The sequence below is a fragment of the Sarcophilus harrisii genome, chromosome 3, assembly GCF_902635505.1.
Source record: "Sarcophilus harrisii chromosome 3, mSarHar1.11, whole genome shotgun sequence".
NCBI lineage: Eukaryota > Metazoa > Chordata > Mammalia > Dasyuromorphia > Dasyuridae > Sarcophilus > Sarcophilus harrisii.
In genome coordinates this window covers 43,460,913-43,670,924 of record NC_045428.1, presented here as the reverse complement: position 1 = coordinate 43,670,924, position 210,012 = coordinate 43,460,913, and the positions used below count along the sequence as shown (strand labels likewise).

Sequence of the window (210,012 nt, the reverse complement as noted above, 5' to 3'; positions counted from 1 at the left end):
TCATGTCTGCTGCTCTACCCCCTCCCCCAAGCATCACCTTGTACCTAGGAAAATAGGGTTTTTGGATGTAAGTGTAAAACTTTTACATTTTGATTATCTTGCAAAAGATTATGATAGACTCCTCATTTTATACTTTAAGACATTACATGGGATGTTTGTTTCAGAACTTTGTAACACACTTCCAGAATATCCTTTTCCTCCCATTTTTCATGTTGCCATTATTTTTCTTTTTATTGTTTGTGTTGCTATTATTTCTTGCCTCCACCATCTAAAATAAATGTGGGCTGAAACACATAGAGACACAAATACTGCATTTCAATATCATTATGCAACAAATCAGTTTTATTATTTTGAGAATGTGCCAGGAGTTAGTTCCCAAACTTGTCCTTATCTTGCATTTTGAAATCACTCTTGTTTCTATTCACATAAAGACTTACCACAAATTAGTGGAGTTCTGTCAGTGAATACATTAATCAAAAACATTTAGTAAACATAAGTGTTTACTGTGTACCAGAAACTTCACTAGTCCTTGAGGAGATATATATATATATATATATCTCCCAAGGACTAGTGAAGTTTCTGGTACACAGTAAACACTTATGTTTACTAAATGTTTTTGATTAATGTATTCACTGACAGAACTCCACTAATTTGTGGTAAGTCTTTATGTGAATAGTTAATATGTAATCACAGTCTTGATAAATATGTTAAGGTATACATTTTTCCAATTAAAAGATGAATTGTGACGTGGTCAGTTCCAGGTTCAGGAGGAACTGGTTTCAAGTGTTACTTCTAATAGAGTAGCTATGTGACCAAGAGCACTGGACTTGAAATCAGGAAGATTCATCTTCAAGAGTTCAAATCTAACCTCAAACACTTACTATCTGTGGGACCCTGGACAAGTCATTTAACCCTGTTTGCTTTAGTTTAGTCATCTGTCAATTGAGCTGGAGAAGGAAATGGAGGACCATCCAGTATCCTTGCCAAGAAGACCCCAAATGGGGTCACAAAGACTTGGACACAACTGAACAGTAACAACATGAATAACACAGCAAAGTCCTTGGTCTATCAGAAAAAGATCTAGTTGTATCAATGACAGTGACATTATTATCTGCTTTGTACCCTAAGAATCCTAGGGTTTTCTCACCTGACTTGCTATTATGTTATATTATTATGACATAACTTTATTACTATAATTATTACCATCTTACATTATAAATTATAATTATATTATATGTATTATAACATGTAATATTATTATATATTATATTATTATAACATAAGTTCCATTAGGGCCAGGACACCCTTTTTTTCCTACTTATATTTTCAAGGCTTCCACTTATTCAGTCTTTAAAACGGTGGATAAAAAGAGATAGCTGGTTCGCACTGGTGAAGGGAGGTTGGGAGGTTCAACACATATAGAGAAGATTCTTTACATTGATGACAGGACTGAACTAGTTCCCACTAATTTATTTTTAAATGAACGTGAAAAGATTTCTTCCATAGCCTCAATTTTGCCTCATCCTCACAAAGAATAGCTAAGAAAAAACTATAAATACAGTGAAGAAGAAAATTGACTCACGAATAGAGTTGGAGGTATATTTTGCAATACTGGCACCCAACTGACTTCAAACAGGGCTAACATCAATCTTAAGGGGAAACAGGAACACTTAACGATTACTAGCTTTGTGACCTGGTCAAGTTACTTAACCCCAAATGTCTCCAAAAAAAAAAAAAAAAAAAAAAAAAAGAAATTAAAAAAAAGATAATGAAGACTATTTGATAACTAGCTACATTATCCTATTGAAAGGTTCCAAAAGTTAGGGTATTCCATGAAAAATTTGAAAATTTATGTATTGGAGAGAAGATAATCTTGGTGGGATAGATGGTGAAAGGAAAGAGTTTGATAATATATATGAAAACATTTGAAAGGAACAACTAAAGAAAATATTCCTATCTGCCAAAACAGAATAAACGAGGGTTTGAGACATAATACTTTACATACTGTGCTAGAATAATTAGCTCAAAGATCTAATGAGAAATAAGTGAACTCTTCGATAATCAGAATCTCTGAATTTATTTCCACTCAGTGAAGTGACCTAGATCAGGGCCAAAATTAGAGAACTTAGAGAACCATATCTTATTCTTAGTGGACATGGCTTTCATTTCATTCATAAGAATTATCCTTGATTCAGGGTTCTTAGTCCTGATCTCATTCAGAATCAAAGCAACAACAAACTAGAGGGTGAACATGATATACAAGTATTGCTGCCATAGATCTTTGCTATGTCCGGCTTGCAGAGAGCTTTAGTATATATTATGAGAGGACAGGACAAAGAAAAAAATTATATTTTTTATGTGCTTAGATAAGCTTAAGTTCCTGTTGCACTGAATTGGACCTATAAAAAAGGTTAAGTTAAGCCAGGGGCAGAAAAAGTTTGGGAGCCTCTGAAATATGAGTGAGGTGTCTTTGTATTTCCTGATTTTGTGGGTATTTTATTCTCCAGGAAGAGGAAAAACTGTTCTATAAGCTCATTATACCACCAGGTGTCTCCAAACACTAACATTATCAAGTTAGCAAATTCGAGATGGGGAGAAGTCTGGAGAAAAATAATGCTCCATGCTTGGAAAAAGAGGGAGATACAGAATCACAGATTTGAGTGTTGTGAGGGTCCTGGCTGGCCATACCTAAAAGGAATCCCTACCCTAAACTCCTGGCAAATGGTCTTTCAGCCTTTGCTTAAAGGACTTCCAAGGAAGGAGAGCCATCCATCTCCCTTAAAACATCATTTCCCTTTGGGCTGATTCTAATTGGAAGCAACATATTCCTGATACCAAATGTAAATTTTCTCTTTGTGATTTTTTTTGTTCTGAGTTCCCCCCTTTCCATTTCCCTCTCAGATCCAGACATGGTGTTAACTTGTGGTTTATTTTGGTGAAAAAATGATTAATACATAAGCCATATATAAGGCATTTAAGAAAAAGAAAAGCAAAAGCCTTAAGAGCATTCATTCCTGGCTAAATATTTGGAATTGGAGTCCAATTGACATGACAAGCTATTGTCCCTCTCAACATGTGCCAACAATAATTAATAATAATAATACTAACTTGCATATATACAGTGCTTTGCAATGTGCTTTACACATGTCATTTCACTTGAGGTTCATCTGAGGTTATTATCTTGAACTGAGTCAAGTAACAATGTGGGGATCATGAAAAATTTGGCAACAGTAAAAGTTTTCTGAATGCTCCATGACCTGCAGAATCAAATATTCTGCCAATATTTAATTCTTTATGTAAAAACAAACAAGCACATCCATCTCATTAGTATGCAATTTTTGAGATCTATGGGCATCTGCAGCTGGAGCTGGGAGATGGATGCGGAGAAATGGGCTCTGAGTAGGTAAACCTGGGAACTCTCAGCAGGTGGCAAGAGAAGGGAAGCAGAGTAATACTGTAAAAAGGCTTAAATTTGCTGTTTTACTCCCTCTGCTATTTTTGAAAACTCACTTCCCTTTTTGGGACTTCCAGTTCCTCCTCCAACCAGGAGGTTGATGGTGTCTAAAATTCTGTCCTGCTCTAAATCAGTGGTTCCTTAAAGTCCATCACTGATAAAGACATCGAAGGTTGGAGCAGGGAGAGAAAGGAGATTTTCAGTGTTCCAAATCTAAATTGTCAAATGGAGATATCTTCCAAACTGCACTGATTCCCAATCTTACTAATTCACATTAATTAGATATTTATTTAGCACTCATTGCATATATTGGGACTCTGAATAGTTATAAATAAATACGATCAGTCCCAAAATGCAATTCCCATCTTCCAGGGACTTGGAAGGTGGTATGCACCCATGACAACGGACTCCTCTCCACCCCCTTTCCATGATGCTTTGGTTTTTTTTAGATGAATCTCTGGCACTAATAGGGTTTCAGATTGACCCTGCCCACTAGGCTGAAGTGGAACATTGGAAGTTGTCATATGATAACTACATGACAAAGATGCCTTTGAAGGATTTAGGGCCACAACATTCTCATCAGAGATCTCTTCTGTCTCAATGTCTGGCTTGGAAACTAATAAATTTTAAAAAATACTTTTAGGCTTAAAGCAAAATCTTTTGCCTAACAAGAGTTTATTAAAATACATTGTGAACAAATCTAATTTATACCATTTACCATATACTAATACACACACACACACACACACACCATTTTTCATATGTTTGGTATTTGATTCATACAAATATATAGAATGGTAATTTTTTTAAAAACAGGAATTTTTAAAAATCACATCCATTACTTTTAGGAGAAGGAGCAGCTCATTTTTGCTTATTCTGATGCTGTTTCAGGCAGCCTGGTCCCGGTGAAGTCAGGGACCTGGGGTTCCAATCCTGGCTCTGCTTTTGTGAGTTAGGGGTGGGATAAGGACGTAGAAAGCGGAAAATCTCAGAGCTTCTCTAAAACAATTATTTCCAACCTTTTTTGAGTGGCCATACCTTATTCTTATTTGTTTGACTCCTTTAGGAGGATTCCAAAATTTAATTATGTGTAAATTAAAAATATGAAAAGCAAAGTTTTATTTGGAAGTGGAAATATATAGAATCCCCCATACTCCTTAAGGTAAACAGCAGCATCCTGAACTGTCTCACAAATGTGAGAATTTGAGAATCATTCTCCTCAGATCTGAATGTTTTTTCTCCCTTTTTGGAACTGGTTGGATTAAATGGAGAGATTTTTGAGCAAAGGAGTGGAGTGATCAAAGCAGTATTTTAAGTGTCTTAGCCTGGTGAGGTAGTGTGTGAGGACAGGGAAGACACTGGAAATCAAATTAGTAAGTTGTTGACATCCAGAGACAAAATGATGAGATCCTGGGCTAGGCTGGTGGGAATGATGAAATCCAGGACCAGAAGAACAGTGGTAATGGGCAGGGAGAGGAAGTGAGGAACCTTGGAGACTCTTCAAAGAAAGGCTTGAAAGCAGCTGGAAAGAGACTGAATTTGCTGGTTAGCCTAAGCGACAAGGAAAATATTGGTGCCAGAGACTTCAAGAACCGAAATTTCAATTCGAGTTTATAATTAGGTGTCTGAATGTGGCACAGACAAGTGTCACTGCTTATCAGAAAGGTCATTTGGGGCTGCCATTGTCAGAGGAGCTTCTTGGGAAAAGTGGGAATTAGAAGAGACCCTTAGAGGAGGAACAGGATTTGGAAAATTAGGAAAGAGAATCCAACTTCTCTTACAATGATAACATGTGGCCATAGCATGTTAGAATTAACCTTAGATTTCCAGTTTTTCTTAGTCTTTATCATTACTATGAAGTTGTTATCTAGAATAATCATTTGCCTGTATCCAGTTCTCAGCTAGCACCAAACAGTTCTTCCAATTGCTTCCCAGTACTTGAGAATGCAGCTAATGTTCTAATTCCTTTGTTTCATCTTTACAAGGATGTATTCTCCAGTGCTACATGGAGGAAAGGCCCATTGTTGGCCACCATTTAACTCTCCCATCCCCACAGAAAGTCTGAGCACCCCTGATCAATAAGCTATAATATATATTATTGTATATTAATATATAATGGGGGATATAATGATACCTTGCTCTGGTGTCATAATAACAAGATCTATTGCTTCACAAGGTCTGTTGTTAAGCTCCTGTTCATCAGTCTTATGGTATGGCTGTTGCTAGATGCTCAGAAATGAATAGTGAGTCAAAAAGTTATAAGAAGCTTATAAGTTATAAGAAATCTCAATTTCCCCACTATCCCATGTGAGATGCTGGACATCCAGCCTTCCTTGAATTCTTCCAGCAATGAGAAACTCTCTGTCTTTCTATCTAACTTGCTCCATTTTGGATCAGATTGAATTGTAAAAATATTTTTCCTTGTATTCAGTTAAAATCTGCCTCTCTAGAACGTCTAACTATTGCTCCTAATTAGGGCTTCCAGAAATACTTAGGACTTGTATAATATTCTTCTTCCAGGAATTTTTGGTTAGATTGGATGGTCTCTGAGGTCCCTTCCAACTATGAAATTTTGTGCAATTGCTGACAAAATAATAAAAATAACTAACATTTATGTACAAAGTGCTTTCCAGATATTGACGCTCAAAACAATCTTATTTGGGCAGTTGTTTTTCTTATTTTACAGATAAGGAAACTGAGGAGTTAGGTGCCTGAGGTAGGAGTTGAATTCAGGTTTTTTACTTTCCAGTCCAGCGCTCTAGAATAGTGGGTCTTCATGGATTTCATCTAACCCAAAACTTCTTAAATTGTGGTTTGCAACCGCATATGGGGTCATGTAATTGAATGTGAGGGTCGTGAACAAATGTTTGATTTGTATACCTATTTTATTTGTACGGGGTCATGTAAAAATTTCTCAGATGAAAAGGGGTCAAGAATAGGAAAAGTTTAAGAAGTCCTGGCCTACCTAATTTAAAAAGGTTCTTGAACTCTCATTGATGTTTTTGAAAAAGGATGCAGCTTGTCCACTGAGTCTGTGGTCAAAAGATAGGAACAAAGGATTCCGAAAAAAAGAATTGCTAACTCACCATACAAAAGATTGCTCCAAGTTACTAACAATAAAAGACAAATCAAAACAACTTTGAGGTTTTACCTCATATTCAGAAAATTGGAAGGGAGGGGATACCAAAAGATGGGAAGTCAATGAAGGATTTGTGGAAGGACAAATACATTGTTGGAGCTGTGAACAGGTCACTGAAGAAGCAGAGGACTAGGTAACTCAATGAGCTGGTGAGTTTTGTTGTACTTCGTGTGTGTGTGTGTGTGTGTGTGTGTGTACATCTATATATGGTTGGGGTTTTATTTATTTATTTATTTATTTTGCTATAGATGTCTCACTAGTGAGAGAATTAGAACTATAACTGGTTAATTGTGGAAATTGAGTGAACCATATTGACTCCTTGTGACTCAGTTCTGGAGCTAGCTATTCACTTATGTATGGGTCTAGTTCAATTTCTATCTTCTAAAAATTCTTTATTCATTTATGGAACTATGAGAAAACTTTATTGCATTGTTTGAATACAGCCCTGTGAAGCTGAATCAGCAGTAGGGAGAGCTTATGCTGATCAGAAGCCCATTTATGTCCAAAGCCTGATGAAAAATTTTTTCATTACTGTCTGTCTCAAACAACCCATATGTATTATCTGCAATCTGGCCCTGTCCTGATCAATCAGTTATTGTTTCCATGTACTTTTGATTGTTTACAGATGGAGAAGGGGACACCTTTTTTTCTGAATTCAAGTAATTGCATCTGTTTACTCTCTCCCACATGGGAAAATCCCTAATCTTTTCTCCAATTAGAAATGTGATTACCTAAATTTGTATCTTGGTTAATTGTTTTCTTTTAATTAATTAGTAGTATAAAAAATCTGTCTTCCCCTATTTTCTCAGTTCAGTCTTATGTTGAGGAAGGAGATTGATTCTACTCTTTTAGGCAATTGGTATATTTTGCTTAATAAATCAATATACCCAGAAGTTTGAATTTTTTCTGTCATTTCATCTTTCACCTGCCATACTAGGTAATAAGAGCTAATGTTTACATAGTTCTTTAAGGTTTGCAAAGTGCTTTACAAATATTGTCTCATTTGATCTTCACTTCAACCTGGAAAGTAGGGGTGATTATTATTTCCATTTTACAGATCTGGAAACTGAGGCAGATAGTGGTTAAGTGACATGGACAAAGTCACACAACCAAGAAGCATTCTGATTCCAGGTCCAGTGGAGGGCAAGGATATCTTAGAATTTGACAGAGATATAATAACAAAAGATGAAATCAATGAAAAATTTTAAATTGTCTTAAAAAGAAAGAAAAGGCTGTAGTAGGAAAGTTTGCCTAATTAGGAATTTGGGGCAGATGGAAGGTCCCACTACCTTGAAAGGAGGGCAGGGTAAAATCCAACTTCTTATCAGAATGCAAGGAACTTCCTTCATTGAAGGTAGAGGGAGAGAGGGGCAGAAGGGACATTGCTTTGGCACTACGAGAATAGGTATGTGGTGAGATGTGGCAGGAGGAACCCATTTAAAAGGCAGTTTGGAATGATGCAGAGAGTTCTATGTCCAGAGTGAGGAAAGAAATGTTTTAAAGCACTATGTGTCAGGCACTGTGCTAGAGCTTTACAAATATCTCGCTTGATCCTCACAACATCTTTGGGAAGTTGGTGCTGTAAAATTAGGGTTCTACTTGATTCTACTGGGCTCTAAAGCTTATGAATAATGCCAGTGGGAGGCTTCTGGTTTTTAAGCAGCTCAAATCTAGGCAGGAAAGGGCCTGGAAAAGGAATGCCCCTATCAAGCCCCATTTCCTGGAAGGGTTTGGGAAACTGGGCCCAGAGCTCTTGCCACGTGCCTCACCCTATGTTCAATGCTGTGTTCTATGTAAAAAGAAAGCATCAAATCCAGGAATACTGATAGAGCACCTACTGTGTGCCAGTAGTGGGGATACCAGTACAAAGAGCAAAACAATCTATTGTTGCAGTGAATTTAATGGGGGAGCCAACTAGTACATACATACATATATGTACATATACATAAGAAAACATTTATGTACACACATACATATATATATAGCATAAATCTTAAGTGAGTAAGTTTGTTTGCCAAAAATCTGGCTCACAGGATTGTGATCAAATCAAATAACAATAACAAATGCAATAATAGAGCACTTGGCAAACTTTGAAGCACCATGTACCAATAATCAAGTTAAGATATACATAGATGTATATGTATGTGTTGGTGTGATGTGCATGCAGGTACACGGATGAAACAATAAACAGTGATACAAGTATCAGTAGAATATATATGTATGTATACATATATGTGTACACACAAGGGATGACAATGGTATATGTATCAAGTCTAGATAGATGTATGTGTACATATATGCAGGGGACTAGATAGGACGGGGGTGGGGGGGGGGGGGGGGGGGGATAGAGGCCTCTATCTTGATCAAATTAAGAGATGCATATCCATGTGCAGACAGGTTTGCAGGGGGCTGGGTGGGGCAACAGATAGAATGATAAATATCAGTTCAACATAAGGATTTTTACATATATGCAGGATACTAGATGGAGCTGCTGATGGAGGGCTCTCTCAAGAGAATGCACACAAGGACTGGGTGGGAGATGGATGTGGGACAGAGATAGAGCACAAGATAGGCATATCCATGTGTAGAGAATGATGCAGAGGCTGGGTGGCACAATGGACAGAGCACAAGATATCCTCACCTGCATGCAGAGAATGCATGCAGAGGCTGGGTGGGACAAGGGATAGAGTACAAGATATCTTCACCTGCATGCAGAGAATGCATGCAGAGTCTGGGTGGGACAAGGGATAGAGCACAAGATATGCATATCCATGTGCAGAGAATGCATGCAGGGGCTGAGTGGGACAAGGGATAGAGTACAAGATATCCTCACCTGCATGCAGAGAATGCATGCAGGGGCTGGGTGGATCCATGGATAGAGTACAAGATATCCTCGCCTGCATGCAGAGGCTGAGTGGGACAAGAAATAGAGCACAAGATATGCATATCCATGTCAGAGAATGCATGCAGGGGCTGGGTGGGCCAATGGACAGATCACGAGAGACGGCTATCCGCGTGCAGACACATGCACGCAGGGGCCGGGCGGGACAACGGATAGAGCACAAGTTAAGGAACGCACATGCGTGCATACAGGGCTGGGCAGCACTGAGGACTTCAGTACAGTCCCCGGGGCAGACCCGCCCAAAGCAGGCGCCCGCGCGACTGCCGCGGTCTCTTTAAAGAAGGGGGTGTGCTCTGCCCCCGGCCCACGTGACGCGGCCGGCGGCGCTCGCGGAAGTAGGCGCTCCTCCCGGCTGGCCCTCCCCGCGGCGGCTCGGCGGGGGGCTGCGGCCCCGCAGCCATGGTGCGCCTGTACAACCTGCATCCGTTCGGCTCGCAGCAGGTGGTGCGCTGCCAGCAGGAGCCCGAGCGCGTGTGCTGCGGCGGGCAGGACGCGCTCTTCGTGGCGGCGGGCTGCAAGGTGGAAGCGTTCTGCGTGGAGCCGCGGGAGCCCGAGCCGGCGCGGCCGCGCTGCAGCTTCTCCACGCTGGGCCAGGTGCTGCACCTGAGCTACAGCGAGGCAGGTAAGCGGGGGAGCCCCGTGGCCCGCCCCGGCCCTGCCGCCGCACCTGCGGGCACCTTTCCGCCCGCGCGCTCCCCGGGGGTCCGAGGGTGACTGCGTGCCGGCGCACCCGACGCCCCCTAAGCTGGGGACGGGGGGAGGAGCGGGGGAGCTCGAGACCCGTGCGGCCCCACCCCCTTCGTCGGCAAAGCAGGAAACCGGCGAGCCCTTCCTGGGGCTTTCCAGACCCCCGATACTGACGGGTCGGGGCTGGATCCGCCCTGCAAAAAGCAATTAAAGCGGGGCTGCTGCCGGGCAGACCTGGGCCATTCTGCATTTTCTTTTCCCACGTACCCGCGCCCCGCGAGGGCCTCACCCCCACTCTGCTGTGGGCTCCTGACCCCTCTGCCCGACCCCTGAACGTGCTCACCAGTGACCCCCTCCCCGTTGTAAGCTCCCTGAATGTAGGAACGTTGCTTGCTTTTTGTCACACTTTGCTTTTGTCAGTGCCTGACCTACGCTTAGGTGTTTAAGGAAAGAGACGGAAATCCAGTAACCAGTTAAATTGGGAAGTCATTTATGCACATGGCCAAAAAGATGATTCTTTTTATAACCAAATCTACTGTGGGCTGTCTACCTTTAACCTAGAGGGCTTCCTTAAAATATTGGTTTAATTGACAGAAGTGCTGCAGAGAGTAGGAACATGTAACATAACGTGGAAGTGAGGGAAAGAGCTCAGATCAGTGGGTCTTTAACCACCTTGACTCTTATTTCATCTCTCGACCTCAGTGACCTCTGCTGCAAATGACCAACTAATCTCTAAGGCCCTAACTATTTATTATCAAACTATATAATTCTTGGTGCTCACAGAATGGGTGAGATGTCTTTGTATTTAATCACCTCCTTTGTGTGTCACTTTTTCCTTTTTTCTCCTCTTATTGTCTGGAGCCAAAACCATAAATATCAATTTCTTATATTTAATGCTGCCTCTCCCCAATTAGGCGTCTGGAGGCAGAGGTGATATGTTGGTGATTTTAAATTTATGTTATTTATCCCCTCTTTGAAAGTAACTGTAGAGCCAAAATAATGGGGAGGAGTTAAGCAGGAGTTAGACCTTTTCTCCAGTCAGCATAGTTCATTGTTTATGGACCTCTTGGACTTAGCCCTGGAGGACACCCTAGATTTACTGAGATTCTTAACATGGGCTTTGTAGACCCTCCCTCCCCAAGGAGATATAAAGATCAGGAACTTCACAAATTTAGATGGTAATTTTAATATGATTGGTTTCTTTTTTTTAACCTTTGTCTTTTATTTTTTGCATCATCAGACCGCCAAAGGGTGTTGAGTTCATTATGTCATTGGCATAGGAAATCTACCAGATGAGGAAATGACCAAATCAGGTCAGCACTTTCTCGGCAACATACTGTCTTCAGAGAGTTGCCCAATCAGTCAGAGGTTGTGGCTTACCCTGGGTGGCACAGTGGGTATATGTTAAGAGGTAGGCCTTTTCAACTGAAGTTTCTGTGGTTTGGAGGCCAGCTCTTTCTGCACTATATCAGGCTGCCTCTCTTCACATAGAACATATATTTCATAGACACACTTATACATACATACATGACTTCAGTTGAAAAGGCCTACCTCTTAACATATACCCACTGTGCCACCCAGGGTAAGCCACAACCTCCGACTGATTGGGCAACTCTCTGAAGACAGTATGTTGCCGAGAAAGTGCTGACCTGATTTGGTCATTTCCTCATCTGGTAGATTTCCTATGCCAATGACATAATGAACTCAACACCCTTTGGCGGTCTGATGATCCAAAAAATAAAAGACAAAGGTTAAAAAAAAGTTTTACATAAACTATGACATGGTCACACCTCTGCATTTGTGAAGATGATTCTTTTAAACCTACATGGGACTTTACATTCATTCCTATTAATTTCCATTTTTAAAGGTTGCCTACCCCAGTTTCTTTCTAAAGTCTGGTGTATCGGTGTCATCCACATTTGATAAGCATGACATCAATACCTTTATCTCAATTCTTGATAAATGGCACAAAATCCACTGGATATTTCCAGTAGAGATCTGTCTTCAGCTTGATATTAAGCCTTGAAAAATGTCTATTGGTTCCAGGTATCAAACTAAACTGTACCACCATATAGTCTCCGTCTATCTTGTCTACAATTAGAGCATTAGGAATTTTACCAAATAATTTGCTGAAACCTGAGTATACTCTACATGTATAATATTCCTTTAATCTGTCCGTCTAAAAATTACTCTCAGGAAAGGAATTGCATTTTGCCTAATTTGATCACAAGGAAGTAATGCTGATTTTATGATTAGTGTTTCCCCTTCTATGTACAAACCATCCCTTCAATACTGTATTTAGAATTTTGCCAGGAATAGAGAAATCAACTTCATTACCTCATAGGTGAAGGAATTCATCCTCTTCCTTTTTTAAAAAATCAAAACAGTGTTTGCTCTTAACAGTTCTGGGAACCTTTGTGGTCCTCCAAGGTATCTTAAGATCACCAGGAGTGACTCAACAGTTAGGCCCCATTAGGACCTTAGGAACTCGCTCATCCAGGTGATTCATATTCATTGAGATGGCCTCGGGTACCTTTTTTTTCCTCTTCTCATTTAATATACAGTTCTGCTGTATGCAAGAGCCAGCAAAGAGGCCAGTTTAATTGGACCACAGAATGCTGAAGGGGCCATAATGTATAATAAGATTTATACAGTTCTTTAAGAATTGCAAAGGATAACTCCATCTTATCCAGTTTGATCCTGATAACAATCCTGTCACATAGGTGCTGTTATTCTCATTTTGCAGATAAGGAAACTGAGGAAGAGAGCAATTAGGGGACTTCCCCAGGACCACACAGTTGATAATCTGAGGCAAGATTTGAACTCACCACACTACTTCACCTAGTAATTTAATTAATTTAAGGCTTCTTAAACTTTTTTCATTCTTGATTCCTTTTCATATGAGAAATATTTATATGACTCTATCTTGAATCTAAGCCCAGGTATTTTTCTGGAAGCATTCATGCATGCAAAATCAAGTCACCCAATGCAACATGGACAAGCACTGCCAGAAACAACTTAAATTCCTAGCACGTTTGATTTTGAGTTAATTTTTGGTCATTGTGTTCAGAATCCTTTTACTGTTGCCGAATTTTTGCAAACTTTATATTCAGTTACACAACCTCACATGTGGTCATGAACCCCAGTTTAAAAAGCTTTGACTTATTTGATGATAGACTGGAAAGAACAGATGACATCTTATCATGATAGAATTATAGATTTTGAGCTGAGCAGGACCTTAGGCATCATGTAATGCATCCCCTTAATTTTTCATATGAAGAAAAACAAGTCCCCAAGACTCACTAAATATGTCACCAGCAGTGAGCTAATAAGGATGTCCTGAGGACCAGGAAGAAATTTTTTTAATAGCATGTAGAATGATAATGATTGCTGATCTGCATTTTTCTAGTGACAATAAGAGACAAGGTGTTCACCAGCTGATGACCTGTGTCCTCAACCCTGAAAGAAGTGAAATATTTTATTCATGAAAATCATGTTCTTTTCACCATCTTTTGCAGGAAAGTCTTGTCTGTTGCTTTAAAGGGAGTGTGCGTGTGTATGTGCACACATATATTTGTATCTATACATATATATATATTTACATGTATGTTCTATATATATAACTTTATAAACTTAAAAGCACCATAGAAATTCTGGTCATTATCGTGATGATGATGAGGAGGATGATTCTTACATTAACAATAAAAGGCCAAATGTACCAACTTATGCAAAATATAATTTAAAAAATTTTCATTCTATCCCTTTTTTTATCTTGTGTATAAAAAAATGCAGCATCAATCGATGCAGCTTAGTTTTTTGAGATGTTCCTAAATTCTGGTCCATCTAGTGTTAATACAAAGAAAATAATATCCATTAGTTAATGTGGGTTAAGAAGCAATATGCTGTATAAATAGTCTATCAGTTTCCTAGTAATTCATGGATATTAACTGCTTGAAAGCCTCAGCCATGGCCTATAAATTTAGGAGGATAAACAAAGCTACCTTAAATGTTTGTTATTATTAAAGGTAGTTCTTTAGTTTTAAAGTAGATTTTGTTTTTCTGATTTTTTTTAAAGTTACATAGTTTTCTCTCATTTCTTCTCTGTATGTCTCATGAAGATGTGATATTTTGAAAAAGAGATTTCCCCTGATTCCTGCCAGGTTTTCCACTTTACACTTGCCTTTAATATGTCACACAAGTACTAGAAAACCAAAGGGGAAGGAAGGGAGAAGAAAGAAGAGGAGGGGATAATTTATTTCATCTGTAGATCCAAGGCCAGAGCAACACAGAAGAAATAGGATTGAAACTGATCACACTTTATGACAGGTTACTTACATCCTTAACATTTCATAATTGAATGAATTTTTATGAAGTAAAAATGCCTCATGGGAAGAAAAAAAAGCACATTTTACATTAATATCTTACATTTAGTAGCTGTCCCATCCTTGTTTAATGGAGACTGTCTCAATTTAGTGAATAGGGTGCTGAACTTGAAATTGGGCTCAAATCCCTTACCTTTGGGTTTTTCAGGCTACTGTGAGCCTGGGCAATCACTGAACACCTGTGTCTCAAGCAATTGCCTAAAAAAACTACCAGGATAACATTTTGAATTCTAGAAGGGACCCAGAGTCCCTCATTCATTCTTTGCAAATGAAGTTACTGAGACCCATAGGTCACACAGGTAGGTGGTAGAACCAATACCCTTTGGTGATAGTTTGATCCCAGATCCTTCCTATCTTGTGCAGCAGATGTGCTTCCAAATTCTGGGTTCTAATGATGCTCCTCTTCCCTCCTTTCTCCTCCAGGAGACTACTTAGTGACAATTGAGGAGAAAAACAAAGCTACGTTCCTTCGGGCCTACGTCAACTGGAGAAGCAAGACCACCGAAAACTCTCGCGTGTGTATCCGCATGGTGGGGCATGGCGTGGAGGGCTGCTTCAGGGAAGCCTCCAAAGACCAGATGTCCATCATCGAGATCCCTCTGTCCGAACCCCCGCTGTGTATCTCTTCTTGTCCCATCACAGGAGATCTTCTCGTTGGCTGCAATAACAAACTGGTGCTGTTTAGTTTAAAATGGCAGGTTGTGCACGAGGGATTCTCCATATTGGACTTCGAACGCTCCTTAGTCATACACATAGACAGTATTCTCCCCATAGAAATTTCATTTTGTGCTGGATATATCGCAGTTATCTCCGATCTGGAAGTCTTAATCCTGCGGCTGGAATTTACTCCTAAAGATGAAGCCAGTGTTGACCCTTCCCCACTGACAAAGGACTCTCCGGCCAGACTGGCCATCATGGAGGCTGGTAAATGTGGGATTTAGCTTGCTTTGGCCTGCTGGGAAAGTCAGTAGTATCAGACTGGTGCATTTTATTTTAAAAATGTTTATCTGGGCATAGGTGGTACAGTGGATAGAGCATCAGCCCTGGAGTCAGGAGGACCTGAGTTCAAATCTGAATTCAGACACTTAACCACTTTCTAGCTATGTGACCCTGGGCAATTGCCTCAGCCAAAAAAAAAATTAAAATAAAATAAAAATGTGCATGCTCTTAATGTGGCCTAGTCGATCAGGTGCTGCTCTTGGAGTCAAGGAGTCCTCGAATGAAACAGGAAAGGTCATGGACTTTCTTGAGTGTCTTATGCAACTCTATGGGACTTACATACTAATTCATAGCCAGGTTATGATTGACACAGTGGACAGAGGCTACATACTGGGAGTTCCCCACACTTAAGAAGTCCTGAGTTCTTATTCATGAAGGACAATGAATGTGTGCTTAGGATTTAGTGAGATGGGGATTTTAAGACCTTCTACTACTAACCTTTCTGCTATATGGCTATAACATATATATATGTTTTTTTGCTTGTAAAATTTCCTTTTCAAGGCTTACCTGTAATATAAATTTCTTATAGTGGAGTGGGGATGGGGAACAAAGAAGATAAATTTATATGGAAGTATTTTGAATAATGTAAAATGTCATAACTTTGAAATGGGATTTTATTCATTATCATTAATAATAGCATATATTTTTTACTAATACAGTAGAGCCATCATAACAGCAGCACATATTTATGTAGTGCTTGAAGATTTGTAAACCATGTTAGAAAAATTAGTCTCATTTTATCCTGACAATAACCTCAGGAGGTTGATGCTATCTATTTGTTATTCCCATTTTACAATTAAGGAAACTGAAGCAGATAGTTAAGTGACTTGCCTAGGGTCACACAGCTAGGAAGTTTCTGAAGTGGGCTTTGAACTCATTTCTTCCTGGCTCCAGGTTCAGCACTGTATCACGTTTTATTTTTATTAAGCACATAGCTAATAAATGTTAAGTCTCTGAGGCTGGATTAGAATTCAGATCCTCCTGATTCTAGGGCTGGTGCACCATCTAGCTGCCTCCCGGGGGGATCCTGTGATGAGTCAGGAGACCCTCGCTTTCCCTCCCACATTTCATGTTTGTGCTCGGTTTGCAACTCAGAGGGTAAATGTCAGCTGGGTCTCCTGCTGGGGAATCGGCTCCGCCGCCATCCTTCCTCGGAAGGTGCTCGCCACCCGACTTTACTCTTAACAGCTTGTCTTTGCAGGCACAAAGGGGGACGCTCGCACGCAGCTGGCCCCTGCGCTTGAGAGCGAGGATTTTGTCGTTTGCCAGAAGCCCACCGAGCTCCTGGGCGAGGTGAGCAGACAGTCCGGCCTGTCCATTACCTTGGAATCAGTGGGGTTAAAGGAGGAGAAAGCCGGCCCTTCCCGGGTACACTCCATCCTATACAGGTACAAGGCCCTTCTCTTACTGCCCGCGAGGTCCGCCGTGAGCAGAACCGAGGGGCAACGAGCTGGGTCTGTTTTCTCCTTAGGCGTTTCACACCAGACGTGTCCTATGTCCTCCCTGAGGACACCAGGTTACATTCACTCCAGCTGCTGCCTATCTACCAGACAGGTCAGTCTGAAAGTGCGGGTGGTCGTGGGGTGGAGCGCTGGACTGGGCTGAAGCCGGGCCTTGGGATTTTCCATTGGCTGTGTGCCAGGGACCACCGGGGATGTAAAGCTCTTTTGTTCCAAATTTCTTGTCTCCTTTTCCTATTTTCTTAGCTAAATTGGCTGGGATTTAGGAGAAGGGAGTAGAGAAGATGCATTCCAAGAGCCTAAAATGTCATGGAACTTTGTTTTTCTTTTCCTTTTTTTTGAGATTGTGTGTGAGCCTTAAAAAAACAACAAAGAATTGTACCTTACCGAATGTATAGTTAAACTTTAATCTTCAGGGGTGCTCTGTATACTCACTCAGGTGTCTGACAAAAGTCACAGCCAAACCATGTGAATGTCGTAATGAGGGAAAATGGGGCCCTGTTCCTCTGGTGCATTTTACTGTGGCACACCAGCACTGGTCAGCAAAGTCCTAGAGCCAGCCCTGCCAGGTGCTCAGAACATTTGAATTGGACACAATCAGAATGTTTTATCTTCTGTGATGCTTTTTATTCCTTATTTCTTAATGTCTTCCCTATCCATAGATCTGATAGGTAATTTCTTCTTTGCTTTTCTAATTAGTTAAGGGTGTCTGTAATTTTTTTTTTTCTCAGCAGTTTTGTCAAACAGTGACTCCATTAGGTGGGCATCTTTGAGCTTCTGAAAGACCAGGCTGTTACATTTGTTCTTTTCTATGTGTTGTATATCTAAGCTGATCCATTGACTGCTTTCTGGGGGTTTCCCTCCCTCACCCCTGAGGCAATTGGGATTAAGTGACTTGCCCAGGGTCACACAGATAGAACATGTTAAATGTCTGAGGTCATATTTGAACTCGGGTCCTCCTGACTTCAGGGTTGGTGCTCTATCTACTGCGCCATCTAGCTGCCCCAGTTTGTTTTGTTTTGTTTTGTTTTTTAACAAGTACTAAATCCTTGATTACTACTTTGTTTTTTTAAATTTTAAAATATTTTTATTTTTCCCCAGTTACATGTGAAACAATTTCCTTTTTTTTTTTTTAATTTTGAGTTGCAGATTCTCCCCTTTCTTCCTCAAATCCTGCATTGAGAAAGCCCATGTGAAGCTGTGCAAAACATTTCCATAAAATTTATGTTGCAAAAAAACCCCATGAATCCCCACTTCCCTCAATAAAAAAAAAAGTTTAAAAAAAAAAGGGTGCTTCAATTTGTGTTCAGATACAATCTGTTAATTCTCTGGTTATGGATAGCATTTTTCATAAATCCTCCAGAATATTCTTGGATCATTATATTACTGAGAATAGCAGTCATTCACACCTGATCATCCCACAACTTGGCTATTACTATGTACACAGTACATTTCACTTTGCTTGAGTTTATGGAGGCCTTTCCACGTTTTTCTAATAACATCCTGCTCATCATTTCTTATAGGACAGTAATATTCCTTTATAGTTTATTTAGCCATTCCCTAATGGAGGGACATCCCCTCAATTTCCATTGATTAATACTTTGTAATAGAGTTTGAGATTTGGTTCTGGTGGGCTCTTTGACATTTTTCTTTTTTCATTTTTTCTCTTGAGATTTTTCACTTTTTGTTTCTCCAAATAAATTTTATGTCCTGTTTAGTTTCTTGGCAACTCTAAAGGGGATCATCTAGCAACCCTTTCCAAAGAGCATCCTTCTGACATTTTCTGCCACTCTTGATGAGATTGTGTGTGTTTTTCTTTGCATTATTGATATGAATACTGTTTTTATATCTCCAGTGCCTCACTTATGTACCTTGTTTGTTGAATTAAATGGGTGCCATGTTTTATTAAAAGTCTTTCTTTTAATGATTTGGAGTTAGAAAATCAGGGATGGGGGAAAGGGAAGAAGCTGAAATGGGTGAGAAGTATTTCCCAACTGGCTTTATTAACAGAATGCACTGAATGTGTCAGCAAGGACACTATATTCATTAAAATACTATTTTCTTCTCTTTTTAATGCAGGTGCTGTTTCTGCTGATGGCAAGAGTTCCCCTCAGGAAAAGGAATTGCTAAGTCTCTTCTGTTTTTTCTCTTTACCTCATATTGGATATCTCTATATGGCTGTTAAATCAGTGGAATTAATGTCAGTCTATCAATATCCAGAAAAATCCCAGCAGGCAGTTCTTACCCCCCAGTTCCTACATGTCATTACAAGGTATGGATCGTATGTTGGGCTCTCTCCCCTTTTCTCTCCATTTGTATTTTGTGATTGATGCCTTTTATGACCTTGTAGACTTGCACTGAGTCTCGGATTTCTTGGGTTTAGGGAGCTCTCCAATGAGGAAACTCCTTATCAATGCAGACTGGCATTTTTTAATAGTCTTAGAAAGTTGTCTCCAGAGCCAAGAACCTAAATGACTTAGCCATAGTTACAGAGCTGATATTGAGCCTGCATTGAATCTTCTTGTTAGTGAGCTCAACTCTATTCCCTATACCCTGCTGCCTCCCTTAATGCATAATAGATTGTGTATTGTCTTAAATTAGTGTTTCATATTTATCTTTTCAGGGCTGCATTTAATGGCTCATTGCTGTCTTTTTACAGACCAATGCTTTCCCAGTTTAGAGGCTTGAGTCCCCTGGGAACCATGAAATTTTTGCAAGACACTTTTGAATCTATATGCTTACCAACCATTTTCATCTTGAGCTTTATTTACCACCAACAAAATATGCAGCACAATAGCTTGTGTTTAGTGAACAAAATGTCTTGCAGATATGGGTATTAGTGTGTGTGTTTAATGTCTGTAGACACTATTGTGGCTAACACAGTGTAGTTTCATTAAAAAATAAGCTTTTTATGTTTTGCATTTTGTCAACTGACAGAGAGTCCTACAAAAATTTTTGGTATTATAAAGGGGACTTCACATTCCAAAATTTTGGGAGCCATTAGTATACCTTTTTCCCCTCCTTTCTGGAGGTTAGATCCTTTAAATTAAATGTAAAATTCAGATATTATGTAGATAAGTTTTTATTTTTATTTATTTTTTCCCCTTTGCCCCTTCATTAATGGACTCGGCATGTTACGATGTCAAGTAGCTGACTTGCTTGTTGAAAATCTGATTCACTACCATATGATATTGGTTTAAAGGTTTTTTTCCCCAGGTTTGATTTTTTTTTTCCATTATCATTTTAATCACCAACGATTCTGTTACTCTATTATGCTTTTGTTTTCATTATTGAGTGCAAACTGAGAATAGTTCAGATATTTTTATCAGATAGGAAGTTTATTAGAGATAAAAACACCAAGGCAGAAAGGAACATCCCCAGAATTTTGCTCATAGTGTCAGAACAAGATTTTAATTTAATTGAAACTTAAACCTTCTAAAAACTTCAGTCTAAGGTACTTCTTTCCATGTATATCATACCGATTCTTCTTTACAGATAAAAATTTCCCCTAGATCTTTACATTTAAAGGACATTCAGGAATTTGATTTCTTTTAATCTCAGAAATTGGAAAAAAAAATTTTTTTTGTTTTATTTTTTAATAGTTTCGATCCCTCATTTTTTGATAAAACCATTTGAGAGCCATTAGGATATTTTCAAAAGAATTGCTGAATCATAACTATTAATAATGGTCTTTTGGATTCCATAACCCAAAGAACTACTGCATCGAGTGTTTATTGAGCAAAATGATGATGGTAACTTGTTATGTTTTAGGTGCTGAGCTAAGACCTTTGTTCTTAGGAGTAAGCTTTGTAATAAGTTCTTGCTTATGTTATATGTTACATAGATAATATATATACATATATATTATACATGCCCACACATCCATATATATATATGTACAAATAATACAGTATTTATTTGTATGTGTTAAGTGATATAGGAGAGAGAGTAAATTTACTGGAGTTCTGATGGGGAGGATTATTAGATGGGGATTCAAGGGAGGTTCCATGGCAGAGATGGACTTTTGATGAAAAGGGTTATCTCAATAAAGGGCGAGAGATAAGCGCAAAGACAGATTACAAGAATATTTGGGGGAGGGCAGTGGAACATAAGCGAAGTTCTAGAAGTTGATTTTGGTATTATTAGAGGCTTAAGTTAACACAAGAGGCACTACAACAAGCATTTATTAAGCGCCTACTGTGTTCAAGGCATATTGTTGGCACAGAATACAGAAATGAAAAATGAAACACCCTTTTTTTTTTTTAACGTGACAAATATGGAAATATATTTTGCATGACTTCACATGTATAATTGATAATTTATTTTTACCTTTTCAGTAGGTAGGGGATGGGCTGGAGAAGAGAATGTACTACTCAAAATTTTTTAAACAGAATGTAAAAATAAAATAACAGTAATTATTTTTTAAAAGACCCCTCTTTCCCTTTTCTCCTTTCTCCTCAGTAACAACTTGCAGTGTTTCACAGTCCGATGCAGTGCAGCAGCTGCAAGAGATGCAGACCCCTACGTGGATACCACTCTCAAGGTTGGAATAATTTCACAATCAAGAAAAAATGTTTGTTTTAATAATATCTGGCACTTATCCAGCACTCTGAGGCTGGCAGAATACATTAACTGATTTGAACAACGCTGTCAGTTAGGTGGTATTGTTAAAATTCCCATTTTGCAGATGAGGAAACTAAGGCCAAAATATCCTATATGATCTAAAATCCCATGGGTAGTAAGTGTCTGAGGTAAGATTTGAATTCTGTACTTCCTTGCCTGGCCCTCTGTCTACTTTTCTACCTCCATGATTTTTAAAAAAATATTTTTTTAATGTTTTATGGATGCTATCATGGTCATTTCCCCATTTATCATTAATTCCTCTCTCCCCCAGACTCTTCTGTTTGACAAGGAAAAACAGTTAAACAAAATGAGCCAACACCCTTGTAACATCTGAAACATTGTTCCAAAACCAAAGAGAAAGGAAGGATTTGAGATTTTTCAATTTAGAATCAAATGTCTGTGAATGCAGTTGCCATGTTAATGTTAGTGTCACAGCCAGGCTTGGCTCTGTAGAACATTATTTGTTACAGACATTATCCGTGCTTTGTACAGTGCATCCCTTTTAGAGCTAGCCAAAGACTTAGAATAAGGGCAGGGATAGCACCTATTCTAGTTCTGTGATTTTATTGCTATAGAGTATTCAAAGCTTCCAAGCAAAATATTTTAATTTTACACATTTATTTGGTGAACCCAAGTCAGCCTTTTTTCTTATTCTGTAGACTCTGAAGTTTTTTGGTGGGAATTTTATTTTTGTTGTTTTGTTTTTTTTAAGGTCTCTTACGGGAATTGGTTAATTAGCCTAATGCAAAAACTAAATCAATATTTCCAAGAGCAGAAAAATAAGTAAAGCACATTAGTAGTGATTTAGTTCATCCACCATGATATGAAAATACCTGAAAGATTAATTCTCTTGTCATCTGAGAAGCCTCAGAGATCTCTTAGCATTTCCACAGTTCTATCCGGAGACGTAATGGCTCTACTAAATGGATACGTCATCTCTACTGAGACAAGACAAACGCAAACTGTAAAAGGTTTTTGACCACAGACGTTATCTCTGGTGTCCTATGACAAAAAGCAGTATGTTTTATGCCCTTGCATCTGAGGCCTCCACACTTCAGAAAATCATTCAAATCCCATGATAAAAATGTGGGGTCTTTAAAATGTTGCAAGATGTTCATGTGAGTGTTGGTCATGAACTTTTTGAGTTATGTAGCCGTGGTTTTTGGTTGTTTTGTTTGAGTTGCTGATGAATTTTCTCTTCCCCTGCCTCCCCCTACTCCCCACTCACAGAAGAATCCATTTATGGGGTCACAAGTACTATTGAAACCATCTTAAAGTGAATTCTTATAGTATTGATATTCCAGATGGAAAATGGGCCAAAGTATGACCTTAGAACTGTTTCCTTGGAAGCTGATTTTTTTTTCTGGAATATTGCTGGCAGTGCCCCTGAAAAATCTATCAAAATCACTTCTGGCTGCTAAACTGGGGACTGCTCCTGGCCATGGTGGCCTTCTTATAGGTTGCTTTTCTCCATTTTTTTTATAGGCTGCTTTTCTCTACCTTTCTTATAGATTGGCTTTTTCCACCTTAATTACAGACTGATTTTCTCCACCTTTCTTAAAGGCTGGTTTCTTCACCTTCCTTACAAATTGCTTTTCTCTACTTTTTTTATAGGCTGTTTTTCTCCACCTTCTTATGGGCTGTCTTTCTTCACCTTTCTCATGTGCTAGTTTTCTCCACCTTAATATAGCAAACTAGGAAGATCAGAAGTCATTTATATCAGGTTTAATATATTGGGATTATATTATAGAATAGGAGGGGAAAAGTTTATCTAAAACACAGCCTAGACCAACCTGTGAAGACTTAGGGGCATGGTTACTGTGTGCAATTTCTAATAGCTCTTCTTTCTTTTATAGGCTTGTCCGCCTGTTAGTTTGGATATCTGCGCCTTAAGAATGCAGCTTTTCATAGGACTGAAAGCAATATGTCACTTTAGGAATCACATTATTCTTTTGACTAAAGCAGGTACAGAAGATATCCCAGAAAGAAGAAAGTTATCCAAAAGTCTGCTGTAAGTAAATTCCATTAACTGACCTGTCTTCTTTCTCATTCCCACATTTTTTTGCTATTTCATTTTTACTTCACAATTCCTAGTAAACTCGAATAAGTAGAAACAGTTCCTGTAGTGTTTTTGATTTTTAATTTTTTTCAATAAACAAAAATCTTTTTTTTTTCTTTTAGCCTTTCCACTCCACCATGAAAAAACAAAACAAAAACTTTGTAGCAAATATGCATAATCAAACAAAATAAATTCCACATTAGCCATGTCTCCAAATTGTATGTCCTAGCTTTTATATTGAGTGCCTCCCATCTGTGTCAGGAGGTAGCTGGCACACTTTCTGGGTCCTCTGGAATCATCCTATAGCCCTTTCAAAAAAACTGATGGACATTTTTACTGAATGAAAAGAGGCAGTTTCTTAAGTGAAAATTCCCTCTTTGATTTCTTTGAAAAAATGCTTTTTATTCTTAAGAGTCTTATTTCTTTTTAACTGATTTAACTGATGAGACATTTTTATAGAATTTAGAATTAACTGAATAGCTTTTGGAGAGTTCTTTTTTTAAGAAGGGAGAAAAAGCAGAAGTAAGGGGCTCAAATTCCACTGAAGATATCTCTTAGAACTCTTAAGAGGGAAGTGAATCTTAGACATGAAGGCACTGGTACAAATCTGAGTTTTGAATGTTTAAAACTTAGGGGACATTGGTGTCTTTTGCAAAACAAATTAAGGAAGAAGACAAAAATTTTATCACATAAAAACTGAAAGTTTAGTGATTATCATTTTCTTATTTGACCCTTTAAAAGTTCATTGCAAGTAGAGACTGTTTTATGTTCTTACTTCTTACTTATTCAGTGCTCTAGTGCACAGTGGCTGGTACATCAGTAGATGCATAATCAGTGCTTATTGAATAATTGAGCCATTTTTCTTTTTAATCTGAGGGTGTTTTATTTGTATTTAAAAAGTAATTGTGATAATGTATTCCCATTTCTGAACCCATTGGTTCAGACTGTGGATCAAAATATGCAGGTCTCCTTCAAAGCTTAATGATTAGGTAAACTGTTTTCAAGTCAGATCAAATCAATAAGCATTTATTAAGCACCTATAGTGCTGGGTCTGAAGTCAAGAAAACTTGAGTTCAAATTCAGTCTCAGACACTTACTAGCTATATAAGCAGGTCATTTAACTGTCTCAGTTTCCTCATCTGGACTGGAGAAGGAAATGGCAAACCACTTCATTAGAAAGCCCCAAATTGGGGGTTCCTGGGAGACTTACTGAGAAAGCACAGAACCTGGAAATGGAATGTCTTATGTGATGATCAGCAAAGATGCCGGGCTTCACAGAGCACATGGAAGGGAGTAAGAAGATCAGACATGTAGGAAAGGATCAAGTGGTCCATGGCTTTGAGAGCCAAATGGGAGATTTTAGGTTGGATCCTAGAGACAAGAGGGAGCCACTGGTTACTTAAGTGAGAGAGTGACATAGGATGATCTGCTTAAAAGCTGACTGGAGGATAGACCACAGTGGGGAGAAACTGGAGGCAAGAAGGCCCACTGGAAGGCAGAAGTTCCCCGTTGGGGAGATGACTGGAAGATGGCAGTGTTTTTGATTGTAATAAGGAAGTTGGGTTGAGAGGAGGATTTGGGTGAAAGATGATGAGATTAATTCCAGAAATGTTAAGTTTAGGATATCTACAGGATGTCCACTTTGGGATATCTAATAGATGCTTGTGTGCCATCTTGGTCCCCAGTTAAGCTTTGGTGATCTGCTCTGGACATTCAAGTCATGGATTATCTCATTTCCAAAAGTCCAACTAAACTCACCACCCCCAAATGCTCGCTTCCCTTGCCCAGGGAATGCAAACCAACTGGAATATTTCCCCCAGAAGATATTTAGAAAGATAGAGTGGGATTAGGGGGTGGGGGAACCACATTATTCATGGGAAACAAAGGGCAGGATTGTGGAGGATTTTTTACTTTTGTGTCCTTCATAGTGGATCTCTTTCTTCTGTACCAACACAGAAAATCAGAAGTTGCTTCTTATCAATGGGCAAAAAGCCATCTAGATCAATTAGCCTTGGATGACCTTGAAGTTTATACTGTAGTCTGAATGTAGCTGTATATGTTGTGGACAGTAAGGTTAGCATCCCTGACATTGGAACAGCAGAGGAGAATTTTAAAAAGTGTCTCTAGAGGGCCAAAATTAGGATTTATGTGAAAGAATTTGGAGGCAGATTCTTACATTTAAGAACATCACTTTTAGGCTAAAGGGAAGACAGCCCCTAGCATTCTGCTTTCAAAAAGCTTTCAGATACTTAGACAGCTGAAAAAATAAACCCAAACATTTGCTGCTTTTGCAGCTGACCAACTATGCTTTTGCTTGACTTCATGCAACTGAAGCTTTGGTTTGGGAAGTTTGCTGTCTCAGATACTTAGAAGTAAGAAAGGAACTAAGTCCTATGTGTGTCTTCAACTTCAAAATGAAATATGAAGAGCCAGAGATTATTTTTTTAATCATTTGCCCTTCTAAATAACAGTTTGGAGAAGTCAGAAATAATTGGTTTAACAGAAGACACTGGAGTTAGAAAAATCTAGACTCAATCACTAAACATTGATTAAATGCCTACTATGCGCCAGGCACTGAAATAAATCCCTGCTTTCAAGTAGTTGGCTTTCCATTTGTGCTTAAGCACAATGCACATACTAGGCACTTAATAAATGTTTATTACTGATGAGACAAAATGTAAGCATATGAATATATGTCAAATATAAAGAGAAAAATGCAAAATAAGTATTTAGGAGTTAAAAATACAAGCCAGCAGTGATTGGGGTTAGGAAAACCTTCATGCTAAAGTTCATGCTTGAGCTTTCTTAAAGGGGGAGGGGGAGGCTTTGAGACAGAGTGAAGAGGGGTGTGTATTCCAGACTTGGGAGATGGCAGGGGATGAAAGTTCAGAGTGCTGTTATTTGAGACAGAGATAGCCTGTTTGATTGGATTATCAAGTGCAGAAAGGGGACTAATGTCAGCACTTTGCATATGTTATCACTTGTATTCCTAACTACAACTCTGAAAAAGTGCAGTTGTTAACTTTTTTCTTAAGAAAAAAAAATCAGATTTTATTGATTTCTTCTGGTTTGCATCACCTCAAAGTCCAGCAATTATTATTCTCATGTTATGGATGAGGCCCATGGTCTCACAGATGGTAATAGTTGTACCAGATTTGCTTGGTTCCAGGCAAATCCAGCACTCAAATATACTATAGTATAGATCATCTTAAAATAGAGAATTCACTAATTTAAAAAATGTTATCTATAAATTACTACTAGACTTATTAAAAGGAATTTATTTTTTAATTCACTTAGAATAGTTGTTTGTAAGAATAAAAATACTTAGTAACCATGTAAATCTGATTATTTGCTTTTAGCTCCAGAAAAGATGGCAGTATTAGACACAAGTCACCTTCTGCAATGGAAGCTGGGTGGAACTTATATATTGTAAATACGATTTCAACTGTGCAACTCTACAAAGAAATGGTATGTTGGGGGCTATTAGTTCTCGCTAATAGTATTAGTAATCACTGTTCATTTGCATATTAAAATGCCACAGACAACCAGCTTCTAGATTTTTATGAGAGACCTTTCTCTGCTGCATGGACTTTGCCTTTCCAATAGTTTCTTAAATATAGGATAGCTGACTTCTTTTTACCTTTCATTTCTTCTGGAACCTTTATAAGCGCTGTTGCATTCACTGGCTAATCCTCCTTTACACCTTTATGCTAAGAGGAAAAAAATGTCCATTCTACTCTCTACTTATACAATGGGATGTGAGCTTAGACATCTTTTAGTTTAATGCCTTATTTTCTTTGAAGAATTGGATCGTCCCAAGGACAGTCCTCAGGAGGCCTTGGGGTGTGATTGAAAGAACAAGATTTTGAGGTCAAATCCTGACTCTGTGACTTACTGTTGCTGTGAACACAGGCAGTGTGCTGAGTTAAATTCCCTGGAGGATCTTCAAAGGCCAAATGAGAGATTTGGAGGCTTGGACTAGAGCAGAATTTTTTTTTTTTCCCTCAGGTGGTCCCTTTTGGCAGTCTGGCAAAATCAACAAACTCCTTTCAGAATAATATTTTTAAATGCATAAAATCAAATACAGAGGATTAAAAAGAAACCAATTATCATGAAATACAGTTAATAAAATATTTTTAAAAAGCAAACAAACTTATGAAACCCCTGGGTTTCAGAATACCAACACTCAGTGAATTCTAACATTCCTTGCAGTTCTAACATCTCTTCCAGGTGAGGGAATAAAAAAAACATTTTATTAAGTGATTTCTGCCTATCCAAGTGCCATAGTGTCTGATTCTGTGAATAGGAATAGGAAATGAAATTGACATTTGACAGTTGAAAACTTCAACAATTTTCATGGTTAATGCAAGAATAACCTGTAGTTTCCAACTGTCAAAATGGTTATATTTTTTTCCTTTAAAAAGAAATCATTGAATGATTTGTTTTTACATTTCCTTAATTCAAAACTCTCTCCCCATTTTTTAATTCTTTGTTATAATCCCTTATAACATAGATTACATTTTAAATCCCTCTTAATCCCTCTTTTTAAAATTTTCTTCATTTTAGTCTTTGTTATAGCCCATTATAACAAAGAATGAAAGATTTTAAAAGCAGTTCAGCAAAACTTATATCTAAGTCTATCTGTATATGTAGTGTTTTATATTTAGTTTTCTCCCTTCCCTTTGTTCTCTCCTCCCCTTCTCCCCCCCCCCAAAAAAAAAAAAAGAAGAGAGGTAACAGTGCCATATTTCTTCTTCAGGGCTCAGTTTGGTTATTATATTTATACAACATTCTTTTTTTTTGTTGTTGTTCTTTACATAAACATGGTTTCATGTAATTTTTTCTGGTTCTGTTTACTTCCCTTTGCAGCAGTCCATGTAAATCTTCCCATGCTTCTCTGAAGAATAACTGAAAATTTCACAACATAAGAATATACAGTAGTAACAATAATTGTTACTCATTTAGAAAAGAACATTGTTTTCTTCATATGACTAAAATTAGCTTTGTTAAGCATATTTTAAACACTCATGCAATAGTCTCTTGTTAAAAATTCCTAATGAGAAGACTCTTTATTAGTGACATTTTCCTTTTAAAATTAAATTTTAATGGTCTGGGAAATTAAGGTCTTTTTTCTCTTGACGGGTAGTTTGAAGGGCATTTTAGAATCATGGGGTTGGCATTTCCCCATTAGCTATCATAATCCACCTGTCCCCGTTCTAGGTAGACTACAGTAAGACCTACAAGAATATGAGAACTCAGAGCTGCATCCATCTCCTCAGTGAAGCCCACCTCTTAGTGAGAGCTGCTCTCATGGACCCCTGTCTCACTGAACCTGGAGAGAAAGAGGAACTCTTAGAAGCTTTCAGAGAAAGCTGTGGGCACCTTGGAGACTGTTACAGCAGGTGGGTGACTTGTGGCAGGAAGATCCTGTCTTGGGACCATGAGAGTAGGTAAGGGCCTTTCTCCCTGCCATGGAGACTTCCTTTAGTTGGGGAGCTAGTGGGGGAGCATCTGGGCCAAGGAAAGGTATCCGTGATTGCATGAGCTTTGAGGTTCATCTGCAAGGGGCAGGCTCTCTCTCACCTCCCCAAAAAGCCAAAGCAATACAACAGTAACAAGAGGGGAAAGTTCTCAGTTTGGTAACCTTCAAGGAGATTGAACCAAATGGATATAGTTATAGCATCATACAGTGTTGAGAGGCAGGACTCATACTTTCATCCATCTATTGTAGGCCTTTTCTGTTGTATTTGAGGGCCCATGCAACATGATGTGACTGAATCAATTAGCAAGTACTTAAGCTTCTGTTACTTGGAAGGTGCTATACTGGGTAATGGAGGCTACAGGTACAAAACATGAAACTCAAGGGGAGTTTTCTATTTCATTGGACAGATTATGTTGAATGAATAAAGTAGTGAGGGTAGGAGGGAAGGCCATAATGTAGAAGATGACCCCAGAGAGACTTCCAGAAGAAAGAAAGTGGTTGTAGCAATTGCATGAAGTGGAAGTGAGCAGGAAGGACACAGGGGACAAGTAGGAAAAAGCACAGAAGGGAGCTAGAGCATCATGTGTGGAGAACAGAGACCAGTTTGGACCACACAGTGTGATAGGGGAAGGAACACATAGTAAGGTTAGAAAGATAGGTTAAAACTATGTTATTATGAAGGGTTTTAAAGGCCCAACAAAGGAGTTTATATTTGTTCTAGGGGACCCTCTTGAGTTTGAGTAGAGGAGAGACACGATCAGATTTGTACTTAAGGGATATCATTATAACTGCAGTGTGGAGGATGTTCTTGGTCCAAGAACTGTAAGCCAGACTCAGAAATTGATTTCATTATTTGTTCATGGACCTGTGTTCTCATTGGTATGGTATTATCTCCAGCACTGGTGTCCTCAACTTACCCATGCCTACCATCTGTATACTCATGTCTTCCCATTAGTTTTCTTTTTTAAAATTCACTCAATTTAAAATTTTTCCTCCATCCAGATCACAGTGGCTATTGTATACCGGCTCGCTCATTTCCAAAGAGTTCAGCACCTGCTCTTTTCCTTCTGTTCCTCTCAATTCTGCTCTTGCGCTAAAGGACTTTACCATGCATTTGAGTGGTCCTTCAAGTTTATTCTTCTCATCATTTTACAGGTTTTTTTTTTTTTTAATTATGATGATTTCCATCTTCCCTCCATCTGAGCCAACTTCAGGAGTTGTCACACCTGGGATCTCATCCTTTTTTTTACACATCTACTCCATCAATCAAAAATTGACGTTGTGACCATATTTTATTCTTCCATTTCCTCTTAAACCTGTTCTTTAGCCTCATCATGACCTCCTATCCTTCAGCCTCACAGTGCAGTCTCAGGCCAGTCTTTGGTTTTGCTTTCCTTCCTTTCCAATCTTATAATGGATGTCCATTTGCTCTCCTGCCCTCTGAAATCCCTCAGTCATCCTTTTACCCCTCATCCTTTGCCAAATCTCAGCCGCCTGTTGCTCTCCTCAGCTATCTCCCCCTCACTAAGTGCCTGACAAAAGAGATGGAGGACGTCACACAATCATCCTATAAATTCATGTGCATGTTACTCAATTTCACCTGGTCTCTACCTGCAGTATGGCAGTTGTTCCGTTCCCTTCCAGTTGATTTCCCAGCTTAGTCCCCATAAAAGCTAATCCAAATCCTCTCTTCTCTGCTCAAGCCTCCCACATGTCCTGCTGCCTCCCCTTCCTCAAGCAAGGACCCCTCCTCTTAATTTCCTGAGCAGATCGAAGTCATTGGTTCCTCCACCTCTTCATTCCAGAACTCAGTGACGCCTCCTTTCCAACAGCCTATTGCCAGGACTGGCTCTTCTTGTGAGCCCTTGACCGCACCCTTTCTCATTTTCCCCTGTGGATTGAGCCCTCCATCATCCCTTTTCTCTCTCTTTAAATCTCAACCTCTGCATCTGCTGGTTCTTCCACTGCCTTCAGACACGCCTGAGCCTCCCTTGTTCGTGGAGAACATTTTTCTTTTTTGGTTTCTTTGCTAACTCATCATCCATATGGTGGCAGCTAGGTGCTGCCATGTTGCACAGAGCATGGGCTTTAGAGCCTGGGAGACAAGTTCAAATATGACCTCAGACACTTACTGGCTGGGCAACCCTGGGCAAGTCATTTAAGCCTGTTTGCCTCCGTTTCCTCATCTGTAAAATGCCATCCTTCCACAAGGCTCAAGAGCCACTTTCTACAAAGTCTTTCCTCCTTATGAGCCCTGTCCCTCCCAAATGACACTATATTTGTGAACATACTTATTGTATTCCCCTTTATAATGTAAAGTTGTTGCCAGTAGGGTTGTTTCATTCATTATATTTGTATTCCTAGCACCTACCATAACTCCTGGCAGTATAGTAGGTGCTTAATAAGTATTGGTTGGCCTATAAATCAATCTTCCATAGAAGGTTCAAGCAACTTACCAGGAGATTTCTCCTTTTTGCTTGGCATCCCTAGAATATCAGTGGCATACATGGGCTACCTTGGCTTCATACATTTCATGTTATGTTTGTTGGCATCTGTGCAGTCATGAACCATGTTATAATTTTAGCATTTCAGGTATAAGCAAAACCAAAGCAAAATAAGATATGCATTACAGAAACATGTTGGAAAATGTCTTTATATGAACTAACAGGTATAGATTGAAAACAATTTTGAGAGATTTGTAGAAAAAGCCACCTGTCCTATTACTGCACTTAAGAATTTTGAATTGTTGGAAATTTGACGCCCTTCATTTATTCATTTGTCTGCTCATTTATTCACTCATTCATTTATGATGTGTTTTTTTCATTTAGGCTTGATACCCAGTATTCTCATCTGGCCCTGCCTTATTATAAGATGTCTGGTTTATCTATGACTGATGTCTTGACTAGGATAGACTCAGTGGTAGAAGATGGATCACAGAACGCTGAGAGAGGTTTACTCTTCTACATAAATCATTCCCTTTATGAGAATGTGGATGAAGAATTAAGTGAAGTAAATATGCTTTTCTGTTTGTTAATTTATATTATGTTTATTCTCCATTTCCAACTAGGCATTGAGGTGATGCAGTTCTTGGAGGCAGGATTATCTGAGCTCATATGTGGCTACAGACATGTACTAGCAGTGTGCTCATGGCAAGCTACTTAACCCCTGTCTACCTCAGTTTCCTCATCAATAAAATGGGAGGTAATAGCACCTACTTTCTAAGGTTGTTGTGAAAATCAAATGAGATAATAAGTAAAGCACTTTTCAGATATAGAAAATACCAACTATTAGCTATTATGAAATAATATTATTACTTAATCTTAGTTCCTTACTTAGTTGTCAGCAGTTAATTGCTGATCTGCTTCTTTTTTTGGAAGGGGTGCAGTAATGATAAGGATATTATTGGGGTTAAGTGACCCGCCACGGTCACACAGCTAGTAAATCGTCAAGTTTTTGAATCCAGATTTGAATTCAGGTCTTCCTGACTCCAGGTCAGGTACTCTATCCACTGAGCTATCTAGTTGCTCTTGTTTCACTTTGTACTGAAAGAATGTTTCACACTGAAATTTCCTTCTCTACATTAAGGAAATCATACTTCTAGACCCAAACAAACTTTTTTTTTTTTTTTTTAAATATAAAAGTTTGGCAAAATTCCAAAATAATTCTCTTCTTTTGAGAATCACGTTAGCTTTTTTGATGGGGAAGAATAGCAGATATTCTCTTTTCTCCTCTAGCATCCTAGAGGCCTAGAATAATAGTGTTGGAAAGATGTATCTCAATTTAATTCTCATTTCCAGATGAAGAAACTGAGACACAAATTGATTAAATGACTTTTCCCAGAATCACACAGAGGTGGCAGGGCACTTCTAAAAGCCAAAGTGATGCATCCTCCATACCGAGACTGCTAGAAAGCTTGGTTTGGGGGCTGGCTTTCAAGAGACAGCAGCCACAGTTTCTCTGAAAATTGGCCCAATGATCTCAGGATTAGTTCATTTAAGATTTTTTTAGAAAGTTGTTATAATAAATGATTATGACTGCCAAGTAGAGTTGAAGATTTAAAATATGGCCCAACTGAACATTTTTCATCAAAAGTTATCATATGGTTTGTGTGTAAGTATATAGAAATATTCACATGTATATGTGTATTTATGCCTGTGCATATATTATGTGTGTATGTCCATGCATATATTAAATGTATATATATGCCCATGAATACATTGTGTATGTATGTACCCATGAATATATGTGTGTGTGTGTAGAATTTTGCAATTAAAATTTCTCCCCTCAATGAAATTCTATTAAAACTAAAGCTGTTGTTTTCTATTTGTGATTGTAATTTGTCACCACAATTTATGGCTGATGCATATAGCCAAAATAATCATGGGCATCTGATTGGATCATAAATTTCAGTTTGGGGGAGGATATTAAAATGTAATCAGGTGGAATCTTATTTTAAAGATGAGGAAACTGAGAAAGGTTGGTACCTTGGACCGTAGGTGGATGGTCTATTTGTTTTTAAGTGTGGTCCTGAGCTTTCACACCTATGGGGACTTCTAGTGTGAAAATTACCTCCACTGATATAAGAGCTCCTCTGTAATTTGCATTCTTAAAAAGTTGCCTGAACACTGCAAATCTCAGGCATTTGCTGGAGCTCAGGTAACTAGTATATGTCAGAGGCGGTCAGTTCTGTGGTGACCATATCCACTGCTTCTCATGTTGAAGCTAACAAAACTCAGGGTGATTAACCCTTTGTATGGACTTGGATTTATTAACATCACATTCATGCTCTACTTTTTAATGTGTACTTGCCTCTCCATTACAGCCTTATCTCTGTTGCAAGGAGAGGTGATTTTATTCTTTGTATTTATATCTCCAGCATCTAGCAAAATGCCTGGTCCACAGTAGGCACTTGATAAATAACATGTTTATTTATTGGTATAACTGTGGGAGCACTTAAGTTTATTGCTTGATATAACTACAGTAGGTGCTTAATAAATGTTTATTTATTGATATAGTAGGCACTTATTAAATTCTTGTTTATTGATTTATACAAGCATAGTAGATGATTAATAAATGTTTATAGATTGATATATTCCATAATAGGAACTTACTAAATATTTGCTTATTAATTTATGTTACCAAAATAGGTGCTTAATAAATAATCATTTATTGATTGATATAACCACAGTAGATATTTCTCATATCAATGTCTGCCATTTTATTTTTTCCATCCATTATAGGAATTAGCAGCCAAAGTGAGCCAGATATTTAGTGCCGCTGAGCCCAAACAGCTGCCCCATGTTCTCTGCAGTCCGTGCATGAAAAATGTAGATCCTTTACTTGCCATGAACTATTTGAAAAAGCTGAATACATCTGGATTGTCCTCTGTCTTAGTGACCTTGACCAAGGCAGCGATGGCTCTGAAAATGGGTGATCTGCAGATGTACAAGAACGAGATAAAGTGCCAAACGGAAGTAAGATGCATGGCCAGGTGTAATTCTCTCTTGTGAACATGGGCATGGGATCTCATGCTAACTCTAAGTCAGTTCAACGGGCAACTTGGTCCCTGATTATTGTGAGTAATGAATCCTCTAAAATGTCCCATTAGTAAAATTTACAGTGCTTATTTTAGTTTGTAACCAATGATCATGTGTTACATAATCACAACTTTGAATAGAGTGAACTTGAATGCATGCAACCACTTCATGGGATTCATTACTCACATTAATCAGGACCCAGCCATACTAAACACCTGTTTTGTTTCTAATGCAAATTAAAAATACAACCAAACCCAGAATAGTTGCATTTAGAGACAAATTATCTTTCAAGTCAACTTGTCTAATTCTCTCATTTGAGAAGTAACAGGTGAGGTCTAAAAATTGAAGTGATTTATGTGGTTTGAGTTGAGCAATTTGTAGTACCTGCCTCTGACACTTAGCTGTGTAATTTGGAGCAAACTATTTAAAGCCTCTGAGCCTGAAACTAGTAAACAATACCTATAAACTGGCAAATCTGTAAAACTTACAAATAATATCTATAGCACCTACTTTTCAGGGTTCTCATTAGGCCCAAATGCTTATAAAAGGCTTTGCAAATATTAAATTATTAGCATTAATGTATATTAATGTCTATATTAATGTCAGTTGTTATTGTCATTATTTTTATCCAAGACCACATAGAGTAGTGAGTTGCACTGTTAGGTTTGAACTCCTGTCCTTAAGGAAAATCTACTTGAGGAGGGAATGTTTAGACATAATGGCTGTTAATAAGCCTAATATCATCAGATGGGGTCTGACAGTGGCAGAAATGAAATATGAGGAAGGAGAGCTTTTTAGCTGAGCAGGGGAGAGGGGTGAGTGAAGGCAAGTCAGGGAAGGATCTCCCAGGAAATTAAAATATTCTGAGGAAAAACAGTATATTCCAGGCATAGGAGTTAGCCCAATAAACTCAAAGAAGATGGGCTGCTCATTGCTATGTATGAGGAACAGCAGGAAGGTCAGCTTGACTGGACCTTGGAGTTCATGAAAAGAGAAAAGTCTGTAATGAGGCTGGGAAGATAGGCTCGAGGTCCACTTGTGGAGGTTTTTAAAGTCCAAATGGGTTGATGTTTGACCTTGGGGCAGTAGGGAGCCAGAGGTATTTACTGAATGTGGGATGAGGACATGGTTATATCTGTGCTCAAGGAACGTCAGCTTGGCAGATCTGTAGTGGAAGAAGTGTGGCAATCCCAGTGTGAATAGTGAACAGGACACAGAGGCAACAGATATGAAAGTAAAAATGGCCAGATGTTTTCAATGCACATGTGGAGCAAAGATTTGAGACTGCAGACCTAGGGGGATTATGGAGAGAGGACCACACAAGAAAGAAGACATTTTGGAAGAAAAACAATATGTTTGGGAGGAAAAGATAATGAATTCTCATTTGCATGGGTCAGATTCAAGATTTCTATGGGATGTGTAGTAATGCATAGATATGATATTAAATCCTCAGTAGAAATAAGTAACAAGTGATCTACAGAATAGATGACTGACACTTGAATTTTAGAATCAAAATGTGTTTGGCACTTTCTCCTTCACGGGAGTGTGGGTAAGAAGTTGCAGTGGCCATCAGTGATATTTTTTGCTTACGGCTGTTTCTTTATGACGAGATGAGGGGCAGGTAAATATACTGGGAAATAGCATCAAGAATGTATATTTGTACATGTATGTGTGTGTTGGAGGGGTGAATAGATAGATAAATAAACATTCAATTTGTTTGGAACTGAATGTGACTTTACTAGCAATGTGATCCTGGACAAGTCACTATTCTGGACAAGTTCTCTATAAATTGGGGATAATAATAGAATCTGCCTCCCATGGTAGTGTTGAGGATCACATTAGATATTTGTAAAACACTTTGCAAACCTCATAATATATATAAATGTTGGTTGCTATAATTAATTAGTAGTAGTAATAACAGTAGTTATAACAGTAGTAATAGTAGTAGTAGTAGTAATAATAATCGTAGTAGTAGTAGTAGCAGCAGCAGCAGTAATAATAGTGGTAGAAGTAATAGCAGTGGTAGTAGTAGTGGCAGTAATAATAGTAGTAGTAGTAGTAGTAGTAATAGTAATAATAGCAGCAGCAGTAGTAATAGTAGTAGTAATAACAGTAGCAATAATAGTTGTAGTAATAATAGTAGTAGCAGTAATATTAGTAATAGTAATAGCAACACACCTGCATCTTTGATTTCCTTCACAAGCTAATTGTACAATAATTCAGAGTCTGATTCTTTTTGTACAGCAAAATAATGTTTTGGTCATGTATACTTATTGTATCTAAGTTATATTTTAATATATTTAACATCTACTGGTCATCCTGCCATTTAGGGGAGGGGGTGGGGGGGGGTAAGAGGTGAAAAATTGGAACAAGAGGTTTGGCAATTGTTAATGCTGTAAAGTTACCCATGTATATATCCTGTAAATTAAAGGCTATTAAATAAAAAAAATAAAAAAAAAAAAAAGGAAAAAAAAATAGTAATAGCAACAGTAGTAGTAATAGTTTCAGTAGTAGTAATAGCTGTAGCAGTAATAGTTGTAGTAGTAATAATAGTAGTAGCAGTAGTAGTAGTAATAGTTTCAGTAGTAGTAGTAGCTGTAGCAGTAATAGTGTAGTAATTGTAGCAGCAGCAGCAGCATCATTGCTATAATTATCATCATCATTATTATTATATTCCTGTCTATAATCCCTGGTTCCTAATAGACTGAAGCTGGTAGATGATGAGTTCCAGTGAACTCAGATATTTATTTTTCTCACTAAATTGGCACCACAAGGATGAATCCCCAGGAGCAAGAAACCACAAATTGTATAAGAATGGGTAGACATGCCCAGGTCAGGAGCAGGGTGGGTCAGGACCCAGCTTGGGCTAGATAGCTCCATTCTCAAGGGGAAAAAAAGGCCTGGGTGTTTTGAGAGCCTGAATTTCCTAGACTTTGTTTTTCTAATTTGGGTTTATTTCTTCTCCCAAGAGGGAGTTGGTGCGCGGCTTCATTTTGGAACCCCGACTGTTGATCCAACAGAAAAGGGGGCAAGTGGTGCCAACAGCGTTTGCAGCTCACCTCAAGGAGACTCATCCAGAATTGCTTGTGACCTCCATACTGGGCCTACAGAAAAACAGCAAAGTGGGAGTGGAAGAAGCAGACGCCTTCTTCAAGGTCTGTCCTTTGGGAAATGGAGGAAACTGATGTGTGGTGTCGATCCCGTAGAATGAAACTGACGTGTGGTTTCGATCTGTAGAATGATGAAACTGACATATGGTGTCGATCCTGTAGAATGAAACTGACATATGGTGTCTGTCAATCTGTAGAATGATGATGTGTGGTGTCAATCCTGTAGTATGAAACTGATGTGTGGTGTCAATCCTGTAGAATGAAACTGATGTGTGGTGTCGATTCTGTAGAGTGAAACTGACATGTGGTGTCCATCCTGTAGAATGAAACTGATGTGTGGTGTCAATCCTGTAGAATGAAACTGATGTGTGGTGTCAATCCTGTAGAATGAAACTGATGTGTGGTGTCAATTCTGTAGAATGAAACTGATGTGTGGTGTCAATCCTGTAGAATGAAACTGATGTGTGGTGTCGATTCTGTAGAGTGAAACTGACATGTGGTGTCCATCCTGTAGAATGAAAGTGATGTGTTTGGGTCTGGGGCGGGGCTTTATTTTGTTGTTTTCAAGGTGCTTTGCGGCAAGGATGACGATGTCATTCCTCAGCTCTTGGTGGACTTCTGGGAAGCCCAGTTGGTATCATCCGTCTCTGAGGTAGTACTCCAGGAACTTTTCTTCAAGCTTTTATCTCAGTATATCTGGAGACTCTCACAGAAGCAGCCCCCGGACACCAAGCCGCTGAGAAATCCAGAAGACCTGGTAAAATGACTGGGAACCCAGGGGTGCTCATAAAGGCTAGAACTAAGCTGCTAACTTCTGAGGCTGAATGGTGGAGGATCAGAATTTTCTCCCCTTATCAGTGGTCTTGTTTAACCCACAGAAGATCTAGGAAAAAGGATAGACTTCTCTGGATCTGCTGTGAGGACACTGAGAATAGTTGTAGTGAACATTGGACTGTTAGCATCATTTGTAAAATGCTTTGAAAGCCATAAGACACTTTATAATGTCAGTTGGATACTTAACAGCTTTATTCCCAGTGGACTTATGAACAAGAAATAGATGTAGAATTTTGGGAAAATGTGTCCTATGTAAAAATTATAGATAGATTATGTAGATATATTTGTGTATGTATATATCTATCTATAAATATGTAGATGTGTATATACATCTACATATGTATATACAAATGTATATTCAGATCTGTACACATATAGATAGATACATATGCAACCAATCCATTCAAAACCCATACACACAAATGTTTATATCTATTTTAAATATTATTAGCACTTTGGAATACATTTAGCTAATTAATAAATCAATCAAGCATTTATTAAATGTCTGCATTGTACCATAAAGACAAAAACCCAGCCCATTCCTGCTCTCTGGGAGCCCACATCATAGCAGGCATGAACACAGAAAAGAAAATGCTGAGGCTCTATTGCAAAAACTGAATTGTCCTAAGATTTTATGTGTCCCTCTTTATAATCACAAAAAGGAGTGTACAAGTCAGGAAATTCTAGAAAATAGTACTTCAAAACTAATAAGCATTTTAAATTGCTACTTAAGAAAATGTTAACTTAATAGGAATACAGTTAGATTCTTTAAAAAGGTAGCATGGTGCTTATACATTTTAGAAAATGCCTGTTAGAGCAGAATAAAAATCATTTTGTGGTGTGTTTTTTGCTTTTTGTTTTCTGGTTTAACAGGAAATTTATTTTCCTTTTCAGATAAACTCCTGTAGTCATTATGGTTTAATTTACCCCTGGGTTAACTTCTTAACATCATCAGATTCTTTACATGATCAAAATTATGCAGAAGACCTTTCTAAATTACAGGTAATGACAGCATTTCTTTTATGAAAGTGAATAATTTTGTTTGGCAAAAATCTTTGGCCAGCAGCTACCTTAGGCTTGCACTTCCTAATTTGATTGTTTTCTTTTATTACTATTGTTTCATATGTTCACATACATACATGTAAATATTCGTGTGTTTACACACAGTAATATATTACTTCATATGTTTAATCATTTCAGCAGTTGTTGCCAAGATTCTCTCACTTCTTTGAAAGAACAAAGATTGAAACAGCCAGTCTATTCAAAGTGTCTTAGGAAGTTTGTGGGTATGCATATTTATATAAACACTCCTAGAAATCCATTTAAGGCCTCTTAGGGATTTTAATGGGTGTGTGTATTTACATGAACACTCCTAGACAACAAAATCTACCTTTAATTGTATAATTGGCAGGAGGAGAATAAACAGGCACACAGTAGAACGGATAATTTAGTGTTATGATTTGATTCCATTTTGTTCTGGAGATACAGATATAAAATAAGAAATGGGCCGTGCCCTCAAAGAGCTTACATTCTTCTATATGAATGATCCAGGTTTAACCTCATGGATTATTAAACTACAACATTTGGAGTGTTCAAATACTTTTCAGTTTAGTAAACATTTATTAAGTGCTCACCCTGTGAATGCAAAAAGAGGTCAAAGACAGTCCCTGACCTAAAGGAAAGTATAATCTAAATGCTTCCCTCTTTGTTGGAAATCATGTAGAAAGAAGTTTGGGGTTGGCAGGAAGGGCATGTACCTCCCACAGCATGGTCTGAAGGTGTCTGTAGCTCACATGGTGGCTCTGGGTCAAGCTAGCTAGGAAGAAATCTTACCGATCACAAGATCAGGATCCCAGGGCAGGAGCTGGAGTGTTTGCAAGATTGGAGTAGGCAGCCAGAGAAAGGATCATGGAGGTGTGACATGGAGGTGTCTGGAGTGGGCAGAGTCCCAGTGCGAGAAGTGTATTTAATGGCCCTCTGGACATTACTGTGTGCAGATGGCATTGCCTTGATTAAATCAGACTTCATGGAGGTATGATGCCATCCATCAGTGTTCATCAGAGATTGACTTGACAATCCAAACAGGAAATGTTAAGTAGCTGAATAATGCCTGTGGTCCAGAACGTCATTGCAGTTGGATGGTCTATTGCTTGAATGACATAATATATCTGTATTAGGTTACAAGGAAATATGATTGTAGACTATTTTAAATGCTACAAGAGAAATGTCTTTTATTTCCCTTAAAAGAATTTGGATGCTTTAAAGCCTGTTACATATGTGCACATACTGTGTAAGTGTATACATACAGATATGTGTCTATGTATGTACATATGCATATATTTATGTGTGTACATACACATACTTCTATGTCTATGTACACATATACATACAGTTATGTATTTGTGAGGCAGCTAGATAGCACAATGGATAGAAAACTAGCCTGGTTTCAATAAGATCTGAATTCAAAATGCACTTAACTAGCTATGTGATTCTGGGCAAGTCACTTAAGTCTGTTTAATCTCAGTTTTCTCATCTGTAAAATGGGGATACCCTGGAAAAGGGAATGGCAGGCCATTCCAATATCTTTGTCAAGAAAACCCCAAGTGGGGTCAGCAGGAGTCAGACAAGACTGAACAACAACAGTATGATCATGCATCTTAATATTCTGTATTTGGTACTAACCTTATTCTCAGAGTTGTCCCGTGATTGACAGCTGGGAAAAAATTGTTAGAAGTACTAGAAATTGATATTTCATATCTATTATCTTCCTATGAGTCTGAGGAGATCCTGTAAGTAGAAAGATGTTAAAAGAGAGGAAAAAAAAGTATATTAGTATCTGTTCTTTGAAAAAGCATTTCTTTGTTGGTGGTCAGAGGGGCAAAGGGACACATTTGATAGCAAAAGCAATAATTTTTTTCTAAATAACTAAATGGATCATTATCATAGATTAACATTTATGTAGTGCTCCTATCAACCACTGTGCTTAATGCTCAACAAAAAGATTTTCTCATTTGATTCTCACCACCCTGTAAAGTAGGACTAGTATAATCCCTTTTTTCCCGTGAGGAACCTGAGACAGATGTTAAGTGTTTTGCTCTGGATCACACAGCTAAGAAGCTGTAAAGTCCTACCTACTCAGTTTTTGATTTATACAAAATATGTGCATGTTTTCTCCCCACAGTAGAGTGTGAGCTTCTTCAGGGTGGGGAGGGCATCAGTTTTACCTTTAAATCCTAAACTCTTAACATGGTGCTTGTCTAGTCCCTGTTAAATCCTTGATGATGAAATTGATAATTGCTGAGATTGGGTGCCAGTATAATGTTCTTGAATGCTTCTATTTTTGCCTTCCGAGCTTAGCACTGAGCTTTGTCCATAGTAGGCACCCAATACCTGGCCATTCTGTCTGTTTTTGTATAGGCAGTATTTCATACATGGAATGCCTTCCTTCCCTTACACGATCCTTCCTTTCTTTCTAACTTTAGCTCAGGGGCCACCTCCAGTGGGGGCCTTTCCTCATCTACTATCTAGTACTTAGTGCTTGCTCACTCTATATATGACTTTGATATATTTGTTTGTTTGTTTGTTTGTTTTTATTTTTTAAATCTTTTTTATTTATTATGCTTACTTATCTTTTTATATATTGTTTGCTCCAGGAAAATGTAAGCCCTTCGAGGAATCATAATTTCTTTGTTATGCTTTAACTCAAGTGATGTGCATATGGTAATCACTGACTAAATGTTTGTTGAATTTATTAAATTCTTGATAAAGTGCCCAAGAAAGAGAGCACTCTAATTTGAATCTATAAGATTTCAGCAGCCTTTTTGAAATAATTTGTTCTACAATACATTCTTCATATAAGAAATTATTTTTTAGCATTCATTAAATAATTTAAAAATATCATTTAGCATTTGTTTGGTTAATTAAAAAAAAACTACAATGATGTGTCAAGATTAGTTGAATTAACAAAATGCACAATAATGGATAAAGAGAGGGCCTTGGAAATCTTGCTTCTGACTTATACTGGCTTTGTGACTGTGGACAAGTCACTTTTAACCTTGCTGAACCCTGAGGACACTCTCCACGATGGGACTCTTAAGTGACTGTTGGCAGTAGGTGGACCCTAGAGTGCTTGGAGAAGAATCACAGGTCTTTGACACGCTCATTCATGTAGCCGCCATCTTTTCTTGACTATGGAAATTGAATCAACACTGAGGATTGTCTACAGTTGCTTGGATTTGTTCATTCCCACCTTCATTAACCCATTTACTTTTCTGTCCCCAGTCTCTGATATGTGGTCCTTCATTTGACGTAGCTTCCATTTTGCCATTTTTGGAACCACTGTCGGAGGACACAAGTGCCGGCCTCAGCATCCACATTCTCTGTCTTAGCCGCCTGAAAGAGCACGAGCACGCCATAAACTTGCTGCTGGACAGGTGCCCTGAGGCCGTCATCCCCTACGCCCATCATGAACTGAAGGAAGAAGGCCCTCGGGTATGGCTCTTTTCACCCCTCTGTCTGATTTGACATTCATTGACTCATTTTTCATGTTACATAATGGGGGACATTCTCTTGATAGAATTGATTATTTTAGAGATATGTCATTTTAGTTCCACAAAAGTTGCATTTTTAAAAGTTTTATCTGTGCCTTTTTTCATATTACCTTTATTGGACAGTAGATCCTGTTCTTTCCAGTTTCCCCCTATAACAAAGATTTAAAAACAAGAAAAAAATTTTCAGCAAAAGAGAAATGTGTTAACTTAATTTGATGATCTATTAGCAAGCTTTTATGTAATTACTTATTCTTATGTAATATACTGCACTAGGTACTCATAGAGGGACAGACACAAGGGGGACATACAGTGGAGTTTGTTTTTGGAATTGGAAGACCTGGGTTTATAGCTCATGATTTATGATAGTAGACTTATAGAAAGTCACTCTTGAACTCAGTTTCTCCAATGATGGGGCTTGTGGAGTAGATGTTCTTGGAGATCTCTTTCAGCTGTGATCCAAGGCAAAGTCCTTTCATTCAAGGACTTACAAATTAGTGGGAGGAGGAAAGATATGTATATAAATAATAGTAAGATGGATTAGAATGTGCTTACTGTAGCTTTGCAGCAACTTTGTAATGTTGTCTGAGTATGTGAGAAAGCATGTATTAAACATTTATTAGGAATCCAAGTTCTGGGGATATAGTAAAGGGAAAAAAAGGCCCTCCCCTCAAGGGGGGATCTCCTGTTGTAAGGGGGGAGATTACATGCCAGAAAGTGACTAAGCAAGGTACATATGGGGCAAACAGAAGGTGATCCTGGAGAGAAGGCTTGGGATTGGGGTTGGGGTAGCCTGGGAAAGGCTACCTGCAGAAGGAGGGATTTGAGCTGAGTCTTTTAAGGAAGCCGGGACCATCATTAGCAAATGTAGATGGAAAGTCTTGGTGGCAGGGTGTGGGGAGAGGTGGGCAGGGCCCTGCTGGTGAAGGGTTTAAATGCCGAAGTGAGGGTTTTCTCCTTGGTTCTGGAGGAATCCTTGGACTTCCTGGGGGGGAGGAAGGGGACAGGTGGCCATGTGGCCAGACTTCCACTTTAGTTCTGTGGCAGCCAGTTTGTGTCCAAGAAGTCAGAACGCTGGAGGTTTTTGCTGGCACCACGTTACACGTCTCCACGCTTTCTCCTAAGGGCTGGAGTGAGTCAGGTTCTGGGAAGTCAGGGAGAGCTGGACCAGGACCCTTCCAGAGCCCGCAGTGGGCGGTCTGCATGGAGTCATGTGTCTGTGACCCTGAAGCAAGCTTTGCACTGAAAGCCAGTCCCTTGGGTCAGGGCCCGATTCTGAAGCAGAGGACACTAGGGGATGCTAACATGGCATCGTCCCTCCTGGACGGAACCATCGCTCTTTGGGGTCCCTCGGAATACCTGTGTACACATGTACATGTGTGTGTCATACACTCGCCACACTTGTTCCTGTGTGTTAGGAATGTATTTGTGTGCACGTGTACACATGCAGACATGTACACACACACATTAACATGCATTATATATGTATTTGTGGGTGTGCACACATACACACACACATTATACACACCTACCTATACTCATGCATACAGAAACAGGATTTATAAACTGCAGTTCAGACAGAGCAATGTTTCCTCTGAGACAAGGTGGTTTCCAGTGTATTTTTGCTCTCTCATTCAGACTCTCCTTGTTCTTCATCATTGTTCTTTTTTCCTACACATCTATTGTTATCACACTTATTGGTTTTCATTAAGCTCTTTTCATAATGGGAATTTTTTCTTTGCTCAGGCTTTATGGTGGAAAAAACTGCTCCCTGACCTTTGCCAGCGAATAAGACAGGGTGGGGAGAAATATGAAGTGCACCTTTCCTCCCTGAAAGGTAAGGAATCGATTTTTACTGAAATGCATGTATATATATAAGAGAGAAAGAGAGAGAGAGAGAGTGTGTGAGTGTGAGTGTGTGTGTGTGTGTGAAATGTTTATATAAATAGATATGTATATGTGTGAGTACTTTTAAAACACATATAAATGCATGTACATTTATGTCTATATACAAATGTATGTGTGGGGGTGGGGGGTATACCCATGTGTGTGTATGTATGTATATACCCACACATTTAAATAAATGGGTGTATCTATAAATATACATGTGGGTATATGTGTAAATGTTTATCTGTGGTGGGTATATATGTGTGTGTGTGCTCCCAGCAGCAGCAGGAAGGGCAGAGACCCAGAGGACGGCTGCTTGGTTGGGGGCACAGGCTGCTTCACGCCAAAGTCGTTTTCTTTACGGATCTTTGGGACTGTAGGAATGGGGGTCACAAACTTGTATTCCCTCGAGTTAAAAATTGCTTTTCTCACGGTCCTTGGGCGCTTATGTTCCCTCCTGGTGCCCCCTCACTCACAGGTTCCTCACACCCCTTTGAGGGCACCTGGCCAGCTCTCCCCGACTGGCAGGGCTTTTCCGCAGGGGTGAGGGTAACAGCCTGAACATGGGCCCTCAGGGTTAGCCCAGCCCAATGGGGAGGGGGTCCTCACACCCTGATACTACAGACTGATGGATTTTTGCCAGTTCTTGAAGACTACTTATTAATCAGAGAGAGGTTGAGAACTGCACTGGTGGAGGAGATTCTGGAGGTCTTCCTTTTTGTGCCTCGGCAGTCTGGCGAAACCATTGGACCCCTTCTTAGAATGCCATTTTTACATGCATAAAACAAAATGTACCAATTACAAAGGAAGCCAACTCTATTGAAATATAGTTAGCAAAATATTTTTTTAAAAGTTCATGGACTTTAGGTTTAATACCCCAGTATAGTAAACAGGGCACTGAACTTGGAGTCAGGAGCACAGGTTTTAGTTCTGAAGGCACTTATAGCTGTGGGATCTTGGACAAATCACTTTAAAAAAAGTTTCCTCATCTGTAATGAGAAGGCTGGCCTGAGTGGCCTTCCCAGACTCCTTTTGACTCAGGGCCATGAGCTGATGTTATTATCCACATTCCCTTGAAGCATCCACAGTCCATTTTGTTCCTTATTTTTGTGTGACGTTGGGTCTATCACTTAGTAAACCAACAGCATTGTTTTGAGAGCCCACTGTGTGCCGTGTTACAAAGACAAACGTGTTTCCTTATCACGGAGAGCTGGTGATTTACTGAAGTGTTCAGGACAGCTAGGATTTTTCAGATGGTGATGGTTATCATAAATCCACCTGTCATATTGAGAAAGACAAATGGGGATTGGCCATTTTCTCTACTTTGTGAACTAATTTTTTATAAGCCTTTTTTTTTTTTTTTTTTGGTCACTGCATCCCCAGGGAAAGAAAGAGGGCTCCTGACCTTGCATAGCCCTCCCTTACTTAAATCCACTTCACTTGCATGTCACAGCGTCTCCTACCACATGAGAGACAGCTGGCCTATCTTCAGCTCAAAGTCCTGGGAAGTTGTCTGGGGCACTGCTAGGTCAAAGGACATGTCCAGTTAGATCCCTTGGTATAGTATTCTCCAAAAGTGGGGAAAAATGGACATTTAAATCACCTCCTTCATTTAATTATAGTCAAATGTTATTTCTTTGACAAATAGAATGGACACTAAGAGCTCACTTCCTATTTGTTTTTGCATCTCTTTAGCAGAGTGTACTATTATACATGGGAGGCATTTAATAAAACTTTTGCTAATTAATATGTTTTACCAGTATTGAATGGGTGAATGAATATATTTCACTGAAATATTTAATTATGCAGAGTGTTCCCATTAAGGGAGTTTTTGTGTACCTGTACTCTCTCCTTCGCTGTGAAATGATCCACAGCCATCCTTGCCTCCTCCATAGTCCACCCTAGCAATTCATTTCTGGATATCCCAAATGCTTGACTCTGCAGGCATAATTCACCACATCAGCAGAAATATCTGTTTTTGGTCAGGTCAGCAAACAGATTGGCTTGGAACCAATGATTACTCCATCACAAGATCCAGGAGGTGGTTTGGGGAATGAGAGGGATTAGTTAGTCTTCCTCCCTCTTGCTTTGAGCCTCTACTTCTGACCTAGAGGATTAATCTTGAGGGTCCCAGCTTATATCAGAATATTATATATTCTGTTAAGTAAGCTGGTTCCATATTCATAGTTCATTAAAAAAAAAAAAAACTGAACAATGCCCAAGCTCCTTCCTGGATTAAAATGTCCTATTATTAGTGACCAGATAAGTTCCTTAGGGAGATTCTTAAAGTAAATCTTCACTGTAATCATTTTTTATTTATAGCTGCCTTTATGTGCCAAGAATAAAAAAAATAGAAGGAATTTCAGAAAGGGACCTAAAAAATAGGAGAGTGATGCTCCTATCTTGTTAAATTTAATTTATCCTTAAAAAAATAAGCTGTGTAATAAAGATTGATGGTTTGATAAATTATACTATATTTCTGCCCTTTGTATATGGAAATATTAATAATTGCCAATTTTTAAATTAAAAATATTGAATATATGCAGAGGATATGGGGATAGAAGAAACAATTGAGCTTTTTACTACTCAGTATCATATCCTAGCTATCACTTTCAGGGTAGAAAGAAAAAGTCGATAAACCTGTTTGAAGAAACTATTTTTAGGTGGAATTAAAGGAGGTGGCTTCCTGGGCAATTGTTAACCAGCCTTTGACAAAGAAAGACAGTTTTCCCTTTGGATCACAGTACTAGGAGCATTCACTTTGATGGGGAATAGAGATTTGGATCGTTGGTTTGGTGGAGTTTTCTATGGAACCATCTCCAATGCAGCTGTAGCTTAGATAACATATTTGTCAAGTGTGTTCTGTGAATTAGGAACAATCATAAAATACTTGGCGAGGTTTTAGCAAAACATAGAGTTCTTGAGTAGAGTCAACTACCTAAAATTCCAGTTATAATAATTATCCTTAAGTTTAATAATCTCTTCTCTCCCCAGAAGAGGGCAGTCTAAGCCTTTTGCAATCATAGAATTGAAGCTTTTTAGAATGCCCTTTGAGAGAAAAAGTATGCTGTTTGTTAGTAATTGCTTAGTAATATTTTTATGTTTCTACATATATAATAATAATTATATGTATTGTTAATTCCAAATGACACATATACTCTTGCAATTTTGAGAAATGTATGTTGTTTCAAGAGTTTTTCTAAAAAATATTATGCTGTTTTTATATATTTATTTTATAAAGAAAATGTTATGTTCATCTTTTAAAAAATATTAATGTATATGTATATGTTTAACTTAAGAAATGTTAAGATATAAGTGTGTGTGTGTGTATATATATATATACACACACACACACACACACACATACATATGTGTAAAGAAGAGACTTGGAGATCTGTTAAATAAAGGTTTCTTATTCAGTCAAATAACTGATAAAATTAGCTACTATTATAGATCTGACTTAAGGTTAACAAACTCGAGCAACATTGATATTAAGGTAATTAGGACTTAAATGAAAGAGGAAGACAGATTGCTAGATAGCAAGCCATCCTTTGGGACTCAGATATAGGGTTCCCCAAAATATTCTTTGTTCTTGTTGATATTTCCATCACAAGTCTTTAATTATAACACATGGATTCTTTCTTTTTAATAGAAACTTTAGCTGTTGCTGCCACGGAATTAGAACTAAGGGATTTCTTGAATGTCCTACCGGAAGATGGAACAGCAGCATTTTTCCTACCATATCTCCTTTATAGCAGTAGAAAAAAATCTGTGACTTGAATGCAACAAGAAGTTATTATGTGTGTGGGGAAAATGCCTCCGTAATAAGGAGAACCAAACAGGAAATCAAACAACCAAATAAGTAGGTCTCAAGTAGAGAATTTCAAATCAAGGACTGTATGGACAGAGTATTCCTCCTAAATATAAGTATTCTAGAGACTTGCAGAATTAGAGTGGAGATACTAGTCTCTAAGTTTTTAGTGGCTTGGACCAGCTAAGATTGTAGCATAAAACTTTATGAAATGAGAATACTATAAAGTATAAAGAAGCTGTATTTAAGTAAAGCCAGAGGCTACACTTTTATATACAGAACTGTTACCATCTCTAACTCACAAAGCTGGAAGCAAGACAATCTTTTTAGCCTAAGGAATGCATAAAGGAAACTTTTTTTTAACAACAATATTGAAAATTCCAGGTTTTCCAGAGCTTCATTGTTTTCCATCATTTTCCGAGACAGATTGTAGGAAAGGAAACTCCATCCGGGTCTCAGATTTCCGGACTCCTATTTTTCCATTTCTCTTACAAGTTGTGAAGAATATAAAACTTTTGGGGCCATCTAAGGTTGCCAACCTCTTTTCTTTGAGAAATGGGGAGATAATATCATCACTTTCTAGCCGAGTGTCAATAATAAAAGCATTTGTTGAAGGGTTGCTGAATAAGTGTGGTTTGTCGAATTTATATTTTCAGTTAAGACGTTTAGTTTCACTGAAATGCTCTATTCCCTTGCCTGACAATTGTAAAATAAATACTGTATAAGCAAGCCTGTTTTCTTTCTAGCATCTCTTTACAAAGTGAAAAGGTGATGTTCACTGAGATTTATATATCCTGACTTGCTTTTGAGATAACGACAGTTTGAAAATTTCCCATTTGTGTATGTTTCACCTCCTTCATAATTGTTCCAAGAAAGGCCCACTTTTTTATAATGCAGTCCTGCCCCCACTGTGGTCATCCTACAGTCTAATAAGTTTATAAAATTATGGGACTCATTCAAGATACTGGCTGCTCTTGCAAGATCCCAAGGTGGTATCAGTCAGGTATAGAATTAGGAAACCTGGATCATTTTTCTGGCTCCATCCCTTACTGACCAGGCAAATCTCAGTTTCCTCAGATTTAAAATATGGGTGATAGCAGCCCTTCCTTCCCAAGATGCTTGTGAGGATCAAATGAGAGATTTGTAAAATACTTAGCAATGTGTCTGACAATACTGGACACTTAATAAATCCCTTCCCATCTTCCTTTCTTCCTTGGCATCCCAGAGAAGGAAGGGATATTGCTATTTGGGTATGCCCAAAGACTAGATCTTCCTTATAGAATATGGCTAGACTTCCCTGATGAATTGTTTCTTATTTTTGCTCTTCTCCATTCATGGCTGCTTCTGTGACCCTTTCTTAGACATGCAGAAAGCCACCTGGTCTTTCCTTTGCTTACTGCCCACCAACATGCCCAGTGGGGTTGGTAAGATCAATAAAAAGATGTTAGAGATCTAACAGAGTGGATCTCGGGGCTGAGAATGTAAACCAAATAATGTTTTTTTGATGAAAATCCAAGAAACATTTTGACTACTAATTTGCTGAACCCTCTAAAATGATGTATTTTGTTGCCTTTATCTACAACTTTGCAATAATAACATCATTTGTCATACACTTAATATTTATAATCATCTTTTGACCTATCTAAAAAATCATGTCATTTCTCAAAAGATGCACAAAATATTGGTGTTTGGAGTTTTGAAATTTTTTTAATCATACATAAATATTCCAAGTTCACATTTCTTTCCTGCATTTTAATTTCTGCTGTGCTATTGCAGTTCTACCATCATTTGATTTCCTTCAGCCAGACTTGTCTCTATAGGAAAGAAAGTTCAAAGAATATTATTAAAATATTCTAAATTTACATTTGAAATGTAAAGTTTGATCATGAGGTTTCCAAAGGAATATATTCAAACACGATAATTTTAAAAGATTAAAGATTTTTTAGTTCAGCCCTTTAAAATTATTATGTTTGAATACATTCTCACATTGTGTCTGTTTCCTTGCTTATCGTATCTTTTTATAATCCCAACACTACTTGTTTTCTAGAGTTATAAAGAAAAGATGTATTTATTCATTGTTTTTATTAAGCAATCTCTTAATAATTCAATGCTACATTTTTCAAAGTGTTGCATTGGAGAGGGGCTGAATTCACAGTAATAGGGCAAATCTAACATCTTTGCCAATTTCTCCCAGTACAGCCCCTCTAAAATTATTGTATATATTATATATAAAAATATGCTATATTAAGTAATAAGAATTTACACAGAAGTAAAGAAGTGTAGCCTCCTGTATATGATGGGAAACAGAGAAAATACATAAATTTCTCAAAATCCAAAGGTCCTTTTTCCTTATCCTGTAGCTTCCCCTTCTCCATATATTACTTCCTCCTGCCCCGTTAGTTTTAATTTTTCCTAATGTAAGGTGCTAGTTTTTATTTTTTCCTGATGAACGTCTTGTGTATTTCTAGAAAGTTTACATAATACTCTGAAAATAAGTAAAGTTCTGAAAAAAAACTTTTTATAAACATTTTTATATTTTAGCAATGTATAACAAAATTTTTTAACCTTTAAAAATACTTTTAATGACTAGAAAATTAAAATGTTTCAATGTAAGGCAGGACACTGTTTTCTAAGGATTCTTGTTCCATGATGAAAAAAAAAATTCTGATTCAATCACAAAATGAGCTCTAAATTTGAAAGGGACCTTCTCAGAGATTATCTGGTCTAGTCTCTTTATTTTACAAATGGGGAAACAAGGCCCAGAGAGAGTATGTGATTCTCAAGCTTTCAGTGATTTTTAGGTCAACATTCTTTGATTACGCTTTATCACCTCTGCATATTATTTTTATTACTTTGGGTATTTTATTGTATTTTTTTCTGACCTGGCAGACCTTCTAAATCATTAATAATAATAGGAATTAACAAAATTGTACAGAATTTTGCTATAATTATAATAAAAGTCAGACTATTCAATTTAACTTCCCCCCCTCCCACCTTTTTTTTTGAATCAGTCAAAAAGCTTTCTTAATAAAGCTCCCTTTTACTTTGAAGACTTGGAGAATTCTATTCTCTGCTTATGGCACACTCCCTTTCCCCAGCCCTCTTGATCTCCTCCTTTATCCCTAGTCCTCCATAATTCTCTCTAGCCCTACAGTAACCTTCCTCTTGTCAACCAACAGCTCATTTCCCTTCTTCTGACCTTCAAGATCTGTATACAAAGAAATGCTTTCTTAACATAGCCTGCGAGGATGTGACTCTTCTGGAACTCAGAATATATCCTTTCCGGCCACTTTTCCCTCAGTCAAGCCAGACTTCCTCATAGCCCTGTTGGTAGGGGACCATGCTGTGCCTTTCTCAACTGAAACTCTGTCCGGTGGCCTTCCTGGCCCAGAAGTCAGTTTGAAATACTCCCAGACAATAAAACTTATGTTTTGTCCGAGTCATCTATGTTTCCAAGTAGCAAATCTTTCCAAGTAAAATGCCCAAGGGGGAAATTATATAAGTTTTGGTGCTGGTCAAAATTGTCAGTGGAAGTTATATAGATTTAGAAAGTCAGATTATTGTCACCTAGAGGTTAATTTTTCAGTGTTCTTTATTTAGCTCTTAAAGTATACCAAAGGGTTTATGTTTATATTTTCTCCTCTGTATATCGTCCTCCTTTCCTGCCATATCCTAATTTTAAGTAGGAAATGCAAAGATTTTTTTCCCTTTGCATAATTCCTAACTGATGAGTCTAGGAAAACTAGCAATGGCAATCTCAAGGTAGGAAGTTTATATTGGGATGTTTATCCATTTGCATTTTTTCTTTTTTTTAGCAGGTTAGTACTTATTGATTTTTGAATGCAGGTATATGGGAAGAGACCAGGGTAGGATGGGAGGGAGAGAAAAGGGAAAGTTCATTCTTGGTCTCACGAGGGTTCCACAAACACTAGTGTTATGTGCTGCTGCTAAGTAGAATAAAGCAATGGTTCTTAATAAACTTTTGTTCTCAGTATCTTTACATTATTAAAAATTATTGATCTGTCCAAAGAGTTTTTGTTTGTTGGTTATACTTATAGATATAAAGAAAGAAAAACTCTTTGGTCAGATCCTCAATAATTTATAAATATCTACATAATATAATAATGTTTAATAAATACTATTAATACATTAGAATAATATGGTATCTTATATATTATAATAAAATAATAAACACTATTAATAAATAATAAAATAAAAGTATCTAAAAATACCATATTAGAAATAAAACTAATTTTGAATTATATTCACTATATTACAAATAAAAACTAGTTTTCAACTTGTAGATGCTCTTAGAAGGATTTCAAAAATCCCAGAATTCTCTGGACCACACTTTAAAGAACCATGATTTCAAAGATCCCCAGAATTCTCTGGACCACACTTTAAAGAACCACTAGAATTCAGGCCCCTTGCTGGGCCTGCCAGATACACTGCTTACAGTTTGAGTCCTGGCAGGGCTCTCTTGGAAGGAGCATTTATGTGTGTGGTTGCTATTATTCTTTTGCTTTTTTTAGAGAGAAGATTGAGAGAAGTAGGAGTCTTGGTGCAATGTTCTCATCCTGTGCTGCCATCTGGCAGAAATACAAATTGCCCTTTATGGATAGGAATGAAAAAAATTTCTTTTGATTAGAGTCTGAGTCTTGGCCAGTGGCTAGAGGTAAACCTGCATGAATAATCCTCTATAGCAGTTTAAGGCAATAGAAGAGGAGCCTTTGAAAGTTATTAACAAGAAACTAAAATGACACGATTGTAGTAAAAGTGCTCCTGAATGCATCTGATCATGTAATCCTGTTAAGATGTATGTGTGTGGGTTTGTGAACACATATACACATGTATGTCTTTATGCAAACATGGATGTGCATGCACAACACACGTTTATGGATATTTATATGTGAATGTGATAAAATGATAAATATATGAAAATATCAATGATTTATATAATATATAATGATAAATTTAAATTTTTCATCAAATCAGTTATATATTTATCATTATATATTATTGTGTATTTTTGTATTGTGTAACTTTATTGTGCATATTATGTAATATTTTAATACAAAACCTATATTACAGGATAGTATTTATTTGCACATTGTATATCTATATTTAGTCCAGATCTTTGGAGTGAGTGAGGCACTCCCAGAATGGAAATACTAGCCAATTATGCAAATAAATTTGCCTGTGAGTGTTGAGAGTTTAAATACCTTGCCCAGATTCACACACGTACCAGCATGTACCAGGGGTAATCATTGAACCCAACTCTGAGACTTTAGCCTTCCAGCTAATTCGTTGCCTTGGTGAGAGTAGTAATGTGTACACAAATCCCTTTCCCATTCTCATCTTTCCTTCCCAGTATCACTACTTAGCAGTTAATATTTACAATTAGAGAAAAGGTCAGTTTGCTAAATAAATGGAACTACTTCTTCCCATAGGATCAAAGTTCCAGAGAATCTCAGTGGCCATCTAGTGCAGCCTATTCATTTTATATAATGACAAAATCATGACTTAGATTGGCTAAGTGAGCCCTGCCAGGGCGAAGGCATCAGAAATGGTAAGATTTGAAACCAGGTACTGCAACAATACTCTTACCACTCTATCATGTTTGTTTGTAGCTACATTTACATGTACATGTAGCTACATTTCTGTTGTCAAAATGGTACCTAATAGCTAGACCTATTAATTATTATGTTATTATCACCTTCATTTAGACCCATTAGTTATTATGTTACCTTGATTAATCATGATATTGTTATTATTATCTTCATTTAGACTGTTATTTTTATATTACTACTTTCAGTTAGACTCACTAGTTATTTTTACATCATTACCTTCATTTTTAAGGACAGTATAGGTAGTTTCCATTCCAGCATGGATGTGGTCAGTCACATGACAGTGAAGTAGCCATGTTCCGGGCACATTTGGATACATCTCGATCGTTTGGGATGTCCCAGGGAAGAGGTCAAAGACATCTGAACGATAAACTCCTCCAAACTTAATTAGAAAGAGAAAAACAAAGCACAATATAACTTTACCTATGAGAGATTTCACGTCCCAAGTCACTGAAACCATGTTAGTGATTTCTGTGTGATGTTAATAAGCAGATATAGTAAAACAAAATAATAATAATGGGCAGATTTGAATTGGGGGGGGGGATCTGCATTTGTAGGAGGGAGTGTTTGCATTGAGTAGATCTCAATCAAGAAGCATTTATTAAGCACTTACTATGTGCCAGGGACTGTATTGAGTGAACAATGACATAGAATCAGTTGTCCTCATGGAACTTATGTTCTTGTGGTGAAGTAACTTGTATATTGACAAGCTGAGACATTGAAATTTCAAGGGAGTTCACTGTCAAAGCCTTTGGACACATGTATGGAAATAACTTCTAACCCAAGTATAAAAATAAGCTTTCTTTTCAACATCATAATGTATAGAGGAATAGAATGTAATGATGGATGGTGGAATCTAGTGTTACCTACTGTCTCTTCCTGTTTCCTTAATCCATACCCTAGCAGTGGTTCTCAAAGTATGGTCTAGAGAATCCTGGGGATCTCTGAAATCCTTTTAGAGAGTCTGTGTCAATAAATATAATCCAGATAAACAAAAACACTTTGGAGAGATCCTCAATAATTTTTAATAGGATAAAAATACTAAAAATAAAAGTTTGAGAACCACTGCAGGATAGGGATAGTGTAATAGTCCCATCTCAGCCCACAATTTTGTTTGCCCATGCTCCTCCCGTCCCAAGCCATTATATGCTCTTCTAAAACTTATACTGGAAGAAAAAGTGCCTGAATTGGGGCAAGGAGATTTAAAAAAGAGAGAGAGAGTCCCAAATGGCACTGGTATAGATGGGGTCAGAGATGGAAGCAGAGTAGTTGTAGGTATTCAGGAAATGTGAAATGAACATTTTTTTAAAATTAGGTCAAGCCTTGGAAGGGAGAACGGGGTTAAGAATAATAACCACTGAGACACAATCTGGGAGTTTTCATTTTGGAAGCATCTCTTGGAATGGACACCTAAGCCCATTACAGGGCATATTTGGGAAGTGACTGCTGAAATAAATGCAAATGCTTCATTTATTTATTTATTTATTGCAACATGATCTGTTGCCCATTTTGTTCATGCCATAGTGGCAATTACACTCAAAATGTGGAATATACAAGAGGTACCAATAAGTAGAACTATACAAAAAATCCAGTAGATAGATATTTAATGTATATAGATATACACACTAATGTACAGTATGTGTGTGTGTGTATATATATATATATATATGTATAGTGTATCTATATAATATATGTATAGTATACAGAGTATCTATATAGTTATACAAATGTATAGCATATATCTGGTTTAAAATATTCATATTTTTTGTGTATACACATATATATAGTTTCATATATAAAAGAATTATTCCAAAGCAGTTTCAGTTTGACAATATTTGAGCCTAAAATTTTTTTTGTTTTTTTGTTTTTAGGAAAAAGGTACACTTAAAACTGTATTTAGAAGAAATGAATAATTTTATAGGGTGGAAATGTGATTTTTTTCTTATTAAAAAGCAGAACAGGAGAATTTTAGACTACCTTCAGTTTCAAAAAGAATAAAAGTAAGTAGAATTGGACTGTATTTACCCTTGTGTTGCTCACTACTTTTAAACAACTGACCTAAAGACACCAAGCAAGCCCCTATATTAGCATTCCCATATTATAGGTGAATCCCAAGATGCTCCAAGAGAGAGAAAAGCTTTTTTTTTTTTTTTAACTAAGAAGTAATTAGGAAGTAAATGAAATGTGATGTTTTCTGAGGGTTGAAGAAGGAGGAAGGAAGAAGAAGAAGAGGAGAAGGAAGAAGAGGAAGAAGAAGAGGAGGAGGAAGATGAGGAAGAGGAAAAGGAAGAGGAGGAGGAGAGGAAGAAGGAAGTAGTAGCAGCAGATTAATTTAGGTGATTTAAAAGGAAATAGAGAAAAAGTTACAACTTGAGCCCTTCAGGAAATTAGTCTCTATCATACTGTATTTTTTTTCAGTAGTACAATTCCTGTTAACTCTAATTAATATAGTTTTAACAATAGCAGATACCTTAAAGCAAGAAACTATTATACTACAAATCAAAGGATCTTTCTGAGGCAAATCATTGTTAATTTGACAATGAGGCAAATTTTATTATAGATCTTAAAGGATAATAATCTACTTTACTATAAAAAAAAAAGTTAGTAAAAATGGTGTAAAGTCATTAGGAAAGTCTATATCACTTTCTTCAAATGTTAAAGAATTTGTAAAAAGCACTGTTGTTTAATTTACATTTAATTGAAGCAATAGGATTCTCACAATTACATCCCACCAATTGTAGTCTCATCATCACTTTTCAACATGAGTTGTTAATTTATTTTCTAAATTAAAGCATAAGCTAATTGATAATACTGGGCCATGAAATTTGAGATTTTAGCAGTTAATTGCCCTTGTGAAAATTGGGATTTTAAATTGTTAACATTAGTAATTATGCTGCTATACTTGATTTCACTGAATCCAAAATTAAATCAGTGTGATAAGGATTTTCATTCATTTAAAATCATTAGAAAATTAACTCCTCTTCGATGAGAGACAAATTCAAAACTTTTAACTGCTTGATTAGATGCAATTTAATAACCTACAATACTGGAAAATATCACAAACTTTGTAAAAGGAAGAGACAGGAACTAAGACTATTCAGATTCAAGGAAAAAATGCTTACAAGGCTTTTTACACATTTAAGTTCCAGCACCAAAACAAAGTTGCTTTTGTATAAAGCTGTTAAACTATAAGGAAATAGCTTAAAAATGAAGAAAACTGTAGATAGTAATGTCATGAGAGGAAATCTTTAGAGATTTAGGATATTATTGTAACATTACTGAGCTCAGGCCAATCCCTCTGGTCATTGCCACATAAACTCATTTCTGAAGCTGGTGAATGAATGCTTCTCTAGCCTCAACTTCTGAGAAGGAGGTTAATGAAAGTCATTTACTTACTGAAATCTGTGACATTCTATAATAAGGGACTGCAAACTTTCTGAGAAATTATATTTGAGTTTATTTGATTATGAAAACTATGAGATTGTAATCAATCTAATTGACCAAGGAGCCTCCAGGAAATTTGAATAAACTATGCATTTGTAAGTCTTTAAGAATATACAAAAACACACACACCAATGTATGTGTATAATAAATGTGATAGTAGTAAGATCAATTGGTTTTGTGTAATAAAAAACAAACTTGTATTAAATTGTGATGAGAAATTCACTAGAATAAAGATTAAGTCTGTAGACAACTTTGGATAAAAAGAAGTAAGGAAGTTTGTGCAAATTTGGATGAGAGAATAACAATTGGAGAATTAAAGAAAACTGAAATCTGTACTGATAAAATGTAAATGGAGGATTTAAAAGGAAAGAATTTTGAAGTTCTAAAAAAAGGAGATTTTAAAAAGGGGGTTTTATTCTACTGACATTAAAAAAAAAAGATTTGAGGAATTTAAATCTTCTTTCAATCAAGTTACAAAAGAAATTTCTTGAAACTTTGAAGAATTAAGTGAAAGCTTAACAAAAATGTATTAATTGATTAATAGAAAAAAATTGTTTGGTTGTTCTGGTTTAAATAGTTATACTTAAGAACTTTGTAAAAGAAATTTGGTTAAGTGTTTTTTTTTTTCTACCTGAGTTAGAACCAATAAACCTTTTGGTAAGAAGGGATATGACCTTCATTCCTCCCTATTATAGTATGTACTATTAAGGTATAGTTAAGTTAGGAAAATAAAAGGAATTGATTTGGGTGATAAATAAAGAAACAATTATGGATGGATGGGAGTGCCACCACAAAATTTTTTTAACATAATAAAAAAACAGGGAAAATGAGATTTAAACCTTGCCATTATAAATCAAGAATTAATTATGTTGAATTTTTCGTTCTAAAATTAAAATACAATGTGGTCTTTTTACAATGAGATGAAATATTTGCACTTATCTCCCAGGGTTGTTGCAAGAAGCACAAAATTATGAAATGCTTAACCCAGGTTCTCATGCAGAAGATGAGCATCAAAATATTCAGACTTTATAGGAATTTGACTGAAAAAATACTCAGACAATTAAAAGGTGATTTTTAAAAATGATATTGAAAGCTAACAAATAATGCCAAATTCAAATTACAACTGAAAAAAATACAAAACTGAACATATTAAAGTACTGCAGATGGCACAGCTCTGAAACTCTTTAGATTAAGCTTCACAAACCTAGAAAAAAGCCTGGCATGAGATAAGTACTATATAAACTATTGTTGAGTATGATTACTTCATACTGGATAAGGATGTGGCCAGCATAAAAATGCCATGTATTTAAAACTTAACTTCCTCTTTTTATCTGGATTCTGTTAGGAATTGGACTGTTAAAAGAATGTGACAAAAATGTTTGACAGCTGTTAAATATTTAAGGGTTTGTTACATTTTGTTTCAAATTTGAAAATAATAATAATAATGACTTGCTATTGGGAGAAAAGAATAACAAAATCATTTTAAGAAATCCTTGTCTGTGAGGTTCTTTGGAACTTCCTACTCTGGGTCATAAGATTTTACTAGCCCTTCTGACAGCATGTGGTAAAACTCCAACATGTTGTAAATTTGAGGAGCTAGAACCTCTCCCAATAGAAAAAAAATTCAAGTTAACTTCAAATAAAGACAGTTTTATTTAAAATCATTTTAGAAAATCATGAAATTGTATCAGTAATAATTAGTAAATAGTGACGTTACAGGGGGTATATGAGTAAAGATCCAAAATGTAATTATTCTTACATGAAAGATCAATAGAATGTCCTGATATATTTTATGCCATAAGAAAAGTAATAATAAACTAGCCCTAAGCTGCAATTAATGAAATTTTGCTTTTTGACAAAAAGTTTCTTGGGATTTTGATTTGCTTCTATTCTAAGTTTTCATTTAAGATATAAGTATCTGACCTGCATTCAAGAGAGGTGCTCCTACAGTTTGAGAACTGTTACAAGTTTTGGGGCAAATTGAGGGAGTGACCTTGTGAAGGTGAAAGTAGAATTCTCTTGACTAAGTACATTTTCTAACCTACATGTATCCCGAAGAACATTTCTGTGTGACTGGGTATTGACTATGACTCATACCTGAAATCAAACAAAATTCTGGAGCAATATTAATGCTGATCTCTGCCTTTTTGTGGTCCCTCACATAGCAAATTCCATTGATAAAGACAAGTACTTAATAATGCCTGTTTTTTTTCATTGAAATATAAATATGAGAAAAATTCTATTAGTGACTTTTACCTGAATATCATAATATATGAATATTATATACATATAATAACATATAACAAATTAATAATATAATATATGAATATAGTATAGTGTGACTATAGTGAGGAATAATTTTAAATTTCCATTTGAATTACAAGTGATAGAGAAAATGAGGCCTGACAATTGGCAGGATATTTAGTTTATAGTAGGTTGATACTAAAACATCCTTTCATTATATTAATGTAACCAAAATCTCCACCTGAGGGGGGAGGGATGAATTCGAATCAGATTTAGATAAAAATAAAAAATAAAAATGAATGAAGATTAATGTAATTTATAAGAATATATATGGTCAATTTATAAATGGTTAGAGGACATGAACAGGCAGTTTGGGGTGAAAAAAATCAAAATTAAATATATAATATAGTCATATGAAAAAATGCTCTAAATCATTATTGATTAGAGAAATGCAAATCTACCAAGTTGGCTAAAATGATAGAATGGGAAAATGACAAATGTTGGAAGGGATGTGGAAAAATTGTGACAATAATACACGGTTGGTGAAACTGAGAACTGATTCAACCATTTAGGAGATCAATCTAGAATTAGGCCCAAAGAGTTATAAAACTATGTATAACCGTTGACCTAGTAATACTACTATTAAGTCTATTTCCCAAGGTAATCAGGAAAAAGGAAATAAATCTATATGTTCTATAATATTTATGGAAGGGTTTTTTTGCAATGATAAATGATGATAAAGAACTGGAAATTAAGGAAATGCCTCCCATTTGGAAAATGGCTAAACAAATTGTGGTGTATAATTATGGTGGAATACTACTATGCTGTAAGAAATGATAAACAGGTTGATTTTAGAAAAAATATGATGACTTGTATCAAGTAATGAAGAATAAAATGAGTAGAACCAGGAGAACTTTGCATCCAGTTATAGCAATCTTGTTTAAAAAAATAAAAAAAACTGAAGGACCAAGCTATTCTGAATGTTATAAATACTCATATCAACTACAAAGGACCTATGAAGAAAGATACTCCCCTTCTCTAGTAGAAAAAAGAGAGAGAAGGAGGGAGATAGTTAAGAACTTCAAATGTAATGGAAAAACAAATTAAATTAAATTTAAATTTAAAAAATAAATGAAGCACATAATTTTATGTGTGTTTACACCATTGGTTCTCAAGTACAAAACACACTCATGTAATATTCATTGGCTTATTGGTCTGTTTTCTGGTTTTAAGGCTATTTTTTTCCTTTTATGAGTTTTAATTCTGAAATAAAGACTGAAACATATGAAAGACCCAATTTCCATTGCTCCATTACTAATTCAATTTTTTTTTTTTTTTTTTTGCTGAGGCAATTGGGGTTGAGTAACTTGCCCAGGGTCACACAGCTAGGAAGTGTTAAGTGTCTGAGGTCAGACTTCCTAGTTTAATTCTAATGGATGATAAGCAAGCCTGATCATAACATTTTGGTTTGTAGATAGTTATACAATGGATACATGGCTCCATAGAATCAGAGGAGGAAATGTGAAATTGGAAATTAATACCCCATTTTTATTTTGTATCATTTATTAAATAAGAATTGTAGTAACTCACTGGAATCAAGTAATAATGTATTAGGGTAAGATTTCACTGCATAGGCCTTAATATAAGATAGTTTGACTTTTGACTATTAGAGTCTATAAGATACCTTGTCTTCTTTACAAGAGTTTTCCCCATTTTTCTAGGCTATAGCCTGGACTCAGTTTGTCTTACCCTGGAAAGGGAAAGGGGGAGGTTTAAGGAGTATGTTAATAAGATATTCTGCCTGATCACGAGTCTAACACCTGGCTTATGGTATACAGGGTTGCTTTGTAATGGACTTTTAAGAGGCAGTAATGTGTTTTCCCAATTACCATAGATTCTGGTGATCCCCTCTTCTGAGTCACACTCCTTTTACTCCTGTAAACCCACTCTTATCTCTGATATAAATCAATTATAATCTTAATTTAGTTCCCATCACCAAACTTTCTGTTGTCTTTTCCACTGTATGAAAGGCTATTCTGACTGTCAGATGTATCCACTGTTATTGGGGAACTTGGGATTTCACTTTATTAACAATTACAAGCATAAAAAATTGGTCATGCTTGGGATTTTGTGTCTCACTTTCTCTTTTTCACAGATTTTTATTGTGATAATTTTAATTTATGTATATATGTTCTAGCCCCCAGTAGCATCAATCAATCAATACTTATTAAGTACCTACTATATTCCTGGATGCTAGATACTGAAAATACAAATACAAAAATACAGGAAAAACTCTTCCTTCAAGGAAGAGTTTATCATTGAATAAACTTTAGAATAGGGATTATTTTATTCTTCTCTTTGTATTCCCAGAATGTAATAATTTACTTTGCCCACAGTAGATACTTAATAAATGCTTTTGGAATAATAAAAGACTGAATTTTTGGAAAGGTTTCATAAGTGCTTTTCATAGGGGCAAATAGAGTAGAGTACAGTAACTGGCACAAGTGCTCAATTTCCTTCCTTCCTTCCTTCCTTCCTTCCTTCCTTCCTTCCCTCTTTCCTTCCCTCCTTCCTTCCTTCCTTCCTTCCTTCCTTCCTTCCTTCCTTCCTTCCTTCCTTCCTTCCTTCCCTCCTTTCCTCCTTCCTTCCCTCCTTCCTTCCTTCCTTCCTTCCCTCCTTTCCTCCTTCCTTCCCTCCTTCCTTCCTTCCTTCCTTTCTTCTTTCTTTTTTAGTACTCAATGTTCTTATAAAATAACCCTGGTGGTTTGGGGGACTCAAATTGTCACACTTCTTTTTCTGAATCTCTCAAAAGAGCTGGGCTTTTCAGTTGCAGAAAATTTTAAAACAGAAAAATATATACCTTATATTCAAAGCTGTGTCCATGGAAATGTACACTATGCAGGTCAATTTCATTTCCCATGGCCATGAGATACCAGTTGACTTTATCTCCAACACGCATTGTCAGACCATGTAAATTTCCAAACATTAGTCCATTAATTGCTATAAAAAGAATAAAAATGTTAAAAAAAAAACTCTTTCATTTTGTTTCTAACATCAGAAAGTATTTTAGATATTTCACTGAAAATATAGATGCTGAATAAATGTATGGAAATTTCAAAGTCATGAAGTCTGTACATAGCAAGTGCTTAATAAATTAATTCAATCAGTTCAAAAGAAGGCAATTGATATTTTTAAGAAGTAATAAAACAGGCAAAGTCAGCAGTTAGGAGGTAAACACTATTCTAAAATTTGTGAAAAGTGCATTAGAATCTTTTTTTTTTTTCATTTTTCTTTGTTTTGGATGGGTTCAAGGAAATTATTCTAAACATGAGAGATATAAAAATAATAAATGTTTTATAAGCAATTGAGTCAATTCTTCTCATTTTACAGATGAGGAAACTGATATAAAAAGCAGTTAAATGATATGCCAAGAGTTACACAGTAAGTGTCTGAGGCAGGATTTGATGCAGGTATTTCTGATTCCAAAGCCAGTATTCTAATGGAATTCCAATTAATGCAAAAAGATAAAGGTGGATGAGGCCATGTAGAGAATTACATACAAATTACAATTCAGAGGCCTCAAGCTGATCACGTAAGAAAAAAAATCAAAAGAGAAAAATATATACATTTAAAAAATAATATAGTAATACTACCATGCATTTTGTTGCTTTCTATAAAATCTTCATCTTCCTTGTTTACTTTTTCTGGTGCAGCAGAGTAAGTTTGGATATTTTCATCTAAATACCAAGATTCATTTTCATCAAAAACTAAAAATAGAAGAGAAAACTGGAGTTTCTTTATGGCTCCATATACAGGTCTAAAAGGTCTGCGGCAAATAATCAGAGGACCAATTAATCCACTGTAAAGATCCTGAAAAATAGATCAAGGGAAAAATAGATCAAGTGATTTTCAATCATTTACCAGTAAACATTTTGTTAAACATTTATTATATGACAAGCACTAAAGATGTAAATATGATAATAAAAAGAATCTCTTTTCTCAAGGAGCTGACATCCTTACTGGGAAATAACATGTAAATAATTGTGTGCATACAAGATACATACAAAGTAAATCCAGAGACTTTATTATTGTAGTATAACTACAAATTTCAAAATACTTTACCTTATCAGTAACAATTACTTTAGTAATTAACCTTTGATAGTGATGGATAACTTGTAATTGAACCTTAATCTGTAATGGGAAAATTGATAGATGAATGAGAGGCAGCATAGTATATTCGATAGGGTGCCAGTTCTTTATTTAAGAAGATACTATGTGACCCTGGACAGTAATAATGGCCAGCATTTATATATTGCTAGATCTTCAAACAATTATAAATGGTCAGGAGATCACTAAATATGAATTTGATTTAGGTGACCAAAAAAATCTGAATTTGCAAAGTTTGTAAGCTCATAAGCAGCTGTTTGAAAAAGATCTAACTTTCCTGAATTCCTGTACCATTGTTGTGGCTGATAATTCACATTTACTCACAAGGATACTATTAAAAGATGCTTTTTGGAGGGTTATGTATACAAACTAAGGATGTACCTTTTTTGTTGTTCTAAAGTATTTTTATGACTATAGGAATTATATTTGCTTCTTTCACTAATTTATGACATAGAAACTTGTCACCAAAAGTCTAATAAAAACCATAATTAAGTTTCAAGACCCTGCCATTTCCCTCCTCCCACCCCCCAAGGTGTCTAGTTTTGGATACCAACTCATCTGATCTCTTGTGATGGTCATATCATCAAATACTATTTATTAGTAAGTCAGCTAACTGTGGTCCCTTATCATTGTTCAAAGCTTTATTAATGGAAAGAAAAACTGAGATAAGTGAGTAACCATCACTCGGGATATTCCCTTTAGCTAATTTTAACTATATAATGTATCTTGAGCAAGCTTATGATTGCTATTGTTAAAAATTTTATGGATGCCTTTTTTTGTTAAAAAAAAAACTAGAATTATTTCTGGGTATATTATTCACACTGTTTCTCAAACTTCTCTTTCAAATATGTATATAACACTTCACTCAAAATCTGACTTCTCTCTCAAAAAGGGCAGGAGGAGAGCATCTTCATTTCTCTTCTATTGCCTCTTAATTATTATAATTATTTAGTTTTTCACTCCATTTTTAGCAATTATTTCATTGCTAAAGTCATTTTGTATCTCTAGTGCTTCGCACACTACACAGTAAATACTTAATAAATGGCTGTTGACTCAACCTGTCGTTTTTTTTGTTTGTTTGTTTTTCTTACTTCACACTCTTATTTCTTCCAATCCTCTCATGTTTCTCTGAATTTTTCCTCTTTGTACTTTTTTACAACAAAATATTATTCCATATATTCATACATTACAGATTGATGGGAACCCAACTAATTTTTCCAGTTTGTTGGTGTCCAGTCCTTGGCTTCCTTTGGGGCATGTTCCCAGCAGTGGGATGACTGGGTCAAAGGACTGTGATTGTTATTTATATAATACAACAGAATAATCTTTGACCTTGAAATATTTCACTGAAAGGCAGTGATTGTTTGCATTTGCTACAATACTGGTCCTGTAGTGTATCCTTGAGATTGTTTATCTAAAGTAGAAGTTGCTAATACATAGTTTCCTTTTGTTGCCTCCCTTTTTGACTTGATGCTTCTTCTGAAACTTACCTTAAAATGTAGTTTTATGTATTTTATACCAGCTTAAAAAGACAATGGAAATATTTGATTCGTTTTGCTTTTCTTATTCGTGTTGCCAATATGAGGGATCACTATGTGCTTAACTGTTCCTTTAATAAAATATCAAAGCAAAATGAATTGACAAGCAGGCTGTGTTTCTGGGAAGTTAGCTTAGACCTGGGGCATGGAAAAAAGCTGATCTCTTTTTCCTTCAATTGTATATCTATTTTAAGAAGATGTCAGGAAAGCAGAAATAGGATACAGATGAAACGTACCTTAACTTGATCTACAGTTGAATAGTAAGCCCAGGGAATACAAGGAGAATCTTCTATTCCAGCACCAGATCTTTGGGGGATTTCCCAAGTATAAGTCTGCGTTTGACCTGAGTTAATTGAATGAATAAGTATAAAGTTAGACTGGTTTCATTTAGTCAATTTTATGAGCCTAGAAGCATTTTTTTAATACAATGCTTTCATAAATCAGTGACTTCTGTAAAAAAAACATTAAAAAATATTTGTTAATGTATGATTGTTTAACTCTCCCTGCTCAAGATAACAACTAAAAATTTCCTAGTACATCCCAAATGGAATATAAATCACACTGTATTTAATTTTATCCACTATTCTCTTTGGGACAATTAGTTTACAAGCTGATAGAATACTTGACTTAGAATCAGGAAAAACTGAATTTAAATGTGACTTCAGACATTTACTAGTTGTGTGACACTGGGCAAATAGTCTTAGTCTGTTTACTTCAGTTTCCTCATCTGTAAAATGATCTGGAGAAGGAAATGGCCAACCACTCCAATATCTCTGCCAAGAAAATCCCGAATGAGGTCACAAAGTCAAATGTGATTGAAATGAATGAATAATATAACTATACCCTTAATATTTGGAATGAACTGATTATTATGCCTACATTGTCCTATGAAGTCAGGAAGATGGCAGCCCCATTTCCTCTGATTTGCAAAGAAATATTAGAATAGATCTTCTCTTAACTTGGATAATAACACTATGTACTTATATAGCCCTTTACAGATGACACAGCCCTTTTCGCACAATAAGTCTTATGAGATAAATAAGGGAATTATAATTCCCATTTGAGAGATGGGGAAATTAAGGCACCAGATGATTTGCTTCCGATCACACAAGATTCTTGGATTCTCCTCCCTCCCATCCCCAGTCTTACTTCTTGACTTGGACACTAACCTACTTTTCTGTGGCCTCTCATACTGACATTGGAGTATTTTATGTGCTATTTTCCTCACAGCAACATTGTGAGTTAAAGAATGCAATTACCATTCCCTCTTTGATTTAATCTCCATCATGTGACTTTGCTTAGGTCAACACTGTGATGGGCTTTAGTTTGCTCAGCTATAAAGCGAAGGCTTTGGACCAAACAGCTGTTGAAGTCCCTCTTTGTTCTAGAGCTCTGAACTTGTGAACTTCCCTTTTCTGATCTTCCATTTCCTGAGCTATAAAATAAGAAGGGTTGGACTTAGATGACCTTTTCAGTGTACTATTACAGACCTAAATCTACCATCCTTTGGTCCTACTAGTTCCATTAGAGCTGGAAAGGTTGTTCAGACACAAAGTAGTTTAGCAGAAGTTTCCTTTTTTTCCCTTCCTTTCCTTCCTTCAAGTGTATTTTTCCTTTTCCTGACTAGTATTCTTTTCTTCTTCTCTCACTTCCTAATTTTTATCAGCTCTCCAAAAGCTTCCTGCTCCACCAGAAATAATCAACCATCCTTCTTCCTTCCCAATGAACTTCAATTCTGCTTTCCACTACCATGTTTTCTTCATTTGTGAGCTCTGCCTCATTTCTTAGTTTCGCTTTTATCACATCTCAGCTCAAAACCCACATGTTGCAGGAGAACTTTCCTTGTGGCTCAGCTGCTAGTGCCCTCCTCTTGGAGATTACCTTCCAGGTACTTTCTCTATACACAATATGAATATATGTAATCAGTAATAGCATATTATGTAAAATATTAACTCCCAGAGGCAGAAGTTGATTTTTTGCCTTTCTTTATATCCCCAGTGCTTAGCATAGTGCCTCTCATAAACACTAAATGGTTGTTGACTGACTGATCTCTATAGTTAACCCTTTGGACGCCCATATCTCATGCCTTCTATAAATACTATATTTAAATGTTAGATCTCCTTACTAACTTATTCTTGCCTATTCATTCTACCCAGCAGTCCAGCCCATGTTCCATAGAGTCTTTAATCCTTTAGGAGTCAGATTCTCATTTCACCCCTTCAGCTCCTCACTGAGAGAGATCTAAATTATATGACCTATTCTACTGCTCTCTTTTATGAAAATTCTACTCCTAATATATTTTCATCATTGAGATAGAAGATGAGAGATAGAACTTAATTTCCCATGCTACAACCCTTCTTTTTCTCATCATTTGTAGCCTATACTAAACTTTCAAGTCATTGCTTCCATTGTTTTCTCTTACTAAGACTCACTGTCTTAGTATCCAAGGCTATTGCGGAACCTTCCTGAATAAAGAATTCAGGGATGACTGTCTACCAGAATTTTATTATAAAATATAAACTCTTCTAGGTGGTACAGTGGGTACAGTACCAGCCCTGAAGTCATGAGGACCTGAGTTCAAATTGGCCTCAGACATTTAACACTTCCTATCTGTGTGACCCTGGGCAAGTCACTTAACCCCAATTGCCTCAGCAAAAAAAAAAAAAAAAAACTCTCTCTCTCTCTCTCTCTCTCTCTCTCTCTCTCTCTCTCTCTCTATATATATATATATATATATATAATATGAAATGAAACAATCTCTACACATACACATACATATACTCTTTAAGAGTAGAGATTGTTTCATTTTGTACTGTCTTGTACAGTACCTAGCACAATAGATGCTAATTGTAATGATAATCACCATTTCACTAATTCTGTAATCTGTATTCATTAAAGATATGATCCTGGTTCCTCTTTTCTGAAAGACCTACCATCATCCAAACAACAATTTCCCTCAAGTTTCTTTTAGAAAGGAAGCTCAAAGAAACTTCTTATATTATTATATCATAATTTAAAATATATTATTTATATATTATATTTTGTATATAATACTTTCACTATTCATTTCATTACATTATAATTTCATATTTATATTATAAAATGAATTTCCCCCAAATGATACCTGGTTGTGTTGGAACTACCACAGAATTAGGAGTTTTCACCCCATGGGCATGTATCGAATAAGGTCTCGATGCCATGTTTTTAAAGACAATTATAACTTTGCCACCAACATATCCCATAAGTTGTGGACCTAATAGGAGTAAAAAGGAAAAAAAAATCATTGAGGAAATTAAATGACACAGACTACATTGAAAAAGGCATGATGGCAAAGTATCATACATCTTTTTTGATGTGCAGAGTATGAATTCTTCTCCTCAGGAAAATTTAGAAGATAAACCCAAATAAAACTTGCCAGAAAATGGCTTTCTCCAAAGATGGAGATTCTAATTGACTTCTAATGCAAAGTTTTGGAAGACCTTCTCAAGACCTCATGGGCATCTGCAGGTATATGATCTGATCATGGATCATTTCCCTGTTGATTCATATCAGAAATCTCCACCTCAGATTAGAAGCCTCCCAAGAATCACTTTCCAACCCCATTCTCTCCTCTTTACTCTAAGTCTATGTTCCCAGAACTTCAATGAGGAGACAACAGAATTAAGTGCAAGATGCCAGAATTCTCTTTCCTTTCTTGATCTCTTCTCTCCTGGGAGAAATCTAGATGGTACCTTTATCCCTTTTTTGCTTAAAGCTTTAGTTTATTTTTAAAAAGAAAGTCAAGGATAGTTAAGTCCACAGGAAAATCCAACAAGCAGGAAAGAGGTAATGGCTATTACAGTAATAGATATTGCTGCCCTTCATGGTCAACCCCTCCCCTCCACTGATCATTTCAAGATATCCCACAGAATTGGATTCTTCCTGTGTTTACAGAGTCTCTCCAGCAATCACCAAAAATCTAGAGATAACTTTTCACTGCTTGCTATAGTGATATACATCTTGTCTCACCTTTCTATATTAAATTAATGTCCTAGTTATCCATACACACATTTTCTTCTTGACCACCTGTATATTTCTTTTGAGAGTCAGCTTTGGGTCCTTGAAAAATAGTTAGTAAATAATTAGATACTTCAAGTGTTTCAAGAGATTTTTTTTTTAATGGAGGGAGAGTCATTGAGTCTGGAGGGTGAGAATAAAAGCATCTGGGTAGTACTTTTACATTTGAAAAACACTTTATCTTTGTTTTCTTGTTTGATTCTCATAACAACACTGTAAAATAGAGCTTCTGTTATTATCTCTACCTTAAAGAGAAGGAAACTAAGTTCAAGTGACTTGTTCTCAGATCTATAAGTCTGGATGTGAGAAATTGTAATAGTGTAATGATAAATGATAAATGAGGTAGCTGTATTGCTCAGGAGTTACAATACTGAACCTGGAGTTAGAAAAATATTCATTCAAATCCAGCCTCAGATACTTAGTAGTTGTGTAACTCTGGGCAAGTCTCTTAATCCTATTTGTCTTAATCCAGTGGAGAAGAAAATGGCAAACCACTTCAGGTTTGTTTGTTTGTTTGTTTGTTTGTTTTGCCAAGAAAACTCCAGGGAAAATATTGGTGTGCTATAAAGGGTCACAAAGAATCAGACTTGAGTAAACACCACCAATGATAAATACAATATTTCTGAAGGCTGTCTGAGGCAGCATTTTATTATACTTAAGGACTTTTTTTTGTTGCTGCTTTTGGATTAGTTTATTTTTTTAAAGCAAAGTATATGAACGCAGTTGTAAATTTTTAAAGAAAACTTTAATAATTAATTTTTGATATGTAGGTCCAGAAATAACTCAAAATGCACATATCTTAACTATTTCTATGAGATAATAAATAATGAAGGACATTCTAATTCTTAGAATTAGTTATGGGCCCATTTTAAAAATTAAAATTCATGATTTAGATTCTCAGAATCAGTTATCATGGTACAGTACCTAGAATTCCCAAATGTTCCTCATCTTCTTTTCTCTCTCTTGGAGTACTAAATGTATTATCAGTGTATTGACGATATACAGCCTTCTTGTATTTGGAACCTATGAAGAATTCTTCTTTATCTAAAAACACATTGGAAACACTAAAAAAAAGAAAGAAAAATTTAGGATTTGCTACCACAACAGAAGGGAAACTTTAAATTGTACAAGATTGGGCAAAGAATAAAGGGATTATATCTTATTTAAATTTTGTATTTCCCTCAAAAGCACAGATTAGGTACTTGATTAGTATTTGTCAACCAAATACTGACTAGCAGCATAATCCTATCCTAGAAAGGCAAGAGTAACCCCTTTAAAAGTAATATGGTAGTTGAGAGAATGGCTTAACCAGTCATCGAGATATTTCACACATGAAAGAATCTGCAACTTTTTACATTTTCTGCATAACTCTGAGAATACCATTCAAGTGTTTTACGAAAGTCTCTGACAACTCTGAATTTTCTTCCCAATGAAAGATTTTTTGCCTTAGCCTTTGTCTATTGTTTGGCTTTTGTTTCCCAAGCATTCCTTGATTCATTCATTCTTTTAAAGTTAATAATAATGCAGCACTTCCACCATCAAGGAACTTAGGATCAAAAAGAAGAGAAGCATATATACAAATAAATAAAGTATGAAGTAGAATTTGATAAGCAAATAAGGAGAGTGTGAATGAGAACACATGAGGGAGAAATTCCTTCCTTTGGAGGGGAATACTTGTACATGTTGTTTCTCTTGCCTAAAATAGCTTTCCATCCTTATTCTGTCAAATTATAACAAAAAGCTTGTTTTAAGGCTCAAATGATATGATTTTTGAGAATTTGCTTTATGGGATATAAGGAATCGTTAATATATCACACAAAGATAATCTATCACTATTAGAATAGAGCATTTCAATTGCTGATGACTGTACACCCTAAGTATTTATTAGCACTCATTTCATTTATATATAGTTAGTTGTCTATATTTATATGGTTACTTCTGTTAGATTGAAAATTTCTTAAGGAAGAGCCTTGTCTTGGATACCTCTCTATAGCCTATACAAGGAGAGACAGTTAAGATACTATAAGGTTCAAGTGAGTCAATTGCTGCAAAAAAATTTTTGTCAACTTGAAACTTTAAATGACTTAGTTATTTCTACTTCATATTTTGGGACTTTTTCCTATATCTTAGTTATGAATGTTTCTTATCATTCCAAAAACTTTTTAAATGATGAAAGAAATGATGAGTACATATAAGGATGGGATGGACCAAATGAAGCAAACACTTAATTCACGTACCAGATGACAACTCAAGATCCAAAATAGACCCTGACAGGCTAGAGCACAAGACTGAATCTAATAAGAAGAAATTCAATAGGGATAAATGTAAAGTATTGTAATTAGATACCAAAAAAAAAAAAAAATCAAATCCACAAGTATAAGATGAGGGCAAGGTGTCATGGTTAGATAGGAATTTGTCTGATAAAGACCTAGGGGTTTTAATGGACCCAGAGTTCAATGTAAATTAGCAAGCAATAACAATAACAACAATAGCAACAACTAATGTGATCCTGGGCTGTATTAAGAGAGATTCTTAGATTTTAAGATTTGTAAGATGAAGAGAGTTATATTAACAGATTCCAGGAGTTGAGAAGTGATAATTTTGCCCTAGATGTCACTGTCAGATTTTATATGGAAGATTGGGTTTAAGAAGAACATTTATAAGCTGGACAGTGTCCAGAAAAGGGCAACTAGGATAACATAGACTTAAGCCCATGTCACATGACAATTGATTGAAAGAAGTAGAGATATTTTGTCTAGAAAAGAGAATACTAAGGGCCAAACATGATAGCTTTTGTAAAGTATTTGATGGGCTGTCACGTGGAAGATCAAATGTTTTATATTTGACTCCAGAGGGCTGAACTAGTGACAGTGGGTAGAAGATGAAAAAAAGGCAAACATAAGCTTGCTATCAGAGTGGAAAAAAAAAAACTTCTTTTTCTTTTCTTTCTTTCTATTTTTTTCCTGAGGCAGTTGGTATTAAGTGACTTGCCCAGGGTCACGCAGCTAGGAAGTGTTAAGTGCCTGAGACTAGATTTGAACTCAGGTTCTCCTGAATTCAGGGCTGGTGCTCAATCCACTGTGCCACCTAGCTGCCCCCAAAAACTTCTTAAGTATTAGAATTTTGCAAAAAAGTAGAATGGGTTACCTCAATAGATGGTGGGAAATTGTATCCCCATCTGGGATAGTTTCAATCAGAGGTTGCATAGCCTCTTGTTAGTTATGTTAAAGTTGAGTTTGCTTTGTAGTATGCTTAGACTAAGGAACATTGAGGTACTTTTACAACTCATATTCTGTGTCTAGTAGAGTGCTTTGTATAAGTGTGAAATGTTTAGCTATTGAAAAAAAAACTTGAGAAAAAATAGGAAAAGTATTTTGTTCATTAAAAAAATAAACAATGTGAGGTCATTTAGTTTCTGAAGGAAAGAGAATGGAGTGGTATTGGTATGGAGAAAGGAATAACTTTTAGTTCTCAAGAGGGTAGGTACTAAAGTGTTTTTGACTAAAATTAGAATTAAATGAGAGGTCTGGAAGGTGGAATGTGGGGGAAATGAATGTGGGGAAACCCATGCTTTTGATAACAGATTTGGCTGAAGGCGAGATTATTGGGCCAAAACAAATGGGAACTTGGTTGAGGCACAAGATTTCCGAGTATATAAAATGGAAATCTGCCTGATAGAAACTAAGAAAAGACAAAGACCTAAAGTACAAGAGCAAGCAAGTTAATCGAAATTTAAACCAATTAGAAAAACAATGCTGTACTTCCTTAAAATATTCTCTCCCAAGCAGCTAAAAGAATAATAATTCTACTCCATGAGAGATCAAATTAATTAGGAGATGCCAAATTACTTTTGCTGTTCTTGTAAATTATGCAGTTTTTCTTCCCAGTGCCTGCTTGGGGAATAATCCCATTCCACTTCCTTAGCAGCAATGTAGTAGACTTTCTGGTGTAGATATAGTGTTGTGTCAGATATAGACTTCTCACACTCTTTCACTAGATATTTCTGTTTCATGCCTCCTGTGTAGTGATCTGTTGTTAGGCATACAACATCAAAAAGTCCTGGGGAGGAAAACAACAACAACACCAATAATAATGTCACATGGTGAAACCCATATAACAAGCATCATAGGATAAAAAATGTGTGGCTTATTATCATACCTAATCAATGTCATGCTTTTAATTTTTGCTTAAATTCTCTTTTGTCCATTAATAGTTGGGATGGTAGAGGTGTTTCTTTGGAGTGAAGGTAAAGGCACTCATCGAATGAATACCCTGGATCCTGTACTGTAAGGAATGCCCTATATTTTGGAAAATTTTGACTTTGGAGTTCTGATGGGAGTCTCAATCAATCAATTAATAGACAGATATTCATGAAATAAATAACCTACTGATGTGTCAGGATTTGTCCTAAACTCTAGGGATACAAAGTCAAAAATGAGCCCTCAAGGAGCTTACTTCCTAATAAAGATAAAAATATTTCAAATATATACAAGATAGTTGGAGAGAAATGACATAAATAGCTTGGGGGAAACAGGAAAGATTTTTTTTATAGCAGATGTTACTTGATCCAAATCTAAAGGAAACTAGTGGAGGTAAGAAGGAAAAACATTCCAGGGATATGAGCCAGTCAATACAAAGACAAGAAGGTGAGAGATGGAGCACTGTGCATACAAACACCAGATAGTAAAAGGTAGAAAAGGTGTTCAGAGTCTTAACTATCAGAAAATGTATACTTGGTCCTAGAGGTAATATTTGTCTTGTATCCACCTTCTAATATCCTGGAAGAGTCTGAAAGGGGATGGAAGGATGAGGTTGTTATTTCAAAAAAAGTGTCACAAACACTACCATTGCAATAGGTACCACACATAGTTATCATTGATCCATCCCCCAGATGCATCCACTTTCAGTGTCCAGGGACAGGTTAAAATATAGGGTAGGATTTTTAAAATTTTATTTTAGGAAGCATGGGAGACCCAAAGCAAGGGAGTCATACTGAGGTAGTTCCACTTTTTCTATAACCACTGAGAGGCTTCTGGGGAGAAGATACTCACCACTCAATGTTTTTGGGCAAAGCTAGGCAAACCAAGCTTGGGGGAATTCAAATGAAATATATATATATATATATGTGTGTGTGTGTGTGTGTGTGTGTGTGTGTGTATATATATATATATATATATATATATATGTATGTAGTAAACGATCATACCCTTCCACCTATAATGTCAAGCTGAGCATTTTGGTGACAGTGTATTTAATAATTGACAATAATTAAGCTATAAAGAGCCAATAATAGAATATAATCCTTTTAATCTCCTACTTAGGAGCAGTATATATCTATATCTATATATATAGATATAGATATAGATATAGATATAGATATAGATAGATAGAAGGGAAACAATCAGTCTGACTACTCACCTGCAGAGTCAGGTGTCATAAGGAGTGTAAGAGATGTTTGAGGGAAAAGGTTAGCTGTGTCCTTCTGTTCTCCCCTAGAGAGGAATGTGTTTCCTGCAAAGTATATCCCATGTATATCAGCCTCATTTCCAGCACTGAATAAGTGCCATGAAACAGTATCTCCTAGGCACATTTCAAGTCCAGGCTGATTCCAGTACATGAATCCATTTATGGCTGCAAAAATATTATAAGAATGAAAAGTTTGTCCCAAACCGTTCAACAGAAGTTTACTTGTTATGTGTGTTACTTTAACATTCCAGAATGTGTGCTAATTAAAGGAAACTCCCTCTTCTTCATTTCTACAATGGGAGGAGTATTTTTAGGGAAAGGATCACAGATGATGGTCCCATCTGTATACTTCTCAGATAGTCCCAGGAGCTGGATGTAAGGGCAGAGCATCCTGAAGGACTTGTATATACATAGAGCTGAGGAACACTTCAGTGACATTCTGCTAGAGTGTTCTCTAGTTATTCAATTCTCACTTTTTCCTATTTCTCCTAATGTTTATCACTTCTGAATATAGGCTATTAGAAAATTTCATTACTTTCTTAGACTATCCAGAAATACCTCCATAGAATTTAGGGTCGGAAAAAAGCTAATAGATAATTTAGTCCAGTTGCTTCCATGCACAAGAGAAAACAAAAGTTAGATAAATTTTTTATTTCAAAAAAGTGTCACAAACACTACCACTGCAGTAGGTTCCACACCCATCCCCCAGATGCATCCACTTTCAGTGTCCAGGGACAGGTTAAAATATGAGGAAGAGTCTCAAAGCCTTCAATTCCAAATTGAGCATTGTAGTAAACGATCATACCTTTCCACCTATAAGGTCAAGCTGAGCATTTTGGAAACCTTGTATTTAATAATATCATTAAGGTATAAAGAGCCAATAATAGAATATAACCCTTTTAATGTCCCACTTAGGAACATTATTAAAATATAACCATTTCCTTCTCTTCCTCCATATAACATTTGTTCTCATAACACCCAACAAGGGGCAATCTCTTCTGAACTGTCATCTCATTGAGAATATGATCTATTCCTTTTTACATGTTCCAATTTTTAGTATTCTGAATCTCAATTTTCTAGACTTGGAAAATGATACCTCATACTTATTTCAAATAGTTATTATGAGGATCGAATGGAATAATGCATATTACTACATGACACTTTGCTGATTTAAATGTCAGCTATTATTATTATTAAATACTAAATTGAATATCTCTCAGGCTGTTATTTTAAATCAATAAAATTTTATTTTGAATTAAACTAATAGGAAAAACTAATAATAGAAAACCATCCTATATCTATATCTATATCTATCTATCTATCTATCTATATATATATATATATGTATTCTGTATTGGTATACAATGGGCCTCTTATTAATTCATCACTTACAATGCATTTTATTGGATTCTTGAAAATCAGCATCTTCTTTATCCACTTGGTGAGGTTCTTTTGTAAACATTTGGATATTTTCATCCAAGAACAGACTTTCATTTTCATCAAATACTAGGGGGAACAAATAGAACTCTTTGTCCATACCTATCTGTGGAAAAAAGATCAAGAGAAAACAACAAATGAAGCCCGAGTAGATGCCCTCAGATAATTACATTCTTGTGGAGTATGAGTATATCTTTTTTCAGAGTGTCTTTCAGAGTTTCAGAGCTTTTTGCAAACTGATGCTTAAGAACAATGGAGAGGCCCTATTAGCTACTAAAGCAGAAGTTCTTAACCTGGGATCCACAGATTCCAGAGGGGTTCAAGGATAGATTTCAGTGTTCTATGAACTTAGATGAGAAAAAAATTATGTCTTTAATTTCTTTTGGGGGAGTAATTTAGTCATTTTATTAAAAAGACCAAAAGATTATTAAATAAAAAAGATGGTCTTTTGGTCACTCTTTTAGACCAAATTCAATCAGTATGATTGATGATTAATTTCACTAACTTTTAACTTCAATTTGTATATCATTCAATTATGAATATAACCAACAGACATCATTTTGAGATGGGGACTATAGGCTTTATCAGGTTGTCAAAACGTTAAGAACTCCACATACTGGAATTTCTTATTCAGAGCCAATTGTAAGTATGAGACCTAGTCCATATTAGTCCATGCTATCTCTTTTCTTGAATTTTTCATAATGATTTTATAGTTGTTTTACAATTTGCATAATAATTATTTGAACCAACATGTTTCCTATTCTACTCTTTTGCAGCCTCTTTGAGAAGTGAGAAGGGAGACTGGAAAAAATGCAGAGTGGAGTCCAAAGGGTTGCCTTCAAATTCCTCCTTTGGGATCATTGTACACAGTAACAGTGACATTGTGCAATGATCCACCATGATTGGTTCAGCCCTGCTCAGCAATACAATGACAGTTCCAAAGGACTCTTGATACAAAATGCTATCCACTTCCAGAACAAGAACTGATGGACTCTGAATACAGAATGAGGCATACTATTGCCCCTGTTTTTTGTAGATTTTTTTCTTTGCAAACTGTTTCTTCTTTATCAACATGGTTAATATTAAAATAGGTTTTGAATGATTGTACATATATACTCAATATCAAATTGCTTACCATCTTAGGGAGAGGGGAGGGAAGGGAGAGAAGGAGAAAGTTTGGAACTTGAAATTTTATAAAAAATGAATACTAAAAATCGTATTTACATGTAGTTGGAAAATATTATTAAATACTATCAAAATGAAAAAAATGCTATTAAAATATTATTAAAAATCAAAATTACTCCTTTGTTGCTTACCACTTGGGTAGCATCTACAATTTTAGGACTTTGGAGAAATCCCTTTATTTCCCTAGATTTCCATTTCACATTTGGCAAAAATAAGGAGATTGGACTTAATGGTCTCTAAAATCTTCTAGCTCTAAATCTATGAACTTATGAATCTATGAACTTATGTAAAGGATACAAGAGCAAACATTTCTTAACCCCTAATATGTGAAATCAGAAGACCTAAATCTGAAATTGGAAGAGACCTCAGAAGTCAGCACCATCATTCTATAGACAAGCAAAGTAAAAGAGATTATATGACTTGCTCAAAGTCATGGAGGGAGGGAATCAGTCCTTAGCCCTAAGGCCTATGACCCATTTCTTTGTGCACTTGTCAAAGGGCTTTGCAGAACCTTAAAATGCTATATAGATATGAGAAATTTTAAAAAAATTTTGTTTCAACTGAGGTCCTGCTATTTACTGAATTAAGTTTGACATATCAACAAGACTGTCTCTGATTTCTCTAGACAAAAGGAAACTTATAGATAAATATGCTGATATTAATGCACCTATCATTCAGTAAGCATTATTAAATGCTTATTATTCAGTACTTTAGCTGGGGTTGATGTGACAAATACAAAAAAAAAAGGTGTCCCTGCCCTCAAGGAGTTGATATTCTAACAAAAGAGACAACTGCAAATGAGCATATTTAGAATAGCAATGCAAATATTTAGAAAACAAAGGAAAGGTAATATTGAGTTGAGGGAGAAGACAAGGCACTGTGATAATATTTATGGAGCACGGGAAGAGACTATGGTAAATGTATGATAAAATGTGAGAGCAGAGAAGAGAAATATAGACCTTGAAATTTTGTATTTTTCAAATTAAGAGGCAAAAATAATGATGGAGTGAGGATTCAAAGAAATTAGGGAACACAGCCCTCATACCTTTAGGGACTTTCTTTCCCTAATTTAGAAAGGCTATTTTTTTTAATATTGGGGAGGGTTGCACTTTATTTCTAACTTCTCACTGGTAGACACATAGTCTTTTCTTTTCTTGCTAGCAAAATGTAGCTATTTGGCCATTAATGAAGAAAAGAAAGTTAATCAACATTTCCATGGTTATTTTTTCTAACTACAATGAAATTATTTGAAAATAAAATCACTGATTCGGAAACTTAGGTTGTCAAGTCCAAAATGAATATCATTTTCATATTTGGATAATATTTTTGTTTCTGCAATATAATATGAGATATGAGTTGTATTGAGTCATAATTTAATCTAATTTAATTGTATGACATAAATAATTCAGGTTTCATGGACAACTTTATTGCCAACCTATCTTGGAATAAGAGTACTTAAATGAAGAAAATTATAGAATCAAAGGTCTATAGTTAAAAGGGATTTCAGAGATTATGTAGTCTAGATGCCTTCATTTTACAGAAGGGGCAACTGAGACTCAGAGAAATAATATGAGAAAAGTTAAATAGACTTTCAAAACTTCAACTTGATTTTTTTTAGTTCTTATACATTCCTCATCAATGTAGATGACAACTTCTGTCACTGCCCCACCTTGATAGACAGTCTTTGTGGGTTTCTATAACCCCCAAATTATCACCTGTTGTCAGCTATTTGGTGGTGAATCTCCTTGTATACAGCTACATTGATCCTAGGATGAGAAATGTGAAATCTCTGCCAAAATTTGTGTTCTGTTGGAATACCTTTTATTGGGTTATTTGAAAGGGAGGTCTAAAAACCTAGAATTTTCTCTTTTGGATGATGATTACTATAGCAGATGGCTTGAGGATACAAAAACAATGACAAAGAAATCAAACAAGATATATATATATATATATATATATATATATATATATAGTATAAATTGGAGATAATCAGCTGAGAAAGTGTTCTAGAATTAAGGGGAATAAGGAAAGACTTCCTGTAGGAGGCAAGATGTTAGCTGGGATTTGAAGGAAGCCAGGGAAATTTCTCTCAGTATTTGATTGTATTTCTTTGTTGTTTTTTAGTATACTACAAGGGGTCCCAAAAGTCTTAATTCAGATTTAAGCTTTAAGAAGAGCTAAACAAATAGTATATTAATGTAATGAAAATTATTATGACATAAGAAATGACAAAATGTACAATATCAGAAGAAACAAGGAAAACCTCTATAAATTGATGCAGAGGGAAATGCACAGGGGAATTTACATAATGATTTGTGTATTATTTATACAACAACATTGTAGAGAAAAAATAACTCTGAAAAATTTAACGTGAAAAGATGCTTCTCAATGAATGCTCCTAAACATGAAGAGAGCCAGCAAAAATAATTTATTTTGGAAGTTTGAGGGAAGCCATTATTGTCAACCACAAAAAAATCATAATAGCAAATCCTATTAATCAATTTTGTTGAATTTTAAAAACCATATTCACAAGGAGAAAGACTTTAGAATTCTTTTTAGTGCAATAATAAAAAGACTAGTTCAAAAGAATGAAGAGCAAATATACTACTTACCATTTGACTGAAATGATGACCTTAAAATGCAGAAAGAAATATACATTTTTCTTTGAACACAGCTAATGTTAAACTATATAAATGTGCATTGAGAGTTTTTTAATGCCAATCTTTTAAAAATGCTAAATGAGCAGATTAATAAAAATGTTATTACTTAAGAAACAAAAATTATAACCTAAAAAAGAAAAAAGCCAAGACATTAATAAGCTCATAGAAATATTAATTTAGTGCTGGAAGAAACTTTGCAAACATCTAGTCCAACTCCCTCATTTTATAGACAACAAAACTGAGGTCCATAGAGGTTAAATGACTTGCTCAGAATCACAAAGGAGGTAAATAAGGACAGAGTTCAGATTTGAACCTGGACCTCCTGACTCTGATAGAGACATTCTTTTCATTGGACCCCATTACTATCTTATAACTTACCTGTCTACCATCAGAATCCAAACTTCCTTTTCTACATATGATGAGAGGACCAATAAGTCCAGTAAACATGTCTTTAATGGGATTTACACCAGAGTAGTACATCTTGGTTAAACAGTTAGGATCCTGGTATGTAGGACCCACTCCATCTGGGACAGTCCATTCATAGGTAAACTTTGTTTGGGGTGTCACATTTGAAGAAGGAGAAGTAAAAGAAATACCTAAGACAAAATGAGCATTAAGAAAGTTGAAATTTTGAAAAGTTGAAAGTTGAAAATTCAGTATTGCAGGTGGGTTGTAGGCTATGTCCATATTAATGGTAACTCCCTTCTGGTCTCTGTCTTTTGGATAAAAATGGATGAGAATCTTAAAAGATCATCTGTAGGTGGTTAAGTGATTTTTGTCATGTCTGAAAATGTATTTCTCATTCTTCACCTTGAGTCCATTCCTCCTCTGTTAGGAGATTACTATCAAAAAGTATTAAAAACCAAAATAGAATATTGGAGGAAGGGCTCTATTCTCTCATTGGTAATATTTTCTTACTAGAACCCCGCCCTGGTAATTTGAAACTAGGAAATGGGCTAAATCTATTTCTTAGCACATGGCCGACCTTATAAATACTAATGAGGGCTATACTTACCTTCATGGAGTGAATTGTAATGGGATCCTTCATTATGCTTGTCGAATCTTACACCAGTTGGCTGAATGCTGAGAGGAAAGGGACTCTTATTGAAGAAAGTAACTTTGATGGTCTCTCCAACTTCTGTCTTAATGACAGGACCTAGAATTAAAGAAAGAATGATTTTTCTTCCTTTGCTGTTTAATGATATGAAGAAGTTATGATCATTCCCCCAGTAGCTCTTGTTCTCTCTCCCCATTTACCTAGCATTTAGTTTGTGTGTTTGTCTATACATACATACATTTACATACATATATAAAACATACATACATACATTTATGTGTATATATTTTTTTTTCTATTGATAGAATGGAACTTCCTGGAAGAAAAGGGACAGTTTCATTTTTGTCTTTGTGACTTTAATGTCTTTTATAGTACTTGGTACATGGTTGGTAACATTAATAAGCATTATTGACAAGCACTGAGAAATACTTGTTAATTTTTTTTATTATTTCTTTTTGAGAGAAATTTGCCTATACATAAGTCCATCCATCTCACATGAGAGTGACAGATGGTTTGGGTAGGTGTTGACTTTGATCCAACCTTTATTTTGATGCTATTAAAACAAAAGGAATAAATTCAATACTAATATTAGTATTCAAACATACATATTCAGAAATTGCAGGTAGGTGGTGCAATGGATAGAGGACCAGCCTTGAAGTCAGGAGGACCTGAGTTCAAATTTGACATTAGGCACTTAACACTTCCTAGCTGTGTGATCCTGGGCAAGTCACTTAACCCCAATTGCCTCAGCAAAAAAAATAATAATAATACAAGTTGCTCAACAAGCTAACTTTATAACCTTGTTATAAATACAACTCTTCAGTTGAGAGAGAGAGAGAGAAAGGCCCACTAATCTTTCATTATCAAAGTGAAAAGTAGTCCAAAAGAATGAAAAGCAAACATACTACTTACCACCTGACAGAAATGATGATCTTAAAGTGCAGAAAGAAATATACATTTTTGTTTGAACATGGCTAATGTTAAACTATAGAGATAGGTATTAAAAAAGTAAAGATTAAAAAATGCTAAAAGGGGAATGGACACATTAACAAAAATGTTCATTCCTTGGGAAACAAAAATTATAACCTAAAAAAAAAACCTGAGACATTAATAAGCTTGGTGATGGTGGTGGAGGTAACAACTTGATTATTATTATTAATTCAATTCGACAATGTCGTGTCCAATAAGCATTCAATTAATTGTTAAATTAGAAAAAACTTTGCTGGGGGTGAGTAGGAGAGATAGGGAATAATCAGTATTTTTGAGATCTCATCCATGCGTATCACTCAGTCAATAAACAGGTATTTATTAAGAACTAACTATATTCCAGGCACTGTGCTAAGCACTGAGTATTAATTCTAATGATAAAGATAACAATTCATTCGTGAAGGCATTTTGCCCATAATGTATGATTCTTTGGTGATGTCATTTTGTTTATATCATTACTAAATATTCAATGACTATATATGCTTTCTTGAAATGAACCTTCACTTTTGTTGATTTGGAGTTCTTTCCTTTCCTTGCACCTAGGTGACTTAATAAGCATGGGACCAATAAATTATTATTATTCCAGGAATAATATTTTAATCTCCAAAGAGTGCACATAGGAAGACCAGTGATTGAAAAGAGCAATGAAAGCTCACTTCTGTAGCATACTAAAATTAGACCAATCCTCAGAAGACTGGCATGACTTGTGGGCAAAGATGCGCTTTTATGAAATATTCCATATTTTTGTTTTATTTGATGATAGTGATTAAAAAAAAGAAAATGATGAAAAGATAAACAGTAAAACATATAAAATACACTCCTTCAAGAAAGCAGAAGGAAATTCAGAAGTGGGCATGGATAAGCAGGGTAGTTTTGCTACTACAGTGTTAACTTGAATAGAAATTTTAGAAGGAAAAAAACTATATGTAAATTCTATTTTGCCTGCAATCTTGTTTTTCTATTTCTCACTTCCCAGACTTTCCTCCTCCTTTGCATCCTGGAGATGCCTCCACCCTGTGACCCTCTCTTTTTATTGTTAAATTGCTGGCCCAAACCACCATTTCTTGAGGGGCTCCAGGCCATGTTTCTTTTTTTCCAGCTCCTTATTTTCTAGACATTTCCACCTATTCTTCAGAAACATTTCCCCCTTTTAGTGGGCTGTCTTCTCTCATTATAATGTAAAGTTCTTGAGGGATATGACCTGTATTTTTTGCTTATGTATGTATTCCCAAAACTTAGAACACTGTTCAAACACTTCAGTGTTCAAGAACATTTAGAACAGCTTGCTTGTGTATGTATTCCCAAAACCTTGTACATATTAAGTGCTTGACAAAAACTTGCTTGCTTATTTACTTTCTATATTAACATATTTATATCTATTGTTACATCTATATCTATATCTATCTATACCTATAACTTAGCCATACCTATATTTATGCTTATTTCTATGTTATTATTGTTCAGTCATATCCAACTCTTCATGATCCCATTTGGGATTTTCTTGTCAAAAATACTCGAATGGTTTTCCTTTTCCTTTTCCAGCTCATTTTACAGATGAAGAAACTGAGGCAGACAGGATGAAGTGAGTCATACAACTACTAAGTGTCTGAGGCCAGATTTAAACTGATCTTCCTGACTCCAGGCCCAGTGCACAGCCCTACCTATATTCTTACCCATCTGTCTATCTATATCTGATCTATACCTACATCTAAATATATCTATATCTATTCTTTGTAGATTGAAATGCTTATTTTTGTGATTGTTAAGTTCATAATAAAAAATGAAAGCAATTAAAAGAAAGAAAATAGCAATAACTCAGGATCATTGATAAAGAATTGGAAGGTACCATAGAGATTAGATCATGGAGTCTTTTATGAATATTTTATTTTTTCCCCCAATTACATGTAAAACAATTTTTTGAGGCAATTGGGATTGAGTGACATGTCCAGGGTCACACAGCTAAGAAGTGTTAAATATCTGAATCTGGCTTTGAATTCAGGTCCTTCTGAATTTAGGGCTGGTGCTCTGTCCACTGTACCATAGAGCTGTACCATATTTAACACTGGTTTTTAAATTTTTGAGTTTCAAGTTCTCTTCATCCCTCATTGGGATGGGAAGAAATTTGAGATAATTATACACGTGCAAAAGCACATCATGCAAAACTTATTTCTATATTAGTTATGTTGTTAAAGAAAGCAGAGACCAAAAAACACAATGAAACAAAAACCCCATCAGTGATGTCAAATTCAAATAATAATAGAGACTTCTAGGGATCCCTGTGGGCCATATGTTGATTTAGAAAACCACATATTAATCATGATCTATATTATATTTTTATTTATGTTATTAAATATGCTCTAATTACATTTAAATCTGATTCAGGCAGCCCTTGGGAGTGTTACAGCTATGTGTTTGACACTTCTGGTCCAATCCTTTCATTTTACAAATTAGAAAATTCATCCCCAAAAGGTTAACAGTGACTGGACCAAAACCACATGGATAGTAAGTGGCAGAACTGGAATTCAGATCTCTTATTCCAAATCCAGTGCTCTTTCCATGTTCTCCACCAGTCCTACCTAGGATGCCCAGATGTTTCTCTTCAGGGAGTCTGTCTTTGCGTTGGGTGAAAGCGTCACTTGTATACTCGCGGAAAACCAGTTTTTTATAAATTCCTCCAATTCTATCAGCTCCTTGTTTGAAAAATACTTCTGAGGAGCTATGCAAAAAAAAAAAAAAAAAAGTCAACAATGAACAACCACTTAAATATCAAAGTTAAGTATAAAGAAGAACCAAGAATTCAAATGGGAAACATGACTGTTTTGTAGGTAAAGACTTGTGGATCAATTTTCATTTTACTAAAGTTTTAATTCTTTGCAATTACATCTAAGGGATTTCTAACGAATGCTTACAGATTGAAAGATAGACTGGCCCGGGGCCTAGAAGCTGGATGCTGCACCTGGTTTCTTGATTGGGTTTTAAATTCCATTTCTGACATTTACCTTCTGATCAAAAGTCTTTTATCTAATTTCTCTGAGCCTTAGACAAGTCTCTAAGATTTATCTATTAAGTTAGAATAATCCACTTTACTGGTAGAGGACGTCATATATTATTGAAAAGAGATAATCATTGGCTATGCTTTATAAGTTAACATCAAATAAGAGGAAAGAACCAAGCATTCAAAGATATTCATCATTGCTATAGTCAATAACTAGAATTTGTGTAACTGCCTATTATGTACCAGGCACTGTGCTGTGCTTTATAAACATAATCTCATTTGGTCTTCATGACAATTTTGTGAGGTAGATGATAGTATTATCCTGACTTTACAACTGAGGAAACTGAGAGCCCAGTATTTTATCTATCGAACCATTTGGTTGCTTGTAAGAGCAGGGCTATTTAAAAAGAAATTTGTCTTCATTGTAGTGATATCACTAAGGGATTGGGGGAGTAAAGACTTTTCTGGAAGGGTTTAACCTGACATTTGTAATCTTGCTTTTAAAAATATTTTTATAAATGCACATTAATTGATTCTCTTAGTAATTCTATGCACTTTGTTTTATGCATTTAAAAATATTACTCTGAGAAGAAGTGCATAGACTCCATCTGACCAACACAGGAAAAGGATTAAAAGCTCTTGGTGTGGTGGAATAAACCCTAAAATGATGTCGAGGACCTGGGTTGAACATCCCAGCTTTTCTACTTTTGTGACATAATTTCCTCTAACAAGGAAAGTTGGACTTCAGAATCTCTAATGATCATAATGTTCTAAGCCTGTAATCTCTAAAAGCACAATATCTTTTATCTGCTTCAGGTATGGCTCTAATGCAAGCAAAAGACTAGATAAGATAAAATTTTGCAGCCCTCTCTACCTTTAAGGGTCCAATACAAATTCAGTGGTGTAATACCACAAACACTCATTGCATTACTCCCTTTCTATATCTTTGTGCCAGGTGAGATGGGAAATATAAACATCACTAAGACACAGCCCAAAGAAACTACCAGTAGAGATCACAAGGTACAATACGGTACTTTTCAGAGCAAGGATTATTTCCAGATGATTGCAAGATGGGCAGGGATCAGGAAGGGATTACATGGGAGCTGTGTCTTGAAAAGGTAGGATTTTGACAAAGGGAGAAGTGGAAGCTGTGGGAAAACTGTATGGCTTTGTTTGAACCCAACCCTGTGTGGTTGAGAAATCAGACTTGTTTCTTAGAAACCAATTTCATTTAATACCTGGATTATGCTGATCAGAAATTTAGTCAGATCTGAAGACTAATGCAAGGAATGTAAAGACTTTTTCCTTATTTTACATCTCAAGCATCCCGTGTCTTATCCCACGTCTTACTGCTTCCATGCTGGGCAATCAGCTACTATTTCCTTGTGTCCTTGTTGAGTTCTATGTAATGTGTAACTTGCAAATACTGAGGGGAGTGAGCTAACCCCTTTTCAGAGGTGCCAAGAGGTTAGATGATTTTTGTAATATCACACAGCTAGTAAGTGGGTGAGATGGGATTTGGATCCAGGTCTTCTGGAGTTCTGGTTGGTGTTCTAACTACTATTTTAAGCTGACCAGTTTGACAAAAGCCAAACTGTTTGGGAAGTAGGAAAGGAGGAGTAAGACTAAATGCTTAAGAATTTTTTTTTTTGCTAAATGAATAAATATAAAATTTCAGTAAAATTGCTATGAGATGATTAGCTGTGGGAAATTTATATTAAAGTTTTTCTCAGGAAAATAAATTATTTGATTTAAAGGTTACTTGGTCACATTATTTGTTTACTAGGTAGTTTTTTTTTTTTAGGACTTCTTAACATATGATCAAATTCTTATGCAATTTCTTAAACTTCAAAATTTCAAAAAACCCATGGTGTCATCAACACAGATGTTTCCTGCAGTGATGCAGGTCTATCTGCCTGACTAGTATATCCCTGTCTAGAAGTGTGGCAGCTCAAACCAACTCATGAGAGCCAATTTAAATTTTTAATATGAGCATTTATATCTCAGAAATCAGCAAAGCTATACATCAAGACTTGATTTTTGTATGTTGATTATTTAAAAAGAAAGTGATGGAAAATGTTAATAATGCAGATTAAACTGAAAAGTGTGTCATGGTATTTTTTTTTTTTTTTTGGAAGGGAAGGCTGGTTGTTAAACATTTATTAGCATACCTTTGTCCCATAAGTTTACCTCAAGAATTCTACACAAAGGAAAAGCAGAAGGCGCTCTTTCTATTTCTGTTGATATTTATGGATCCAAATACTTAACATTGTGAAAAATCAATTAGGCATAAGTAAAAGTAAGTATGACAAGTTAAACTGTTTCTCTCTGAACTGATTCTTTAAAGTTTTCATGACCACTAAAAACATGCAATTGGTTTCCTTATACTGAATGAACCTTTCAATAAAAGTGATATTGACATCGGGAGCAGGGTGGGATAAATTCCATGATATTTGGCATTTATTCTATATTACCTTCCAGGGGCGTCTAAGTCTACGCCAGAAGGAGCATAATTCCAGATGATTTCTTCAGCCGCAATGTAGTAATGTCTAATAGTTTTCCCATCAACATTATCATATGAAGGTTTTTTGCAATCCTGAACCTGGAAAAAGGCCTTCAAGCCAGCTGAAAATCAAAAAAGAAGACTACCTTTCAGGAGACAAAAAATATCATCTTCTTTTATAATTCCCCCTTATTCTCACCTTGGTATCAGAGAGGAGTGAACATTTGTGGAAACTTTTAATTCTGAATTTAGGATAATGGGGGAAAAGATACCCCATAGATGAAGATAATTAATGTTGAGAAGGATGCTTATTGGAAGGGGTTGGGGAGAGGTGGTACTGAAGGGAAGGTATGGCCAGAAAATCTCAAGATGAGGATAGAGCACATGAAGGAATATAATATTAAATAAGTTGGAAAAATAAGCTGGAACCAGATATAAACTACTTGAGAGTAAGAAATATTTCTTTCTTTTTCTTTTTTTTTTTTGGTATTCTAAGCTTTAAGCACTTTACAATTCAGTTGTCTTTTAGTTGTGTCCAACTCTTTGTGAGCCCATTTGGGTTTTTCTTGGCAAAGATACTGCAGTGGTTTGCCATTTCCTTCTCTGGCAGTCTATGGTGTCACCTAGCTTCCCTTCTAGATACATAGTGAATGCTTTGTTGAGTGATTAATTTTGAAGATCTGCAAGTGCCAAGCTAAAGGGTTTGTATTTTATGTTAGAGCCATTTGGGAGCCACCTGAAAGGGGAAAGCAACATGATCAGACCTGTGCTTCAGGAAGATTAGTTTGTCAACTGCATAAAGATGAATTGGAAAGAGGCAGGGTGGGGAGAGACTGGAAGCTAAGAGTCCATTGAAAAAGCTCCTGTAGTTATTACTACATTATTATTAGTATTATTAATGTCAAAATAAAAGTAAACAATCAGCTAATACAATTTTGGTTCTTAAAGTTACCATCAATAAAGTATCAATGGATATCTTGAGTATGTTGATTCTTCATTCTTTGGGATAGCACTTTAACTAAATTATAACTTTATGTAACTGGCAAAATTTTCATAGAAAGATCAGGAATTCCTACCTTTCATATGGTTGAAATTCTGGCAGCTAAGCAGCCATTCTCCAGGGTTCTTTGCCACCATTAAGGCATCAATCAGTGTGGCAGGGAATAGATTTATAGTATCAACTCGATGATGCTGATTAGTCAAAGTTTGCCCATGGAAAAAAGCAGCGTGCACATCAATTTCATTGCCCATGCCAAAAAGGTACCATTTCACCTTGTCTTCTGCACACATAGTGAACCCAGGGAGGCTTCCAAAAGTATATCCATTTATAGCTGTGGGGTAAAAGAATAGAACTTCAAATTCACAGGTATTGATTGGTGGTAGACTAAATACTAAACTTGTGACAGGAAAAAAAAAAGCATATATTGATCCCATTCTCAGTGTAGGAATGCTATAGGCCATAATATTTTTTGAAATTTAGGGGAAGTCCAGCCCAGAATTAAAGAGCATTTCTTCATTTTTTACTCCTTCCTTTCTTCCCTCCTGCTTTCTTTTCCTCCTTCACTTCCTTCTTTCCTTCCTTCCTTCCTTCCTCTTTTCCTTCTTTCCATTCTTTTTCCTTCCTTCCTTTTTTCTTTTCTTTCCACTCATTCCTTTCTTTATAATAATTTCTAGTATCATTATTAAAGTGTTTTCTTTCTAGTAACATTATTTAAAAGGTTAGTTCTTCCTAGTCACAGGGAAAAGCTAGGAATATCTGGTTTTATTTATTTTAAAGATCAGAATTTTCCAGTTTAGCTAGATATTAATTTCCACCTCAACACATCCTATTCATGATTCAGGTTTAGTCATGATGCAGAATTAATCTGAGAAAAGCAACTCAACAAAATCTTTAGACAAAGGAAAAATCCAGAAAACCATATCATAATCTTACAGTACATCCGATTGCTCTCTTGGAAGTCTTCCTTGTCCTCTTCAACTTTTCCAGAACAGTAGGTGTTAATGTTTTCCTCTAAATACCAACTCATGTTTTCATCCACCACAGAAAACATCACAACAAATTCTTTATCGATATCTTTTTCCTTCTCATTATCTAATGTATCTGAAACAAAGAAAGTAATTTTATTACATTCTGGCTGATAATGAAACATATTGGTATCTAGTATATATTTTAACTTCATACCTATGGAATAATTCATAGTCTTGTTTTTATTAGTTCTTCCTAGTAATGAACCCATGAATTTGGTCTAAATTTTTTACCCATTTTGCAGATATGAACTGATATTGTGCCTTGCAATATTTCATGAAATCTCATGCGTTCAAAATTCAGTCAGTGAATCTCCCAGAACTCCCAGAAAATCCCAGCATGCTACAACTTGTGGACTAGTATTTCTGGGCTTCAGCTCCTCATTTAAATATGTAACAGATTGATTACAAATTGGAAGGTTAATCTTGGAGCTGTGTCCATTTTTTACATGTACAAAAAATAACCACAGCCTATGACTTGCTAATTTTACCAAGGATCATGTTACCAAGGGCTTTATTCTGAGAAACAGAACATCTGTATTTTAAACCTGCTGTGTCATTAACTTGCTAAGATAGTTTGGATAAATCATTTCCCCCTCCATCGAGCTCTACTTTTCTCATTTGCCCAAATTGCCTCAAATAAGGCAATTTGATTTAATTTAGCTTAAAATAATAAGTATTTGTTGTATTTGCTATGCATAAAGCACAAGGGTGGTCATTTGCTTCTGTTTGTATCCCCAGCTCTTAACACAACTTCTCCCCACATCTTCTCCTGCCTCTAGAGAATTATCCTATATCATAAGTGATATTTTTAGAGACAAAAAAAATAGAGAAAAAAATTCAACATAGTTTGATTGATACATCACTAAGTTTCTGTTCTTTTGCCTATTTCTAACTTCATATAATCTTATGAGCCTTCATTACTAAGAATTTGGCAACTTTTGTCAGGTTTTGTTTCAGGCTTTGTTTACTCAGGCTAGATGCATTTAATCCCTGCCACTTTCATCAGAAGGTTGACAATAAAGGCTAACAGAGTGTCAGAGCTGAGAGAAATCATGAAGCTCTTTTGCTCCATTTTTTTTTAATTTTTGAGCAGAGAAAATGAAGGTCCAGAGAATTGAAAGAACTTGCCCAAGTCACACAGCTAGTTCACTGATTTGAACCCAGTTTTTCTGGCATTAAATCAGTGCAAATCATTCTATCACCATTTTAAAACTCATATTCATAAATGGGTCATTGGTCACTGCCACTGCCAAGCCTACCTTCAAAAGCAAGAAGAGCAGAGTCCTGAAAAAGCTTTTGCTAGTTTTGTTTTTTCCCTCACAACAGGACCCCACTTTTTTTCCCCCAAAGCCACAGCTACAGCTTGGGAGGTGGGAGGGTTCAGAAAGGAAGAACAAAATAGGGAATTTTGCTTACTGAATGTTTTTCTGTCCCTTAAGAATAGATTTAATTTGCAGCTACATTTTGAAACAGGCACTAATGCATCAAATAGCATCTCTAGTATCAGAGTTCTTTATCAAAAAACTAATAATGAAAAGTGTTATCAAATTCTGTATCTTCTTTCTGGAATTCAGTTCTCTAAGGCAAAAATTTCCACACCCATACTGTAATTTGAAATGTTGTTGTCATTCACTTGTTTCAATAAAGCCTGACTCTTCATGACTCCATTTGGGGTTTTCTTGGCAGACATTTCTTGGTAGTTTGCCATTTCCTTCTCCAGTTCATTTTACAGATGAGGAAACTGAGGAAAGTTTAACTACGATTAAATGACTTGCCCAGGTCACACAGTTAGTAAGTGCCTGAGGCTGGGTTTGAACTCCATGTCCTCCTGACTCAAAGGCTGGTTCTTTATCCATTGAGCCATATAGCTGGCTCTGGATTTTTTTTTAACCTGGGACAAAATCAGTTTGGGTGTTCAATAAGGATAGTCTAGCTATAGGTGCAGTTGTGCCAGAAGAGGATTGGAAAAGGGTGTAGATAGTGGTTAATATAGGGACCTCCAAAGCAAGCCTCTGAGGAAGTCCTCCAAACCACCTCTGAGGATGTGCTCTTAGTTGCCTTGGAAGCATGCTACTCAACCACGTGTCCCTAGATGGCTTTTGAAGCTGCCCCGTGATAAGTCCGAACTCTGGAGCATTGAACCATTTGATTGTTAGGACTCTGATATTAGGAAAACTGATCAGGATAAAACATAACTTCTCTGAGTTTCAGTGACATTTCCCTAGCAAACTTCTTCAACCAATCAATGATCAATAAGCATTTATTAGGTACATTTATTAGATACCAAGGACTATACTAATGTGCTTCAAGTAGAAGTATTAAGAACACAAAACACATCGAGTTTGGACTCATCCTAGAACTCCCTACTTTTCTTTTCCCTTCCCTCCTCCCCCCACCTTGCTCTCTCTTTCTCTTACCTGCTCAATCTCTGAATAAAGGCTTTATAACTGAAAAAAAGAGAGAAAACAAACAAATAAACCCCATACATTACCCATGGGCTTGATTACTTCTAGTTGAAGTTCCATTACTTTCATGACTAGCTGACAAAGTCTTTGATTATTTTGTGTTAAGACAGAGAAGTGACATGGATAGCAACAGCAGAATAATATTTACTGTACCTTTTTTGCAAATTATCAAAGGGCCAATGAGTCCAGATGCGATGTCTCTTGGGGCATCTATGTGTGAGTGGTAGATCCTGGACACACAGTTACTATCCTCCAAACCAGGGCCTTGCTGTTCATGGACAAATAATTCATATGTGTATTGTGCTCCTGGTTGTAGTTTATCATCATTTATGAGTGGGCCTGTGGTATTATCAGGATAGAGAGCACCTAGGAAACATAACAGGCATTGAAGTCCCACAAAGGCAGTGCTTACAACAAAACAGTAGAACAGTTATCAATATCATAATAGCTCTAATTTTTTCTTGACTTCCAAACTTGAAGTGGGATGAGCTAACACCAGAGTATAATACCATCCCTTACCTCTATGATAGGATTTTCCATATTATGATAATTAAAAACAAAGATACTTGGGTCATAGCTCTCAAGCTGTGTCTATTTCATCTGTGTGGGCAAACTTTTCTTCTTTTAGGATTCCACTGGCAATGGAAATGAAGGAGGGATCTGGAAAAGTCAGGGCTTGATAGCTAGATTCTCTTTTATTTAATGAGTATTTTCAGTTAAAAATATTCTTTCCCTCTCATCTCTTCCTGTCTTACTTGTCTGCATCCTCACCCATAGTTCTCTTATCAACCTGATAGTACAAGCTGGTTTTCATTTTCATGCTTGTAAGAGAGATAGACCAACTGGGATAATAACATTATATTAACCATAAAGGGGGGGGGGGAGAGGACATAGAGAAGGAAGATGGATAATTTCATTAGAGGAAGGAGTTCTTCTGAGGAAAGGCCCTGTATCAGTTCAGATCAGCCTCTATATGTCATCTTAAAGCCTTAGTGAATTTCCTGGAAAGACTGTGTCAGAGGCTGATGTAGTTCTATGTTGTCCTTACTGCAAGAATGGCTATCAATCCACTAATACATTTTTTAAATATTGTTACCCCCCTCTCCCTCCCCGAAGATTTAGCTCTAAGATAAAAATGAAATTTTTACAGAGTGGAATAACATTCTGAAAACCTTTAAAATTTTTCACATTTAGAATCCTACTTAAGAACCAGGAAAATATTAAGGAAATATAGAATCATCAATCTTACCTTCATGGTCCTTATAGTAGGTTATTCCATGTGCATGAAAAGTGTAGGCTCTGGAAGCAAAATTTCTTACATGCACAAAAACTTTGTCTCCAGTCTCTGCCCGAATAATAGGGCCTACAAATCCCAACCAGGATGGTTTTTCAATTATTGTTGTAAAGAGGTTGTCAGTATATTGGACATATATGGCTTTCTTGTAAGTACTTCCTATTCTGTCTGGCCCTCTTTGAAGATAGAGTTTGGATTCAGGTTCTCTGAAAAAGATAAATTAGTTATCAAGCATTTATTAAGTGTTTACTATATGTCTGACATTGTGTTAAATCCTGGGGATACAAAAAGTGGAGGGAAAGAGGGAGGGAAGGAGAGAGAGAGAGAGAGACAGAGAGAGAGGAGGGGAAGAAGGAAGGAAAGGGAGGGAGGGACAGAAGGGAAGGAAGGAGAGAAGGGAGAGAGATGGAGGGAAGAAGGGAGGAAATAGGAGGGAGGGAGGGAGAAAGGCAAAAATATGGTCTCTACTTTCAAGGAGCTCTCACTTTAGAGGGAGAGATAATGTCAATAGTTATACACATACATAATATGTAATTGGAAGGTACTCTCAGAGGTCAAGAGAAGTTGCCCTTTCTCAGAATACCATTTGGATTTAAAAGGGCTCAATGATCATATGAGCAGGACAAACTTGTTTCCTGATAACATAAAATGACAAACATTCAAAGAAACTTTTGGGGTCATTAAGTCAACTCCCTCATTTTATATATGAAGAAGCTAAGATCCAGAAAAATTAAGGAACTTGAACAAGATGAATAAGTAGGAAATTCCCTGCAAAGCCTCCCTGTCTCAATGGATACACAGAAAATCTTTTATTTTTAGTCCAGACCTATGATTTCATTGGTGTAGGGAATTCCCAGAGAAGAAAATCTCTTTGCTAATAAAGGTGGGTAACTTTAGAGTCTTAGAGAATTGTCTGGGGACACTGAGCAGTTAAATGGTTTGCCTGTAGTTACATAACCAGTTAGTGTCAAAAGAATCCAGTTCTTACTGACTATGAGATCTGCTCTCCATTCCCAACTCCATTTGCTTCCTCTTATAAGGGAAAAATTTCTAAAATTCTTATCTAAAAAATTTCCTCCTGTCGTAAGGGATCCTGACAAGCTGTTTATGCTTCTTGAGGACAAGCATAGAGGGTTACTATCAGAAAAGTGGCCACAAGAGTGATAAGTATTTGAAATTACATAATACTACATATAATATCCTATCTTCAAATAGTTGTCAGATTTGTCTTCTCTAAGTATATGGTCAAATTCTCTACTCAAGAATCTTCAGTAGCTCCTTAACTTAATCATCTGTTCCCTACCTCAGGTAGGGTTTGGCTTTCCAGACTTGCCATAATATTATAGAACTCTATCTTTCCAACACCTTCTCTTGACATCTTACTCTGTGTAGTCTATACTCTGGCTAACTTACATTACTCCCTGTCCCTTAAATACATCCTCTGCTTTCTCATCTTTTAGATTTTGCTGAAATTATTATTCAAACACGTATGTACTACTTCTCTCTTTTATGGGCTGCATTCCTACTATCCTTGAAGTACCAAATCAAATGCTACCTACTACATAAAGCTTCTCCTAACACATTCAATCAGTAATGATCTTTCTCCACTTAGACCACAAAGCACATTGTCTGAAATCCTCTAATATACATACAGTACATAATATTATATATTATAATTTTCTGCATATTTATGCTGTACCTCTATTAGATTATAAGTTCCGTTGGGTCAAAATCATGACATCTAAACTTTGGGATACATCTACCACAGTGTTTTGCAAATGTTATGCACTTAATGAGTGCCTTGAAATCGAATCTATTTGAAACTAATAAAATAATTATTTAAATATTCTAAAACTTATTATAATTAGGAAATATATTAATTACTTGAAACTATGTTGTACCAATTATGACCACAAAAATTGATGAACCTACTAGGGTAAGGTCTTTCATCGTTAAAGAGTTTATGGTCTGTTTACTTACTCAGTAACATACCAATCAAACCACCAAAAAAATATTTTACAATGCTAGAAAAAATATACTTTTTTGTGAGTTAAATCTCCTGGAGAAACAAAAGGTCAAGTCTATCGAGGGAATCAATGAAAAAAAAATGTGAAGGAAGGGAGCCTAACAGTAACCAGATCTCAAACAATAATTATGAAATTTTAATCATTAAAACAATTTGCTACCGGATAGGAAATAAAATGATTGATCGATGGACTAGATTACGAACCCAATAAACAGAAGCAAATGAGCATTGTTTGATAAACCCAAAGATCCTAGAGCAAGAACTCATTATTTGACAAAAACTACTAAGAAAACCAAAGAGTTGTCTGGCATAAGCAAGGCATAGATCAACATTTCACAATGCATACCAAGATAAGCTCAAAGAAGGTGTGTGATTTAGATACAATGGATGATATTGTAAGCAAATTAGAGACGTGTGGAAAAAATTATCTATCAGATCTATGTACAGGGGAAGAGTTCATGAGCAAACAAGAGAGAGAGAGAGAGAGAGAGAGAGAGAGAGAGAGAGAGAGAGAGAGAGAGAGATTCATGGTAAATAACATGGATAATTTTGATTACATAAAATTTAAAAGTTTTTTTTTTTGCACAACCAAAACCAATATAGCCAAAAATTAGAAGAAAAACTTTATAGTTTTGGGAAAAAATACTTGCAGCAAGTTCCTATGATAAAGTTCATTTGTTAAGTATATGGAAATGTGGACCAAGTAGGAGCTACTCCCCAATTGTAAAATGGTATGTGCTGCATGGAAGATGAGCTGGGTCCAGAAATGAATAAGAGAAGGCCAATACACTATATGCCTTCAGCAATAACGCTCCCCACCCCAACCAAAAAAAATTCTCCCTGAAACACAGACCTGCCATTTTGGGACAATACTGTTTGGATGATTCTGCTACAAGTCATGGATTTTTTCATATGTGCTAGAAGCCTGGGCTGTTGAAATTTGAGGAGCAAGGCAATTCTCTTCCCCGACTACCATTTTAGCTAGCTGCCGTCATAATTTATAGATCAGGGAGCTTAAAATAAAAAAGGATCACTGGAGTGATGAAGGTCATCTGAAGGCACTTTCTCAGCTCCAGATGCCAGAAAGTACCTTCTTTGACATCTTGATCTGAGGATTGTGAAGGGAGTATCTTAATAGTTTTTTTTTTTTATTTTGAGATTGTGTGCTTTTAATGTTTATTTATTAATCATTTAATTGGATTTTATTGTGCCTGTTGCATTAAAAAAAAAACCCTCACAAAATCTTGAATCAAAATTTATTTGAAATTAAGACAAATTTAGACTTAAATTTTAGACTTAGTCCACAGTGAGTTCCTGAAGAATTAAAGCCATGAGTCTCTAAAGGGTACTGGACAGGTGCATGGAGGGTATGAGTAGGCTATAATATATCACCAAATCTATATAGGAAGTGTAATGTAAAGGATATTATTAAAGAGATGACAAGTTGGGAAGAAAAATGGCTTGGCCATGTGATGAAAACAAGGGTAAATACTGGGCAGCTCGGGTGCTTTATTGTTATCTACATAATAGAATGATAATTATCTGTAGAGAAAGGACTCTGCCCTTCTAAGTACATTGTATAGATCCTTTTTGGAGGATTCTCAGGATAACATGGTCAAGAGTAGCAAGAGGATGAGAGAAAATACAAAATAAAATGCTATGTGGATTGTAGAGAATTTATTATAATTGAAGTCCTGGAATTTGCCCTACAGTCTTTTCTGTTCACAAGTCACTATAGGCAAAAAAAAATAACTAACTAGTGATTAACATGAAGGCTAAATTAATTGTTTGGTTTTTTCATTGAGTCATTAAAATCTTGCCAGAGCTTGTGCTCTGTGACTTTGGGGAGATAGAACTCCATGCCAAAATGAGACATACATTATTATGCAGTAGTAAGATTATAGTTTTTTTCATTTTAATATAAATTTATTTTAATTATAACTTTAAGGAATTCAACTGATGTGAATATTTCGATATACAAACAACAGAAAAGAGAATTATGTGTGAAACTGAAATTCTCTCAGTATATTTTTGTTAAGACCTATTATCTGTTGGACTTTCCAATATTCAGAACTTTTCTTAGTTTTACTATGGCCTGTAATCAGACTCTTTTCACATAATATTGTGAAACCAAATTTGATCCGTACAAAAATTTGTATCATGCAATGCTTTAAAGGAGGCATCTTTGCTCACACTCTATAGAAAGATCAAAGGGTTACAGCTCTGGGACAACGGACCAGTTACAGGAAGAGGGAATGAAGTCTTCCCAGCCAGCTATCAAACCAGAAGAATCAATTATAGTTATTCAGTCAACCAAATAAACAACATTCCACTATAATTCTTCCAGTTGGCAGCTGAGCACGTTGTTTAATGTCACCACAAATCCAAAGCTTCAGTTAGGGTTCCTAGAAGTGAATTCTTATGGGGAGAGAAATAAAAAATACATACTATTGTTACAAACTGTAACTATTATATAACTAACAACAAGTTAACAATTATATAACAACTTATACTATTGGTACAGTTTGTCAGGGAGTTACTTAGACTAAGGAATAATGTCAGTCAGTGATAGGTCTTTCAGGAAGAATCCACTTTTAATTATAATTTTGGTGTCTTAGGTTTAGTATTTCCTAGTAAAATGGGATTTTGCACATACACACATATATAACAAGGCTATATTTAAACATGTAATTTTTATGTGTATTTACAGGTGTGTTATATATCATTTTATATTATATTATGTTATATTATATCATACTATGTCCATATATCACATCACATCATGTCATATTATTTATTTCCTGGATCAGTGATTTCATATACTATAAATATATACTTCATATATTTATATGCATATGTGTACCTATGGTTAGATCTGCATCCATTACTGCACCTGTATTTTTATCTTTGTTTCTCTGTTATATCTGCCTCAATCCTACTTCTTTTGTTTTTCATCTATCCGTCTAAGCTGATACTTCTAACCTGTGGTGGACTAAAATTAAAAAGGACTCCATTGTTCTGGAAGCAGAATGGGTTTTGCATTAGAGAGATATTTTCAACATGTTGGGATAGATATAATTACAACTGTATGGATAAAGGGAAGTTTTTATTTTCACAAATGTTGGAAGAGCACTGGGTAGAATCACACTCAGCATCCTATTTCTCTCTCCTATAAACTGAGGCACTTTGGGCAAATCATCCCAGCTCTCTGGACCTCTGTTTTATTATCCACAAAATAAAGAGGTTGAATTATGTATCTCTGAGGTCCTTTCCAGCTTTTAATGCCATTAAATGAGGCAACCAAGTCGGGTAGTCAACAGGCATTTATTAAGTGCCTGTTATGTGTCAGGTACCGTGTTAAGTGATGGGGACATGAAAAAGAGTCCAAATGAATGAGTAAAAGTACGTTAAAAGCATGAGTCCTAACTCTGGACTGAATTCAGAAACTCTGGAGCAGTTCTGACACTCAAAGTTTCTTGTAATAGCCAAAAATATAACATGTGTACATTTTTACAATGATATTATTCTACTGTACATAACGTTATTTTATGTATAATATATATGTTTATATGTGCATAATATATATGTTTACATATCATTATTATCATGAAAGATCTACTGTTTTGTGTGCATTAATACCACTGCATTCTCAACTGGATTGGAAGCTCCTCAAGAGTAGGAAAGAGTTTTTTCTCCTTCTTTGTTAGCTCTTACAAACAAGGATACTACCAGGTATATATTGCTTTATTTTATTTTATTTTTTGATGGGGGGAAAGGGAAGTTGACCTGTGATTTGATTTAGCACAAGGAAACTCCTACCAAAGTCAAACAGCAAATAGTTTATAACTTACCTAAAGTTGCCTGGGATGCTAGTTAGGAGACTTACTGTGGCCTAAAAGTAGGACTTGAATAAAATTCTCCTTAACTCAAAGCCAGGTCTCCTTCCACTACTAATGGTAATATCATCATCATCATCATGAAAATAATTCTTAGAATCATTAACCTTTATATAGTGCTATAAGCTTTATATAAGTGCTATATATAGTGATATATATATCAAAGCTATAAGTGCTTTGAATATATCATTTCATTTGGTTTTAATACCTGATGACCTTTTGTATGACTGGTGACTGAGACAAGTGTGCTGAAAGATTCTTTTTTAACTCTAAATCTATGATTGGGTGATGCTATGATTTGGGATCTGATTGTGGCTTGACAGCTGCCTGAGATTTGTACAGAGCCTGACACATGATCAATAAATACCGATTATATAAATTTTCAAAAACTTAATTAGCTAGCACACATGAAATAATAGTCCTAACAAAGTTGGACCAAACAATCTATTGATTTTACTATTGTGTAATTTTCTGATATCAAGATACATGCTAACGAGGTTAGATCATTTAGTGATTATTATTGCTGAATGTCATCATTTATCCAATTGAATTATATGCAACTGTTAGATTATCTTCAGTCTCACATCCTTCCCGCAACCCACTCAATGTGGATGTCCAATCATTTCCAATACAATTAGTCATAACTAAACACTTTGGACAGTCTAATCTAAGTTAATTATTGGTTGCAAAGGAAAAAAAGTTGATATGGGTAACTTAGGGGTTAGCAAGAAAATGTTTGAATACATCTAAATACCATATTAGTGGACCTATGTTTAATATCTAGTCATCATACATGGAAGAAAAAACACAAATATTCTGAATAATCTTTACCCCATCAATTATATAATTAGAACACTAAATGCAGAGTTACAAGAGATTGTTAGGATCATGAGGGAAATACTTGATCCAGAACCTACTCTATAAATTTAGAGGTTATACATTATATTAAAAGTTATGCAGTCCTAGCAAAAAACCAAACCCAAGAACTTCCATAGTCACTTTATTCTCTCTATGCAAATAGACAAACTTTAAGAATAACTTTATATGTGAGTTTGTGAGAATAGGAAAGTACTTGCTTTCCCTTAATACTTGACTCTATAATTCATGCTCAGTTGGAGGGAGGAAATACAGGGAATAGCAAAAGCAGTTGGTATTTTTTCTAAGATTTCCAACTTCATTCATAGGATTGGGTTACTCTTTATTAGTGTTAAGAATTTTGCTTCAGTGGGGATAGGAATCCATCCTTTTGTGAAAAGGAGGAAATGATCTTTTCCCTTGCTAATTGATCTTGGGTTTCATATGCCATTTTCATTATATTTTTGGTGGGAAATATTTATTAGGAACTTATTGCTTATGGGTGGAGGGTGGGAAGGACCTTGATTGAATCTTTCAAAGAGAGATCTAGAAATAAATCAAATTTAGATATTATTAGAGAATTTTGGACAGGTACAAAGATGTCACATCAATTGCTATTAGAGAATTTTTCCATGGTCAAGTTTGGTTAGCCTATCTTCAGTCAATATATGAATTACACTTAAAAAAAAAACCCACATACACACATACTCACACATGAGCATCCAAACAAAACAACATTCCTTCTGATTTTTAGTCTCTAATATCTGAAATTAGAATATTTTTTACTAAAGCTTTTTATTTTCAAAAATATGCATGGATAATTTTTCAACATTAACCACTGCAAAAGTTTGTGTTCCATTTCCCCCCTCCCTTTTCCCCATCCCCTTCATGGCAAGTAATCCAATATATGTTAAACTTGGTAAAAATGTAGGTTAAATCCAATATATGCATACATATCTAAACAATTCTTGTTGCACAAGAAAAATCAAATCAAAAATGAAAAAAATGAGAAAGAAAATAAAATGCAAGCAAACAACAACAAAAAGAGTGAAAATGCTAAGTAGAATCTTTTTTTTTTATTTAGAAAATCTAGCACAATGTCTTTCACATAGTAGCTGTTATATTTCTAATTTAAAATCATATAAACAGCATTTCCCCCCATATTTAAGAATCCCAGGCTTTAAATTTGGAGGTGTAGGTTGGTTTTAGTCTGGGCTTTATTCCTTACCAGTTGTGCAACTCTGGGCAAATCACCTAATGTCTTTAAATTTCAGTTTCCTCACTTGTTAATTTCTAAGATTCTATTTATCTTTTTGTATATTTGTTATACACACAAGGTTCAAAACCATTATATAATTTACATTATATTTAAGTGAAAAAATACATAAAATGTCTATAAAAGTTCTTTTGTTTGAGCCATTTAGAAATAATTCCTATCCTAAGAGAGAGGGGGTAGAATAATATCTTGAGGACCATCCTCATTATTTTTTGACATATTGACTGTGATTCTCAGTATGCCTAATTCTTTACTTATTACATGAAATCTTCCCTGATTCCCACAGTACTAGTTCCCAGAACCTGACAAATGATCTTAAATTTATTTTGTTTATGTTTGTAGGTATCCATGATTTTTTTCCTTTGTAAGATATGTTGTTTAAGAAATTTTTTTTTGTATCCTCAGTGACTAGCGTATAAAATAGATCATTCATTGGTGGTTGTAATTTCCTTATGGGATGATACCTATAATGATGAAATCATAGATCATTGTCAGCCTCCCCTATAGTGCCTATCATGATACTATAACTAATATTAATTTTTTTTAAAAAAATTAAATTTAAAAAATATTAAAATTTAAAATTTAAATTTAAAAATTTAAAAATAAAGAAGCCATTTATCATAGCAAACTTTCAGCTCTCCAAATTTCCTCCACAAAAAAAGGACAAAACATCATCTCAGAGAAGCAAAAATAAAAGCAATTGTCCTCCTAAGACAATTTGAGAAGAACCCAGAAAAGACCACCTCCTGGGACTGAGATTCAGCCTGAGTGAAGTACAAACACCAAAAAGCCAACTCGCAGAATCAATAAACTAGATCTGGGAGCAGCTGGGCTGAGAAGCGGCCTCAGCCTTCAAGACTGATTTCAGAAACGTTGTGGAGATCTGCTGGCTGGATAGGATCAAAGAACAAAGTACTTTCCACTGGGGAGGGTCACTGAGCACAGCAGTGCTGACCAGGACATTGCAAGCTGTGGCATCAGAGAGAAAGGAGCCTGGCAGGGGCCCTACTGGCTGTGGGCACTTGCAGGAGAGCAGAGTTCTTGGTTTCAGTTCCAGGGCAGAGGGGATAGCTGTAATTTGCAGCCACTGGAGTGACCATAGGGAGAAAGATCATTTGTGGGACAGTGTGACTGGGAACCCTAACTATGACTTGGAAGTGCACGGTTGAATCCTGCAAAATGCTCAGAAAAAAGCTCAGAAACAGTAAGAAAGACTTGAGATGTGGGGCAACCAAAATAAAGCAAAAAATAAATAAAATTAATAAGGAAAGGGGAAAAAAACCCAAACAGATAATTACTAGGGGCTAGAAGAAGATTTAGGTTTATATTCAGAGGAAGATGATGGAATTTTAAAAAACATTTCTTTTTTAATGAAAAATAACAATCTCAAGCACAAAAAGAGTTCTTGGAAGAACATAAAAGACTTTTAAAATCAAATGAGAGGTTGAGGAAAAATAGAAAATAAGAGTAATTCAAGAAAATTAGAGAAATTATTATTAAAAGAAAGTCAACCAACCTGAGATAGAGAATCAAAAACTTAAGGAAGAAAAAATTTCCTTCAAAATTAGAATTAGCAAGGAGAAGCTAATGATGTTCCAAGACACTGAGAAATCATAAAACAAAATCAAAAGAAAAAAAAAAGAGACAGTGAAACATCTCATCAGAAAGACAACTGATCTGGAGAATGGATTGAGGAAAAATAATATAAGATAGTCAGACTACCTGAAAATTATGAAAAGCCCCACAGAATCTTGATACAATATTACAAAAAATTATCAAAGAAAATTTCCTTGAAGTTCTAGAACAAGAAGGCAAAGAAGAAATAGAAAAAAATTTGCAAATTATTACCTAAAAGAGATTACAGAAGAAAAACTTAGAGGAATATCATAGCCAAGTTTCAAAGCTCCTTGGTTAAGGAGAAAATATTGCAAGCAGCAAGAAAAAAATCAACTTAAATATCATGGAGCAGCAATAAAGATTGCACAAGACCTAGTAGCTACAATATTAAAGAACCATAGAGCTTGGAATATTATATTCCATAGAGCAAAGGACCAAGAGTAGCTTACTCAACAAAGTTAAATAAAATACTAAATGAAAGGGAAAAATGAACATTTAACAAACTTGTGAGACTTTCAGGTTTTTGTGACAAAAACCTTAGAACTTAAGGAAAAATTGACACATATAATCTAGGAGAAATATAGGGTAACCATTAAAGGTCAATTTGACTCAGTACAGTCAAATTATTTAATTCACATATGTGAAAGTATTTGGGTAGTATGAAAAAAGGCATGGGGTAAGTTGAGTGCAATGGGGAAATGCTAAAAAAAAAAATAAAACTAATTAGGGAAAGATAAAAAGGAGTAATAATCTCATACAAATGAGGTATAAAAGAGAAAATTAATACAGAAGAAACTCACAGTGGGAAGGGCAGGACAGTGCTGGAATCTTGCTCTCATCAGGAATTGGTTAAAGAGGGAAATACATACATATATATATATATATATATATATATATATATATATATATATAAAAGGACAAGAAGAGAGGGTGAGGGGAGAGGATAAAGGATTTTTACATAGGTGGGTAGATTGAGGAATAGGAAGACAAGGGAGTGGGTAGAAGTAAAAGCAGAGGAGTGAGGGTACATAAGGTAAATAAGTTGAGAATGATAATGAGGAAAACTAGGAAGAAAATACACAATAAGTAAATGTAGAATGTGAATGGGATGAATTTACCTATAAAATGGAAATGGATAAGGAAATTAAAATTTTGAATTCAACAATATGTGGCTTTCAGGAAACATTATAAAAATGAGAGATACACAGATAAAATAAAAGGCAAGAGTTTATTGTGTAAAAAAGCAGGGATAGTAATCATGATCTCAGACAAAGCTAAAGTTGAAAGAGAATTAATAAAAAATGAAAAACAGAGAAACTAAATTTTGTCAGCATTATTATTCAATATTGTTTTACACCATTTAAAATACCAAGAAAATATAAAATACCTGAGCATATACCTGCCAAAACAGACACAAGAACTATATGAATATAAACATAAAATTCTTTTTATACAAATAAACTCATATGTAAATAATTGAAGAAATATTATTGTGTATGGGTAGGTAAAGTCAATATAATTTTTAAAATAACAATTTTATCTAACTCATCTATTTATTTAATGTCATTCCAATTAAACCACTAAAAGTATTTTATTCAGTTTTTTAAAAAATCATTTGGAAGAACAAAAAACAAGGAACTTCAAAGAAACCAGGGGAAAAAATGTAAAGGAAATAGAACCAGACCTTAAATTATACTTTAAAAGAGAGTATTGTTGAAGTGTGAAAAAAAGATAGTTTAAATTGTTTCAAATTAAGTACAATAAATTCTAAGATGGAACAAAATTAAAATCAAATCCTAAAGGATTTGATATCATTCCTAATAGGAGTTAAAAAAGGAACGTAATACTAAATGAGATAAGACTTAAGAGAGAGAGAAAAAAAGGAAAAACAACAATTCCAGGAGGAAAAAAGCCATATAATCGTAGATAGTAGTTAATAAGAGAAGAACATTTAAAAATACAAATTGCTAATGATTCATACATAGATGTGTGTGTGTGTGTGTGTGTGTGTGTGTGTGTGTGTGTGCGTGCGTGTATGCATTCATTAACAAGCCAGTAGAAAACATTAACTTACAATTCTTCAAAATTCAGTTTCTTCTCATCACTGATGGGAGCATAATTCCAAGCTGTTTCAATAATCCCAATATAGTAGTGCCTCTCTCTTGCCCAGACTTGGGTACTGTAGAAAAACAGAAAGCTGACAAGCAACAAAAACTGCATTTTTCAGGCTTGGAACCTAAGAAATAATGAAATACAAACTGAACCAGGACATTTTTATCTCAGAGTTTCCTCCTTTATTTGCTGTTTGACACAGTTTAATATTGCACAACAGTCAACTGCGGCTTCAATAAAAACAAATACCAATTTTCCTTTTTTTCTTTTGGTCCAATTCTCAGAAACAAGCTGGGGAAAAAACCAAACCCAAAATAACCTTAACAAAAAAACCAAAAAACCAAACTAGGTCATTCTTTGTCAATCCATTCTTATTACTAACAAAATCAACCATTATTGTTTTAGGAATTAGAGAGTGCTTAACTCTATCCTTTCTTTCATTTATATTGGCAGGGATCTTTTAGGTTTTAGCTGTAATTCCCACAGTGCTATGCACACACTAAATAAACAGAGATGATAGAAAATGAACCCAAACATGTAACTGTTAGTCATCACCAGGAAAATGATGGAAAAAACAGCTTGTTTACTTGACAATATAAAATATACTATTTAGAATACCCAGACTAATTGAAAATGAAAGTTTCAACATATAAAGCAGACCCACTTTGTGTGATCTCCAGAATAAATAGCCATCTCCAGAATAAATAGCCATCAAAAAGCACAGGGTTAGCAAAGTTCCCGGGTTAGTGCCCTATGCAACTATCTAGACTTATGCAACTATTTTGGAGTTCCCTTTTGGTACTGGGCACTTTTAGTTATTTCTTAGCCAATTGGTCATGTCTGACTCTTCAAGGCCTCATTTGTGGATTTCTTGACAAAAATCCTGGAGTGGTTTGCCATTTCCTTTTCCAGCTCATTTGACATATGGGAAAACTGAGGCAGACAGGGTTAAGTGACTTGCCCAGGGTCTCACAACTAGTGTCTAAAGCCAAATTTGAAGTCAGCTGTACCTGACTCCAGATCCAACACTCTACCCGTGACTCACCTAATTGCCTTGCTGGATACTTTAGCAATACTTAATAAGTATTCAAATTCATTAATAAACTCTAATGTATTGACCCTTTCCTCCCAAAAGCAATGATCCTCTTTCCCACTCCCTCCTAATCATACTCAAGTGGAATGTAAGCTCCTTGAGGGCAGAATCTGTTTTATTTGAGTCTTTGTGGTCATGTAGTCTGAGTTCAAAAGTTTTTTGAATTGAATTACCAGTAAATAAAAAAAAAAAAAAAAAAAAAAAAAAGCTTTGTAGATCTATAAATCTACACTTTTTTTGGTCTTAGTCTAACTTATAAAGATAACTCAATAAGAAATCAATTTAGTAATAACAGAAATGTATAGTTTTATGATTTTGTAGTTGTAGGGGAAGGTTAAAATAGACTATAAAGCCCCTCCATGGACCATGCTCAGTTACCCTTCCTGTTTCTGATTGACCATGTAAATGCTTTAAGACCTGCTCCTTGGTGTGTGATGGTATCCCAAAACTGAGAGGACTTTTTTGAGGAGCTGTGCTATGAGGTGACAATCTGGAGTAGTGCCTTGATTCTCTCCCCACTTGTGACAGTGGCAGGAGATTGGGGTGCTATGCCAGATATAAAAACCAGGCAGCTTCCTCTTGGATTCTTGGTCATGGCACTCTCATGTCCAAGTAGTACATTCTCTTTCTAGGTTCCCCATGGTGGGGGTCTCTGGGATGAAGCTGTGACCTTTCATCCACCCTGATGACACTCTTGCATAAAGCATGGTCTCAAACAGAAAAGTTTGTTCCTGGGTTTTGGGCTGTATTTTTGCTCCATATTTCCTTTGCCGAATGAATGACTGATCGTGGAACATCTTGCAGATGTATCCAAGCTTGAAGGTGACCTTCCAACCAGCAGCTGGAGTTCATTGGTGGTAGAGAAAACTTTTGCATCTGAGAATGTGGCCACTGACAGGAAGATTGACCTAAACCTGATTGTTTTACTTACTGAACATTATTTAGACAAGGCAGAGGTGAAGTGAAATGTAAAATGTCTAAATAGTAATTATTTTAAACTACTTTATCTTTTGATAAGGCTTAAATATTAGCCTCCCAATAGTCTGAAATATTAGTAATATCCTGAATTCAGCTTTGTTTGTTTTGGTTAGTATCCCCTGTGAGTTTTGTTTGGTTAACATTTCTTATGTGTTGAAATAAATTAACTGTCCCTTATATAACTCATAGTGTATACTGACAATGTCTTTCCTCTCTTACTTTTGGGATATATGATGTCTTTCCTCTCATATGAGCCATAACCTAAACCTCAGCTTCTTAAACAGTGGGTTGTGATCCCATATGTGGTCTTATAACTGAATGTAAGGATCACTAAATTATGATTTATTATCAGTTAATGTTTGATTTGTATTCCCATTTTTTATACCTATATCCTTATGGATTTGGAACAATTTCTCTGGTGAAAAGGGGTTGTGAGTAGAAACAGTTTAAATATAAATATGATCTTCCCAAAGATGTTTTATGAACCAAATAGTGTGAGACAAGGGATTTCCCATTCATTAGAGATCAGAGTCCTTCAGACTGAACCAGATCTAAACTGTATCCCTGAATATAGAATAGGGAATGGGCATAGTACCCCAGTCCATAGAAGCAAAGAAGTAGTTCTTTGAGTTTAGATATTGTTGTTCCATTTTTCCCCAGTTTGTTAAATTCACAGCTCAAATGCGCTTTCCTAACTTGAAATTCAGCCTCCAATACTTACCAGCTGTGTGACCCTGGACAAGTCCCTTCACATTGTTTGCCTCAGTTTTCTCATCTGTAAAATGAGTTGGAAAAGAAAATGGCAAATCCCTAGAGTATCTCTGCCAAGAAAACTTCAAATGCTTGGTCACAATGACCAAATGGGGTCACAAAGAGTCAGAAATAACTGAACAATATTATAGACTTTTTGACCTTCTAGGTTGATACTGGATCTGATAGTCATTTTGTGATTCCAGTCACTCTCTTTTCCCTCTTTCAAGCTATGATTCCCAACATGCCTTTGAAGTGCAGAGGGCCTAGAGCCAGGGTCCTTACCTTATTTAGTATCTTGGACTTTTGGGTAGTCAATCTGGTGAAATATATGAATCTCCTCTTGGAATAATCTTTTTAAAAACATAAAATTCATAAAATTACAAAGGAAACAAATTTTGTTGAAGCACATATCAAAATAGAAAAAAAAAATCATGAATCCCTGGTTAAAAACTCCTGGAAGCCAGTTTTGGGGAAGGGAAATAAAGAATGACCACATGTGGTTGAGCATTCACTCTGTTCAGTATCTTAAACACGGCTTCTAAAATGTGTCAGCTCTATAATCTCTTAGGCAAGTTTAGCAGTACACTGCATGGAGTGCTGGGTTTTACAGTCAGGAAGATCTGAATTTAAATTCTGCCTAAATCAGTAGAGCATTATCTCAATAACTGAAATTATGAAATAATTTTTAAGGCCTCAGATTCTCCATTTCACTTTTACAACTAGCTCAGTACTTTCAATTATAACCCCAAACACAGAGCTTAGGCCATTTTTGAAACAGATTTCAAGTTTTGCCTGTGAATAATATTGGATTGTGACCCCACATAAGTTATTCAATCTCAGTATCTGAAGGAATTCTGTAGCATTGTACGTTACATCACCAAAAGGTGATGGATTTCTTCAGGATATGGACATTTTTCTTGCCTTTCAATCAAGTACAACAATAAACAGCATCTGCATTCATGGAAGGAATTTCAACCCTGATGAAAGCAAAGGCTCACATTAAAAAAAAAAACCCCAAAACAAAAAACAAAAATAAAAGGTTACAAGATTCTTTAAGAAAGTTTTGATCAAGGATATAAGTAGGGCAGAGCAAAAATAGCAGCTTCTTTGTAGTCCACCCTAGAAAGGGATATATGGAAGAAATCAGGACACAAGTCAAGGTGATTGATTAGCGGCACTCAAGATCATACTGTTACTTGTGACTGTCCACTTTTTCTGTAGCATGTGGATCAATTCTTGCCCATCTTGTTGATTAAATAAATCAATGTTTATGAATTAGGCTTTTGTTTAAATAGCACAAAGCATATTCTTTCACGCGCTTAAAGACAATACTTTCACACTGGCCAAAATGCTAAAAAAGGATGCAGCAATCTTATTGGTTATGAATAATATGAATTATTATGAGTAATAATTGTTATGAATAATAAAGACAAGCATATGGGATGGAAATGGAAGTATGATTCTGAGAGGGGATTTACGAAACAGTTTATTGGAAAGATACACATTTCACTTTATGTGTCTTTTATTTAGTCCTTTTGTTCCCATTTGAAACAACTGAGGGCATTTGACTAATCAAAAATTTGACTGATTAAAAAGTCATATTAGACAGACAGAATAGCTTTAGTTGATCCATTCCATGAACTCCTACAATGGGGTCAAAACTAACTTGTTGCAGGTAAAATTCTTCAATAAGAAACTGAAAAAGATGTCTTTCAATTTATAGTAATAGCAGAATTTCAATGTAAAACAGCTAACCGTGATACTTGCCAACAGTTAGATGCTCCAAATTGTTTTCTTTTTACAGGAAATTGTGTAAGGAGTTATGTAACTCCAGAATTTTGTCCAAATGTTCTGTCACACACAGAACTTTGATAACTTAAAGGCAAGGTGAAAGCTTATTTGCCATTAACCTTTTGGGGACCTAGAAGACATTTTAATGTGGCTGGGTACAGTACTGACATGACTATTTTTCTTCCTTTTTTCTTGATTCTAATCAAACCAGTTTTTGATTATTCAGTGATTGGTGGTGACCTATTTGCCGATAGCCTTTTGGGGATCTAAAAGGCATTTTAATGTGGCTGGGTGCATGCAGTACTGACATGACTATTTTTCCTCCTTTTTTCCTTGGTTCTAGTCAAACCAGTTTTTAATTATTCAGTGACTGGAGGTGACCGAGTTTGTGAATTGTCTAGTTGCTGTGACTACTCTCTGTGACTACATATTGTGTGACCCTAGACAAACCATTTCACTCCCTTATGTCTCAATTTCTTCATTTATGAAAAATGAAGAGATTGGCCTGGGATGATCTCTGAGGTCCCTTGAAGATCAAAATTCATAATCTTAATAAGCAATCCTTGAGCATTCCACTAAGGTAAGCCTCTGGAATGTAACAATTCCACAAGTAAGGAAATGAAGGGATCAAAAATAAATTTAGACTATTTCTCTACCCATTTACAAAAGATTTGATGTGGTGGAAGTTTTAACCCACTAGCTAAAATTGACTGTTTAAAATTATATGAGGATTGAAATTATCATGCCATTTTTTTCATTAATTCAACAAGTATTATGTAGCTACTAAAGACTTGTACTGTGAAAAAGGAAAATCGTTCCTGCCTTCAAGAAGTTTATGTTCTATTTGGTAGAAATAACATGTACTCAGAGAATTAAGTACAGATTATAAATTTTTTGGTTGGGAGGAAGCACTAACATTCTGGAGATCAGAAAGGATCTTTTATAGGAAGGATCAGACACTTAAACTGAATTTTGAGGGAGGCTGGGAATTTCAACAGATGAAGGTTAAAAAGGAGAACATTTCAGGCACAGGAAGTGCAAATTCCTTGTGGAGGGAGAAAAAATATTGTGAATTTTTTTTTGCAGGAATGTAGACTATATAGAACACATATGGAATGAGTCCAGAAAAGATAGGTTGAAGCCAGGGTATGAAAGATTTTAGGTGAAAGAATTTATATATGTTTTTACTAGTCTTTAGAAGCTTTTTCTTCAATAGGAGAATGAAATGGCCACATTTGAGCTTTAAAAATATTTGGCAGCTACATAAAAGATATATATACATGTGTGTGTGTATTTGTATATACATAATATATAAACATATGCATATACTTATATATACATAATGTATGTATATAATATACATATATACTCACAATGCATATACACGTGACTTAGTAGAGTGCTCAGCTTACAATGAAGTGCTTAATAAATGCTAATTTAATTGGAAATATTCAAAGTATGTTGGAATGGAAGGCACGGCTTTAAAAGTGTTGGGAAATGAAAATCACTCTGAAAGAATTTTGGTAGTTTGATGGGATGAAGAAAGGAGGCAAGAAGACTGCATCCAATATTGAGACTGTTCTGAAGAGATGGATAATAACTATATAATTTTAAATTATTATACTAGAATTTGTATCTTCTTCAGATAAACACAACTGTATTTGCCTGCTGTGCAAGTTTTTCCTATCATTTTTGTCACTCATTATCCTTAACAGCAAGGGTGAAGCAGTGGATAGCGTGCAGGGTCTAGAATCAGGAAGAACTGAGTTTAAAACTGTCCAAAGACACATTCCATGTATGACCGGGTCAAGTCATTTAACCCTATTTGCTTCAGTTTTCTCATTGGAGAAAGAAATGTCAAATCAAAGAGTCAGATGTAGCTGAAACAATTTAAGAACAATAAACTAATACTATCACATTCCTGTGATGTAATCCCACTGAAATCTCCAGGAGTTTATTCTCAAAGCTTAGCAAGAAAATGTTAATTTTATTTATTTTTAAGCCACTTCATTATTAATGATTACATTCATAATTTTATTTAACTCCTATTTTTTTTTGCAGGCTTGAGTTTTCAGTTTTCTTCGACTCTAATACCATCGATGTGAGCTCATTAAAATCTCTTCATGAAGCTTTTTGTTCTGCAGGGCAAAGAGATTAAAAGAAGCTCCATATTAAAAAAAAATACCCAGAAACCTAATTTACTTTCTAGGGTATGGAATTATGGAATAGTTATGCATATTTGAAAAGAAAGATTATATGGTCTAACTTCTGTAGTCATTTTTTGTTTTGTTTAAAATGTTGTTCCGTTACCCATCAATTGGACAATGGTTGGGTAAATTGTGGTATATGAATGTAATGGAATATTATTGTTCTGTAAGAAATGACCAGCAGGATGAATACAGAGAGGCTTGGAGAGACTTACATGAACTGATGCTGAGTGAAATGAGCAGAACCAGGAGATCATAATATACCTCAACAACAATACTGTATGAGGATGTATTCTGATGGAAGTGGATTTCTTTGACAAAGAGAAGATCTAACTCATTTTCAATTGATCAAGGATGGACAGAAGCAGCTACAGCTACACCCAGAGAAGGAACACTGGGAAATGAATGTAAATTGCTTGCATTTTTGTTTTTCTTCCCAGGTTAATTCTACCTTCTGAATCCAATTCTTCCTGTGCAACAAGAGAATTGTTCGGTTCTGCACACATATATTGTATCTAGGATATACTATAACCAATTTAACATGTATAGGACTGTTTGCCATCTGGGGGAGGGGGTGGAGGGAGGGAGGGGAAAAATTGGAACAGAAGTGAGTGCAAGGGATAATGTTGTAAAAAATTACCCAGGCATGGGTTCTGTCAATTAAAAGTTATAATTAATAAAAAAATAAAATGTTGTTCCATGGAGCCAGCTCGGTAGTACAGTAGATAGTGGTCTGGCTCTGGAGTCAGGAGGACCTGAATTCAAATGTGTTCTCAGATCCTTGCTAGTTATGTGAGCAAGTCACTCAATCCTGATTACTCCCCAAAAACCAAATCAAGTTAAATAAAATCTCGATTCTTAAACCGATAAATACTTTGGCGTTTGCTAGTAATCAATCTTTCCTCCTATAAAGTGGTATCTGTGTCTATAATGTGCAGGTTGTATTCCAAAAGTTGTTTGAAACTGGAAAGTATCTTCTAATAGGAACCTTTTAGGGCAGGCCATAATCTGTTTGATTCATGACACATTTTTAGGGACTTTACCTTTATTGCTTATAAGACAACAAAATCTGAGAAGTCATCCAGATAGTATGTCCCATTAATATTCATGCTACCACTAATATCTTATGACAAGTGAGCCTATATTTTCTTTACATTGTGAATGAAATTGGCTTCTCGGAAAGAGTGAATGTCTCTTAGCCTAAGCAGAGAAGAGTTTTTGGTGATTTAGAACAGGTCATCATATTGAGTAGGATGTGAGAGAAGAAGAGAACAAGGGGGTTCTTTGTCACTCTCTGGGGTAACAAGTGGTCAGCAATGACCAGAATTAGAATTGAATTCTAAAATCTAAGCTTTCTGAATATTAGAACTTAATTTCTTAGCCCTGCTACTGAAGGAAGATCTTTGTGGTTTGCCAAGGGAGATTCTTGATGGACAGTGAAGACCTGGAGTTGAACCACCTGAGAAAGTTTTTTCAGTCCTCTTGGCCCCAAGGTCACACAGGAGTTTATAAAGCATCCCTAGCCATTTACCATTCTGAAAGGTTGCTATCAGGTGAAAACTATTCTCCCCTGGGACTGAAGAGACATTCATTTTAATAAATACATGTGTATGAAAAGGAGTTATATTTACCTCTGCTGTGATACCTCCTATCACTGAACTGACTGAAGGAAATACTGAGACCTTAAGTCACTGGCCCCATTGATTAAATGTCAGAGATGATAATTAATTGGGTTTAAGGCTTCCTGACTCTAAACCTAACTCTTCATATACTGTGACATTATTCATTCCATTACTACATCTAAAGCCAATAAGAGTAATAATTTCTGATAATTAAATACCACTTTAAATGTCTGCAAATATACATTATATATATATACTATATATAATTTGCATATATTTACTAAAAAGAGAGTTCATAGAGTAATGGAGATAGTTTTCCATTTTGAATGCCCTTGCAATGTGAATCTCCATGGATCACAGAACCACAGATTTAGAGCTAAAAGAGACCTTACAAGTTAAAAAGAAGAAAACTGGCTTCATTGACATGTAAAAAAGAAGAAATATACCAGAGGCTTTCAAAAAGTCTGTTTTTGAATTTGAGATGAATAAGAGTTTTCTTTGTTCTTATTCTGTCTTCTTTTTGTAATTTTCCAAATAGATGTTCTAGAGTTAGTATGTCCAATCAAAATAAATAAACATGCACCATTGAAAGTTTATGTAGATACCTCTCTGTCCCCAGAAGAGATAAAAAGGCACAGTAAGCACAGTAGAATGTGTTGAATAGATGTTTGTTATATTATAAATCTTGGCACTTGTTCTATAATCATATTTTGTGGTGATGGTGGTGGTTGTTAAAACCTGCAATTTCATCATTCTAAGGGGCATCCAGTGTGGAAAATTCTTTCATCCATGCAAATGAATAAATCCTTCATAACTGATAGAGAGTTTAAGTGATTTGCCAAAGGTCAAACAGCTGGCAAGTAGCAAACATGGAATCTGATCCTGTTCTTCCAAATTTTGAAGTGGATCCTTAATCCATTATTACACAGTGATTGGTTCTCAGAAAGTTCTATATATCTATCTTGGATACTTTAAAGCTGTATTCAGAAGATCCTAGATGTAGAGCAGGAAAAAATGTTTATTGACTGAGAGAAGAGATTCCCCCTCATATTCAAAAGTAATCTCTGGGAGGAGTCTCACTGATTCTTTAAGGACAGTGGCATAAAAAGGAATGGGACAGTGAAACTTACTCAAGTATTTTAAAATGTTAACCACAAACTGATGTGTGTATTTATACCTCAAGATCTTTACATTATTATAATTTTCTTGGGACAGACATTAAACTGTTGTGATTACAGTACCATTCAAGCACCTTAATTGTCCTTACCTTTTCTTTCTAAAACAGTGTAAGTGCTTTCCATCCCATGACTAAGGTGTCTAGTAACATGACAATGAAATAACCAAGTCCCAGCATCTTTTGGGTACATTTGAACAATTTTGAATCTTCCAGGAACAAGGTCATAAACATCTGAGCGATAAAATCCAGCACCCTGAATGGGAAAAATGAAATTATATCAGTGAATTTATTCAAGGTAATTCAGGTAGTAGCATACTCTTTATATTCTCTTTATATTCTTTTAACCTTATCAGAGTTTCTGAAACACAAGGTTATATTAAGGTTCTTATGGCCCCAAGTTCTTGTAGTCACTTTAGAAGATGCATTTTTAAAGAATATAGGATTTTGTAAGGAAACAAAACCTTGAAAAGTTCATTTCTTTCATTTTTTGGGAAAATCAAGATTGACAATAGCATGTCTCTTTCTCTTTGTGTATTATCCTGTGCTTAATTTTCAAGGTCCTGATGAATTTGATCCTATTTTATGACTCCTCCTACTTCTCAACACAAATGCTAATTCCATCAGACTTCCTTGGAACCAGGTATATGCAGTGGTTCCCTCTTTCATCTCTTTGCTCATTGTATTAGAATTTCCTTGTCACTGTTTTCTTACCCTCATTCAAATTCTACCCATTTTTCAATGCCTAGTTCATTTTCTCCCCTTTCAGATAACTACTCCAACCCTAATCAAGATGTCTCTCCTTTGAACTCCTGGATTGTCTCTTCAACTGGATTACTAACATCTTGAACATCCCATGTCTTTGAATTATTCTAAGTTGTTTCCTCTCTAATTTGCTTTTGATTTATAGTATTTTAAATAGCATTTGATAAATACTTAATTGTTAAGTATTAAGTATTAATTAAAGAGGACTCAGATTCAGATCCTACATTTGAAAATTCCTATCCAAATGACTGGAGGAAAATCAATTAAGCTCATTGAGCCTCAGTTTTCTCATCTATAAAATAAAGGCAAATTGGCATATGCCCACAATCTCTACTAATGAGGAAGTTGAGAAAAACTAATGGATTGTTTAGGCTCTGGAGCTCTAAGTTGCAGTAGATTTGAACCCAACTGGGTGTATGCAGCAAGACTAGTACCAATATGGTGAATTCCCCGGAGCTAGAGGACACTAGACTGAGTAAGGAGGGGTGCATCAGTACAGCTAGAAATGGAACAAAACTTCCATGATGACCACAGTTCAGGGTCCCATGAATGGTTGCTGCTCTTCTACTCTGGGATAGATAGGAGAACTCAGCCTCTAATTAATTAATTGATTGAGAAAAATTAAAAGAAAGAATGAATGAATAAAAATGAAAGAAATTAGACTAGATAACCTTTGAGAACTCTTCCACCTTTAGATGTCTGATACTATGTATTATTTCACAGTTTCATACAAATCCATCAACTAATACAGAAGGCATCAGAAAAATAACAAGAATCTGTGGCAGGTGGGATATGTACCTTATATCTGAAGCTGTGACCATGGAAGTGAACAGTGTGGATATCCATATTACTTCCCAAGCCAATCAAATACCAGTTCACTGTATCTCCAATATGCATTGTCAGACCCTGTGTGTTTCCATTAAGTCTTCCATTAATTGCTGAGAGACAAAAACATTATCAGATATCTTTTAAAAATAAGGATATGAAATGATAGCTCATTTTCTAAATATAGCAAATAACTCAGAGGCAGTAAAGATTCTAAAGCTGGATAACTAATTCTTTAAAAAAAGTCATTCCATTCATTCATTCTTTTTTTTTTTTTTAAGCCTATACTACTAGAGTTTTCTTGAGGAAAGCAAAACTAAGGCTGTTTTAGCATTATCTGTTGAATTTTGATCTTTTGGTAAAAAAAAAAAAAAAAGAACCTTTACTTATATTCTCTATTCATTAGGAAGAACACTAAAATAAGGATATGTAAGATTTATCTTATAAATTCTATAAGAGTTGTCAAATTGTATCACTGAGTTCTTTATGCTGATTAAAAACCCAGTCTATGTGCATTTAAACACTTATGTGTATACATATATTGACATATTCAACAAGTAATCAGGAACCAAGGAGAAACTTCAATTTCCATTTATATTGTTGACCTGTAATATCAGCATTCATTGTCATATAATGCTCAGTTTCTGCTATATAAAACTGACGGACTTTTGCTCTATGTTTCTGACACAAAGTATTTGCATATATGACTAAATTTCTCTGTATGTGCATATATGTGTACATTTAATTTTTTATATATCTTTATATATCTGTACATATATAAGTATATACAAATGTAAAATATTTTAACAATTTCAAAATAGTATTAGAAAGCAATTCCAACTAAAATGAAACTGAATGTTTCATATAAATTTAATTTAATGAATATGAGTTTAGTTTAATTTTAATTTTATAATTTTAACTTTTAAAATAGAAACTCAAAGTGGTAGGTAATATTTCCTCATTTCTATTTGGATTATTCTATCCAGGGAGTCTACCATTTTTGTTTCTGAAAGAATTTGGGGGACCTATTAAGTTGGATGACTGTATGAATGAGGAAAAGAGCTTCTGTGTTTGTAGTTTTATTTCCATAGAAAGATCTGCTTTTCTGGTTTCTGGATCCTCACTCTCCCTTTATAAAGAAAATTGGCTATTATCGACTATGTCATCTGTGAAACAGTATTACCATGCATTTGGTTGCTCAAAATAAAGTTTGGATCAGCTTTTTTTACTTTCTCTGGATGTGGAGAATACTTTTTGATATTTTCATCAAAGTACCAGGATAGGTTCTCATCAATAATCATAAAGAAAAGAAAAAGATTAACAACATGGCTAACACCATGGTCCATGTTGACATTTCGTTGACAGACTATCAAAGGTCCGACTAATCCACTGTAGAGATCCTGAAAACACAAATCAGAAAAACAAACTAAGTTATAAGGTATAATAGCAACTAGCTGTGATAGTTCAGGGCCTCCAGTTAGGAAAACCTAAATTCAATCACTCTTTTCTCTCATTTTTGTAAAGTGGGAATATCAGTAGCGCTTTCCTTACAGGATACACAAAATGTACAAAATAATGTTTGTAAAGCACTTAGCACAATGCTTGGAATATGGTAAGCATCTAATAAATATTTGTTACCTTTATTCCAATGATATCAAAAGAACTCCAACTAGATCTAACTGAGCAATTATGTCTATGTATTTAACATCTGCAGTTCTTTAGCTGATGGAGAGTAATGAAATGTGAAGCCATCTTAGATTATGCAATCGAAAAGAGAATTAAATCTTTCACATAAGGCTTATTCTTTAATGGAATCATCTTAAGTCTGAGATATTAAATTTATTCATTCCTCAACCAATCAACAAGTATATGTGTATGTATTTGTGTATATATATACATAAAGAAAGCCTCCTATGAGTCAGGTATTTGGGACAAAAAAAAAAATGACACAGTCCCTGTTCTTAGGGTGTTTATATTTTATGGTTTCTTGGTAATCATTGTATGATCATTGCTTTCTATCTTTATTTTTTCTAGTAAATTTATTTATTTTTAATATGCATTGCTTTATGAATTATGTTGGGAGAGAAAATTCAGAGCAAAAAGGAAAAACCACAGGAGAGATTAGAAAAAAAGCAGAAAAAAAAAAGAAGTGAACATAGCATATGTTGATTTACATTCAGTTTCCTTAGATCTTTTTCTGGATGCAGATGGCATTTTTTGTCCAAAGTGAATTGGGATTGTGTTACATGCTTATGTGCCTATCTATCTATCTATCTATCATCCACCTATCCATCCATCCATTCATCTATCTATCTATCTATGCATCCATCCATCTATCTACCTATCTATATTTTTTTAAAATCATGGACAACTTACCTTAACTTTATCTACAGCTGAAAAGTAAACCCAGGGTATGCAAGCAGAATCATTTTGAGTAGGCCCGGATCTTTCAGGAATTTTCCACTTATAGACTCTTATTTCTCCTGTTGAGGCAAATTTGTTTCAATTCAACAACTATTTATTAAATACCTACAATATATTTAATTAATTATATTAATGATTACATGTTAATAATAGTTAACTGATTAACCTCTCCCCTCCATATCATATAATTCTTCTTGTCTTTCAAACCACAGCTCAATCATTACCTTCTACAGTGAATCCTTTCTTAGTCCCTACCACTGCTACCTCTTCCTCTCAAACTATCTTGTAACTAATGACTTTATTTTAACCTGCCACTTACTTCTCAACATCTTGCAAGCTGGTTTATACTAATATAAAATTCTCTTTGCAAATCTAATTATAGGTAGATGCTTATTTGCAAAGTATTTAGAAAAAAAATCATCATCCAAATGTAATTTCTAACCTTTATCCACCCCCCCCCCCGCATTCTATGAATGAAGTATCTTCCTCAAGAATGTTTTATGTTAACAGACATGTAGATGTGTGGATTGCTTTTCTTTTTCTTTTTGATTGCCCAACTTAGGGTTGGGGATGCTTGAATTCTAGTCTTGCCTCAGATACTTTTCAGCTGTGTGATCTTGGGCAAGTCACTTAATTCCTGCCTCAATTTTCTCTTCTCTTAAATAGGATAATAATAGCATTGCATTCCCAGGATTCTTAAGAAGATAAAATGAGACAATATTTATAAAGTACTTTGCACATCTTAAGATGTTTCATATATGCTGGCAATTACTAGTAATGTTTATCTGACCTTCATCTTATAAGATTTTGTTGGGTATAATACTCATCATAAATCATTCTGTGTCTTACCTCAACTAAGATTCTATTTCACTTCATAGTATGAAGTTGACTCTTGGTTCCCCAAGAATTCAGAGGAAAATACAAACTCTTTAAGCTCCTCACAAAGTGGAAAGATTCAAGAATGGGCCCGTTCTTGAGTCACACTAGTTATGTGAGAGAGATTCATTAACAGAGGAACCAAAGACCCAGAGGCATTCTCAGGGACCACTTAAGAAATCAGAGTAGCTTTATGATTTCTTTTTGCTAGAAAAGAATCCTTATACAGATGAACTCTTAAGGATTTAAGAAAGACTTCTTATCCTAGATGATTTGTCTCCCCAAGCAATTACCTGGTTTTGTTGGAGGAACAGTAGAATAATCTCTTTTCACTCCATGAGCATCAATAGAATAAGGCCTGCTGGCCAGGTTTTTAAAGACAATTCTAATTCTATCTCCAACATTTGCCTTAATTGGTGGACCTAGTGGGAATAAACAAGAGAGAGACATTGGTGTTATTTCACTTAAGATATAAATGTTCAGTATTGGATTACTTGCTGTCTAAGGGAGGGAATAGGGGAGGGGGGAGAAAAATTTGGAACACAAGGTTTTTTAAGGACGAACGTTAAAAACTATTTTTTGCATGTATTTTGAAAATAAAAAGCTATTGTTAAAAAAAGGTCATAGACCCTTACAAAATAAAAATAAAATAAAATATAAATGTTCAGTACCAACCCTTCCAAACTTAAGCATAGTGATTTTCTTTTTTATTAAACTGTTGTACCTTCAGGTACCATAAGCATCTTCCTTCCTTTGACAAAGTGAGTTTCCCCCAAAAAAGGCTAGTCCAAGACTATAAGCAAATGTTTTATCACTACTTTTCTTGCCATGCATTTCATTAAATTTTTTTGTTATTAACTAATTGTGTACTCTGGGGGTAAGTAAAAGCAAGCACATTGGTGGGGGCTCATGAAGTATGGTTTTTGTACCAGCACAAAACCATGGAGTTTCTTGAAAATGGCATAGTCTTGTCAAAAGCACCTACTCCATGAATTTGGGATGGGGTGGGGGTGGAAAAGGTATTGTCCTTGGTTTAGATCCCTCACATAATATATATATTGCTGAGGCAAGTGGGGTTAAGTGACTTACCCAGAGTCACACAGTTAGGAAGTGCTAAGTGTCTGAGACAGATTTGAACTCAGGTCCTTTTGACTTCAGGGCTGATGCTCTATCCACTGTGTCACCTAGTTGCTCCCTCACATAATATATTTTCTAAAAGTTTTCTGCAAAGTAGGGAGATTTGGGGTGAGAGGATTGGGGAGTCTGGGTGGGAACTGTAAACCTACCAAAATGAATTGCAGAAACAAGGAGCTCATTGTTGGTTTATAAATCATGGCTTTCAGCTGCTTTCAAGACTTTGGTGACCTAGATTCCACAACACCATCTTTAGAACAATTGCCTCTGTAAGAAGCATTTGATACATAAGATTACAGCCTTCCTGGGAGTTTTAAAACTGAGCCAGCTCTTTTCTCTTTTCTTTCCTAATGAACCAAACAAAAATCTCATGGCAAGGGACCAAGGGGTAGGAGGAAAGAGGAATATGTTTTTTGGCCTTTCCCTTCTATCAAAAATGTGATAAGCTACAACAATTGCTGATGAACAGAATTTCTGTCACATAATTGAAGAGACAAGATACCTTAGCAGGACAAATAGAAGGATCTGAAATCAGGGAGTCTAGTTCTAAGTCTTGGCCCTGAAATGTAAGATAATTGCAAACTTTATTGCACTATAGACAGCAATTATTATCAAATAATTATTTCCTCCCTCTTGATTGACAGGAGCTCAAGCTTGCCAGAAAATGTGATTCTGGGTAATACTGCGTTGGATTTGGTACATCTGGTCAGGAATACTGAGATAAAATTGTTTCGTTGCAGACTGGACAGTAAATAAGACCTTTCCCTACAGTAGCACAAAATTTAGGCTCTAAATTTAGGCTGTGTGTGATCCCTAAGTAAGTCTTACACTTCTTGAAGCAACACATAAAATGCTGGTCTTGCCTCAAGCCCAGATCACTTAATCTCTGTCCACCTTAGTTTCCTTACCTGTACACTGGGGATGATGTTTTTTCAAGGATCAAATGAGATAACATATAAAAGTATTTTGCAACATCAAAATGCTATAAAAATGCTATTTTTTTTCTGATTTTTCCCAACTGCTGGTTCCTTTTTTCCCTAAAGCATCATATAATTTAACTATGGGCATATATTAGCATTTATTTACTATTTATTATGCATATATTTGTCATCCTAGAATGCAAACTCTGTGAATGAAGATTATTTCACTCTTTGTATCTAGGTCCCCAGTTTCCTTAACAAATACTTGCTGACTGACTCATTAATTGATTAGTACTTTTAAATTTCAATTTAAAATTCAACACAATAAAATTTCCTTGACATTTTCTCTATTCATTTCTATCAAAGGACTATTCTGCTACCCATCCTAGGTACCCCCTCGTCTTTAAGGCATAAAGTAATGTAACAATCTCAAAGAATTGTAAAATCTAGAAGTATAGGATGAGGAGGAGGGTATGAGGAATCTCATAGATAGCCTTAAACATTAGTTAATTCTCTGAGCTCCCTTCTTTATATGAGGTTTGAGGATCTCTCCCCTCTCCAGAAAACTTTGCTGATAGCAAGAATGACAAGGAGAAGAACTGGAAGGGTAGACGAGGAAGCCAAAGGAGTAACATCCTCTTTAAAAAAAGAGAGAAAATGCATGTCAGTGTATATCATCTAATCAACTGACGATTCCTACTCTTAAAATGGGATTCACATACTTAGAAAACTTGTAAAGATTTAACTATGATTTATATGTATATATGAAGCTGCTTCTAAGTTTCATGTCTGGGGAATCCAGGATGCAGTAGGGAGAAGGACACTCTTGGATAAAAAATTGTGCTACTGCCCTCTAGGCTTGATTTAAAAATAAATTTATATATACTGAAGAAGCATTTCTAAGGCTTCTTCCAGTCTTAAAATCAGAAGAAATATTGAGCAGAAGTTTCAAAGAGGTAAATTCAGACTGTTAGAAAAAAAAGTATTAGGAAAAAAACATTTAGAAAAAAAGCACAACACTAACAAAAACACACACGTGTGTGTATAAAACAACAAATTTCATAACAACTAGAGATGTCCTTAAGTGGAATGAGCTATCTAGGAAGCAGTGGGTTCCTTCACATTGATTTTCAAACCCAGATAAAATGTCCCCTTTTCTAGAATATTACGGAAGAGATACCCATTGTGTGTAAGTTGGGCCAGTCTGAATCTCCTTCTGACCTTCAAATTAAATTTCCTATGCCATCATGATTCCTCCATTATATTGTGAGGTCCTGGAGACTAGAGACTAGTTTGCTGTTGTTGACCTTTCTTTGTATATCCAGCACTTGGGACAGTGTCTGGCATAAAATGGGTACTTAAAAATATATGTTGACTTAATTTCTAAATTTTTTCTCTTTCTATGAACTGAAAGTTTTGCATTAAATGTTCTATCCATCTCCTTCTACTTTAGATGTCTGTGATTCTATTATTACCATTTTACTTATATGTTATCTACTTTAGGTGGATAGAAGTGTTTGCAAACATGAAGTTTCAGCCTCACATATATCTATATTAGTATATGAAACTAGAAATACCTATAGCAATCCAACCTGCTTTAAAAATAGTATATGATAAATTTAGCATATTATTTTCAAAGCCATTCTGCTTTGTTATTTTTTTTTTTGAGGCAAATTGAGTTAAATTATCTGCCTAGGATCACACAGACAGTAAGTGTCTGAGGTTAAATTTAAATTCAGGTCCTTCTGACTTCAGTATTGCATCACCTACCTACCCCTGTTGAATTATATTTTAAAGAACAATAGGATGATACTGCTTATAGACAAATCTTTTCTCCCTCTCTAAGATCCAATTTCTTGATCTGTAAAATTAAGGAATTGAACTAGTGGTTCTGAAGACCCCTTCAAATTCTGGATTCTGTAGTTCCTAGGATTTTAATATTTTGAGATCAAATCTTTGCAGCTTGATATAAAGAGGGCAAGGAAGGGTTTAAAATCTCATAGAAAACAAAACTACATAATTCCAGGCAGTACTTTAGAAGCTTGAGCTAGTTAAGCACATTGGGACTGAATTATAAAGCTATCTTTGGGGTCCATTCCATGGCTTGCTGTTTTGTAACAACATCTATTGCCAGACTCCAATTTGTTGGATGATGCTCATTCTTATTTAGATCCCTAGATGGAATCAGGACTCTTCTACAATGGAATCATTTCTGGGGTTAAAGAAAAAAAAATCTAACTAGGTCATACAGAGCAATCAACTAAACCACACAGTTCAGTACCTAGCAAATCCAGATGTTTGTTTTCTTCTGTTCTTGGCTTTGGAGTCTTGAAAGCGATGTCTCTGTACTCAGAAAAAACAACTTTCTTGTATTTTGAACCAAGAAACCAACCATAAGTTTTCTCCAAAAATAAACTTGAAGCTGAAACACTGAAACAGACACATACAAACTTTAAGTCTGGTTCATTTAAACATTTAAAATAAGCAAAGTATTTTTCAAATGAAAACTTTCATGAAAATAACATTCATTCATTTATGTAGAGAACAAAGACACTATGCTAAAAAAAAACAAAAAAACAAAACAAAGTGGTTATTTCTACCCTTCTAGTCCTAAGCTTAATTTGAAAAAAGAATATTGTACTTTCATAGTTTTTATTCTGAAATGTATTTTCAGGGATAATCAAACTGATGCAATAGCTTTCCCTGTATATGAGCTCCATCTTCCACTACTGGATATTTTAGAATGCTCGGCTTCATTCAAAGCACAGCCCTTGGGCCACTTTCTTCCTATAGGTGCTCCTTCCTGGATATTGTACTTTTTTCTTCTTGAAATGATGTGCTTTGCTTTGTACATACTTTGTAATTTCCTTATCTGCAAACAGGATATTCCCTCTGTGGAATAAATGTAAGCTTTTTGAGGGCAGGAATCAGCCCTATGTCTTTGTATTCTTGGGACCACACTCAGCACATCATAGGGATTTAGTAGGTAGTTGTAGCACCCAGCTGAAAAAAGAGTTTCTAAGAAGAAAGTGAATGAAAGAAATCAAATGACATGAGAAAGAAAATTAGTAAGAATTCATTAAAATGAATGAAAATTCAGATAAAAATAAAACAGTGAGGCAAAAGTGAAAGTCCTTATACTTAGAAGGATCATAGTTTACATATTCATTAAACAGTAATAAAAAGTAAGAAGAGAGAAAGTAAACAGAAAGAGATAGAGATATATAGACAGAAAGAGAGATAGAAGAAAAGAAAGGAAGGGGAAAGAGATAGAAAAAGAGAGACAGAGAGATGAGAGACACACACACACACACACACAGAGAGAGAGAGAAAGAGAGAGAGAGAGAGAGAGAGAGACAGAGAGACAGAGAGAGAGACAGAGAGACAGAGAGAGAGAGAGAGACAGAGAGAGAGAAATATCTCCATAATCAAAGCTTGTAGAGATTTTTTTAAATCAAAGAGGGCAGTTCAGATGGATTCAAATTGAATGTAGCTTCCCATAGAATGTAAAGTTCTTGAGGAAAAGGACTGGTTTGATGTAGTCTTTGTACCCCCCACTCCACCTCCCAGTCCCTGGGCACAGTGTTTCATAAGTACTTGTTGGATTGAATGGGGGCATGTATATACATGCATTTGCTTACAGTTTGCTTAGTTAGAAGTTGGACTCACCAACCTCCCGCCTCTTACTTTTTTCCTTGCGAATGTTGCAATTCCTTTTCCCACTTTCTGCTGGGAGAATAATCCCATTCAATTTCCACTGCTGCAATGTAGTAAACCTTCTCCTCCTTATAGATGGTGTGGTCATTAAAAGGCTTTTTGCATGGTTTCACTCGGTATTTATGCTTCATACCACCTGTAAAGTGGTCCGTTGTGAGACAAGTAACTTCAAATTCCCCTAAGAAGGTGAAGAAGAAGACATCATTTTTAAGGTTTTATGATTGGTGAGTTTATTGGACTCCTCTTCCTATATGAATCTATTCAAAAAGAATAAATGAAATATTAGGTCAGCAAGTAATAAATAATAATAATAAAGGTCACTAAGCAAAATGTGAACTTTTTGAAGACAAATCTCTTTGGTTTTTGCCTTCATCTCTCTTGCACTTAGTCTTATGCCTTATTTATAAAAGGCACTCACTAGGTGCTCACAGAATTGAATATATAAAAACAAAAATATAATGAGGTAACAATTCCTTTATATTTAAAACAAACAAATAAATCAAATCCTTACTATTCCATACAACAGTAAGCCCCACTAAAAGACAAGAGATCTTTGTTCTTTTATTTTAGTTTTTTTTTCTGCTTAGGCTAAGGTGTTTTTAGGCATCATGAGTTTTTATACATTATACATTGACACCATTTTTTAGTGTATTCTTTAAGAGACCTTGTGTTCTCTTAACTCAAAGTTTTAATTTTATAGAGAATGCTCTTTTGTACGTTGGAGTATATGGACATGGAGACCCCAAGGAAGTGGAGGGGAAGAGCTCCAGAAAATTGTACATGTTTATGCAAAATATTACACAGATTCATCCAGATATTATCAAATGAACAGAATAATGTTCCAAGCCACCACTTGTGTCCTTTTGGTATTATTCACCGCAAAACACCTCTCCTTGTTCACTGCCTGTATGATTTTGAGCAAGTCACTGTTCCCTTTCAGGGTCTTTCATTCTTCATTGTTCTTTCTTTTCTTTTTTTTTTTTTGGGGGGGGGAGGGAAGTCTCCTGAAAATAATTGTGTATCTCTGATATCCATGTCTTCCCTCCATTGCTTCTTCTTTGTCCTACTGCAAAGACTATACCCTCCAAATTACAATTCACTTCTTTGTCTCCATAAACTTCTGGCTATAAGAATTCCTGGTCCTGAACAAAAAGTAGCTCCTACTGAATACGTGAGAAGAATTTCACCTGGGGAATCTGCTGTCATATAGAGAGTCCGAGAGGTTTGTGGAAACACATTGATAGTGTCTCTCCTCCATCCCAAAGAGACAAACGTGTGTCCTGAAAAATATATCCCATGAATATCCTCTTCTGATCCTATACTGAGGACATGCCATGAGATCTTGTCACCTAGGCATATATCAAGTCCTGGAAGGTTTCCAAACATGTATCCATTGATGGCTGGAAGAGTTGTGGAAAAGGAAAGTGTGTTAATTATTATTCTTTCACTAATATTTCAAAATATTAAAGAGCCATTATTTCCTTTGGATGGGTCCTCTCTCCATCATCACATGTCATATCTACTCTACAACTCAGTAGTGATTTTAGGATAGTCACCATGGCTTAAAATTTTATTCTATCATCTTGGGGTTCTTGTATGCATTATGGTTGAGCAAACTTGATTCTACTTTATAGATTTAGGATATAAAAAAGGATTTTACAGAATGTCCAGTTTTCTTCAAGGCTCAGATTATGTCCTATCTGTCAAGGCAAGTTTTTTCCCAACCCATTTAGTTGTGGGTGCTCTCTCCATCTTCCTGTAATTATCATGTACACATACACACACAGTGTGTATAAGTGTGTGTGTGTGTGTGTATATGTATATATATATATACATATATATATATATATATATACACTTGTTTAAATGTAACATACCCTAAAGAGAACATATGTTTCTTTTATATGGTAACTGTTACATCTTTGGGTACTCCCAGGAGATGGGACAGCACTATCTTGAAAGTCATCAACTACCACCCCAAGTACTTACTGACTGTATTATTCTAGGCAAGGACTCAGATTTCCAATGCTTCAGACAACTCTCTAACACTATATAGAGAAAATGCTGATTTTCCTTGGAGGAGAAAGTGTCTTTACTTTGAATTTTTCCATACCATTGGAATTCCAGGTTTACCCCTAACTCTAACTTAACTCATTCCCTCATAGGTACTCATAAATGGTCACTGGGTTTAATTGAGTGGTTAAAGTATTTCTAACCCAATCTCTAAAGACCTTGAAATGTAGACTGCAAAGAGAATGACATTTATTCACTATTTCATTCGATTATCTGATAAAATAAAAATTTCCCTTACAGTACATTTTGTTATATTTTTGGAAGTTTGGATCACTCTTATTCACTTGACTGGGACTTCCTGTGAATTTTCTAATGTTTTCATCCAAATACAGGCTTTCGTTCTCATCATATACTGTAGGTTGAAGGTAGAATTCCTTATCTATGCCTTTCTGTTGATAAAAGAAGAAAATGAAATGTGAGACAAGGAGAACATTTTCCCATACATCCTCTGAGTTTTCATATGGGCAAAATAAATGGCAGAGTAATTGAAAAAGGGATTCATTATAGATCTGACTGAATTTTCACTATTGAATTTTAAAAAATTAACAGAAAAGGCCTTATGGTTAAAAAAAAAAAAAAGATTTATATAGAATTAGGGTCAGATGGGAATGTCCTTGAAGTGAAGTGAAATAATTCTTGATTTCTAAAGGCAGAGATTCTACTGGCTCCCTGGAGGCATTTTTCAGTATTTAATCACCATGAATGACCCTCATGGAGGCTCTACTTCTATTTTAATTCATAGACTTTTTTAGGAATATATTTCTTCTTGTTCTGACCACTGCTGGAAATGGAGCACAAATGGATCTCAAATGTAGGGAATTCCTCAAGTTTCATTAATCTGAAATGCAAGAGGTCTAGAAAATAACAAAAACCCCATCGATTTCTCAGAATGATGGCACCCCATCTACTCAATTGGGTTCCCACAATACCTCTCATAGCACCATATACAAAGTGGACCCAAAATATAAGTTTTTGGTAATGATAATTATGGTTCTTTTATGAAAGATGCTTTTGATTCAGAAGGAATGTAACATAATGGACAGAGTTATGACTTTACAGTTAGGAATACAGGAAATACCTGGAATCAAATCCTGCTTCTTATACTCACCAGCTGTGTGATCTTGCCCAAGTCATTTAGCTTTGCTTGCCTCTTCCTTAACTTAAAATGGGAATGATAAGACCTACCTTCCAGGATTATTGTGAGGATTAAATGAGATAATATTTTCAAAGTACTTAGCACAATGACTGGCACAAGGTAGGCATTAAATAAATGGTTGTTATTCTTTTTTAAAGCTGTTCAGACTATCTGTGCTCACTTCTCTCTTGCTCCAGTCCTGAATCTCTGGATAGATAGATGGCTAAACAGATAAATGAGTAGATAGACAATAAGATAGATAGACAGGTAGAAAGAAAAGAAGAAAGAAAAGAAAAAGAAAAGGAGGAAGGAAGAAACAGGAAGGAAGGAAAAGAAGGGAGAGGAGGAGGGAGAAAGGAAGGAAGGAAAGAAGAAAGAAAAACAGGTAGGAAATAGGTAGATAGATCAATAGATAAGTAAAAAAAACAAAAGAAGAAATGAAGGAAGGAAGAGAAGATGAAAGAAAAATACATTGATGGATGGATAGATAGATAAACAGACAGATAGATGCATAGATACATGGATAGATGGATGGATAAACACGTGATACATAGATATATAAGTGGATGGATGGATAGATTAATAGATAAATGGATGGGTAGATAGGCAGACAAGTAGACAGGTGAACAGATAGATGAATAGATAGATGGATGGATAGATGGACAGACACGTACACAGTAGAGAGATAGAGAGATAGATAGATAGATACGTACATACATACATACATAGATGGATAGATGAATAGATAGATGGATGGATGGATAGGTGGACAAACAGATAGAGACAGATTTATTTATTCAAGGTTACATTAATATTTTGTATGAAAACTCAATTCTTCCTGATTCTCAGACCATCTCTCCATCCATTTTGCCACATTGTTCTCCTTTCTTGAATACTGATCCTTTAAAATATTTTACATCTTGACTGTGGATCATAACATAACATTCTCACTCTTTTGTTGTTTTTCGTTTGCATTTTGTTTTCTTATTCATTTTCTTTCCTTTTTGATCTGGTCTTTCTTGTGCAACAAGATAATTGTACAAATATATTTTCATATACTGGACTTAACATATATTTTAACATGTATAACATATATTGGATTACTTGCCATCTAGGGGAGGGGGTGGGGGGAAGGAGGGGAAATTTTGGAGCACAAGGCTATGCAAAGATAAATGTTGAAAATTATCCATGCATATGTTTTGGAAATAAAAAGCTTTAATAAAAAATAAAATATTTTACATCTCAACACTTTAAACAAAATAATTTCATCTTGAAATATAGAATGTGCCATGTGAAATGAGAATTTGAACCTATATCAAATGGTGAGGGTGAGCGTGCAAGTCTTTCTGTTCTGACCTAGATCTTACCTGTCTGCCATCTGCACTAAGACTTCCTTTCCTACACACAACAAGAGGCCCTGACATCCCACTGGTGACTTCTCTGACCAGGTCCAGGGCAGAGTAGTAGATGCATGTCAAGCAAGTTGGATCGGCAGAGGTGGGACCCACGGTTTCGGGAACCGTCCATTCATAGGTAAAATTTTCTCCAGGTTTTATACTTGAGGAAGGTGGAGGTGTACCTGGGAAGAAATAGATGACTTAAGAAGGGGCCAGGAGCTATATTTCTAGGAGCCAGGGTTCTTGAAGAATAGAATCTAACATTTTAAGTTTAAGTTCATTTTCTTCCTCTAATTGTAAAGAGACCAGAACTGAAAGAGACTTCAGAAGCCATTCAATTTAAATCGATCATTTTACAAACTAGGAAAACAAGGTCCAGAAAGGGTGACATGCCAAAGATTACAGAGAGATTAAGTGACAGAGCCAGGAGTCAAATTGAAGTGTTTTCTCTCTCTCTCTCCTGATCCAGGACTTTTCCCACTTTACTACTCTGACTGATCTACTGGGATGCTCAATTCAATTCAACAGATCTTTGTTGTGACTGCTCACCTCCACTGAGAGTCATGTAGTGTGATCCTTCATTGCTCTTGGTGAGCCGGACGCAGTGTGGCTGAATGCTGAGGGGATGACGGGCTCTGTTGAGGAAAGCAACCCGAACGGTATCCCCCACTTCTACCTTAATGACGGGGCCTAGAGTCAAGCAGAAAATAAGTTCTTAATCTATAATTCTTTTAAAATGTGCATGGAAAGATTGTGGTGCCTGATGATAACTGATTCTGTGCGCAATCACTATTTTTTTCCTATTTTGAGAAGCAATATAGCCTTGCAGATAGAGAGCTGGTCAAGAATATGTCAGCTCAAGACTTGCATCTGATAAAATTCTGGCTATGTGACCCTGCCAGGGGTCCTCAAACTATGGCCCGTGGGCCAGATGTGGCAGCTGAGAACGTTTATCCCCCTCACCCAGGGATATGAAATTTCTTTATTTAAAGGCCCACAAAACAAAGCTTTTGTTTTTATTATAGTCCGGCCCTCCAACAGTCTGAGGGACAGTGAACTGGCCCCCTATTTTAAAAGTTTGAGGACCCCTGCTAAATTCTTGACCTCTTGGTGTCCTAGGTAATTTTGTAAAATTGGAAGTTGTTAAACAGTAATCAATATCTTTTGACAGAGAGAGTTTTTTCAATAGAATTTCCTGATATCGATGATATTACAGGTTTGTACCACTCTCTCCCAAACCCTCAAAGTCTCCTAATTTTACCCAAAAGTCCAAGATGTCTTTCTTCGGGGCCTCTTATTTTCTTTTTCAGAAAGGAATCATCTGTGTAAGCTTGATAATGCAACTTTACGTAGGTTCCTCCAATTCTGGTGGGTCCTCGAACAAAGAAGGGAGCTGACTCACTGTGTGGAAATAGTAGAAAATGACGATTTCAAACTGCAGAATCAGAAGAAGATTCAAAAAAATAATGTAAATTTTGTCTAATTCCTTTTATTTGTCTATTCATTTATTTATGTGTTTATTTATTTATATAATTATTTGTTCATTCATTCAATTAATTTATTTGCAAATTTAGTCCTTGCTTGCAAACTGTGTCAGATTGTAAAAAAATGCCAAACCTGTTTTTCCTCAATAGTTAACCAAATTTTATTTTTCATTCACTGCATGCAGAGATGTTAGTGTATATGTTTTAAAAAGGTTTTCAGTCTCCTCATCCAAGGGAGTTGCATTAAATTACTAAATGCTGTACCCATTATCTGATTTTATACTACAATTTTATACTACAATACTACTATACGACTTCCATGATTTGAATATGAGTGAATTAATGATGAATAAATGAAAATCCATGTGTCAGATACTGTGCTAAGGACTGGGAATATAAATAGAAAAAATGGATACAGCCCTCTCCTACCCCTACCTCAGAGAATTCATATTCTAATTAAGAGAAATAAAAAAAGTTCACTACATGGTAGATAGAAAAGCTTGGATGTCTTAAGGGTGCCATAACAGGGTGGCTGATTATATTAATAAATAACATGATGGAGTCTGGGATTTGGAGGTCATAGAGACATGATGGATGATTTGGTACTCCTCTGTCTCATCAGAGCAAATCCCATCTCACCCCGGCTTTGTGGGTAATTGAGTTACCCAACTAGGTTCCAGGATGTCCAGGGCTTGGGATGTGGTAAAGGGGTGTCAGGAGAATACTGCCACTTCTGGAAGGTCATCCAAAAATCATCAAAACCCAGAGCTGTATGAGGAATGGGTTTTGTCAACTAGAATGCCTCTGAGTTGACAGCATGATAGGGTCTTAGGATCCTGGGAAGGGCAACATAAGAAATATAGAATAAAATAATACCTATCCTATGAAATTTTAAATTCAGAAGAATTATGGATAAATTCAGAAATAAGAATATCTTAACTAATAAGAATTATAAGAAAAATCCACCAACAAGGTATATAATTCCACTAATGTGTATTTTATAATAAATACTACAAGAGGGAAAAGGGAAAGCTAGTTGGACTTCTCATTTGTACTTATCATACTTGCTCATATTTTACAATTATATGTGACTATATCTTCTCCTCTACTAAACTGAAACCTCTTGCTGAGTCTCACATTGTGAGCTCACATCTAAAAGCAGGATCTGTGCCAAATTTGTGGCAAATTTATCTTTTTATCTCCCAATCTTCTTGCATAATATGGCTTTATATGAAGTAGGTGCTAAACAATGTTAACTGAATTCAACCAATTATTTATATTTTAATATGCCTAGCTCTTGAGTTTTGAGCCTAAGAGCAAGAAATTAGATTTAATTGGTATATTGAAATTTCATGGACATTATTGAAATAATTTCTAGATTTGATATTCATTACTAAACACTCATGTATTTTTAGTATAGAGGAGAGAGAATTTGATTCCATCCTTCCAGTTCAGTTGACAAAGTCACAGGATATAGCCACATATGATGAGATAATGAATCATTAACTTTTTATGAGTTACAAACACCTCTCTGATTGAGCCAGGGAGAGTAACACTGATTAATGAGCACAACATTGGCTGTGCTCATCTGGGCTTTATGTAGTTAAGTAGTAAGAGTCTGAGGGAGTTCGAAGTCAGGAATTAGCATAGTAAAATGTGACTCCTACAAGGAGGTTCTGAGAAGAGGCAATTTCTCCTCCCTCCCTCCTTCTCTCTTTGTCTTTCTATCTCTGTCTCTCTGTCTGTCTTTTTTCTATGCCTCTACCATCCCTACCATTGGTGTGAAATATAATAACAATTTACCTTAAAAAACACACACACAACAACAACATTTTCGCTATGCTGCCTTTGTAAATGCTTTTGATAAGAACTCATTTTAACTATTGGCTGATTGTTAGTAGGAAAGACTGATGGGGACTCATCCCCTAGAACCTATGACTGTAAGGCCTCCCTCTAGGGATTCAGCTCTGAGAGTCTAAGTGCAAGCTGGGAAGAACAACATGAGAATGTTGACTTTTCCTAAGAATGCTCCTGAGGAGGTGGACAGAGTGTGAGTTGCTCTCATCTTGAAATTAATGAGTACTTATAAAGCCAACTTGAACTCTCAGAAATTTAAATATCATTTTACTTTAGGTTGGGTGCAGAAACTAATTTATCTTTACGCACTTACTACCTGTGTGACCAAGAACAAGCCATTCCACTTTCTTCAGACTCAGTTTCTTTATCTATAAAATGACAATAAGAAAAGTACTTGCTTCCCAAGGTTGTTATGAAGATGAAATTAAATATCTGTAAAATGTTTTACAAATCATAAAGTATTTTATAAATTTTAGATGATGACAGTTATGATATAAAATCTCAAAATATAAAATAGCCATTTAGGCTAACCCCTACTTGTTTAGGAATGATTTCTACAAAATTCCCACAATTGGTCATGCAGAAGTCTTGCTTCAAGATCTTTAGAAAGAAGACACACCTCTTGTTTTAAAATGATAGGATGCTTTTCCTTAGATTTGAACTAAAATCTTCCTCTTTACCATTTCTATGTAAGACTCACTACTGACCTTGAGAGTATTATGGGAAGATGGTGAAATTGTCAGAAAATTTCAAGCTCTCTAGATGTTCCCCGCAAACAATAAAACGTGCCTCAGGGTGATCATAGAGCAGCTAAAAACAAATAGGAGTTGGAGAAGAATAATCTTCCAGGGACAAACAGAGAAGATCCAAAGAAAGATAACAGGCTGGAAATTTAGTCACACAAAAGGTAAACACCTCCAGGCTAGTTCTGCTGAAATAACAAATTGCAAGCTAAGGGTTAGCTGAGTTGAGATGACCTGAGCCACAGGAGTTTCCACTTCCCAGAGTATGGAGAGGTCAGTGTCTGAGGCGGGGAAGATTGAAGCACTCTGCTGACAAAGACCACCAGAGTAAGCTGAAACTTCGCCCTGGGTGAGAAGAAATCAGCACATGCCCCGTGAATGCAGAAGCAGTGGGTCAGGGATGCTGCTGGCTATGAACACCTACAGGAAGGTGGAGTTCTTGGTTTGGGGTTCCAGGTTAGAGCAGAGAACTGAAGAAGGACCAGAGGCAGCACCATCTCTCCTCCACGCCCCCCATCCTAACACAAGGGGTAATCACACTAACAAATCCTTATTTAAAAAAAAAAGCCAGAAAAGAAGAAAGAATCCAACCATAGAAAATTACTCAGGCAATAAAGAAGACTAAAAAGAGATCATTTTCAGAAAAGAATATTGAAGGAAAAAAATTCTCTTCTACTCCAAAAAGTAATGTTAAATGTTTACTTGCCCCAAAAGAATTCATAGAACTCAAAAAAAGACTTTTAAAAGTCAAATGAGAGGAAAAGCTGAAACAAACAAACAAATAGAACAATCTAAGAAAAACAAGAAGATTATGAAAAAAACTCAACCAATTAGAAAAGGAGATCCAGCGTCTTTAGGAAGAAAATGACTCTGAAGATGAGAACTGGACAAGAGGAAGTCAGTGGAGTTATAAGAGACCAATAAAGGATGAAAAAAATAGAAGAGTGAGACATCTCATAAAAACAACAGATCTGAAGAACAGATCAAGAAGAGAAAATATAAGAACAAATTAACATAATTGAAAGCTATGATCAAAAAAAAAAAAAAGGATCTGGATGCAATAATACAAAAGTTGTACTGTAGTTATAAAATACGAGGGGAAAGTAAAAATAGAAAAAAAAAAAAAACAAAAAACCTGCCAATCACCACCTGAAAGAGATTCTACAAGAGAACCTACAGGAATATCAGTGCTAAATTTCTAAATCCCCAGAACAAAGACAAAAATTTACAAGCTTTTTAAAATCTTTTTTTTTAATGTCTTATCTTCTTCTACTAAAAAACAAACCAAAACAAAACAATTCAAATTTGCTGGAATCACAAACACACAAGATCTATCAATCCTTATAATAAATAACAATAGGTATTGGACTATTGGATTGAGGCTGAAAATATTGTGATGATATCATCAAAATTAAACATAATATTGAACCCCCCAAATGGGTATTCAATGAATTGCCAGATTTTCAAGATTTTTTTGGCACAGACCTGAACTCAAAAGAAAGTTTGACATATAAGAGCCAATATCAAAGACTAATTTCAAATGACTACATAAATTCAAGCTGTTTATATTTTATACTTGGAAACATAGACCATATCTCTAAGAATGCCATTAATTTGGGGGTAGTTCAAAAGAAAATATGGGATAAAGCTAAGTATGATGTGATTCTAAAAAAATAAAACTGTATAAGAAAAAGAAAAATGGCAATTATAGGAATGAGGTGTGAGAGCAAGGATTGACACAAGAATTAGATGGAAAAGGAGAGATGGTGTTTCTGAAATCCTATTCACATGTGAGTAGGAGTGGAATAAAGAGGGAACAATATTTATGTATCCAGAAGGTTATAATGCCCTCCAAAATTCATAAAGAAAAAAGAGATGGAAGAAATAGAATAAAATGGGGTATAGAAGGGTGTGTAAATCAACAGGAGTAAAATAAAATGTATAGATTAATGGGAATGGGATAAAGAGAGAGAAAAAGGATGCAGGGAAGAGAATAAGGGAAGGATTCTTGAGGGATAGAAATAAAGTAAAAGAATTAGCAGGGATGGGAAATAAGAGCAATACATAAACATAATAATAATGATCAGGAATGGAATTTATTTTTTAAACAGTAGGGATAGTAATCATTGGTCTCAAAGTCAAAGTTAAATTCAATCAAGAGAGAAATCTACATTACAGATCAGCCATATTAATACTTTTTCAGATGTATGTGTATGGGTGCGTATTTGTATATGTACAAAAGTAAGTCTATATATGAATATGTGTGCATATGTACATATATATGTACGTATACATAAATATCTCTGTGCTTGCTTGGGGAAGCTGGAGGGGAGGAAAGGGAAAGAAAGAATAAAGTGCATGTCAGAACAAATGAAAATCTACAAGCAAACAAATAAAAGATGGACAGTTATGAATACAATGTCTTCTATTATTACATGCGTTTTCCTGAAATGAAAACTTATTGTTACATATTTTGAATCTTTTCTTATGTTCTACTATGCACATGGTAAGTGGTTTTTTCTGTCTTGTTTTCTTTTTCCATTTTCTTATTTTTTTTTCTTTTTGTATATGTTATAAATAAATACATAAAAAAGTTTTAAAAATTCTGAATTTTCAGTCCAAAAATGACAAAAGTGATTCTTGTTCGATATGACTACCCTTCAGATACATAAATATAAATAAATTTACTGCCTTTTTACTCCAGAACTTCTCTTAGCCCTTGGGGTCTTGTTACCTTGAAACATATCTCTACCAATTTGGCCCTATTAGTGAATTTTTTTATTATGGGTGTCCACTTTGGACTTGGATCCAGGACAGCCATATTAATTTCTATCCCACTGTGTTTTCTGGACTTCTCTACCTTGTTTCTGTGTGGATACCTTTTCTCTTTCCCACTGCTTTTTAAAATCTTTTTTTATGTCTTGTCCCTCCCTTAAAATATAAACTTCTGGATAAATATAAACAGGGACTATTTTTTTCACTTGTACTGGTGTGCTCAGTATTTACCACACTGTCTGGCATATAGTAAAAGGTTAATAAAGTTTTGTTGCCTCCTCTTCCATTAAATATTCCCATTTCCTTAAATTCAACCTTATATGGCATGTTCTCTGACGCCCTGACCATTCTGATCATCCATGTGCATCCATATTGTGGTTCATTCATGATCTTTTTCAAATATGGCACCCCAACTCAGCAAAATACTATAGACATTAGAAGGACAGAATACAACAGAAAAAAAATCATGGATATGACCATTCTTTGGGCTATCTAGGATAGGATTAATTTCTTTTGGACTGTTATGTTAGGCTCATATTGAGTTTATAATCTTCTAAAAGCCCCAGTTTTGACCCCCACAAACCACAATTTATTTTTTCTCTGCCAATTTATGTTTAGAAAATGGACATATTTTAGGATTATTAAATGTCATCACTTCATTCATGTTTGAGATTTTACCCTAAGTTTTTGAACAATGAGTCCTTACCTCCCAGGAGCTGTTAAACTTTTCCCTGTAAAATAGTTAATACCAGATGGGGCATAATTCCAAAGCACTTCCTCAGCAGCAATGTAGTAGTGTCTAACTTTTTTTCCATTAACATGATCATTTGAGGGCTTTTTGCAATCATTTATCTTGAAATAGGCCTGCATCCCAGCTGGAAAAGATAAAGTTCTGATGATTCATTTCATTAAAGCAACATTTTAAAAAAAATTCTCATGTCTGTTCCTCTTTGCTTTTGAGAAATTTGGGGGACCAGTGTTTTGGGGGGCTACACATGGAAATATATCTAAAACAACTGATGCTAAACTTTTTTTCCTCCCAACTCTTTTGCCTCAGTGATTTTACTACTGAGCATCTATATCCTCCAAGATCAATGACAGAAACAAAACTTTCATATATAGGAAAATAGTCACAGAAACTTTTTGTGGTAGCAAAGACTTGAAAATTAGATTGATTTCTTTAGTTAATCAACTTGACCCAAGTTGCAATTTTTAGTTAAATAATTAAAAAGAGATGCATGATATTATAATTAGAAGAGAGTTGGAGTGGGGGATAAAAGGTCAAAGTTTTAGGATTGATTTTACACCTATCGTTATGACTTTGAGCAGGTCCCTTAACATTGTTGAGCTTTGGTTTCCTCATCTACAAAAGATTAAGTCATCTCCGGGGTCCTTTATTGTCTCTTCTGTAAAACATTTTGCATTTTCTTAAATCAGTCTTAATATAGAATGTTCTGAAGTTCTGTGATTTTACTGTATATAAAAGAATTTCTTAAAGTCTTGGAAATATATTGAAGTGAGAGATCATAACATAACTTATTTTTCTCAATCTCCCTATCAAAATCAAAAATAGAAATATCAAAAAGCAAGAAAAACCATTGAAATCCTAAAATTAAGAATTAAAAAAAAAAACAAAGAAATGAGCAAACATAAGAGTTTCTAAGTGAAAAATAAAAATGTATGCCCTATGTTAGGAACTCCCAACTTTTACAAACCATTTGAAGTGTCTCTGTCAGGAGATAGAAATTCCTATGCATGGTCATTAATGGTTAGACAATAAAGGTAATGAAAAAATAAAATGAGTTAAAAGAAATTGGGGCAAACATGCAGGAGGAAAAAAAAAAGAAACTGTCCTGAGGGTGGAGTTTTTTAATACCTAGCAAAATGGATCAAGTACAATAATGGAATTAAATTTAAAAATTAAACATTAAAATTAAATTTCTCCATTGTATCTGCTACCAGATAAGACACAAAAAATATGTCTGCTACCAGTTAAGACACAAAAAATAGAAGTTATTAATTAGAGTAGTTCCTAGGATCAGTTTGAGTAGTTTAGTACAAAGTGGCTACCCTGGATGTGGACTTCCTGGCAAACTCATCAAATTGATAAAGGAATCCCTTTATAAACTGCTTTTACAAAAATAAATATAGACCAGTGGGATCGATTTCACTATAGAGAATTAGAAACAGAGTTATCAAATAAATTATTTTTTTTGATAATAACAAGATCAAAAAAGTTTAGAGAAAAGATTTCTCACTCAATACCAATTATTAAGAATGTGTACAGCAACAAATGGAAGAAGACATACATCTCACCCACATTACAATAAATTAAAAAAAAACAGTAACCTAAGTACAAAACTTCCATTAAAATGTTGAATAAAAGGGATGCTATGCCTATTGCAAAAATTCCTATCTATCTAAAAACAAAAATTATAAAGATAGAAGAGAATCATTTGAACATGAAAACAAAGAGATTCCTCCCCCCCACATACATATACCATTTATTAAAATAATACATATAGAATAAAAAAATTAAAGAAACAAATGAAGGAGAAAATTTTACCATAAATGCTTCTGATAAAAATATATTTTAATATGATATGCGTGTATGTATTCACACATATATGTGTATATATACATATGTTTACACAAATGTATATGTGTATATGTATTTTATAAGATGGATTCATATTTATGAAAAGAAGAATCATTTTTCAGTAGGTAAGTGATGAAAAGATGTGAACAGATGATTCCCTAAAGAAGGGGCTTAAACAATAACCATCAGCAAAATGTTCAAACTCTTTAATTAAATGCTCTCAAATAAAACAATTCTTCAGATAACACCTTTTACCTATCAAATTATCATCATGGTTAAAATAATAAAATTACTATCTTTTTGACTGCAGAAAAAGAAGCCATTATGTATATTGACAATGAAGATACACGTTGGGATAATCTTTTGAAAGGCAACATACCATCATATAATGAGCTACAAAACTATTTTACAATATTCCCTGATAATCCTGCTACCAATATCCCATATGGGTGACATTAACAGAGGAAAAAAAGAAATCTGTACATTAAGAATGATGTCTACAGAATTATGCTTAAAGAGTCTGCAAGCTAGGTTTCATTAACATATGAACTGAGAATTATCAGAAATGCAGGCTAGTTTTTAAGAAAGGCAGAGAAACCAGAGACCAGATTGTCAACATTTTCTGGATTGTGGAGAAAGCAAAGGAGTTACAGGAAGATGACTACTTCTGTTTTATTGACTACCCTAAAAACTTTAACTGTGCATATCACAATAAAATGTGAAAAGTTCTCAAAGAGATAGGAGTACCAAACCATCTTACATGTGTCCTAAGAAACCTGTATTCAAATAAAGAAGCAGCTGTTAGAACTCAGAATGATTGGTTCAAACAAAGTTAACTTACATGTAGAGTACATCATGCAAAATGCCATCATGGACAAATCAAAAGCTAAATTAAGGTTTCTAGGAGAAATATCAACAATCTCAGATGTGCACTTGAAATAACTGATGCCAGAAAGTGAAGAAAAATTAAGAAGCCTCCTGATAAGGGTGAAAAAAGGAAAGTGTAAAAGCTGGCTTGAATTTACATACATACAAACACATATTCACAAACACACACACACATACAAATATCATGACACCAGTCCCATCATTTCTTAAAAGTAGAAGGAGAAAAAATGGAAGCAATGTCAGATTGTATATTCTTGGATTGAAAATTCACTGTAGATGGCAACCGCAGCCATGAAATTAAAAGATGCTTGTTTCTAGGAAGGAAAGCTATGACAAATCTGGACAACATACTAAAAAGCAGAGACATCATATTGCTGACAAAGGTTCCCACAATCAAAGCTATGTTTTTCCAGTAACAACGTATGGCTGGAAGAGTTGGACTCTAAGAAAGGCTGAGCACAGAATCATCAATTTCCAGAAGTGGTACTAGAGAAGACTTTTAAGAGTCCCTTTTACAACAAGGAGATGAAATCAATCAATGCTTAAAAAATTAATTCAGACTATCTTTAAAAAGTCAAATACTAAATTTTTTAAAATTAATATTGAAATTTATTATTGAATAATTGCATATTGAAATATTGAAGTTTAAATACTTCATCCACCTAATGAATATACAGAACTCATTGAAAAAAACTCTGATGTTGGAAAAGATTGAAGATAAAAGGAAAAGGGGATGGCTGAGGATAAGGTTGATAGATGGCATCATGGAAGCCATGAAAATGAGCTTGAATAGATTTGGGGAGATAGTGGAGAATAAAGGGTCTTGGCATCCATGGGATCACAAAGAACCAAAAATGACTTAATAACTGAACAACAAATAGAGTTAAGAAAATATAACTGGAACAACAATATGCATACTGACTACAACTATCTACATAGATGTATCCATACAAAATACTACTACTCTGCAAATAAATATGAAAAACTTTGAAAGCATGTGCATCTAGATGAAGAAATATATGGAAACAAAAACATATGTATCATGTCTTTTGCATGTTAATCTTAAAGATACTTTCTATGAGCCTACAGGAACTAATCTAAGACATTTACTAGCTGTGTTATCCTGAACAAATCACTTAATTCCTTCCTAAAATAAAAGGAGAGATGGCAAAACATCCCAGGATTTTTGCCAAGAAAACCCCATGGGCAGTTGGCCCATAGGATCATGAAAAGCTAGACGTGACTGAAAAAAATTAAAGCAATAACCTAAAAACATACAATATAAAAAAGAATGATCCAATGGCAGCTTGTTCTTGGACATTTTCTATCTGAAATTCCTTTAAAAGATGAGCACAATGAGATGATAGGACTCATAAGCAACAATATCCAGAGAAATACCTAGAAGAAAAAATGATAAGGACACAGAAACAGATAGGGTGTTTTTTGAAGTCATGCAGCTAGATCCCAATTAATACAAATTACAAATCTCAGGAAGTGGTCAATTTTTAAAATTCCTATGCCATTTTCCCATTAATTGGAATCAACAGTCTTATTTTACCTAATTATAACTTTGAATTGTAAAAATTAGAATACCATTTCACAGAATTCATTATTAGCAAAAATTGGAATCTAGCTCTGTGTGTGTCTATATGCATACAAATGTATATATGCTTCTGTATTGATATATACATGTGTATCTATACATATCTTCAGTAAAATAAATTTACATTTCTGTGTACATTTTTTAAAGCTTTTGTATGAAACGTTGAGTATTGGTTTTAATTGATATATGCTATATTTATAATTTTTTATAAGGTAGTAACTTCTTACCATCCACATGTTTGTTAATTTGACAGCTAAGCATCCATTCTCCAACAGATTTTGCTACCATGAGGACATCAACCATTGAAGCAGAGAAAAGGCTCAGAGTATCTATTCGGTGACCCAAATAGATCAAAGACTGGCCATGAAGAAAGATGGAGTGTTTATCAATCACATCCCCCATTCCAAAAAAATACCATTTCACTCTGTCCTCCATGCACATGGTGATTCCTGGCATGTTTCCAAACATGAATCCATTCATTGCTAGGGGGGGAAATAAACACATCACACATATTATTATGGTAACCAGGAGCCATGAAAGAGAGAGAGGGAGAGAATGGGTGGGACAGACAGGGGGTGGTATGTGAAGGGAATGAAATTAGGACTACCCAGAGCCAAACACACAACTTTCACCAATGTAACCCAGGATAGACCTAGGGCTCTAGTTTCTGCTCTTCCCAAATTAGGGTGCCAAGAAAAAGTAAGGCCCACAGTTGAGGGGGAAAAAATCCAAGAAGATGGAAGAGGATAAGGGAAGGGGAAAGATATAAAAAGGGTTAAGAAGACAAAAATTGAGAGTGGGAAAAAAAATATGAAGGGATGAAATGGGAGAAGAAAGCTAAGAAGGAAAGGAAGAGATGGAAAAGGGGGGGATTGGAAGATTTCTAGGAAAGGCAATTAAGAAATTCAAAGGAAAACTCTCCAATAAAATATTTGGGAGAGGCTTAATTTTGATGAAATACTTCAGTCACAGTAGAGTATACTGCATTTTCTTTTTGAAATTCCTTTGTAACTTGAAGTCACAGGATTATAGAGTTTGAACTTGGAAGTGATCTTAGAGCAGGGATGTGCTAGTGGATTTTTAACAATTGACTCTTCAGAGGGGGGAAAAATACCTATAACATAATTTAATCTTATTATTAACATTTTCTCTACCATTTTTTAAAATCTTTGATGTTCAGTCACTTCAGTCAAGTCTGATTCTTTTTGAGCTTATTTGGGGTTTTCTTAGCAAAGATACTGGAGTGTTTTAGCTTTCTTTCACCAGCTCATTGTACAAATGAGGAACTGAGGCAAACAAGATGAAGTAACTTGTCCAGGATTATATGACTAGTAAGTGTCTGGGGCCACATTTGAACTCAGAAAGTCTTCTGGACTCCCGGCCCCAGTACTTCAAGTATTATGATGCCACCTAGGAGCCCTTCTAAGTCCAGACAGTCAATAAAGCAATAAATCAAGTCCCATTTTGTAGCATCTGTTGATTTCTAAAATATAAATGCTCACAATGAAAATTTTATAATTTGTTCAGGAACCAGTACTAGCTGGCTCCAGCACTTTCCTGCTGCAGAGATCAACTAATCTAAATTCTCATTTTACAGATGAAGAACAGTAGCCCAGGGAAGGCTGAAAAATTAGTCTTACATCACACAGGACACTGGAATTTGAACTCCCTGGCCGAGATTTTGCTTGATTTCTTAGATTTTTAAATAGCTTTACTGTCACTAGGGAAAAACACTCCATATAAAGAGGATTTTGTGTTTCTCATTTTATCTGTTACAAAATATGTATTAGATGCTTTGGACATTAATTAGTGAGTGCTCATTTTCATGTACCAACCACTTGTGTCTTTTTTTGATGGATGTTTTTTAATTGTATGTGTAGCCAAAGGGAAATTAGTAATTGACATTACCAAATCAACCAAAAATGAAAATCCTTCCCTCTCTCATGCACTATCTGTGGGATCCTTTCTAATTCACTCAAGTTCTCAGGGACCTGGTTTCCTCATCTGAAAAATTATGGAGTTAGGCTATCTGGTCTTTACAATCTAGCTTTAAATCTATGGTATATGAAAACTTTGCTTCTTTCTAATATAACTCAAGCCTCAAAGCCCATTTGATATGGGCTCTTCACATTGGTGTTGGAGAGAGCAGGAGAAAGTTACAATCTCTTGGGTTCTGGCTTTCAGATTTGAGGAAGTAAATGGGCAATGTCAATGGCCCTTCACTTACAATGCATTCTGTTGCTCTCTATGAATTCTAGATCAGTTTTATTAACCTTGTCAGGTTCATAACAGTAGGTATTGATATTTTCATCCAGGTACCAGCTCTCATTTTCATTTATTTCACTAAACATCACAACAAATGAGTGATCGATACCTTTTTCAACATCCCCCTTCAGGGACCCTGTAATAAAAGATAATAAATTATTTCATTTTCTGTTTAGCATTAATATAATGTGGTTCCCTATTTTTTAAATTAAAAATCATGTTTAATTGCAGTTGTGGCAAATTGAAAAGTGCAATAGGAAGCTTGAGAATTACATGTTTTTATTTGGGTATATCCCACTTAAGAAAATCACTCTTTCAAATATTATACTTATAAAAGTCATGCCCATTTCCTCTCTTGATCAGCTGCTACTTGGGAGCCCTTATTAGTTCCTTTAAAATCTCAAGCTTTGTTATTACATTTCAAGCATAATCTCTTTGACACCTCTCCTATTAAAAATATGTTTTACATATTTATGTATGGTTTGTATATATATATATATACATATACATATATGTGTATATGGATATATGTGTATTTTAGACATAAAGGAGTATGTATGCAATACAATACACATATTTATACACATCAATATATGTATATACATATATATAAATGTGTATCCACACATATATCTATAAATATATATTATAAATAAAACAAACATTTCCATTCTTTCACAACCACTAAAGCTGTTGCTCTTTATCATTGCTATCCCATTGGAAGTCCCAATGGATGTCCCAATTCATGCTTTTAGTATAGTTTACATCCTGCCTCATTTGGACTTTATGTTCAGTCCCATAAATTCTGCTCTTATGAATACTCGAGAAACTCTTGCTTCTTTATTTGTCATATCTGCTCTGATGAAAATTCTCCATCATTTGACTTTAAAGACCTCTGACTGGACCACAGAAATCAAAGAATAAGACAAAAGGCACAAAGTCACAGAGGTCCAAATATGAACCAATGGTTCCTCATTCTAGGTAAATTACTTCACTTCGTAATTTAAAAAGAAATTCCCAACTATTCAGAATAGGTTGCCTGTTTTTCCTTTTCTCCACTTCAAAAAAATCTTTGGTTCTGTATTCAACTCATGCTTCCTTCTTATCTCAATCTATATGTCACTGGACTGTATTTTTATCACTTGAGACTTAAAGAGAATGGTTTACCTTTCTTACAAGTTATCAGGGGTCCCACAAGCCCAGAAGCCACATCCTTCACAGTATCAAAATGTGAGTGATAAATTCTGGTCACACAATTGTGGTCCCCATCCTCAGGCCCTTGCTCTGGGGTTATGGACCAATGATAAGTATAGTTCTGGCCAGGTTTCACTCCATCATCTTTCTTCTGTAATCCCGAGGTGTTGTCAGGATACAGCGCACCTAGGAAAACACCCAAGGAGCAGCATTCATTGAAAGTCCACATTTGAAGGAGAATCAAACTTTCTCCACTGAACCTTGACAGAAACTAACTTAGATTTATTGAGGAAAAATAACTTTTATGATGTATTTTGCTTTCAAAATTGCTCTGAAGTGCTCTGAGCTGGAAGCCGCCTTAGAGTTCATTTAATTCAGCTTTTTTATTATTGTAGAAAGGAGAAAAATGAAGTTCAGAGAGGTGATGTCATAGAGGTGGCAAATGTCACATAATTGATGAACAAGCATTTATGAAGTTCCTACTACATGGAGCCTGTGGTCAGGTGCTGCAAAAATTTAAGTCTTCACTCTCAAAAAACTTTATTCTCTTAGAGGAAAATCAAAATACAAGCACAAAAATATAACCAAAGTAAATACAAATACAAAATACAGTATTTTATTGTGGGTAGGTATTAGGTGGGATGTTAGAGATAAGGAATGGCCTCCTGCAGGAGGTGTGCTTGAACTAAGTAGGCATTCCAAGAAGAGAAGAGAATGTGGTTCAAGATATTTCCCTGAACTCTCTCCTCCTTCACTTTGGTCTTAGATAAAACCCCTTTATGTGGATCTTTGGTCCAAATTCTTCTCTACTTCTCCAGCAAATTGCCCCTGGTCTCATTTGCCCCCATACATCTCTCTGTCTCTGTCTCTCTCTGTGTGTCTCCCTGTTTCTGTTTTTTTTTTCTCTCTCTGTCTCTGTCTGCCTCATTTGTCTCTTTTTTCTCTGCCTCTCCTTCTCCTCTTCCTCTTCTCTTTCTGTCTCTCTCTTTCTCTGTTTCTCTCTGTGTGTCTCCCTGTTTCTGTCTCTGTTTTTTTGTCTCTCTCTGTCTCTGTCTCTGCCTCATCTCTGTCTCTTTTTGCTCTGTCTCTCCTTTTCCTCTTCCTCTTCTCTTTCTCTGTTTCTCTCTTTCTCTCTGTGTGTCTCCCTGTTTCTGTCTCATTTTTTGTTTCCCTCTGTCTCTGTGTCGGTCTGCCTCATCTCTGTCTCTTTTTTCTTTGTCTCTCCTTCTCCTCTTCCTCTTCTCTTTCTCTGTCTCTCTCTTTCTCTGTATTTCCCTGTCTCTCCTCTCAATTCACTCTCTCTCTGTCTCTGTCTGTCTCTGTATCATACAAACACACACACACACACACACACACACACACACATACATATCCCTCTGCAGTATAGTTTCCAGCCTCATCATGCAACTGAAATGATCTTCAAAATTACGGATAATATTTTAATTGCCAATTATAATGACCTTTTCTCAGTTCTGTTTCTGTTCGTCCATTCTGCAGCATCTGATACTATTGATTATGTTTCTTTTCAGCATACTCTTTCTTCTTTAAATTTTTTGCATCCTGCTTTCTCTTGGTTTTCCTTCTATCAGCCTAACTGCCCCTTCTCAGTTTCCCTGGCTGGTTCCTTCTCCATATAGAGAACTATTAACTGTGGGCATCCCCAAAGTCTCTCTCCTGGATGCCCTTACCCCCCTCTATACTATTTATTTGGTGACCTCATCAGCTTCTATATATTTAATTATCATCTCTATGCAAATGAGACAGCTGGGTAGTGGGTAGAGCACCGATCCTGGAGTCAGGAAGATTTGAGTTCAAATCTGCCTTCAGACACTTGATAGCTGTGTGAATCCTATTTGCCTCAGTTTTTCCTTTGTAAAGGGAGACATGTTGGAGAAGAAAATGGCAAGCCATCGTAGTGTCTTTGGCAAGAAAACCCCATGGAGTCATGTAGAGTGAGAGAGAACTAAGCAATCAAAAAAAGAGAAAAAAAAAAAAGTGCAAATGATTCTCAGCCTCTTTCCTGAGCTCCAAGCTTGCATCTCCAACTTCCCCTTGGACCCCTCAAACTGGATGCACCATAGACGATTCATATTCAACATGTCCAAAAAAGAACTCATTGCCATTCCTCCCAAACCTTTCCCATTCAAAACTTCCCTATTACTGTTTAAGGCACTCTAGGTTCCATTGCTTAGGTACCTCCTTCTCTCTTACTACCCAGTCCATTACTAATTCTTGTTTCAACCTCCACAGCTTCTGTCATCTGGGCTCCATCTCCACCCATGGAACAACATGCAACAAAGCCCTAGTGCAGGACCTCATCACCTGGTACTGTACTGCTGCCTTAAGCCTCTCCCTGCGCCAATCACCTACTTAAGGTGATTTTAGTTTGTTATATTTTATATATAAATAAAAGTATAAATATGTACGTAATATATATTTATGTATATAGAAATATATAAATATAAATATAAGAAGCTCCCTCTTAGCTCTTACCTCTTACCTCCAGGATAGATACAAACTCCTCTGCTTCTCACTTGGGCGCCAGCCTGTCTTTCTAAATTATAACACATTCATTCAGTCTATGTTCCAGTTAATGGACATTTTTTTCATACATAACATCCCAATTTACATCTCATTCTACAGATTTCCTCTTATATCTAGAATGTATTCTGGACATACATTCAATCTGTCAATAAAAGTCAACTGGCCAGCAAGCATTTATTAAGCATTCATCATTTATGAAGTACTCATAATGATTCAAAGAAAGCAAAACAACAACTACAAACAAAAGTCCTTACTTTCAATAACCTCACTAGACATTAGAAATGTGAAGTTGTAAAAACACAAGCATATACAAGATCTAGAGAGAGCATATGGGACAAAATCTGAAAAAGGAAGGCATAACAAGGGAAGGGGATTGAGGAAGATCTCTTGCAAAAGATGGAATTTGAACTAATTTTTGAAGGAAGCTAGGGAAATTAAAGTGCAGAGACAAGGGGGAAGAGTGTTCTAGGCACTAAGGATAACATGTGCAAAGACATGCTGGTCAGACATGAAGGATCGTGTTTGAAAAACTACAAATAAGCCAGAGTAGTTGCATCTGGGAGTTGTGGGGAAGGGTTAAAAAAAAACAAAAAACTATAAGGAGCTGCCTCTCCTGTGGTTCTACCTCTACCACTTGCTAGTTACAGATGGACCACTTAACTTTTTGGAGAATCCCTTAATCTTATCTGCAGGGGTTGTTCAAGATAATCTTATCTTCAGTTCCCATGACTGGTGTTTTCTAGAATTACATCCCCATAATAAAAGCTGATATTTATATTATCAGCATAATTACAAGTAATATAAATAAAGTTAATATTTAAGATTTGCAAGATTTTTTTATGCATTCTCATTCAATTCTCACAAAAACATATATAGTGGATAGTGAAAATATTAGTATCCCCATTTTACAGATGAGAAAACTGAGCTTCAGGGAAGGTCAGCATCCAAGACCACACAGCTTTGGTGTACAGAGTTTAGTTTCCTGACTCTTATCCCAATATATCATACTACCTCTCTTGTTATCCTTGTCTTTTAGGGTAGGTAAGGAAAGCCAATCATAACATCTTACTTCAAAACTCAAAAGTCCTGGATTTCAAGGCAGAGAACTTTGGTTAAAATTCTATTTAAAACTCAAGTGCAGCAAATCTATTCACTCTCAAACCCATTCTCTATATTGTTGTTCAAATTACATGCCTGCACTATACATCTGTTCCTGCCACTTACTTGCTCAAATAGTTGCTATGGCTCCCTATTACTTTCTTTTTTTCTTTTAAACTTTTTTCCCCTCAATGCATAAAGACTTATTTGTTTGCTCTGATTTCTGCTTTTTTTCATTCTAGTCTAGTCTGCCAAGTCTAACCATAAAAGTCTAGAGAAGCAATAAATCAAGAAAATGTTGCTTTCTCCTGCATTCATCTATAAACTCTCTTAGGAAATTTTTTTAAAGAAGAAAAGCTCAATCTACCCATAATAGGACTAAAATATTTCTGATTGAGACCTCAGAATATCCCTTCTTTCTTCTTTTAGGCCATGGTGCCTTCCTAGAAATGAAGAAAATGATGTCCTTGTCAATAATCTCACATTTGTCTTTTCATGTAAGATAAGAAATTGAAAGGAGACCATCTAGAGAGTAAACGTCAAAGAAAAGCTTGATTCATCATTATGGATCATCTATAATCACCTTTCCTCAGCATTATGTTTAGTGCTGTCTATAAGTGTCTAGTCCATTTTTTTTTTTTTTGCTAAATCACATCATAAACTTGTAGAATATTTCATTCAATGGCCAAACAAATGCTCTATTTCAATTCTTTCCTTTAAAATAAGATTGTGGTTGGAAAGTGAACTATTTTCACAGCTTTTAATATATTGAAACAGTTGTAGTTTTTTTCTAATTATATTCAGTCTTGGAAGGAAATGCATTGTACCTTCATTTTCCTTGGTATAGGTTGCTCCATGGGGATGCATACTGAAGGGTCTCGAGGCAAAATTTTTCATATGAATCACAAATACATCCCCAACTTCTCCTTTCAGAATAGGACCCAAAAACCCCAGCCAGGCGGGTTTTTTCACTTGTTTTTTATAACTTCCATCCGTATACTGAACATACATGGCTTTCTTATAAGTTGATCCTATCCTGTGAGCACCTCTTTGTAGATAAATAAAGGAACGAAGCTCTCTGGAGAAATAAAAAGACAATTCTGTGACATTGTTACTCAAATATTTTAGATAAATTGATTACCAATTAATTGCAAAGAAAATGTTCAAGTTGGTTGGAATTGGAAATCAGGAGATTTATGGATTAAATGGAACTTAAAGGAGAAAAGAAAGTTTAACTAGCAAAATGCCAAACCTAAAAAGAATAAGATGAAAAGAAAAAAATAGGAGATGGGTTTGCAGCTAGCTTATTTTACTATGAGGTATCATGTAATCAATTCATACAGCATTTTAGTTGTAAAACCCTCCCCTAAGCTTTGAACCACATCATGAAATTGTATAGCACTTTCAGTATTCTTTAGTCATTTGATTAATTACTATGAATCACAAATTCAGGACTGGAAGAGATTAAAAATTACACACTGACAATATTCATCAAAACACAGAATTACAGTATCTGTTTAGAGAGTTTACAACTTAAGCACCTGAGTAGATACAACTGAGATTATACTAAAGCAGGGCTTCTTAACTTTTTCTGTATCCTGGACCCTTTTGCTATCTGATGAAAATAATAAACTTCTTCTCAAAATGATATACAGGGTATCCCAGGAAATCGTAGTACATTTTTTAAGTTTTTAAAGCTTAAAACTTTTAGTTTAAAGGAGAAACTGAGGTCCAGTAAGGGAAAATGATTTGTCCATAGTCACAGAGGTAATAATAAGTTGTCAGAGGAATGATTTGAAACCAGATTCTTTGATTCCAGCATCAATGCTCTTTTCATTATACTAAGATTCCTAAAGAAAAGAAAGCAGAAATGTTCTTGCATGTTAAATTTGTTATATATAGGTACATGTATATGTGCATGCACACATTCTATATATACATATATATATATATATATATATATATATATATGTCCATTCCCTGACAATGAATTTTTTCTTAAAGAGTTAATCCAATCAAAGCCATTATCAGTATATTATCCATAATAATTACCCACCAGCCCATTCTATGGACACTAACATTTTCAAGGAAAATTAAACACTACTTACTTGTCCTCCGAAATTTTTTTTCCATTGACTATGTTTTTACCAGTGGGAGCATAGTTCCAGGTCCCTTCCCTAATGCCAACATAATAATGTCTTTCTTTTGCCCAGCTTGGAAAATTGGCAAAAATCAGAAAAAAGGTATACAGCAAAAGTCCCATCATGTCCTACACTGGAGCCTTAAGAAATAAAATTGACGTACTCCTGCTCGTCTTCCTTTTATAAGTCAGAACTTTTTTGCTTTCCTGGGATCTATTTACATATAGTCAAATTGTGTAAGATTCCCCTCCCATCTTCATTCATACAGATGCAGGTCTCATTAAAATTTATTTAATACTTATTGGCCAAATGGAATGCTGTATAATCAAACTAGAATGTTGCACAATTATCCGCTCAAGATTGCCAGTTCATGAACCAACCATTCTGGAGAGCTGTTTGGAACTATGCCCAAAGGCATGGCACAGTGCTTGGCACATTGCAAATACTTAAATGTATTTTCATCTGTTAAAAATGAAGACTGGAGTTAGAATGCAGAAGGCCTTAAATATCAGGCTAAATTGTTTAGATTTGACTTTACTTTGATCCAACAATGCCACTGTTAGATCTCTATCCCAAAGACATCCTCCAAAAAGGGAAAAGGAGTTATTTGTACCAAAAAAAAAATTAAGATTAACTTTTTTTGTGGTAACTAAAAATTGGACATCAAAGGAATGTCTGCCAATTAGTCAATGGCTAAACAAACTGTGGTATGATTTCAGAAAAACCTGGAAAGATTTATATGAACTGATGCATAATGAAGTGGTGTTGTACACAATAACAGCAATATTTTTCAATGTTCAATGAAAAATTGTCAATTATTTAACTATTCTCAGCTATTCTTAGTAATACAATGATCCAAGACAATCTCAAAAAAATTAATGATGAAGCATACTATCTACCTCTAGAGAAAGAACCTATATTGATTAAATATAGATTGAACATTCTATTTTTCACTTTCTTTTTTCTTTTTTTTAATTCGAGTCTTCTTGTACCAAATGACTAATGTGGAAATGTTTTACATAATTGCATATGTATAATTTATATATGATTAAGTACATAAGTGCTTAATAACACTAATTGATAATAATAATAGTCAAAAGTTATATACTGCCTTAAGATTTACAAGAACACCTTACAGACTTGCCAGTATTCAGGTTGGAGGCCAAAAGCTTTCCTCAGGGTAAGTTTAATAATCACAGAATTTCAGAGTCCTAAAGAGATTTCAGTGGTTATGTCTTATAAATCTCTCATTTGGATAATAAAAAATTACTTTAAAATGATGCTTTAAAGCTAAGAAAAATACTTTGCATGTATGCGGAACTGAGACAGAATTTAAGCTACTTTCCAAAGATTAAAAAGGCAGTCAGGATTTAATTTCTGGACTTTTACCTCCAAATCCAATGCTCATTTGACTAAAGCTGCCTCTCCTACCAGGAATTAGATTGAAAAATTGGTGGAAGAAAAACACTGGCTGTCCCAGAAGTTTTCATTCAGTTTTCAGTGATGATGGCATTAAGACTTTTTGGGCAGCTTCTATCAGGAAACAACTCAATTCTGCCCTTGTTGAAACTTCCACGTGATAAAAGCCTCCTAAATTTTCTCTAGTTGCTAGATTTCCTTTAGAGGTTAGCCCACTATTTTTGTTTAATAAAGTCTTTTGTGACTACAAGAATTCTCCTTGAATTATTTCAAGCTGACTATGAACTATGACTCTCACACATTTCAAGAAGACCAGAATTCAAATCTTGTTTTTGTTATTCATTATCAGTGGGACTGTGTAGGCTTCTGGGTCTCATTTTCCCGATCCATAAAACAAGATGGCCTCTGATGTCCCTTCCAGATTTAAATGCTGAACTTTTGATCCTACTAGTGCCATATGGCCCAAGATGGGTATTTGACCAATGAAAAATACTCTGTAGCTGCCAGACATTGGTACATGAGAGTAGCACGTATGGTGACATACTTTTGAATCCTCAACTTTGAAAGAACTCAATGCTTTTTAAAACCATTTCTGACAATCAGCTACATTTTTGTTTAGCTCACTTGCTGTCTAGGTAAATCAACGGTTTCTTTGGGAAATCATTTTTTTTTTAACACTTTTCAGTGATGTTGCAAGCCATTGCAACTTTACTTCCTGCTTCCTGGAGGATGACTTCAGTGAATTTTCAGTCCATCTCTACATTATTTGCTTATGAATATATATCCTTGATATCTAGCTTCAGGATATAGTAATATTTACCTGAGCTGACTGTCATTATGCTTGACCTTCATATCTATTTCCAGGTACCTTAAAGGGAAACTTGGAGCCCATCTTTCTTTTCTGAAATCAGAAAAATCAAAGAAAAAATGAAGGGTACAGATTTATATAATTTCATCACCACTAATTAACAAATTAATTACTAATGAACATAATTACCAATCAATGTGAGTATTTTATATCTGTGTTTCTAGATTACCATTCTATACTTTATTAATAGTAGGAGCTTCTTTTTCTCTAGCATTTTACAGTTTACAAAGTATTTTCTTTGTGACAACCCTAAAAGTGATCCCCATATTTTATAGATGAGGAAACAGGATCAGAGACTAAAATTACTGTCTCTAATCACATAAATAGGAATCTATATATTTTAAATGAAAGATCCTACTACATGCCTTCCTATAATATAAAACAATATGAGCCTTTGCCTACTGAAAGTATGGTTTAAAAGGCAAGATAGACAAGTACAAAAGATTATTACAATAACCTTTCGGTTGATTTACTTTAAGTTTCTTCTTGCTCTAGTTCATCTACAAGTTGTCAAATTGATCTTCCTTCAAACTGATTGATCTGTTCTGACCATGTCACACCTTCTACTCAATAAACTCCAGGGACAATCAGCTCCAGGAGCAAATATAAAATTCTTCCTTTCAAGTCTTTTTTACACCTTCTTCTCCTGCATAGACTCTATGATCCAGGGTCATTGGCCTCTTGGTTGTTCACATATAAGATGCTCCATATCCCAATTTTGGGCATTTTCCCTGGCTGTCCTCCATATGTACAATACTCTACTTCTTCATCTTTGCCTCCTGGTTGCCTTCAAATCTTAGCTAAAATCCCACCTTCTGCACAAAGTCCTTCCCATCTCTCTGGTGAGCAGGGATGACAGGTCAAATATTCCCATCTCTCTACAGATCAGTGCCCTCCCTCTACAGATCATCTCCAGTTTATCTTGTATAGACTGTTTCAATTTCTATGCTGTCACTCCTTGGGAGAAGGGACTGGGTCATTATATTTTTTCTTAGTTTTTTTTTCTGCAGGTCACAGTAAAATGGGAATAAAAATAACACCTATCTCACAAGGTTTTTGTGAGAAGCAAACATGGTATTTGTAAAGTGCTCAGCATATAAGTAAATGCTTAATAAATGTGAGTTCTTTTCCCCCAACCCTTCTTATTTCTTTTATGATCTTGAATAAGTTTTATGTGACCATTACTCTTTTTTGAGTCTCAGTTTCCTCATCCATCAAATCAAATGTGTTTTTCTTCCTATGTTATCAGAAAGAATAAAACATTTCTTGATAAGCAAGTCATTTAATCCTGATTGCCTCAAAAAAAAGGATCATAGAAAGTATAGAATCCCTGAGAAGGGTAGATAGGAGGATGATGACAAAAAGCCACTCTATTCTTATTTTGCTTTATTTTTTGCTGACAAGAAGAATCACCTCAAGACTATGAAGCACAAAACAAAAATGGCCAATAGAAAATTGGTACCCAAAGACTCAAAGGGCTCTATGATGCCATGGATGTGGTTGTCCCTTCCCATGATGTAAAGTACAACCTATTCATGCCTGTCTGTCCTATGAGTTTCTTGTCTGTGTTTTCTCATCTGTTCAAGTCAGAGGGACCACCAAATTTACTAAAAACATTTCTCAATTTTTCTAGATAGAGGACCTGTTTATTATCCCATATGCTAATCAGATGACTGGCCCATTCTTCTTCAACAATATATCTCTCATATCTTTTACTCCACTTCTTCCTTAATGTTTTTCTTTAATGTATTCCACATCCATCTTCCTGTAGTTCTCTGTGTTACCTTAATTTTCTTTGGGGACTTTTTTCATGTCTTATCGTCATGCAATAAATATTGGGAATATTTTTTAAAAAGAGTCTTTGTTTCCAGGAGAAGCTAGGCATTTTAAATGAATGAATAGAAAGCGTTGGATGTATAGATAGAAAAGTGATATAGTCCTTATTTTCTAGAAGCTTTCATTAAATAGAGGGAGACAACATATCCTGTAGAGTTCAACTGTAGGCAAAATGGAAAAGTCCAGTGAATTTAGGGCATAGAAGCATAGCAGATGGTCTCTTGCATCTTCATTGGTATTATTTCCCTTCATAAAACCATATCACTTCTGATGTTAAATAGTGTCCCTTGTGTTAGTGGTGAAAACTTTCTTTTTTGGGTCTTTAAGAGATGTGGCTTCTTGGGGAATTGGACTGGGAGAGTGGGATGGCCTTGTAACATCTACAGAGGCAGGTGTCCTGTAAGAGATCTACATATTTATAGAACTTTTCAATTTCCTGAGGTCAATTCAGTCCCTTTTCCTCCTGTTTAATTTTGGCCCTATTTATCCATTTGTAATGCCTATCTTAGCTTAAATGCTACCAGGGGATACCACATTATAAATATAGACAGACTAAATATAAAATCATTTAAGTGGGGGAACATTAATAACTCATGGAGGAAGGGGGTGAGAAAAGGGATTGTACAAGGCATCTCCGCTGAGCCTTAATGGGAGTTAGAGAGTCTAAAAGGTAGGAGTGAGAAACATTCTAGGAATTGGGGACACCTGTGCAGATGTACATGTGAGAAATGAATTGTAGGTATGAAGAGTTATAAAGGAAGCCATTCTGGCCAGCCTAAAGAATTCAGGAAAGAAAGAAATGAATAATCAGTCTGGAAGCATGGACTGGAGCTATAGTGTTGAGGATTTTAAATGTCAGACAGTGTTGTTTGTTTTTTATCCTAGAATCAACAAGAAGTTGCTGAAGCTTCTGGAAAATCTAGCGACAGGATCAGATCTGTGTTTTAGCAGTATAAATTTGGCAGTTGTATACAAAACATTAGAGGGAGAGACACTGGAAGTGGGAAAACCAACTAGGATACTAATACGACAAACCAGTGAGAGCTACGGCAAAAATGAACTAGTAAGGTGGCATTTAAGTGGGAAAAGGACAGATAAGAGATGATATGGAAATAGAAGCAACAAGACTAGGCAGCAGATAAGAGAAGGGAAGGGAGACTATAGAGATTTCAAAACTCTGAAACTAATGTGATGGCACCCTCAACAGAAATGGGGAATTTGGATCATTTAGAGGAGAAATTATGAATTCAAGTTTGAATAAATTGAGTTTGAGATGCCAATGGAATGGAAATGGAATGTGAGGTTGGAACTCAGGAGAAATTGTGTGATGGATACATAGATTTGTAAGTTATTTCTGTAGAGATAATAATTGACTTCCTTTACTCTCTCCTCACCTAGTACCCTCCCTCTGAGACTACCCTCTATTTACTTTTTATATAACTTGTCTAAACATAGTTATTTATATCCAGTTTTCTCTCCTGTTCTCCCTTCCCTATTAGAATATAAGCTTTTAGAAAGCAAATACCATATCTCATCCTTCTTCCTGTCCCAAGGATTTAGGGAATGTTTGGCACATAGGAAGCATTTGAAAATGCTTATTGATTCTTCAAACTTTGGGTGTATTTGTATCAGTTTTCCAAATTGTTCCCACTGTTCACTTTTCTAGGGCAGAAACTTCATGAAACTCAAAACCATGATAACAGCTCCTTTGAAAGTTAAACTATTCTCTTCTCATTGCTTCTTAAATGTTGGAATTCTCAGATCTACACTAGGACCCAGCATGCACTCAACTTTGCCAATTATTTTGAAGGACTGAGTCCCCCTCTTTTCTCTGTCTCCATACTCTCCAAGTATTTCCTAGGAGCAAAACTGGTCCAATCAGATGCCATAAATATTTACTCAGAAAAAAACTATATTAACTTATAGCTTTCACAGTCATGCTACCTTAATTATCCTCTTCTTTTAGGTTAGAATTAAATCACCATCCCCACTTCAACCAACCAAACCACCCAACCAAACAAACAATTAGCAAGTTTTTATTAAGTAAATGTGCCAGATACTTTTCTGGGTAGTGTGGCCAAAACAACAACAACAAAAATTAGACAGTTCCAGTTCCTCCTGATTTCCTGCAGTATTCTCCTGGACAATAAAAACCATGAGCAGATACATACATACATGGTAAGGCAAGAATAAGCCTTAATACTTAGGGATCAAGTGACTAGGAAAGGCTTCTCATCCATGACCAAACAGGAACTTGAATGGTGAATTCAGGGAATAGGAAGCAGGACAGTTTTATGGTAGCATAAGGTACATGAATGAGAGTTGTTGCTCATCCTTCTCCTTTGTTCTCAAAGAGGACTAAGGACATCATGAAAATGATGAATTATTTTTCATTGAGGAGCTAGGCAAGGTCTCCTCCATAGTCACTGGAGTGGGGTGACAATACAAAAATCAAGATGACTGTTGATGACCCAGCATAAATGAGAGTAATGTGAAAAATGCCTGTGAAAATTAGGCACAGACCACTTTGGGATATATTGTACATCCTTATTCTTTTTGGTGTCATGGATCCCTTTGTGGTCTGATAAAGCTTAAGGACTCTTTTTCATCTATCTATCTATCTATCTATCTATGTATCTAGATAGCTAGATAGATATATCTGAGGCAATTGGGGTTAAGTGACTTGCCCAGGGTCACAGAGCCAGGAAGTGTTAAGTGTCTGAGGTCAGATTTGAACTCAGGTCCTCCTGACTTCAGTGCTGGGGCTCTATCCACTGTGCCATCTTAGCTGCCCCTCCATTTAATATTTTAAAATGCATAACATTAAATATGAAGAATTGCAAAAGAAAATCAATTATTTTAAAATAGTTATCAAAATATAATTTTAAGAATTCATATCATAATGGATTTTCTCCTTCAGATTTGAGCTTGACTGAATGATCTCTGAAATTCCTTCCAATGTTGTGATTCTAGGGTTCTGTGTCTTAAGATTTCTGAGACAAAGATTTTGGGGAGATAACAGCACACTGAAGATTGTCTTTCTTTTCCAATATTCTGTTTTCTTTCACCTTTCAGTAAGACTTTCCTTTGCTGAATTTTTAAAAATTATGCTTGTGCTTTCAAAGGGGGTCTCAATGAGCACACTAGATCGACTCAGATGCTATTGTCCCATCTTTTCCTGGCTAGAGTTTATGGACCTTAGAGCTGACAAATTGTCATTTGTGTTATGATAACTTTTGATTCAAGGATTATATTTTATAGGTTCATTTGGGATTTCACTGAAAGATATACATTTGTCATAATCAAATCTGGATAGAACCCTTGCCAGGCATTAAGGCATGTACCAAGCTCTGGTTCCCTGGCATTTGATACATGGGAGATGAATGACACAAATAATTGCTTCATTATTAGTGAATGGGTACTCAGGAATGAGAATGGACCCCAATAAATCAGTATTGGTTTGAGAAGTATATGCAAATTACAGTAACCTTAGCACTTAAAAGGTTCTATGAAGATGATAGGATACTAGATTTGGCATTGGAAGGAATCTTACAGGGTGTCTAGTCTGGTTCTCTCATTTTATAGATGAGGAAAGTGAGGTCTACAAAGCTGATGTGACTGACTCCATGTCACATAGGTCATATATATCAAACCTATGACTTCTGACTCCAAATCTTGAGCTCTTTACATTATTCCTAACAACATTTTCAAGTGTTGTTGTTTTTTTTTTTAATTAGTAAAATTAAAAGCCTTTGATATGCAATTCATCAGAGTGACAGATCTTCAGGTGATTCCCAGGAGAAACCACTCCAGAAATTAGTTATGTAAACCAACAGGGTCGATCAGGTAAAACTCTGAATCATTAAACTGATAGGAGAAAAGTCTATGTAAAGGTTACACAAAGATCGTAGTACCATATTAGGTTAGGCCTTGAGAATGTCTTAGTGAATATGAATGGTAGAATTATTGGATGGAGACATTATAAATGTTATTAAATGTGAGTAAATTTTCTGATGGATTGTTATATTATTGTGATATCAAGTGATGGAGCAGGAGTTGATATATTAGTTTTACATACATCTTCTACATAGGATATATTTATGTATGTCATACCCATGTGTGACATATATAACAAATGTAGAGAAAGAATTGAATAGAATGCTGGAAAAATTAGATCTGATACATATATGGAGACAACTGAATGAATTTAATTGATAATTTATTTTTTATTTAAATATTCCTGGAATATTTTTTAATTGATCATAACACAAGATATAAAGAATCTGTAAATAAATACAAACCTCACAAATTTTATTTCTATAAATTTAAATGATCAAATGATACTTAAATTCTATAAACTATTCCATAATTAAAATAGTAATCAATGAGCATAATAAAAATCCATAAAAAGTGTGATTAAAAAGATGTTGGTCTAGTGAAGATGAAAAATTACTTGATTAAGAATGAATGAAAGTCAAATGAGTCAAAGTCTAAATTAAAGGAAAAATTAAAAATTATATCAAGGATAATTACAATAATTATATAACACATTGGACCTTTAGGTAGTACAGTTGGATAAAATGGTGGGCCCAGAGTCAGGAGCACTCATCTTCCTGAATTCAAATCTGGCCTCAGACACTTATTGGCTGTGAGATCCTGGGTAAGTTATTTAACCCTGTGCCTCAGCTTCCTCATCTGTAAAATGAGCTGGAGAAGGAAATGCACTCCAATATCTCTGCTAAAAAAAACTCTAAATGATGTCATGAAGAGTAGGACATGACTGAAAATGACCAAACTACAACAAATAACACCAAATTTTGTGTGATGCAACTAAAACAATTCTTAGAGGTCAATGTATTTCCCTAAATACATATTAAATACAAGAAGACAAGTTTAATGAATGCAGTTCTAAGAATTAGAAAATAAATTTGCATGCCTTAAATAAGATTAAATTTTTAAAATTGCTAAGGTCAAAGGAGAAATTAAGAGAATTGAGAAAGAAGAAAAAACTGATGAAACCATAAAGTCAATTATATTGAGTAGATAAAACCATGGGTTTGCAACATACTCAATGTTTGCCATATATATTTTGTTCTGCAGTACTTAAGAATATTCAAATATTTAACTTGTCCATGGGGGAAATAACACTTTGGCATTTCTACCTTTTCTGGTTCCTGATTTATTGGCCAATGACCATTAGGTATACACTCAACTGACTTATAATAAGATTATTCTTATTCCTCCAAAATGAACACCAACAAATGAATTGAGTGCAACTCATTGGAATACCAAACACTGGATTTTCCCACAGCCTCTACAGAGCTATTTCCTGTGGTCTGATAAAACAGTCACATGACTGATCTCAGCTTTATGTGATATCTGGGTCTTGAATACTGACTGATTCAAAGTTCACTATCTTTTTAAAAGACAGATCAGCAGACAGTGATTATTACCACCCAGGAATTCTTCTACTGAAGACTGTCTGAGAGATCATCAACCTAAATGTGAGAATGCCCACTCAATAACACTACATGAGCAGTAGTTTTTCAATATCATATTGGAAGTATATTTCTTTTTCTTTGATGGCCTTTCCCTATAATAATAATAACTTCTCAATAGATAAATTTCAAAAGTCAAAATAATATCATAAAAAAGAGGAAGGGGAAAATTTCATCTTTCACAATTGTGAAGAGGCTTAAATTCTTAATAAGTTACTTCTAAGAAATTATCTGAGATAAAATAAATTTACATATATAAAAACAAAAATTTTATGCAACAAAAACAATGTAATAAAGAAAAAGCCTAATTGATTAGAGGAAACATCACATTGACTACTTCTAAAAATATGGCATCTAAAGATTTTTTAATAAGGAACTGAAGCAACTTATACAATAGTTATTCTCCAGTTGCTAAGTGATCAAAGGGCATGAGTAGATATTTCTCTATAGAAAAAACCCCCAACAAATTATGAAGAGAAACATGAAAAAATGTTCAGAATATCTAAAATTAAAAATATGAAAATTATAAGAATTCTCAGTTTCTACCTGACCTTGGACAATTGATAAAAATAATAAAAGATGATAAATGAAATGCTGGTGAGACCGTGGTAAAATAGATATGCTATTATACTGTTCTTATGAATTAGTACAACCTTGGAAAACAATATAAAAATAAACAATGAGTTACCATAATGTCAATACTCTTTAACTAGTGATCCCATTATTTTGACCTATATTTCAAGGAGATCATTGATAAGAGAAGAGATCTGTTTAAAATATCCCTAGCAACACTGTTGATAATAGTAAAACTGGAAACAATTAAGAGTCCATCAGTTAGAGAATGGCTGAACAGCTATAGATTTTTTTAACAATTAACTTTTATTATATTTTAAGAAATATTCTGTGAGCAATTCAATGAAATATCAGAAGAGTTGAAGTTAATTGCTAAATGTGAGGAATACAAAAGCTATATTCAAATACTCCAATGGATAAAGGATCCTATCAATTTCTATGCTTCCTCTAATAATAAAAAAAGAGGCTTGCTCATCCATTGTGATTCATATCCACATCCTCCCACAAATACTCCACAGGGAGAGAGTCAATGAGCTAGGACTTTTCAGAAATTTCCCTGAAATTTGGAGGATACCAGTGAAGCATGTAATTTATCATCTATCTTTTCTTGCTTTCTCCATATGACCAGTCCAACTTCTCTTCCCATCATGCATATTTCCCTGATGATATATTTTCTCTTGTTCTTCAATATTCCTCATGAGTTACATATAGCAGGTTGTTCATGTCTACCAAATACCTTTTCTTTAGTCTCAGAGACTATGATGGCCTATATCTCGCAACCATAAAACATTAATAAAATATTAATATTAAAAATGGACTTTTATTTCTGGGGGGAAAAAGGGAAGGCAGTCTAGTTTACTCTTCACCTGTTACATTTTCAATTGAACATTTTTTTCTATTTATACAGTCTATTTCAGATATAACTTCTGATAGACAAGCTCTCCAGGTTATATATCTAACTATTTGTCACAATATGACCAGCAGACCGTCTTCATTCACTTGAACTTTTCTATATGCAGGAAGCACCGAAATATTTTGGGGCTTGATACAACTAAAACAATGTTATTCATCAACAGAAGTAACTGAGAGATTTCAATTTGGGCTCTACACTCGATTTTCTCCATCACAGTGAAGAAGTGTCAATATATCTCCCTGTTTTGTACCTTGCCTAAAGTTTACAATCAATGTGTTATCAAACAGGGTTATTTTTATTATTCAATCATTTAAGGAATCTGAAGTGATTCTGGCATGTGTATGAGACTCATCTTGTTGGAAGAGAACCTTTAAGGTGGTCTTTTGCTTTAATGAATCAGATGTTTTTTCAAAACCAGAAAATAATTATGTTACTTAGCTATGTAATAGTTGGCCTTAGTGCCAGAAGAGTTGTGTTCAGTCTTGCCTTTGATACATCCTGGTTGTGTGACCCTAGGAGAATTATTTAAATTCTCAGCTGCCCTCAGATTGGAAGTTCCAGAGAAGGTATCAATTTGCATGGATGGAGTTTCCTTATCAGAGGCTGCCCTATATAAATGCTATCAGAGGGTCCAGTGTCCACACACACACACATACACACATATGCATTATATAATTGGATATGTAGTGTGCATATACATATGGGTGTGTATGTATACATATGTATGTGGGCATTCACACATATGCACATACACCAGTCTTGTTCAGTGATTTCATTAACTCTCAAGGATTCAATTATCATTTATATACAGATGATTCTTAGACCTATTTTTCTAGCCTTAATCTTTCTCCTGATCTCCTGTTTCATATTTCAAATTGCTCACTGGGCTTCTTGAACTGAATGTCCCAAAGACATCCTAAGCTTAACATGTCCCAAGTTAAACTTATTATCTTCCTCTACAAATCTTCCCTTCTTCCGAATTACATTCACTGTCAAGAGCATCCTCTAAGTCACCCAGGCTCCATACTTTACCCACATACTCTCACTTTCCCCACATGGCCAATCTATTGCCAAATTCTGTTGGTTCCACCCTTGATGATTGATATCTCTTGTACATGTCTCCTTCTCTCTTCTGAAACCATCACCACTCTGGTGTAGGTACTCTTTATTCAATGCCTGAACTTTTGTAATAATTTTCTGGTTGTCCTTGTATCAGTCCTCCCCACCCCAGCTATCCAAGTGATTTTCAAGTGCTAGTCTAACTGTGATACCCTCTGCCCCAATCAATTAACTCCTATGTATCCCTATTGCCTCCACAATCAAATGAATTACAGTAACTATAAAATATATATAAAGTCCATTATTTGACTTTAAAGATCTTTACAACTTGCTTCTTTCCTAACTTTCCAGCTTTCTTGTACTTGATTCCTTTCCGCACACTTTATGATCCAATGCCAATAGCCTAGCTAGACCACTTGCTATCCATTTCACATGACACTTCATCATCTTTTTTTACTTTCCATATCTTTTCACTGGCTATTTCTCATGACTGGATTTTTCTCACTTCTCATCTCCACTTCCTGGATTCAGATCCTGCCATCTATAAGGATTTTTGAAGGAATTCCCCAACCACCTGCCTTTCTCCAATGTTAATGACTTTGCCAATCTCCAATCTTTGAGATTACCTTTAATTTAGTATATTCAGATTTGTCAGACTGAGTTCCTTGAGGGAAAGGATTGTATTTGGCTTTTTTTGTATTCTCTCTTACCATAGTGCCTAGCACACAGCACTTAATAAATGCTTGTTAAACTTGTTGACATTCAGTTCTATCACTAGAATCAATGTTGCCTTATTAACTGCAATTATTTTCACATATACACACAAAATACCAACTGATATTCCAGAAGAACTTAAAGGGGCAGAGGTTAAAAATACATATGTATGGATGTCAGACCACATGAAAATAACATAGTATACATACAAATAAAGATTGATGAAGATAAAGAGATAAAGAAATTCTCTGATTTTTCTCCCAAAAATAGCATTCAATATCTGATCAATATCTTGATTTTATGGGAGGTAGAAAAAAGATAAAAGATGGCAAGAAATTTATTGGAAAGTTTCTATAACCTATTACATGTATTTGAATTTCATCTCAGATTCTTACCAGCTGTTGTGATTCTGGAAGTCACAAAAACTTTTTTTCACCCTTAGTTTCTTCACCTGTAAAATCAGGATAATAATTGTACTAATTTCATAGCTTATTGGCAGCACAGCTAGTCGACAGAGAGCTGGCCTCAAAACCAGGAAAACTTGATCTGAACTCCTACCAATATTTACCAATGACAATCTGTATAATCCAGGACAGATTGATCATTTTTTTAAAATAATGTAATTATTTTATGAGATTATCTAGTTCTGAGAAAATGCTGAGGGAAGGACTTTTCTTACCTTGGAGTTCCTTATAACAAACAAACCACAAAATCCCTATTACCTTTGTTCTTATATAGATGTTTAAATGCAGGAATATTATATGTATATTTATATACATATCATGTATATTTATACATATATATATACATGTATACATATATATATACATATATAAATATACATGCACATATATTCCAGAAACTGTATCTACCATCAAAAGACAGCAGATTTGGGTCATCCTAGAAGCCCTTAAAAAGTTCTTTCTTTGGTTTCATTCTATAGAAATTCTTCTCTCCAAGACAAAAATAATTCTATAAACTGAAGATAAAGACTTAGCTGTTATATTAGGCAGGTAGTATATGCCCAGTAACCATTATTTGTTAATTACTTGGGGATCAAAAGTGGAGGTATACACCTTTATAGTCGTTGAGAAGACTAACCTTTGGTGACTTTGGTAGCAGGAACTACTCAAGATAGGGACAGATCCTAGCAAGTCTATATGTAATTGCCAAGGTATACCATTGGTATCAGTGAAGAAGTTGGCCCAACTTCTTTGGTACATTCAGACCTCAGTAGTATTCCTGGAATTTCAGCTTTAATTGGGACAAATTCAAACTTTTTGGAGTGTGGATGAATACTTCAGATAGCCCATAGGGACCCAGCTCCTAAATTAAAAACTTGACCACCAGACTTCCTATGCAGATGCTAATCAGAAGAGAGAAGCCAGTACTAATGGCTAACACATTGACCTGTTTACCTGAAGCATCAACATCAACATTAGAGTTGGTGTGCTTATATTCTTGTTTGAAAGGGAATTAGAAAGGCATGGGCACCCTTTGCCCTAATGCTATGCTCAATTTAAATTATATCCACAGCACTACCTACCCTGGAGTTGGAAGGCACCTGTTGGTGAAATTTTGAAAGCAAATTATGCATGATCACTAACCTTCCAACACCTAGATGCAGCAACCAGCCCTTATAATACTCAACACCAATTCAGGGTGGAGGCCAATGGACCCAAAGATAATTTCACCATCAAAGATGATACAGTCTCTGAAAACTCTGAAGCAACAAGTCACAGTAGATGTCTTGATTAACTAGCTGGTAACTAGGCTAATTTGTTAAGCTCTAAAGCTGAAAAAAAAGAAGATACATCTAGGTAGCAAGTGGGTTTTTACTAATTAAGGCAGCATATTGCATTAGATTGGGAAAGAGAAAAGTGGGCAGGGATGAAAAAAACCAAATAAGAATTTATCAAACATTATCCGCCATCTACTCTATATGGATGTATTTTATATAATTGTGACATGACAACTGATGGAATTTGCCGGGAGTACAAAAATTTTTAACTGGGGGAGTATAGTTATGCTATGGAAAATGTTCTTCCTTTTCTTTTTGTGCACATAATAAATCACCCCTAATAAATCTTGATAAATTCACTTGAATGGGAGATACGCTTCTGAGGACCTGAAAAAGCAAAAGCAATAGTTTGTAGCCATCATGCTTGAATGTGAAATTGATGCCTGGGATGCTTTTGGAGATTGAAGGTGGTGGAAGCTCGTTTCCAACATAAGCAATTCTAATGCCAAGGTCAACAAGAGTAATAACAAAGAATAGACTTAATGAAAAGAATTCTCTAGTCTTGCACTTTGTTACTGGAGCTATGATACGTAAGAATTGTATCTTCTTGCAGACATAGTTTATCAGGGCAGCTGCCCATTTCTGGTTGGTAAGGTGCAATTGTGTAGCTGTTAAAATGTGTCAATGTGGTGTCCAAACACACTTGAATTCCACTCTGTATATATGGTTTAGAAATTTTGAAAGCTGCAACAGATAAAGATGTTCTATATTGGGAAATCTCAAGCTATACCTGAAAGCACCTCCAGAAGGTACTCGTTGGGTGCCATGTCATTCTGTAGAAGAAACAGGTGGGCAGTGATCCTTGAAATTTCTAAATCCATGAAGACTTGGGAGAAATATCTACTGGGTCTCTTGCCTACTCATGACTGTGACCGAGACCATATAAATGTGAAGACATTGTCTTTCGATAGGTAATGTCGCTTTCCAAGATACCTGGTATGAAATCAGTGTTTTCTTTCAACAAGTTTCTTTTTAAGTGTGTTAACTATATGCTTGAAAGGGGTATTGATATCAGCTCTTTGGATAGTGTCTGGTACATAGGAGCTGCATAATAAATGCTTATTGACTAATTAACTGATAAGCAATTTTACTGAAGTGACTTTCCAAGATGTTGGGTGTTAAGGTACAGGCAGAGGGGAAAGGGTTCTCCAAAAGTGAAGTTGTTGGCTCTTTCTGTGACATAGCTAGTGATTTACTGGACTAGTCAAGATACCCAGGTCAGGAAAATGAGGGAATGAAAGTGATTACATTTGATTTTCAGTTTATCTTCATTACTTTCTTTGTAAAGTAAAAGTAGATAATATAAAGGAAAACAACATAAAATACAAAAGCATTTAGATTCAGATTGGAAGCTCTTATAAATATGGTTCTTGATAGATGATGAGGTCCACTCCCTTCTCAGCAGAGAAGGCAAAGTATTGCATACACCATCTTATATAAGTATTGTGTTGGTTGACTTTCTTCAACTATTTTTCCTTGAAATTAGGGAGAATTATTAGTGAGAAATAATATGATATCTTTATGATTTAAAAAGAAAGAAAAGGATCTCTTTAAAAAAACTTTTAAAATTTTTATTGTGATATATTGCAGAGATCACTTATTTTTTGCTTCCCTTCTGCCTCTAGAGTTGGGAAGGACCAGAATAAAATGGAAGGGCAGAATGATCAAGGGAAGCATCATAGTACACTGGAAATATCATTGGTCTGGAATTAGGAGGTCTGGGTTCAAATACTGTGTCTAACACTCATTACATGAATGAATTAAGTTCCCTAAGCCTTGTACTAAAAGGCTATTGAGCTTTTCAACTCTAGATGTATGAGCTTACAATTAGCCCATTACGTGGTGCCTAATATAGTGTCTGGAACACAGAATCTGCATAATAAATGATTGTTGACTAATTGATTAATAATCTTACTGAAGTTTGGACCTGCAATAAAGGGAATGGCTCTGAGGAAGAATGAGGAGCATCATCAAGAAATCACATCATTTGAATGTTTTTGTATCCACAAGTCTATACAAGTAAGGTTGATGGTCAGGTCAGGAGCTCACGAAAAGAACTCTTTTTTCCTCTTTCAAATGATTCCAGGCTAGAAAAATTAAAAAAAAAAAGCAAGTTAAGTAAAGCTGTAAATGTGATTTGAGGGATAACATAGTAGTTTGAAAATAAAACAGAAAAATGATTCTTTGTTTGGGGAGAATGGGTAGGAAGGAATCTTATTTATCTGGAGAAATCCAATACTAAGAAAGATATTACAAATTAAATGCTGAGACTTTTGAACTTCCTGAAATATTAATGCTCTTTTTTTGCTAACAAAGCATTTATTAGGTCTTTCTTTACCACAGGCCTTTATTTTAGCTTTCCTGGAGCTGAATGATGTTTCTGTAGGTTAGACTTTGCTAACAAAAAGGTTTTGAAATGCACTGACCTTGCTAATATGTTAGATTTTGGGAACTGCAGCTGTTTTTGTTGAATAAAATAATCTTTTATTCTCTTCACTGTCCAAAATATTCACTGATATATCCAAGGGGTAAATCTAGAAGAAAGGCTTTTGATAATAGTCTTTGATAATCTGGCCAAGCCAGAACCTGGTTTCAAATCCTGCCTCTGACATGTACTTTCTTTAACAAATCATTTCTCTGGGCCACAATTTCTTCATCTGTTAAGTGAGTGTATTGAACTAGATGGCCTTTCGGTCTACCTATGAGTATCATCCTAGAAGCTCTCAACTACCATGGACTTTGCATTAAACCCTCTAGGGCATCTACTTGACTACTACTATAATTTTCAGGAACCTGTTCTTCTCATTAACACTGTAACTCATGATCCACCACCAGCTTTATTTCCCATTAACAAGTGAACCACTAATATTCAGCCTTAACCAAAATATTAAAAATGAAAAAAAAAAAGATATTCTCCTCTCAGACCTCAATATCACTCTCACCAATGCATCTGTCAGGAAAGCGAGCACACACCTATGGTCTCAAGGTAAATGAAACACATAGAGAATGTATATGACCAGGTCAACTCACGTCTCTGAGATTGTGGACTTTTGCATCCTCTTTCAGTCCTAGGGGGGGCTACCCAAACATTTCTCCGATTAGTGTAGCTTGCGTGTTGAATAAATGGCCATGTATGATCAGCATCTCCATTTATGTCCCTCTCCCTCTCCTCTTAACACACTATAATCTGATTTCTAATTAAATCATTTGATTAAAACTATTTTCTCCAAAATTATCAATGATCGCTTAATTGCCAAATCTAATGGCTTTTTTTTTTCAGTTCTCAAACTAATTGATCATTCTGCTGCCTTTGCCTGCGGAAAATGAATTGACCATCCACTTTTTTTTTTTTTTTTTTTTTTTTTTTTTTTTTTTTTTTTATATCCTGTCCTTTCCAGGTCTTTCCTGGTTTTTCTCATGCATGTCTTACCTCTCCTTTTCAGTTCCCTTTCTTAGACCTTTGTCCAGGTTACTCATCCCAATGGTAAGTGTCTCTCAAGGGTCTATCAAGACCTCTTCTCTTCTTCTTCTATACTATTTTGTTTGGTAATCTCGTGAGTTCCCATGGATTCAATTATCCCCATACAGCTGATTCTAAGACCTAATTGTTATAGATTTACCAATCTCATATCTCCACCTATCTAATTAGCATCTGGAACCAGATATCCAATATATAGCTTAAATTCAGTATGGCCAAAACTGAACTCACTATCTTTTCCATCAAATTTTCTTCTCTTTCTAACTTCCCCATTGCAGTTGAAAACACCATTAACCTTCTAATCATTTCAGCTTGCAACCAAGATAGCATTCATTCTTCATTCTCAATTGCCATCCCTCCACATCCATATCATTGACCATTCTTGTTGATGCTAGTCTCTCCCTGACACTGTCACCACCCTGGTGCAGGCCCCATCACCAGTTATCTCCTGACCTTAGCTCTTTCCACATTCCAGCTCATCTTTCCCTCAATTGTCCAACAGATCTTTCTAAAAAGCATCTTCTTATACATTCATCCCGACTTGTTCTTTATGACTTCTAATATCAGATATAAAGTCTTTTGCTTCAGGTTCAAAGAAAAACCTTGCAAAGTCTTTCATGAGCTCAAGCAAAGTGACAAGGACATAATAGTGTACATAGTAAAAGCAAAGTTGTGGGCTGATCAGCTGTGAATGAATTTGCTATTTTCAGCAATGCAATGATCCAAGATTACTCTGAAGGACTTATGATGAAAAATGCTATGAATTCCCAGAGAAAGAGCTTATTGTATGTGAATACAGATTGAAGGATATTGTTTGTACTTTTTTTTCCTTGAGGGTTCTTTTTGGGGGGGATATGGGAGCTATTTTTTCTTTTGCAACATGATTTTTATGGAAATGTTTCATACAATTTCAGATGGGCCTTCTCAATGGAGATGTTGGGAAGGGGGAGAATATGAACCTCAATATTTTAAAAAGAAATGTAAAATGTTTTTTCTGATAGCATCCTGTCCATCATTTCTTATATAACAATAATATTCCTTCACAATCCCATACCATAGTTTATTCAGCCAATCCCCAATTAATGGGCATCCCCTCGATTTCCATTTTTTGAGTGGCTATAAATATTTTTATACATATAGATTTTTTCCTTTAAAAAAATCTCTTTTGGAATTTATGCCTTTGTTAGAATACGCATGATTTTATAGCCCTTTGGGTATAGGCCATATCTTTTGAACACTTATCAAATGGGGAATATAAAGAACCCATTCTCAAAGCTTAATCTTTGTGCCTCCACAGAGATTATCTCTAACACACACACACACACACATGCACGTGCATATACATAGGCTGGCTTGCTTTCTCTCCTTAGCACTCAGCACAGTACCTGGCACACAAATAGTGCTTAATTAGTGCTTATTTGCTCACTGACTCCTAGTTAATTGGCAAAACACACAGTTCAAAATTGTTCCTGCAGATCAACTTAGGTAATGCTACTGACAGTTCCAAGTTCTCTGCCTTCAGGGGAAGGATCCTGAGTTGTTTGTCCAAAGTATATGCCATTTTTCATATCCCCACCAAGTCTAGAACTGAAGACTTCAGAGCTATGAGGTCATTTACCATGCAGAAGACCTAACTTCCCATCAATTCCTGGAAGGTTTCAAAACCACAGACAGAAGCAATTGAGATTAGCCAACTTTCCTAAGGGTGGAATTTGGGCCCCTGCCTCCTACCCAGGTTACTGTGTTTCAGCCATACTAGAGACATTATAGAACATGCAAGTGCTTTCTTTCCCAAATCCAGACAATTTGAAATTTATAAATTCTGTAATCTTTGTTCGTTCATTTACCAAATTCTTCTTGAGAGTATGTAGGGTGTTGTGAGGGACACAAAAATGTCCAACCCCCACAGGAAAAAGGACCCACTTGTGCAAAAATGTTTGCAGCAGCTCTTTTTGTAGTGGCAAAGAATTAGAAAATGAGCAGATGCTCATCAAGTGGGGAATGGCTGAATAAGTTATGGTATATGGAAGTAATGGAATATTATTGTATTATAAAAAAATGACGAACAAGCTGATTTCAGAAAAGCCTGAAAAATTTTACATGACTTATGCTGACTGAAGCGAGCATTACCAGGAAAACATTGTACACACCGACATCAACATTGTGTGATGATTCACTATGATAGACTTAATTCTCAACAATTCAATGATCCAAGGCAATCATAATAAACTTTGAATGAAAACTGCCATCTGCTTCCAGAAAGAGTCCTATGGAAACTGAATGTGGATCAGTTCACATTATTTTCACCTTTTTTTTCCTTTCTCATGATTTTTTCCTTTCTAATTTTTTTCTCCTAATGTAACTCATATGGAAATATATAAAAAATGTATGTACATGTGTAAACAAAACAAATTAAAACAAAAAAAAAAATTTAAAGTCCAGGCCCTGATGTCAAAGAACTGATAGCTAGTTGGAAATATAATGTTACATGTATACATACATGTACATCATAGTATTATATAACAATAAGAGGGCTTACATATGATACTTTTATTCTTATGTATTTGATCCTCACAACTAGACTAGAAGTCATCTTCTTTCTGTTTTATAGATGAAAATACTGTGGGTCAGAATTGCCCATAGCACACGGAATTCAAATCCAGGTCCTCCAGTTTCCAATTCCAGAACACTTTCTCTCTACCAAATTACCTCTTTTAAGACATATTTTATTTTTATTTTTAATTCCTCTTTCTCTTCCTCCATACTTTCCCTCACATATTGACAAGGCTAGAAATACAATGCCGATTATGCATATGAAATCATGCAAAACATTCTCATGAGACATATGCACAAATGACTTTTAGCCCATGTATTATAAGTACTATGTGTCTGGTACAAATACAAGGCTACAAACATGAAGACAAGGAGGGAATTATTCATGGCTGGGGAGATGTGGGAAGGAATCATAACAGAAAAGCAAGAAAAGGAGAAGGAAGAAGGAAAGGAAGAGGAGAGTGGGAAAGAGGAGGAGGAGGAAAAACAAAATAGGAAAGAAAGGAGGAAAGGAAAGGAGAGGAAGAGGGAGATTTGAGTCAAACATTGAAGAATGGGTAACATTTCCATAGGTGGGGACTGGGGTGTAAGAAGGGATGGGAAGGAAGTCCAAGCAGAGGGATGGGTGATTCACTGCACCATTCTGCCTTTCCACAAAGGTTGGATGAGCAGAGTCCAGAAGCAGGAAGCTCAGGCAGGAAGCAGCTTATAATACCCTAGGCCAGTGGTTCTCAAAGTATGGTCTAGAGAATCCTGGGGATCTCTGAAACCCTTTTGCAGGGTCTACAAATTCAAAAATAGTTTTTATTTCCAATATGGTAAATGTCTATAAATATAATCCAGATAAACAAAAACGCTTTGGAGAGATCCTCAATAATTTTTAATAGGATAAAGATACCGAAAACAAAAGTTTGAGAACCACTGCCCTAGGCATTAGATGGGTGGTAAGAATATAATGGAGGATAATGCCAATGGAAACAGAAACAAAGAGATGGATTGAAGGAAATTGTGAAAAAATAATTTACAGACCCTGGCAACCAGGTAGATGAAGTGAGTTCCAGAAACAGAGCAACGCTGGCTCCCTTCTGAGTCTACTTGGTTTTAGTAGCAGGTTACCTGTATTATGACTGAGTAGGTTGTGCACAGGATCTTGCTGAGTTCAATGATCACTTTGATGAGAGAGATGATCACCTGGAGACCACTGAGCGTTATAAGAATAGAAAATAAAATAATATTCCATTCGACTACATGAGCAGGCTCCAGACACTGACTCCATGTGCTAGGATCACTGAGGAAACTGTAAGAGGAGAAAAATGGGCAAAATGAGACTGATGACTCATTTTTATTCCATCTAGAATGATGCAAAGGTAGCTGAAAAATTCAAAGCTGTTTTAACATTCATTCTTGCAAGCAACAGGTATTTCCCAGGTTCCTTCTGTACTTATTGTGCTAGTAGGTGTAGGTTATATGAAAATAAACTTAGCTTCTCCCCTCAAGGAATTAGAGATCAAAGACTAAAGGACAGAAGGGGAATAGGGCCTGAACCCATGAGTTTTTAGTATTAAGAACTCTATCTACCAGTGCAGGTTTGAACTTATTGCCTCAAAGGAAAAGACCAGCAGGATGAATACAGAGAGACCTGGAGAGACTTACATGAACTGATGCTGAGTGAAATGAGCAGAACCAGGAGATCATAATACACTTCAACAACGATACTATATAAGGATGTATTCTGATGGAAGTGGATTTCTTCGACAAAGAAAAGATCTAACTCAGTTTCAATTGATCAATGATGGACAGAAGCAGCTACAGCCAAAGAAAGAACACTGGGAAATGAATGTAAACTGTTTGTATTTTTGTGTTTTCTAAAATGATTTGCCTTGGCTCACAGATCCAAGATCTCTCAGAGATGAGTCATAAAATCAAGCTTTCTGGACTTCAAGAACAGCTCTCTTTCTACTTCTCATGGGATTATTGATTTAGAACTGGAAAAAAAACTTTAGAATCATTTTATCCAAACTCCTCATTTTATAGATGGGGAAACTGAGGCTTAGAAAAGTTGTGATGGGACTAGAACTCTGGATTAGAATCCTGATTCCAAGTTCAGTCTTCTCTCCTCCATACCATACCATCTCTCCTCCATCTTTGTTCGAAAGCAATTTAAGATGATACATGATCGAGTTGGTGGGTGGGTATCTTTCATTCTTGAAGAGGACCAAAAATGGCATCACTGTGTTGGGATCATGGTACAGGGTGATCAACCATGGTTGATAAAACCAATACAAGTTTGGAAAGCTCTACCACAGGTTGGCCACAAATAAGTTCCAAAGGATTGGAAGCAATGAATTCTCTAGTTCAGGGTAGGTTGGAATGATCCCAGAGGATGTTCTACTGGACCTGATACTACGCAAGAATATAAAATGATCAAAAGAATTTGGCCAAACATTTTTCAACTTGATCCCAAGTTGCATCATGTCAATTTTACTAATGTCCCTGTATCTAAATACCCTGGTGGTATCTGGAGTGGCTAAATAGCTCTTTACAAAAGAGACAATACCTAGGAATAATGGGTGGAGGCTGTCAGGAAAAATATCCTAATCTTTCAACGTTCAAAAAAGGAATGGCTGCTTTTCTGAATATTCCATTATTGGAAATCTTCTAGGAAAGGCTGGATGACCACTTTTGGAGTATGTTTGGGAAATGAGGGGGGAAAACCTTGTTCAGTTATGGGCTGCCCACTGAGATATCTCCCAATCCTGTGATTCTGCCCTCCTGCTCAGTCAACATAATTGATCCTAATCTAACTAAGGGCAGGGACCCAAAAACACACCCTTCTGCCCCTTGGACTCAAGGTATTTGACCGACTTTCTGGCTCTTTTACCATTCTGCCTTAATATTTGTGTGGCATTAGGCTTAGTTTTTTTCCTCTTCCTTTTTTTTTTAAATTTGTGTTTGCATGACAAAACTTCTTAATACAAAGATTCTCTTGGCAGGCAGATTTAAATTTTCCTCTAAGCCATTTGGTGGAAAGAGAAATTGTGAACTGATACTCTGTGAAACTAAATTCCGGACTGAAGATTTTACATCACAATAAACATGAAAAGGTCAGGTACTCAATTATGAAAATTTGGTGCTTAAGGAAGCTTAGGATGAACACAGCTATCTCCTTGTCCTGAAGGTGAGAACCAAGAACAAAGGCTGCTGATGGGATTGGGGAAACATGAAAACAAACATCAATGCTCAGGATGGGGAACTGGAGACAAGGAAGTCAATCACTCATGGTTTGCTTCAGGTTTCCTTCTCCTTATGACAGAGCAACTTCCTTCTTCAATTGACTCTCTGGGTCATTGATCAGCTGTCACCCATGTGAGGTGTCCCAAAGTAGGAACCTCAGCTATTGCCCCTATTTGAGACACTATGGTCTTTCTCTCCTCACTGCCAAAAGATAATGGGCAGAGCTAGTGTCATGATATGGGACCTTCCTTCGCCAAGGCAATGACTGCAACTGGCTTAGTAAATAGTCAGTCTATAATTAAGCCCTTACTGTTTACTAGGAACTGTGTTAAGCAAAACAAAACCAAACAAAAATGCATGTCCCTTGCTCTCAGATCCCTTCCTAACGGAAAAGACAATATGTAAATAACTAGATACATACTACATATATAAAGAGCAGAGGGAAGTCTTTGTAGAAGATGAGATGTGAGCTGTCTTATGACCTGACCAGCATCACAGAAATAATAGGTATCAGAAGAACTCAGGTTTTTATACCTCCCAGTCCACTCCTTTATCCACTTTACAATGCAGCTTCTTGTATCTGTCTTCCCAATGAATAAAAAGCAAGTCTGACCCATTCATGAAAGTATGCAAGTAAGCTTACATCCCAGCTCCATCACTAATTTATAATTTACACCAAGCTAATATTACCTTGCCCCAACCTTCCCCAAGTAAACTCCATTCTAAGGCATAGATCAAATGCTTCCTTTTTTTATAGCTCTCTGATAACTTCTTAAGTACTGAATAACCAAGATTTCCAATGATTAGGGGGGGAAACCTCAATATGTCTAGATTTATCTATGAACAATTACATCTGTTAACAAATATTACCATTTGGGAAGATCATTTTTATGTTTCCAATTTGTTATAAAACTAATTAGCATTGGATGACAAATACTAATAGGAGTTTTGAACCAGTGGGTGAATGTTAGTTGCCTTCCCTCACTTCCATGAATTGGGAAGTTTCATCTTACCTCCCTGTGGTATCTTCAAAGACATATTCCCAGCCATTGAGGGTACGGCAGTAGGGTCCTTGCACTAATCCCAATGCTGATATCACCAAGCAATATCCGGAGAAAGCAATTCCAAGGACAGAAAAGATAATGGAGAGTAAACTCTAAATTAAATATAGAAGAATTTTAGTGACATTAAACAAGACCAAGGGTATTTGCAGTTAATGTTCACATAGGTACCTCCTTTCTCAATCTCACTTGAACTTACCTCATTGTGTAAAGTGTTAATAAACAAATGTCCACTCTAAATCTAATTGCTCTATAAATTTATAACTAGTAATTTTTAATTATGGGCAAGTAGAACTTCTGTGCCTGGAGAAAGACACATAAAACTCTTCCTTAATTGAAATATTAAGGGTGAGTAGAAGTGACAGGGACAGAGCACTTTATAGTCTGCCATCTTGATAACTTTCCACTATAACTTTTTGTTAACTAGATGCTAAATTCTATTAGTTCTGAGGATTTCAAGCGTACCTTCTAAATATGGAACCCAGAGACAAAACATCAGTCACCTTACTGGACTTATGATTCTAATGGTTTGCAAAGTCCATTTTAAAGTACTTTTTAGTTTCATATCATATAAACCAAAATTGTATGATTGACCAAATTGTTTGTAGTCCAGTGTTATACGGGTCATATAATTAATTTATGGCACAGATATTGTGAAGGGATTCTTATAAGCCATCAACAACTTATTAAATCCTTATTATGTTCAAGATACCATGCCTTGGGATAAAATGGAGGCAAAAGACACAGTTGTTCTCAAGGATTTAACAGCCAATTTGGAAAGTATCTGACAGTGTGAAGAATCTCTGATATCATTAGTACAGGGAACTTCTAGTGGAAGAACTCCTTCCAGTAATGTAGATCATTATATAACTAAGGTTGATAAATTACATAGCTAAGTGAGAATTTAATCTGGTCCATTTTAATTCTAAGTCCAGTATTCTACCCATCATTCCATGTGGGAAAAAAACATGTATATGAACTATAACTATTGATACAAAGAGTATGTGGTAAGTCCCAAATAATTATGTAAATAAGTGCTATGGGAGCTCAGAATAAAGAGAATTTCATGGGCTAGGGTGATCAGAAAAAGGTATACAGAGAAAATAGCATCTGTCCTTGAAGATAGAAAGCAGAAGGAAGACATATAAGGTAGGAGGGGAAAAAAACCAATGGAAGCCAAGATTCAAATATGAGAATGGAAATGCTGTGCATAAAGGGCACTGAATAGATTAGTCTGGTTGTTCTGAAAAGTTCTTATAAAGGAGTAGTAAGTTGGAAAGATAGAATGGGATAATATTATGAATGTCCTTGGATGTCCTTGAATTTAAATGTTAGCCTGCAGATAAAGAGGTATTGAAAGTTTTAGAGCAATGGGACATAATGAAAATAGTATTTTACAATTCTTAATTTGGTATCTAGATTGGAGAGGGGAGAAGGGAGAGTCCGAAAGATCAGGTAGCAGATTATTGAGATGATCCAAGTATGAAATGATGAGTCTGAATTAAAGTGGTGACAGTAGAAAGAGGAAGAGAAGAAATAGGTATGGGAGACATTAAAAGAAAGAATTATAATGATTTAGCAAAGATTGGAGTGGGGAGGCAAAGGAGAGGGATATAATAAGAAGAACTTGAAGCTTCTGATTCAGGATGACTGGGAGAATAAAGATACCACTGACAAACAATAGAGAAGTTAGTGATAATAGTTTTAAAAGAAAAACAATTTGGAGAGGTAGCAATAGGTTCAGCAATCCGTGTTAAGGCAGAGAGATAACCAGCCAAGCTTGTTGTGGCAAAGCCATCTAGTGTCTCTTCTTTCTCTCTCTCCCTTTCTCTAGCCGCCCTCCCTCACGTCCTTCCTTCTCTTTTTAAAGAATAGAGACATTTCCTGTGTCTGGTTTTGTGATGTTCAATGAAAAAAAAAAAAAAAGGAAGTATATTCTCTGGTGGGAAGCACTGTAGTATGATATAGAGCAGAGTCAGAAGTCTTGGCTTGGCTAACAGCTTATCACTTGACTTTGGTCAAATCACTCCACCTTTGAATCTCAATTTCCTCATCAGGAAAGGCTGAACTAAATGATCACTGTGAGTTCTTCCAGCTATGTTTTATAATCTGGATTTATCATGTCATCAAAACAAAACCTGGCATGGAAAGAGTGTAACAAATTCATCAGAGCCAGGTTAAGAAAGAATTTATTCATTTTAAGAAATTAGCAAACTTATCAAGGTACTTAGAAAAAAAATTAGTAGTTTTCCTAGAACAGTAGAAATGATCCCCACACTCATTCCCAGAACATTTAGTACTGTATGGTCTGCCTCTGTTAGTTGGCAAAATTAAAAAAGCAAAAACTTCCCAACAACAACCACAATCACAACCAGACACGTTTCACTCAAATGAATAATTTCTAGGAAGGGAATATCATTGCTCTTAGGATTCTCCCTACTTTCGATGGTAGTTAAACTATCTTTTTGAGATTGAAAATTAGAAAAATTTCCCATTTCCCTTTCAAGAAATCTCCATTATCTTAAAACTTGATATCTTGGCTAAGGTGTTCATAGTTCCCCAGTGGACTGCCTGCTGACATATCTATTAGAACAAATCAAAATCATGAGATAAAAAAAAGAGAGATTCTTGTGTAACCCACATCAAAGATCTCACTTCCTGTCTTCTCCTGTCCCCTTTTTTCCCATAACTCTTGGAAGCCTAGATGAAATATTACTACTATCATTACTACAATAGCTTAACAGAATATTTGAATTGGAAGGGAGATCATTCAGCCAATTTTATAGGTGAAAAAAAATGGCCTCAGAAAAAGGTGACTTGCCCCATAAGTAGCAACCAGAAGTTCGGACTTGTGATGACAAATCCAGTACTTTCCCCTTATATTACATCACTTTTTTCATTGATCCAAAGCACTGGAAGATCTAATTACAGAGACAAGATGGAAGACAAAGCTTTGGGAATACATTAAAAATTTAAAAAGCAACACAGAAGTTCAGCGTCAGAAGAGACTTCAGTCTAAGGGAAAAAAACAAGCAGAAACCCAACCTACCTAGAAAACAACAAATTCTCTTTGTAGCATGTGTCTGTTGCTGGGTTTTGATGACAGTCACTAAGCCTTTGCTTGAAGATGGAAAAGAGACTGCAGCTACTCCCTCTGGACATGGCTCAGCTCACTTTGGGATGGCTGGGATGGCTGGGGAGTTTTTCCTTAGGTTGTGATGTTTGTTTGTTTTTTTTTGTTTTCGAAGAAGATTAATGACATCATAAATGATGGCTTGGCTGTGAGGCAGTGAGGCAGAATTGCACAAAGTTGTTGGCCCCACTTTCTCTTCCTGATCATCCAAGTCCAGAGGCAGGACAGCAGTCAGGAAGACTGGATTTGCCCAAGACCCAGAATGCCATTTCTCCTTTTTTTATTTTCCTCTCATTCCTCCTACTTTTCCCCAGTTCTGTCAAACAGAACCAGTTTTTTTTTTTTTTTTTTAATCTTTCATCTGATAATTTGTTATTTAAACCTTGGGGTATTTGAAGAAAACTATCATATACTCAGAAATCATTTCTTCTTCAGGCTGAATATTCCTAGCTTCTACCACTAATCTTCCTATAGCATGGACTTGAGGCTCTTCGCCATCCTTTCCCCTCCTCTGAATGCTCTCTGGCTCTTATCAGCATCCTTTCTAAAATATGTTGGCCACAAGTGAACTACCGATTTGTGGGCTGACTGGGGCCATCTTCTCATTCTTGGGTGATAGGTAGCTTTCAATAGAGCCCAAGATCATATCAGCTTCTTATTTTAATGATATATCATATGGTATCATAATAAAATGTTTACTAGAAAAATCATAAATAATTAATGTTGCATATGTCATGGCATCTTCTCAAAAGAATTCAAACTCAGACTATCTCCCATCCAAGCCAAGGCATTTATTTGGGTAACAGCACCCAGTAGTGAAATGCCAGTGGGCATTTCTCCTTAGAGGAGGCAGCTCTGTTGGGACAAAAGTGGCTCCTTCATAGAGCAAGAATGCCTAGGACTGGCTGATGGAAAAAAGTCAGCAAGCCATAATGGGGGAAGAGACAAAGAGGGTCCAAGGGTCTGTGTAATTACCCAGGGACCTTTATGTTGGGGGGAGGAGGGAGAATTGGTGTTAATTATATATTAATGAATCTAAGCTCATTAAAAGGTGAGGGCTGGCCATGCAAAAGTGTCATTTCAGGGAAAATCCCTTCTGTAGTTTTCAAGCCAATATCCTGTTTAAACTAGATATCCATTGATCAGCTCACTTCCCTGTGGAGACTGCATGTTTAGTGCTCACAGCAGAAAGGTCCTACTTATCTCATCAATTAACTTTTGAATTTTCACAATTGAAATTTTTGCTATTGAGGATACTGAAAAATATTGAATCTTTTAAAGTCATTTATCCTGCATATCCTGAAATGTTCATATACATTTGGTTTTGCTTTGTCTCAATTAAATTGTAAGCTCCTCAAGGTCAGCACTGTCTTTTGTCTCTTTTTATATCTTGTGTTCAGCTCCGTGCTTATAATATAATATAATATAATATACACATTATATTATATAATGTTATATATAATATAACCGAGTAATAAATGTTTGTTGAGTTGAGTAGTACTCTATTCTTGGGGTTCCAAATCTTTCTGCCATCAACTTTCATTAATGTCAATAACAGTAAGTTTACTTCACAGGGAGCCAATGATTATAAGCTTGACACCTTCTGTCTGGAAGAAAATGGGTTTGGGTTTATTCTATAGACCTGAATAGAGAGTGGGAAGCTGAAATTCTAGACTTGTTTCTACCATTCATTCATATTCTATCCATTTGTGGTAGCACTTCTGGCTATTGTATCACAGTGTAGACCTATAGTGAGCTTATAGTCCATTAAAAGTCCCAGAACTTATTTCAACAGCTGCTTTTCTACTTGCTCTCTGTGTGAATTTGAGCAAGTTACTTAATATCTCTGGGTCTCAGTTTCCTTGTCTGGACAATCAGGAAAGTTGGACTTTCAAGTTTCCTTCAGGCCCTAAATTCATGCTTCCATGTACTTCCTAAATTCTCTACCCATCTTTCATTTCAATTTGATGAGCATATTTTCCCTCCTAGAGAGTAGGAGATGCTCATCGGCACTTTCCTCATAAGCCAGATAGGTTTGCCAGTGGCCATGTCCAAAGCCTCCAGGGGAGAAGTACGCTCACAAAATTGTCCTCCATTTGCACTCTTAAATGGTCCTACTGAAAATTGTGTAACTGACATTTAAATTCTTTCAAAATACTTCGTTTTTGGCTATTTGAAATGAATAACAAGTCTTGAAACCAGACTTTAGTTGTTCAATTATGGAACTGAAATATATTAAAGCATTATTATTGTCACTATCTTGGTGTTTTCTGCAGACAGACTAATTGAGAAAAGAAAGTAGACTGACTGAGAAGAAAAGGGGCAACTAGGTGGCACAATGTATAGAGAGTGCTGGGCTTGGAGTCTGAAGGGCTTGAGCACAAATCCAGCCTCAGATAATTCTGAGCTGTATGACCCTAAGGAAGTCATTTTTTGCCTCAGTTTCCTCATCTGTAACATGGGCTGAAGAAGGAAATAACAAACCATTCCAGTGTCTTTTTTAAGAAAAATCCAAATGGGATCATGAAGAGTCAAACTGAAGAATAACAAACTTACTTAGAAAGCAACAACAGCAGACTCTGTCCTTACCATATATTTTTTGCTGCAGTTCTCACTCTGACAGCATTTATAGGGTGTGTTCCTCTCCAATATTAGGAGAGCTGCAGCTACTATAAGCATCTGGAGGAGAGAAAAGATAAAAGGTTTAAGGATGATTCCTTAGCCCTCATATTTATCACACTGAGTATCCTCAAAACCAACTTTTTGTTCATTTAATGACTATCAATGATAAAGGGTAGTGGATAGAGTGGTGGGTCTGGTATCAAGAAAATTCATCTTTCTGAGTCCAAATTCAGCTTCAGACACTCGTCAGCTGTGTGACCTTGGGCAAGTCACTTAATCCTGTTAGCCTCAGTTTCCCCATCTGACAAACGAGCTGGAGAAGAAAATGGTGGAATACTCCAGCATCTTTGCCAAGAAAAGCCACAAAGGAGGAGGAAATATCCATTAACTAATGACCATTGACTAATAGTCTCTGACTAATGAGAAAGTGGGGATTTCCCATCCAGGCTAGCTTTTCCCATTTTCTCACTGACTCTATAGATGAGGGAAGATGATTCATCTGAAGTTTTGCTTTTGTTTACTAGCCTCTCTCCTTTAATATATTAACATCTGAGACTCAGGCTGTATTTAAAATTCAAGAAATAAAGTGAAATGTGTTCTCTGAATTATCCAGGTTGCCTATATACATAAATCAAATAAACCCATGAATTCAGTTTACTTCATGCAATGTTCTTGGTCTGTAGACACAAGGTTTAATCTCCAAAAAAAGATTTTTGATTTGATTTGATTTGATTTGATTTGATTATCACTCCACATTTCTGACTTGCATCCCAAAGTATTATGAGGCTTGTAGCTCCAAAAGAACTCTCCAGTCAAACATTAACTTTATGCAAGAAACATAAGCCGAGTTTGCTTCCAATTGTCTAGGTTGGTAGCCAGAATTTCTGGAGTTTGACCATCTAAAGAGGCAGCTGACCGAGTTCAAATTCTGACTTAGACACATAAAAATCCCTTGCTGTCTCAGTGTCCAAAGTAGCTCCGAGATGACAAAATTGCAATTACTGCTCTGAATTTATAGAACAAGCTTCCTCATCCGAGATTTCTCTAGACTATTGGAATCACATCTTTATGCCTAATATCAACTATCTGAACTCCTACTGCAATAATTCCCTACTAAGGGGATTTAAATTTTTTTTTATAGTTTATAGATCCTTTGACAAAAATAAGAAGTATGATTTGTGAGCTGGTCATGAGGCCTTTGTCAGCACCATCTCTGACTGAAAAAATAGGTTCCTAAAGCACACACAGTTGAAGTCACATTTGCTCAGTAGCACAGAACTAATTTCTGAGGTGGGATTTGAAATCAGATCTTATTGATTCTAAGCTCAGTATTCTTATCTACTACCTCATCCTGCCTCTGACATAACTGTCCCAGCTAAGATAACAATTGATTCCCACTCTTTTCGCAGAACCATTTTTTTAAAAAAGGAATTTAATTACATTGCATTTTAATTCTCTTTTGGGTTTCAAATGCTTTCAATTTTAGGACCTAAGACTTAAAAAAAAGGCAAAATTCATTTTGTTCCTTTCTCATAACTGGGATCCCAGTTACCAGCTTTGTGTGTTGCTTTTCTGCTATGTAAGCTCAGTTCTATCTTACTATATAGTACAGTCTTCTGAGTCCACACATTTAGTAAGATAGCCAGATGTTTCTTCTGTAATTCATTTTTACAAGAAAATGCCACATTTTCTAGGTAAATTATTTAAGTCATTTCTCTATTCTACTCTCTGACAACAGTATTTAATTTTTTAAAAAAATTCTGACCTTAATATCAACTAACATGAACACTTTCATATATACAGTACAACAGACAATGGTTGAATGTGAAAATTTGAGTCTCTATTATGTATAATTTGCTTTTTTTTTCTTTAAGTAATCAAATGAAAGTTCAACATAAAATATTTAAAGCTGTGCAGACTGTCTGAGCTACTTTCTGGGCTTCTGCTCTCATTGGTGCATTTTTTAAAAAAATGATTCAATGATCCTCTTTCTTTTTAAAATTTGATTATCCTAACACTAGGTCTCTTCTCCCTCACAAGCGGGGAAAAAAGTAAACTTTTAAGAATAAAACAACCCTAAAGGCATATTTATATTAAATTCTCTCCTGTGTTGGTAGAAATGTTACATAGTCATAGTTAATATGTGAGAAATATTCTTTTAGTTAGAGATGACAGTAGAGAGAATGTGATAGATTTGGAGTCAGAGAACTTGAGTTCAAATCTCAGCTCTCCAGTGGAATGACCACTCTGAGGTTCTACTTTCTCATCTTTAAAATGAGAAATCTTAATGGTTACTGAGATCGCTTCCTGGACTATGATCGCGTGATGTTATACATCTCCCCTGACTGAGCTTTAGAACAGTTATCAAATGGTCACGCACTAATCATCAACTAATTCTTTGTTTTAAAAACAAAAACCAAATAACTTATTATGTCAGACTACTTAGAATAATTCCAATGGGCTTTCCTACTACCAGCGATGCTATAAAAATGGCCAATTAGGACATTAAATCTGTCCTTAAGAAAAACAATTTATCTGGAGGGTCAATACCCTAAAATAAACTTTAAAAAAATAAAATCTAGATAACCAAGGACTTTCTAGTCCTGGAAGCCAAATTTCCTCCCAACTTCATTATGCTTAGATTCTCTGTTTTGGTGACACTACAAACAGTTGTTTGACCAATCATGTCCCACCCTTGGCCCCTGTTCTCAGTTATTAAAGTCCCTTCATTTATCACTTTTGCTTCAGAATAAAACATTTTTCTGACAAGTCCAAATCTCCCAAACGCAACTTACCATGATGCCTGAGAAACAGATTCCTTCAAAATACCATACATAATTGGTGAGTTTGTGGCTGGATGCATATGAAGTCTGTCCATTTGGAAAATATAGCAAGATATTAACAATAATGCTCCAAAGTGCAAGGGGAATTATCAGACAACTGAGGCAGCCACTGCATCTCCGAGCCCCCATCTTGGTGTGGGTAGTGCAGTCTGGTAGTCTGTAGAACTCGAGTATCAAGAAGGATTTGAAGGCTTCTTTCCCACTTTTCCCTTTTTTTCTTTTCTCTCTCTCTCTTTCTTTCTTACTTTCTTTTTTCTTTCCTTTTTTTTTTTCTCTCTCTCTCTCTGTCTCTCTCCTCTCTCTCTCTGTCTCTCTCTGTCTCTCTCTCTCTCTCTCTCTCTCTCTCTCTCTCTCTGTCTCTCTTTCTTTCTACCTGTGACTTTCTTTTCTGGGTCAGACTTTCACTTCATATTCATGAGGAGCTGGTTACTTACTTAGCTATAACTCCAGCCAAACATTATCAGCGTTAAATAGTAGTTTACTGTTCAGGGAACAATAGACAATAATCACTGGCTGAAGAGTCCGGTTTGTCTTCATCCTGTGCCAGAAGTGATGAGGTGGGCTGTCTTTTTTTCTTTCTGGTTTTAATGTGTCATTTTCCTCTAGATTAAAGACCTCCTGCCTTAACCCTGAGTGAGTTTTAAGAGGGAAGTTTGTAGAAAGGAAAGGAAAGCCAGGCAGCTTTCATCCAACTGTTGGAAGCAGGAGGTTTAGTGAAAACAAAATCTGGTAAACTAGAGAAGCAAGCCTTGAGTGCTGGGAATTCTCACAGCTTCACTTTATGCCCGGGTCAAGTGCCCATCTTCCTTTCCTGGAGTTTGTATGTATGTGTGTGATCTATGTATGTATACACAGATGTACAAATACATCTATGCACATGCATATGTGAATATATATATATATATATATATATATATATATATATATATGTATCTGAGAGATACAGAGATAGAGAGAGAGACACACACAGAGACAGGAACAGACAAACAGAGATACAGAGACAGAGACAGGGAGGGAGAGGCAGAGGCAATAAAGAGCTGTCTTCAAAGTTAGGAAGATGCAGGTACAAATTTTCTTCAGTACTCCAGGCACAGACCTGGCTATTGCTCTCTCCCTCTCCTTCTCTCTTTCCCTCTCTTTCTCCCTCTCCCTCTTCCCCACCCCCATCTTGTCTCCGTCTCTGTCTCTTCCTCTCTCTATCTCTATTTCTGAATCTCTGTGTGTCTCTCTGTCTTCTCTGTCTCTCTGTCTCTGTCTCTTCCTCTCTATCTCTATTTCTGAATCTCTGTGTGTCTGTCTTCTCTGTCTCTCAGTCTCTGTCTTTGCAGATGTATGTGTCTCTGTGTGTCTCTCTGTCTTTGTCTCTATCTCTCTGTCTCTGTCTTTGTCTATCTCTGTCTCTGTCTCTACATTTGTGTGTGTCTCTTTCTCTGTTTCTCTGTCTCTCTCCCTCTCTGTCTGTCTGTCTTTCTGTCTACCTATCTATCTATCTACCTACCTACCTAGAGACACACATATTTATTCCACCATTTATCTCCATGGAGTTAGGACACTTGAGTTTAAATACCGCCTCAGATCTTACCAGCCTTGTGGGTTTCTTGATTATAAAATGGAAATAACAATATTGTCCCCCAGTTTAGAAGGCTGTTGTGAGGCTGACATATTTGCAAGTACTTTGCAAGGGTCATCTAAATGCTAGCTACTACTGACTTAGGGGAGGTTATCTTGTGATAAGAATAGGACGGGACAAAAACCCCTAAGATTGTGGAACAATGGAGAGAGAACTACCTTTAGAAATCAGTTTCTAGATTCAAGATTCTTCCTCTGGTGCTTGTCTTCTGTGAACTTCCCTGGGCTTAATCTGTAAAAATAAAAGGGCTGAACAGAACAGCCTCAGATAATCCCTCAACATTAAATCAATGATCCCTTAATTTCACTCAGGCTAGCATGATAATGTTTAACCCTGCACAGAATCCTTCTAATATCCCAGCCCAGGTACAGCATCACAACAGGGCTTTCTGCCCTTTTTCAGAGGACTTTCTTCTTTAACCCTGTTGAGTGGATACCTCTAAAGCAGAGCCCCTAAAAAAAGAGACTTGCTTTTCTAACTTTTTCCTTACCCTATTGATCTAAAATAAACCCACAATCCTTCTTTAGGCCTTCTCAAAAGTGCTTACTGCTAGGAACAAAGGAAACCGGCAAGGATTAAAAAACAACACATTAAAAGAGAAAATTCCAAAGGTATAAGGAGTTTTAACAGCTAATCTTTGCTTTTTATGAAGTATTAACACAGCTAGGCCTGAACTGTTTTGTCTCAGAAGTCAAATCTACTCTAGCTTTTTCTCTTTGAATCTCTCAGGGAAAGATTTCATGTCTCTTCTCTGAGTTCCCCACCAGGGAATATAAGGAAGTTTCTTCCTTTTTCACTCTGTGCTTTAGTGTCCAAGATTGGATCCCAGAGCAGAAAAATGGGTATCAAATAGTAAATAACTGGGCCTTCATTTATGTCTCTGAGGATACTATTAGATGTCCATCCCAATCTCTTTCAATGTATGATGACAAAATCAAAATCATTTCTTCACATAAAAGCAGAGCGAATGCTAAGAAAAATATATGCACACCTTTGGAAAAATATTATTTTTATTTATTTTGTTAAATATTTCCAATTATATATAAGAACTTTTAATATTCATTTAAAATTTTTTTAATTCCAAATTCTTTCAGTCTATCTCATCTGAACCCCATTCCCTGAGAAAGCAAGCAATATGATATCAATTATACACGTGAAGTCTTAAAAAATATTTCCATATTAGCTGTATTATTAAAAAAAAAAAAGCCATACATACAAAACAAGAAAAATTAAGAAATTAAAAAATTATGTACTCAGAAATCATCAGTTCTCTCTGGAAGTGGAGAAGATGTTTCATCATGGGACCTTTGGAATTGTCTGGAATTGTCTTAATCAGAGTAGCTAAGTCTTTCACAGATTTATCATGTACACAAGAGTTTTGGCACATCTTTAATATAAATGTAGGAGGCTTGGGGGGTTGAGGGTATCCTAAGAGCAAATAAAATTAGCCTCTATTTATGTTCAAAAACACAATAAAAATGCTTTACTTCCATGCCACAGATTTTCACTTACTAAAGTATTATCTTAAACATTAATTACCCCAGGTGATTGATACCTCTTCCAAAAACTTAGGATTACATAGAATAGGTGTCTGGATCATAGGACTATAGATTTAAAGCTATTGGCCATCAGAGGCCACCCAATCTGGCTGTTTGATATTCTTGTCAATGTCTTGGATTAAGATATAGATGATGCACTCATCACATTTTTAAATGATGTAATTGAGAAGGATAGTAACACAGTGGATGATAAACCCAGGCTCCATAAAGATCTTCTTAGGCTCAAGCATTGGACTGAATCAAATAAGATGAAATTCAACAGGGATAAATGTAATGCAAACATCAATTCCAGAGGAACCATGGGTGGATATCAGTTGTTCTGGAGAACATCTGGGGATGTTAGTGGGATGCAGGCTCAATATGAGTCAGCAGCATAACAGAGCAGCCAAAAAAGCAGTCAAAAGCCCATCTTGAGCTGCCTTTAAGAGTGGCAAAGCTTCTAGGAATGAATAGAATACAGTCCGTATACTCTGTCCTTATCTGGAATAGGACATTCAGTTCTAGGGTGCCCTAGAACAGAACCTTGGTGGGTTGAAGAATGTCCCGAGGAGAGTCAGTAGAATGATCGATTTGTTTCAGTCTATGTTATATGAGGATCAGATGATGCAACTGGGAATATTAATCTGGGAAAGAGAAGGTAAGGGTGAGAGAAAGGGAGGGATAGGAGCTGTTTTCAGGAACATGGCTTATAGAGAAGGGTCTAGACTTCTTCTCTATGGTCACAGAAGAAAGAACTTAGAGCAAAGGGCAGAATTTACTAATGGATCAATTATACCCGGATGCTAGGAAAAGCTTTGTGCAATTAGAATTGTGCAAGGTAGAATGGACAGACTGGAGAGATGGCCAGTTCTCCTTCCTTAGCAGCCTTTAAACAGATGGCCATTTTTCAGGGATGTTATGGTGGGGCTGCCTTCTATGGACAGGCTGGATCAGGTGGCTGCTGAGTCCCTTTCCAACTCTCAAATTCCATGATTCTATGAATTCACCTCTACAGGTGAAGAAATTGAAAACCAGAAGCCTGATGTGCCAAGTGGTAGAGCAGGTAATGGAAGCTAGACCTTCTAACTCTTAATCCAGCTCTTTCCACTCTGGCTGTTGTAATTATTCCCATTTTACTGGTGAAGAAACTGATTTGTTCACATTGGCCAAGATCACTAGTGACAGATGACACTAGAATGCTGTCCAGTGACAACTAAGTAATTGAGTGGGAAGCACAAAGATTTGTGAGTCAGGAAGTCGGGGTTCTAGGTCTCACTCTTCCCCTACCCCTAATGGGGTGATACATCTCTTAACTTCTCTAGGGAGGAAGATCTCTAAAGTCCGTTCTAGATCTAAAACATCCCATCCTCTTCCCTCTACTGAGACACATCCCTCCAATGTCCAGAACTACTTTTATTAGGAGTTCCTATTTTATTCATGAAAGAAAATAAGGATAGACATGCTGCATTGGTTCACCTGGTACTACAGTGGTTAAAAAAAAAAAATATGGGACCAATGATCGTATCTCCATTATCTTGTCTTTGTTCCTATCCAAGCTTCCCCACACATGGACACTTGCAGCCAGCTCATGGCATGGTAGGGAAAGGGTTGGGGTTAGAATCAGGAAAACCTGAATTCAAATGTGACCTCAGACACTTACTAGTTGTGTGATTCTGGCTGCCTCAGCTGCCTCAGATCTGTAAAACCGGACTAATATAGCACCACTTCTCAAAGATATTGTGAGGATCAAGTGAGATAATAATTATAAAGTACTGGCACACAGTAAGCAGTATGTAAATGTGAATTATTATTATTATTATTACCTTCCTTTTTCCAAAGCAATTCTGAGGGCGAAGTTAAATTATAGATACAATGTGCTTTGATAAATCAAAGGTAGGGATTATTATGTGTAAAATTTTTAAAGTTATTATACTTTATTTAAACATTAATATATTAAGATCCCTGGAGAAGTCAAGCAATATATCAATTACATGCAAAAAAAAAAAAAAAAAGCAAGAAAAATAAAGTGGAAAAGTATATAAATGGTAAGTTTTTTAAAAATACGTCTTAGGTTCACAGTACCACAGATCTAGAACTGGAAGGGATATGACTTTTTTTTTTTTTTTTTTTTTTTTTTTTGCTGAGGCAATTGGGGTTAAGTGACTTGCCCAGGGTCACACAGCTAGGAAGTGTTAAGTGTCTGAGGCCAGATTTGAACTCAGATCCTCCTGACTTAAGGGCTGGTGAACTATTCACTGGGTCACCTAGCTGTCTGATATTTTGAGCCAAGGTCTGGACTTGAAATAAGTGAGATTTGAAACCATGGACCTTGGATCCATTTAGTATACCATTCTCCTCAAAAGAGGGGCAGCTTAATGGTACAGTGGATAGAGTATCAGACTTTTGAGTTCAAATCTAGCCTCAGATACTTATTAGATGTGTGACCCTGGACAAGTCGTCACTTAACCCTGCTTGCCTCAGTTTCCTCATCTGTAAAATGAGCTGGAGAAGAAAATAGGAAAGCTCTCCAGTATCTGTGCCAAGAAAACCCTGAAGAGAGTCACAAAAAGTCAGATACTACTGAAAATAATTATGCACCACACTCCTTAGAGGTCATTTTGATCAATCATAATATTACAGGTGTCAGAGCTTTAGAGTTGGAAGGAAATGAGTTCATCCAGTCCAACGCTCTCATTTTCATATTGAGGAAACAGGTTCGGATGATTGATTTGTCCAGGGGAGAGCTAGGATTCACTGGCACTCAGGTTTCTTGATTTCAGAGCCATTCCATGACTATCCCTCTCTTCTCCATCATACATTTCCTCCTGAAATTTTTGTACTGAATCTAGTTATAGTTTCAGTTTGAATTAAAAGAGGGTTGCATTTCCATCATCCTAAAATGATTTCCTGATGCTCCTTGGGCAGCCTCTTGATTAGGGGTCAATATTGCTAACCTAATTGGGGAAAGCAGCAATCAGGTTTCAAAGCGGTGTGTGGTGGGCTCCCTCTGGTGGATGTGGCTTTCCACATGGTTTCTGGTCACAAATCTGCAAATTTAGGAGCTTGCTCATTTTTTCCAGAGACATTTACAGAAACGGCAGTGCAGACATTTGAGGTAACGAGGAGATGTTAGAGACACACAATTAAAATAGTTTCAGCTTCCTCCACCACCAAACCCTTCAGCAGAGCTCTTGACAAAAGCAAAACAGTTTAATTTGAGTTTCATGTCCTTTTAGAGAGAGATTTTTCTCTGGGACTAACCTAAGGTATTCCAGCCTTTGCGATGTTCTCCACCAGACTCGGCACACACCTCTTAGGGATGGCTCTGAAGATATTTCAGGAGCAATGAATGAAGGAAAAGAATTAGGAAGACTGGATCTGGGAAGGTTACAGCGATCGGGAAGACAGAATGAGTCTAGACTCTTGTCCATAGCCTAGTCCTTCAAACAGTTATCGATAATTATTGATACCCAGGGAATATCTGCCCAGGAGAAGGCTTTGGGATAATTATGGCTCATGGGATAACATCTTTCTCTATGTTCCTCCCATCGAGGGTAGTCCACTGTTCACGTTCCTTTGCTGCTTTCTATCCTACCACCCATTAAAATTGGTTTTTACTTTATTTTTTCCCTTTTTATTGTTTTCTTTTTCTGGTTATACATGTACATTAATTTTTAAATACACATTTTTTTATGAATCATGTTGGGAGAGAAAAATAAGAACAAAAAAAAAAAGAAGAAAAGGGGGGAAAAAAGGAAATATAGCACGTGTTGATTTAATAGGAGTCTCCATAGTTCTCTCAGGATGTAGATGACATTTTCTTTTTTTTATTAAAGCTTTTTACTTTTAAAACATATGCATGGATAATTTTTCAACATTAATCCCTGCAAAACCTTGTGTTCCAATTCCTCCCCCCTTCCCCTACTCTCTCCCCTAGAGGACAAGTAGTCAAATATATGTTAAACATACTAGAAGTATGTGTTAAATCCAATGTATGCATACATATTTATCCAATTATCTTGCTGCACAAGAAAAATTCAAAAAAAGAGAAAAAAATGAGAAAAAATAACATGCAAGCAAACAACAACAAAAAAAGTGAAAATACTATGTTGTGGTCTACACTCAGTTCTCACAGTCTTCTCTCTGGGTGTAGATGGATCTCTTCATCACAAGATTATTGGAACTGGTCTGACTCATTAGATGGCATTTTCTATCTAAAATTTCTTGGAACTGCCCTGGATCATTGAATGGCTGAGAAAAATCAAGTCTTTCATAGTTGATCATTGCGTCTTGTGTTACTGTGTATAATATATTCCTGGGTCTACTTGTTTTGCTCAGCATCGGTTTGTATAAATCTTTCCAGGTCTTTCTAAAATCAGCTTGTTCATTTTTTTTGTAGAATAATAATATTCCATTACTTTCATATGCTATAACTTCCTCAGTCATTCCCCAACTGATGATCATCTACTCATTTTACTGGCTCATCTTTATAGGACCAGAACTATTTATGCATCAAGGGGCCTTCTGGAGACAATGTCTCACTTCCAATTTTTGCTAAGTCAAACGAGTGACAGATGATGGAAATATTGTGCTGTCAGTGATATGGGCGGGATATTTTGGGAGCTTTATGGAGCAGTGAAGTCTTAGCATATCTCTTAGATCAACAGTGACAGTGTTAGGAAGGAGGAGGGAGAGGAGAAAGTCATTATCTTTCCTACTTTTCACAAATTCATAAAATCATAGATTTGAGATCATCTAGTTCATTACAATGCCCTCATTTGACAAATGAGAGGAAATGAGACCCAAGTATAGTGACTTGACAAAATCTACACAGGTAGGAAGTGTCAGAGCCAGGATTTGAATACAGACTCCAAATCCAAGTTCCCACTTGTTTACCCAGACCCATGTCCAGGAGCAGTTTTTTTAACCAGAATTTTTCAAGAAAATCTAAGTCTGTAAGCTGGGAGGATGTTTTGAAGGAGGGAGTTACAAAGGTCCTTAACCTTTATTGTCATCTTATAACTACCTGTCTTGGGAAGGTCTTGAAGTCTCCATAATTTTCATGAATGTGTTTACTTCTCTTTCCATGGCTACTACAAACCTATCTTGGGAAAATCTCCTTGAAGTCTCCATAATTCTCATGAGTATGTTTACCTCTCTTTCTATGGCTGCTACAGACCTATACTGGGAAGGTCTTCTTGAAGTCCATAATTCTCATGAGTGTGGTTACCTCTTTCTATGGCTGCTACAAACCTGTCTTAGATGATTGTGGGGACAAGTTTGAAGTCCACCGATAAATAGCATAAGTGGAGTCACTTGCCTCAGTAAATAGCCATTTTCTTCTAAGGAATCCTGACTAAAGCTGCATGTGTTCCCTTGCCTCTTACCTCCCCCAGAAAGACATGGGGGCTGGCAGGCCTGCAGTGATGTTTGGCTTGGTCTGGCCCCTGTTTCCTGTTCTCAACCAGAGAGCAGAGGAAATCCGCAGGACTGGTGCCTGTTACCAGGGGACATGTTGACTCCAAAGGAAACGCTCCACCTAAAATAATTCTGGTCTGCAGGCTCTGAGTCATTTTGGAGTCAGGGTTGGAGTGCAGATGGATAATTAATTAACCCCAAAGGACTTGGGGCATGCATGTGTGCGTGTGCACGTGGGTAGAGAAAGAGTAAGGATAAAGAATATAATAATAAAAATATCTGAAAAAGTAAAATAAAATAAAAATAAAAATGTCTGACATTTATCTTGAGTTTGGTTGATTTGTCCATGTTTGAGTGCAAAGACTGTTCAATGATGCAGAACCTCAAATATTTTTTAAGCGCAAAGAATGTCTTTATTTAATACATGTATATTATGTATTCATCTATGAATACTATTACATGTAGCTACTGTTTCCTTATACATAAATAATTTGTAGTTGTATAAATGAACATATAGATAATGTATAACATCTCGTATGTATGAAGATAAAGATACATACATATATATATAGAAGTACTCATGTATCTTTTCTTCATTGCTATGTATACAGGTACTCATTTATTCTTTGCATAAGGTCATTTAAACGACTTATATATTCTATCTTCTCATAAGCATTGGTAATCATTTTCTCTATTTTTTAATAATAGCTTTTTTATTTTCAAAATATACACAAAAATAGTTTTCAACATTCACCCTTGCAAAATCTTGTGCTCCAAATTTTTTCCCAATTACTTACAATTATTACCTACAATTATTTTTATCCCTATTTTACAAATGAGGAAATTGAGACAACTTTAAGCAACTTGTCCAATGTCATACAGCTAGTAAGTCTCAATGGCCTTCCTTCACCCACAGTGCCATACTACCTCAAAGAAGATATCTGAAAATGAAAATTTTAAAAATAGAAGTTTGATTCTCAGGGCCTCAGTATCCTGAGAGCTTTTATTTAGAGAGAAATTCCAGCCTGGGAGTTCCAAACATGTCACATGAAGGTTCTCCACTGTGAGAAGATATGATGGGAATTTAGTTTGTATATAGACATACATGGACATATAAGAAACATGAATGTGCATTTAGGACACACATATAGGAAATCCACATGAGTTTACATAAAATATATTATAAATGCACATAGGAAATACATATATGAGCATACATAAGGTAGATACATAAACATAATATTACATATGCATATAATATATACATAAATGAGTTTACAGAAGAAATATATAGGCGCTTACATAGCATTATACTTTTACACATATCCTATATAAGCTTCCAATAATGAGAAACTTTACTTCTTAGCTGCATATAGAATAGAATCATATATTTGTATAAGCCCATATATGTCACCTGCATTTTATGCATGTGTTTTTCTTCATACTACATGTGTAGAACATAGATTACACAATCTATATATGGTGTATGTAACATATATGTGATCATATATAATTAAATGTATGTTATTTTGTGCATTATAAATGTGCATATGCATATATAATCCAGTATGAGCTCCCACTATATATAAAATGCACGTGTATATATATATATATATATATATATATATATATATATATAAAATCTATATATGTATATATTTACATACACATATCAGTTTATATTACATAAAGATCTTTATAAAGAGAGGCAGCCAGGTGTGCTCTTTGAGGACTGATCTGACATTCAAAAAGACCTTTACTATCTCAGACATATTGCTTGTGAGACCTTTCTCGGGGCCTCCAGAAAACTGAGATGGGAGCAGGTACTCATTAGCATTGGCAAAGGGAGTTCCTTCAGAAGGAAGTCACTGGCTAAGACCAAAAATTAAATAAATATTGGGAGGTCTGTGGAATTCACTTCCTAGTCAAAGATTGATCCTTTGGGAACACGTTCAAATGACGTGCATCGTTTGGTTGAAGGAAGATTAGGAGAGGAGCAAAGAAACTGTTGAGTAAACACAATGGGAAGGAAGGCACTCCGTGGGGTGTCTGGCCAGGGTCTGAACCTCTGTCCTGCTTTAACCCTTTTGAATTCCACAAGGCTCTTGTCATCTTGCCAGTAAGAATAGGAGAAGAAGTTCATGATCTCAGGTCCAAGCCTTCCTCTCAAGGGCTAAACGAGCCCTGCGCTTGTTTTGTCCTGCTAGATCCAGTTCACTAAGTAACTTTGATCTCTCTCAAGTTGCTAAATCCTGAATTCAAGCCTTTAGGTGAAATTATATTAAGAAATTTGGAGTCAGGTTGTAGTAGAGTCAGGAGGGAATGATTCTGGGATACTACATGGCGGGCAAATCTAGAGAGGGGGCAAGGGGTGGGGACAAGGAAAGAGCAGACAGGGCTGGAGATAGATAGGGGAACTCCCCTGAGGTGTAACCAATGGAGAAGAGTTTCTCCTTGAACTAATATTTTTGCTACAAACTACTAAGCTCCTTTTTCTACTCACTGCAGGAATGCACAATGCTTGACACATAGTAGGGGCTTAATAAATATTGATTGATTGATTGATTTTTTTAAAAAGTTTGGTCAGCACCCTGTAAATTTTGGCATCTTGGGATAGAGTTTAACCGGCTATAGTAATATCTCTGCCTTTAGAATCATTCCTAAGAGTGTGAAACTTTGGGCCATTCCTCAGGGGAGTTGGGAAATCATATTGCGCATCTACCTCACCCACAATATTGTTATACAAGTGAAATCAATTAAAAGTTACCCTAAGAGCGTCCTTGAAGAGGAAATTTATAAAAAGAGGGTAGATAGCCCAGGTAATATGTGCCCAAGTGATGCTGGAGGATATGTGGTGGAATGAAAAGAGTGTAAACGGAGAATCAAAAGACTTGAATTCTAATTCTGATTCTTGGGCAAGCTTCCTCAACTCTCTAGGTCCCCATATTCATCCTTGTCACAAAAGTGAGAGGATGGCACTAAATAGCCTCTTCTCCTTCTAACTTCTGTGATCTTGGAGAGCCATTACCTTATCCACCCAGTGAATTATTGTGTATCTACCAGAGTACATGGATAGAGATGCATTAATCAATGCTTTGTCTGTTGTTAAGAACATCAAGGCTCAGTAACTTAAAAATCATGGATTGAAAGTTGGGAGGGATCATGAAATCAGACCCCCTCATTTTATAAGAGGAAGCTGAGATCCAGAGGGCTGAAAAGTTTCAACTCAAACCATGGGGTGATGTGATGGGATAGCCATGATAGGAACTCAATTTCACCATCTTGAAGCCCAGAATTCAAATTTTCAATTAATTTTAAACTTTTTGATAGTTTTCAAGTAGAAACAAGAATGCTAGAATGGGAAAAGATCCCAGGGATCCTCCAGAGTAGCTCCCTCATTCCCCAGAAGAGAGAACTGAGGCTTAAAGAGAGAAATTGTTTTATCCAATGCAATACAGCTAATGATGAAAGCAAGACTGGCACCCAAGTCTTGTTGGACCTAATTCTCATTCCATTGCATCTCCATCTTTCATCCCAACATTTTTTTAACAGACTAGGACTTAGTGGAGCTAATGGATGAGTTCAAAGGGAACCAGGAAAACTTCTCTGGATGGTCACTCACGCAATGTCACCCTCTCCCAGAAGGTAATGTTACAATGGATGGAGGAACCATCCCTACTCCTCTTGACTATTGTCTTGCCACTGGATTCTGATGACTATGGAAGAGAGAGTGAGACTGATGACTTTGTTCTGTTCTCCCTCCCTTAAATTCAACTGACATGCAAGTAAAGACATTACTCTTGTGATGATATTGGTCTTCTTTGAGAAAGAACAATAACAGTGGATACAGTGCTTGGATTGGAATTAAGCAGATACACTTTTGATTCCTGCCTCTGACTCTTATATCCCATGTGAACAAAGTCAAGTTAACTGATCTATCTGAGTCTTAATTTCCTCATCTGGAAAATAGGGATATGTATTGGATTCAATGGCCTCTAAGACAATTTCTGGTTCTAAATTGATGACCCTATAATCTGCCATTATATTCCAGACTAAGTTTGTATTGGACAATGGCCAATAACTCCAGGCAACTCTTTCTCTGAATGACCCTTTCCCTACTCCATACATGCAGTTTTCTCATGCTTTCCCAGGCAGAGATGTCTTGTCAGCTGTATCTATAGAGGATTGATTAGGGGATTGATTCCACAATCAAATTAATGATTTAAAACCTTTGCTTGGGATTTTGTATCTTCCAAGAAGTCTGTGGACATGCCCATTGAGAAGATTTGCAGACATATATTGGGATATATCTATTATTTTTGAAAGATGAGGGCATCTCCTATATAATGGTATATATAATTCCTCAGCAATTGGGAATGAGATGATTGGGTTGCACCATTGGAACTCAAAGCCATGGCTTTGGTCCATGGAAGGAGGCAGCCATTAATCATTGCAAAGTTGGCCTTTTTTTTTTCCTTTAAAAAGAGCTCCAAAAAGAACATAGATCAGACATCTGAGAATGTGTTTTGGTCCCTAGAGACTGGTACAACGGTCTAAAACAAGGGTTTTTATTCTGAGGTCCTTAAACTGTAAGGAGTCTGTTGACTTGAATGGGGAAGCAAAATAGATTTTGTTTTCACTAATCTCTTAAATGAAAGTTTCCTTCATCAGAATGCCAGAGGGGTCCATGATACCAAAAAGCTTAAGAATGCAACTGACCAATTATGTCAGTTCTTTAGGGACCATATTTTGATCCCCCAAGTGGTAGAAACTAGGGGAAGTAAGAGAGAAATAAGAGTTCCTGGACTCCTGCCCCCAGGATAAAAAAATGGGGCATTTCCAAGACACCATTAGCTTCCTAGATAATTTAAACTCTCAGATTTCTAGAAAGAGAAGGGAAGATACTGAGTCACATCCTCCTGAGATTGTCTTTTTTTTAGAGTTCCAGCACTTGACTTTTAGTTAGAAAAAGGGAAGTGCCTGAGGAGAAAAGAATTGGGTACATGATTCCATAGAGGAATAGAAATGAAGTGTATGTGAGAGTGAAAACTCATAATAACCCACTAGATCCCTCATCCCACAATGCTTCACATCCCATCCAGCCATTTATGAGACTACTCAGTGGTAGCATCCTGCCATCTGCTCTCCCATGGAATAAAAATTATCTCCTCATCTTGCTTTATACTATTACTACGGGACAACCAGTTCCTTTACCACATTGCTCACAATCTCTCTGATTCCTCAGACTAATACCACTTTGTCTAGCTACTACTCTTTCACATATTCATTGTTTCTGGACTAATGTATGTCCTTTGTATGGCTTTTCTGCATTTTCAGTGGGGTGAAATACTTTCCTCTACCTGATATTCACTGTTACCTTGAGTGCTTGCACAGGAACACAGGGGAGCCATCCCCTTTTACCTACATCTATGGAGTCTATAGTGAAATATATTTGAATTGTATTCTGAGAGGAAATTCTGAGTCAAAAAATATGATTCTGAGTGGAAAGTACTAAGATTAGGATCTGGCATTATAAACTTAGACTTAGTATTATTAGCCCATAGAATTTATACGTTCCCTTTCCAAGATGTCATCAGAGTGTTCCAGTCATGGTTTCATTCCCTTAGGATCCTGCTTTCTCTTTAAGAAATGGCAAAACAACCTGAGTTAAAATACTAGGTATCATCCATCCTAATTAACTGTATTCTAGAGAGCTTTTCTGGAGGCAGCGGCTTTATCAACAACTTTACATAAAGATTTAGACGGCCCCCTTTCCACATTTTCAGACAGCATGAAGTTATAAGTGGTTGCTAACACACTGGAAGAAAAAGCTAGCACTCAAGGTCTCGAAAGACTGGATTCTAGAGGTCTCAAACACAGAATCTAAAGGTTTTGTATAGCTCATTACACACCCAAGATAAAATGCAATTTTCTTTAGAGTTAATTAAATTGTAGTTTAAAACATAATTGGAAAATATTAAATAAGATAAAAATACAATAAAACATAGATAATAATAAAAGTTTAAACTAAGTCAATATATGGTCTCCTGAGGACTTCATGGATGGATTGATGAATGGTTCCCTTTTCTATTTTCCATCCTTGGGCTGAAATATTAGGCATGGGTCGCGTTAACCACCAGGGGGTGCTGGATAGTTTCCTTACCTTGTTCAACATTAGGCTCACAGCACTGGCTTTCCTAAGCTTTCTCTAGTTATAAACTCTACCCGACACCAGAGGGCACTTAGGGCAAATGCCAAGCTCTCTAGGATAGAAAGACTAAGCATCAGCCATTGATTCATTAGGGAAGGAGAGACAGTATGTTGGGGGTTAATAGATAATAGCCACCAGTTCTGGATTGGGTGATAAAATCAAACTTGTTAAACTACCATTATAAGCCTCTTTCTTAAGATTCTCAATAAAAATTCTCCTCATACCAAGGAAACAACAAACCGGTCTATGGGCCTGCCTCAGACTCAGAAGGTCCAGGTGCTTAAACTTGGGTCTGCCAATTATCTTCTCCCACTGGGAGCTAAGAAGTCGTCCTGATGCTATTCTACTCCTGGCTTTTCAGGAGGTCAGTTATCAGTCAGTCAAACAGCTGCATAAATTTGAGCCCCAAGACTCATTCTTTTTCTTCCAGTTGCTTTTCTTTGACTCCACTACTTTGTTGCTGATAGGACCGTGGAAAGAAGACTCCTTTTGGAGTCAGAGAGTATAGGTTCAGACATTATCTACCTGTGTAATCTCATATAAATCATGAAACGTCTCAGTTTTCTCCTCTCTAAAACGGTGGGGTTGGACTAAGTGTCTTCCAGCTCTGGACCATCATCCAACATCTTCTATACTCACATCCTGATCTTCAGCTGTATTCCAAGAGTGCCTGGGTTCCATGTAAATTGTTCTCATCCCTTGTTTATCATTAGTAGAGTGATAGAATGGAGTCTAGGACAGGGACAGGTACGAAGAGAGATCCTCCAGCTGCCATTCTTCCCACTAAATTTTAAGCCCATTCCTCCAAAGTTGCACACACATACATCCCACTACCCCTTTTGGAAACATTGGCTCCCTTTTTAGCTGAAGCTTGGTGGACATCCCTTCTTCTTCTTTCTGCTTGCCATCCTCCAGGCACATTCTCATACTCTTAATTACGGCAAGGAGGAGGTGGGGATCCCCAGGATGAACACCTTGTAAAACAGAGTGGAGAGAGAAACGTGAGGGAAAATTATTGATACAGAAGTCTCTGCAATGTGTCCAGTACCATGTCATCTGAAAACACCTGCTGTATAGGGAATCCCTAGTGATGTCAAACATCTTTGATGAGAGTATATCTCCCTGTTTATGTTTATATGTGTATGATTCTGCTATAAATATGGAAGATGTCTTGCTACAGGAGAACCTTTAAGGTCACATTTTGAGAGAAGAAACAATGAACCTACAGAGACCGTCTATTCTCTGCAGTAATCAAATAAATACCATCATTCCAGGAGAGGACATCTCAGTCAATTGACTTTTTTATTTTACTGAGGCAATTGGGGTTAAATGACTTACCCAGGATCACACAGTAGGAAGTGCTAAGTGTCTGAGACCAGATTTGAACTCAGGTCCTCCTGACTTCAGGGCTGATGCTCCATCCACTGTGCCATCTAGCTTCCCTGGTCAATTAACTTTTGATTTCATGCATCTCATCTGTGATTCTAAAGTTCCAAACACCCCTTCCTGGGCATCACTCCCTTATAAATGCTGTCTCCTCTTATTAGAAATGCAATTTTTCTTCCAACCATTCTGGAGAGTAATTTGAAACTATGCCCAAAAGGCTATAAAACTGTGCATGTCCTTTGAGCCAACAATTGCTATTACTGGGTCTGTATCCCAAGGAAATCATAAAGGAGGAAAAAGGACCCAAATGTAAAAAATGTAGCAGCTCTTTTTGTGATAGCAAAGAACTGGAAAATGAGTAGATGCTCATCAACCAGTAATGATTAAACAAGTTGTGGTACATGAAGGCAATAAATACAGCAAGATCAACTATGTGTGTGATGATCAACTATGAAAAACTTGGTTCTTCTCAGTGGTTCAGTGATCCAAAGAATCCCAATAGACTTTGGACAGAAAATGCCATCTGCATCCAGAAAAGAGCTAAGGAGACAATGTAAAACAAGAAAGAAAGAAAGAAAGAAAGAAAGAAAGAAAGAAAGAAAGAAAGAAAGAAAGAAAGAAAGAAAGGGAGGGAGGGAGGGAAGGAAGGAAAGAAGGAAGGAAGAGAGAGAGAAAGAAAGGAAAAAGGAAAGAAAAAAATGCAAGTTTCTTGTATTATGTATCCCCAGTGTTTACCACTGGGTATTAATAAGGTCTTAATAAATGCTTTTACATTTATTAATCATTCTCTTGTCATTGTAGTGATTTCAATGATTACTAGTATAAAAATCATTCCCAGATCATATATCTGGTCTGAATCTTTTCTCCAGACTCCAGCCTCAGGATCTCACTCAGGCACATTGCTAAGTATTTTACAAACATTACCTTATTTGGGTGTCTAGTTGATGTCATGGATGGAAGTCAGGAAAAACTGAGTTCAAATCCAACATTAGTCACTTACTAGCTGTACAATACTCGGCAAGTCACTTCAACTCTTTCTGTCTCAGTTTCCTCATCTATAAAAAAGAGATGATTGTTATAGCATCTCCTTCCCAGGGTGGTTGTGAAGATCAAATAGGATAATATTTGTAAATCACTTAGTGCAGAATCTGGAATATATTAGGTTCTTAATAAATGCTTATTTCCTTCCCTTCCCTTGCATTCCAATACTCATTCATAATACTACCCTCTGTGGCAGGTGATTATCTCACAATATTTTCCTTGTGCCTGAGATTTTCTGGGTTTCTGTCAAATTTAAATTCTTGTTTTGGGTTCTTGCTCCATTAAAATAAAATCATGAACAGCAATTGTTGAAGGCATATTGTATTAGATTACTGTCCTTTAAAAAAATACATGGAAAGAGGAGAAACTGCTAATTCAATGATATCCAATTCCATCCATCCTTTCCACAGCTGACAAATATTGTCAAATCACAGATCTGATCATGTTACTCTCCTACTCAAAAAAATTTAAGTGACTCCCTATTTATTTCCCTAGAATAAAATTCAATCTTCAGCCTCGCAAGTAAAGCTTTCTGTAAGCTATTTCTCCTCTCCTTTGTCTGATACTTCTTTCACATTATGCTTCTTTACAAATTCTGTTTTCTACTTTTTTCTCCCATCTCCTTTCCTCCTCATTTTCTCTTTTCTCCTCTACCCTTCCCTCTTATTTCTTTCTTCTTTTTTCTCTTCTCTTTTCTTCCTTCCCTTCCTTTCCCCCTCTGTCTCCTTACTTATTCCCCAAAATTTCCCCATCCTTTTTCTTTTTTCCTTTCTTTCCTGGTCTGGATGATACAGTGATAGAGACAATGGAGGGATCAAGGAGCCTGCTGAGGCAGATATCACTGGGCCTGTGCCATGCCATGTTCTTCAAAATGGCCATGTACCTGACAAGGGAGCCAACAATCACCAGGGAAGACCCATATGAACAAACTGACTAGCTTTGCTGCTATCTAGCATATAGATATAGGAAACAGAAACCTACAGGATTTAAACAGAAATATGAAGTACTTCAGCTTTAGGTGGATCAGATCACTTTAACTAAAGAGCCAGGAGCAGCTTTTGAGCAGTCAGCCTACAAGTTGGATGCATATTCAAAGAAACTAGAAACCAAGTACAAGAATTAAAGAGGTGATGAAAGAATTCTTTAGTCCAAAGACTTTAACTATAAGAATGTTTCATGAGAGCTGAACTGCATGAGATAGAACTGAACAAACTTCAGTGCTTCAATTCCGTAAAAGCATTTGTAAAAGCAATCCCTCATACCTGGAACACACTTCTTAGTCACCTTGCCTTCTTGGAATTCTTTGCTTTATTCAAGTTTTTTGTTCAAGTTCAAGTCAAAGTCTTGTGTTCCTTTTACTGGAAGTCTTTCCTGATTCATTCTTCCCACCTTTCACCCTTTCTCCATATGCTGGTGTTCTTTCTCAACTCAAATTAAATTACACATATTTATCTGTGTACATGTTGTATCCCTCAGAACATGAGAATAGCGAATTTTTCATTTTTGTCTTCTAGTATTTAACCTAGTGCCTTGCATATAGTAAGTTCGTTCTCAATGATTAAATTGATTTAGTTCTTGTTATTAAGTCATCTGCTAGTTTGCCTACCCAAAATTTGCTCTGGACAAAAATATAACCCAGTAAGGTTTCTCTCTAATAATTCAAGCCCTATATCTCATATTTCTAAAGTTTTTGGTCATTTCAGTCTAGCTCCTATCTAGACAATTCAAACCTGATTAGTTCAATCCATGGTTCGAGAAAGGAGTGTCCTGGCTATTCTATTCATAGATCCTCCTCCAGTCTCATGAAGTCCCCAAGCAGTCAAGCTGGAGATGGTTGCGTGGACTCAGCACACTTGGATTCAAATTTTAGTCCTATTGTTTTCTTGGATGCTTTGAACCTCCTTAACACTCTTCACTTCTGTCCCCCTTTTTCCACTCACAGAGGCACTGATCTATTTCAGGTCTTCATCCCTTTGTGCTTTGTAATCATTTCTTAGTTGGTTTCCCTGTATTCACTCTCTCTATCCTAATCCATGCTCTGTTGTAGGATTAATATTCCTAAACTACAAGCTTCATCTTGCCAAACCCCTATTCAATCAGTTCCCTATTGTCTCTAGGCTATAACGTAGTAAGAAGAGTTGGTTTTGACCATATATATTCCACCATTGCCAATCCAGAAAGTAATCGATATAAGAGGTTGGTTAGGAAGTGTTTAATTCACTGTGTAAATATGACCACATCTGGTTATTCCTCAACAAAGTATTACATACAAGTCCCTTGCCTGAATGAGAAAGATGATCATCAGAGAAGAAATTCTTGATCATTCCCCCTTAAAAGATAGCCCTTAAAAGATGATCATTTATTCAAATGTCGGATGAGGGAGGAGCTTTGTCATAATACCAGTAGACAGCAGGGAGAAGGGATTTTTTTTTTCCATTTCCCCTTCCCCAATTGGCCATAGCATATAAGAACATAGCCCTTTGCCCAGAAGGAGAGATCTCACCCAGTAGTTTGAAATTTAGCAAGTGCATGAAAGTTTGAGTCAGAGTGGGAGAGTAGAAGCATACGCTGTCCAGTCATACTCACAGAGGGATGCTGATGAGAGAGGAAGTAGTTTCAATGAGTGGGAGCTTTTACAACCAAGGAGATGGCCAAATGTAGAGTAAAGGGATAATTATCCTCTGCAGATGACAGATAAATTGTGGGAAGGAGTGGACCCAATGAGTTCAGCTGAGTAACTTGCTCAGTGAGTTACATGAGACATGATGCTTGGGGTAGTTGTATAAAGACTCCACAAAGAAATACACTGGAATCCTAAAGGACTAGAAGTATGAATTTCCCTGACCACCTGGGGTTCCTACATCCTTGCTGTTTTTCAGTTGTTTTGGTCATCTCCAAGTCTTTACAAACCCATTTGAGGTTTTGTTTTGATTTTTGGCAAAGATCCTGTAGTGGTTTGCCATTTCCTTCTCCAGCTCATTTTACAGATGAGAAACTGAGGGTGAACAGGGTCTTGCCCAGTGACTTGCTCAGAATCACACAGTTAATTGTCAGATGCCCGATTCAAACACAGGAAGATGAATCTTCCTGACTCCAAGTCCAGCACTTTTCCCCTATTCCATCTACCTGCCCCCTATATCCATGCTTCATTACTATTGCCTCCATGTCTGTGAATACCATATGAATTTGTAGGAGAGGACACTCCCTCTGGGTGTATGGGGATGAGGAATAGCTATTGTTCTTCCTATGTTACCATAGTCATTGATGTTATGTCTACCGGCTGACTGCTATTGGGAAGCACACCTGTAGGGGCTCATGCAATATAGTTTTAGGAGCAACCCCTTGAAACCTTCCAGAACCTATATTCTCTAGAAATAATACCCAAAAATGTGGGTGTGATTTTGGGGACTAGCCCAAAGAAGGTGCTACAGAAAAAAAAATGCAAAATCCTTTATTTAGCATTTAAAGTCCTTCATAATCTGGCTCCAATCTTTTTTTCCCAGGCTAATCACTCTTCGCTTCTTCTCACAGGCACAAATTGGCACCATTCCCTGACTCCGTTCCTGTTCTTATTCCCGGAATGCCTTCCCTACTAAATTCCCAATCTGGAAACAAGGAATTCCTTTAAGCTTTAGCTCAAAGGCCACATTCTAAAAAGAAACCTTTCCTAACTCCCCTGTTGTTGGACCTGTCCACCCCCATGATTTTCTTTTTATTTTTTTATTATTTTGCATTTATTTATCCGTCCATGTGTTACTTCTGCTTGGTCAGTTATACACAACTCAAAGGGAAGGACTTCTTCATTTTTGTCTTTAATTCTCAGGTACTAGACACTGTGGTCATTTAATAAATGCTGGTTGAATTGAATTGAAATCACTTCTTTCTCTGGGTCTCATTTTTCTCATCTGGAATACCTGGGAATGAAATGATTTCAAAATTCCTGTCCAACTTTGGAAATATCTCCTGAGCACAGAGAAGGGGCAATGACCTGCCTACCCTGGCATGGGCTCACGGGGCCTACAATAAATGTTTTGTTTAGAGTAGGGATTTCTGGGGAACATTTTAAAAATAGTTCCCAGCCCCCCCCCTTACGCCCAATGCCAGTCAAAGGGAGGAGATTTTCAAGGTCCTATACTCACACCAGCCCTTCCTCCTCTCCCTTTCCTATATCAGATGACCCAAAGAGCTAATTATTTTAAAGGACCATGACCTTTGTTTCTATTTCTGGAATCTATTGTAATATTAATAGCTAGTAATAACAATAATAGCTCACATTTAAATAACAATTTTGCAAAGATATTTCCCTCACAATAACTCTGTGATGAAAGATAATATTATTTCCTATTGTGGGTGAAAAGAGTGAAATTCAGAAAGCTTAAACATCTGATATAGAGGCATCTAGGGGGTACAGTGGATAGAGTATGGGGTCTGGAGGCAGAGAAATCGAACTCCAGGGTTGTGGTGGGACTCACATGAAATAATAATTGTAAGGCATTTAGCACAGTATCAGGCCCATAGTAAGCTCTATATAAATATTAGCTATCATTAGCAATCTATATAGAAATGTCAGTTATTATTATTAGCACAATGCCTGGCATACAGTAGGCAATTTTATTATATTATTATTTATTTTATCTTGAATAAATATTTCAGCATTTTCAAGCTCTTCCTTGCTCCTTTAGACACAGTCACACTGCTAGGAGCCTGTGAACCCTAGTCGGGGCTTTGACTCCCAAAGGCAACAGAGCATTTTGCCTGCCCACTATTCTAGGTATATCACCAATAGCCACAGTTGAGGAACGTTATTTAGTGAAATAGATGAAATTTAGGGATAGGAAGATCTTAAAAATCATTTAGTTTTATTCTTGAGGAAACCAAAGTTCCCAAGACCAGTCAATAATCCATTAATGAGCATTTATCAAGTCCTACCAGATACCTGGTAATGGGAAAACAATTGCAAAAGGAAACCAGTCTATGTGAAATGACTTTATAGAATTAAAACATCTCCAAAGTGGAAAGGACCTCAGAGGCCATCCGCTTCAGGCCAAAGCAGGCTGAGATGTGTTCAGATTTCCCCACTTTCTTTACCAAAGAATGATAAAAAGCTATATTTATACAGAGATGGGAGGTGGATGGGAGTAAGAAGTGTTTTTTTCAACCACAACAATGGAAGGCAGTTCTCTGTTGGGTGAATGAGATAGGAAAGATTTTTCATCAAGAAGAAAGTATTTGTGATGGAGGGTACTTTTCATATGGATAAGCATGAAATGGGAGAGAAAAGAAAGGCAAATAAAACCAGAGCTACCTGGGGGACCAGGAAGAGCCTGGCAAGTAGACAAATAAGGGGCAAGCACAAATTTCAGACAGGGACACCATGGCCATTCACCCTGAGGACTTCAACCCAATTCCAGTGGGAGAGACTCTTTGTCCAGACTTTGTCCTATCTGAGCCTGAGATTTTCAGAAAAACTCATTTCCCAAACTACCAGGGTGTGAGGAGAGCAGAAAAAAAAAAAAAAAACTGAATGTATTCAGAAATGTGGAAGAGACTTTTTCTATTACATTATTATTCATTTCTATCTTGATTAAATATTCTAATATTTCTATGCTCTTCCTTACCTAGTCATAAACAACTGAATGTCTAGGATTATGTTAATTTTCTAAGGCCTCAGTTTTTATACTGAATGGTGACAAGTGAGTCAAAACAAATAAATTACAATTTAAAATCCTCCTCAACTTTTTCAATTTTTAAAATTAAAATTTATTTTAAATTAACATTCATTTTTTTTCTTCCTTCCACCCTAACTCCAATTTAAAAGAAACAAATTTAAAACATTATCTTTGAAGCAAACAAATTGCCCTAGTTTGAATCTGTCTGGGAGAATCTAGAGATCATGATAAATGCTGACATTTAGTTCCCCATTATATTAGTAGGTTAAATAATAAAACAGAAAGTTTTGTTCCTCTTAACATTTTGATGTCATCAAATATTTGACAACTTACCATGTTTTTTCTTCTTCAGGTCAAAGAATCTCAGATCCTTCAACCTACCTTGCTTTTCAATCCCTCCTGGTTCCCTTTCTCTGGACTTACTACCATTATTCATAATGGAACCAACCCAACAACATCTGTAGATATCACTAAAATGTCACACTAGATGTGTTCTGACAAGAGCAGAATATAGCAACATATGCTACATAGCAGTATATAGAATATGTCTTCCTTTTCCTGGACTTTATGGATCTTTAAATAGGACCCAAAATTGCACAGTAAGGCTATAGATTTAATGCTATGATCATTTAAGTCTATCCATTCATTTTATCAATAGGGAAATTGAGGCAGAGATAAATTAAATGACTTGCCCAATAGCTAGTAAGTACCCGAGGCAGCATTCAAACCCAAGACTTCCTAAAAGTCTATCTAGACCTCTGCTTATGATTGAGAGTTTTTATCCCCCTTAGTCAATTTTACATTTAATTTTAGGTGTAGGATCTTACTTAACTTTTCTCTTGACAATGTTCTGAAAATCTAGGAAGAATATCAAACCATGTTAGGGTTTTTGTTTTTGTTTTGCAAATGATAAATTAGAATAATAATTTCCTCCCAACATTCCCATTATGTCTGCTTCAGCCATCAATTTCTTCTTGTATATCAGGATTATTTAGAATAGCAATTCTTCTCACTGCTTCCTCTGCCATTTGAAGAATGTGATGATCATTAAGGCACATTAAGAATCTGTTTTGCTTTTAGCATGGAGAGAGTCCCAGTTGATGTCTAGACAAGTCCCTTATCACTACTCAATTATGGACTATCCTAAATTTGCAATCTCTTTCCAGAACTACTCATCTAATTCTTCCTTCTGTCTAAGTGGTTTGTAGTGTTTATTCCCATGACAAAATCACTTCTGATGTTCTCTCTGCTCACCCCACATGCCCTATCCCATGTTTCTAGTCTTCATTCTGTGGATTTCTTTATACAAGTATTTTCTTAATAGCCAATGACATTCCACCATCCCTTCCCACCATCATCTGTTCCTTCTGAATAAGATAAAGCTATCTTCCTGCCTCAGTTCAATCCTACCAAGTCTCATTTACACCAATAAGTCAAATTTTCTCTCTTGAGAATAGGATCTCTAGTTTACCTTATTACCCATTTGGGGATACACCCTATAAACACTTTGGATATTGTCCTCTACAAATTACTTGTTTTTTATTATTCTTTTTTTTTGTGTTGTTCTTGCACCTACATTGTGTACTGCTTT

General features: G+C 35.9%; 4 protein-coding genes across 7 annotated transcripts; 1 reads left to right on the top strand and 3 right to left on the bottom strand.

The window, feature by feature from the left end:
* Positions 1–9,800: 9,800 nt before the first annotated feature.
* Positions 9,801–49,667, top strand: HPS3 (HPS3 biogenesis of lysosomal organelles complex 2 subunit 1). Its single transcript, XM_003766065.4, has 17 exons — positions 9,801–10,117; positions 14,988–15,488; positions 16,765–16,951; positions 17,035–17,117; positions 19,103–19,295; positions 21,485–21,566; positions 23,503–23,657; positions 27,065–27,173; positions 28,926–29,107; positions 32,016–32,196; positions 34,428–34,661; positions 37,694–37,879; positions 38,403–38,591; positions 39,563–39,670; positions 42,950–43,159; positions 44,962–45,052; positions 48,755–49,667. Exons 1-17 carry the CDS (start codon positions 9,895–9,897, stop codon positions 48,880–48,882), a joined length of 3,042 nt encoding a protein of 1,013 aa, XP_003766113.2. The 5' UTR covers positions 9,801–9,894; the 3' UTR covers positions 48,883–49,667.
* On the bottom strand, positions 39,140–106,330 carry LOC100926484 (ceruloplasmin). 4 transcript variants are annotated; one of them, XM_023500728.2, is made up of 21 exons: positions 105,811–106,330; positions 94,022–94,272; positions 92,926–93,138; positions 90,213–90,380; positions 89,356–89,610; positions 88,251–88,401; positions 85,358–85,497; positions 81,753–81,893; positions 81,116–81,333; positions 76,848–76,998; positions 75,408–75,620; positions 73,838–74,048; positions 70,914–71,053; positions 69,058–69,186; positions 66,170–66,276; positions 63,882–64,098; positions 63,089–63,228; positions 54,760–54,922; positions 43,329–43,367; positions 41,351–41,455; positions 39,140–40,836 (listed from the first exon to the last, which is right to left on the bottom strand). In XM_023500728.2, exons 1-20 carry the CDS (start codon positions 105,954–105,956, stop codon positions 41,358–41,360), a joined length of 3,291 nt encoding a protein of 1,096 aa, XP_023356496.1. In that variant the 5' UTR covers positions 105,957–106,330; the 3' UTR covers positions 39,140–40,836; positions 41,351–41,357. The 4 variants fall into 4 exon arrangements, with proteins under 4 accessions (XP_023356496.1, XP_003766141.2, XP_023356498.1 ...); XM_003766093.4 differs by having other exon boundaries at positions 39,140–40,817; XM_023500730.2 differs by lacking the exons at positions 39,140–40,836; positions 41,351–41,455; positions 43,329–43,367 and adding an exon at positions 45,928–46,380.
* A 1,213-nt stretch (positions 106,331–107,543) lies between these two features.
* LOC100926221 (ceruloplasmin-like) lies at positions 107,544–152,048 on the bottom strand. The gene is made up of 19 exons (XM_031961129.1): positions 151,891–152,048; positions 150,610–150,860; positions 146,114–146,326; positions 144,909–145,082; positions 142,909–143,163; positions 138,298–138,466; positions 131,994–132,133; positions 131,282–131,422; positions 130,703–130,914; positions 128,439–128,589; positions 127,315–127,527; positions 126,098–126,305; positions 124,692–124,840; positions 120,650–120,778; positions 119,433–119,539; positions 118,240–118,456; positions 117,030–117,169; positions 115,560–115,722; positions 107,544–107,782 (listed from the first exon to the last, which is right to left on the bottom strand). The coding sequence occupies exons 1-19, from the start codon at positions 152,046–152,048 to the stop codon at positions 107,544–107,546; spliced, it is 3,429 nt and encodes a 1,142-aa protein (XP_031816989.1).
* Positions 152,049–168,153: 16,105 nt separating this feature from the next.
* On the bottom strand, positions 168,154–186,221 carry TM4SF18 (transmembrane 4 L six family member 18). Its single transcript, XM_003766063.4, has 5 exons — positions 185,481–186,221; positions 182,653–182,742; positions 176,883–177,025; positions 173,752–173,932; positions 168,154–168,691 (listed from the first exon to the last, which is right to left on the bottom strand). Exons 1-5 carry the CDS (start codon positions 185,655–185,657, stop codon positions 168,677–168,679), a joined length of 606 nt encoding a protein of 201 aa, XP_003766111.1. The 5' UTR covers positions 185,658–186,221; the 3' UTR covers positions 168,154–168,676.
* Between the last annotated feature and the right edge of the window lie 23,791 nt (positions 186,222–210,012).

Coding starts and splice junctions, on each gene's coding strand:
- TM4SF18 (XM_003766063.4), bottom strand. CDS start 185,657: ATGGGGGCTCGGAGATGCAGTGGCTGCCTCAGTTGTCTGATAATTCCC. Junction 182,743..185,480: donor TCTGTTTCTCAGGCATCATG/GTAAGTTGCGTT, acceptor TCTCTCCTCCAG/ATGCTTATAGTAGCTGCAGC. Junction 173,933..176,882: donor TTTGAAGATACCACAGGGAG/GTAAGATGAAAC, acceptor CTCCTCTTACAG/TTTCCTCAGTGATCCTAGCA.
- HPS3 (XM_003766065.4), top strand. CDS start 9,895: ATGGTGCGCCTGTACAACCTGCATCCGTTCGGCTCGCAGCAGGTGGTG. Junction 29,108..32,015: donor CTTGGAGACTGTTACAGCAG/GTGGGTGACTTG, acceptor TTTTTCATTTAG/GCTTGATACCCAGTATTCTC. Junction 38,592..39,562: donor TGAGAAATCCAGAAGACCTG/GTAAAATGACTG, acceptor TTTCCTTTTCAG/ATAAACTCCTGTAGTCATTA.
- LOC100926221 (XM_031961129.1), bottom strand. CDS start 152,048: ATGATGGGACTTTTGCTGTATACCTTTTTTCTGATTTTTGCCAATTTT. Junction 119,540..120,649: donor TGTTCCTCCAACAAAACCAG/GTAATTGCTTGG, acceptor TTGCCTCAACAG/GAGAAATAAGAGTCTATAAG. Junction 118,457..119,432: donor CAGCTGTAGATAAAGTTAAG/GTAAGTTGTCCA, acceptor TTGTGTTTTCAG/GATCTCTACAGTGGATTAGT.
- LOC100926484 (XM_023500728.2), bottom strand. CDS start 105,956: ATGCAGTTTTTGTTGCTTGTCAGCTTTCTGTTTTTCTACAGTACCCAA. Junction 74,049..75,407: donor TATGACACCTGACTCTGCAG/GTGAGTAGTCAG, acceptor TTTCCTCCCCAG/GACTTTTTGATGTTGTATGC. Junction 63,229..63,881: donor AGAAAGCAACAAAATGCATG/GTAGTATTACTA, acceptor TTCTTTTTATAG/CAATTAATGGACTAATGTTT.